The sequence below is a fragment of the Ahaetulla prasina genome, chromosome 7 (genome assembly GCF_028640845.1).
Source record: "Ahaetulla prasina isolate Xishuangbanna chromosome 7, ASM2864084v1, whole genome shotgun sequence".
Taxonomy (NCBI): domain Eukaryota; kingdom Metazoa; phylum Chordata; class Lepidosauria; order Squamata; family Colubridae; genus Ahaetulla; species Ahaetulla prasina.
The window spans coordinates 22510265-22798622 of record NC_080545.1 but is presented as its reverse complement, the minus strand read 5'-3'; the positions used below and the strand labels follow the sequence as shown (position 1 = coordinate 22798622).

At 39.1% G+C, this 288358-nt stretch overlaps 4 protein-coding genes across 5 annotated transcripts; 2 read left to right on the top strand and 2 right to left on the bottom strand.

Moving 5' to 3' along the window:
• Positions 1-56837: 56837 nt before the first annotated feature.
• On the bottom strand, positions 56838-72669 carry CRELD2 (cysteine rich with EGF like domains 2). The gene is made up of 10 exons (XM_058191153.1): positions 72427-72669; positions 70438-70520; positions 67902-68012; positions 63897-63988; positions 62628-62804; positions 60306-60401; positions 59606-59689; positions 58968-59063; positions 58719-58859; positions 56838-57324 (listed from the first exon to the last, which is right to left on the bottom strand). The coding sequence occupies exons 1-10, from the start codon at positions 72589-72591 to the stop codon at positions 57272-57274; spliced, it is 1098 nt and encodes a 365-aa protein (XP_058047136.1). The 5' UTR covers positions 72592-72669; the 3' UTR covers positions 56838-57271.
• A 539-nt stretch (positions 72670-73208) lies between these two features.
• ALG12 (ALG12 alpha-1,6-mannosyltransferase) lies at positions 73209-102876 on the top strand. Its single transcript, XM_058191593.1, has 10 exons — positions 73209-73978; positions 78171-78352; positions 80192-80324; positions 80501-80674; positions 82459-82653; positions 83253-83356; positions 88046-88269; positions 89367-89536; positions 93227-93302; positions 102625-102876. Exons 1-10 carry the CDS (start codon positions 73813-73815, stop codon positions 102860-102862), a joined length of 1662 nt encoding a protein of 553 aa, XP_058047576.1. The 5' UTR covers positions 73209-73812; the 3' UTR covers positions 102863-102876.
• A 2337-nt stretch (positions 102877-105213) lies between these two features.
• On the bottom strand, positions 105214-118156 carry ZBED4 (zinc finger BED-type containing 4). The gene is made up of 3 exons (XM_058190909.1): positions 117851-118156; positions 111841-111938; positions 105214-110511 (listed from the first exon to the last, which is right to left on the bottom strand). Exon 3 carries the CDS (start codon positions 110246-110248, stop codon positions 106745-106747), a length of 3504 nt encoding a protein of 1167 aa, XP_058046892.1. The 5' UTR covers positions 110249-110511; positions 111841-111938; positions 117851-118156; the 3' UTR covers positions 105214-106744.
• Positions 118157-125330: 7174 nt separating this feature from the next.
• Positions 125331-172858, top strand: BRD1 (bromodomain containing 1). 2 transcript variants are annotated; one of them, XM_058190243.1, is made up of 13 exons: positions 125331-125818; positions 130877-132254; positions 135604-135760; positions 136089-136220; positions 142442-142570; positions 145777-146089; positions 148336-148596; positions 151927-152415; positions 161862-161997; positions 162463-162590; positions 168580-168689; positions 169766-169920; positions 171445-172858. In XM_058190243.1, the coding sequence occupies exons 2-13, from the start codon at positions 130891-130893 to the stop codon at positions 171626-171628; spliced, it is 3558 nt and encodes a 1185-aa protein (XP_058046226.1). In that variant the 5' UTR covers positions 125331-125818; positions 130877-130890; the 3' UTR covers positions 171629-172858. The 2 variants fall into 2 exon arrangements, with proteins under 2 accessions (XP_058046226.1, XP_058046227.1); XM_058190244.1 differs by having other exon boundaries at positions 125332-125818; positions 152311-152415.
• Positions 172859-288358: the final 115500 nt, after the last annotated feature.

Here is a 288358-nt window from a genome sequence, read left to right as displayed (position 1 = left end):
ACCTCTTCCACCTGGCCTGCCTCTGGCTCCTGGAGCTGAGCCAGGGAAGCCGGCCCTGCAGAAGGGAGCCCTGACGGCCCTTCCCCCTCACTCTCTGAGTCACTTTCAGGCAGGGGGCCAGGCCCGGGGGGGGGGAGGGGGGTTGGAGCCACAACAGTATGCATCCTAAAGGATGCAAATGACCAGCTGTCTGCAAGGAATATACTTCCTGCCATTCCTCACTATCCTGCCAGAGCTGAAGAAGCTTCTTGGATGAGAAGCAAAATTTCTTCAAAAGAAAAAAAACAAGGAAGTCCAGTTGCTTCCTGAAAAAGCACCTTTGGAAGTTACAAGAAAATGACAATTAAGCTCAGGGAGCACCAAGGACTTCACAGTTCAACCCTGAGCTAAAATATTCTCTTCTATTGAAACATCTGTTTATCGAAATTAAACTAGCAAGACTGCTCTTTACTATCTCTTTTAATCCCATCTGTTTTCCTTCCTACTCAGCAGCCCTGGAAGGCAAACACGATTCCAAACAAAGCATTGAGTTCAACCACCCACTATTTTTATTCCCTAATAAAATATATGTCAGGCGCTTGCAAGTGTGTCAGTTTCTTTTTTTTCTTTTTTTTCTTAATTTAAAGAACACGAAACAAAATAGGATAAAGAGCATTTTAGGTCTCAGAATATTGCAAGCCTGCTGGTGTTCAGGCATATTATATTATGTCTCAAGGGTACCTCAAAGTTAGAACTGTCTTGGGCCCAGTGCTCTTCAACATCATCATAAAGGAGGACATGAAGGAGAACTCATCAAATTTGAACTAAGCTGGGAGGAATTTTCAACAGACCTCCCGCATCCTGGACATAAATTGTTTCAATCCCTACCCTCAAAACGATGCTATAGAAAACTGCACACCAGAACAATTAGACACAAGAACAGTTTTTTCCCCAAACACCATCACTCTGCTCAACAAATAATTCCCTCAACACTGTCAAACTATTCACTAAGTCTGCATTGCTATTACTATTAATCTTCTCAGCATTCCTATCGCCCATCTCCTCCACTTATGACTGCATGACTGTAACTTTGCTGCTTGTATCTTTACGATTTATATTGATTGTTTCCTAGTATGATTTGATTACTTATTTGTACCCTATGACTATCATTAAGTGTTGTACCTTATGATTCTTGACAAATGTATCTTGTCTTTTTATGTACACTGAGAGCATATGCACCAAAGACAAATTCCTTGTGTGTCCAATCACACTTGGCCAATACAATACAATCTATTCTATTCTATTCTATTCTATTCTATTCTATTCTATTCTATTCTATTCTATTCTATTCTATTCTATTCTATTCAAAGACAAATTCCTTGTGTGTCCAATCACACTTGGCCAATGAAGAATTCTATTCACTATAAAAGAGGAGTGTCAAACTCACATTGTCATGGTGGCATCACATGACGTATTGGAACTTTTTTCCCCTGCTTTAGAAGATAGGTTCAAGATTCAGAAAGATTTTGACAGGCTTAAACACTGGGTCTTACCCAACAAGATATATTGAAATATTGTGGCCATTACCACTAGCATCAAGAAAATTTGCCAACCCTCAGACAAAGCTTTGCTAAGGTCCCTCTCTAATCAGGAGATTATCTACCTACTAGGGCCAGATTTGATTATCACTACTTTCTCTGTACTTTCTCTGTACTCTCAAACTGCAATATCTAGGACAGGGGTCGGCAACCTTAAACACTCAAAAAACCACAAAGGTCCTAACCGGAAGCCCCACATTCAATTTTGGAGCTGACCAGAAGTTTGGTTCCCCCACCATAAATTCTCCTCCTAGTGCGGCCTCCTTTTTCCTCTACCTGTCCTAACCAAAAGCCCTATCAATTGTGGAGCCAACCGGTGACAGGGAGCCACAGCAGAGGGATGAAAGAGCCACATGTGGCTCCAGAGCCACGGGTTGCTGACCCCAGATCTAGAAGTTTCCTGAGAAAGAGGGGATCACTGTTAAATCAATTTTAAACCGCACTCTGGTTAGGAGAAACACAAAGGCTGACCAAAGCAGCCCTGAACATTAGTGTCTATGAACACAGCACACAATTCTGTGGCATTCCTTGGAGAGAAATAAATCCCTGTATTATGGAACAGCAATCACTATGGTTTTACACAATTGCGTCACAGATACACCAGCGTTCCTGGGCAGATATTTTATGAACAAACAAAAGGTTTATAAATCTTGATACCTTCTTTATAAACCCATCCCCATTTAAGCTTTTAAATTAGACCCTTTGGAAGGACTTATAACGCAAAACACAAGCATGCCTGTGTTTCACTTCATTATTTTTTTAAAAAATAAAATAAACTGAAACTGACAATTACTGCTGGGGATTTAGCCAAGACTCTTTAGCACAGGGGTGTCAAACTCGAGTCATCAGGTCAGCATGTGACGTATTATTACTTTTTCCTCCTTTGCTAATCCGTGGGTGGGCGTGGCCAGTGCATGATGCATCTGGCCCACGGGCCGTGAGTTTGACATCCCTCCTCTAGCATAAAGGCCTCTAAAATTATAATATATCAAGTTTGATCAAAAGTGTTCAGGACTGATTCTTGTGATTGTAAAACCTTATTAAATTATAATCAATATGCAATGAAATCACAAATCTACATAGAATAGAATAGAATTTTTTATTGGCCAAGTGTGATTGGACACACAAGGAATTTGTCTTGGTGCATATGCTCTCAGTGTACATAAAAGAAAAGATACGTTCATCAAGGTACAACATTTACAACACAATTGATGGTCAATATATCAATATAAATCATAAGGATTGCCAGCAACAAGTTATAGTCATATAACTTGTCAAATAGTCAAATCTACATGATTTGTAGATTTGAGTCTTCTTTTTTTGCCAACGTTAACTTTTTTAAAAATAGAGTCATCTGTTCAAAGGAAAGTGCTTTGTTTCTAAAGAATTGTGGCATACAGTACAGCTTGTCCTTGATTTACAACAGCTCATTCAGTAATTGTTTGAAGTTTATTTATTATTTATTTATTTGATCATATTTATATACCGCCCTATCTCCCGAAGGACTCAGGGCGGTTTACAGGCACTTAAAAACACATACAATATAAAAGCAATTAAAAAACTTATTCTAAAAGCCCGATAATTAAAAAAATATAGACATAAAACCCAATTTAAAACCCATAAATTTAAAATCTAACTCAGTCCTGCGCAATTAAATAAGTATGTTTTAAGCCCGCGGCGGAAGGTCCGAAGGTCGGAAAGCTGACGAAGTCCGGGGGGCAGTTCATTCCAGAGGGTGGGAGCCCCCACAGAGAAGGCCCTTCCCCTGGGCGTCGCCAGACAACATTGCCTCGCTGACGGCACCCTGAGGAGACACTCTCTATGAGAGCGCACGGGTCGGTGAGAGGTATTCGGTAGCAGTAGGCGGTCCCGTAAATAACCCGGCCCTATGCCATGGAGCGATTTAAAGGTGGTCACCAAAACCTTGAAGCGCACCCGGAAGGCCACAGGTAGCCAGTGCAGTCTGCGCAGGATAGGTGTTATGCGGGAGCCACGGGGGGCTCCATCTATCACCCGCGCAGCTGCATTCTGGACTAACTGTAGCCTCCGGATGCCCTTCAAGGGGAGCCCCATGTAGAGAGCATTGCAGTAATCCAGGCGAGATGTCACAAGTGCGTGAGTGACCGTGCATAGGGCATCCCGGTCCAGAAAGGGGCGCAACTGGCGTACCAGGCGAACCTGGTAGAACGCTCTCCTGGAGACGGCCGTCAAATGATCTTCTAGAGACAACAACGGTGACTTACAATTATTTTTCATATTTACAACTGCTGCAGCATCCACATGGTCAGGTGATCAGAATTCAGACACTTGGCAACTGACTCATATTTATGTCGGTTGCCGGGTCTGGTGGGTCATGTGGTCACCCATTGCGAACGTCTAATGAGCAAAGTCAATGGGGAAGCCAGATTCAACTTAACAACTGTGTTACTAACTTAACAGCTACAATTATTCACTTAACAACTGTGGCAAGAAAGGTCATAAAATAGGGGAAAACTCATTTTACAATTGTTTTGCCAACCAACAGATATTTGGGGCTCGTAAATCGAGGATTACCGGTACATCTTCTCTTTTAAAAGGAGGAATATGGAGTTACAGGTTTGTTTGTTTTTTTAATTTATACCCCGCCCTTCTCCGAAGACTCAGGGCGGCTTACATTGTGTAAGTTATAGAATATCAATGAACAGCAGGCTTTTATTCATACTGTGAACATTTTACCCTGATATACTGTACATGCTTTCATTTTTCATCATTCAGTAGTCAATCTCAGTTGAAAATACTGTGTTTAAGCAAACATTGACTTTTATGAGTATTACCATCCTTTATTGACCTTAAAGCAAGTAGAAGCATTTCGTTTATTTAAACTCAAAGAAAGCTTGGTTATCCTTGGTTAGCATGTGAACTTGAACGTTACTTAATCAAGAAATCACAGGGTTGATTTCCCAGATGAGGAGTTTGGAAATAACAATCCCAGAATAAAGTAATGGAAAACCACATTGTATAGCTATCTTGACATGACATGACATAGATACACCAATGCACAGTAGACATCAAATGTTTTGCTTGCTCTCTGTTATTCCTGTGAGAAGCTGTCTTTGCTATGTGCTCGCTGAAGAAAGAATATATGATTACCTATGTTCCTTTATACACTAAAAGTCTGTAGAGATTCTCAGTCATCCAGGTCATGCTTGTCCCAAAGGTGCTTTTTCTGGAGGCAACTGGACTTTCTTGTTTTTACTTTTGAAGACGTTTCGCTTCTCATCCAAAAAGCTTCTTCAGCTCTGACAGGATACTAGGGAATGGAAGGATTATACACTAATAGTATTTAAGATTTTGCTATGTGGTTTAACAACAATTTTGCCTTCTCAGTAAGCTTTCAGTTTGAAGGATCAGCCTAAATCTGTTCAAGTAACAAGAAATAAAGGAATTTAAACATTGCAACAGCAAGTATCCAACCCAATCCAGGTCTTACAATGTTCTTTGGAGGCCTTTTTTTTTTTTTTTTTTGAGAGGCTTCAAATGAGATGCTTCTCTAAAGAACATAATGGGATGGATGTGTTTTTTTCAGTGATGACACCCGGTCTCCTTCTCACCTTGGTAAGCAAGCAAATTGCTTTTTATTTTCCTTGTCCTTTTAATCTGTTTTAGCTTTAGGCTATTTTTGCTCTCAGAATTGTTCCAGAGGAGGAGAGGAAAAACAAGCCCAGTTCAGTCTTGGAAATTTCCAAGAGGTACAGATGGTATTGTCTTCTATTTGCAACCCTCTCGTTATTTCCATCACTTGTTATGTGCATGAGTGGGAGTTTAAGCAAATAAGAATTCCACTGAGGTGGAATAATTCTATACCATGGAGTCACCAGAAGCAAGCTCTATTCCTGGACATCTTTCTTGATTCATTCTCTTTAGTTCTAATTAAAAAAAAAAACAAAAAAAAACAAGCAGATTTTTAAAGCTTGAGGTTTACCTGTGATTGGTTTTCAGCATTCTGTTGTGCTGAATGATTTCTTGCTCTCTCAGAGAAGTGCTTCCTCCTGATGCAAATGTTTTTATGAATGCTTCCCGTTTTAATGTGGATCTGATGATATCGATGATTAAGAGAGAGAGAGAGAGAGAGAGCTATGAACACTCAAATTTAGATTGTCTATTTTTCATCTATATCCTTAAGGGAAGAACTTCTTAAAAGAACAGCATAAAGGAAGGCATTGCTTTTAATGATATTATTTATTTTCAAAGTCTGAATTAATGGCAGCAGAGTTCACTTGATCAGCACAAATGGTTATTCCACCAAAGTCCTCTTTTTTGAAATTAAACAAAAAGAATATGTCAAGACTAACTTCTAGACTATTGCTGTGAACTACACATTCATATTTATAATATATTCTAGTTCAGCTCAGATTTCAGTTTCATATGGTAAATCAATGCTTACCTTTCATGTGTGTGTGTGTGTGTGTGTGTATTTGTGTTACAAACAATGTATTCTAAAGAAACACCACTATCAAACTCCTTGCAGCTAGAAAGCAAGCAATTTGGGATAAGGGATAAGTTCTTCTTTGAGACATGTATTAGACTCTAAAGATATACAGTCCAAGAGCATCCATATCACACAATTTTTCTAATTATTCAGGTCATCATTAAGCACCTTCATCATTAGATTTCAATGCCCATTAAAATAAATGCAAATTTAGTCCAGGGAATGTTTGGAGAATTGAGTAATAAATAGAAGGAAAGGGAAAGTTCAAAAAGACTTAGCTTAACCACTTGGCAGAAAGAAAGGGAATGCAATATTAGTGGAGGAATATAAAGTCATACATATACCTGTATATGAATATGAACTCTGCCGCCTTCGACAGGACCCATGTTTAACTCATAGAATCATCTATTGCAATGTCCTTCCTGTTGAGGATTACTTCAGCTTCAATCACAACAATACAAGAGCAAACAATAGATTTAAACCTTAATGTTAACCGCTTCAATCTTGATTGCAGAAAATATGACTTCTGTAACAGAGTTATTAATGCTTGGAACACACTACCTGACTCTGTGGTATCCACTCAAAATCCCCAAAACTTTAACCAAACACTGTCTACTGTTTGACCTCACCCCATTCCTAAGAGGTCTGTAATGGGCGTGCATAAGAGCACAAACGTGCCTACCGTTCCTGTCCTACTGTTTCCTTTCACTATATTCAATTTATATAGTTATTACATACTTATACTCATATATATGTTTATATATTATATAGTTAATTCATGCTTATGCTTATATATACTGTTGTGACAAAATAAAAAAAATAAAAAATAGTAAAGAAAAATGAAAAGAACATGCACAGAATGGGAGGAAATCTTGCTCAAAAATAGCATATGTGAGAAGGACTTGACTTTCCTACTGTAGCAGAAACTTCACATGACTTCTTCTCCAGTAATATTGAACTGCAAACTAGGACATACAAAACTTTTGCCAGACCAATTCTTGAATACAGCTCATCTATCTGGAACCCGCACTGCATATCGGACATTAATACAATCAAACAAGTCCAGAGATATTTCACAAGAAGAGTCCTCCACTCCTCTGCTCACAACAAAATACCTTATGCCACCAGACTCAAAATTTTGGGCTTAGACAACTTAGAACTTCGCCGTCGGTCTGACCTAAGCAGTGGTGAAATCCATTTTTTTTTACTACTGGTTCTGAGGGCATGGTTTGGTGGGCATGGTGTGGCTTCATGGGTGTGGTGTGGTTTCATGGGCGTGGCTTGGTGGGCATGGCAGAGGAAGGATAATGCAAAATCCCAATTTTCTCCCCACTCCTGGGGGAAGGATATTGCAAAATCTCCATTCCCACCCACTCTGGGGCCAGCCAGAGGTAGTATTTGCCGGTTCTCCGAACTACTCAAAATTTCTGCTACCGATTCTCCCACACGTGTCAGAACCTGCTGCATTTCACCCCTGGACCTAAGCATAGTACATAAAATCATGCTACAATGTCCTACCAGCCAATGAATTTCTCAGCTTCAACCAAAACAATACAAGAGCACACAATAGATACAAACTCATGGTAAACTGATCCAAATTAGATTGCAGAAAATAACAGAGTAACAGAGTTGTCAATGCCTGGAATGCACTACCTGACTCTGTGGTTTCTTCCCCAAATCCCCAAAACTTTAACCTTAGACTGTCTACTGTAGATCTCACCCCATTCTTAAGAGGTCTGTAAGGGGCTTGCATAAGTGCACCAGTGGGCCTACCATCCCTCTCCTAATTTTTTTTTTGTTTGTATCCTTTTCATGTATTTATAATTAAGTTTACATTTCTATCTGTCATAAAAATACATACTTGACGAAAATAAAAATAAATAAAATAAAGTGTAATTTAGCTGCAAAGAAAGCCAATGACATCTTGAGAAACACTGAGAGGAGCATAGAGAGTAGAGTTCAGATTGCAGGGATTATCCCAGTCTACTCTGACTTGGTCAGGCCTTCCATGGAATTCAGTTCTGTACACCCCACTTAAAAAAAGACGTTGATAAACTGGAGCAAGTCCAAGGAAGGGCTACTAAGATGGTGAAAGGACCAGAAACCAACTTCTGTGAGGAACAGTTCAAAGACCTTGATATCTTTAGCTTTAGCTTTAGAGAAGATTAAGAAGAAACATGATAGTGGCCTTCAGATATCTGAAGGGCAGTCACATTATACAGGGTTCAGACTCCCAAGAGTTAGACAATAACTAATGGAATGAAAACTTCAAGAACGTAGACACAGATTAGACAGTATAAATACTTTCTCCTCCTCCCCCTCCTCCTTCTTTATGTAGAGAAATGAATCAGAAACAGTAAATTAGGATGAAAATAAGCCAATTACAACTCTTTATCTCATAAATATTCATAGGTATTGCTGTTTGTCCACCAAGTTCTTGCCTCTAAATAAATACAAACCCCATCTTTTCTAATTTTCTGCTTTCAGTGGCAAGACTTATTGGACTTATACTGTAGACAGGTAAAGGCAACCTGGTATTCTCATCATTATTTGGACTTGAGAGCATCAGTCTCAATTAGTAGGACTTGTGACAAAAGATTCTCAGACATGTACTCCAAACCATCTAGAGAACATTGTTTATCAGATTTAGAAATAAAGCACACCATCAAGTATTGATTCTCTACTTCAGCCTGATTTCAGCCTGTGAACTTTGAAGCACTATTAGAGCAAACAATTCTGGCAAGATGGACTAAGCGGTCTGACTCCGTTTAATTAAGACTTCACTGAGCCCAAATTATTCATTGTATGTCAAGAACAATTTGGCAGTGTTTAAAGGTTTGGCAATGTTCTTATTAAAATATTCACCGTTTCCTTTCTACTGCTGTTTTTTCCCCCTCCCTCTTTCTTGCATTATTACCATATCTGATTCCTTGCAGCACGATGGCCCCAGTCTTCTCTGAGAAGTCATGTTCTGCTGACTCAAATGGCCCATATTGGATTCCACTGATCTTACTATCCTCCGAATGTAATAAGTTCACTTAAAATGTATTACATGGACCAACTTCATAAAACAGATAAACAGATTTGAAAAATGTGTTTTATGTTATATATGGCATATTGTATATGCCATATATAACATATTATATATATATATATATATATATATATATATATATATATATAACTTTTTAAATTAATAAATAAATAAATAAATATATATATATGTGTGTGTGTGTGTGTGTGTGTGTGTTTTCTGAGGTTTTCGCGGGTGTTTGTGTGTAGGTCTTTGGTTATTCGGGTTTTCTCCTGCATAAAATTGGAAGTGTCTTGGCGACGTTTCGACAAAGTCTCATTCGTCATCTTCAGGCTTCAGCTTCGTGCTTCTGGGAGCACATTGCTATATTTTTTTTTTTTTTGTTTACATTTATATCCCGCCCTTCTCCGAAGACTCAGGGCGGCTTACAATGTATAGGGCAATAGTCTCATTCTATTTGTATATATTTACAAAGTCAACTTATTGCCCCCCCAACAATCTGGGTCCTCATTTTACCTACCTTATAAAGGATGGAAGGCTGAGTCAACCTTGTATATATATATACAAGGTTACATATATATATACAACCTTATATATATATGTAGGTCTCTATGCTATATAAAACACATAAAAGAAATAATTACCTGTGTTTCTCTGAAAATAAGACTGGGTCTTTTTTTTCTTTTAGGCTTGAAAATAAGCACGCAGGCTTATTTTCAGGGAGGTCCTGTTCTTTTTGAGGTGTAAGAGGAGGCAAGCACGGTTGCCTCATGATGATCTTGGAAGCCAGGAATCCTGCAGGCATCCCAGCCACGTAAAGGCCGCCCAAATCACCTGCCTGCCCACCCACCTCACCTGAACTTGCCAGGCACCATCCACTGGGCATCATCTGCAGGTCTGGGGCCAGCAAGGGTGTTCTGGGAACATCTCCAGGCACCCGGAGAGCCAGAACGCCTGACTGTCCCCGGCTAAACTGATCTGCGGGCTGTGGTTAAGGAGTTGAGCAGCTATGGGGTGCCCGGGGAAAGGAACAGCCTCCGTGCTGGCCATGCCCAATTCCTTCACTAGACCTTATTTTGGGCCCACCCACAAAAAATCAGACTAGCCTTACTTTCAGGGTAGGTTGTATTTTCAGGAAACACAGTATTTACAAATAAATAATAAAAAAATGTTGCTTTTCCATATTGTGGAAGGATGGTGGAAGGGGTCTGATTATTTAGAAAAGTTGCTGGTCTCTGAATAGCAATAGTAGTAGTCCAGAACTTAGCTACCTTTCAACAGGTTTTCACATATATGTTGGACTATGGGAATAATGCTTTGTCCTGATATGACCTGCCAAAACAGCTTAACAGCAGCAGGCAATTCTTAGAACTAAGCACCAGCCTATGCAGAATAGGCATTGCAGCAACACAAAGTCACCCAACTGGCAGCAGCATATTCAGTCCTGAACTAGATTAATGGAGAAAAATGTTCCAGAGTTTATCTAATTGGCATTGCAGTATGTTGTTGCAACATCATGATCAGAAGTTGAAGCCTCTGATTGATAGTCATGGCAGCAGTTTAGGCCAGTGTCTGTTCCAGGAATAAAAAACACATTTAAATAAATCAAAGTGATATACAAGGTACCATTTGAACAGTTATTTTAGGGTAGATATGTAGCACTAAATACAGTTTAATATAGATCACTGGAGTCAGTTTGTTTATCAGCTAAAACTTTGCCTTGAATGAGTCAGGCGTTTTGGCTCTCCGGGTGCCTGGAGATGTTCCCAGAACACCCTTGCTGGCCCCAGATCTGCAGACGATGCCCAGTGGATGGTGCCTGGCCCTACTCCTGAATTGTCCTCTCTGCTTGAGCTGCTCTTGCCTTCTGGCAGCTCTTCTCATGCGTGCGTTAGGAACGGGCTCCTCCTGTTCCTCTACCTCACCACTATCAGTCTCTGGAGGCTCTGGAGTCCTCACCTCACTCCCCAATGGCCCTGGCCTTACCTTAGCCTCATCGCTGTCCGACTCCATTGCCAGCTCCACAGGCTGCTGGCAGACCACAACAAGACCAGCTGGCCAGTGCACTGGAACCCAGAAGAGCAACAGGTGATGGCTTGCATATCCAGAGAGATGGGTCTGTGTGCCATTTCTGGCATGCATGCCATAGGTTCGCCATCATGACCATATACTATTTTAGACAAGTGGCTGTTTAGTCTCTTCTTAAAAACATCCTTAAAAACCTCTACAACTTCTGAAGTTGTTCCACTGGTTAATTTTTCTCACTGTTAGGAAGTTTCTCCTTAATTCCAGGTTGCTGCTTGATTAGTTTCCATCCATCATTTCTTGTCCTGCTCTCTGGTGCTTTGGAAAATAAGTTGACCCCATCTTTTTTGTGGCAGCCCCTCAAATAGTGGAATACTGTTATCATGTCACCCCTAGTCCTTCTCTTCTCTAGATTAGCCATACCCAAATTTTGCAACTGTTCTTCATATGTTTTAGTCTTCAGGCCTTTAATGATCTTAATTGCTCTTCTCTGCAATTTTTCCAAAGTCCAAAGTTGAAGAGTACTAAGACAGAACCTTGTAGTACTTCACTGCTTCCTTCCTTCCATATAGATGTGTAGTATTATTAAGGATTACTCAGTCAGTTCAGTTTGTCAGCCAGTTACAAACTTCATAAAGAATTGATCTAACTGGTGCAGCAGAACTTATCAGATAAGTTATCAGCAGAGAGTTATCAGATACCAAAATGCCAGTGCTCATATTGTAAAAAATATCATCACATCAACCAAGTCTCATTAGACATATGAGGTTGGGGAATCACTCTTGCAACTTTTTCATGATCCATATCAGAGGTGGTATTCAGCAGGTTCTGACCAGTTCTGGAGAACCAGTAGTGGAAATTTTGAGTAGTTCGGAGAACCAGTAAATACCACCCCTGACTGGCTCCACCCCCATCTATTCTATGCGTCCTAGCTGATCAGGGGGAAATGGGGATTTTGCAGTAATGTTCCCCTGGAGTGGAGAGCCACGCCCACCAAGCCATGTCCAAAGAACTGGTAGTAAAAAAAATTGAATCCCACCACTAATCTATATTGGCTAGGATGACATATATGCTTAATAGAAGAAGGAACAGTTAATTAGGAGGGAAGCAGCAATTACTTGCTGTTGGTTTTAGCTTATTGCTTTTATTGTGTTTTAACTATTAGTAGTCCAATGTCAAGCAAATGAGATGGGTGGTCATACAAAATAAAGTGGCAGAGAAAGCAATTGTGAATATATTTATAAACAGAGACCTGTTTTGTTTTATTTTATTTATTTGTCAAGCATATGTAAGATAACAGATAAAAGTATAAACATAATTTGAATACATGAAGAGTAAGAGTAAAAAGGAATATTAGGACAGGGACAGTAGGCACGTATGCCCCTTACAGACCTCTTAGGAATGGAGTGAGGTCAACAGTAAACAGTTTAAGGTTAACGTTTTGGGGGTTTTGGGAAGAAACCACAGTCAGGTAGTGTATTCCAGGCATTGACCACTCTGTTACTGAAGTCATATTTTCTGCAATCGAGTTTGGAGCGGTTTAGCTTGCGTTTGTATCTATTATTTGCTTGTGTATTGTTGTGGTTGAAGCTGAAGTATTCATTGACAAGTAGGACATTGTGGCAGATAATTTTATGTACTACTCGTAGGTCAGACCGAAGTCGGCATAGTTTTAAGTTGTCTAAGCCCAAAATTTGAAGTCTGGGGGCATAAAGTATTTTATTTTGGGTAGAGGAACAAAGGACTCTTCTCATATAATATCTCTGGACTCTCTCAGTTGCATTTATGTCCGATATGCAGTGTGGATTCCAGGCAGATGAGCTGTATTCAAGAAGAAGCTGGAGTCGAGAAAACCTGTGACTTATCTTTTATCCTCTGATGCAAATCACAAAGAACCATGTTTATGATTCGGCAACCATTATGATTATGATGCTTTAATAAATTATAAGATATCACTGTGGGTTCCTTTAATTAAAACTTCCACTTCTTGTAAAAAATATATTTATCAATTCAGAATTTTCCTTTGAGGAAAGCCTGAACTCAGATGCAAATGTGCTGATGCCAGCAACCGTTCTGGAAGGCAGGTTTCAAAGGAGTTTCTATAATTTACACCACGTGAAACAAATGCAATTGAGGATTTCCCTCACTTTTTGCTTCTCTCTCTGTTTTCTGCAAGGGCGTTTGGAAAAAAAAAAGTTATCTTAATTCTATTGCAAAACAGTGATGACTTCTTGCTCAGATCATTGTAAAATCACTTTTCTTTTGTCATCTACTGAAGATAATATTTTTAAAACTAGTACCCGTATGCAGTTTTTCTAGGGAAAAATGTATTTGTGCTTTTTACTTATTTATTTATTTATTTATTTATTTATTTATTTAGTCACACAGTATATATAAGCATAAGCATGAAATAACTATACAATATATAAGCATATATATGAATATGAGTATGTAATAACTATATTAATTAGATATAACGAAAGGAAATAATAGGATAGGAACGGTAGGCACCTTTGTGCTCTTATGCATGCCCCTTACAGACCTCTTAGGAATGGGGTGAGGTCAATAGTAGATAGTTTTTGGTTGAAGCTTTGGGGATTTTGTGAAGAAACCACAGAGTCAGGACCACAGTAACACAACTCTGTTACTGAAGTCATATTTTCTCCAATCAAGATTGGAGAGGTTAAGATTAAGCTTAAATCTATTGTGTGTTCGTGTATTGTTGCGATTGAAGCTGAAGTAGTCTTCAACAGAAAGGACATTGTAATAGATGATTCTATGAGTTAAACTCAGGTCATGTCGAAGGCGGCGTGGTTCTAAATTTTCTAAACCCAGGATTTCAAGTCTGGTGGCATAAGGTATTTTGTTGTATTCAGAGGAGTGAAGAACTCTTCTTGTAAAATATTTCTGGACACGTTCAATTGTACTGATGTCAGAAATGTGGTATGAGTTCCAAACAGTCGAGCTGTATTCAAGAATTGGTCTAGCAAATGTTTTATATGCTCTGGTTAGTAGTGTAGTGTTTTTGGAGAAGAAGCTATGCAAGATTAGGTTTACAACTCTTAAGGCCTTTTTTGCAATGTAGTTACAGTGGGCTTTGGCACTTAGATCATTTGATATGAAAATTCCAAGATCTTTAACAGGGTGGGGGTCATCAGTAAGGTAATGTCCATCAAGTTTGTACTTAGTGTTTAGGTTCTTTTTTCCAATATGTAAGACTGAGCATTTGCTGATTGAGATTTGGAGTTGTCAAGTTTTAGACCATTCAGATAGAAAGTCAAGGTCTTTTTGGAGGATAGCTGTATTATTGGTGGTTTAAATAATTTGACATCGTCAGCAAAGAAACACAATTACTTGTAATATGGTCACAGAGATCATTAATATATAATATGAAGAGTGTTGGTCCAAGAACACTGCCTTGGGGAACTCCACTTTTGACAGGAACAGGATTTGATAGAGCATTGCCAATTTTAACCACTTGTTGTCTGTTTGATAGAAAAGCTGTTATCCAATTGTGGAGGGGTCCTGAGATGCCCTAGGATTTTAGTTTTAGGAGAAGTTTATCATGTACTACTGAGTCAAAAGTTTTACAGAAGTCTATGTAGATTGCATCTATTGCTTTGCCCTGATCAAGATTTGTAGTCCATACATTTTTGCAGTGAAGAAATTGTAAATTACATGATAAATTTTTTCTGAAACCAAATTGTTTATTAGAGAGTAGGTTGTTTGTTTCTAGATGGAGGGTAATGGATTGGTTGATGATAGATTCCATTACTTTGCAGGTGACACAGCAAAGAGAGATAGGTCTGTAATTTTCAACTAGTTTTTTCAACTAATTTTGCTAGTTTTGCCAAACATAATTTTAAAGGAGCATGCCTTTGTACTACGTCTTGTTTTCTTCCATAATTTTATTTCATGGTTGTAACTTGATTTGCTATGAGCCAAGTGCTACACAAATAAAAACTGAAGATAAATAGGCTGGTTTTCAGCTAATAAACCACTACAATAGAAAAGCAGGGTTTCTCCAACTTGACAACATTAAGGTGTGTGAACTTCAATTCCCAGAATTCTCCAGTCAGCCATGGAGAATTAAATTCCAAACATCTTAAATTTGCCAAGTTTGAGAAACTTCAAAGCACAGTGGAATTCTTACAGATATGCTATAGAAGGAGGATGGATGGTGGGATTCAACTGGTTCACACCACTTCGGCCGAACCGGATGTTACATTGCTGGCTGGTCCCGCCCTTCCCCACCCCTTCCAGAAATTCTATTTTATTTTATTTATTTATTTATTTTGTCAAACATAACAATATATATAAGTATAAGCATGAAATAACCATACAAATTGAATACAACCAAAGGGAACATTAGGACAGGAACGGTAGGCACGCTGGTGCTCTTATGCACGCCCCTTACAGACCTCTTAGGAATGGGGTGAGGTCAATCGTAGATAGCCTTTGGTTAAAGCTTTGGAGATTTTGGGAAGAGACCACAGAGTCAGGTAGTGCATTCCAGGCATTAACAATTCTGTTGCTGAAGTCATATTTTCTGCAATCAAGATTGGAGCGGTTCACATTAAGCTTAAATCTATTGTGTGCTCATGTATTGTTGTGGTTGAAGCTGAAGTAGTTTATGAGCCCCGTTTTGGCTCCCAGATAAGTGAAAGGAGGCCTACTAGGCCCAAAATGGGGTGTGTGGGGTGCGGCGTGGCCCACCTGTGGCCCGTTTTTGCTCCCAGGAAGCTGCAGGGAGGCCTACTAAGCCCAAAATGGGGCATGGGGGGGGCAGTGCCCTCCCCCCCCCCGGTGGCCCATATTTGCTCCCAGGGGTGCAGGAGGCTGAGTGCTGCCTGTCACACCCTCTGGCCATGCCAACAATGTCTACACCCACCCGGATGGTCATTAGGACAGACAACCAGTTGTTAAATTATTTGAATCCCACCACTGATGTAAACTCAAGGTCACAATGAAGAAATACAAGATCTTTCCAATGCTATTGTTGTGGCTCCAGCCCCCGAACCTGGCCCCATGCCCGAAAGTGACTCTGAGAGTGAGGGGGAAGGGCCGGTAAGGCTTACCTCAGGAGCACCAATTCCTTTGGCTGGGCTCCAGGAGCTAGAACCAGGCCAGTCGGAGTACGTAATGAGGCCGACATCCCCTGATTCCTCCCTTCCTCAGGCTACGCCTACAGATGCAGCTGATAACCATACTAATCAAGCCTTCAGAAGATTAGAGAGGCGGCGTCATCAAAGGGAATATAAGGAGCTTTGGGACTGCTCTCACTTCTACGGGAAGCAAATTAGCTGAACCGTGTCAAAGTGAGCTGAAGTCTTAATCTGTTTGAACTTTTTGGCAAGCAGCTGCGTTTTCTCGGCCAGGACTGATAGGAGCCATGTAACCACTGGCTATAGGCCAGCTCGTTACTCCAAAGTGAGGACGGAGACAGAACAGCTATCCTTCTCTCAGGGAAAATTATTTCTCAATAAACACTCATTGGGAAAATTGGAAGGGCATAACAATCTTTAAAAACATCCTTTCCCTGCAATGAAAAGCAGTTGTCAACTCAAGCTATGACATTTCATTGATTAAATTTCTTAGCATGGGTTTACTGAAGGATAAAATAAATGAAGGGTAAAATAAAACCAAAGCTTGATCACTTTTATTTCTAGAAATGCCAAAGGGATGCAGAAGGATTATGTCTAACAAAATAAGCATTTTAAAGATATTTTTTTTTTATGAGAGCTAATTGTGCTATTGTGGGGGAAAAACTGCTTAGATATTTTAATCAGTTCTCTCCAATCTGGTATTCTCCACAGCTGTTGGGATTTTAAATGAAAGGAACCTCTGATGGCAAAGAGCATTTCCAGATGGAGTATGTATGTGTATATGTGTGTGTATGTGTGTATGTATGTGTGTATATATATATACACACACACACACACACACACACACATACATACATAAATACACACACACACACTCCTTCCTTCCTTCCTTCCTTCCTTCCTTCCTTCCTTCCTTCCTTCCTTCCTTCCTTGGCTCACCTTTGTCTTAAACCATGAAAGTTCCAAAAAGTTCTTGCATCTTCTGTTTCAGAGTTTATATATCAAAAAGTTCTTTTCCAAAGTTCTGTAGCCCTTGTATTGTCTATATTTTTGCACTAGGTACATTTTTGCAACACCGTCTCTTTCATTCCATAAAAAAAGGACATCCTGGGTTCAAATCACAAGCATCAACAATATTTTTCTCGCTACTGCAGATGTTCAATGTGGTATTCTTGCAGTTTATTACTTTGTGTCTGCTGTGGTTCCCCCATGCCCCTAGTCCATCTGACATGGCCACAGGCAACCATGATCAAAGCACTTAGTTGCAAAATTATTAGCCTGTTATTATATGTCACTCTGTCTGTTATTTCTTAAAGCAATAATAAATTAATGCCAAGGAGAGTGGCTTCTGAGTTTGTCCACACTGTTTCTAATCGCCTTTAGATTTATTTATTTATTTGCCTCATATTAAAGTACAAGCACAGGTTCACAAATGCATAAATCACAAGAAAGGGAGGTGTTAGGAATTTCTTTCCCTTTCTTTTATTTAGTTGTTAGATTTATATCCTACTTTTCCTCTAGAGGCTAAAGGTAGTATCGGAAGGAATATCCATCTGGTTCAGTTCTAAGCTGGGAGAAAGACACTGGAAACATGGAGGCTGATTGGAAAGATGGTTTATTGATGAAGCAGAACCACATGTGATTCTGGGCAGCTGACAAAATGGAGTGGAGAGTGGGTAGGGTTTTATACCTTCTTTGGGCTTTGTATTTGAGCTTCTTGTTCCTGTGCGAAAACATGTCCTTTAATTTTCTATTGGCTATTGTCAGATTCCTATGGGGTCATGTAGGGGTTATGTAGGGGCCATAGCTGGCTCTATAGGCAAAAGAGGAAATGCAAATCCTAGGTGCTTGTCTGAGCTAATTTGGTTGAAGTTTGGACTGCTCTGGGGGTGGTGCAATGAAGGGGCTTTGGACTGCTCTGGTCTGCTTCTAATCCTACCTTTCTGCCTTTGTTTCAAAATATCCTGTTTTCGAACAGATTACCAAATCTGCATTTCTAAAAGGTGGCCTCCTCAGTTTCTGCTTGGGAGCAGGGAGACTGGGGCTGGTTTCTGAATAGGCTGGCCCAAACTTTCTTAATCAGCACAAAATATCTGCTGGGGCTATTAAAAAAGACTGAATCTGCTTCCTGCGTCTAAAAAAAAACCAAAAAAACATGTTTCTCCATTTCTCATTTTGGGAAACATAATATTCTGCCTTTTTTTAAATATTCTTCCAAATATTTCATTTTTCTGGGGGCTGGGGGCTTTCCACCGTAGTATTCAATGCATAACATTCCTTCCTTGGGAGAGGAAGAAAAGAGAAAGAAAATTAACTGGCCCTGAGTCATCTAGCCGCTGCAGCTGAGTGGCCAATGAGTTTAAATAAACAAATAGGTTACCTGGGGAAAAGAGCTTTTTTGGGAGTAAGAACCATGGGGAATAATACCTGTACTCAGTGGTGGAATTCAATTTTTTTTTTACTACCAGTTCTGTGGGTGTGGCTTGGTGGGCATGGCAGGGGAAGGATACTGCAAAATCTCCATTTCCATCCCACGGCAGGGGAAGGATACTGCAAAATCTCCATTCCTTCCCCACTCCTGGGGAAAGGATATTGCAAAATCTCCATTCCCTCCCCACTCTGGGGCCGGCCAGAGGTGGCATTTGCCGGTTCTCCAAACTACTCAAAATTTCCGCTACGAGTTCTCCAGAACCTGACAGAACCTGCTGGATTTCACCCCTGTCTGTACTGTACTTGGGAGGGATTAGTTGCTATGGATTTTATATGGCAGTATCAAAGGCCAAAATAGTTTTTGACGATATCATTCATTTCAACCCTCTTGTACCCCACGTTAGGAGCAAGGGTGAAATGCTCCCAGTTCGGACTGGATCATGCAATCCGGGAGCGATGGGAGCGGCTAGTTCAGAGAACCGGTAGCAAAAATCCCTGCACCGCCCCACCGCCCACGCCTCGCTGTTCCTCTTCTCTGACCCTGAAGCTCTCGGTGGTGATATAGCTGCAAACGGCCTTAAATGACTGCCGCGGCGCTACAAAGAGCTGCACTACAGCTGATCAGCGCTGTAGGCAGCTAGTAGACCGGTGCCTCTATTTTTAAAGCAGGTAGACTGGTGCCTGCCAAAAAAAGGCTATTAGTAGACCAGTGCCTCTATTTTTAAAGAAGGTAGACTGGTGCGCTCCCAAGTTTTGTATACTTTATTATTTTTATTTATTATTATTATTATTTTATTTATTATTATTGGCCATGCCCATTCAGTCACCTAACCACCAAGCCATGCCCACCCATTAAGCCACGCCCACAGAACCGGTAGCGAAAATTTTTAGATTTCACCCCTGGTTAGGAGCCTATGTTGTGACTCACAACCTTGGTTATAGAAACCTTTCCTTGGACCCCCCAATCAGTTGGTTTTGCTTTTGTTTTTGTTTTGCTTAACCCCTCTTGTCTCTGGTATTCTGCAGCTCTGAATCCAGAAGTAGGCTTGAAAAAGTCTGTGGATTCAGCATCTCTTTTGGAGTGAATGTCTTTTTTAAAAAAACTTGCTTATCTGTCTCTCCTCTTTCTGTTCTGCAGCTGGATGTATATGATATGGAGTCCATTTTACTACATCCTTAAAATGCTTTCCTGTGGATACCCTGCCTTATTCAGTAAATAAATAAATAAATAAATCTTTCTTTCTTCCTACTATTATCAAGGCTTGTTATGTATGGCTTTTGGTGGTATGTTTATTCACTGATTTATATCCCATCTTCCTTACTCTTATAAACAACTCAAGGCACCAAACATACCTAATACTCTTCCCTCCTTCTATTTTTGTCATAACATAAGCCTGTGAGGTGAGTTGGGCTGAGAAACAGTGACTAGCTCAAGATCACCCAATCAGCTTCCATGCCTGAGGAAAAACTAGAACTCCCAGTTTCCCAGTTTCTAGCCTGGTGCCTTAACTACTAGACCAAACTGGCTCTGTATGATAGATGATAGCTAGATAGCTAGATAGCTAGCTAGCTAGATAGCTAGCTAGCTAGCTAGATAGATAGATAGATAGATAGAGACACAGATATAGATGGTATAGATATGATATAGACATAGATGATATAGATATACATTTACAGTTTACCTATATTCTATCTATATGTAAATGTATATATAAATGAAATTATATATATGGTGTGTGTGTGTTGTAGTATGTGTATATATACACACACACACAATCACACTATGAAATCACATTCACAAATGTCACACTTCCATACAATCTCTTAACAAGGAAGCAGAGACACAGGAAAAAGATATACCAATTAAAAACAAATCATTATAGACATACATGTAAAACACATTCTCACTAAACTACTGTAGGATTCTGGGATGATATGAATTATGCTGGACCCAGTTGTTCCTGGTTTCCCCCAGGTCTACTAGACATATTTCACAATAAAACACAGGGCTGTAAGTTCCTTGGTTTGTGGATTTTCTGAAAATACCATTATTTGGATAATTACAATATTGTATTGCAAGTAATATACACTTTCTTCTGATAGAACATTTACCTTTAAAAAAAAACCTCTGAAGTTTCTGGTTTTGCTTCTCTTCTTGATGGGATGTGAACTGAATTAAATCAAAAGTAAATATTTTCAAATTATTATTATTTTAAAAGAAGCAGGCAAGTGTTAGGCAAGCATATATCTTTATGTGAGTATATTTCTACAAAATAGAAATCTGACAAGCAAAAATTATATTCCTTTGTCTTTTAAGGTAGCAAAAATGTCAGTGTTTTCCATTATAGCCAGGTCATTGCAAAGACAAAATCCACAGTTAGAATGGGAAATTTAAAAAAAAAAATCAAAGCAGAAAGCCCCTGTGAACATTCAAGAAAAGCAAAATATTATTAGTACACAATGAGACACTAGGAGTACTATTTTGCCAGGAAAAAGCAGGGGGAATCCTTGGGAAATCCTGAATATGGAAGAATAAGAATGTTGGAATTCAATAGGGGTTTTAAAAAGACTGTCAGTGGCAGAACACTACAAAGGAGGCATCCCAGAATCACAAAGTTGGCAACTTAGTCCTGCACAAGCCAATGGTTTTGCAAAGCAAATTCAGTGGGGCCCCATAAATACACATAATTAACTAGACAAGGCTGGTCCCTGGCTAGCCCATTTCATTCATTTTATCTCTTCACAGCAAGTACTGGGCAAACAAACATCAGGGAGAACATACAATCCAACAAGGTGTTTGTCCCAGCCACTGGCTGCTATTTCTCAACAAACAAACCATGCCAGCCTAATCATCCATGTTCTGATGCACAGGGAACAGTCTTTAGAAGGCACAGAACTGCTCATTCCAAATAACTGCTGGCTGTGGCAACTGCATAAACTCAGGAGACCAATCTGTTTTTCAATATTCACAGTGCATCTCTCTTTAGAAAGAGCCAAGGCAAGCAAACACACAGGGAGGAAAATGTCAAGGTTAGACAATCAACCACTTTATTATTTGCTCATTTATATCTCTGTCTGTAAAGAGCAGTCAAGCTAATGCAATCCAGGAAATAGCTAACAGTTTCTTGCCCAGTATTGCCAAACACTCCTTGATAGTCTCAATTCTTCAAAAATCAAGATGTTTTCCCAGTTATGTGGGGGATATGAGTGAATATGTCTGACCATTTAAAGCAATCTCATTTCCTTCAACTCCGAGGATTTCCAAGAAATCATGTGACTTCCTCACAATGGCGTTTATTCTCTGTGGCTGTATCAGGATTAACTAGGCATTTGTATTTCTAGAAAAGAAAAAAAACTTGACCTGCTTTGTTGAGTCATCACATTATGACAGATAAAATATGGAGAACATTCCTGTGCAAGATGACCAGATACTGAAATAATTAAAGGAAAGTTACCTGATTACCTGCCCATTCAAATAAGAGAAACTTGTGAAGTTGAAATAGTGGAGTCACAATCAAATGGGTGGGCTTCCCCGCTTGGTGTGCATCTTTAAATAAGAGGAGGGGGCTCACCTTTTTTCACTCTCTCTTTTATTTTCTTTTTTCAAGGAGGAGGAAAGCAAGGATAGCAAAAGCACTTAGACTTATATATCGCTTCATAGTGCTTTTACAGCCCTCTCTAAGCGGTTTACAGAGTCAGTATATTGCCCCCAACAATCTGGGTCCTCATTTTACCCACCTCAGAAAGATGGAAGGCTGAGTCAATCTTCAGCCAGTGAGATTTGAACTGCCGAACTGCAGCTAGCAGTCAGCTGAAGTCGCCTGCAGTACTGCACTCTAATCACTGTGCCACCTTGGCTCTAGATATGCACAAGATTCTCAAGAATCTTCTGGAACTTTGATATTGGAGAAGACTCCTAAAAATACCTGGATATCCAAGAAAACACAAGAGGATCATAGAACAAATAAATCCAAGTTGGAGAGAAGTAATCCTGGAGAAACTTAACTTTATGCTAAGTCTGTGAAATGGAGAATTTTACCAGGTGGTTGCCATTTTTTCCTCCCTAGTAAATCAATGGCCAAAGTAATTTCTCTGGGTTAAAGTGATACAGGGATGTTCCCAGTGATGGTTTCAAAATGGTAGATAGTGAGATCAGGCAATCAAAGTCTCACTCTTTCTTAATATGCATTAAAAGTGGTGGGGCTACAATACAATCACACAGAATCATCTATTGCAATATCCTTCTTGTAGAAAACTACTTCAGCTTCAATCGCAATAATACAAGAGCAAACAATAGATTCAGACTTAATGTCAACCACTTCAAATTTGATTGCAGAAAATATGACTTCTGTAACAGAGTTGTTAACGCTTGGAACTCATTACCTGACTCTATAGTCTCTACTCAAAATCCCGAAATCTTCAACCAAAAACTGTCTACTATTGACCTCCCCACATTCCTAAGAGGACTTTAAGGGGCGTGCATAAGAGCCTCTTAGGAATGGGGTCAGGTCAATGGTAGACAGTTTTTGGTTAAAGCTTTTGGGAGTTTGAGAAGAGATCACAGAGTCAGGTAGTGTGTTCCAAGTGTTAACAACTCTGTTACAAAAGTCCTAATTACTGCAATCAAGATTGAAGCGGTTAACATTAAGTTTGAATCTATTGTTTGCTCTTGTATTATTGCGATTGAAGATTCTTCTCCCAGGTGCCAAAAGAACTCATGCAACCTTATATTTCAAAGACTAAACTATGTATTAAAATGCACACTCTAGTAAGCTCTTTCCTATGGAGTGTGCTCATATCATATGTATTTTACTCTAGAACCAGTCTTTGGTAACTCAATCTAAACTAAGATCATTACAAATGAGGCGAAGCCTACTCCTTTTTCCCCCAAAATCCTTTGCATTTACCTTTCTCATAAATGTTTTAGAATAGAATAGAATAGAATAGAATAGAATTTTTTATTGGCCAAGTGTGATTGGACATACAAGGAATTTGTCTTGGTGCATATGCTGTCAGTACATAAAAGAAAAGATATGTTCATCAAGGTACAACACTTACAACACTTAATGATAGTCATAGGATACAAATTTAACACTTAATGATACAACACTTAATGATAGTCCTATTCTAGGACCTACCTAGTGGCAATGAGGGAGGCGAGGCGTTCCTATGCTTCCACCCTCATTGCGTCGGCAGATAACCGCCCGGCCGCCCTGTTTCGGGTGACCCGCTCCCTCCTTCATCAGGAGGTGCGGGATGACCCGTTGCAGGGCCGTGCCGAGGAGTTTAATGGTTATCTATACGACAAAATCGTTCAGCTCCGGGACGGCTTGGACGAGTGGGATGATCCAGGTGGGAGGCGGAGTCGCGTCTTGTGGAGGTTATTTGGGATGAGTTTGACCCTGTGACTCTCGAGGCGTGGACAGGTTGCTGGGAGGCTGCATACTCGACATGTTTACTGGACCCGTGCCCTTCCTGGCTGGTGCTGGCCTCCCGGGAAGTGACACGAGGCTGGCTCCAGGGGATTACCAACGCTTCCTTGTTGGAGGGAGTTTTCCCTGCTGCCTTGAAGGAGGCAGTGGTGAGACCCCTCCTCAAGAAGCCTTCCCTGGACCCAGCTATTTTAGGTAATTACCGTCCGGTCTCAACCTTCGCTTCACTGCGAAGGTTGTAGAAATGCTGTGGCACGGCAGCTACCCCAGTACCTGGATGAAGCCGTCTATCTAGACCCGTTCAGTCCGGTTTCCGACCGGATACAACACGGAGACAGCTTTGGTCGCGTTGGTGGATGATCTCTGGAGGGCCAGAGACAGGGTTATTCCTCTGCTCTGGTCCTATTAGACCTCTCAGCGGCTTTCGATACCATCGACCATGGTATCCTGCTGCACGGTTGGAGGATTGGGATGTTCCCAGTGATGGTTTCAAAATGGTAGATAGTGAGATCAGGCAATTAAAGTCTCACTCTTTCTTAATATGCATTAAAAGTGGTGGGGCTACAATACAATCACACACAATCATCTATTGCAATATCCTTCTTGTAGAAAACTACTTCAGCTTCAATCGCAATAATACAAGAGCAAACAATAGATTCAGACTTAATGTCAACCACTTCAAATTTGATTGCAGAAAATATGACTTCTGTAACAGGGTTGGTAACGGAACTCATTACCTGACTCTATAGTCTCTACTCAAAATCCCGAAATCTTCAACCAAAAACTGTCTACTATTGACCTCCCCACATTCCTAAGAGGACTTTAAGGGGCGTGCATAAGAGCCTCTTAGGAATGGGGTCAGGTCAATAGTGACAGTTTTGATTAGCTTTGGGAGTTTGAGAAGAGATCACAGAGTCAGGTAGTGTGTTCCAAGTGTTAACAACTCTGTTACAAAAGTCCTAATTACTGCAATCAAGATTGAAGCGGTTAACATTAAGTTTGAATCTATTGTTTGCTCTTGTATTATTGCGATTGAAGATTCTTCTCCCAGGTGCCAAAAGAACTCATGCAACCTTATATTTCAAAGACTAAACTATGTATTAAAATGCACACTCTAGTAAGCTCTTTCCTATGGGTGTGCTCATATCATATGTATTTTACTCTAGAACCAGTCTTTGGTAACTCAATCTAAACTAAGATCATTACAAATGAGGCGAAGCCTACTCCTTTTTCCCCCAAAATCCTTTGCATTTACCTTTCTCATAAATGTTTTAGAATAGAATAGAATAGAATAGAATAGAATTTTTTATTGGCCAAGTGTGATTGGACATACAAGGAATTTGTCTTGGTGCATATCTGTCAGTACATAAAAGAAAAGATATGTTCATCAAGGTACAACACTTACAACATAATGATAGTCATAGGATACAAATTTAACATAATGATACAACACTTAATGATAGTCCTATTCTAGGACCTACCTAGTGGCAATGAGGGAGGCGAGGCGTTCCTATGCTTCCACCCTCATTGCGTCGGCAGATAACCGCCCGGCCGCCCTGTTTCGGGTGACCCGCTCCCTCCTTCATCAGGAGGTGCGGGATGACCCGTTGCAGGGCCGGGCCGAGGAGTTTAGTGGGTATCTATCGACAAAATCGTTCAGCTCGGGGCGGCTTGGACGAGTGGGATGATCCAGGTGGGAGGGCGGAGTCGCGTCTTGTGGAGGTTATTTGGGATGAGTTTGACCCTGTGACTCTCGAGGACGTGGACATGTTTACTGGACCCGTGCCCTTCCTGGCTGGTGCTGGCCTCCCGGGAAGTGACACGAGGCTGGCTCCAGGGGATTACCAACGCTTCTTTGTTGGAGGGAGTTTTCCCTGCTGCCTTGAAGGAGGCAGTGGTGAGACCCCTCCTCAAGAAGCCTTCCCTGGACCCAGCTATTTTAGGTAATTACCGTCCGGTCTCCAACCTTCGCTTCACTGCGAAGGGTGGAGAGGGTGCTGGGGGACGGCAGCTACCCCAGTACCTGGATGAAGCTGTCTATCTAGACCCGTTCCAGTCCGGTTTCCGACCGGATACAGCACGGAGACAGCTTTGGTCGCGTTGGTGGATGATCTCTGGAGGGCCAGAGACAGGGGTTATTCCTCTGCTCTGGTCCTATTAGACCTCTCAGCGGCTTTCGATACCATCGACCATGGTATCCTGCTGCACGGTTGGAGGGATTGGGAGTGGGAGGCACCGTTTATCGGTGGTTCTCCTCCTATCTCTCCGACCGGTCGCAGACGGTGTTGACAGGGGCAGAGGTGGGCCGCGAGACACCTCACTTGTGGGGTGCCGCGGGGTCGATTCTCTCACCCTCCTGTTCAACATCTATATGAAACCGTTGGGTGAGATCATCAGTGGCTTTGGGGTGAGATATCAACTGTCGCTGATGATACTCAGCTGTACTTTTCACCCGGGCCACCCCAGCGAAGCTGTCGAGTGCTGTCCCGGTGTTTGGAGGCCGTGCGGGTCTGGATGGGGAGGAACAGGCTCAAGCTCAATCCCTCCAAGGCGGAGTGGCTGTGGATGCCGGCATCCCGATACAGTCAGCTACAGCCGCAGCTGACTGTTGGGGCGAGTTATTGGCCCCAAAGGAGGGAGTGCGCAGCTTGGGTGTTCTCCTGGATGCACGGCTGTCGCTTGAAGATCATTTGGCGGCCGTCTCAGGAGAGCCTTTCACCAGGTTCGCCTGGTGCGCCAGTTCGCCCTTCCTTGATCGGGATGCCCTATGCACAGTCACTCACGCTCTGGTTACCTCCCGCCTGGATTATTGCAATGCTCTCTACATGGGGCTCCCCTTGAGATGCACTCGGAGGCTTCAGTTGGTCAGAATGCAGCTGCGCGGGTGATAGAGGAGTCACGCGTAGCTCACATGTGACACCTCTCCTGCGCAGACTGCACTGGCTTCCTGTTGCCTTTGGTGCATTTCAAGGTCTTGGTAACCACCTTTAAAGCGCTCCATGGCTTGGGACCTGGGTACTTACGGGACCGCCTTCTGTTACCTCATGCCTCCCACCGACCCGTCGCTCCCACAGAGGGCCTTCTCAGGGTGCCGTCCGCCAGACAATGTCGGCTGGCGGCCCCAGAGGAAGATCCTTCTCTGTGGGGCTACTCTTTGGAGCGAACTCCCCTGGTTTCGTCAAATTTCTGACCTTGGACTTTTCGCGAACTGAAAACATATTTGTTTGTTAAATGCGGGGCTTTCTTAAATTGTTGAATTTTAAATCTTAAATTTTCTTTCTAGTTTTAATTGGGGTTTTTAGATTCATAATTCTTAATTTTTCGGCCATACTGTATAATAAGTTTTTTAATTGTATTTTAACTGTATATTGTTCTTTTTTATCCTGGCTGTACACCGCCCTGAGTCCTTCGGGAGAAGGGCGGTTTATAAATCCAATAAATAATAATAATAATAATAATAATAGTCATAGGCTACAAATAAGCAATCAGGAAACAATCGATATCAATGTCAATCGTAAGGATAGAAGCAACAAAGTTACAGTCATACAGTCGTAAGTGGAAGGAGATGGGTGATGTGAACGATCAGAAGATTAATAGTAGTGCAGATTTAGTAAATAGTTAATACACAAACAACCTGAAAAACTCTATTAATGCAAATGGCACTTTTCTGAACAAATATCTCAACAAGCTGTACACTGATCCATATGCTTTGTTCTTGGGTTCCTGTGTTGTAGTAATTTAAATAGGACAATGGTTATGTCAGTTGGGTGCCAAGTGTCTCTCCAAGATGTTGGATCCCAACTTTGCACTATTCTGGCTACCATTAGAGATAATACACTTTGGAGTCCAGTTTTTGAAAGACCACAGGTTGCCAGACCTGGATTTTAGAGGGAAAAGGTTGGGAAACGGAGCTATCTTGGCAAGGAATTCAAATGTTAAATAAAGAGATAGGTGTGGTGAGTTATTTTATTTTTATTTATTTATTTTTCGAGTACATATTCGATAATATATATAAGCATGAATTGAATACATAAAGTGAATACAATGAAAGGGAACATAAGGACAGGGACGGTAGGCATGCTGATGCTCTTATGCACGCCCCTAACAGACGTCTTAGGAATGGGGTGAGGTCAACAGTAAACAGTCTTATGTTGAAGTTTTGGGGGTTTTGGGATGAAACCACAGAGTCAGGTAGTACTTAGCTTGGAGACTTCATCCATGGAAGCTTGGGATTTTTTCCCCCAGACTCACCTACAGCTTGAAATCTCAGATGATTTCCTAACCTGCTGAGCTTTGAAGTTCAGCTAAGGTCAACTGGAGGTGCTTACCTTTGATATATAGTGGGCTTCTTTTATTCTCATCTGGAAGTGCTAAATTTGGCTCACCTTGTTGATGAATGAATCATGTGCTGAGTTGCACAATATCTGTCTAGTTGTGCTTTATGAAGCTTTAGGAATTAAGCTTTCCCACTTAAATTTTGCCTGAGCAGCATCTTTCCACGCTTGCAGAAGCTACAAAACAATAATCAGGGGACCAGCATTGCATAAGAGAGAGATCATTGGCACGCTGTCATCACTCTGGACCTATTTACTAAAAGATCTTTAAATCCCCAGAGAGGGTTTTTGAATGAAAGCTCAGAGAAAAAGCAGCTAAAAAATTTAACCAGTACAATTATCAATCACCTCTGTAATCCTATGCAACACCAGAGAAAGTGACTCTCGCAGAGCTGTGATGAGCAACGGAACAATTTTCCACAGGTATTTTCCATCAATATAATCCTAGAATCTCTCTAGGAAGGCTACATTCCTGCAAAACCATAACAGCAAAATCATAACAATATGATTCAGGGGCACAGTGTGTTTATTTTCTGTCAGAGTGTTTCTCTCAAAAAGAAATTGAGCAGTGTCATCCCTGCAACAAAGCGAGGATTTATACAGTCCAATTTCCCCCAGACATATTTCAGAATGACTTGACTTTAAGCCTGTTTAATGAGCAGAAGAAAGTAAAACAGTATTCTCATTAATCTGCAAAATATAGAATTAACCTGCACGGAAAAATTTGGGAGTCTGAGGAAAAGAATTTATGTAAAAAACATATGCATTTCAAGTCACTATGCATTCAGGACAATGGTTTCATTAGCACCAAACATCTCTTGCATCTTGACCACTATATTAAGAAACAAAAAGTGTTGTTAAAGGTAAAGGTAAAGATTCCCCTCGCACATACATGCTAGTCGTTGCCGACTCTAGGGGGCGGTGCTCATCTCCATTTCAAAGCCGAAGAGCCAGCGCTGTCCGAAGACGTCTCCGTGGTCATGTGGCCGGCATGACTCAATGCCAAAGGCGCACGGAACGCTGTTGCCTTTCCACCAAAGGTGGTTCCTATTTTTTCTACTTGCATTTTTACGTGCTTTCAAAACTGCTAGGTTGGCAGAAGCTGGGACAAGTAACAGGAGCTCACCCCGTTACACGGCAGCACTAGGGATTCGAACCGCTGAGCTGCCGACCTTTCGATCGACAAGCTCAATGTCCTAGCCCCTGAGCCACCACATCCCTTTAAAAGTGTTGTTACTCCTCCCTAAATTAATTTTACATCCATTTTTGCCAAAGATTTCTTTATTGCGGAATCAGAAATAAATCTTTATATTGTATCATAGTTCAATAAAGACAGGTGTTTTATATTGCACACAACAGCTTCTTAAAATAGTGAATAAGTTAGCCCCATGCCTCCATAGTTAGCAATTATCTTTGCTTCACAAAGAAAAAAAATCTGTCCCATTTAATAATTTTATCTGATAGATCGATTGTATGTGATCGAGTTGTTACCGACTTTTATGACCACATATGACCATGATGATGTTACCTAACCTAGTTTTTCAGGTTTTCCAATGGTGCATCCCTTGCCATTGTAATTGAGTCCATCCCATGGGTGCTATTCAGCAGGTTCTGACAGGTTCTGGAGAACCGGTAGCGGAAATTTTGAGTAGTTCGGAGAACTGGCAAATACCACCTCTGGCCCCAGAGTGGTGGGGTGGGAATGGAGATTTTGCAGTATCCTTTCCCTGGAGTGGGGTGGAAATGGGGATTTTGCAGTATCCTTTCCCTGGAGTGAGGTGGGAACAGAGATTTTGCAATATCCTTCCCCCTGGAGTGGGGAGGGAATGGAGATTTTGCAGTATCCTTTCCCTGGAGTGGGGTGGGAACAGAGATTTTGCAATATCCTTCCCCCAGAAGTGGGGAGGGAATGGGGATTTTGTAGTATCCTTTGCCTGGAGTGGGGTGGGAATAGACATTTTGCAATATCCTTCCCCCAGGAGTGGGGAGGGAATTAGGATTTTGCAATATCCTTCCCCCAGGAGTAGGGAGGGAATGGGGATTTTGCAGTATCTTTCCCCTGGAGTGGGGAGGGAACGGGAATTTTGCAGTATCCTTTCCCTGGAGTGGGATGGGAATGGAGATTTTGCAATATCCTTCCCCTGCCACGCCCACCAAGCCATCCCCACCAAGCCACACCACGCCCACCAAGCCACGCCCACAGAACCGGTAGTAAACAAAATTGAATTCCACCACTGGTCCATCCTCTATATTAAAATACTCCTTGGTATTTCTTTAGTCAAAACCTAAGATCTAACTGAGAGACTTTTTATTGGCCTTATCAAAACTGTGGAGTTTTCTGTCGTAGAAGGCCAAGCTAACACTGCCTTTGGTAGTCCTTCAAGTAGGGAATTTTGATTTCACAAGGAGCATAAGGTTTTGCTTGGAGATGTTTTCTATTCTCTCTGCCTGCTCTCATTTTCGTGTTACATAACTTTTAAAAAACTTGATCTTAATTTCCTTTTCAAATGACTCAGCAATTGTTGATAGTTGCCTATCATATCTGCCTTAGAAGGAGAAGAATGTACTTGAAAAATCAAATGCAGGAAAATGCACAGGTACAGAACAAGTGATACCTGACTCAACCGTACTAACCATGAGAGTGCTCTTCGTGTCTTAACAGACCATCACTTAACTATGAGCTGTGTGTTGTAGCTGCCAAAAAAGGCAATGAAGTTCTAGGCTGCATCAACAGGGGTAGCATCATCACCACTGAGTCCCTAGAAAGAATGCAGAGAAGACCAACAAACACGATAGATCTGGCGCAGTGGTGGAATTCAATTTTTTTTTTACTACCAGTTCTGTGGGTGTGGCTTGGTGGCCGTGGTGTGGCTTGGTGGCCGTGGCATGGGAAGAAAACTGCAAATCTCCATTCCCACCCCACTCCAGGGAAAGGATATTGCAAAATCTCCATTCCCATCTCATTCTGGGGCCAGCCAGAGGTGGTATTTGCCGGTTCTCCGAACTACTCAAAATTTCCGCTACGGGTTCTCCAGAACCTGTCAGAACCTGCTGAATAGCAGCCCTGGTCTGGAGGCTAAACCATATGATGAATGGTTAAGGGAACTAGGTATGTTTAGCTTAACAAAGAGAAAATTGGAATAACATGAAAACTATCTTCTGGTACTTGAGGGGCTCTTACAGAGAAGGGGAAGTCAAGTTGTTCTCCAATGCACCTGAGGGCAGAATCAGAAGCAATGGGGGAGGGGAGCTGGTTAAAGAGAGATCCATCCTGGAACTTTCAAGTTGCAACTATCACTTCTATAGAAATAATATATTTGAAGGAGCTGGACATGGGGGGGACGCTTTCCATGTCAGAAGTCTTGCAGTAGGAATCTCTTTGTATGAAAAGGGTAATTTGTGAGGCAATATCTGTTGGCCTTGGCACAAATCTTTGAGTGCCTCCTTCAAAAAAATGGATGAGACCAAGAGAGTTCAGGAATTTTGGGAGGCGAACTGGTGTTTGCCTTAAGCATCTGCTTAGAACTTGTTTCTCTCCTGATGAAATTACCCAGGATAAACAATCAGCTTGCCAATTCAAGCCATAGTGGGAAAACCATCCGTTTATGATATTTAATGCATAACTTCTTTGTAGCTTAGAGCTACCCTAGTCTTTTGGGAGCATGCCAGGGAAAGCATTGTCCAACAAACAAATGGCAACAGGCAGGCAAGGTCAACAACAAAAAGCACAATCTTCCCAATGCAACTATGGCACATTTTGGTTTATTTCTTCTCCCCGGATATACAGGAGAAATGAGAAAACTTCATTTTGGAATTTAGCACTGAAAAGTCCTCCGTAGGGCTTTTATGCTAAATCCTGCCTCCATTACTGTTCTCCTGGAAATTTTAGTATCCACGTCTTCTAAAGATGTCTCACACAGTGTAACTGTAATATCTCACGAGGACAACTCAATAGCGGTGAAAAAGATTTATCTTATGTAAAAGAAACAAATGTGTGTCTGATGCCAAATGAAACGACATCCTGGATAAACTCATAATAGGTCTTTGTCCTAATGTGATGTCATGAAAGTGAAGGCTTATACTTGCCTTTGATAGCAAAGGATAGCTTTACTCCTCTGGCAGTCTGACCAATCATTACTAATCCACTTCCTGCTTTGTATGACATTCAGTGCTGCCTATGGGGGAGAGCTGATATCACCTTTCCATTTAGGCTTTCTCTCCCCCCCCAGAATTTCTTAAGAAACAGCATCTATTACACCAGCTGTAACCAGCTCCATGTACTTTAAAAAACTTGATCTTAATTTCCTTTTCAAATGACTCAGCAATTGTGGATAGTTGCCTGTCATATCTGCCTTAGAAGGAGAAGAATGTACTTGAAAAATCAAATGCAAGAAAATGCACAGGTACAGAACAAGTGGTACCTGACTCAACCGTACTAACCATGAGAGTGATCTTTGTGTCTTAATAGACCATCACTTAACTATGAGCTGTGTGTTGTAGCTGCCAAAAAAGGCAATGAAGTTCTAGGCTGCATCAACAGGGGTAGCATCATTACCACTGAGTCCCTAGAAAGAATGCAGAGAAGACCAACAAACACGATGGGTCTGGCGCAGTGGTGGAATTCAATTTTTTTTTTACTACCAGTTCTGTGGGTGTGGCTTGGTGGCCGTGGGGTGGCTTGGTGGCCGTGGCAGGGGAAGAAAACTGCAAATCTCCATTCCCACCCCACTCCAGGGAAAGGATATTGCAAAATCTCCATTCCCATCTCATTCTGGGGCCAGCCAGAGGTGGTATTTGCCGGTTCTCCGAGCTACTCAAAATTTCCGCTACGGGTTCTCCAGTACCTGTCAGAACCTGCTGAATAGCAGCCCTGGTCTGGAGGCTAAACCATATGATGAATGGTTAAGGGAACTAGGTATGTTTAGCTTAACAAAGAGAAGATTGGAGTAACATGAAAACTATCTTCTGGTACTTGAGGGGCTCTTACAGAGAAGGGGAAGTCAAGTTGTTCTCCAATGCACCTGAGGGCAGAATAAGAAGCAATGGAGGAGGGGAGCTGGTTAAAGAGAGATCCATCCTGGAACTTTCAAGTTGCAACTATCACTTCTATAGAAATAATATATTTGAAGGAGCTGGACATGGGGGAGACGCTTTCCACGTCAGAAGTCTTGCAGTAGGAATCTCTTTGTATGAAAAGGGTAATTTGTGAGGCAATGTCTGTTGGCCTTGGCACAAATCTTTGAGTGCCTCCTTCAAAAAAATGGATGAGACCAAGAGAGTTCAGGAATTTTGGGAGGCGAACTGGTGTTTGCCTTAAGCATCTGCTTAGAACTTGTTTCTCTCCTGATGAAATTACCCAGGATAAACAATCAGCTTGCCAATTCAAGCCATAGTGGGAAAACCATCCGTTTATGATATTTAATGCATAACTTCTTTGTAGCTTAGAGCTACCCTAGTCTTTTGGGAGCATGCCAGGGAAAGCATTGTCCAACAAACAAATGGCAACAGGCAGGCAAGGTCAACAACAAAAAGCACAATCTTCCCAATGCAACTATGGCACATTTTGGTTTATTTCTTCTCCCCGGATATACAGGAGAAATGAGAAAACTTCATTTTGGAATTTAGCACTGAAAAGTCCTCCGTAGGGCTTTTATGCTAAATCCTGCCTCCATTACTGTTCTCCTGGAAATTTTAGTATCCACGTCTTCTAAAGATGTCTCACACAGTGTAACTGTAATATCTCACGAGGACAACTCAATAGCGGTGAAAAAGATTTATCTTATGTAAAAGAAACAAATGTGTGTCTGATGCCAAATGAAACGACATCCTGGATAAACTCATAATAGGTCTTTGTCCTAATGTGATGTCATGAAAGTGAAGGCTTATACTTGCCTTTGATAGCAAAGGATAGCTTTACTCCTCTGGCAGTCTGACCAATCATTACTAATCCACTTCCTGCTTTGTATGACATTCAGTGCTGCCTATGGGGGAGAGCTGATATCACCTTTCCATTTAGGCTTTCTCTCCCCCCCCAGAATTTCTTAAGAAACAGCATCTATTACACCAGCTGTAACCAGCTCCATGTACTTTAAAAGGCAATTCCTGTAATGTTGAGCATACAGGTAGATCTTGACTTATTCATTTAGAAACTATTCAAAGTTATCATGGTGCAAAAAAAAAAGAAAAGTGACTCACAATTGGTCCTCGCACTTACGACCATCATTCATTTCATTTTCATTTATTTGATTTTTATACCGCCCTTCTCCCGAAGGACTCAGGGCGGTGTACAGGCAAATAAAAACAGACAAGACAATAATCTATAAAATGCAAAATTAAAAAACTTATTATAATTTGCCTAAAATTTTAAAATATATAGAAATTAAAACCCCGTTTAAAATTAATAATAAAACTATACAATCCATAAAATTTAAGCCAGCCCCGCGCGAATAAAAAGATGCGTCTTCAGTTCGCGGCGAAAGGTCCGAAGGTCAGGTATTTGGCGTAAACCCGGGGGAAGTTCGTTCCAGAGTGTGGGAGCCCCCACAGAGAAGGACCTTCCCCTGGGGGCCGCCAGCCGACATCCCTGCAATCATATGATCAAAATTTGAGCCTTTACTAACCGGCATAGATTGATGATGGTTGCAGGATCCTGGAGTCACATGATTGCCATTCATGATCTTCCCTGCTGGCTTCCAACAAGCCAAGAAAAACCAGATTTGCTTAATGACTGCATGCTTCACTTAATAACCATGGTGCTTTGCTTAACAAGGATGGCCAAAAAAAGGTTATAAAATGGGGTGTGACTCGCTTAACAACTGCTTCATTTAGTAACAGAAGCTGCAATGCCAAATGGGGTCTAAGTCAAGGAATGCCTGTACAATATACAATTATAAGGGATGGAAACAATGCATTCGTCTCTAGTAAATTCGCTTTTCCCCACGCACGTGGGCTCACACAGCTGAGAAATGTGTAAGTCTTCTGAAGTTTGCCGTGAATGCAGACTGAAATGCAAAAATGTGCACATTCATGCAAAAATAGTGGACCAGTTCACATATTTTTAAGGGAAATTACTGGCACAAAGATGTAGAGTCAGCAGTTATCCACAAGAAGGCATCTATTGAAAGAGAAGTGTATAAATATGTCTATAAATTTTCACGAGAAGGCTTTTGTTTAAAAATGCTCCCAAATGAAGAATGAGAATGGAGCAACCCAGTTTAAGGTTGGCAAAACAATGAACGATTGAGAGACTCATTCATTCAGAGCACTTTTGAACTTTATGGTTTAAAACAGGGAGTCTCCAACCTTGGCAACTTTACGACTTGTGGACTTCAATTCCCAGAATTCCTCAGCCAGCATGCATAAAGTTCCCAAGGTTGGAGACCCCTGGTTTAAAACATCTAGTGGGCAACAGGAGGTCTCTCCTTGTGTTCTACTAAAGTGGTTCAGTGAGCCTTTATTTCTTATTTAAAGCTTATATTATGCCACAAACCTATTTGCCTAATGGAATCTTACTAAGCTATTATTTTCCTTCAGGTTAGTCAGCCTAGTTAATGACATTGTCTATTCTTGGCTTCTGTATTTGCATGCCACTAAATTGTCTATCTCCTTTTAGTTTCTATCTTTCCTACTTAATCATCTTTTAAATCCATTTAAACTCCAATTAGCCTTGTTTCGTTTTTTGGGGGGCAAGTTGTGCTATGAATTCTCAGGAGCAGTCGGTCAGTGTGACAATCAAAATGAGCCAGACAAAACATGTGATCCATCTGAGATCTATGTCATTTATTTATTTTCCCTCTTTTTTTAATCAAGGAAAATGCAGATGTCACACTAACTTTTGATAAAAGTCTGCTGAAACTTATTCTGGGACCTGCACCCAGCACTGTTGCCAAATTGGTTCCTGCTCCTCCTCCTGCTCCTCCTCCTCCTCCTTTTGATAAGGCACACTGGGGAAACCTATTAGTGTCAAGCTATGATTTTAGCAGCAAGAGTGTTGAATCAGGTAGAACATAAGGACAAGGCTGCCATCCTGTGGTTAACCTAAACCTTGCTGCTTTTAATATCACTATTGCTAACTCTTAATCATTTGTGGTAGCCAGCAATATAAATAGATTCACCACATCTGGGCTGCCAAAATCCAGGTAACCACCAGATGGCAGGGGAAAAGGAAAAAGAGGGCAACAACTTGCCCCCACCCTGCGGAATAGCTAACCCCCAGAGGTGTCCTCCTCGTCCTCTTCCTCTTCTTTTTTGCTTAAATTGGAAAAGTAGGCTGAGACTCACATTCCAAACCTGGGGATGACCATGGAAAAAGAGTGGCTGGCAGGCAGAAACTGAACTCAATGTGACTTAAAGTTAAATGCATTGGAAGTAAAAGTTCTGCACTAAGATGCATTCACCCAGAACTGGTACAGAATTTGGCGTCTGCTTAAAGAGCAGGTGGCAACCATGGCCAAGAGATCACTTACAGCAGGGGTCTCCAACCTTGGTCCCTTTAAGACTTGTGGACTTCAACTCCCAGCTTTGCTGGCTGAGGGACTCTGAGAGTTGAAGTCCACAAGTCTTAAAGGGACCATGGTTGGAGACCCCTGACTTACACTTGTGTACCAATTGTCAGCCCCTCTAGGTAGACCAGACCAGGAAATCTTCCAAGGGAAGGTTAGAAATACTTTTATATGGTCAGTATAAAAATGTTGTTGAGACTTTGGAAAGAATGCAGAGAAGAGCAACAGGGACCTGGAGACTAAAAGATATGACAAACAGATGCAGGAGTTGGGTATGGCTAATCTAGAGAAAAGAAGAACTAGGGGTGACATGATAGCAGTGTTCCAATATTTGGAGGGCTGCCACAAAGAAGAGGGGTCAACCTATTTTCCAAAGCACCAGAAGGCAAGACAAGAAACAATGGATAGAAACTAATCAAGAAGAGAAGCAACATAAAACTAAACAGAAATGTTCTAATGTTGAGAACAATTAACAAGTGGAATGACTTGCCTTCAAAGTTGAGGGTGCTTCATCACTGGAGACTTTTAGGAAGAAACTGGACAGCCACCTGTCTGAAATGGTAGAGGATATCCTGCTTGAGCAGGGGGTTGGACTAGATGACCTCCAAGGTCCTTTCCAACTCTATTATTCTGTATTCTGGTGGGGGTTTGCTAAATCATCTGGGAAAGCCTGTACTATACAGCTACAGTGCTACTGAGGTCCCATTAAGTGGCAGAATTTAAAGAAAGGGACTTGGACGGTAACTACCCTATCCAATCCAGTAGAACAGGCAGGTATTCTCAGAGAGACGCAGTCTCATAAATAACTGCAAGTACGGTATTTACATTGTCTGTACTCTCTGATGGCCATCAATGATATAGAGAAGAAGCTGTAATGTGACTTTGCAAGAGACAGGTTAATGTGTGATGGCAAAAGGGTTTGACTTTGAAGGCAAACCTAGTCTTGAACAGGGAGAAAAGAACTGCTGATTCAAATAATCACCATACCATAACAAAAAGCAGCAGCAACAATGGGAGATGAAGAAAGTTCAGTGGCAAACATTGCCCGCAAAAATTAAAAAAAACCTGGCATCTCCAGCTAAATGGAATTGGGTAGCATATGAAATGAAGTTCTGCTTAAAACTCAAGTCTACATATTATGGTACAGAGGGAGAAAAACTTGCTATGCAGGGGAAGCTCCGAGTTGCTTCCACTGTGGCTTTTTGCTCCAAAGAGGGCTGACTAGCCATCTGCTGGAGATAGTTCAGAGCTGAGATTAGTCTTGATAACCTTTCCAAGTTTATAATTTTGTGACAGCGTGACAAATTCTCTGTGTATACATATGTGCGTATGTGTTGTGTCAGGCTGACATTTTATATCTTTATAGAGATGATACTCAAATGTTTATCGTATTAGGCCATGCATGTTACTCCTCTAAGCTAAATAAATTTAAATTTAAAAGGAGATGGACACTGTCCAGGAGCAACCACTAAGAAATTAAGATTCTTTTTTAAAAAAATAAATAGGAAATGATCCTTTGATTGTTTGACCCAAACATCTGACAAAGTCTTCTATAAAAAAAGTGGGAGAGGCTTTCCTAAAGTTAGTTAATTAATTTTCCATGTATATATCCAAGTTTCCTTTTTAAAAAAAAAAAAAAAAATCTTCAAGTTTCTTTTTCTGAAGCAGAAGAAGTCCATTTACACCTCCTCAGTGGAAATACAATCTTTCAAATTCCTTTTTTTAAACTCTAAAAATCAAGTTGTCATTAAAGTAATTATATCCCAGATACATTAGGTTGACAAAAAAACATGAATATTTTTTTGAATCAAATAATCGCATGACTAAACTGATCAGTTTGTACTGATGCTGAAATAATTAATGAAGCAAGTCTTTTTTTTTTCCGTCTGCCTTCTGAAGGCCAGAATTTATCTCCTGAGTTTTATTCCAGGTTAAAATGCTGAATATTTCATTTTTCCCCCTTAAAGAAATTGCTTTATAGGTTCCAAAAAAGAAAAAGAAGCTCTTTAGCAAAGTCACAAGGGGCGAAGCTAACCTCATCCTGCTTTAGCCTTCCTCGTGATAGACAGTGCGGTCTTCTCTGGCTTGAATTCTCAGCCAGGTTAGATACTGAAGGTCTCAAAATTCTAAACCAATTTTCTGGAAGGCAATTATCTTCAGAGCCACCACCTCCTTGCAAATCCTGCTTAGGGTTTCAATTGATGATGTTGGTTATATAAGTCACACTCACCTCCTTTCCTCTCTTTATATTCATTGACACACACACCCCAGACAGAGAGCAGATGAGTTAATATAGAACTTATTATTATTATTAATAATAATAATAATAATAATAATAATAATAATAATAATAATAATAATAATAATAATAATAATAATAATATTTTTATACCGCCCTTCTCCCGAAGGACTCAGGGTGGTGAACAGCCAAGTAAAACAATACAATATATTACAATAAAAACTATTTAAAAAACTTATTCCATATGGCCTAAATTTAAATATAAAATACATAATATAAAAATAAACCCCATTTAAAACGAATTAAAAACCCCTATTAAGCCTGTCCTGCTCGGAAGAATAGGTATGTTTTCAGCTAATATTTAATAATTAAATATTATTATTATGCCCATTTAAAAAAGAAATCATAGGAATCTGTAGCGAAATGTTCAAACCCCCACCATTTTCCCTGTACAACATGCAGCCTTCACAGTACAGATGCTCTCCGTCTGTTGTGATTTTCTTTGCATCTTTTTTAGATGGCACATTTGACTACATTTCACACCCTTCTGGACAGAGTGACAGCTGCTTATAGACTTTTAAGTATCTGCTTTCTTGTTTTAAATTTTTACCCTCATATGGTAGTTTGATTAACCACACCAAAACTTAACAAATATAATAATAAAAATGTAATTACTGCTCTCAGTGGTACTATTTAAAATTTTAAAAGCAATCAGACTGAAAATTTGCAGCCTCGTTTGGATGCGTATGGATTTTTTTCCTTCAGTTTTCAATCTTTCTTCTTTTGTATTTGAAATGAGCTACTTTATTTATTTATTTATTTATTTATTTATTTATTTATTTATTTATTTATTTATTTATTTATTTTGTCACAACAGAATACACAAACATCGTCATAAATAAAAACAACACATCATGAAAGAAAAATATGTATATATAAGTAAAGTATGCAACAGCTATGTTAATTTGATATAATGAAAGGAACAATAGGACAATACTTACCATTAATACTTACAACAATACTTACAATTAATAATAATTAATTAATTAATTAATTAATAATTAATTAATAATAAATACTTACCATTGATAATCAACAAACCTAAACAGCGTAACAACCTCTAATATGCATTTTTGCACTCAAATATTCTGTCAAATCTGTGAAAATCTATGCAACTATTTATTTTTAACAATGTTCTTGGATTTCGGTGTCTTTCAGTGTTTGTAATGAATATTTATTCTAGCTTGCCGTCAGTTTTCAGGATGTTGTAAAGATAACCAAAAGTCAGATTCCTTATTTTGAGCAGTTTATTATCTAAATTCACATGGAACGAAAGGAAAGGGAACGATGGGAAACAAAGAAACAAAGAAACAAAGTATAGTTATTTCAGTGACCCATATGGAAGCTGAGAGAGCACAAGAGAAGCTATAGGATATTTTAAATCCCGCAAATTGCAGAAATAACAAACATTTCACACTACTTCTCCCTAAAGACTATGTAAACATCTAAGTTTATGTGAATGGGTCAATAGTTCCAAATGAAAGGTTGCTATGAAACTATAAAACAAGCTGGCTGGGAAACTCTGCGATTTGCAGTCCACACATAGAATTATAGAATTATTATGGAATTCTTTATTGGCCAAGTGTGATTGGACAGACAAGGAATTTGTCTTTGGTGCATATGCTCTCAGTGTGCATAAAAAGAAAAGATACATTCATCAAAAATCATAAGGTACAACACTTAATAATAGTCATAGGGAATAAATAAGCAATCAAATCATACAAGGAAACAATCAATATAAATCATAAGGATACAGCAACAAGTTACAGTCATACAGTCATAAGTGAGAGGAGATGGGTGATAGGAACGATGAGATGATTAATAGTAATAGTAATGCACACTTAGTGAATAGTTTGACAATGTTGAAGGAATTATTTGTTTAGCAGAATAATGACATTCGGGGAAAAAAACTGTTCTTGTGTCTAGTTGTTCTGATGTGCAGTGCTCTATAGCATCATATTGATGGTAGGAGTTGAAACAGTTTATGTCCAGTATGTGAGGGGCCTGTAGATATTTTCACAGTCCTCCTTTTTGACTCGTGTGCAGTATACAGGTCCTCAATGGAAGGCAGGTTGGTAATAATTGTTTTTTTCTGCAGTTCTAATTATCCTCTGAAGTCTGTGTCTGTCTTGTTGGGTTGCAGAACCAAATCAGACAGTTATAGAGGTGCAGATGAACATCTTAAAAGTTGTTGAAATTAAGAACATTATTTTGAAGCATAAGTGACCATCAAGGTGTCTATGGCCACCCACCCACCTAAGTTTTTGCCCTATTTCTCAATAACTTTTGTTTTTTCTGTTTTATTTTTTAGGTTCCTCAATTTAATTTTTTAAGAAAAATTCTTTCCAAAGCAAAGATACAATTTCATATTTACTTCCAAAAATGCTTCTGGGCCTATTAATGTGTTTGGATAATAAAAAAATGCTGCATCCCAGAATTTTCTTTCAAACAATGCCTCGCACCTAGAAAAAGGATCTAAATTGGTAAAGAATAATCCAGGTGGATGAGAGAAGGTAAGAGGAGGCTTTAGCTAGTAACTTCCTTTGTGATAGGAAGGAGTTTGGTGAAATTTTAGTATCCATTTGGAAGGCACCGTAGAAAATTCCTCTCATTTACCAGTTACATTACAGAGGCAAGCACTTTGTGATGGGTCTTATCCTATTTCAGGCTCATCCAATATCAGTAACCAGATGGAATTCAAGTCTTCTGCTGGGAATTGAACTCATGGACCACCACATTTTATATAGTCCATTAGCTTTAGGGGTTATTCTGGTTTTGGCACTTGGTGGTGTTACATTAAGAGGTTTATAAAATACACGAGAAAGGTATATATAGTTCACCTTCCAATATGGTATATATAGTTATATATATATATATAGAAAGGTATATATAGTTCACCTTCCAATATGTTCCCAGAGAAGAAATATATACTTGGTTCCATTATATTACCATCCCCATGTAGCGGTGTTTTACATGACTTCCATCCCTCTTGGGGCAGATCTGTACTTTTATATAATGTATATCTGTTCTGTCCCCCCTCGCCTCTGTCCGAGCGATGGCTTAATTAGCTGGCACTATCAACTCTGGCAGCAAACTAGGGGGCAACTGCCAAGTGTCTCTATTATCTCCCTCGACGCTGATGAGTCAGTACTTCAGCTCTTAGTTAAGCAGTTGATTTGCCTGCTACAAAGAGGCACAGCAGCTCTTGCTGCCTTTATATCCTGTGGGGTGTGGCTCCATGACTCAGCACTTCCTAGGCCTGCCCCACCCCTGCTTCTGTTATTCCCGCCTCTCCTGCTTACGAAACCTAGGGTCCAGCCAGGCCTGATTGCCATCATCTGGGTCTGGAGGCGTGGCCTGGGGGGGAAGAGTCAGGGGACGGAGGCCTCGTTCTCTCTTCCACCTGGCCTGCCTCTGGCTCCTGGAGCTGAGCCAGGGAAGCCGGTGCTCCCGAGGTAAGTCCTGATGGCCCTTCCCCCTCACTTTCCAAGTCACTTTCTGGCAGGAGGCCCAGCTCGGTGGGGCGCAGACACAACACTATCTTGTGTGGTGTATTCAGTTATATGAACCACTCAGAGGGAAGCCCTGCAGTACTTTGCCAGCATCCTAAAACAGGAAAGCTCATTTTGTTGAAAAGGAATCCAGTGGTTGTCAGTCTGGAATGGATGCCCAGAGCATTTGGCATCCTCAAGTCAATTGGCTTAGTGTTCTCTCCACCATGAGCTACTTTATGGTCATAAGCAGGAGTATATTTCACATCATTCCAACAGGCATCACGTTCAAGTGCCCAGAATAAAACTGGTGCTTGGATACTTTATTACAAGTCCATAGGAAGAAAAAGGTAGACCGCAGAGCTAAATGACTTAGAAAGGATTGAATTAATTACAATACATTAAAGTTAGAATGGGAAAAAAAAAGACTGAGATTGTTATAGCAATGCTCTACAGCTAAATTAAAAATCTAATGGCGGTGTAAAAGAAATTAGAACTGTGCCTTCAACCCCTGTGGATCTTTGGTTGCAGGAAAAATCATGAGATATTTGATCAAGGTAATTTGATTTCATATTTCCTAATAATTGGATATCAAACCTTGAACAGGTCAATTAATAGATTGTATTAGCTTGCTTTAGCTAAGGCGGTTAACCAAAATCTTTCCCAAACTCTGTGATTTATTTAATGGTACATAAAGGAACTTATTCAGAGCATTCCTTTTCACTGCAGCCTAATCAATGTAAGAATGTTGGTTTTATTCACAGGGTGTTTATTACACCCACTGTAATCCCTAAATGCCCCAAAAATTAGTGGAATATCAGCAAACAAATCAAATAAGCAAAGACCCTTTGCAGGATGTGGGCCTATTATATTGAATGATTAATTTCAGAAAAAGTTTCCCTGAAATTTCCTGTATTTTGTGGCCTTAGAGAAAGGGTACTTTTTATACATATGAAAGAAAGAGTTAATAATTTGAGAGAATCTCTATAGAATTTCTATAGAAATATGGCAAGCAACAGAAGAATCAGCAAAAGTCCTAATCAAATTACCGGTATGTCAGAAAACCAGGAGAATGATTAGCCAACAGATTGGAAGAGGTCCATCTGCATCAGAGGTGGGTTTCAGCAGGTTCTGACCAGTTCTGGAGAAATGGTAGTGGAAATTTTTAGTAGTTTGGAGAACCGGTAGTAAAAATTCTGACTGGCCCATCTGACTGGCCCATCTATTCTCTGCCTCCCGAGTCCCAGCTGATTGGGAGGAAATGGGGATTTTGCAGTAACCTTTACCTGGATTGGGGTGGAAATGGAGATTTTACAGTATCCTTTCCCTACCACGCCCACCAAGCCATGCCACGCCCACCAAGCCACACCCACAGAACCGGTAGTAAAAAAATTTGAAACCTACCACTGATCTACATATCAGTATCAGAGAAAGGAGGCAACAGTGCAAACTATTGCACAATATCCTTTATTTTGCACACTAGCAAAATAATGTTTAGGATCATCCCCTGAAGATTAGAGCACCACATGGAAAGGGAGATATACCCAAATGTCCAAACTAGCCTTAGAAAAAAGATGAATAATAACTTTGGTCTGTTGATGCTATAATACTAGGCCAGGTGAAAGAAAAAAAAACAGAAAGAAAAAAGATGATCAGGAGCAAGGTCGATGGATATAGTAATAGCAATGAATGTTGGTCTGGAAGATCTGAAGAACCAAGTTGAGGACAGAGCATCCAGGAATATTATCTTTTGCTCACTAAAGTTGACTTTGATTTACAAAGTTACAATCAATCAATCAAGACATATATGGCATTTGTGATAGATCTGGCCATTTTTACCAACAGTTAAAGAATAGTGACCTGCAGAAATCTAGATTTGAAGGGGAGAAAGTGATTCAGAGGGCACCTGTTGGCACTTCCTCAAAGAAGTTCCTTAAAATAGCCACATGATTCCAGGAAAATATACATTTTATTTAAAAAGATGCTCGTGGGGAGACATGTATACTCGCTCATGCTCTTAGCTATTCTTCCTTTCCAAATATGGATCTCTGAACAAGCAATCAAAGAAAATTGGTATTTTCATTTCCTTCCCTCTGGGGCCAGGTCTCAGAAAGAACGCTTCTGTGCTAAAAGCCACCCAGTTGTTGCCAGACACTAGTACAGGACTGAAACTTTTGTATGCCAGAGCCATATGTGTGTTTACCAGCCTTCTGCTAAACCATCCTGTCATTAATGAAAGAATAGCAACCAATTATGCAAAACGTATGCAGCTTTTTAACTCTGTCTGGACTATTTTAATTGGCTCTTTTTGTTGCTGTTGTTTTGTCTTTCTGGTGATTTATAGAGCTATGACTTTGGGCTTCTGATTTATGGTGGAATGTTCTTGCATTCTAAAACCTACAAAATCCTTGATGCCTGGATCGTTTAGACTGAAGAATGGGTTACAGATTCGAAGAACAAACGAGAACTCCAGCTGATTTGTTTTTCACTTTTAAAAAAGAGACACCCTGATTTTTGTAAGGCAGAACTTGGCGTTTCACAAGAGTCAATTCATCCGCTATTAACAGAGACAAACTGGAAACAAGAGGCACAACAGGTACAATAAAAAAGAAACACAACCTCATAAATTTCTTTTCAAAATGAAAAGTTTTTTTTTTTTTTGCCAATAACAGGATGAAGAGAGATCTCAAGTTGTACCATACCTGTCCTGGATTTCACGCACATGCACACATGCAAAATGCAATGCACACAAGACTGATCCAGGGCTGGTAACTTAATATATAATACGTAGACTATTTCTTCAACTGAAGTCTGGGTTTAACCTGATCATGTACTGTATCATCCTCAGAAAGAAATACATTGTTCAAAGGGTGATTTTCAGCAAAGACTTGCAGTTTATGTTAAATAATCCTCTTGAATGGTGACCCAAGTGTGCTAGGAATGACTCTTCACCTTAGAATTTCAAAACTGCTTTGAACTTGCAGAAAAAGTCCCAAAAATTCATTGGAAGATGGGCCAGGCACAAATCTAACAGGGCTTCACTCAGTGGTGGCAGTTTGCTTTAAAGCAGGGGTCTCCAACCTTGGCAACGTTAAGACTTGTGGACTTCAACTCCAAGAGTTGGCTGGCTGAGGAATTCTGAGGAATTCTGAGAGTTGAAGGCCACAAGTCTTAAAGTTGCCAAAGTTGGAGACCCTTGCTTTAAAGCAAAGGTCACAAAAATAGGTAAGTGAAGGGAAGGGAGCCGCCTCATCCTTGCTGGGGAAAAAAACAACAACCAGCCTTTTTATTGAAGATATCTTGATGGCTTCCCTCTCGCTCAATCTCTCCCCCGAGTGATGGGTGCAATTTCATTTTGTAAGGCACTTTTATTTTTCAAAAACAAACAAACAAACAAACAAACAAAGGATGGTTAAATTGACTCCTAGATATTAGGAGTTGCTTTTTAGCAGGCTACATTACTGGATGCTGAAACAGAAATTCTGGTAAATTGAAGCTACCATCAGTTTGTCCAAAGATATTAAAGGAAGTTTGGCCAGTCATATATTTTTTTTTCTCAGTAATTTATTATTAGAGAAATATCTCATAGGCATTAATATTGCAATCATGTTTAAAGTGTCCATTAATCTCAGTGTAATATTCATTTTAATTATATTGATTTTACCCCAAGAATCAATAGATGTTTTAACACCCATTTGTATCTATCGATTTATATCTTTATATGAAATGTATTCATTTATATGAGTGGCTCCATTGCTAGGTGCCCATTCCTATCCTCCCTTTACCTAGGATTGGTATATTTGTTTTTATAATTTTAATTTTAATCTATAATTCTAATTTTTACATTGCCTGTTTTTATATTTGTTGTTTAATGGTTATATGCCACCCGGAATAATGTTTTGTAAGATGTGATTATTAGGAGTTGAAAATGACCAGATGGCACATCGTCATCATTTATATCTTAAGGTATATCAATATTTAGAAATTTTCAGGCAACATCCATCTCTCTCTCTCTTTCTCTCTCTCTCTCTCTGCCCTAGTGCTCTCGCTTTTGCTCTTTCTCTTTTCCTCCCATGTATGTGTTGTGTGTTGTATTGTGTGTGTGTGTGCGTGTGTAAAACATTAATGAATAGCAGCTACTATGCAGTAGAAAATATGAGTGTACTTTAGAGAGAAGCATTTGAGTTAGGAGCATAAGCTTTAAAAGGAAGTACTCTGAAGCTTGCGTGGGAAAAAATAATAAAGATAAGCTTTATTTAAGGAACACAGTCCACATTCTGTTCTCATAAACATACTCTACTGGAATAGAAGGATTGGCGGGGAATAACTACCAGACTTTTGATAAATTGTTTTTGATAAATTGTTGCCATTTTGTGAGAATCTCATAGGATATTTCATAATACCAAATGTGCCCACTGACTCAAGAATTTTGGCTACATCTAAATAGAATCCAATATAGCTATACTTTTAATGAACACCAGCTTAAGCCTGTTTGATTGAGTTAGACAAGTAAACAACAGCCATGTCTATGGGAAGCTCTTGAGGAAAGACAGGAAAAAACTGTTTTAAAGTCTGAGATTTTAAATTGTGTTGAGTTTCAAAAAATTTTACAGTTTGAGAAGAGACCAGCATATTAATCCTGATGGATAAACTCTTTTAAGAAGATGAAAGATGTAATCACTGTAAAAGAAGTTGAGATTTTTCTGCTAAGAGTTTCCATAAAGCTATCAGATCTGGCCTGGAAAATTCAGGATGAGCGAAAGCACACTTTAATGGACATTAAGGGCCGGATAGCTCAGGCTGGTAAGGCCTGTTATTAAGAACACAAAGCCTGCAATTACTGCAGGTTCAAGCCCGGCCCAAGGTTGACTCAGCCTTCCATCCTTTATAAGGTAGGTAAAATGAGGACCCAGATTGTTGGGGGGGCAATAAGTTGACTTTGTAAAAATATACAAATAGAATGAGACTATTGCCTTATACACTGTAAGCCGCCCTGAGTCTTCGGAGAAGGGCGGGGTATAAATGTAAACAAAACAAAAAAAAATTATATGCAGGCCACATCACTGCTTAATTCTGAATTGTGATGCAAGGTACTATAAGGAAACAAAGTTCTACAAAATGAAAACACATCCCAGTTGTCTTATTTGAATGGAAAAGGAGTTATATTTTCACCAGACAATTCAAATATATTTTGACTTCTCCATTAAAGCATTTCCAGCCTGCCACACAATTTTAGGTATCTAAACCATGAAGAATATTTTTTATATTACAATGAAGTTCATGGATGAGGAGAATCTGGAAAATTTCTCTACACAAAATGGTATTTCCCTAAATATTTTTTGCATCAATCTCCCACACATGAAATAGAGAAGCATATCAAAGGAGAAGTAGGATAAATCAAAATTTACAATTACTACCGTAGCACCTTTGAAGACCACAAAGAAGTAAATGGGAAGTACTTAACATTTAGCTTGCTTATCTATCAGCTATGAAAATTAATTAAAGGCTTATTGTAAAATAATGTATATAACTTTTTATTTCCCATTGCAACACTATTTTGGTTACTGCAGTAGATCTAGAGCAAAAACTGCTCTCTTTTGCACTGATTTTTCTCTCCTAGCATTTTGCCAAGAAACTCAGCGTTCGCAGATTTAAATATTTATTTATTTATTTATTATTTATTTATTTATCACATTTGTATACCGCCCTATCTCCCTAGGGACTCAGGGCGGTTCACAGGCAGATAAAAAAGGTACATATAAATACAAAATAAAATAACAATTAAAAAACTTATTCTACATAGCCAAATTTTTAAAAGAACAATATAAATAATAAAACCCATTAAAACCAATATAAATTTAAAATCTAATCCAGTCCTGCGCAGATGAATAGATGTGTTTTAAGCTCGCGGCGGAAGGTTCGGAGGTCCGGAAGTTGACGAAGTCCTGGGGGGAGTTTGTTCCAGAGGGTGGGAGCCCCCACAGAGAAGGCCCTTCCCCTGGGTGTCGCCAAATGGCACTGCCTAGCTGACGGCACCCTGAGAAGCCCCTCTCTGTGAGAGCGCACGGGTCGGTGAGAGGTATTCCTCTTTATACCTTCCTCTTTATTCTACCCTGGGTTGCAAAAACGGGACAGAAGAAATGCAAGTACAAAAGCTTAAGTGAAAAAGAGAACAAATCCCACTTCTATAGATCTAAATTGTTTAGGAATTCTAGAACAGGGGCTGGTCTCCATTGTCCAGTTGCTGATTCTCTGCTTCCCTGCCAAAACTATCACCGGTTAAAAATAAGAACATTTGACTTGCTCCTCTCTGGCTAGCAGAAACCGCAATGCAGATCTGTTTGAAAAATGTATGCTTCTTCTGCATCAACTTCATTGTGTTTTTCCTCTTTGAAGGGGCATATACTTAATAGTGTTAAACGTGATTCATATCACTCACTTTCCCTTGGGATTATATTCCTTTTCAACAGACAAAAAGCTCGACACAGGATTTAAATTAGATAACAGGAACTATCACTTTCCATACTATTACCCTAATACCCTCCCCTCCATCTCTAGCCAATAAACTAAAATTAAGCAAAGTGTTCATTACAATTAGAGCTGGCACACTTGCATTTTATTACTAATAAATTGTAGCTTCCTGAGGGAGAGAGAAAAAAAATCATTTGCATTTGAACACTGATTAGTCAGTTTACAATGCTTTGCTATAGTGTATTTGTAAAAGGTGCTTTAGTAATTAGGATAGAAATTATTGAAACCAGATTCTAGGCTTTTTATTTTAAACTCATCTAAGTGTTTAAGACAGGTTATTCTGCAAAGGCTACGGTGTACATCAGATTAGTATATATACCTGTATTTTTCAGAGTGTAAGACGCACCTTTTTCCCCCCAAAAAGAGGGTGAAAATCTGGGTGTGTTTTATATTCCGAATGTAGCCCTACCCAGCTTCTCAAATGGAGGTTTCAGAGGCTGAAAAAAAGCAAAAAAAAAAAAAAAAAGGAAGGCACAGAGCTCACAACCAAGGAACTTGTTGCTAAAATTCACCTCTGGGAACAGCTGATTGGAGGTATTCCGGGAGGCCAATCCACCTGCCAATCAGCCTTTTTCTTATTTTCCTCCCCAAAAACTAAGGTGCGTCTTATACCCCAAAAATATGGTAAAACATATATGGTACTTTTAAAACTTCCCCATAGTATGGCTTTATTTCGGGCTCTATCATTTATCATGGTAGAACATGCAGAGTTTTTTAAGTTTTGATCTTTTGGAACATGGAGTATCCTGGATATTTTTGAAGCACCCAATCTATAGGAATATTCAAACAGAAAGTTCTAAGTGTTTTGTCCTTAGCTTTGTATTTTACAAAACGAAATTATTCAAAGATTTCAAAAAAAAAAATGGTTTTGCCAGCACATGTAAGTAAAAAGGCTGTATATCAGTGGAAATCCAAAACAGCAGCCAGTTTATATAGTTTTGATCTTTTAATGTGCCTGAATCTCACAGTATTTTTATGGAGCTTTTAAAGGTAGGTTTGGGATTGTTTCTCAGCTCAAACCAAAACTAAACCTATCTTACTGTGACTTCTTCAAAATCTTAAAAGTGATACAGAAGTCATGTTCTTCCTGTACATCAATCTTTTCTTAATATCATTGTTATCACTGCATGTTTAGGGGGCTGAAATGAGGATCCTCAAATGTCTTCAGCAGCTGAGGTAGAACAGCTGCTTGTTAAAAGATCTGAACCTAGCAAATTGGAGTGTGAAAGAGAAAGCGGACAATCATGTGCAAGTCGAACACTAATTTACAGACACAAGAATTTAAAGCACCCAGCTTGAATCCAGAAAATACTAAAAGAGCATTTTTGTTTTTTTAGAAGGAGCAAAGCTTCCTTCTGAAGCTGCCACCAAGTTCCCTGCTTTTAAGAATTATGAATTACCGTATTTTTCGGACTATAAAACGCACCTGACCATAACGTAAGGTTTAGAGGAAGAAAACGTGCAATGACAAAGACAGAAGAGGCGGGGTTCAGCACTGTAAAAGGACCCTGCTACCGCTGTCTGTATTTTTCGCTACATAAGATGCACAGACATTTCCACCCACTTTTTTGGGGGAAAAGTGCATCTTATGGAGTGAAAAATACAGTATGCTTTGTGGTTAAGAAAAGTTAGAATGCAGTATTGCAGTCAAAACTCTGCCCACAGTCTGGAGTTTAATCCTGACAGGCTCAAGGTTGACTCAGCCTTCCATCCTGTGAAGCTCAGTAAAACGAGCACCTTGGTATATAAATCTGGTGCTATTACTATTGTTCAATAACAGTGGCTTTTGTGCATGTACAGAAGGTCCTGTGAAATGGATTGTCATTGTGAAACATCACACCCTTCATACCATGGCAAAGCACAATAGACTTCTGCTAGCCAGAGTGTCCTCTAACAGTCACCCTGAAACTAAGAGCCCCAAAAAACCACAAATTAATGTCCATAGACAATGAATGAATAAGGATTCTGATCCTGACTGCCTAAAATTCGTAAATTGTTCAATATATTATTAAATGGAATTAACTTAAAGAGCACTGAAAAAGAAAAATAATACCCAGATTTATGGATTGTTTCTTTCAATTTAATCTGTTATGACAGGTCAGTGGAATTAAATTTGCAGTTCCTTATTATAAATCAAGTGAAGAGGAGTGATCATTTAGATCTTTAACACATTAGTCTTTATCAAACAAAATGGTCCTTTTTCTTCCTAGGTCATCTTTCAAAGAAACAGAGCAACTGCACTACATTTATCATAGCTTCCCTGAGGGTTCCCCCTCCCCCCACCCCCTGGCCTCAAATCCCACCTTGAATTTGGATCTTGCCAAGATTGTGATTCATCAGAACAGCAAAGCACTTGGCAACTTTGAAAATACAGGTAATCCTCCTCTTATGAGCATAATTGAGCCTGGAATTACAGTTATAAGAGGTTAGGTTGCAAGTTGAGACATTGGGAGACTGGATCCAATTTTTTGACATTTTTTGCAGTGGTCATTAAGTGCATGGGCATTTTTTTTTGCTGGAAATTGGAATTAAATGCTAGAAACCAGCAAAAGGCCGTGGTAGCTCAGGCTGGTAAGAAGCCTGTTATTAGATCACAGCAGCCTGCAATTACTGCAGGTTCAAGCCCGGCCCAAGGTTGACTCAGCCTTCCATCCTTTATAAGGTAGGTAAAATGAGGACCCAGATTGTTGGGGGGGCAATAAGTTGACTTTGTAAATATACAAATAGAATGAGACTATTGCCTTATACACTGTAAGCCGCCCTGAGTCTTTGGAGAAGGGCGGGATATAAATGTAAATTTAAAAAAAACACCAAAAAACAAAAACAAATCAGTCATGTGACTATAGGGCCCTGCGAACAGCAATGAAAGGGAGTTAGTGGCCAAGTGCCCAAAATCTAATCATGTGACCATGGGGGTGGAGGACGGCCATCATAAAAAGCAGATGATAAGTAGCTCTGGGGGCATCTGCCATAATTTTGAACTGTCATTCAGTGACTGGTTGTAAGATGCGGACTTCTTGTATCATTAATTGGTCCCTAAAACTAAGAAGAGGTTTCAGTGATTACAATAATATTAGAACATTATTGTAGTGTTATGTCATGTAACTTAACTTGATCTTTCATAAATTCTTCACTACAGAGTTTTTTTGGGGGGGGTTGTATTCAAGAGAAAGGCTAAAAAGGAATACTACGCTTGTACTGTTTACCAGTAAATACTATTATGCCACTATAAATATTTTATCAAAGGTCAAAAACTGCAGACAAAAACTGTAACATCCTGTACCTTTACACTAATTTTGAAGAAATATAACTTCCATCAAGTTTAAATTCTACATATATTCACATAAGCTTATATTCCCAATATTGTATTCATAATTTGTATGGACATTGGGATGTAAACAGTATCATGCAAAGTTCAAAAACTTTTAACGTTTTTTAAAAAGTCTTAAAGCAGTTGTGAGATGGCAATGATTAACAGGCATTATTTTTAAAGAGTTCACAAATAGCCAGGTTTCTTTAAAAAATAAATAAAAGACTTGTCAGATCATTTTCAATAGATGCCTATAGAAATAAAAATTTCACATTTGCTCTAAGTAACAAAGAATAGGCTCTGACTTTTAGATGTAAATAAAAGCTGATACAACTTATCTTTATAACTTAAAAAAAACACCATATTCTTAATGTTAAAATCTGCTTAGGCAAACATTTTATTACCCTTAAGTCCAGGTTTCCTTAGTAAGCAGATGTTATGGAGAGAGATGAAAAGATTTTTAAAAATCTTTTTTTTTTTGCTTTCAAAAAAATAAATAAAATAGAACCAAAGATAACCCATTTTTTAAAATAAAAAAATCTGAATAAAATAATTTGATTATGAAGATCCAGCTAGATCATCTTGGATATAAAAGCATTATTTATTTAAAGTATTACTAAACCATTATTTATGAAGCCTTTGTCAAAGCTAAAAAATGATTGAGAAGATACTAATCATAACTATGTATTAGTATTAAAGGGAAAGGGAAAGGTTCCCCTTGCACATACGTGCTAGTCGTTCCCGACTCTAGGGGGTGGTGCTCATCTCCGTTTCAAAGCCAAAGAGCCAGCACTGTCTGGAGACATCTCCATGGTCATGTGGCCGGCATGACTTAATGCCAAAAGCACACGGAACACTGTTACCTTCCCACCAAAGGTGGTCCCTAATTTTCTACTTGCATTTTTACGTGCTTTCAAACTGCTAGGTTGGCAGAAGTTGGGACAAGTTAATGGGAGCTAGGCACTAGGGATTCGAACCGCTGAACTGCCGACCTTTCAATCGACAAGCTCAGCATCTTACTCATTGAGCCACTGTGTCCCTATATTAATATTGATGGCAGTTATTACAGAACAGGAACAGAACCTAGTTGGGCTTCTTACTGGAATTTAGGAATCCACCTTGGGAACAGAATAATGGCCTAGATCACCGGTGTCAAACTCGCTGCCTCACATTGCTGTCATGTGACATATCACAACTTTTTTCCCTTCGCAGAGCTGGGGTGAGCGTGGCCTGAATATCATGCATCCAGCTCACGAGCCACTAGTTTGACACCCCTGCCCTAGATAAACCTTTATTTATCTTTAAAGTAGCTACATGCATATTTCTGGGCTCAACCATGAACTTTTATTGATCTATATGTCTATGACCATAAGTATCTAAATATAAGTGTGAACTTTAAATCCCATTTGTTTATAAGAAAACGATATGGTAGGATGTATAGTGTATATCCAAATAAATTTGGTGGAACATTTTTTCTGGGATTTATTATATTTGCTTATAGTAAGAGATGGAACAATGAGAAAAGGTGCAGTAGTATCACCATGCACTCCTCAAAAGGCAATCCACATTTCCTTTCCACAGATTTGTTTTCCTGGCAAATGGGAAATTATGGACCAACATCAATAAATAAAATTTGGGTATATAATATGCCTCTCCTGAATATATACATTCCTTTAGTTCTTGGCCGAAGACCTTAAACATTATTTAGGACAATTTACTTTTCACAAAGGATTCAGTGAAAGAACTCGAGAAGCCAATTAATACAAGCTAAATGTTACAATAGTAATAACATTTAACTTGCATTAGGAATTGATCCAGATATATGTAAAGCTCACTCTGCCTGCATTTACATTATCACTATATTAAGGCAAATATTGCAAATGGGCATGGAAAAGTTGCCATGGTAACAAAGCATTTAAGTGATATATTTTCCCAATTGTAATATGAAAACCACATAATTAACAATTGTCATCTCAGTTGTTCAATGATTATCTTCAGCTTCTCCTTTATTGGAAATAGGTTGCATTGCTAGTTTTGGATTACAGTATTATATTCTAAGAATTGTCAGCAACAACTGAAGTATGCCCCCTAGTGGCTAAAAGGGAAAATATTTAATTGCTGCAGTGCACTGTATCAAGTTTTTTTTAGTTGATTTTTATTAACAAAGGGACTTCTCAATTACGAATGTAAGTCACATGCTGACCCAAAGTGTGCAAAGAACATCAATCTCAATTGTGCTGAATAGAAAACAAAGCTAATGAGAATATTTTTTTCTGCAACAATACTGAAAGATAAGTTCAGCTACATACTTTGCTGCTGTTACATTTATCTGTGGGATTGTAAATATCTATGGTATGTGCTTAAGAGTGAAGGGTCTTTGCTGCTCTCTGAGCTTGATTGCCTTTTTGAAGACATTTTATTATCCAAACTAGCTAATATTATCAGTAGAGTGAAATGCCTGCAAAAAAACTCCAACCATGCTCAGAGAGCACAACTGCCCCTCATTTCAACCACACTGCATTCTCCTTTATTGGTGCTTAAGAGTCTTTGCATCAGTTTATATTAGTAATACTTAAAACAGCATAATCGTGTAAGACAACAGCATCATTCAGACCTATGAGTTATCTCTGCTTCATCTGGAACAGCTTATCCGTTTCTCTTGATCATGTATATATCATAATGTGTCAACCCTGAAGCTGACCTGACTGAAGCCATTTTGAAGCTTCAGTGTTGCCACACTGGAGCTGAGGGATAGGGAGTGGGGAATAGAAATAGGTGGGGTTTTGTAGCCAAAACATAATACTTTTCCCTGGGAACCAAGAATATTCCCACAGGTGGCCAGAGAGAGAGAGAGAGGAGTGAAGTTACCAGGCAACGGGGCAGCACCTTGATTGGACCATATGACTGATTGGGAAAGGGGGAAAAAACTTTTAGTTTTAATGAGGTGAAAACTGTGGGAACTTTCAGTCGATTTTCACAAGTCTGTGCCAATATGATATATTCTTTGAGGAATCTACCTGCCTCGGAGTTCTGTTTGCTATGAGTGTATTACTTGGAACCTTGGCAGTAAGTTGGACAAGCATTTCACCATGTACCATATTTTTCTAAAGCACAGATGATTAAAGGCACCCCAACACCTCATTTGCTCCCAATACATAATGTGACAGAAATTTTAAATTCCCCCCCCCCACTTTTGAGAACAGCTGAATAGTGTATAGGCTGAATAGGCTTGAAGATTTTGTGGGTAGGGTTTGGCCAAGGAACGAAACATTTTTTTTATGACTTCGCATGTCTTACAGTATCCATTTCACCCTACAGTCCACTTCCCACAATACACCTCCAAAAGGCCCAAAGTGTAGATCTGGCTACTCATCCTGCATTTCCAAGGCAGGTCACAAAATCCAGATGTGAACTCCAGGCATATAAATGCTGCAACAGCAGCAGGCAAATGATTCAAGTACTACGTAAGCTAACAACTGGCCTTCTAGGAGCATTTTAATGATTCCCTATAGTTGGCTGCATGAACAAACCTGGCTTCGCTGTTTGATCTCATAACCAACTTATTTAATTTCCTAAAGGTGATGATCAGAATGTTTTTGTATTAGACTTCACTATGAATTTAAATATATCTTATTTAAACACATCTAAAAACTTTTTGTGGAATTGTAAATATTTGATGATGTGGCCTGATTTTGACTTACCTGTAATTCACAATTCATTGACATATTTTCTTTTAAAGTGTAAAGGCAATTTAAAATTAAGATATATCACATTCTGTTTTCTAATATAATGGTTGTAAAGAATTAAGTACTCGTTTGTTCCTAAAGATTATAATTTCTTCTATTTTGATGGACAGAGGCTTATTCCAACAGAAATTGAAACAGAAACTGGGCCTCTGGTGGCTCAGACTGTTAAGACAATCTGTTATTAACACAGCTGCTTGCAATTACTGCAGGTTCTAGTCCCACCAGGCCCAAGGTTGACTCAGCCTTCCATCCTTTATAAGGTAGGTAAAATGAGGACCCAGATTGTTGGGGGCAATAAGTTGACTTTGTATATAAATATACAAATAGGATGAAGACTATTGCTTACATAGTGTAAGCCGCCCTGAGTCTTCGGAGAAGGGCGGGATATAAATGCGAATTAAAAACAAAATTTAGAATGCCATTTTTACAATATAAAGCTGAGGTCTTAAATTCATGAGGTACCATTGATATCATGAGCTACCAATGATGAGTAATATACCTTAGACACATAAAAATGATTTTGAGAACTAAAAATGAGTACCATCACACAAAGCTTATAGAAAATACAAAGCAGCCACAATAAATCTTTAATGACAAAGTTGACCATCAAGATTTTACTCATTTTTTCCAAATGCCAGTCTTCTTTTACCAACATTGAAAAGGCATAAAAAAAGTCCAAATCTAAAAGTACTTTCCTTTTCTATTGCTCCACAAATGACAAATAATGCTGAAATGGGCATAAACCATTCGATTTAAGCAAATGTCACTAATCACTTCTACTAGGGTAGTATAACACCTGTATAAAAAGTAGTCATTGTTCTTATTTTGTAGAGAAATGCAATTTTAAGCACAATTTATCATTCATTTCCAAAGGGAATCACACTGGCAACCTGCACTTATATAACACCATTTACATATCACCTTGGGTAGTGGTTTTCAGTTCAATAACTTAAGGGTTAGATATCGATGTCTCATCTTGAAATGTAGATCATAAATCTTCATGGGTATCAGATGAACTTATATTTGCTGATGTTTTCTCTTCTGTCAAAATGAATGAATCTTAATTAAATGTAATTCCTAATCACACTACTGCTATTGCTTAGTGTCCAGAAGTGCCAATGCTTGTGTAGAAAGTGTATTGATGCGCCCAGGGAGGGCAGTGGTCTATTTTTCTTTATGTTGGCAAGATACCATTCCAGAGAGACCTTGTCTACTCTTGTGCTGGAAGGAGAAATGGAAAGCCCTTAAAAGCACATGAAATATTGTGCATAGGGTGGGGTCTTGCCATATTTTTTTAAAGCAGCCAGTACATCTACCGTGCTTCTCCGAGAATAAGGCCCAGTCTTATTTTCTTTTCAGTCCCAAAATAAGTACCAGGTCTTATTTTTGAGGGATATCCTACCTGGCACTGGCACGATGCGCCATGTGGCATCTGGTCGCGAGCGGCTACAGAAGTAGTTGGGCAGTGGCGCGACAGGTGTCGGGGCGTGGGAGGCATGGCGCAGCGGTCTTAAGTGGGTCTGGGGCATGTGGGGCAGCTCCACCCATTCCCTATCTTGATTTTTATACCTTCACCTCGCCCCAACTTGTACAACCAGATGGTGGGTGGGGCTTAAGTACGGCTTATTTTGGGGGCAGGGCTTGTATTAGGCACAGGCTAGGGCTCGTTTTCGGGGTAGGTCATATTTTCAGGGAAACACAGTATGTATTCTCTTTTTAAAACCATATGAATGTCAATCCAATACATCAGTATTAAGAGAATAATGCAGACAGGCATGTACACTGTCATCAGTAAGTATTCTACCATATAATTCACAATGTTGCATCTGCAAGGATGTCTGTATTTACAGATTGAACAATCTAAGCTTCTGAAATCCTTACTATGGATTCTTTGCTCCATTGCCAATACACTTCTTGAGCTGAACTTGATTGTATCAGTTGAGACACAATCGTGGCTTAAATAAATTTGTGGGCGGCGGGGGAGGGGGAGCTGAATCTCTAGCTTACTTTTTGGTAGACAAATACTCATCTGTTACATTGCATGACACACTTTTCTCAACCCGACTCTTGCTTTTGTTTTCAACCTTATTTTAGCATTCACCAACCTGTCTTCTTAATTTAGTGCCTTCCATGTTGGATGACCAACCTCAGAATTCCCACTCGTTAGAGAACAAGAGGCTGGAAACGGTTAACTTAGGTTGACATAATTATTGGTAAAAAATTTACTGACAAGTTTCATGGCAGGATTTGGTCTTTATGATTTTTTTCAATACCAGAAAAGATACCAGGAATCATTTAGAAAATTTAGTGATCAGCTTGAAATGTAAAAAAATATATTTAAAGGGAAATGTAAGAATATTGAAACTTTCTTTGGATCAGTAATTATTACCATACCACTCTCCCCACTAAATCCCACTAAAAAGATGGTCACTCACCTGCTTTTAAAGCTGGAACACAGATGCCATCTTTCTCTTCAAAGCCCTCTGAGCAGATACATTTGTAACCTCCTGGAGTATTAATACAATTGGTATTTTCTCCCGTACACATTTCTTCGGTGTGTGAGCACTCATCTACATCTACAAAAATGTATCGTAAATTGAAATTTAACAATATGCAGGTGAATTATTAAATAATATTAACAGTTTAAAAAATGTTGTATATCCATGATGTTATAATAATCTAACCTGTGCATGTTTCTTCTTTCATTTCGTAGCCAGTTACACAGCTTTTACATTTATTAGGCCCTTCTCCTGTACATCCCAAGCAGCTGAGATCACACGCTAAAATGTAAAATAGACATTCCATTACGATGGAGTTCTTGGTCTCTTTGAGCGTAATTATTTGCTTGGAGACATTTCATTACACAATTAGGTAACATAATTACGGTGAGTGTGGGGTTTACTGCCCATTTATATATAGTAACATGTTATTACATTTAACATGACAAACAGACATGATTAGCTAGAGAAAATGCAAAATTAATGGACACACAATTAATGAGGCAATAATCATGACTAAGGTATTTATATAAAAATATTTGCATTAAGTTGGGTCCTCAGTCATGTTCCCCCATTGAAATCTATTCAATTTAACAAGCGTATTAGGGAAATCTGAAAGAGCACACACAATGCAATATCAAGCCTTAAATATCAAATGCAGTGCCATATCAAACTTTACATTTGAAATTAAAGTGAAGGTCCACTAATTATTTTTAAATTTTCATTTCTAACAATCAACTGGCACTTTTGTTATTCAAGAAATAACAAATTAAGCAGTCTCTACGTATTGTGATTTATTTAGAAATAGTAAAAAAAAACCAAACCTTTGCAGAAGAAAGAACCATCTGTGTTCAAACAATATTGATCAGAATTGCAAGGAGATTCTTGTACTGCACATTCATCCACATCTGAAAAAATGAACCCACATTAAAGGTTATAGCCAGAATAATGGAAACGTTCAAAACTTTAAAAGAAATCTGATATGCAAGATAGTGTTAAAATATAGATTGCACTGTATTAGTTACATTTAATCAAACGTTAAATGGTCTTTATGATTTTCACAGTTGTCCGCCTTGTTTCTTTTCTAAGAACAAAATGATCCACAAACAGGAATAGTGAAAGAAGAGGCAAAACAAATGAGGAGTAGATCGATAAATGGTGAAGACTTCTCTTATCTGCAAAACTAGTTCTGGCTGCTCAAAAATTATGGTTACAATATGTGAATGTATCCGTTTCTCAATATTATTTAATGAGTACAACTACAGACCGTTTAATTCTCCTCCCATCTTTGCCTTTATTTTAAAACTAAATAGTTAACCATTATTATCTTACAAAGTAAGCGCAGAGTTGGGAGAACCTGATATGAACAAGCTACAGAGCTACAATTTTGCTATATTTGATTGAAATGATTGGCAGCATAAACATCTATAGTGCGTATGAGAAACAGAAGATAATTATTCATTCTTTAGAATAATAAATTATTAGGCAGATTTTTTAAAAGAAGTATCACATAGCCATTCTTACCTACACAGGCTTCTTCATGTCTAAGCCAACCTTCTTTACAATCTTTACAGTCCTTGTTGGTTGCCCCAGTACACGTTTTACAGGAATAATGACAAGCTATTAAGAGAAGTAACATTTGCAAGATTGTTATGGACATACAGAACTTTAAAAAGTTTGCAACTGAAACAAAAAAGAAAGCAACTATACAAAATATTGGTTCTTTTTCCACATTTTATTTTCATTTCTGAGTCATTTCTGGAATAGAAATTTTATAGCTATTTTTAAAGCTCAAAAAATATACAGGGGAAAAAAGGACTACTTTGCTTTTTCTTTCCTGCGCATTGTTTTGAAACATTTCCCTGCTTTATGTATAGTATAATTTGCTTTCTTTCCTCCCACTGTATTTTAGTCAGGATTCCTTATTCATATCAAATCAGGACAGACATTTCAGTCCCACCTCCAGAACACTTGGTAGAAGCACATGGAAGCTTAGCCACCGTGACCTTCCTCTTCTTCCACTGCTTTGCCTTCCTGTTTTTGGGTTTATTAAATAGGACCAAAACAGGAAAGAAAGAATAAAACAGATCCATGTCTGTCTGTTGTGCTACCCTGTGTGTGTGTGTGTTGTGCGCACAACTGTTTCAAAAAAGGATGACCATGTTATCCTTACTCTTTTTATTGTTAAAAGTTCAGGCCTTCAGCACAAAAAAGAGAAATGTGTGGTCCCAATTATTCATCATGTACATTACCTGGGACTTACAAACAAGTTATTTCCCAATGTAGGCTATCTATGAACTATTACACCGTGTCAATTTGACACTAAATTATTTGTTGGTCAATATTCTTTAAGACTGTGAAAGTCTTTGCTGTTCACAAGTATTTGTGACATATATTCAAATTGATAGGTACAAACCCAACAAAATTAGAACTTTTTGCAAAAATAAAAATAAAAAAATAAAAAATCAGACAGGCAGGACAGTTCTTTATGTTAACTCAGTATTTCGATCTTAGTAAAAGTTGGCTAATGATCATGAATGCTCATTTCAAATTAAATAAATACCAGCACACCATAGATAACCTCAAGGAGTAACTGTAATAAGCTATGGACAGAACACACAAATATCCTGATCTAGCCAAATACACTAAGATCAAAATACCCAGAATCATGGTTCTTATCATTCTCTGCCTCAGCACCTACTTTTATTTTGGGGATCAGAACACATCACCCCCAGTAGTCAATACCAAGATAAGCATAGATTAACACCAGACAAACTATATGTTAGGGTTCCAAGCAACATCCCCAACGAAATAAAGCTCTGAGGCTTGAGGTTCCTCAAAGTTCTAATTTATTAGAGATGTCATGTTGGCACAGCTGGGAAAACCCGAATCTGAAAGCTTCCAGGTTTTCCACACCCAGTTGACAGTTCACAGCCCTACCCTACACCCACAAGTTCATCACATTGTCCAATCAACTCTTCACACTCAGTTGGATACAATCTTCAGGCAGTCTCTCTCAGAAGCAGGATGTCCTTGAATATGGAATGTTGCTATGACTAACTTTCTACCACTCCAGCAACAACCCCCTCCCAACTTCCCCAGCTAAAATATGTGGCAGTTAAGAAGCAAAAAAGAAAATTGCCTTCCAAAACTGACACTATAAAGCAGAAAACAATATGGGGATCCTTGGTGGTCTCTGAGCTTACCTTAACTTACCAAGGAGAAAACCAAATCCCCACCAACACTTGCAGGTATGTAGGGAGCAAATCCCACACAGTTACTAACAGTGATGAGGTAATCTAGTTCATAATAAAACATATGCAAACAAGCAAACAAGCTCAGAGGGCACAAGGACTCCACAGTTCAATCCTAAATATTGTATATTCTCTTATTTGGGATGAATCTCAAAACCAGGTGTATGAGAGCATTTTTAAAATCAAAGGTTATATTTTATAATTAAAAGCATTATATATATATATAATAAATCTTCAATGGCACAATTAATTACATTAAATCGATGTATTGCCTTGCTGCCCATTAATACATAGCTCAATCAGCCTAACATTGTAACTATTACCTACTATGCAAACTGAAATGATTAGGCTGTACAGTACTATACTGCATTTGTTGTGCTCCATAATACAAGTTGTTTCTGAAACATAAGGAATAAAATTGATTTAAATTGAACTGTTGAATTTTACGTACTCACTTCGTCTCATTTTGTATATTAATTACATGCATATTCAATACCCACCAACTATTGACTACAAAAAAAGGGTATGAATGTATGAAATCAAAGATGCTAATTAAACAATCAGCCTGAATAATGTAAGCATGTAAACATACCTGTGCAAACAGAATGTGTATCATTTCTGTAAGAGTTGTAGAATCCATCAGAACAGTCCAAACAGAATTCTCCTTGATACTCCTTTTTGCACTTGCATGATCCATCACCAGCTCTAGTGCCATCTCCATCACAATCGCCATTTCCATGGCAAGGCTTTTCTGATCCCCCACGACAAGCTTCAAATAAGAACAGGTAAAACAAAATGTTTTGTTACTGTTTCTCTTGCTGTAGCTCAACCTTAGTATTGTTATTTGTACGTTTCATGATGAATAGGAAACCTATCAAGACATTTTATCTTTGTTTCAACTAAAAGTGCCAGAAATATTCAAACTTGATTAATAACCACTTGTAAGTTCTGCAACATATTCCCTGTTATTTAAGGGATTGTCTCTCACCAACTACTACTACTTATCCTAGCAGGTGAGTAGGAGAAGCAGATTGCAAATCCTGCCTGCTAAGGAGCTCCATCTGACGGGACCCAGGAGACGAACTATGGCATCCGCCCTTTGGAACATCATTCCATCTGAGGTGAAGTTATCCCAACCTTTGTGGACTTAAATGTTGTTTTAATCAGGTCTGCAGATCCCCTGACAATAGAGAACCCACACATTGGTTGTACCATATGACATTCTAATTAACCCTCTTACAATTTTGGTTTTACTTACGTTAACTGTTTATTTGGTTTTTATATTTGACTTTAATAGTTGGCTTTATTGTATACTGCCCAGAGTCACTTTGTATGAGATAGGTGACCATATCAATTTGATAAAATAAATAAATATAATACGTGGGGGTGAGAAATCCCACATATCTTCCCATTGTTGGATAATCCCATAATTCCAATTTTTACTCACTTACCCCACCCCTACCCCTTATTTTATAATTTTTCAGTAATGTCTCACTGATATATTGCCTTTTTTGCTCCACAAGCACAGGAAAAATAACAAAATATTTTTAAAAACAGCTCCCTCATCTTAGTGTAGAAGACAAATATCTAGTGATATATCCAACAAACATTTGCTCTTAAATAAAGCTATTATTAGAAATCTAGCTGCTTATTGCATCCTTCATAATCTTTCCAAAACTTAAAGCAGTTCATTTAACTGATTCCATTTCATTACTTTCATCTATCATCTCTCTAGACAAAAACCTGATTTTAAGCAGAATTTACAACACTGATGGCACAATGAAGCTTAATTATCTATATTAAAACTTCTATATTATATTATATTAAAACTTGCAGTATTTATCTATTCAACTTTAATTACCAACACAGTCTGGTCCATGTGTTCCAGCAGGACAGCAAACTTCAATTGTTTCAATACAAAGCCACTTAAACAAATCAGAGTGTTTCTTCTTCCTGTAAGAATAAAATAATTCATAAACATAACATCCGTTCATGAATTTTATGCTAACCTGTGCAAGTTACATACCAACATAAATTTCTGCAAAAAGAGATTGAGAGATCAACTACAAATTGCCACTGAATTCCAAAAGGCAATAATGTAAACACTAGGCAAGATGTGTATATATTATGAATTGTCAGCCACTTTTGTTCGACCATTTCAACCTGTAGCATCCTATACACAGACAGCTTGGTCTCCTGATCCACAACAAAGAAGCGAGCAACTGGCAATTGTACAAGTGAACCAGGGTATTGCAGTACGACTGTTTCCTACCTCATTATAACATTCATTTAAAGTTCATTTGTGAACAATGGGATATTTGTAAAACAACACTTAACAGTTTGAGAATCTAATGTCTTAAATTATTATGCTTGCTCTTTTTAACTGCAATACAACTTTTTAAGGGGAGCAAAAAGACCAGCTAATGTCCCTTGGTGCAAGTAGTATGTTGTACCACAATTATCATACCTGTACTGGCTAGGTCTAAACAATTGTTTCTGAGAAGTTGCACTACAATTTCCTACCAGAGCATCAGATGATATAATGACCCAGCTGGATGTTAAGCTAGACCAGTGGTGGGTTGCCCCCGGTTCAGACCGGTTCCATGGAACTGGTAGTAAAACCGGCGGGAGGCTCCGCCCACTGAACCAAACGTCATCAAATGTGATATGTGCATGCACGATGCGAACTGGTAGTAAAGGTAAGTAGAACCCACCCCTGAGCTAGACCCATCATTATTTCCAGCCATACTTAAAAAACAAACAAACAGTGGATAGTGAGGTTGAATTTTGATTGGTGCTAGTAGCAGCTTATATTCTCAATTGCTGACTGATCTCTGTTTGTATCCATTTGCAACCTACCTGTTGCAGTATTTGGTCTAAGCCCTAACTCTAAGCATCAAAGTTAGGCATAACTCTAGCTCTGTAAGTAGGATGTTAACTATACTATTGTACTTCAAAAATCTTAGAATAAAACCTTATGAAGCCAGGAAGTGCATCAGATCAGGGGTTCAACAAGTGAAATATTGAACAAGATACCCAAGAGAAAACTTAACTTAGGACATACTCTTAGAAACAAAAGGCATTAATAATTAGAATAATAACCTGTGTGAAAAATGGCAGCAAATTAAAAAGAACAAGGGAAGAGCAGAAAGCTGGATTTAGCAGTGAGAAGATCGATCTAAAATTTTAGTATCAACAATATTTTCCTTTATTTATTTATTAAATTTATATATCTCTTTTTTTGCTGTTGGGGTGATTTTAGGTGGCTATCTATTTAAATTGAGTAGAGAAACCAAATTATGGAAGTTTGACCTAAGAACAGCAAGTGGGAGAGAATATAATATTTCAGCAAAAACAAAAAGGGCTGGGTTCAGGATATTTTTTTTTTAAAAAGGGACTTTAAATTGAAGCTTCAGTCTGATAATTAGTAACTTCTGATATTTTCATTTGAGGAGAAAGTCATAATACCTTTTCAACCCCTTTCTCATATTTAAGATATAATTAAAGTTTTCAGTAGTGCTGCAGCAACAGCTGGAGACAACTGACAACATCAACGCATAACACACACACACACACACACACACACACACACACACACACATTGGGCATAATAATCTTTAACAGCAGAGTTTTTTAAAAAAATAGCTACATGGGTAGACCTTTGTCAGTGAAGTCTATGGAAATGCCATTAAGCTCAACATTATCAGAAGAGGACAGGAAGAGGTTTTAACCTAACTTAACCAGGGATCACTAATCAAGGGCAAGGTATCATTACAAATGTGTAAAAGAATGAATTAGTATGAATTCATGTTCCACACAAACACACACCAAAACCCTTAACATAACGTATTCAATAAAAGATTTTGAGCAAAATGTAGCTGTATCTCAGGACCAAAAACTGGTTTGTAGAATTTGCAGCTAAGTGATGATATACAAGGAAGAACAACTTGCCCTTCTGATCCCAGGTAGTGCTGTCAGGGCTGGTAGTTAGATAAATTCTCTTCTTTAGTTGCAAATGGAGCAGATGCGATCTGGAATTGACAAGAACCTTATCATGGAATCCTAGGAAATAATGTCTAGAATGCTTATCACGTGCACTACTGTAGCATCTAGCAGCCATGTATAGCAACAATGATGGTAATCTCAATACTAAATGCCACCACTAAAGAATATGCCAGGCTTCTGCAGGATATTGAAGTTTGTTTACAAAACTTCAAGAATGATTACATCCATCGACTGATGATGCAAAAACTCAGGGTAGTCTACTTACAATGGATATATCAACTTAATGCAATAAGCCATCATCATTTGCTTTTCGTTATCAGATTGATAAATTAAATTGGAAATATATGTCTCAAGGGGACACTTCAATGAACGTGTCTAGGATTTGAATGGCACAGACTGTCACTAGTCTGTGCCATTCATAATACCTTTTCAACCCCTTTCTCATATTTAAGATATAATTAAAGTTTTCAGTAGTGCTGCAGCAACAGCTGGAGACAACTGACAACATCAACGCATAACACACACACACACACACACACATTGGGCATAATAATCTTTAACAGCAGAGTTTTTTTAAAAAATAGCTACATGGGTAGACCTTTGTCAGTGAAGTCTATGGAAATGCCATTAAGCTCAACATTATCAGAAGAGGACAGGAAGAGGTTTTAACCTAACTTAACCAGGGATCACTAATCAAGGGCAAGGTATCATTACAAATGTGTAAAAGAATGAATTAGTATGAATTCATGTTCCACACAAACACACACCAAAACCCTTAACATAACGTATTCAATAAAAGATTTTGAGCAAAATGTAGCTGTATCTCAGGACCAAAAACTGGTTTGTAGAATTTGCAGCTAAGTGATGATATACAAGGAAGAACAACTTGCCCTTCTGATCCCAGGTAGTGCTGTCAGGGCTGGTAGTTAGATAAATTCTCTTCTTTAGTTGCAAATGGAGCAGATGCGATCTGGAATTGACAAGAACCTTATCATGGAATCCTAGGAAATAATGTCTAGAATGCTTATCACGTGCATTACTGTAGCATCTAGCAGCCATGTATAGCAACAATGATGGTAATCTCAATACTAAATGCCACCACTAAAGAATATGCCAGGCTTCTGCAGGATATTGAAGTTTGTTTACAAAACTTCAAGAATGATTACATCCATCGACTGATGATGCAAAAACTCAGGGTAGTCTACTTACAATGGATATATCAACTTAATGCAATAAGCCATCATCATTTGCTTTTCCTTATCAGATTGATAAATTAAATTGGAAATATATGTCTCAAGGAGACACTTCAATGAACGTGTCTAGGACTTGAATGGCACAGACTGTCACTAGTCTGTGCCATTCATAAAGTACCTGCCTTGTTTAAATGTTTGCACCCTAAGTGCATATAGCCAACCGGATACCCTCCAGATGCTTTGACATGGTCATTGCTGAATAATTATGGACATAGCAGTCCAAAAATTCTTTAGGGCACTGAATAATCTACCCCTGTTTAACAAGGTGTGAGGAGAAGGGGGGAAACAGCTGCGCTAAATGCAATCTACTTTTATTCTGCACAAGATCTTTTAAAATAGTTTTACATATTTTAAAACCATTGGCACAACACAAATGCTGCAGCAAAAACAAATTTATCTTACTCATGTAGGTTTAACTAAAGTATATAGTAAATAAGCATGCCGTATCAATTTAACAACAAAAGGGGAAATATGTTATCAAACTACAGCTTAAAATGGGCTTTTAATGCATTTAATATTTAGATTATCTACATTTTTAAAAATTCCTACCTTTACCATGCACTTCTTACAGCCAATATTTAAACAAGTATTATTGTAGTTTTACTTACCGTTTGAACCACCAAATTTCTATATGTTCTTCATGCTCCTCTACCATATTGTTGCATTCAAAGTTACTACTGTCACACAGATTTTCTATAATTTCTACTAGACGAATTTCACTACATAAAAAAACAAGAAATGAGTTGATTTATTGACAGTTGAAGTGTCCATAAAAATTAAAACACATATCTAAAAAAAATCAAGTGTTATTAACTTCTATATTATATAATCTACAACTACAATGTTGAGGAATATAGGCTGTCTAGAAACATGAAATATAAACAAACAAACAAATAACCAATCTACTATTTTAAACTGAAGTAGTTTATGATAATAAAATATTAGTATCCCAAGATTGCAAAACTTTGAAAAGAGCGCTTCACTGAAGGAAACTCCTTGCATGGAAGGTTTTCAGCAACACAGCTAACCTGCAATGACACATCACCATAATGCAACAAGCCACATTTATCTGCTTTTCTTTATCAGCAGACTAATAACATTAAAATTAATAAAATTAAATTGAAAATACAGTCTTAATGGGACTTAGCTCCGATGGATGTGTTGTATATTTTCACTGTACTGTGCCATTGGCTGTGACAAAGGTTAAAGAGCTCTTTTAGGCAGTACCCAGAGACAAGAGAGAACCCTTTCAGCAGGCAGCAGCAAGTTGCAACCCTACTGGTTTCCCCATTGACTTTCTGGGGAAGCCAGCAGAGAACATTGCAAATAGCAATCACATGATCGTGGAGCGCCAGCCATAAGTGCAAACAGGTTGCTAAGCACACAGATCTAAATCACATGACCACAGAGGAAACCTATGTTTTGTAATGGTTGGAACTGCTTTACAGGCTATCACATCCTTTCCAAGGGCAGTTAACACATACGATCACTGTTCTGACTGAGAACCATTGATATCTACGTTCATTATGACATAATATAGATAGTTCTTAAAGAAGATTTAGGATTGAGATTTGAGAACTATAAGGGCTGGGATAAATAAGAATTCAACCCCACCCCCAATATTCCTTTTTTTCTTTTCTCATCTGTTTCAATCAGAGCCAAGATCAAGGCTGATTTGAAATTAGATTTTAAAATAACAGAATACAAGGATGACATGGAAAAAGATGTTACTCTGGACAGGCAAAAGAAACTGATGGATAATTAATAAGGGATGTACAAATAGCAAATCAAGAAAGTGACCTGGTAAATTTTTAAATATTGGAGTTACAATAAAGGCTTGTAAAGATTTAAAGAATTTTGTGAGAAGGGACAAAGTACAGATGAAAAGATTTCTACGACATTATTTGATGGTATTAAAGATCAAGATTATTAGAAGTAAATGGAAGTTATCTTATTTGATCTATGTTAAATTTGGTATGCTTTAACCTTAGTTGAGTTTTTCCTATATCAAGACTGAAATGGATGTATAGATTTGTTTATAGATAAAAGTTGGGCTAGGAGAAGAAATCTTTATGTGATGAAATCACTTATTTATGTATTTCTTTTAATATATTTTTTCTTTCTTTTCTGTATCTTCTATTTTTTCTTTTTCTTTAGTTTGTATTAATCTTTGCTGTTATAACTGTAATCTTTAATAAAATTACTAATAAAAATGAACTGGCAAAGGAAACTGATGGAACCAAATGGATTCCTGGAGGAATTGGGGGATATCCAAAGCATTTGCTACAAGGCCCCATGGAAGCCTTAGTAATGCGCTGAAACCAAGAGACTCTGGACAGAATTGCACCTATGAGACCCCTCTCAACCCTTCACACCCATCATTTCCCATGGTTCATGGAGGAGGGTTCTGAAACAGGTTAAGAGACATCTAGAGCAGTGGTCCCCAACCTTTCCGACTCCGTGGACAAGCGGCGGCAGGTGGCAGGGATGTTTTTGTGGGTGCAACCTAATTCTGTGCATGTGCAAATGGTGCTCACCTACCACTTGCATGGACCAGTTCCCAATGAGACCCGGTCCATAGACTCTTTGTCTAGAGCACTGCTGGAGAAAAACAAAGGATGACTCTGTTTGGATACAACTTAAAGCCGCCATTAAGGTCTATCTCGTGGTAATAAAAGTGGCAAAATAACACTATTTCTCCTCCCTTATTGCTTCCGTAGAATGTCACCATCAGCCCTGTTCTGGATTGTCTCATCCCCCTTAGGCTGGGTGGGCTCAGATGATCATCTCCAGGGCCATGAAGAAAAAAAATTGAACACTTGTCAGATAAAATCACTCGGATTCATTCCCAATTAGAATCCATGTACGGAGCAGGTCCTTGTGACTTGCTTAGGGAGAGATCTTGCCCAGTAATTTGGAAACAGTTTGATCCTGTTGGCCTTAGGAAAGTGGACAGGATTCTATGTACTGTCAATGCAACCATCTATCAGTTAGGCTATCCTACTGTCTTTAAACAGTGTCAGGTATTTAACTCTAAATTAACAGCATTTCTGCTTTATACACTGTATTAAGTTCTAGGCATCTTGTTCTTGCTCATTGCAACGCATATTAGAACACTGAGAAGAAAAATAATATCTGCTATACCTTGATTCATATTTTGATAATGTTTTTTCTTCCCACGCTGTATTGCCACCTCCAAAGTTCTTCTTTGCTGTGTCTGTTAGACCCTTCGGAAGACAAGTTTGATAAAATGACATTTTTCAAAATATTATTTTTACCACCAAAAAGCAGAAACTATTTCCAAAACGGTATACCCTAGTCTCAGTACACTATATACATTATAATCAATTATATATTTGTAATAACAAATATTATTTTTGTTTTCTTGTTTCTGAAGAACAGTTTATAAAGAGATCCAAAAGCAACTGGTTACTTTATTTCTACAGTTTATTCTACCAAGGTCCGGTAAGAAATATTTGCAGAAAGTGTACATATAATACAGAAATGTATTATTCTGCAGATGAATTAACTTACTTTTTTTGAAAGCTTTTGAAACTTCAAGTCCATACAAAGGTTAAGCTCTATTAATTGATAATTATTGCTTTTTCTATCTGTTTGCATCCAAACTAGCAAATATTAAGCAGCATTTTTGAAAGCACTCTTTTATTAACATGCTCTGAAACCAGGAACAGCAATTCAAAATTTCACTTGTGTCAGTACACCTAACAGTACTGTTCTTTCCAGGGATGAAATCTACTTACCTTCCTTACCGGTTTGGAAGTGCATGCACCACATCACATACACGCGCAGACCTCCTGCGCATGCGCAAAACCTTATGCGCATGCGCAGAAGGTAAAAACCATATTACTTTCTGGTTAAAACCAGGAAGTAATGACACCCGGGCGGGTGGGCGGACTTTTGCTCCGCCATGGCTACCGGATCGCCGAACCACCGGCCATGATTGCTACTGGATTGCACAATTCGGTCTGAACCAGGAGCATTTCAACCCTGGTTCTTTCCAATAATTAATCCCAATATGGAAGAGTTCTAATTTTGTACAGTTCTCAACAAATATTTCCTCAGGTCATAAGTTAAAGGCACTTATATGTTTAAGTTTTAAAAAGGTTGGAATCTGATTTTCCCACATTACTTTCACATGCTATGTACCAGCCTAACTAAAATACATATCCCTATCTGTAACACCATAAAATTGAATTAGGAAGTGTTTTAACAAATGCTTTCTGTCATGGTTTAAAATTTAAGGATTTTTTTTAAAGAAACACACAACATTAGAGCCAGTATGGTGGATTGATAGAGGTGTCAGGTAGTCCTTGACTTATGACCATAATTGAGTCCAAAATTTCCACTGCGAAGCAAGGCAGTTGAATTGTTTTACATTTTACATTTTTTTTTGCCACGGTTGTTAAGCAATCGCTGCAGTTGTTAAACGAATCATGCCATTGTTAACGAAATCTTTATTTCTTACTTTGATTTGGCTTTTGGAAGCCAGCAGGGAATGATAATCACATAACCGTAAAAAGTGTCACCTCATAAATACATGTTAGTTACTTACGTCTGATTTTTGATCCCCATGACCATGGGGATGCTGCAATCGGCTGTAAGTGTAAAAAAGGGTCAGGTCACTTTTTATTTTTTTTTAAACTTCCAATGGTCACTAAACGAATGGTCATAAGTCGAGGACTACCTGTCTAGCTCTGCTTTTTAGGCATGAAAGCGAGCTGGGTCATTTGGGGCCAATCTCCCCACCAGCCTCCCCACCCCCTCTCTCGGACCAGCCCACCTCACAGGGTTGTTGTTGCAGGGAAAACAAGCGCGAAAGTTCACCGCCTCACATTTATTTCTGAAACTTCCCTGTTAAGGACACAGCCCGAACTAATAATGCTATTTAAAATAAGCCAGTACACAAGTATTTTGCGTACAAGGAATACCGTACACACAGTAATTTGTTGGTGTTACCATTTTTTTTTTTAAAAAAAGTAGTTTTAATGAAGGGGCGGGGAAAGCCAACTTTCTCCTACTATTTTGGACCGTTAAGTGGAAGCCAGCGGTTAAGGTCGCCCTCCGCCCTCCGCCTTTACTTCAGCTGCCTCAGCTTCCCTGCCTTTCTCCCACCTGAGTGAACCGGTCGACGATCCCTCGACAGGTGTTGCAGGCTTGCCGGAGCTTCTCCTCAGGGGAGCCCAGAGACGCGGGCGGGAAGGAGAGGAGGAGGGCCAGGAGGTTGAGGAAAGCAAAAGCTTCCAGCCATCTCCTCCACGCAGCCCGACCGGCTCTCATGGCTTTAAGCAACCCCGCCAGCTTCGAAGACCGGCTCTGCCACCGGCCTCATTCAGAATTCTTTTTTTTTTTTTTTTTTATAAGACCAGCCCAACGTTCGCCTCCAGCCAATCATTCGGCCCACAGTGGAGACCCTCGTGCCGGGAAAGCAGGGCACGTGGGCCAATCGCGGCTCGACACGCTCCGAGCCAATGAGAAAGCCACGTAGGAGTATATATTAAAAAAAAAAAAAAGCGAAGAGCTACGCTTGGCAAACTAAGACTTGTGGACTTCAACTCCCAGAATTCTTTAGCCAGCTAGATTAAGCTAAACTGGTTGGAGAATTCTGGGAGTTGAAGTCCACGAGTCTTAAAGCGGTCAACTTGAAGACCTCTAAGGAAACCGAACCGTAGACGTACGTACGTTGGGTTCCATTCTTCAGGATTGTGACGTCATCCTTTAGAATGTCTTTTTTTTTTTAAAGCTTGGAATTATGAACAGATCACCCCCCCGTGTACATAAATCAGTTCCGTTGCAGGAAGTGTGTTTATTCAACCAATACCCTTTCATTTGGATTTATTACTTATTATTATATACCAACATCCATCCCAGTTTCTGGGATAACTAAGGTACTAACTAGAGGATAACTGCCTATTAAAAAGAGGAAAAAAACCAGAAACCATCGTAATAATTATGTAAAAAAAAAAAAAAAAGCAGAAAGAGAAGATCCTTCCTACAGATTGATTGAATGGTGGAGAGGGGCCGTCGTTTTCTCCCTCTCTCTTCCAAGGATCTTGTTCACCTCCCCCTCCCCCGCCCGGTAATGAGGATCCGTTCAAAAACATTGAAAATGCCATGACGCTGCAGGGAAGCCGGCCAGGAGGAGAACGAGGAAGAAGCGCTGCGTTTTGGCAACGGGAGAGAAAAGATTAAGAAGCAAGACTCCGGGTGGGCTCACGAAGAAGAAAAGAACCCCCCCCCACTTTTTTTTTTTTTTTTTTTGATTGGAAGAAGGAGGAAGGGATGGGAAAGCCGGGCCAAATTGCAAGAAATAATCCCCCCCGAGAAATAATCGCCTCCTCTCGTGTCAAATCCGGGCTGCGACAGAAGGAAACGCGGCCTCTTCCCCTCTGAGAACAACGCTGCAGAAACCTGCCGGTTAAAGAAACGGGAAAAAAAAACACCGAAAAATAAAAGGCGGCGGCGGCGAACCACGGCGGGCTAAGCGTGGAACTCTTTTCAATGCGGCCCCCCAGGAGAAAAAAAAAGAAGGGCGCAGCAGCCTACGGGGACCTCCGAAGCAAGTCGCCGGGCAAGGCGAGTCACGTGGGAAAGGCGGCCCCGCCCCCCGGCCCCGAAGTGGGTCACGTGACGCCCGGCCGGGAGAATCCACGTGGGCGCCTTCCGGGTGAGTCCCGGCTCGGGAGGTGGGAAGAAGGGAGGTGGAAGCGCTGGGCTTCGTGGGTCAGTGGGGAAGGGGAGAAAGCCAGGCGCGGGAGTCTCGCTTCAGCTTTGGGTGGGTGGAGGGGGAATAAATCGGATTAATTTTTTTAAAATTTATTTTTATTTTATTTGTTAAGCATATAGGATGACAGAAGTATAAACGTGGTTGTGAATAGAGGAAATGCTCAATACAATTGAGCGCGTCCAGAAATATTTTACAAGAAGAGTTCTTCATTCCTCTGAAAACAGCAAAATACCTTATCCCATCAGGCTTGAAATCCTAGGTTTAGAAAACTTGGAACTTCGACAAGACCTAAGTTTAACTCATAGAATCATCTATTGTAATGTCCTTCCTGTTAAAGACTACTTCAGCTTTAATTGCAATAATACAAGAGCAACCAATAGATTTAAACTTAATGTTAACCGCTTTAATCTAGATTGCAGAAAATATGACTTCTGTAACAGAATCATCAGTGCCTGGAATAGTTTACTCTGTGGTCTCTTCCCATAATCCCAAAAGCTTTAATCAAAAACTTCTGAAGTTTTCCTTCAATCGCTGTCTTATTTAACAAATAATAAAGGAATCTTGCCTGCCTGGAGGGAAGGGAATATGCTGGAATGGGGGTTCAGTTTTTCTCCTGCTCCATAGCTTCCTTTCTCCTCCCTCCGCCTAGTAAAGTGACAGGCTGTTCCTCAGGCAGCAGGAGGAAGAGTCTAGTGAGGCTCATGAGAGGAGGAACAACCCTTCCTACTTTCCTTCTTTCCTTCCTTCCTACCTTTCTTCCTTCCTCATCTTTAGTACTTTATAAGTAACTCAAGGCAGCAAACATACACACCAATATTACTTCTTTCTCTTGTTCCCCACAACAACCACCCTGTGAGATGGGTTGAATTGAGAAAAAGTGACATCCCCAAAGTCAGCAAGTTTCCCAACTAAGTGTAAACTACAAGCTGTGTCTCCCTGTTCCTAAATCTAGTACCTTAATCTAGGTTATTACATATATTGGTTATTCGAAGACTGGATCAGCATTGTAGTTCTCTGCAGGTCAGCGGAGGGGGAGATGGGACGGATGCCTCCTACAGCACTCTGCCAACCGAAAACTGGCCATATGGAGGCTCTGTGAGTTTGGTAGAGGTACCGCGGGCTGCTCCTTTCATATTTCCAGGCTGGCTCCACAGGCCAGATTAAGCACTCTGCGGGCCAGATGCTCCCCACGGGCCTTGAGTTTGACACCCCTGCCCTATACCATTCTAGACAAATGGTTGTCCAGCCTCTTAAAAACCTCCAGTGATGGAGCTCTGAAGGCAACCTGTTCCATTCATTAATTGTTCTCACTGTCAGGAAATTTTCCTTTAGTTTTAGGTTGTTTGTCTCCTTAATTAGTTTCTATCCATTGCTTTTTGTCCTGCCTTCTGGTACTTTGGAAAATAGGTTGACCCCTCTTCTTTGAGGAAGCCCTTGAAATATTAGAACAGTACTATCATGTCACCCCTGTCCTTCTTTTCACTAGAATAGGCATATCCAATTCCTGCAACCGTTCATGTGTTTTAGCCTCCAACCCTCTAATTATCTTTGTTTCTGTTCTCTGCACTTAAGAGTGCAGAGAAGTTCTGCTTTCTCCCTGCTGGTCATCACTTCCTTGCCATCTTCTCCCATTAGTGCACTAATTGTTTCCTTGACTTTTTTCTTAGTTTTTACATCTTGAAAAAAAAAAAACTTCTAAAATTATTTTTGACTTCAACTTTATAGATTAGGGCTGTATGCTGGTATTCTGCCTTAGATATGTGGTCCTCTTTCCACTTTTTATGCTTACCCTTTAGTCTTCCAGTTTATCAAATTAAATTAATAAATAAATAATAAATAAATAAATATCAGAGACTTCCTTATGCAGCCTTGCTGATTTCTTCTTGGATTTCTTATTTTTCTTTTTTAGTGGTATTGTGGTGCATTGAGTTTTAATCACATTTTTTCAGAGTTTCTCAAGCTTACTTAGTTTTCCCCTTTAAGATTTTCATCCATGGAATCCTTCCCCAAATCTATCTAAGTTTGTTGAAATCAGCATTTTTAATGCCTAAGATACTGCTTTGATTTTGTTCTATGGTTTGTGTTTGTATTACATTGAATTCTAATATGACATGGTCACTCTCCAAAGTTCCTGCTACTTTGATCCCCTCTCCCTAAGTCTCTCTGGTATAAAATACGTACTGAAAAATGGATCAATGGCAAACTAGAATGTTCTGATTTTAAGGTTTCTGAAGCTAAGGAATTTCAGCGTGCTTCCAAGATTTGACCTCTGACTGCTTCTGCACCTGGTAAACCTTGGAGAAGGGGGAGCTCTAAAACAGTGCCTACTTTTTAATATCAAGAGGAGAATACTTTTATCTCAAAACATGTTTTCTGAAAGAACAGGGTGGTGGTATGATGTTTAAATACCTGTGCCTTTTTCACTCCCTTTTTGCAGATGTAATTGACTAGTACTAGTAATGGGAGAGCAGAGTAGTTTGAAGGCCTAGATCAGTGATGGCTAACCTTTTTGACATCATGTGCCAAAAGTGGGGGGAATGCAGGGGGGCTATGTGTGCCCGTGCCCACATCCATAATTCTATGCCCCCCATGCATGCGTGTGCGACCACTCCCACGTTCCCCACACTTTTGGCATCTGATGGCACAATGGGTCCGGTAGGCCTGCTTTTTGCTCTCCCCAGGCTCCAGAGCCTCTCTAGGAGCCTGGGGAGGGCAAAAACGGCCTTCCCCTCCCCTGGAGGCCCTCCAGAGGCCAGAAACAGCCTGTTTCCTTACTTCCAGTGGGCCCAGAAGGCCTGAAAATCAGCTGCCCGGCATGCGCATGCCCGCCAGAGCTGAGCTCACGTGTTCACCAATATGGCTCCATGTGCCACCTGTGGCTCGGGGGGTGCAGACACAACACATAGGTTCACCATCATGGGCCTAGATTTAAGAACAGAATTGCTGAAGAACAGAATTCTTCTAGGCCCTAGAACCGTGATGGCAAACCTATGGCACGCGTGCCACCTGTGGCATGCGGAGCCCTCTCTGTGGGCACGCGAGCCATTGCCCAGCTCAGCTCCACTGCGCATGCACACAAGCTTCCCTCCGGCCAGCTGATTTTCGGGACTGCCGTGCATGTGGGGACACTTGGGGGGCCTGCCTTTCTCCTCATTTTCTGCTGCCTGTGCTTGCCCAGATCTCCGGAGATTTCCCTCCCAGCACTGTTTTGGAAGGTGAGGCTTCCCCCCCCCCAGCCATTTTGCGAGGCAAATACTTTCCCCCCGCCCAGCCGTTTTGGGAGGCAAAGGCTTCTACCCCACACAGCCATTTTGGAGGCTTTCCCCCTCCAGCCATTTTGGGAGGCAAAGGCTTTCCCCCCCAGCCATTTTTTGAGGATTCCCCCCCCCCAGCCATTTTGGGAGGCAAAGGCTTTCCCCGCTCCAGCTGTTTTGGAGGCTTCCGCCCGCAGCCATTTTTGAGGCAAATGCTCCCCCGCCATTTTGGAGTCTTCTCCCCAGCCGTTTTGGGAGGCAAAGGCTTTCCCCCACCCAGCCGTTTTGGAGTCTTCCCCACCCAGCCTTTTGGAGTCTTCCCACCCTCCAGCCCTTTTGGGAGGCAAAGGCTTATCCCCCCAGCCGTTTTGGAGGATTCCCTCCCCATCCATTTTGCGAGGCAAAGGCTCCCCCCCCAGTGCTGTGTTGGAATCTAAAGCCAAAAAGGGGGGTCACATGCGCATGCGCGGGGGGGGTGGTCGTGCGCACATGCAAGGATTGCATGCATATGTAGGAGGGTGAGACGTGGGAGTGGCATTGCATTATGGGTGTGGACATATGCGAGCGTGCCTACGTGTGCACGCTTTTGGCACCCGAGGAAAAAAAGGTTAGCAATCATTGCCCTAGAACAATTCTAGATTACTGTTCTGTCCTTTAGCAGAGGAGAGTAACTGTGTAATTGAAAAGAGCAGCCAGGCAGCTGTTACAGTTAAACCTAGCTTCATTAATCTTCAGGAAATAAGTCAAAGCATTTACTGACAGGTAAAATATTTGTGCTTATTCAGATCTGATCTTCGTTTTGCTATATGCTCAATGTCTGCCTTCTGCGTCAGACGTTTTTTCTCATTCTGATTTCCCCCCCCAAACTAATAACGTAGATGGGAATTTTGGCTACAGAATGGCTGAGAAGAAACCTTCCCAAGGACAACCATGGCTGCTACTACTGATCGTTGCTGTTGCCTTCATTCACTTAGTTGTGTGCCCATTTACAAAAGTAGAAGAGAGCTTTAATCTTCAAGCTATACATGACATTTTGTATGAGAAGTTGGAATTAGATAAGGTAAGTCTTGTTACTTTCTGATTGTTCTCTTTTAAATTTAGTTTGCTACAGAGTTATTTTCAAAGCCAGTCGCATCTTAACATTTGTATTTATACTAATATACTGGAAATTTTTAAGAAAATGTTGGATAACCATCTGACTGAGATGGTGTAGGGTTTCCTGCCTGGGCAGGGGGTTGGACTAGAAGGCCTCCAAGGTCCCTTCCAACTCTGTTGTTATATTATATTATATTAATACTCTATTATGCCCAACATTATTATTACCTGCCATATATTTTTGCATGTATAGAACAGAACAGAATAGAATTTTTTTATTGGCCAAGTGTGATTGGACACACAAAGAATTTGTCTTGGTGCATAGACTCTCAGTGTATATAAAAGAAAAGATACGTTCATCAAGAATAATAAGGTACAACACTTAATGATAGTCATAGGGTACACATAAGCAATCAGGAAACAATATCAGTATAAATCGTAAGGATACAAGCAACAAAGTTACAGTCATAAGTGGAAGGAGATGGGTGATGGGAATGATGAGAAGATTAATAGTAGTGCAGATTTAGTAAATAATTTGACAGTGTTGAGGGAATTATTTGTTTAGCAGAGTGATGGCATTCGGGAAAAAACAGTTCTTGTGTCTAGTTGTTCCGGTGTGCAGTGCTCTATAGCGTCGTTTTGAGGTAGGAGTTGAAACAGTTTATGTCCAGAATGTGAGGGGTCTGTAAATATTTTTACAGCCCTCTTTTTGACTCGTGCAGTATACAGGTCCTCAGTGGAAGGCAGGTTGGTAGCAATAGAAACAATAGCTAGTCATTTAGCTGGATTAAAAGAAATGTGTGCCATTGTAGATTATCTGATTGAGGAATTATCCAGGATTAAATGTTTAATTCTAGTACTTTGTTCACCAACTGTATTTTAAAAAAACCCAAACAGCTGGGTAATCTACAGGCCATTTGTAGCCTCCACTTACCTATATATGGAGTCCCCAGAGTTTCCCATGCTTTTTGATTTTTGGAGGCGTCATTGTTATCTTGCTCAATTTATCTCCCAATTTGTGAGTAACATACTTTGCTGCAATGCCTCCAATTAAGTAAAAATTAATAGCACAATCTACAGATCAACTGATCTGAATCCGTGGACTCAAATAGTGAATTTCTGATCTGCAGCTCAGAAAAAAGTCTCTGTATAATGATTTAGTACTATTGATCTAAAAATCACGCGACCAACTTTATTTTATGAATTGGTGTTACAAATAAATACTATTAATTTTCCATGATTTTTCCATAATCAAAAGTAACAAAATAGCAAGACTTTAAACTAGGAAAAATCAGTGTAGTAGTTAAGGAATCATGCGAGAAACTGGGAGACTGTGAGTTCTAGTTCAACCTTAGGCACAAAGCTAGTTAGATGACCTTGGGCCAGTCACTTTCTCTCAGCCCTAGGAAGAAGGCAAGGGCAAACCACCTCTGAAAAACCTTCCCAAGAAAACTAGAACCTCCTCATTTATTTTCAGTTAAATCCCCAGGAACTATTCCACTACTGACATTCCTGGTGTTTTCCATATCAATTTTGGAGCAAACATATTGGTGACTAGTTTGGGTTACCTTTGCTCTTTCTTAACTAAAGAAGAAGTATAATAAAATTATAGAATTTCTTTTTGCAGCTATTTCTACCCTGTTTTCCCCAAAATAAGACATCCCCTGATAATAAGCCCAATCGGGCTTTTGAACGCATGGCAATAAGGCCAAGCGCTTATTTCAGGGTTCAAAAAAATATAAGACAGAGTCTTATTTTCGGGGAAACACGGTACATATCTGTGTTATGGATTTTTTTATTGCAGTATGATCATCATGAATTTCCTGGAGTTGTCCCGAGAACATTCATTGGTCCAATTTTTATTGCTCTTCTTTCCAGTCCAGCCGTCTATATATTGTCCCTTTTACAAATGTCAAAATTCTACTCACAGCTGATAGGTATGAGATACAGCCACTTTTCTTTATGTTTTTTTTTTATTGCATTGTAAATCATTGTAATTTCTAATACTGTTATAGAGCCAAAGTCACTTAGACTGTGAACATTACCTATTATTATTTCTATTACAGATACTAAACCTGATTTTTTATTGTTATTCATGTTATTTTGCCATCAGTCCGAGGAACCCTGGGCTTGACCGTGATTTATGCCCTATGGCGGCTACACAAAGAAGTCAGAAAGCAGTTTGGTTTTACTGTATCCCTGATGTTCTGCCTAATAACAGCTACTCAGTTCCACCTGATGTTTTACTGCACTCGTACCCTCCCCAACGTATTTGCGCTGCCTGTTGGTAAGTACTGAGGGTGCTTTTCAAAACTTTCCTTGATGGGTAAAGAATGCTAAAGCAGTGTTCACAATGACACGTAGCAAAAGGGGTTGCGATTGGCTTGAGATGTTGTCTTGCCCACCGCTGAGAAGGCCAGCAGACATGCCTCTATGTCTGAGGTGTATAAATCAAGAATGGGAGTAGCTGAACCCACCAAGCTATACGATGGGAGACCACACATTTTTGAACTCCCCTCCCACCACAATTATTGAAAATCAGAAACATAAAATACCAGGGGGAAAAAAGAACCTAAAATAGGCTTAATATTATTTAGTATCCATTTCCACTTCCTGTTGTGGCCCGCCAGTGGCCAGGAGAACTGGCGGCAGACTCAGAGAGTGAAGAGGTTGGGGAGGAATATGGGCCAGTCCTGGAGTCTGGAAGGCTGTGCTGAGTGCTCTGCGTCGGAGGCAGAGATGGGTCCATGGCCATTTGACAGTTATCAGCTACCTTCGGAGTCAGAGATAAGTGGGGCAGAAGAACAGCTGGGGCCTGTTCCTGATGTGTGCATGCACAGAGCTGTTAGGAGAAGGGAACAATTAAGGAACAGGGGTCGACTTGGGAGTTAAGGCACAAGGGGACGCTGAATGGTTCCTCCCATAGTGAATAAATAGCAAAAGGGGAGTGGTATTTGCAGGAGGCGATTAGTTCGTTTATTAATTTGCTTATCTGAGTTGGTGCCTCACAGAGACTCCTTGCCAGGTATTTCATTGTACAGCATTGTGCCTGGAAGCTATTGGCCTGGCAGCTATACAAGGACTGATGAGGTCTGTTGTTGCAATTCACCCTCGAAAGATTGTTTGCTGGGACTTTGCTGGATGTGAATGCTAGGAATTCATTTTAGCCAAATAAAAAGGGTTTTTTGGGGGGGACAAAGGGTCTGTTTTGTGATTTGGGGAAGCCTAGGTCAGAACACTACCAAACACAAAAGGTAAAATAAATCAGGAAGTCCTGGCCCAACTGAATTGAGATCCTTACTCCAATCTGTAGCACACTTTCTTTAGAACAGTGATGGTGAACCTTTTCGGCACTGAGTGACGAAAAGTGAGCCTGCACATGTGTGTGTGGCACTGAGTGCCAAAAAGGGAGCACTTCATGTGCGCAATTGTCTGGGCTGCAATCAGGAAGAGGAGCTGTCCACGGAAAATGTACTTCTGGCTTCTGGCGCGTGAGTGTGCGGTTACTCCTGCGCATGCACATGCGCAGATCTGCTGGCCAGTGCACGTGCTCATGCCAGAAAACGGAAGACCAGCTCTTCCGGTTTCCAGCACTGCTGGACACACAAAGGCAGCTGATCGTTGCATGCGCATGCACGCCAGAAACCTGGAAGAGGAATGGGCAACACCGTATGTGCCAGTTGATATGGCTCTGCGTGCCACTTTGGGCACGCGTGCCATAGGTTCGCCATCATGGGTTTAGAATGTTATGTGTATCCGCCACCTCCAATCATTCTCTTCCAATGATTTATAATCCAACAATGTGCTTTAAATGGGATGAACTTAAACATTTACTGAAAGTTTGATTTTGATTATGTAGTACAGGGGTCTCCAGCCTTGGCAACTTTAAGAGTTGTGGACTTCAACTCCCAGAGAGGAATTCTGGGAGTTGAAGTTCACAAGTCTTAAAGTTGCCAAGGTTGGAGACCCCGATGTAGTAGGCTTGTTAATTGTTTTGCTATATTTAGATCCTGACAACGATCAACAAGTTAAGTTATTAATACCCGATTTGTCTGTTCATTTGTTAATCAGTTTTACTAGCAGTTACATCTTGGATGCAACAAAAGCACCGCCCGTTTATTTGGTTCTCGGCTTTGGCAATCATCGTCTTCAGAGCGGAGCTTTGCATATTCCTGGGTCTTATGCTGCTGATCACTCTGTTGAATAAAAAACTCTCTGTTATGAAAATGCTTTTCTATGCTGCTCCTGCAGGGGCTTTTTGGCTAGGTGAGTGTGGTTTGGAATTAGTGGGGTTTTCTTCAAAAGCGGCTCTTCTGAAACTCCATTGCAAAATTTTTAATGACATTACTTCTTAATCTCATTTTAAAAGATGGAAAAGTTCTGCACTGTGGTTTTAATGTGCAATTTATGGGACTCTGCTCTTTTTTTGCAAGTAGATCATCTTAGCCTGTGGACTTAGTTATCTTACAAGAAGGTCCTACAGTAAATGGCAATGCATCTAATACAAAAGACAGCCAGCCAGTCCTGTTGCACATAGAGGTTCTCTTGCTAATTCCAAGCGGAGCCCTGGATGTCTCCCAAAGTCCTATCTGAATGGCAGATCTTGCCTCCATGTTTTTAATCCTGTGAAATCGAACCAATGCATTTCACCTCAGGCAGGAGGGACCATAATTACAGCCCCTCACAAGTCACAGCCTTGTGATTCTGCAGGCTGTGCTGTCAAATCAATATTTCAGATAATGGGCTGATTTCCATCCAGTTCTGGAATGACAGTCGTATTTATTGGTTCAAGGCATGTTGAACTGCTGTTGCTATTTTAAGTGATTTTTGCATAGCTCCTCAATTTGGCTCTTTTCTCCTTTCAGGACTCACAGTGGCTCTGGATTCTGTGTTTTGGAGGCAGCTGTTGTGGCCTGAGGGAAAAGTACTTTGGTATAACATTGTCTTAAATAAAAGCTCCAACTGGGGAGTATCCTTTTAAACATGGAGGAAACAGAATTCTGTAGCACAATTTGAATGAGTTCAATATTCACAATGTGAGCAGGAATATAACTGGAAATAACTAGAAAGTCTTGTCATGAAACTCTTTTATTTTGCATCCTTTCCAGGCCACGTCACTTCCTTGTCATAGCAAGAACTGAAATTTGTATGGAACCAAATCTTAAATGTTCTTCAGCCATTTTTATTTCTTACACCTGATTCCACGTTTCTCATCTTATTCTCCTGATATCTGTGGATACCTTTGGTGGTAGAAAATTGTTGTCATGCAAAGTTCCAGCTCCAATAAAACTCCCCTTTTATATTAAAAGGTGGATATATAGTTTCTCCCTCCAGGGTGTGAGTATTGGAATGGAAAGAATAGTGATGGGCTCAGTGGCTCAACCCAGTTAATACTCAGGGGTGAAATGCTCCCAGTTTGGACCGGATCACGCGATCTGGTAGTGATGGCAGTGGGTGGTTCGGAGAACTGGTAGCAAAAATCCCCGCCCCGTCCCCCCATGCCCAGCTGAGCCGCACGATCATCAGAGGTTTTTTTTGTTTTTTGTTTACTTTTAAAAGCATGTTTTCTTCGGCCGAAAAAAAAAGATTTTAAAAGTAAAAAAAAAAGCCTCTGATGATCGCATAGCTCAGCTGGGATTGTCTGAACATTTTAAAGGCATTTTTTCTCAACCTCCTCAGCCGAAGAGGCTGTAAAAAAATGCTTTTAAAGGGTTCTGGCGATCAGGCAACTCAGCTGGGTTTAAATGCTTTAAAAGCATTTTTTCTACAACCTCTTCAGCTGAAGAGGTTGTAAAAAATTAAAAGGCTCCTCTGGCGATCCCAGCTGAGTTGCCTGATCATCAGAGGCTTTTAAAAACATTGTTTTACAACCTCTTTGGCGGAAGAGGTTGTAGAAAAAATGCTTTTAAAAGTAAAAAAAAAATTGGCCACGCCTACCCAGTCACATTTACCCCCCACCAAGCCACACCCACAGAACCGGTAATAACAAATTTTACATTTCACCCCTGTTAATACTGGTTTTGTTTTTCAGCCCAGATCTGTCACTTTCTTTTTTTTTAAAATAATTTTTATTAAACATTTTTTAAAAACAATTTTTTTTACAATTTTCTTCTTTACATTTGCGCATCAGTATTCATTTCTTGTATATCCATTTTTTTCCCTTACTTCAATTTACTATCTATGTGATTCGAATATTTATTTATATAAATGAAAATAACAGTGTACTAAATTACAGTCATACATTCTGTGTCAGTTCCATTTCCGCTTGTTTGTTACTACAGTCAAACTCCTGTATTTTACTCATTTAATCTTTCCTTGCCCTTTATACCTCTTCTCTAACCATTCATACCATTTGTCCCATACCATATAGTAGTCTGTTTCCTCCTTATTTGTATTTTTTTTTGTGAGTTTGTCCATCTCTGCGCACTCTGAAACTTTTCTTATCAAATTTTCTTCTGTTGGTATTTTATTATTTTTCCAATTTTGTGCATATATTATTCTCCCTGTTGTTATAATATGTATAATTGGGTATTGCATTTTTTTGTTGTAATGCCCTGGAAGTATTCCTAACAAAAATAGTTCTGGCTTCATCTCTATTCACTGTTTGGTTATCTCTTCTAAATATATTCTTATTCAATTCCAAAATTGTTTTACTTTGGGGTACCACATGTGGTAATATGTTCCCTGATTGGTCACTTTCAAAGTGACATGGGAATGATTACTTATAAAAAGGACGTGATCATAATTGGTGCTACAAAATTCACTTCACTCAATAGGAAGATTCATATCAGCCTAAAAACAGAGCTACTGAATCTTACTGAATCTCTTACTTTAAATCCTCAGAAGTTGCACACGAGTGACTGAATTTCAAATGGTTGCTTTCCGTGTCGCAAGCTCGGAACATCAGTTCAAAAGTTTGAAATTGTTTGAACATCCCAGTGTAGCTCATTCTGTGGCTTGATATTGTTTTCATTCTCCAAGCTAGGAAGATTTAGAAAGCACATTGGCTAATACAACAGGAGGCACAGATCCATCTTTGCTGTCATGTGCAATAAGGTGAGAGGACAGGGTGGTAGTGGGGATGAGTTAAGAAAACATACAGTGGTGCTTAAAAGTTTGTGACTTGTTTAACTGCATTCTCTCTATCCACTTTTAGGAATTGTGGAGAGGTTAGATTGTGTTTTATGTCATATTTATATAGAAATAATGAGAATTCAAAATGGTTCACAAGCTTAAGCATCATTGTATACTGTTTTTTGCTTAGCTGGTGTACCTTTTCCTAATTGAAAATTAGAGTTCACAGGTTCCAATAAAATCCCTATTATTTTTGCATGTTTTTTGCTTTTTCTTTTTTAGGCTGGTTATCAAATGCAAGTGTGCATTATTCAGTTCATGTACCTTGTGTTATGCCTCTTTGTTTTGACAAATTTCCAAACGGAAAGGGGTTCATAAGGCAGAACAGTACATTACCAATAGCATAATTATAACCTTTTGGATTGCCAAGTCCAAAGGCTGTGTTCTCTTGTTCTTCAACCAGTTTTGCATGGAGATAGCAAAATGTGTCTGTTATGAAAAAGGTTTCAGTTTAGAATAGAATAGAATAGAATTTTTTATTGGCCAAGTGTGATTGGACACACAAGGAATTTGTCTTGGTGCATATGCTCTCAGTGTACATAAAAGAAAAGATACGTTCTTCAAAGTACAACATTTACAACACAATTGATGGTCAATATATCAATATAAATCATAAGGATTGCCAGCAACAAAGTTACGGTCATACAGTCATAAGTGGAAAGAGATTGGTGATGGGAACTATGAGAAGATTAATAGTAGTGCAGATTTAGTAAATAGTTTGACAGTGTTGAGGGAATTATTTGTTTAAGCAGAGTGATGGCCTTCGGGAAAAAACTGTTCTTGTGTCTAGTTGTTCTGGTGTACAGTGCTCTATAGCATCGTTTTGAGGGTAGGAGTTGAAACAGTTTATGTTAATACCCAAAAAAGTGTTTTTGTTGTTATATTTATAGATTTTGTTAAAGTGAGTGCATTGCTATTGTTGGTTGGTTGGTTGGTTTTTTGATGGTCTCAATTCTATGCTTGTTGATAGGGGCAGAGTCCACAAAGCATGCTTAACTACAGTATTATTTCATTGTTTTCAGCGGCAATTTTAAAATTTATTGGACAACCTGCACGCTCTTGGGTCATCATTTTAGAGATACTTCTTTACCTAAACAGAATAAGAGAATGACCACGAGTGGGCAAAAAAGCAATGGGAGTGGGGGTTCCAACTTGTTCCAGCTTCTCCATTGAGTTTCCCCATTGGAAGCTGTCAGGAAACATCAAAAATACTTCTGTCCCTTCCCCTCCTGCCTTCCACCACCCTTTCCTGCCTCCTTTTCCTCCCCCTCATTCTGTATCATTTCCTTCCTTCCTTCCTTCCTTCCTTCCTTCCTTCCTTCCTTCCTTCCTTCCTTCCTTCCTTCCTTCCATCCATCCATCCATCCATCCATCCATCCATCCATCCTCCCTGCCTCCCACTCCTGCCAGCTTCCTCATTTACATTGCTTGTAGGGAAAAAGTCAGTGAGGAAGCCAGCAAGAAGTTGCAAAGCCTGCAGAATTGTAAGTGGTGGTTGGTTGGTGGGGAAGGAAGGTGAGGTGTCTGGAGGACAGGAATGGTGTATTGGACTGCACAAGAGGTACCATATTGATTGGGAAGGTCACGTGGGTGAGCAGCATAGTTTGGGAAGGGTGTGACTGGGAGTGTGAGAAAGGGGCTGTGTAAACCAGGGAGGAGTTGTTGGGAGGTGGCACAGGTAGGGAGAGTGCACATTGGGGAGGGGGAGGGGGCATGGTCCAGAAAAAGTGTGTGGAGGCTCATTTCTCTTTGTTCCTTCCTTTCTCTGTTCCTTTCCCTTTGCAGCAGGTGACTGCTGCTGGGTTGGAGAAGGTGTGAGGTGTTGTGGGACTGGCTGGGAAACTGTCACAGAATGTTGAAAACGGAGATCATGTAATTGCAGCAGAAGCCCAGCAGTGTAGTAGCAGCAGCTAGTAGCACTGAGTAACCAACCAACCCCCACAAAAAAAAAAAAAATTCATTCCCTTTGAAGTCATGGGTCCCAAATTTTGAATGTATTCTTAAGTTAGCCCGTTTGAGGTACCTCAGTTCAAAAATCGTTAACCTACGATGCATTGTATCTCAAACAATGGAATTCTGCTAAATCTGTGATTCTCTTCACACAATGTATTGTGTGGTTTTGTTGGTTACATAAAAGTCTAGACTTAGATCACGAGTTCTTCAGTGACAAATTAGAGGCATCTGAGGTGAAGTAATTGGGAACGGGGTTGGGGGGTGTTTATGTGTGGGTGCATTAGTATACATGCTTTTTACTTTTTTCATACAAGTACCAAATGAAAGAGGTGATTTTGTATGTCACCGAATATATTTTATAATGTTATGTACGATAAAGTAGCTTATTCATGCAGCAAAGAAACAAAAACATAAGAAAACATTGAAAAACAGATATTTTTTCTAGAAAATTTCAAGTGGTTATATGATGTTCTAGACAATTTTAAAAATGTAGAAGATACCACATTGAGAAAATTATTAATTGAAATAGCCTTTTTTAATAAAAAAAAATTCCTTAACTGTTTTTTTAAAGACCTCGCCTTTTTTATGGTATTTTTACTCTGCCTTGCCTCGCGCTCTGGGTTGCAGTATTGTATTTCTACCACTAGGAGCAGTAGACCGAAGATGTTGGGTATTAATTCTACCCTCACTTGGTTTTATTTTCTTGTATTCCTTTCTCCCACATAAAGAGCTGCGGTTTATAATATACACATTTCCAGTTTTGAATATAGTGGCTGCCAAAGGCTGCTCGCGAATGTAAGTGTACTTATACATACTGTATTTAATTTCTGTTTCAAGATCTTGACTTCATTATTTACCGCTTGCTAGTTTACCAGTCATATTCTCCAAATAACCTTGATAGGAATTCTGGGAGTGGCAGTTTTAATCATCTTGTGGGCCCCAGATTGGGAAAGGTTGACTTGGAATAAAAGATTCTTATTTTGTCATTCCCTTAGGGCACCAGTCACTTAATATTGGCCTTAAAACCTGATGAGACTGAATAAGATGTAACATGGATGAAGAGTGACATTTCCCACGACCTTTTGGGTTAGAAAATATGCAAGCTGTTTAGTCCTATGAATTTTAAACCACAGCAAACTAACCTCTGCCTTTACGAAGGATGAAAAAAAAATCCCCATAAAAACAAATCTCATTTTATTAGTGCATATTATATGTAGTAAATTTTGCCCCGCATGTTGCTCTTTAAAGTCCAATAAAACAGCAGTCCCAAACCTTTCTGGCTCCATGGACCGGGAGGGGAGGGGGGATGGTGGTGGGGGGAGAGGATGGTTTTCCATGGACAACTTAATCCTGCGCATGCGCCAAATGAAGCTTTGCACGCTTGCCCACCACTTGTGTTGCCCAGTTTTTTTTTTGTTTTTTTTTTTGTTTTTTTGTTTACATTTATACCCCGCCCTTCTCCGAAGACTCAACAAGGTCTGCAGCCCAGGGGTTGGGAACCTCTGTAATAAAAGTTTGAACTTCTTCCAAGATTGCACAGTTTTACTTTCATTTCTATCTAATCAGGATTTATTATCAACCTGAATAAATTGACTAGATCAGTGTATAATATTATGTGTTTTAGAGCTAGAGTTAATTGCACTTTAGGGTTTGAGTATCATGCCAAACCACACTTTAACTGAAGATGGATGTGCAAATTTGAAAGCAAAACTGTTGTGCATGTAGGACGTAATCCCAGGGCTCTTGCCTCTGACAGTAAACAAGTTCAGTACAATACAAAAATGACATCTACAGTTCATGTAACCTAACATTCAATGTGATCTTTGAACAGCTGTGTATTGGAATTGGAAATATTGTGACCACTAAATACACTATTTTTCTTTTCTACACAGTCTAAACAATTTCAAGAAATCATGGTTATACAAATTAGGCACGCTGTTCGTTATAGCACACCTTTTTGCTAATGCTGCTTACTCAGGAGCATCGCTCTATGTGTCTCACTTCAATTACCCTGGAGGAGTTGCTATGCAAAAACTACACCAGCTGGTACCTCCAACAGCAGGTGAGTAAAACTGGGTTGATAAAAAAAAAAGAGTCACCTGGTGGCTTGGTACCTTTTGCGGCCCCTTCTGCAGATTGGCTGGAACTAAACACGGGCCATTTTTTGTTGCTGCACTCTGAGGTTTCAAGAGATAAAGTGACAGCTTTAAAGCTTGTTCTTTTAAGTCTTACTGCCTATTCCCATTTTGAGGGTGTGACCTGTGATAGGGTGTGTGGAGGACCACACAGCCCACAAAGCAAAATAAGTTGGATGGCCCTATGAATTATACATTTGCGTACATTTTGAACCCCCTGTGGAATTGGAGGAACCATGCCATGAAGGCAATTAGGAATAGGGTGTTAATAGCATAGAACGGTGTTCCTTAACCTTGGCAACTGGAAGGTGTGTGGATTCAAGTGCCAGAGTTCACTCAGAGAGCATGATCCCGAAAGCTGTAGTGCTTTACATATTGTTAAGTGGCATAAAGAGGGCATGATGTTGGTAAGGGTAAAGGTTCCCCTCGCACATATATGCTAATCATTCCCGAATCTAGGGGGCGGTGCTCATCTCTGTTTCAAAGCCGAAGAGCCAGCGCTGTCCGAAGACGTCTCCGTGGTCATATGACCGGCATGACTAAACGCCAAAGGCGCACGGAACTCTGTTACCTTCCCACCAAAGGTGGTCCCTATTTTTTCTACTTGCATTTTTTACGTGCTTTAGAACTGCTAGGTTGGCAGAAGCTGGGACACATAACGGGAGCTCACCCGGTTATGCGGCACTAGGGATTCGAACCGCTGAAACTGCCAACCACCGCATCCCTCTGATGTCAGTACATATTGTCAAATTAGCTTCGTTAACAATGGTACTGTACTGGGAATGGAGATTGTTAACTGTGATGTCAAGAAGAGTGTTTGCACTCATGCACTTTACTATGAATAATATGGCAATGCCATATATTTTCTTACATTCAGATAGGCATTGCCATATAATTTATATTAGAGTGGGGACTCATAAACAGGCAATAGAGAGCTACCCCATCCTTCTATTGCTTCTCTGCAAGTGGTACTTGGAAGCATTCTGCACCCACCCAACCCAGAGATGATACTAAGTAATTATCCATTAGTAAACTTGTCCTAGGGATGCAGTGGCTCAGGGGCTAAGATGCTGAGCTTGTCGATCGAAAGATCGGTAGTTCAGCAGTTCAAATCACTAGTGTTGCCGTGTAACGGGGGTGAGCTCCCGTTACTTGTCCCAGCTTCTGCCAACCTAGCAGTTTCGAAAGCACGTAAAAAATGCAAGTAGAAAAATAGGGACCACCTTTGGTGGGAAGGTAACAGCATTCCGTGCGCCTTTGGCATTGAGTCATGCCAGCCACATGACCACGGAGACGTCTTCGGACAGCGCTGGTGTCAAGGTTCCAGAAAAACCTCTTCTGCATAAAAAAACCTCAGAAGCCATTGTCTTTCAGAGTTCTTTACTAGCATGAGGAAACTGGCACACGATGAGTGAAATTCCAAAACTGAACTTCCGGATTCTTTTCCCAGTTATACAAACCCCAAGAGTCCCACCCCCCTAACCCCTTTGCTGGTCACATGGTCCCACATTCTCCCAGTTCATTCGAATATCTTCTTGCCACTCCTCCTGCAGATGTGAACACCATCCGACCTTGACCGCTTGAAGAATGTTACCATACCCCTCAACCCCCCTTCTTCCCCTCAGGGGAAAAATGTGGCAGCATCTAGAACCCTAAAGTCTAGTATGGTTTCCAGGCCTGACAAGCTCTTCAGCTTTGAAATGGAAATGAGCACTGCCCCCTAGAGTTGGGAACGACTAGCACGTATGTGCGAGGGGAACCTTTACCTTTACCTTTAAACTTGTCCTGCTTGGATTTATCCAATCTGCTTTTAAAGCCAACCAAGTGATCATTGCTATGTCTTGGCATAACAAATGCCAAGAATTATTTCATTCTGTGCAAGACGTGCTTTCCTCTACCTGTTCTAAGTCTTGCAGCCGCTTTCAATTGAAGACCCCCAGTCCTAATTACAAATTGTCGTTGACTTATGGTTCATTTAGTGACCATTCAAAGTTACAACGGCACTGAAAAAAGTGACTTTTGACCATTTTTCACACTTAGGACCTTCGCATGATCATGTGACCAAAATTCAGATGCTTGGCCATTTTAGTTCATATCTATGACCATTGTTGTGTCCCAAGATCATGTGATCATCTTTTGCGACCTCTCTGATAAGCAAAGTCTATGGGGAAGACAGATTCACTTAACCACCGGGATTACTAACCTGTCATCTGCAGTGATTCACTTAACAACAGTTAAGTGAATGGAGCAAAACCAGTGGTGAAATCTGAACCGGTTTATTACCAGTTCGCTGGTTGTGCATGCGTGCTGCGCATGTGCAGCGCGCACCCCGCACCAAATGCGAGGTGTGTGCACGTGCGAAGTGCATGCCAAAAGGATGCATGGGGTAAGTAGAACAGTGCGCAGGGGTGTGTGTGTGTGTGTGTGTGATCAGCTGTGGCACCCAATCTTTTTTTTTTATTTTTAAAACCATTTTTTTACAATCTGCTCGGCTGAATAGGTTGTAAAAAAAAATGCTTTTAAAAGTAAAAAAAAAGGGTTCTGATGATCAGGCAGCTCAACTGTGGTCGTCAGAGCCTTTTTTTTTTACCTTTTAAAAGCATTTTTTAAAAGAAGTGGCAAGCGGGCAACCGGGCGATTGGGTGGGCATGGGTGGGAGGGCCAGGGAATTTTTGCTACAGGTTCTCCGAACCACCCGCCGCCATTGCTACCGGATCAGCCTGATCTGATCCGAACCGGGAGCATTTCACCCTTGGGCAAAACGTAACAAACGTCTCACTTAACAACAGAAATTTTGGACTCAATTGTGGTCGTAAGTTGAGGACTACTACCTGTATTTGATCCTTGTATTCTGACAGTTGGCAATCAAGTGATGGAAAGTTTCGTCTTTCTTAGCAGAGCCTTTACAAAGCTATATAGGACGGGGTTTGCAAGGGCTATGCAAATATACTGTAACAAGCATATGATGAGCTCAGCAAAGAGTCTTCTCAGACAATACATTGAGGCAGGGGTCTCCAAACCTTGGTCCCTTTAAGACTTGTGGACTTCAACTCCCAGAGTTCCTCAGCCAGCTTTGCTGGCTGAGGGACTCTGGGAGTTGAAGTCCACAAGTCTTAAAGGGACCAAGGTTGGAGACCCCTGCATTGAAGGGTATTTTGAATGCTCAACATGGCTGTTTCAGTGCCTCTTTCCAAATATCCAAGCAGTGAAAGAACGAACAGGTGATAACTTTCACAGAAAGTGCTGTTTTCATTTTGTTGAAGCCCAAAGGCACTTCTGTCAGCAAATAAGTCACTAGATGTTGATGTTTCGCTTTTTTCCCCTCACGTGAGCTGCTCCTTTAATTAATTTTATTTTTTAAAAAAATGGGCTAAATTCTAGGTTGAGCACCTTATTCATTAATTTTAAGTATGGAGATATATTCCACACCTAGCATCTCCAGTACAATAGCCAGGCCAATGTTTTCTACTTCAGTTTTTGGAATTTAGGATTTTTTTTCAAAGAATAAAATAAATTCAAATCCACAAGCTTTTCCCATTAGTATAGACTGGAATCTCTCTTTGCTTTCACATATATATTAATTTGGGTTTTTTTTTATTTGTTTTGTTTTTCTGCAGATGTTTCTGTCCACATTGATGGGGCTGCGGCACAGACCGGTGTGTCTCGATTTTTAGAAGTCAATTTGGATTGGAAGTAAGTCTATTGTGTGTGTTTGTATGTTTAAAAGAAGATTGTTTTTTGCAGTTTGTGATATATCAGAGGTCTCCAGCCTTGGCAACCTTTAAGAATTGTGGACTTCAACTCCCAGAATTTCCCAGCCAGTCATGGGGGAATTCTGGGCATTGAAGTCCACAAATTCCCAAATATCCTAGGGGCCGGGATAGCTCAGGCAATAGAGAAGACTGTTATTAGAACACAAAGCCTGCAATTACTGCAGGTTCGAGCCCGGCCCAAGGTTGACTCAGCCTTCCACCCTTTATAAGGAGGTAAAATGAGGACCCAGATTGTTGGGGGGGCAATAAGTTGACTTTGTAAAAAATATACAAATATACAAATAGAATGAGACTATTGCCTTATACATTGTAAGCCGCCCTGAGTCTTCGGAGAAGGGCGGGGTATAAATGTAAACAAAAAAAAAAATAATCTTAAAAGTTGCCAAGGTTGAACACTTCGGTTATATACGAATGAGATAATCATCGTGATGATCTCTTGCTCTTATACTGTATTTTTCGGAGTATAAGACGCACCAGAGTATAAGATGCACCTTAGTTTTTGGGGAGGAAAATAAGAAAAAAGCTGATTGGCAGGTGGATCAACCTTCCGGAATACCCCCAATCAGCTGTTCCCAGAGGTGAATTTTATCAACAGGTTCCTTAGTTGTGAGCTCTGTGCCTTGCTTTTTTTTTTTGCTTTTTTTTCTGCCTCTGAAACTTCTGAAACTCCATTTCAGAAAAAACTTTTTTTTCTGCCTCTGAAAGCCTCCGAAAAAGGCTTCAGAAGCGTCAGCCTTCAGAGGCTTCAGAAAAAAAGCCTCTGAAGCTCTGTTTGGAGGCTGTTTTTCTGAAGCTCTGTTTGGGGGCTTCTTTTCTGAAGCTTCATTTCTGATGCTTTTTTCAGCCTCTGAAACCTCCCTTTGAGAAGCTGGGCGGGGCTACATTCAGCATATAAGACATACCCAGATTTTCACCCTCTTGTTTGGGGGAAAAAGGTGCATCTTATATGCCGAAAAATATGGTATTTATTTTTGTCTATTCAGGGCTAATATTCTGCAACTCTTAGTCAGACTGTTACCTAGGAATTCATCAGCAAGACACAAGGAAAGGTCAGGTTGTCCTATTCCTTGTCTCCTAGTAGTTCTTCTCTTTGCAGTGAAGATGAGGTGCCAAGCATAAAATAGAAACCAACATGCAGATAATCTAATACTGAGACGTGATGGTAAAACAGATAGTGATGGTGGACCTTTTTGGCACTGAGTGCCGAAAAGGGAGCCCGCGCACACCTCTGGGCCGCAACCCGGAAAAGGAGCTGCCCAGGGCGCATGCATGCACCTGAAAATGAACATCTGGTTTCAGCTACTGAACTTCCGGTTTCAGCCAGCTATTCTTTTGAGTTTCTGGTGGTACATACGCGCACGATGATCAGCTGGCCGGTGCATACGCTCACGCAGGAAAATGGAAGACCAGCTCTTCCAGTTTCCGGCACTGCCACATGCAAAAAATACAGCTGATTGTCGCACGCGTATGCGCACCAGAAACCCAGAAGAGGAACAGGCTACACCATGCGTACCAGGCGACATGGCTCCGTGTGCCATTTTGGGCACGCATGCCATAGGTTCGCCATCACGGCCCTATTATATAGATCAGAGTAAAAGAACCTGTGACCTTCTAAATATTGCTGAACTACAACTTCCGGCAGTCCTAGTGGGCATAACTAATAGTGAAAGATGGTGGGCATCAATTTTCAGCAACATCTTTGAAAGGTCACAGATCGTCCACCTCTGATTTCCTCAGCAAGATTGGGTAAGGCTACTTTTTAAATCTCATTACTTCTGTGAGGCTCATTAGCTTCTGTGAGTGTGTAATGAGTGGCCTCCAAACTTAGCTTTTGTTCGTCTTTGTAGCCCTCTATTACTTCACTATTACTCTGACCCAGGGGTGAAATCCAGCAGGTTCTGACAGATTCTGGAGAACCAGTAACGGAAATTTTGAGCAGTTCAGAGAACTGGCAAATACCACCTCTGGCTGGCCCCAAAGTGGGGAGGGAATGGGGATTTTTCAGTAACCTTCCCCTGGAGTGGGGTGGGAATGGGGATTTTTCAGTATCTTTCCCCTGCCACGGCCCACCAAGCCACCCCAGCCCATCAAGCCACGCCCACAGAACCATTTTGAGGTGGGAAACCACAACCATTGTACTGCAAACCTAGTACAGGGAAAAAGCTCAATTTTTTTCATCACTATCCAGCTCTGACATTCCAAAATATTAAATATGGCCACCAGGCATCAAAATTCTGCCTACCTTGAAAGCCTTTTGTCCTAGATAAGGACATTTGCTTTCTGTATTCCAGAGTGTTCATTAGAGTAAAGGGTATTTATATTTAAACAGATCCCCTTTAATTTGAGAGGTTGTCAGAAATTACTTTTGTGTGTCTTGGTTATTTAGTTTCAAATAAGGAGCTCCTGCTTTTATACAACATATGTATCTTAAGTTCAAACTACCTCCTGGCAAACTACCAATTAAAAACAAGTTTTTTATAGTTTCTTTACATTTTGTTTATAAAATCAAAGTAATTTTGCAGTTGTAAGCAGATGTTTAAAATTGTTTATTAGATTTTTGCAAACAACAAAGGAAGATATTTTTTCAATTAATATAAATCGGAGCTACTTGCAAAGGTTAAAAAACTTGAAGTTAACCCTAGTTGTTGCCAAATTACATTAATAGAAATCCAGATAAAGATGCTGCATATTGCAAAATCAGGGTGTACTACTCATTCAAAAATCTCAATCATAAATATATACAAATCGACTTATTTGTTTTATAGCTTCTCTTTCTGTTTAGGCAAGCATTTGGGTTAGCTAAAAAGGTTTAAAAAGATTAAAACAAATACTAAACTAATTAAAAGATAAAACCCTGGATTAAAAGATATGCCTTTATTGCCTTTCTAAACACTGAAAGATGGGACGCGGTGGCTCAATGGCTAAGACATTGATCTTTGTCGATCGAAAGGTCGGCAGTTCAGCAGTTTGAATCCCTAGTGCCGCGTAACAGGGTGAGCTCCCGTTACTTGTCCCAGTTTCTGCCAACCTAGCAGTTCGAAAGCACGTAGAAAATGCAAGTAGAAAAATAGGGACCACCTTTGGTGGGAAGCTAACAGCGTTTCGTGCACCTTTGGCATTTAGTCATGCCATTCACATGACCACGGAGACATCTTCGGACAGCGCTGTGTCTTCGGCTTTGAAACAGAGATGAGCACCGCCCCCTAGAGTCGAGAACGATTAGCACATATGTGCGAGGGGAACCGTTACCTTTTATACACTGAAATTGTGGTGATTAAATGCAGCTCCAGAGGGAGCTTGAAAGAAATTCAGGATAAAGCCTTTTCCTACATGCCAGTTAGATGAATCTCTGACAGCAAGGGCATTTTCAGAAGAGCTTTCCATATAGATCCTAATGACTGGTCTTGCTTCTCAATGTTAATACCAACAATATTTGCCTTCTAAGTAATAGGCCATGTTTTGGCATGGGTACTACATGATCTCCATAATTTGCACAGGTTTGCAGCCTTCTGGCAGCAATTTTCATTAGTTACAACTAAGTTTTTGGATGATTTTCCACGCTAAACTGTGCAAAGTATTTCATAGAACTTAGGATGCCCAAATTTGACTCATTTGGGAAGGATCAGAGCTGGGTCATGAGCTTTACTTGTGCAAATTTTCTCAGTAGAGGTATCGCCTGCAGTTCCAGTTGGCAGCAAGGCGCAAGTTGGGCACTTCGGACTCCTTACTTGATCTATAGAGGAAGTGTAGCCTTATCCCCAAAAGGTTGAATCTCAGCCATTCAGTTTACATTTAACCAGCCGCATCTTTGCTTTGCCTGGATTTAATTCCAGTTTGGATAATTTCAGTCTGTTAATGAACTTAGGTATCATAGTTGGATGATAAGAAGCAGTAGAAACAATACCATCAACATATCCCTTGAACCCTACATCTGTGACGGCGAACCTATGGCATGCATGCCAGAGGTGGCACACAGAGTCCTCTCTTTGGGCACGTGCGCCGTTGTCCCAGGTCAGCCAGCTGGCCATCGGGTTTCCGAGACCCGCATGCACCAGCCAGCTGGTTGTTTGGGTTTTCCAGCACTTGGGTGCTTGCGCGGGTGTGCATGTGCATGCACTCCTTCTGGTTTGGGCACTCTGTGCCTAAAAGGTTCGCCATCACTTCCCTACACCAAAGCTCCAACTTACCTTTCCTAATTATTTCATGTAGATATTGAAGAGCATGACAGATCCCCATAAGACACTAGTCTCTTTCTGCACATGATTCAGCAGAAAGGACCAGAACCACTGCAAAGAATAATCCCATTATTGAGGGAATCTGGGAGAACCACTAGGGCAGTATGTTTTAGTTTTTGTTATGGATGAAACTCGAAGGTGTTCATAACAGTCTCAGTTCAACTTCTTGGCTGAAAGTTTGATTGAAATACATATATTTTGTAGGTCAAGAGAGGGTTTTATTGTTTGTTTGTTTGTTTGTTAAGAGAGGATTTTTGTTTTGTTCTTTTCGCACCTTCGAGTCAGTGTTGACTCCTGGAAACAGCAATCCTTGCTGTTTCTTGGCAAGATTTTTTGGGGAAATGGTGCCATGTCCTTCTTCCTAGAGCTGAGAGAGATTGGTCCCAGGATTTGTGCCTAAGATGGGACTAGAAGTCACTGTCTAGCTTGGTGCTTTAATCACTATACCAAACTGGCTCTCTTTAAGAGACACTTAACCCTCCTATAACCAAAAGTCAGTATTTCCTATTCACAAGATATTGTTGATCATTTTCCTGAATCTCTATTCTGGTTCGTTTAACTAGTTAAAAGAGAGCAATACACAAATAAGCAATTGTTAGTCCTTATCCATGCACATTCTCCTTCAAGTCCGTAAGGAAAAAGAATACAAAATAAGGCAACAAGTAATTGCTAAGGTTATATCCTTACAATCTGATTCAGTGACTGCTATCCAGACAGTTCTTTATTCCCAGTAAGTAGTGATAAGAATTGTCTAAAGTGAGCTACCAATTGTTCTGGCCATCCATCCACATTGCCTGAATATTATGGGGAAGAAAATACCTCACAAGATAGAAAATCAGAATGTAGCCCATTCTATGTAGACACAACCACAAGCAGAGAAGTAAGCAAGCAAGCTACCTCAGAGGATCTCAAATAGCCTTTCAGGCATCCTACACTCCATGCTTGATCTGAGATGATCTGAGGAAGAACTATTCTTTTATGCACATTCATTTAAGACTTGATGATCAAAATAAATTCATTGGAACCATCTGATCTTTAATTCTCTTGCATAACAAAGCCTTAAGAAAATTACAGGCATTTTATTGCCTTGCTTTGAAGATGGTCTGCAGTAGGCTTGACATAAAAGTTGATTCTGGCCAAGATTGATGCTCTTAGCATTGTAAGCTTTGATTTGGGATGAAAGGATTTATTCAGGTCAGGAATGTTAGAATAATATTTAAAAGAATCTGTATTCTAATAAAAGCTTAGTCAAAGGGAAGGACTGCCTGAAGCATTGGCCAGTTGTTTAGTTTCACCCAGCAGCTAGCATAAAGTTCTTGTTTCAATTAAAAGGTAAAGCTGACATTTCAACCTGGTTACTAATATGGAACTGGAGGAGGAAATTTTTATAGATGATGGAAAAGAGGCTCCTTGGACTATACTCTTAAGGCCACATTTGCACAACATGTTAAACCACTCCGACTAGTTAATGTGAATGCATATACTACATTCTTACCTTAATAATCACATCAGGTTAATATGAATGCACCACTTCTCTGTTGTTAATTGTAATACAAAAACACGGGATAGTCACCATGTCTTATTAATAGTACCTAGAATGTTAAAGCATGGCCATTTGTTGGTCTGTAGATGCTTTTGCACCACACCCTTATCTACTCTTGATTTATGTGAATATATAGTTCCTTTAGTAGGAAGTGTGACTTTTGAAGATGGAATGTCGATCACTTCTGGTTGACGGGAAACCCTGGTTTATTAGTTGAGTGCAGATTTTACTTAGTGTTCATGAGAAATTATGCTCATCCATGTTTGCCTAATCACAGGGAGTCATCCACCAAAGCTGAGCTGTGAATGGAGCAGGGGAAATGAGATACAGCATGTGTTCACTAGTTTAACGTACTATACAAATTGTATGACATTTATATGCATGCTCCAGGGACTTAGAGATGCCATGTTATTTTCATTGCATATGTTCTTCAGTGAGACTGGAAGTTGGCAGACAAGAATTTAGCAATCTGGTAGCTCTTGAGCTCATAAATATTAAAAGGAAAAGATGGATGGGAGCAGAACAAATACCAAGCAAGACTCAAGGCATTAATTGGTATGATTAACTGGAGCCAGCCAGTCAGGCTCTCTTATTAGCTCCTTCAGTCTCTGTCCTCTTTCCACAAGAACTATTCTCTTCCATCCTTTTCACTGTTGAAGGATGCTGAGATTGTCAGTGCATGAAGACAGAGAGGTTGATTGGAATAATTTTCCTCCCATTCAAATTATCTTGCCAGTGAATCAGGAAGACATATACAGACATTGAAGGCCTATAACAGGAGCTTTGTTAGAATGAAAGACTAAGCCACGGGAGGTTCCAGAGGCTGCAAAGGATATGTTTTTAAGGATCTTGAAGTGGCAGAATGTGAAATTCATTCTGGAAATTTATAGAATTAATTGAAGAATTAGTTGGCTTGCAAAATTCTTTTGGAAACAAACTTCAGTGGTGGCTAATAGTTATTTAAATGTTTAGACCCCACTCAAAACCCAAGTGCATGCGTTCATTCCATATTTCCTTTTTGCCAAATTCATCAGCTCTGGGCAGTTGATGCCAAACTCCAGTGATGTGCTTTCAAAGTTGTGTACAATTCACAAATTGCTCACTTTGTTCACAGAGAACTAAACCCATTGGATTATATTGTTTCCTTATAAAGTAAGATATAAACTATATTATATAAAGTATAATATTATAAAAATACATGAAGTATAATATATTTAGATTATATACTATATCATATAAAGTAAGATATAAATGATATTCTAAAGCCAATGAAATTCTAGGTTGCATTAACACAGGGATAGAATCAAGGTTACACGAAGTATTAGTACCATTTTATAAAACCTTAGTAAGACCATACTTAGAATACTACATCCAGTTTTGGTCACCATATTATAAAAAAGATGTTGAGACTCTGGAAAGGGTGCAGAAAAAAAGCAACAAAAATGGTTATGGGGCTGGAGGCTAAAAATATGAAGAACTGTTACAGGAATTGGATATGTCTAGTGAAAAGAAGGACTAGGGGTAACATGATAGCAGTGTTCCAGTATTTGAGGACAAATACTACAAAGAAGTGGGCATCAACTTTTATTTCCTAAAGTACCAGAAAGCAAGACAAGAAACAATGAATGCAAACTAATCAAGGAAAAAAGCAACCTAGAAATGAGAAATTTCCTAACACTAAGAACAATTAACCAGTGGAATGGCTTGCCTTCAGAAGCTGTAGGTGCTCCATCACTGGAGGCTTTTAAGAAGAGACTGGACAGCTACTTGTCAAGAATGGTATAGGGTTTCCTGGTTGAGCAAGGGGTTGACTAGAAGACCTCAGAGGTCCCTTCCAACTCTTATTCTGTTAAGATAAATGCTTATTGGAGCTTTTGCTCATGAAAGGACATTTGTCTTAATTAGGGAGTTGCATTGCACTGAGAAGCTGAATTTTCAATCATTTTCCTTAGCCTACTGTTGCCGAGACCCACATTCATCAGTCAATATTTTTCGGCAATCTGAAGGTCACAAGGGGCAAAGAGTGGTAGCCATAGAATTGAGAGGAAGACTTTTATTTTTATTCTGTGGGGAAGCAGCTGGAGAAATTTTGCTGGTTGTTTCATTTGTCTGAAAATCATCTCGGTACTATCAGTTTTAAGCAATTACATTCAAAATAGGCCCTAGGAAGTAGTTGGGAGGCAGCTTGTAGCCAGCCCTAAGACCAGTGGTGGGATTCAAGTAATTTAACAACCGGTTCTCTGCCCTAATGATTTCTTCTAACAACCAGTTTGCCAAACTGTTCAGAAAGTTAACAACCGGTTCTCCCAAAGTGGTGCGAACTGGCTGAATCCCACCACTGCCTAAGACTGTAAGTAGCAAATTATTTAGATCCCTGATCTAAATAATTTGCTCAACAAAAAATCCCAAACTCCTATTCAGTAGGTTGTGTTGCCTGTAGGTTTTGAAAACTTGTTTCAAATAATAAGAGAACCTATTAGGTAACACAAGAGACAAACTTTATTTAACTAGATTTTCTCTGGCCATTACTAATCTTTCTCCGATTGCCATAGCTACAAATGGGGGTAGCTCTGTCTCATTCTGTAGGCTTATTTTACTTTTCCTATAGCATTCCATTACCTATAGCAGGGGTGTCAAACTGGATTTCTTCAAGGGCCAGATCAGCATTGTAGTTCTCCACCGCAGGCCAGCTGGGAGTGGGGCGGGGCGGGGCGGAGGAGACAGATGCCTCCTGCAGCAGCCTGCCAGCCAATACGGAGTGGGGGGGGACCATGTGTGCCTCCCCGCGCCTCATTTTCAGCCTCCATGGCCTCCTGCAGCACTCTGCTGGCCAAAAGCAGGCCACACCAAAGGCCTGCAAGGCCCGGTTTATAGCCGGCAGAATGTCGCTGGAGGCCTGGAGGCCAAAAATGGGCCAAGGAGAGGCTGCATGGGACCACCCCACGCCCCGTTTTTCCCAGCAGAGGCAGCACGGGCCGGTCCTTCAATATTTCCAGGCTGGGCCAGATTTAAGCACCCTGCGGTCCGCCTTGAGTTTGACACCCCTGACCTAGAGTATTGTTGCTTTTTTGTGACTAATAAACTATTCTGAACCGCCAAATTCTTAAAACCACCATTTTCTGTGCCCATTCTGTTCTGTACAACTTGTCTGCCATTTGTTCCAATAGTGATGGAACTACTTTACGTACAGCTTTAATACTGTATGTACTGCCTTCCCTTCCTGTTTTCTGCCATGGTTGACGTGATCCTATATTTAAAAATTCAGGTTCTTTAATAAAGTAATCTCTCTAACATCCAGTTACCAAATGCCCTTTTAAGAATCCTCCCTGCTCTATGTAATTATTTCCTGCTTCATGGTTGTTTCCTATATTGTTTTCATAATGATCCTTCCTCTTGCTTGACTACAACCTTTGGAGTATATGGTTCAAGTCTTTACTTACCTTACACTGTTAATTCTCTTACAGATATGACAAAAGGGAAGACCTAAAACCGGGCGATCCACTTATGTTCTCATATACACATGTACTTATGGAGATGAATTCAGCTCAACTGTCACATTACAAGACAACTCACAAAATTCTTGCACATATTCCTGGCACCAGTGGAATTGGATTGAATTTTACTGCACTGCCTCCTATTACTTTAAATTTGAAATCTAAACTAGTATTGTTGGAAAAGCTCCCTGTTTCTTTTGGAAAATAAAATTTAAGAAGTTTGAAATAGTTTTTGCTAGAGTTGTGTTGCACTAATTCAAAACCTTGATATGTCAGTGAAAGATCAATACTATTTGATCCTATTCATGTCACTTATGTGAAAAACTTTCATATACTATATATTGCATGTAATGCCAGTTACTTTTCAATACAAAACACATACATTCAAGACATGTTTTCATATAATCACTTAGGGAATATATTAAATAGTTGTTTTTATGTAACACTATTATATGTGCAGTTTAATGTTTTCACATTGTTTTCTACCATGTGGAAAAATAGCACAATGCGCTATTTAGGGCCACAGTATAAAATTCTTATGTTGTCAATAAGCAAAAAAATCTGATACACCTAAACCTGAATGCCATTAGGTTCAACAAAATCTGGAAATCAATGGATGCTATTTATTTTTATCCGTTGCGTGGTTTTGCTCATAGACAGTATTTGTATATAAGACAAGGCCCATCTTGTCATCCTGATAGCATTTCTTAACCAGGTTTTCTTTGTCAGTTATAAGCCATAAACATAAAACAGAGTTCAGGGAAAGTCAAGTTGGCCTTAAAGTGTTAAGAGACAGCCAAGCATAAATCAAGAAAAATAATACTGGAGGTCAAAAAATGCCATTTGTTTTCATTTCTTACAGGTTTTTAAGTGATAACTTCCAAATGAATATAGAGCTAGATCATTTAAGTCAGCTATACTGACTGTTCTCAGTGGTCAGATGAAGCAATGGGTTAGGAAGTATAATTGTGGGATGATCCACAACTTGTAATTGAAGATATACAAGAAAATATCTTACATAACTCTTAAAATTATTCATTTTTAATCAGTGTACCTTGGCACAGTAGAGTGCAAATTGACTTAGATGCTAGAAATACCATCCTGTAAAACTGGTTTAACTACCCTGATGTGTACTCTTGTATGCTATTGTACAAGTTTCATCAATTTTGTTATTCTTTTACATCAAAGAAAACGACATCTTCCTTGCTGTACAACTTATGTGCAGAAGCTGCTATTATTCAGAAGGGAAACATGAACTTCTCTTAAAAGCCTATGTTTAAAACCTGCAAAATTTATTGGGTATCGTCGTCTTGTTTTGTACAACAGGCCTACTAAGAGTCAGCTACTGGAAGTTCTTTAAAATACTGCTTGGTTCCTTCGGAAGACGGTACTACCCTTTCTGCAATTGCCACTTGGCAATTATTTAATGTGAATTGAGGTGTTCCTGATGTCTTATATGTATAATCAACTATGGTATGAATATAGTCTTGTGGCATCTTAAAAACAAACACGTTCATTATGAAGGGTACTGCAAAAAAACATCCACGAAAGTTTGTAATAAATGGATTGCCATTCTGTAAGAGCACAAGATTGGGGGTTTTTTTGGAAGGGGAAGAGAAAACCACCATATTTCTATTATAATTATGGTCATAGCATAGTTAAAACTGGTAATCAAAAGAAATTATACCTGTGAAATGTTAAATAAATGACTAGATATAGGGAATCTATCTTTCTTCTAGAATTATATTTTTAGGCCTTAAATGTCATCTTAAGGCATATGAAATAGATGGATGTGCATTTCCTATTACTGAATTTTTTTTAGCCAGGAGTGTTAAAACTATAAGGTTCGATGCAGTATTCTTTGACCTCATTTTAAAATTAATGTTTCAGAATATTTAGTTTTCTACACTAGCTGAAGTATGTGAGTGTTGTTTTTGAGCTGTGAAGATTTATGTTAACATTAGCCAAATGCTATTAGAGCAACCCAGTATACCATGTTACAAAGAATGAACTATTGTGGCCATGAGTGCTGTTACCCAATAGCCTTTCATATTTTTTCCCCTTACTTTTTAATTAGCCAAAATGTGTAACTGTGTAGCAAATGTAGTTTCATTTTGTTAACCATGTGAGACCCACTCATTATATAAATAAGCACATGCATTCTATAAATCTACACCCACACATTTGTGGCTACTGGTGGCCATTGCTTTCCCAAATGTGTAAACTAAGTGGGGCGAGCCAATTTAATCACCAGAGTTGTTTGGAACAAGAATATCTCAATGGCATAACAATGGCCCATAGCTATGTGTACCCACTGACCTTATCTCAAGTTGCTGTCTAGAACATACCACTTTCAGTGTCATCGCCCCACTGCTGCCCACAATTCTGACAATTTTAACCTGGTCTGGTTTTATCTTAAATTCATTAGAGGAATATATATAAATAGTTAAATCGAGTAAGATTTACCGAATGTGGTCACTTTTAAAAAAAAAAAGCTCAATATTGTACTTACTGAAAATATTTCAAATATATTTGGGCCATATTGCATCATTACATCAGACATCTCACTGTATGACAGACAGAAATACTACACGGGAATGTTCGATTGAAAGAATTGTAGAAACTTGTCTTTTAATTCTTACTCGAAAAGTTATATCCAGAGTATGCCCATACACTTTCCAGAATCACTAAATCCTTATTGCATTCTAAGGGGGGAAAAATGGCTGATGTAGACTCATTCTCTAAAAATTGCAAATAAGATGTTTAATTTCAGAAACTGAATCCATCATTTATAAATACACTAAAACATAATAAATGCAAAAATTAGCCAGAGGTACAGTACAGTATTTTAACAAAACTACATCTTTCCTAAAAGCTGTAGTTAATTTCCCAAAGAATTTTATCAATGCATTGGGGGATGAGGAGAGGGGGAGAAATTATTCTTTTAAAATGTGGACAGCAAAAGCAAATGCTGGCTATTCTTACCTGCTGTCTGAGGATTATTAAAATTCTACAATATCCTACTTGGCTGATAGACACTATCAATTACAGTCAGTTCTACTATATAACATTCTATGCAAGACTCCTGTCTATGGGCTGTGCAAATTCTTCAGGTGCATGTGAAGTGCCTGTGCATGCAAGGACAATCTGATGCAAGTCCTGCGTGTTCTGAAGCACCTTTTCCAAAGTATTTGCACAATCTTAGAAAGGATATTCACTGAAAATCAACTTCGTGTAACAGAAATAATGGAAGAATGCCAAATATAATCTTCAGTTACATGGGAAACCTCAACTACATTTTCCCAAGAAGTAATGTTTAATTCTTCAATTGTAAGACTTGGCATGATGCCCTTTCTTTATATTTTTTTTAAACTTTCAATGCACTGCATTAAATAACAAACATTAATTGGAAAATTTTGAAAATAAACACCCAAAAACCTTATAAATACTCAAGCTCTAATTCAGTTACAGTGTAAAAAAAACCTGAATAAAGACCATGAATGGCAAATATAGATTACGGTATAACTGATGTTTCTTAATAATTCTAAGTTTAGTCAAATACTAATTCAACCGCCATCTTTAGTACATACATAGTTGAACATAAGTACATTAAGCCTGCAGTTAAAACCTGCTAAATAGGAAGATGGCTTCATTTCCACCTTTATATACAGTTTTTTTCTGCAATTAAAGCAATGTTCAGCTAATATACAGTACCTGGTTTCTGTTTCTTTTTACATAATTGAATAAAAAGCTACATAATAGAAGTTTTTACATCCGTTTTGCCATTCTATTCAAAATGTTTTAAAATTTCATTTACAATATTCAATCAAAAGCTACATTTTTTTAATAGTTGAGACAAAGACAAGACTAATTCTAATAGGATTTTTTTTTAAAAAAGAAAATGTATATACACTATATCTGGCCTGAAGGACTATTGATAAGGCACATGTAGACATAGAACTAAAAAATATAAGTTTCAAACAAGAGGCATTGATTAGCTGTCATACATGACCCCTAAATGGAGCAATTAAGTTACAAATATAATTATCCAGTGAACAAGAAGTTTAGACGGGCAGCCTGTTCATTAATTTCAATACTGGAAGTATATCAAAGGAAGATTTACTTTCAAAAATATAAGTTTTTCAAAGTGTTCCATTGTTAGCCTTGATTGACTAAAGCTGATGCTTTCATTGGATGTACTGAATAATCTCTCCGATGGAACGATGCTTGGAGGACAACCGAGGAATCGAACAGCCAATTTTGACAATACTGGCCAAGATGATTTCTTAAAATTCCAGTAAGTGAGGGGATCATAGTTATGCTCAAGCACTTCTTCCTCCAGATATAAAAGCACCATTTCCTCTGGTAACTTAGTCTTTTCTTTTGGAAGTTTTGCTTTTTTCATATCTTCCATCAGTGACCAAAGACTATTGTTCCCGTAAGAGATTTTAGATGATGAACCTATATCACAACCATTAAGAACTGGTTTATCATCATCTGAGGTAGCATTTAATATTTCTAGCTCCCTGATTAAGTCCTGTTTATACTGTTCTGCTTCTTCTTCTGTGAATAAGGAGGTCTTATAACGAGGGTCTAAAAGTGTAGCAAAAATGTATCTTGGATCGTGGAGTATGGAGGACAATCTACTCACCATAGCTTCTTTTAAGGACTTTAGCATAGTATCTATGCCCATTGTTTCCTCAAACAGTAGTTCAATTTTCCGGTTTAAAATATGAATCATTGGAATTACTTGGCTTAAAGTGGACATATGTGTACTCATCTCTCTACTTGCAACTTCAAATGGTTTGAGTGCATGACAGACAGACTGCATCACTTCCCACTGATCACAGCTTATTAATTCCCTGAAGCTACACTCTATAGACATTTCATCAATAGCTCTTTTCTGTTCAATTAGCCTTTCAAGCATATGAAACGATGTATTCCATTTTGATGGGACATCTTGGATTAGCTGATGCTGTGGCAAATGATATTCTTTCTGCAGCTCTGCCAATTTCTCTTTTGCTTTCGATGAGCGGTGGACACGTTCACATATCTTTCTGGCAATGCTAAGCAGGTTCTGAACCATCCTCTGGCTTTTAATAGCTTCATTCACTATGAGATTCACTGTGTGACAGAAGCACTGCACACTTGAATGTTCCCCTTCATTTAAAGTTTTTCCTATTGTCTGATTATCAGTAACAGTAATCCCAATCTGTAGCCCAATTGATGTTATCCAGGTTTCCCACCAATATTCTAGTTGCTTCTGAACGCTGATACCATTATAGTCACAATCAATCTGTGAAACATTTAATAAAGCTGAACAATGGTAATCTTCACACTGAGGACGAACTCGTGACCCAAACGTTACCCAGTGAGCTGTGAGAGTTAGATATTCCCGAGTTTGATTGCTCATCCATATTCCAGAGGTAAAGTGGACTACACCGCTTTCAGCTTCTTTAAGATGTGAAACAATTATTTCTTTCACACTATCATACATATCAGGAATCGCAGTATGAGAAAAATAAGATGGTGAAGGCAATGAATACTGAGGTTGCAAGTATTCAAGCAATCTATTGAAACCAATATTATCTACAAAAGAATATGGCTGAAGATCAAGTGCAATCATTTCAGCAACAAGACTTGTAATTTTTTTGGCAACAGGATGTGTGTCAGAAAACTTGTCAGTGGTTTCATCAAAAGATGAAGATCCCAAAAGATCTGTGCTCAGAGGTACGTGATTATTTGTAGAAGAGGACAATACTGGCTCTGAGGCATCTGGTTTTAGGACGTGATTATGAAACCGTTGTAAATGTCTTAAAAGGCAACTGGTACCCAAATTGGTTGGCTTTTTCCCTCGACTTATTGTACGTCCACAGTGCATACATATTACTTTTGTTGAATCTGCAGAACTAATTGAAAAATGGTTCCACAGTTTTGAGGTCTTTTTGCTACTAACAGGAAATATGACTTGAGTTTCTTTAGTAACCATTGTGGGTAAGTCAGTCAGTTTTGAAGCTGAACGTTCTGCAGAAGCCAAGGTAGCATAAGGAGAATTTGCTAAACTGGCATCTATAAAGTTCTTTTGGATTCCTATAACTTCAGGATGCCGCCTGTATAAGTGTCTTGTCAAGTAACTTGTGCCTAAATCACCTTTTTTCCCATGGTTTAACATACAGCTGCAGTGTCTACATATAACTTTTAGTTTATCCCCTGGAGACAAAGAAAAATGATTCCATACTTCAGATTTCAGCTTTCGCATTATGCGTTTATTCTGATGGAAAACAGAGCCATGTTGCAATAACAATGGGCTTTTTTCAGGAGAAGAAACTAAAGAAGCTTCCCCTATATCTTCGGATGATGAAAACAGTGAGGAATCCTCCATCAGAGTATCTCCCAAAGGAAGATTGGAATTATTTTCTTCAGCTATTCTTTCTGGAGAAGAGCAAACAGATGTTGGTTCTTTAGCTAATTTTCCAGATGATACAGAACTTGGGTCTCCATCTGAAGCTAATAAAGGTGGTAATAAAGTTGGAGGGGCAGAGTACAGAGGGGGTATGCTTGAACCTCCTCCATTCTCCTGTAGAACAATAGAACGATGTGCTCTCCACATGTGCCGTATTAAGCAGCTCGTTCCAAGATCTTTTCCATTCTTTCCTCTGCTGAATTCATTCATACAGTGAATGCAGACAGCTTTTGAGTTATCCAGAGGAGATAAATAAAAATGTTTCCATACAGCAGATCTTCTCCTTGAGCCAGATGTAGTCTTAGGAACTTGAACAGTTTTCTCTGCTATATTGTCCAACATTTCTTCACACTGACTATTGGGCAGGTGTAATGACAATCCAACACTAGCTTCTTCTTTATTGTTCTTTTCATTATGTGACAAATCTGAAGGTATTTCTTCAATAGAAACTACAGGAACAGATTCCTCCATAATTTGATCTGGGGATGGAATCTTAGAACAGGGTTTCTTAATTAATTTTATAGGAGTTAGCACATGAGTTAAATCTCCAGTATCTGCAGGCTGAGGTGGCAATAATAATGAAGGAGATGAAGAAAAGGAAGATATAGCTGGTATATTTCCATTTTCCTGAATGAGTACAGTTGGATGAGCTCTCCTCACATGCCTCATTAGACAACTTGTGCTTAAGTCTTTCTCATTTTTACCTCTGCTAAATTCTTTCATACAATACATACATATTGCTTTGGTACTGTCTCTAGGAGATATAAAGAAGTGATTCCAAGCAGGCGACTTTTTTCGGGAGCTTATGTTTCTATTTGAAAGAAGACTCTGTGTTACAGCTTCCATTGCTACATCATAGAGAGTACTGCTATATTGGGAGAAAAGAGAACCGTAATCATCCTCATTCTCCGCAGAGATGAATTTGTCTGAGTTGTTGCGGACAAAGTTCTTTTCTCTGTCATCCTGTTCATCACTGCTGTCGATCTGTCTTAGATCTTCTTTTTCAGTTTTTATATCTATTGTTTCTAAAATACAATTAGTATCATCTTCTGGTTCCACTTTTAAATTGTTGATTTTATCCATCATCAAATTATCGCTGATTTGTGGAGACTCTGCTATATTTGTATCCATGACTGAGCTCAGTTATTTCTGCTGTGTATTCATATCTTAATGAAGATTTGGATTCAAATTAAATGCATTTTAAATCATGTAAAAAGATAAAAGGTAAAACAAAAGGTTGTGTTTTAGGCCCTGTTGTCTTGACTCCTAGGATATTTAGACTTCCAGATTATATATCATTCTTTATAGTGCTGGCACTATATCCGTTATGTTGCAGGATGGGAAGTCAAGAAATAGTTGAGTACACATTCATTTCTACCATCTGCTCCTATCATCTAGAAATAACAGAAAGAAAGTAAGTTAAATTTCACACTTCCAAGTTTAATTTATTCCCTTAAATAAGTAATAATCTGTCTATTTCTTTAGCTTTAAGGGAAAATAACTAGCAACATATTTTGAGACAAAATACCAGTATTTATTTTTTTTAAAAAATCTGCATTGTAGTTCTTTGCATCCATTGTTACTCATGGTGAGAATTTAAAGATCTAGTTTAGGTTTTTTCATGGGAAATAAATTTTGCTATTAAGAATTCTATATTTATGAAAACATTATTTTGCCTTAATGTTTGATCCTGTAAATTTTATTAAGGCCTGTGCTTATGGGATGATTTGGAAATTGCATTCAGAACAGTTTTCCATTAAAAGTATCATATACATTTATCTATATATCTATTTCTACATGTAACCATTAGATGACAGATACAAATATATGTTAACTATATAAAACACAAATCTCTCTGAATGTTGAACATATATTCAACAAAATATAATAACAATATGTTTATCACAGGCCCAAACTATCATTAGCTGTTGACTTTGTAGAAAGGAAAGAGGAAATAGGAGGGACTATTGCAATGCTTGTTTGACAGAGATTTTTTATTATTATTTTCCTCTTCCCAATCCCCTTCAGCAAAACCCAAACAAGAATACATAAAATTTTCTGGTAGGCTGGATCCAAACCTTTGTATAAATGTGTTTTAAACCTCAATACAGACATGGAATTGAGTAATCAGTTTACCTGACATGAAACAAGCAGAGAGGTTATATTTCAGTTCCTACCTTCATCAATTTAGCTCCTGTCATCAGTAATCCTCCCTGCTCAATCTGGATAGCAAGTTTGGATAAGGTATTAACTGAACAAATGTATTTTTGTATTGTATCATTATAGTATTGAATGGTGGGTTCAATTATTTCTTGATGTTTGAAATGCACTAGATTTACAGGCAGAAAGAGGGATATCATCATTATCATCCCATTCCTGTGCATAATTTCATGATCTATTCCTCTCTCCTACTCCACTAGCTGTAAAATATTTCCTTGTCTGCTCATGCCGCAGTCCATGGCTTCCTATATTTTGCTAATGGTCTTTTTGGAAATCTTTAGTTTCCAAAATGCTGACTTTGATGGAACACAATACGGATGGAAGATAAAAAGTGAAAAAAAGATATGCTTTCTTCTCAACAAGTAAGAGATTAAGGAACAAATAAAACAGCAAAATACAGCTAACTGAAATAAATTAAAGCAAAGGAATTTACCTCTCATTATGACTTATAAATGTAAATGTTTTACTCTATTCAACAATGCTTATCATATTATTTCACCCACCTCGTAGGTTTCATCCTTCTAATTAGGCCTCAGATGAACTAGGAGACAAAGTAACTTTCACACTTTACTGAAAGAAGAGATCAGCATTTTCTTCAATCCTGTACAAAAACAAATAGCATTTATGTTACTATTTTTTCATGTTTCTTTATTATTACTCTTTGTAGAAAACTTTTGATGGTGGCATCTCTCCCAAGGCAATAATGATTTAGCCGTTTCATATGTAATACATCTTCTTTAAGTGCTAGGGTATCAGACTCCTTTTTCACTTTCTCGACCCTATTATTTAATTATGAAAATATCAATTTGCAATTTGATAACCTTGATTGTAAATATACAGGCTATAATCCTCCATATTTGGACAACAAAGAAATTATACTTGTAAAATGCCACAATGAAAATCTCCATTCATGCATTCTGTGTAGGGAAAGAGAGAGAAAACACACACACAACAAAATATTGTATTTTCATCACAAGTAATGATTTATTGCAATTCTAAAGATTATTACTATTTAGCGATTTGAATATAAAAACTGAGTAATTACATTTGAGTCAAAAAAGGAGCTCAATGTTCTACCTATCTATCATGGTAGAATATTTAAGAAACTTCTAATAAAGTCTGATTTACAAGTACTGATTTCTTATGATACTGGAACAATTAAAATTCTCTAAGCATTTTGTCAAGTTCCTAAAACCAAAAACAGCATTGTTACAACAGATATTTATTCAAGACTTTATTCTGATTTGGCCAAGTTTAAAAGGATAGTTTTAATCAGTTTCCCTATGTACCTGTATTAGCGGAATCTTGATGTTTTGATCAAATTATACTGGGAATTACATCATCCATTCTATTTCTGAACCCAATATGTCAGACTTGTTCTTTTAATACTTTTATTAACCAAGATATATTATCCTTCCTGCTGTGAATCAATTGCCCATTTAATTTATGGAATACGATGATGCAAAATAACCTGTAATATAACAGCCAAAGCATTTATTGCAGCTTATTTTTATTCTCAATTATAACTGCTTCATGTACCAAGATTTGCTTCTGACTTTGCTAATTTTCTTTTCTGAATAGGGTGTCTAATGATGTTATGGCTGTATGAGACTACAATAGTAATAATAGAAATAACAACAACAAAGGTAATAGTAATTAATATCCCAAGTGAAAATATATGGAATAGATGAAAATATTATTGGAAGAATACTTTTATAGCAAATTATTTATCCTAGTTTTCATCATGCATCTGAATGAGGGAGCAATAAAAAGTATTTTAACATAAAACTACTAAACACATTTTCAGAAACTTCAAACAAGATCTAGTCGTATTTTTCATAGGAGAAAAATACAAGTTTTATGCAATTATTTCACTTTAGATTTTGGGCCTCAAACTACGCACATACTCAAAAACCATAGCTTTTCATGCTTTTCACTGCTATGCTAAAATTCCTAGTAGCTACATTCAGATCTAAAAGTATGAACTTAGTCTTTGCACTCTAGGACCTAAGGATGTAAATTTAGAGTTTCAGATTTTCTATTTTTTAAATTAATGACGACTTGTTACATTTTCCAAATCTGACAAACTGTTTCTAGTCTTACATATTTTTTGAATGAAACCCAACTTTTAATATTTTATCTATTTCAGGTCTGTCAAACTGGTGGCCCACAGGCCAGATGTGTCATATGCAGGCCACACCCACCCCGGCTCTGCAAAAGCTAAAAAGTCGTGATACGTCACAATATGAGATCGAGTTTAACGCCCATGAACTATGTATATAACTTGCTAGATTTATATCCTATGGTAAGAGCTTAAGGTGATACAAATGTTTAAAAATGGTAAATGTTTTGAGTTTGACAGGTTGACCTATATTTAAATAAAAGATTCAGGTCTTTTGGTCATTTTTGCACTAGTAGAGAAGAAAAACATGAGCTCAGAGCTGAGTTACAGCTTATTTTATCAGAATCACTGTAAGTTATGACTTAGAGCTAATATTACATATGGCTTTTACTACCACCTTCTAATAATTTAAGATAATTAAGAAGTAAATGCATGCATTAGCTTAATATAAATTTCAATATACCAAATATTTTAGAGTATACATGTTATTATCCACTTTTGTAAAAATATATGAAGGATAAAAGTTCATCTACAAATTAAATCCATTATAGTAGTTGTATTGACCATAGATGCAAAATAGATATGTAACTGGGGGAAAAAGTTACAGATTTATTTTCTGAACTAATATTTATCTTTTCAATAACTCCCCCCCTTTTTTTAATAAAAAAATTTAGGCATGGTTTATCTATATAGGTAGTCCTCAACTTACAACCACAATACTTACCTGTGTTTCCCCCAAAATAAGACCCTATCTTATATTTTTTTGAACCCTGAAATAAGTGCTTGGCCTTGAGTGCCATGCACTCAAAAGCCCGATTGGGCTTATTATCAGGGGATGTCTTATTTTGTGGGAAATAGGGTATGTTGCTAAGTGAGATATTTATTAAGTGTGTTTTGCCCCATTTTACAACCTTTCTTGCCACATCTAAGTGAATCACTGAAGTTGTTATGTTAGTACCATGGTTGTTATGTTAATCTGGCTTCCCCATTGACTTTGCTTGTCAGAAGTTTGCAAAAGGTGCATGATCCTAGGATACTGCAACTATCATAAATATGAATTAGTTGCCAAGCGTCTGAATTCTGATCACATGACCATGGAGATGCTGTAATGGCCGTATGTGTAAAAATGGTCAGTTATTTTTTTCAGTGTAACTTTGAACGGTCACTATATGAACTATTGTTAAATTGAAAGATTACCTGTATTTATTTATGTATTTAATTTATTTATTTACATTTATACCCCGCCCTTCTCCGAAGACTCAGGGCGGCTTACAATGTTTTAAGCAATAGTCTTCATCCTATTTGTATATTATATACAAAGTCAACTTATTGCCCCCAACAATCTGGGTCCTCATTTTACCTACCTTATAAAGGATGGAAGGCTGAGTCAACCTTGGGCCTGGTGGGACTTGAACCTGCAATAATTGCAGGCAGCTGTTGTTAATAACAGGCTGTTTAGCAGCCTGCGCCACTCAAGGACTCAAGGATTGCAGAGCTACCACCTAAAACTTGTCTAGAGAATGCAAGCATACTTCTTCTAATTGAAAATCTAGAAACAACTGGAAGATGTGAATGATGAAACAAGAAAAAAATAGAATGGCAAAAATGGAATATAGTATAACAATGAAGTGCAAAAATGAATACTTTCTATAAATTAAATAGCTAGAGTGTAGACATACACATAACTTTTCCTGGACTGAAGTAGTTCATATTCTACAATATAGACACAATCACCTTGAGATTGTAATTGCATTTTACTAGTTTCTTGCGTAAAGAGTCCCTAAGAAGAATAGCTATGTCTTAATGCTCATGAATGAATTTTGCCATTTAGTCAGAATGATAAAAGGTCTGATATTTTCAACATTTTTTAAAGCTTGTCTTCTTTCCAGAAAGAATTCTAATTTATGCCAGTAATAAAAACCCTATGAAGAAAATATTGAATTTTAACTCGTTATTTTTGTTAATTTATAAAATAAATTCTAATTCAATTAAAATTATAGACAGCTGGCTACAATCCTAGGTTAGTTTGTCTATGAAAAAGCTCTATTGAGCAAGGCAATAATTTTTCTGAGCAAATGTGACAGTGTGGGTATGTGGAGGTTTTATTGATTAGAGTGCCTATGTCCAGGAAGATGTGGCTAGGATATATATTAGTAGCAGTTACCTACTTTTTTCAAGACTGAGACCATGGAGTATGTAATTTTGTTACATACTCTATGATGATCTCTTTGTTTGTGCAAGTTCAGTAACATGTTTTTCTCTCCCACTATCTTCCTTTTTCTAGATGTTTACCCATCCCTCTGAAGTAGCAGTGTTTTAACACAAAAAAATTCACATTTCATTCATTTTAAATTTTAAACCTTGAAAAATTAAAAAATGTCTGTTTAAACAGTTATGTAAAATATTTATATTGGAATCTTATTTCCAAATGCTGAACAAATAAACTATTTTTCCTGTCAGTAAATCTCAAACAATTTTTTAAGTTCTTACAGATCTATTCACATTTATGCTATTACAATGATTCAAAAGACATAGAAAAAAGTCATGGAAGATTATTTCAATATACGACTACTGTGGTGAGATTATTATATGCACATAGATGGAAAGATTAGGCACTACCCACCATGGAGGAATAGGGTATTGACAGAACTTGCTAAATAGCTAAACTGACTTGATTATAGAAATGTCATTATTGATATTCATCATCCATACTGCTTATGGATTTTTTGATGAAAAAAAAAATGTAAGCATGGCATCTTCTGGGGTATTTGGGGGGGCTCCACGGGGTCTTATATCTTTCAATGATATATCTCTATTTGCTCAGTTACATCAATGATGATGATCAGTTACTCTTTATGATTTTATCTAACAAACTACTCTCAAAAGTTCTCAATCATCAAAGATTTTTTTCACGAACTTTATATGGGAATCCTTCCAACTGAAAATGCTCTGGATCGAATTTAAGAGATTTACTTTTTATTTATAGAATCAGACCAGTTACTAACTAAAACTCCAATCTCTCTGGGCTTCAGAGTGACTTCAGCCATGAAGTTTCCTACACATGCACTTTCTTCCACACCTGAAAAGAGACCACTTTTAGGACTGCAGAAACACAAATACTGCTATGCAAAGGCTGGCTGGAAAAAGGTAAAGTTATTATTATTATTCTAATCCAGGGGTCTCCAATCTTGGCCACTTTAAGCCTGGCGGACTTCAACTCCCAGAATTCCCCAGCCAGCAAAGCTTGACCATTATTATTGGTCATCTAATCTAGGGGTCTCCAACCTTGGCTACTTTAAGCCTGGTGGACTTCAACTCCCAGAATTCCCCAGCCAGCTATGCTAGTTGGGGCATTCTGGGAGTTGAAGTCCTCCAGGCTTAAAGTGGCCAAGGTTGGAGCCCCCTGATTCTAATCAATAGAAATAAGGCTGGAAAGTCCTTCCTGTCTCATCTGGACTCTTCAAAAGAGGATTTTTCAGTCAGGGCCAACGGAAATCCTCATTCAACTTGGGTCCAGGAAAGAAGATCTGGGCTGTTTTTAAAAGACAGACAGTCCACCCCACCCCGCCGTGGGTCCCCCCCTCCGGTTGTTGACAAAAGACGAAGGGTGACCAAGGGGGGGGGAGGAAAGGTGCGGTGTCACTCCACCCAGCGTGGCTCAACAACACCCTCGTTCCCCCCGCCCCAAGCAGCCATATGGCCACAGGGCCACGAAGTCTGTCAAAAAAGAAAGCCAAAGGACGACGACATAAAATAATAATAATAATAATAAAGGATGAAGCCTCGTTTGAAGGAAAGGAGGAGGCAAGGCAAAGGAAGGGTGGGGGGGGGAGGCCCTGCTTTACAAACGGACGGTTTGTAAAGTGCGGGGCCTGCGTGGATCTCTGTGTGCGGGGGGAGAAGACAAAATGAAGCCGAGACAAAGCCGGGCGCTAGTTCTGCGCACCCTGAAATGAAAAGTGCGGCCTTCCCAAAAGAGAAAGGGAAAAGGGGGGAAGAGGGGGGGGCGGGCGGGCGGGCAGGAGATGGCAAGGGAGACCCATCGGCGGCCGCTCCTGGAAGGGACCCACGGGAATCCCTCCCGACTGAGGCTTCCTCCCTGCCCTCAAACAATAAAGGCCGGCGCACGCACGCACGCGAGGGAGCAGAGCACCAGGGCCGGGGACGGCGCCCGGCCGACTCCCAATTCCACGGCGACCCTTCCCGACTCCCGGGCTGGGATGACGAAAGAGCTCCGTCCCACCGGCGGAAGGATTCCAGCGGGCGGGCAGCGTCCCTGCCACGGCGGTGGCGGAAAGGGAGTTTCGGTTATGGTGGTAGAGGGGGGGGGGAGGAGATAGGCACAGCGCGTACACCGTCTTCCCTCACGGGCGGGTCTTTGCTCTCCTCACCTCCGTTTCCAGCGCCTCCCGCTCTACCTGCCGGCGCCGAAGAGGTTAACAGGAAGGTTCGAGTATCCCCGTCCCATTCATTTTTCTCACTCGCTTTGTCTCCCGCTACCTCGACACTGAACTCCGACTCCCCCGGCTCGGACGCCCCGGCTCGTACTACGCATGTGCAGCGCTCGGGGCAGCAGCAGCAGCAGCAGCGGCAGCAATAGCGGTAAGGGAAGGCGGAGCCAAAGGCATGGCACGCAAATCCGAGCAGCAAGCCCAGACGGCGAGAGAGAGAGGAGGCGTCGCGACCTCCGTTGGCCGGGTGAAAGGCGTCACACGCGCACGCGATCTTCCATCGGCGCAGCGGTACGCGTCACGGGGGGCGGTGCGTGGTGTCGTCACGGATTGGAGGGAGGGGGAGGGGCAGGGGCAGGGGGAAAGCGAAGGGCTGGGCGATAAAATGGTTGCCGTTGAGGAAGCGGGAGCGAATGGGCAGGAAAAGAGTTTGTGCTTCGGAGACTGAGGGCATGTCAACCGAAGTTGCGAGCGACGGATCCCTTATTCAGAGACGGATGCTGAGTGGACCGCCGCCGTTTCCTTTTCAGAAAGAAAAGGATGCACAAAATCGTCTCCGATAGGGAACGGAGGCTTATTTCTAAAATTGGTGCGCGCGTCTCAATCGCGCTGTCTGGAGAATAGGTTACTACCTAATTTCGGCGCCTGGGCATATCGTTTTCATGGGCCGGATGCCATACCCTGCTTTCTTGGGATGGGGGTGAGGTTTCAAGGATGAGAGGCTGTATTAATCACTTAAAACGCCTATTTTGCCCCTTAGTATCGCCAGGCTCTCGATGCCAAAAAAACACAAAAAACCCCAAACATCTAACTCGAGTCAATGTAAGGATTGCTTCGCGTTTTGTACTTCCTTAGTAATAGATAAAATTCATTCTAGTGCTGGACATTAAGCTGATATTTATTATACCAGATAATATTTATTATATTTATTATGATATTTATTATACCAGAGCATTTAAAAGACTAAGTATTTAGTAGGGTTAGTAAATAACTATGGTATTTCGGAACTTGCTTCCAAATTATCCAGGTTTACGTTTTGATTGTAGTAGAAAAATCCGGAGTTTCAACATGGCCAGTGTACTTGTAAACGCTTATAAAATGTTCTCTAAATGGCTTAGAGAAAGGTCAAGAAACTTGTTTTTCAGTTGTTACTAGCTTTATTTTTATTTTAAAAAGCTAACTAATTTGAGATATGTACCTCAAGTCCAATCTCATGCACAAAGTTCCAAAGGCTTCTTATTCATACAAGTGTCAATTCTCTGTGACCAAAAAGCCTTAATTTCCTTTTCAGTCATTTTATTCGTATATAAATCAAATTCATAAACTATGTAAGGGTACTGCCCTAACATTAATAATGTAAACTGGATGTGGAAGCAAATGGATAGAGGGTAATAGGTGTGGAAAACTGCAAATGCAAACAAAAACTTCATCCTAACTCTTTCTACTATTAAATGCTTCCAGTTACAGTATTAATATAATACAAATAATTCATTTGACTTTAAATACATGTGTTTAAACCAGCAGTCCTATGTACCTATATGTGAGAAAATACCATTGAGTTAATATTTTTTTTAAATTTATCTTTCTATACATAATTGTTCATTGTTAGTTTGAATGTTTTGTGTTTTACCATATGACCACTACCTTGGGTGCAAGGATGTAATACATATATTTTATCTGTAGGTATTTTTTTTATTCCACAGCTATGTATTTTTCATGAAGAGACATGTATGTTGACTAAATATATATAATTCCATCACACTGGATTGAACCATGTAATTATCAGATTACTGCTTCGGTCACTCCCAGACATTTGTCTCTTCAGCATTTGAAGGATTCTGTATCAAGAGTATGCCTAATATAACCATTATGAACCATTAAAAAGAATATGCAAAAGCTTTTGTTCACTTGTTTGACCAGTTCCTTTGGGCTTATGCCAAGATAAAACATCAATATTTTTTTTGTTTTTGAGAGAGATCTCTCTACAGAATTGTTTAATATAATTTTGCCTTTCATACATTTTAAAATACCAGGAACATGTATGTAGATATTGTTTAATTAGTCTTTGAAAATCAGGTGTAATTGTTGAAAGTATACTTAATTAGTTTTGTACAAATCACCAGAGAAAACTGGATGACTCACAGATTTATATATTCTAACCCTTTTATGGCAATTTGGTCTGCGTACTTAAAGCCTGTCATTTAAACATAAATGCATATTTAATTGTATTAAGACCTCTGCTTTGTAGTTAAGCTGCAACCTATTTTGTCATATAGTGGTCTTTTTATGGTAAGCCTTTCTGTTGGTAGTGGGAAAGGTATCTATTGAACAGTTAAAATGTAAATATAATCCTATCAATTGGAACTGAAAATTAATAGTTAATTCTGAAATGCCCCAAGTTTACAAAGAGAGAGAGAGAGAAATAGGAAGGCTGGAAGCAACTACAGAATCTACAAAATGGTGTGAAAGAATTTTGATATTTGGAAAATCTATTGCAATTAGATTTTCTTTGGTGAAATGTATTTCATTGTGTGCTATTACCTTTTGGGATATTTCGGCAGCTTTGAGCATTTTTCAAATATCATTTAGAAATGCATTTCAATTAATAGAAACTGATTAAATCTTCAAAACAACATGGATTTGTATTTCATATAATATATTCCTAATACATGGAAACCTGGTTACTGTAGTTATTAAAATATAAACTTTGGCATTAAAACGGTTATTTTACTTAGTTTCTATACAGCTCTAATTTGGCATTTTCAATTTCAGTAAAAGGTCATAATAAACATTTTCTTAATTGTTAATGTATTTTCTCTAATGAATATTCAGTTTTTCAAGAATGTCAGTTTATAGAGGTGATATTATATTTTTTTATTTGGAAATAATAAATTTGCAAGTTTTAAAAAGACCTACAGATATTATACTGATCTATTATTTGAACAATTGATCAGTAGGAAAATCTGCAAAAACTTCAGGGTTTTGTAAATGTGTATTGTGATCACAATCCAGCTTAAAGTGTTCTTGTTAAAATTTGTTTTATTATGCTGCTACACTTTAATTGTATGGTTGTGCAATGTATGGTTGTGAAAGTTGGGCCATAAGGAAGGCTGAGCATCAAAGAATTGAGGCCTTTGGACTATGGTGCTGGAGAAGACTCCTGTGAGTCCCTTGGACTGCAAGGCGATCAAACCAGTCAGTCCTAGAGGAGATCAACCCTGACTGCTCCTTAGAAGGCCAGATCCTGAAGATGAAACTCAAAGACTTTGGCCACCTAATGAGAAAGAAGGACTCACTGGAGAAGAGCCTAATACTAGGAACGATTGAGGGCAAAAGAAGAAGGGGACGACAGAGAATGAGGTGGTTGGATGGAGTCACTGAAGCAGTAGGCATGAGCTTAAAAGGTCTCCAAAGGATGTTAGAGGACAGGAAGGCCTGGAGGAAAGTTGTCTATGGGGTCATAGTGGGTCGGAGATGACTTCGCAACTAACAACACTTTAATTGGTCCTGATAAATTTTACATTTCTTGTGTAGTTCTCAGCTGCATCCAGTAATTTGTTTTTACTGATAGAATGCCATCTGTGAGAAGACAGAATTCTTCCTCCATCTTGAACATTAAGGGGCGTGCATAAGAGCACAAAAGTGCCTACCGTTCCTGTCCTATTGTTCCTTTCATTATATCAAATTAACATAACTTGCATACCTTACTTATATATACATATTTTTTCTTTCATGATGTGTTTTATTTATGACGATGTTTGTCTATTCTGTTGTGACAAAAATAAATAACATCTGAGTTTGGTAGGTAGAGATTGAAGACATAAGAATAATAAAGAGTGGAGGGAAAAGAACGGGAAGTTCTGTTTAGCTATTTAATGTTTCTTAAATTGTAATTAAGACCCTCCCCAAAAAAACCTATATTGTAACATGAAGATAGTATTCACTAACACTAGACAATGCATGCCGCATTGGGTCATGGATTTTGGACATGTTCTGTAAGCCCACTTTAGGTACTGGGTTCAAAAATTATTGGTTTCTTTTTTTTTAAATTTGCATTTATATCCTGCCCTTCTCCGAAGACTCAGGGCGGCTTACACTATGTTAAGCAATAGTCTTCATCCATTTGTATATTATATACAAAGTCAACTTATTGCCCCCAACAATCTGGGTCATTTTACCTACCTTATAAAGGATGGAAGGCTGAGTCAACCTTGGGCCTGGTGGGGCTTGAACCTGCAGTAATTGCAAGCAGCTGCTGTTAATAACAGACTGTCTTACCAGTCTGAGCCACAGAGGCTCTTGTACCACTTCTCCAGTTAAAGGTCAGGTTGAGAGTTTAGTAGTATGTAGATAGATTATTCAAGTATGCTTTCCAGTATGCTTGTGATTTTTAAAGAAGTTTTTGAAATGAAGAAGCTCAATTGAGTGATGCAATGAACTTTTGATCAATTTTGCCAAAAGTTGAAATAGATTTCAATCATTTATTCAATGCAAACTTCCCTTTTGAAAAGAAAATCTGATTACAGAACTAAAACCACTGCCTTATTTTGATCAGTGTGATTTTGTAAAAAAAATGAAAATGAGGATAGCTAGTCAAAAATATTTGTTTTAATTTCACACTGGCTTATCTATATAACATCTCTTCATAGTATGTGCATAGAGTTGCATGGAAAAGTTTGACTCTTGGTCATATGGTGTGTTTCAGTTTACCTCAAGCAGAACCTGAGAGCATTTGCATGATACAAAGTTAAATAAAACATCTTTCTGAAGGTCAGAATATATACTATTTATATGTCGTTTACTGATTCAAAATAAGGAACCACTTATCAAATATTGCAGTTCTCCTAAGCCTGCCACCTGCTATAGGCACTTTCTTCAATAATCTCAAAGCAAATTAATTATGTCATGGAAAGAATTGGCTTTTAAAAACTAATTTAATTGACATTTCATTTAAATAATGTAATTATATCACAGGAAACTATTAAAAGATTGTATAACGTACATACAAATGATCATCCAGTCTCTGACAACATGTCTAGTCATCTGTGTGGATAATACAGCAGTGGCTGCACAAGGATCAACTTTTGATGAGATAGCAGGGAAACGTATGATAGGTTTCTTATCCTAATTATCCTAATACTTGTTGAAGAATTAGGACAATATTACACTATCAACCACTTAAAGCCCAACCCAAAAAAGATCCAAGTATGTGCTTTCCACTTCCAAAATTTAGATGCAAGGGAAGAGTTGGATGTTATGTGGCAAGGGAACCAACTACATGTACTGTCCAACACTTAAATATTTCAGCGTGACACTTGACAGGACACTCTCCTTTAAACAGCATTGCCTGAATACTAAGGAACAGTATCATCAGGAAATTGATAAATTACACATGGAGAACTCAACCATCTTCACTGCACACATCAACTTCAGCCTTGAGTGTCTCTGCAACAGTAGGGTAAATCTGCCCACGTGAAACAAGCTGATAGCACTGTCAAAGAAGCAATATGGTTAGTGACAGGATGTCTCAATCTATACCAAATGAGAAATACATCCTTTTGTTGGCACTGTCCCACCTAAAACCAGGAAAGGGATTGTAGCAGATACCAAATGAACTAAGCAAGAGAATAACCCTCATCCTGTGAATGGACATAAGCCCTAAACAAGCCAACTCGAATCCAGTAACAGCTTCATGGCAAGAAAACTCATTATTAAGGATACACAGGAACAAAATCGAATTAAAAGATGGATGAAGACTGTCAAACAAGGAGTAACATTAAAAAAGGATAAAGCTGAAGGATCCAATCTCCCAAATATCACTTTTGTTGTTGTTAGTTGCGAAGTCATGTCCAATCCATCGCAACCCCATGGACAATGTTCTTCCAGGCCTTCCTGTCCCCTACCATCCTCTGGAGTCCATTTAAGCTCACACCTAGATGCTTCAGTGACTCCATCCAGCCACCTCATTCTCTGTCGTCCCATTCTTCTTTTGCCCTCAATCTTTCCCAGCATTAAGCTCTTCTCCAGTGAGTCCTTCCTTCTCATTAGGTGACCAAAGTATATGAGTTTCATTTTCAGGATCTGGCCTTCTAAAGAGCATTAATAACACTTATATATTATAATATTCTAATATCACTTAGAGGACCTTGAATAAGATGACAGTTGAAATGCCCAAGTGTAAAACCAATATGCTCAAGTGGAGCCTCTTAGCAGATAACATTTGTGATTATGAAGAACCGCAGAGCCCAGCCCATCTGCTGTCAGCTTCAGAAACATGTACTGATGATGACTTATTTTTGCCCAATAACAAAGTTTAAAGTTAATCACCGAAGTAATGCTTGTCTGACCAGCACTGCTATTCTTTCTTCCCAGAATTAAAACAATGTTTTATCCCTTGTTTAGGTAAATGTTACCTATAGTTACAAATGTTCTTGCATGTTTCTGTCAACCTTACAGGGTAAGGGTAACCTCTCAACCTTACAGGGTAGATTAATTGAAGATGGTGACCAGCAGCCACCGAATACAGATAGCCCTTGACTTGCAACAGTTCTTTTAGTGACCGCTTTTTTCCCCACACCATCTTTGTAGCAGCCCCACGATCATGTGATCAAAATTAAGATGCCTGGAAACTGGTTCATACTACATGACCTCTGCTGTGTCCCAAGGTCATGTGATCCCCTTTTGCAACTTTCTGACAAGCAAATTCCATGGGGAAGCCAGATTGACTGAACAGCTTTGTCACCAATTTACCAACCGCAGTGATTCGCTTAACGACTGTGGCAGGAAAAGTTGTACAATGGGGCAAAACTCCATTAACAGATGTCTCACTTAACAACATAAATTGCGGTCCTAAGTCGACTACCTGTAGAAGCAGCAGCACATGAATTCTATGAAACATAAACAGAACATAAGATCTCGGGTTCCTGCAGAGATCTTTTACCCTACGAAAAAGCGAAGGGAATGGCTTCTGGCAAGAGAAACGCAGGAGTTCCCTGCTCGCATATTGCTCAGCAACCCTCGTCTCGGCCAGTAAACCAGAGTTAATCCCAAACCACCATCCTTTAAATCGGAGTGAGAACCAAAATGGCAGCCATCAACGCCACACCAACGCCGCTAGCTTTCCTCACTGCTGTTTTGCTTTTCAACCCGTCAAGTTTTAATAACCAACCGGCAAAAAAAACCCCAAAAACAAACAAACAAACAAACAAACACAGCCCAGCCCGCGCGAACTCCCGCTCCCAGACCACAGTTTACGTCCGCCGAGAGGCAGGCTTGGGGGGAGGGGATCCTTAAACCTTTTCCCACGATGATTGGCTGATGGAAGGGTGACGAACTTCGTGGGGGGGGGAGAGAGGAGGGAAGAGGAAAGCGACCCGTTGGCTCCGCCCACAAAACGCGCGGCGTCTCGTCTTGCCGTTTGCGTCGGCGTCGTCCGCGGGGCTGGGAGGTGCCTGGCGCCCTCACGTCCTGCTCCTCCTCCTCCTACCCCCCCCAGCGCGCTCCCTCCCTCCCTCCCCTCCCCCGCCGGCGCGAGCGCTGTGGTGAAGCCGCCGCATTGTTTGTGCCGAGGGGGGGAGGAGGAGGGGAAGATTCTCGGCCACGGGCGCCTCCGCACCCAACCCGCAGCCGGACTGCGGCCCTTGGCGACGCGCTCCGCCTCCCGCCCCGAATGCGTCGCTGCAGCCGGATCCAGCAACCACCACCCCCTCCTCCGCCGCCGCCGCCGCAACCGGGAGTCCGCGGGCGGCCGCGACGGCGCGGGCTATCCGCCGCCGCCTCGGTCTCCCTTCCGCCGGGCGCTAAAAGCCGGAGCAGCTCCGCCGCCGCCGCCGTTCGTTCAGACCCAGCTCGGTGTCTCGAGTAAAAAAGGAAGAGGGCCTGTCAGCCGCGTCCTTGCGGCTCCCTCAGGTGAGCGCTGGAGACCGCGGGGGGCGGGGGAAAGCTGGCCGGCTCTGGCACGGCCTCTCGAGTCGGCTCCTTCTGGGCCGAGAGAGTTGCGGAGGCAGGATGGCATTGGGCGGGCGCCATGTTTGCGGCCCGAGTATTGTCCCGGCAGGGGTGGGGAAAGCGGGCGAAGGAAGGAAAGGGCGCGCCGGGGGGCTGCTGGCGGCGGAGGAGGCTGGAGAAAGAGTGGCTGGGCCTGGTGCGGAAGGAACCATTCTGGGAGTGCGGGGGGGGACGGACGGACGACGACGGCGGCGTGGGGGAGGGGAGCCAGTGGGGTCTGGGCAGGAACCATCGGCACGGAGGCGGGGTGTGGGAGGGGAAAAGAGGCGTGCTCCGGAGCCATTCAGCGTGTGTGTTTATGTCACGATGGGCGCGGACAGGGCGGGGAGAAACCAATGTTTGGGGCTGGGGGATGACTCGTGTGGGGCGAACCATTCTGAGAGAGGAAGGCATGGCCGCTTCATGTTCTTTCTTTCCTCCCCTCCCCCGTGCAAGGGATTCAGTTGCTCAGGAACTGGGGAGAAATTGTTCTCAGCGCCTCGTTTCAGGCTTTCAGATCAGTTGTCTTCCTCGAAAGGGCTCCGTTTGATGACCTCTGGGGTTCGGAGGGGGGGGATTAATTTCTCTGAAGATCACTTTCACTTTTTGGGTGAAATGTAGTTTGCCCTTCCATTGACTTGGCTACTGTGCCCACAGTGGGTTCTGACCACCACATGGGTATAGATTTGAGTGTAAACATGTAAGAGGATTAGGTTGCTGGAGTTACTAAGAGTAGCATTTATAGATAGGGTTCTCCTCTGCCCAGAGTGGTTGAGAGTTGGTAATAGTATAGCCTTTATTGTCATTGTACATCATGTATATAACGAAATTGGTTTTAGCCTCACTGATGCGATCCATGACAAAAAATACAAACAACATAAAGAGTATAAAGTGTAATCCCTATGCAAGTAATTGGGGGGGGGGGAAAGAAAAAAGAAAAACTAGTCATAGGTTGGCATGAAAATTTAATAAATTATTCATCTGAATGTATTTTTTAAATGAACTGGGGAAAAAGTGTTCCTGTTACGTTTTTGTATTAAAGAGATGATATAAGTTCAGCAAATAGTAAAATTTGCTTATTAATGTTTTTGAGAATATTTAATGTCATAGTCATTTTGGTCTAGTGGTTAAGGAAGCAGGCTAGAAAGCAGAAGACCAGAATTCTCATTCCACTATGGCCATGAAAGCCAGCTGTGAGACCTTGGCCCAGTCACTTTATCAGTCCAAGTCATTCCACAGGGAAAAATAGAAAGAAGGTGTTTCTGATATCTTCACTGCCTTGGGTTATTTGTAAAAATAATAATAAAAGCGGGTTATAAATAAATAATAACTTCAGTTGCAAGAAGTGTTGACTGTTATTGCTTCAGTTTAATACTTATGTTGAGGAATTCAACCATATGTGTTGTTGTCTGAAATAATTATGACTGTCTGATTTAAGCATTTTCTGAAGTTAATATAGATAATTTATGTTGTACATGTAGACCTTGATTTACAGCCACAGTTGAGCCCAAAATTTCTGTTATTAACTGAGACATTTGTTAAGTGAGTTTTACTCCATTTTATGACCTTTCTTGCTAGAGTTGTTAAATGAATTGCTGCAATTGTTAAGCTTGTAACACTGATGTTAAGTCAATCTGGTTTCCCCATTGACTTCGCTTGTCAGAAGGTTGTAAAAGATGATCACATAACTCCTGGATACTACAACTGTCATAAATATAAACCAGTTACCAAGCATCTGGATTTTGGTCACATGGAGATACTGCAGTGGTTGTTAAGTGTGAAAAATAGTCATGTCACCTTTTTCACTGCCATTGTAACTTTAAATAGTTGTAAGTTGAGGACTACCTGCTTGGGGTATGTCTGCATGCTTAGATCTGGGATATCTGTCTTATTGGCTGTAAAATTATAATAGCCTACCGTAAAAGATTGCTAAGAAAGAAATGTTGGGATGAACTGTAGTGTGCTTTGTGTTTGAGAGTGAAACCTGTTGAAATCTTATATTCTATTACAAGGATAAAGTTATATTCTAAATTGCTGCTAGTAACATACTTTTAAAGTTGTATATAGTTATTCACAACTGTAAAATTACAGTTTTTGGGTAGAAACTAAACTTGGCTATAAGACGATATTTTAAAAATAACTTTTAAGTAAATCCTAACAACTTTCAAGTTTTGTAAATATTTATTTTGATGCAAGATTTGTGAATACATTGTTGTACAAATGGAAATATATATATTAAAAAGCCCATGGAAAAAATATTAATTCTCTGGAACTCTGCACATGTATTATTTCTTATCACTATTTTAATATAATTTCACTTAAAATATATACTGCTAAAAAAAGACATTTTTAGTCTATAGCAACTATCAATTCTTGATTGCTTAGCTATTCTACAGTAATTGGTATGCATTACCTGTGACAGGAATGCTTTCAAAAACTAATTTTAAAAAGTTATATGGTTAATTGCATTTTAGGATTCTATATTTTTTAGTAAAGCTTTATAATGAGTTTGAAAAGTAGAAAGAAATTGAGATCCTAATCTAAGTAAATTATGAGCATAAATTAATGTCATTCAGAAAAACTGGTACTATGACTTAAGACGTAGTTTGCACGTGCGCCTTGATATAAATTTTTACAGGAAGAAGTATAAACTTTAGAGAATTAGATGGAATTTAGAAGTCCAACCCTTGAACCCTTGATTCATCCCCAGTAGATGACTGCCCAGTCTCTTCCTGAAAAACACCACTGCAGTGTTTCTCAACTTTCACAACTTAAAGATTTGTGTGGAATTCTAAGAATTCAAGTTGAAGACACATCTTCAAGTTGCCAAGATTCAGAAATGCTGGTCCAGTGAAAAGATTAACTTATTGGCAGCGCTTCTCTTAACTTTATGATAAATGGTTGAGTAAAGTTTTGAATGTATTTTATAGTGCCGTGATGGCGAACCTATGGCACATGTGCCAGAGGTGGCACACAGAACCCTCTCTGGGCATGTGCACCATCACCCTAGCTCAGCCAGTTGGTCATCGGGTTTCCGAGGCGTACATGCGTGCCAGCCAGATAATTGTTAGGTTTCCAGCGCTCTGGCACGCGCATCTACACCTTCCAGTTTGGGCACTCTGTGCCTAAAAGGTTCGCCATCACTGTTACAGTGTGTATTGTTGATTCATTTGGAACAGAAGTTAATTGAAAATTATTAAATATATTTTCCTCCTAACAGTTTATGTTTTTGCTTATTTGTAATTTATAATTGGTTCTTTGCTGAATGAGTACAGAATCTTTATAGGTGGGAATAAGATCTTATTGAGCTTTGTTCCCTATTCTTCACCAACTTATTTACGGTAACCGGTAATTCTATTTGCTCATGTTCCTTGACTTATTGGTGTAAGGGAGCTCTAGACAAATGTCCTGTTCTGTTCAGTGTTCTTAAATACTATATATCCATATGCTAAAAGATTGAGGGGGGAAATTAATTAGGACTAGCAGAGCTCTATATCTCTTAATGTATAGTCTTTATCTGGGTATTCTTGAGTGGTCCAAACATGAATTATTTTTCTACATGTTTTAAATGTGTACTTTAAAACTAATCTACTTCACATTACAGTACAACTTCACGAAAGAATATATAATATATGTGTGGTAGATAAGGATTATCATTTGTCCTATCTTGCACTTTTGTTAAAATCAACTGCATCAGTGAAACTTTCCAGAAAAAAAATAGAAAAAATGAATTCTGATTGGCTCACTGGAAAAAATATTTACACCAATTCCCACCAATAGCAATGTGATTTTGGTCCATTTTTCCTGCCATTTTTAGTTGTACTCTCCATGAAAAGGTTTCCAGGTTTTTTTTAAACACTTTCTCTCTCTCTCTGTATATAAGAAATCGATGACAACAAAAATAATTTCCTCCCACTGTACTTTTGGAAATGAAAGTCTTCCATGGACAATTCCTGATGTTACTTGAGCTACTGTCATGTGTGGGCAAACAAGACTGAAAATTAAATGATAACTGCACTAATGAAACAACATAATATGATCTGAGAACATCAAAAGAAATAGGGAGCTACATCATTATTAGAAGTTATTTTTTGGTCAGTGACTATTCCAGATTTTTTTTCTCAATTGTTTCTGAGGAGCTGTAAATAGCTGTAAGTCGATGACTACCTGTATTTCACTAATGAAGTTACACTTGGAATACTACATCTGGTTCTGGTCACCATGATACGAAAAAAGATGTAGAAGCCCCTAGAAAAAGTTCATAGAAGATCAACAAAGATGATAAAGTTTCTGGAGGCTAAATTGCACAATAAACAGCTAAGGGAACTAGGTATGACTCTAGCCTAATAAATAAAAGGCTTAGCCATTAAGGAGGAAAGTGAAAATGAAAGTGAAAACAATCAGTGGAACAGCTTGCCTCCTGGAGTTGTGAGTGCTCCATTGCTAGACATTTTCAAGAGTAGATCAGAAAACTATTTGTCCAGGATGGTATAAGACTCCTGCCTTGGGCAGTGGGTTGAACTAGAAGACCTCCAAGGTCTCTCCTAGCCTCCTATAATTCTGTGATATGGAAGACAAAACTAATTTGTGAATGTCTGTAAATGAGCTTTTAAAAGTAAGAATTTCAGAATAATTTTAAGTTGCTTAATAATTTAAGATAATTATAGTCTGGGTAGACTTGTCTCTTTAAACCATTTTTTTTCAATTAAAACAATCTTTTCTATTCGTTTTGTCTCAAAGTTGTTCCTATAATATAGGAATATGTTTCTAATGTAGGATAAAGGTAAATACTAATATTGATTACTATAATTGTAAAACATGTGGAAATCTTCATTTTAAGTTGTGTGTTTTGCTTTCTAGTGCATATTTTTCAAAAATGCAGGTACTAGCCTTACCCTTCATGAGAAAAAAAGTAAACTTTCCTGTTTTTATAATACAGTTCAAGCTTATTGTTTTAACAATCACTCTTTTAAATTGTAGGTAATCATTACCAAATGAGGAGGAAAGGAAGATGTCATCGAGTATCTTCAGCACGGCACTCTTCTTCTCCATGCAGTATTAAACGGTCCCCTACGAGAGAAACCTTAACCTATGCCCAAGCGCAAAGGATGGTAGAAATAGAAATTGAAGGTCGCTTACACCGAATCAGTATCTTTGAACCCTTAGAGATTATATTGGAAGATGATCTTACAGCCCAAGAATTAAGTGAATGCAACAGCAATAAAGAAAATAGTGAGAGGCCACTGGTCTCTCTCAGAGCAAAGAGGCACAGAAACAATAAAGTTAAAAAGAAAACTGAAACTCTCCCAAACACACATGGCATTCCACCCACTGCAAGTACTCTTCCAGAACCAAAAGTGCATGTTGTTGAATATAGCCCACCTTCTGCACCTCGTAGACCTCCAACCTATTACAAATTTATTGAAAAGTCCTCAGAAGAACTAGATAATGAAGTAGAGTATGATATGGATGAAGAAGATTATGCATGGTTAGAAATAATCAACGAGAAGCGAAAAAGTGATGGAGTCTCAGTTGTATCACAAAATATGTTTGAATTTCTTATGGACCGTTTTGAAAAAGAGTCTTATTGCGAGACTCAAAAACAGGGTGAACATCAGTCTTTAATTGACGAAGATGCAGTTTGTTGTATTTGCATGGATGGAGAATGTCAGAACAGCAATGTGATTCTTTTTTGTGACATGTGTAATTTAGCTGTGCATCAGGAGTGTTACGGGGTGCCATATATACCTGAGGGCCAGTGGCTTTGCAGGCAATGTCTGCAATCCCGTTCAAGGCCTGTAGACTGTGTACTGTGTCCAAACAAAGGAGGTGCCTTTAAAAAGACTGATGATGATCGGTGGGGACATGTTGTGTGTGCTCTTTGGATTCCAGAGGTTGGATTTGCCAATACAGTCTTTATTGAGCCAATAGATGGAGTCAAAAACATTCCCCCTGCCCGATGGAAGTTAACATGCTACCTCTGTAAACAGAAAGGTGTTGGTGCCTGTATTCAGTGCCACAAAGCAAACTGTTACACAGCATTCCATGTTACATGCGCTCAAAAAGCTGGTTTGTATATGAAAATGGAACCCGTGAAAGAATTAACTGGTGGCAGCACAACATTCTCAGTGAAAAAAACTGCATATTGCGATATACATACTCCACCAGGATCTGTTCGGAGGCCTCTGAATATTTATGGAGAAACTGAAATGAAAAATGGCCTCTACCGAAAGGAGGGCATGGCGAAAACCAGGTCTACATCAAGGGTCAGGAAAAAAGCTAAAAAGTCAAAGAAAACACTAACTGAAACATGTGCGGTTATGCCTGCAGTATCTGCTCCATGTGTCCCTCCCCAGAGGTAAGAAAATATTTTTTAATTTTTTTTTGCAGTTGTCAGTGTTACCAACTTATTAATGAAAAGTAAAAATTAATGCTTAATAGGCTTTTCCAGGACAAGATGCACAAAAGGCTCCAGATCATTAAAAATTAAAGGAAATGAGAAATGGTCATTCTTTTAGATTTTACTTTAGCAATAAATTTCAGTCATAAATGGTTTTCATTTGTTTTCCTTGTGTTGATTTGGAATAGGTAAGCCTGGTGACTAATTGAGAATGACTGCTAAATATTTATTAGGGCTATGCAGTGTTTATGTTTCAAAGGCAGAAAGTTGCCCTGGAGTATGTGGATTTGCATATGTAGTACCTGTCTGTAACTCATTAAAATAAAGATTTTTCTTTGGATAATGCCGCAGCTGCAAAGAATAGCTACATGATCCTGGGAAACAATCCAGCTCTTTAAGGAGTTGCTGTGTGAGTGCCCAATCATGCTCCAGAGCATCTTTTTGCCTTTGAATCTGAAGCTATGCAAGCCAGAGGTAGGAACATAACCCCATCCTGTTGTTGTTTCTTTTCATCTGGTATTTGAAGGCATGTTATTTCCAATCTGGAAGTAACACTGACTTTTCAAGACTTAAAAAGCCTTGATAGACCTGTTCTTCATGCCTTTATTCTCTCTTGTTTTAATACCATCCAGATGAGTGACCGTAATCACGTCTGATAGTAATGAATTTCACAAGTTAATTATATAGTGTAAGAGGAAGTATTTTCTTTTCATTTCTACTAAATTTCCTTTCAGTCAGTTTAGTAAATTGATCCTAATCCTAATGTTTTCATTTTTCCTTGTCCATATTCAGTATTCCATGAAAGAAATTATGCATACTTTGATTATGTCCCTGTTCAGCTGCCAACTCCAGCTATTTGAAATTATTCAATTTTGTTTAATAAACTATATGGTTTACATATTTTCTTGTGTGTAATTGATTTTAGTAATATGCTGCTTTCAAAAACATATTTTTGGACAAGAGTTCCTTCAGTCTTAAAATGAGTGTAGAAATGATATCAGTTTCTAAGTTATTACTCAAGTTGCAGACATATCTTATGGAGAAAGAAGGGAGTTGTATTGCATTTTGTGTGCTTGCTAAGAAGAAGTGTCCTTCACATATTTTGCAATACAGCTTCCATAATCCTATATCATTGGCATTGCACTGTCTGGCTATTTGGAAAACAAATGCTGTTTGTTCTTGTTGTGTCTTATATCTTAAATATACCAAATATTTAACTCTTCAGACTTTCAAAATGTTTCTAGAACTTAAGTGAACTTCAAGTACAAACTTAAAAGCTATGAAACAAACACCTTTAGCTAATGTACATTGTTCCTTGTCCGTGACTTATATTTAAGCAAAACAAAGAAATTCTTTCTGTAATATATTTAACTTGGTACTTGAACAGGTATCTATAGTTTGTTCCCTTTCTGACAGGCAACACTTTGAAGTCAGGAATAAGTTATGTAGAACTGTATTATGATATTCCTTACTTGATTTCTAACAATTTGCAGATTATGTTTAACATAACACTAACTTTAGAACATTTTTCTGTATATATGTGTTCTGTATAATTTAATATTAAGAATTTAAGAATATTTTAAAATGTTTATGGAACTATTAAATGATAATGTGCTGCTAATATTAACTAATATGAGTATGTCAGGCAGCTTTGCCTTCAAGTGTGTTAAAATAAAACAGTCTTGTACTTGCACGTTACAAATTTATAAAATCCTTTCTATTGGAATACACTTCATCAGGAACAAGGCTTGTTACTTTTAAATGTTATTTAGCATGTTGTCCTGTTGAAAATTTCCATTCTGAATGTTCCTGGACTAATAAGGAAGACTTTAAATATAAAATGTAATAATTGTGCTGTTTCTCAAAAATGAAGTTAGTTTGTAATCCACTTTTTAAAAAACCCTGTCCTTCCTAGATTGTAAGATAAATACTGGTCAGGACTTAATATGTATTTGTAGATAGTGTTAAATTATTAAACCAAGTGAAACTAAGAAGGAATATAGGGTTTCACAATTCATTATAATAAGAGATTGGGGGAGCAAATACACTTTATTCTGGTAGCCAAGTTTCCTCTAGACTGGAATTTTCAATATCATACTAAATTGATGGAAAATGTTCCCCTTCACAAATAGCATTAGTTATTGTTTGGGGAACCATAATCTTAAAGGGGGAAATGGATGATAATTAGGTCTTTTTTCATTTATTTTTATAAGTTTGTTTTAATATCAGTTTTTAGTACTCATCTATAATTATCTCTGCTCCCAGTGGTGTTTTAATTGTATCTTATTTTTTTCAAATAGAATACTTTATTATCTAATTTGGTTTATACTGAGAAATAACTGCAGGAAATAGGGTGCACCTGTTAGTACTTAGATGAAGCAAATAAGATTGGAATATTAATAGAACTAGAGGATATATCAAGCAGATAGATAACTAATTGTATAACTCATCTATCAGCTGAAAATTAATTTCTAGGAAATCAAGAAGATGCTATGAAGGTTTCATGAATTAAAGTGACTCGATGGTTGATATAGTCACCATACAAATCTAATAAATAAATAATAAAAGTGACTGACAAATATGTTTGAACCTGTGGTCTTAAATCTTCCAAAAATAAATAAATTTAATTGTTTTAAGTATTGTGAACTTTTATGCAGATCTGCCTTATATAATGGTAATGATGAAAGTGGTAAAGAAATTCAGTTAACACAATTTGTAAAGAATATATATTCATTTACTTATTGAAGGTTTTTGAATATATGAATTGTTAAGAGTTTGTTTTGAAACCTTACTCTGGAGATCTGAGTAAATACTTCAAAGTATAAAAGAATTAAATAATGTGATATATCAGATTTTGTAGTTTCTGTATAACTGATAATAGTATTCTGAACCTAAATAATTGTAACCAATTCCCCGTGCCAAAAATTTTACTATATCATTATTTTATCATTATTATATCATTATATATTATATATTATATATATTATATATTATATATATTATATATTATATATATATTATATCATTATATCATTAGTTTATCATTATTCTTTAATATAAAATATTTTTTAAAAAACTTGGAGGGATTTCTATCAACAATTTGTGACACAAGTATCTAATACTAGAAAAAATAATTGAAAAAAAGTATCTTTGCCCCAAGTTGTTCTTTGGATACAGAAACATGTGAAGATGTTCATATAGTAGAATATTTTTGAAAAAACAATAAAATCTGGCCAGATTTATAATTAAAAATGTTCAGTGTTTTATTTTAAAATATTATTACTTCTTTCTTTCTTTTATGTTTCAGATTAAATAAAATTATGAATCAGGTGGCAATTCAGCGAAAGAAGCAATTTGTAGAAAGAGTCCACAGTTACTGGCTACTTAAAAGGTTGTCCAGAAATGGTGTTCCTTTATTGAGAAGACTACAGTCCAGCTTGCAGTCACAAAGAAACACTCAACAGGTATCTTTTATTTCCTTATTTCACATATGATTAAATTATTTGGCATATCTGAGTTAATAATGAATGGGTACAATCATCCAGGACCAGTATAATCATGAATAATATAAATCATGTGAATGCTTATATTTTACACAAGGAGTAAATATATATGAATTAAATTAAGTATAAATACAGAATTGACATGCTGTGTTTTACATGAAAAAAAAGCATTACCAATAATTTTGTACTATAGGCAAAATGTATTAACAGTTGTTTTTGTGATAGAGTTATTAGCTACTTAATGTTACAATTAAATGAACAAATACATGAATTTTTTTTCTTTCTTAAGAGGGAAGATGATGAAGAAACACAAGCCTTAAAAGAGAAATTGAAGTACTGGCAAAGACTCCGTCATGATCTTGAAAGAGCACGGTTGTTGATAGAGCTTATACGAAAAAGAGAAAAATTAAAAAGAGAACAGGTATTACATAAAGCTGTTGACAATTTTGTCTGAGTTACATACCTCAAGTTTCACTTGGTAGTGAATGGAAATAATAGGGCTTTTTTTCCTGTATTGGGAGAGATTTTATTTTCCTTTTCCATCTACTGTAATAGCAAGCAACGTAGTGAGGATTAATGATATCATCTAGGATGGTAGAAGGAAGGGAGAGCATATTGGATCATTTATGTCATCTTTTAGAAATAATTGTTCGTGTGTTCTTGCACTGCCCCTTCAAGTGCAAGATTACATCTTTAAGTGGCTTGGGGCCTGGGTACTTACGGGACCGCCTGCTGTTACCTCATGCCTCCCACCGTCCCGTACGCTGTCACAGAGAGGGACTTCTCAGGGTGCCGTCCGCCAAACAATGTCGGCTGGCGGCCCCCAGGGGAAGATCCTTCTCTGTGGGGGCTCCTACTCTTTGGAACGAACTTCCCCCTGGTTTACGCCAAATACCTGACCTTCGGACCTTTCGCCGCGAATTGAAAACATATTTGTTTATTCGCGCGGGGCTAGCTTAAGCTTTTTAAACTGTTTAGATTTTAAATTTTAAATTCTATTTATGTTTTAAATTGGGGTTTTTAGATTTTAAATATTTTAATTTTTCGGCCAATTGTGTAATAAGTTTCTTAATTTAGCTTTTAATTGTATATTGTGTATGTTTTTAGCCTGGCTGTACACTGCCCTGAGTCCTTCGGGAGAAGGGCGGTCTAGAAATTCAATAAATAATAATAATAAAAAAGTGCATAGGATGGCCATAGCAATAGTGGGTTTTTTTTCTATTAACGGATAGAAAGTCAGTTGATACCTTTGTGAAAGTAGGGTAATTTTGTTCATTCCATAAAGAACCAAGACTACTTTTTCAATATTTTTTTTTCTTTTCTCTTTGTATTATATCCAATTACCATACTCTTAAAGCCTGAGTATTAGTAATAATCATAATAGGAAGCATTTCTGAAGGAATAAGTCCATCAGAGAAAGGCTGAGCTCTGTGTTGTTTAGAAATTTTAAAGCAATTAGAATATAAAACGTAACCCAACATTATTTCAAGGTTTGGAGCTATAGAGAAACATAAGTCTTTGTCCTGGCTTCAGGAATTTGGAAAGTATAATCTGTATAATCTATCTAGGCTTTCCAATCATTCTGTTCCATGTCTACTAATACAGCAAATATACTGCTATGATATACAAGTCCAAGAAGTATTCTACAGAGTTGCTCAAATAGTCTGGCAGTTTCAGTTCACAGTTCACATGTGTTTTGGTGAACTATGTTTTGCTTTCCCAGTGTCTGTACAGAGTTTCCAATTACTGTGAACTACCGTATTTTTCAGAGTATAAGACACACCGGAGTATAAGATGCACCTTAGTTTTTGGGGAGGAAAATAAGAAAAAAGCTGATTGGCAGGAAGATTGGCCTCCTGGAATACCCCCAATCAGCTGTTCCCAGAGGTGAATTTTAGCAACAGGTTCCTTGGTTGTGAGCTCTGGGCCTTGCTTTTTTCCTGCCTCTGAAATTCTGTTTCAGAAAAAACTTGTTTCTGCCTTTGAAAGCCTCCACAACAGAACTTCAGAAAAAATGCCCCTGAAGCTCTGTGTTTGGGAGTTTTTCTGAAGCTGTGTTTGGGGGCTTTTTTTCTAAAGCTCCGTTTCTGATGCTTTTTTCATCCTCTGAAACCTCCATTTGAGAACCTGGGCAGGGCTACATTCGGAGTATAAGATGCACCCAGATTTTCACCCTCTTTTTAGGGGAAAAAGGTGCATTTTATATTCTGAAAAATACGGTAACTAGTTGGAAAGAAATAGGTGAATTTTATTGTGGAAAGAATTTGATAAATTTGTAATCAGGAGTTTGATTCCCTCAATCCTGACTGTCTCAGAATTCACTCAGCCTTTTATCCTTCTGAGGTCAGTAAAGTGAGGACCTAGATTGTTGGGCGCAATATGCCGACTCTAAACCACTTAGAGAGGGCTGTGAAGCAGTATAAGTCTAAGTGCTATTGCTATTACAGAATCTAGTAGTTTTGCTTCGGAAACTGTTAAGCCTCCTTCCAGAAGGTAACAAAACTGGTCATGGAAAGGATGTTTAGCGTCCCTGACAATACTGCAGACTCTGATTTAGCATTATATGCTATGTCTTGGATAGAAGAAAGTGAACTTTCAATAATCTTTTCTGCCATCCTTACCACTCTGTATAACCTTCCTGCCCAAAGCAGTAATACTTCCAGTACTACAATACAGCAGTATGCTTTCAATTGTCCCTCTATAGAAAGTGGTAAGGACAGGGAAAGGAAGATATGCTCTTCTCATACGACGCTGAAAATTCAGGCACTACTGTGCCTACTTCATCAGTGTCTTATTGTCGAGCAACCAAACTAAGCTATTCATTTAGCTACACTATAAATTGCAGTTCATTTTCCTATTTTTCTTTAAACTTTCTATTTTTCCTTTTTCACTCTTATTTTTACCCATAACCCAGCTTTCTCCATGATTTGCAAAGTTGTCCAGGATCGGGGGAGTGTGTGAATTGATTCTAATTTAGCACAGTTAGAAAAAGAAGTATGTAAAGAAATGTTATGTAATAGAGACAAGAAATTACAAAGAATTTAATCAAGGAAGGGAAAGAATTATTAAGAATAAAAGAGGCAAAGGAAATGTAGGAAAGTAAACATAAAAGATAAATCAGAAGTGCTGTGAAAATGTTTAAAAATTTTAAGATTGCAAGTATGGATGTACAGCTGGAGAAATACTAAATGCTAGTGCAGTTTGCTTAATGGATATCTATGCAATATATTTAAAGGCATGTGATGATTTCACTTAGCTGACACTTGAAAGAATACTGGTACTGTTCACTTTCACAAATGAAAAGATAATGAATAAATTCAGAAGTATAGAGGTTTTAGTAAGAGTTTCTGGAATAGTGCTGGGCAGAATTCTGAACAGAAAGATAGATGGAGATGACAATGAACAAGCAAACAAAGAACAGCATTATTTATGCCAGACAGGGTACATGCAACCAGATTTTTGTATTCAGGAAGTAATTGAGAAATATGTGAATGTGACAGAGATGATTGTGTGTTCGTTAATTCAGGGAAAGCATATAAGATAAATAGACTTGAATTTTGAGATGTTTGCCCATATATAGAAATACAGGTTGTTTGCTAAATGAAATAAGAGTATACAGTGGATGTATAGTTTGCATGTATATACTGTAAATAGGAAGATTAGTAAATAATTTAACATTGAACCAAGGATCTGTAATGTCCCTTGGTTGTTTGTTTATAAATGCATAAAAATATTTTGGTGATTAATTAGAGATATTCTGGTTTTAGAAAGTGAATGTATGTGTACTTTTGTAGGCAGATAAGGTGTATTGACTAAAACCTGAACGATCTTTAGCAAAGGTTAGATTGTGTAAAGGATTGATCTGAAAAACCAATTGAAAAGCAAAGTAGCTGCATTTGATAGGGAAAATGCAATAAAATTGTACATACATAGTGGAAAACTAAGCAATTAGAGCAATTTATGTATCTTGGTAAAACTTAGCAAAGAGAAAACAGATGAAAAATTCTTAAGACATGAAAATGCTAATAAAAATTATTGGTTTGTTATGAGGAATAATATCAAAAGAATATGAAATTAATATAAGAGTGTGCTTCTTCCCATTGTATTATTAGGAAAGGAGAATTGGTATAGCTTAAAAGAGAAGCTGAAGAGTAAGTTGAATGAATAGAAATAGATTACTTAAGTGTGTGTGTGGTAAACCAAAACAAGACAAAATTAACAATGAAAGTATTTAACGTAAATTGAAAACAAAAGTGAGTGACCAGTACAAAAGGAATATATTGTGATGATTTGGTTATCTAAAGAATGAATAAAGATCATATTGTTAGCTAACTACAGAGGTCCACATAAGTGATCACAATTGGAACCAGCAACTCAGCCATTAACAAAATGATCATTAAGTAAAAAACACATGACCACAAACTGTTATTAGGATTTTATTTCAGCTTTCCTTTGCTATAAAGCATCAGAAGATTAGAAACCTAAATGACGAGGTCAGCTCATATAGCCAGGAAGGCTTTCAGAAATCTATTCATAAGGAAACCAAGTTTCCTTATGTTGAGACGTTTCCTTATGTTGAGATGTTGAGACTCTAGAAAGAGTGCAGAGAAGAGCAACAAAGATGATTAGGGGACTGGAGACTAAAACATATGAAGAACGGTTGCAGGAACTGGGTATGTTTAGTTTAATAAAAAGAAGGACTAGGGGAGACGTGATAGCAGTGTTACAATATCTCAGGGGTTGCCACAAAGAAGAGGGAGTCGGGCTGTTCTCCAAAGCACCTGAGGGTAGAACAAGAAGCAATGGGTGGAAACTGATCAAGGAAAGAAGCAACTTAGAACTAAGGAGAAATTTCCTGACAGTGAGAACAATTAATAAGTGGAACGACTTGCCTGCAGAAGTTGTGAATGCTCCAACACTGGAAATTTTTAAGAAAATGTTGGATAACCATCTGACTGAGATGGTGTAGGGTTTCCTGCCTGGGCAGGGGGTTGGACTAGAAGGCCTCCAAGGTCCCTTCCAACTCTCTTGTTATGTTGTTAAGTAAAAAGGAAAAAAAAAAACACCTTACAGCCCCTTTTTCCCACTCTCCACTTTGGAATGTTTACTGCAGTGCTGTGATAATTAGCAAAAATAGAATTAATGTTGTGTTTACATTCATTGGAGAGGATGGAATTAGAAGACAATGAGGAACTACACAACTACACAATGAGGAATTCACATTGAAACTAATCAACTAGGAGATACTAGGTCCCTAGGAACCTAACAAAAGCCTTTAGTGTGAAATTGATTAATTGTTAATTTCAGGCAGTTGCTGCCAGCCAATTAAGAAAGTTAGTATTTTTTAGGGATGTGCTGTATTGGGGGGGAGGGCAAATGGGTCATGCACAGGACAATGTGTACTTAACTGACAGTAATGGCAAATGTGATAAATGCTGTGAAAATCTAAATTTAGGCAATGATTGCAAAGCTACTTTTTCATCACCATAACTATGAATGGTTCATGTCTAAAGCAGTTGTTATACAGAAAGTACTTATATATGTATTTAAGAATGTGAATTAGCTGAGAGAAAGGGGAAAGTAGAAGTCTGGTTAACTGGAATTAATAAGATCCTCAAGACGATCAGAAGAGATAAGAATTTTAAAAAACAAAATAAAAACAATGTTTTAATTGCTATATGGACCTGGTAGTTTCAGGGGTTGTTTGAAAAGTTATTAAAATATGAGGAAGTATTATTATGTTGGTATTTCTTTTGCTTATTATTTCTTATTTCCATTCTATATGGAATAATGTTGCTTACCCCAACAATAGTACTACCCACTACTGCAAGTATAGGGATTCACTCTTGTGTATAAGTGGTACAACATAAAGGATTGCTACTTGAAGAATTATGTTTGCTTTAATATATATAATTCTAATGAAGGAGAATTTTGATTAAGCTTAGTAAATATTTTTTATAACCTATTCTCAAAGAAAGAAGGAAAGAAACATTCTTCTTTGATCAACATATCTATATATTAATAATGCCTGTATCATCATACCTGCTAAATCATTATTTCTTTAAAGTCTAAAAAACCATAATCATTTGTTGTAAAAGGAGGGGAAATCTGAATACTCAATATATAATTACTATTATATGGTTATTTTTTTGTTAAATTGTGTTTCAGAATTGATAGCTTTAAAAACCAAACAATTATTCTTATCTCCTTTTTAATCAATACCAAGGTTAAATATGGTGAAGTTTACTGAATATTTTAAGAGAGCATTATAGTTACATGTCAGTTTGCCTCCTACAGGGCTAAACAATTTATTAATAAATGCCAGAGTTGGATTTGTTAAGTGATCAAGTGCATTATAAAGCATGTAGTTAAATTCTGAACAGACCAAGTACATGCTAAATAAATACTTTCTGCAATTGATGTATGTTATCTATATTTTCCTGTGCTATTAAAAAATTATGCACATATGCATATTCCTTATGCCTATAACTTCATTGTGAAAGTTTCATTACAATGGTAGAATTTATCACTAAATGTAGTTGAAATAGGTTTGAGCTTTAATCATGATTTATTATAGCAGCAAAGTAGCCAGTGATTGTATTTTGATGATAAAATAGATTATAATTGTCCTCTGTTGTGCAGATCAAAGTGGAACAGGTTGCCATGGAGCTCCAGCTGACTCCATTTACTGTATTATTGCGTTCAGTACTGGACCAGCTACAGGAAAAGGATTCTGCTCGTATATTTGCTCAACCAGTGAATCTTAAAGAGGTAAAATTAAACATTTCTGATATATTGAAAATTTCATTGATGCAGTAGTATGTAACAGACATAACATCTGTCATTGTCTTGACTGTAAAAAAGTTTAATAAAATATAACTTAACATTAAACTTAGAAAGAGAAAAGCAGAATTGCCTCAGTAGCTACTTAAATTCTGAAGGCATATAATATTAAAATTTGAGAAGAGATTAATATTTTGAATACTTAGTTCTGGATTATTTGACTTAAATGTCTTTAAAAAGAATTTTATTGAAGGTTTACAATAGTACTATCTAAAGAAACCTAGAAAGGTAAACAGAAAAAATAGAAGGTGAAGAAAAGAAAAGTCAGAAAAATTAAAAATTAAAAGAAAGAAAAAGTAAGAATATAGTAAATAAAACAGAATATATATCCTTCATCACAGTATAAGCAATTTTAATAATATTACCTTCTTTTAAAATACAACAAATAGTCTCTTCCATATACCATCTCTTATCTAATAAATTCATAAAATTTAGTCATATCTGTCCTGATTTCAGCAAAAGTCCATTAAGGGTTACAGATAACCAAATATCTATTTTAACTAACTTTGTATTCATTTCATTTACTTCTAACAATCTTGCTCTTAATCTCTTCAAAAAAGTATTTCCAGTTTGTCCTTTCTCATATCATTCTATAAAGCTTCAACAAACCTTCCCCCTCCCCCCGTAAATCCAGTATAGGAAAATTATCCAGGTCGCTCTATTGGCTTTTATCTGTATATCCCTTTTTATTGTTTAGACAACAGTTCACTTCTTTTGTATGTCCAGTATGATAACTTTTTCCATGTCATTCCTGTAACTTGTTTTTAAAGTTACTTATTTTTAAATTCATTTTCAAATCAATCTCAATCCTGTCAAGTAATACTTGATTATTTTTTGTAGCTTAAATACAGTCTACAGACACTCTTAAAATTAAGTTCTGGGTCCATTGTACAAAAACATCCTTCAGTATGTTTTAAAATATTTTGCTTCATTCACTGTTAGCAAGTCAAATTTGAGTGTTGTTCTTTAATTGTAATTTTTTTTTATTTCCGTCTACTTTTATCTACAAATAGTCCTGGAATAAGGACCAAAATTTGGACAAGAATTTCAAGCATTAGGATTGTAAGTCAAGTTGGACCTGATTTTATGACCATTTTTATGATGGTCGTTAAGTGAATCATAATTAGTTAAGCAAAGCTTCGGTTGACACAAACTCCGTGATCATAGGTGCAAACCCATTCCTGTGAAATTCTACTGAAAATCGGAAAAAAAGCCATCAGTTACAGTCACAATTTTAGGATTAACTTAGGTTGCCAAGCCCCTAAATTGTATCTTGTGAACATATAGGTGTTGCAATGGTTATAAGTGTGAGGGTTGGTTGTAAGTGCACGGACCAGACTTTTTTCAGTATTGTGATTACTTTGAATAGTCACTAAGCAAACAGTTGTAATCTGGGATTTTTAAAGTCTTATTTTACGCTTTTTTAAGAATTCAAAACTATTTTCACATGGGAAAGATTCCTTATAATTAATTCATTTATATGGATTTTAACCCATTTACAACTTTCTAACATCAAAGATTCACAGGTAGTCCTTGTGACCAGCATTGAGATTGGAAGCTCCGTCACTAAACAGTACAGTTGTTAAGAGAATGGTGCCCAATTTTGCAGTCTTTTTTTTGCCATAATCCATAAGGGAATCATCACTGTTAAGCAAGTCGTATAACTGTTAAGTGAATCTGGCTTTCCCATTGATTTTGCTTATTGTATGCTCTCTTGGAAAGTTGCAAATGGTGATCACAAAACCCTGGGATGCTGCAACTATTGTCAATACATGCTGGTTTCCAAGCAGTCACATTTTGATCATTTCACCATGGGGAAAGCTGCAACAGTCATAAGTGCAAGAGCCAGTCATAACTCAGTTTTTTTCAGTCCCATTACATCTTTGGACAGTCATTACATGAATGACCATAAATTGATGATTACCTGTAATCTTTTACTACTTATTCCAGAAAAAAAATTAAGTCCTTAAAACCCAATGTTCTTTTGAGGCACCAAGCCACGGTTCAAGCAAGTTGACTATTCCTTCATCTTCCAGAGTTCTAAACTCACCAGAGACTGTTATCTTCTGGTTTCCTTATGAGGAACAACTGTTTCAAACACTTGTGACTGATTTCAAGTCTTCTCCTTGTCTGGAGAGGAATTACAAAGAAGCAGTCTACTTGCTGACTCTTCATTCCACTGTGGTCATTTGCTTCACTTCAAACCAAGTTGCTTTTTTCGCCATTTCTTCCTTGGAAATCCAGGCTTTAAATGTTAAAATTAAATTAATTAGTTAAATTAATTTTGAGACAAAAATGCATTTATATATAGGATGCTTAGAATAAGATGCAAGAGTCAAGAGTCAAAAAGTGTAGAATAAAATCAGGCCATTTTGGTTTTTCTTAATATTTTCTAATAATCCGTTGCAACTTTTCATAACAATCTTTTGAATTTCAGTATATTATTCAAAGTTCATATAAGAATGTGCAGAATGTTCTATGCATAGAATTGGTGTTTTGTGCAGCCTGTGTTCAGACTGAAACAAACATGTTGAGACATGGGCAGTTGTCCAGAATATGGACAGTAGAAAAAAGAAGATCAGTGGAATGATGTAGCATGCAAAGTCTAAGGGAGGAAAGGGAAAGCATTATTGGGATGATTTGGGAAAGGTGGTCAGATTACTTGGACATGAATGGCACCAAAAAAGAAGTAAAGAAAAGGAAGTAATGGGTTTATTGGGGACTGTTGCTGATCAGTTAAATATTAGCTCTTGGAATTAGATGACAGAAGGAATGAAACATGCAGCTAAGGGGGAAGGAACATAGAAGTAAGATGCTCAGACAGACATGCAATTAGTACAGAATGTATCAGCCTTATTCTATTTATCGTGTAAGATCCCTCCTGATTTCTCTTGGTAAAAACCAGAATGATTGACATCTTGCAGGGTTTGGTTCATCTGGATTGAAACCACAATACCCTACTCCCCTCCCCTCCCCTCCCCTCCCCAACCCCGTACTAAAATAGTGTAACTTAACTTCTGAGCTGCAGTGTGTTCAGTGCATGGAACAAAATACATGTTTTGGTTTCATGCATTCCATTATTATCTATCCATACATCCTATCTACATATCTTCCATTTAAAATCTGTATTTCAGGTTCCTGATTATTTGGATCACATCAAACATCCCATGGATTTTTCTACTATGAGAAAACGGTTAGATACCCAAGGATATAAAAATCTCGATGAGTTTGAAGAAGATTTCAACCTTATTATTGAGAACTGTATGAAGTACAATGCAAAAGATACAATATTCTACAGGGCTGCTGTGCGGTTAAGAGATCAAGGAGGTGTTGTTTTGAGACAAGCTAGAAGAGAGGCTGAAGCAATTGGATATAATAATGAAACTGGAATGCACTTACCGGAACGGCCTAAACTTGAATCTCCTCCACCTTTTACCTGGGAAGATGGTAAGGGGATAAATGTCACTACTGCAGCAGTATTTTCTTATTTTTGTGTGTATATTCTAAACAGTAAATGAACACTTTTAGGCATGTTCTTCTACATTCTTAGGCAAGAATTGTACATAATTAAACACATAAGACTATTTGCTTCATGAGTGGAATGTTTTTTTCTAATGCTTAAATATAACTTTTCTCTGTTTTCTTCATTGTCTATATCTCTCTATTTCCCTTCCTATTGTTTCTTCCCAATTTGTCATCTTTGTATTTATTTATTTATTCATTCACTGTTCTTTCTATTGGAAGATAACATCTCTATATATCCCAAACTGGTTTGTATTTGTGAGAGAGAATGATTGGTATAGGCAGGCGTGGATCAATTAATGTAGTAAATGGAGTATCTTACTTTACAGATATTTTTAATTGGTAGCTTTTAATTACATAATATATTTATTGGGCAAGTAATAGGTTTTTCTAGGTTTTTCTAATATGAATTGCTAACCTAAATTCACATGGCAGGGAAGGTGAGTTTTATAGAGCTTTGCTATAAATTCTTTCCTTAGATTTAGTATTATTATATTTAGAATTATATTTATCCTTTCAGAAAATGTGGTTTGGACTGCTACGGTGACAATTTATCAATTACTTTGCAATGATGTTCCAAGAAAGATTATTCTTTTGTTCAAGGCTCAACAGTCAAACCTTGGATCTTGTCTTTGTACTGTTTATACAATTAATATGAATTCCTACTTGAATACTAATGGAAAACAAAAGCATAATGGCAGCTCATTAATTCAGTTTAGTAGATTTTTAAAGAATTATTGATTCATCTTATTCATGATGCCTTATTATTGATGTCTTATTCATCTTAATTTATTTACTGAGGAAGGACTGTTGGAGTAATGTATGTTCTGCATCATTAAATAAGTGCCTCCCCGAGATGTTAATGTTTCATAATTTTGGAATAAAGTTCAACTTAATTCAGGGCTATATTATATATATAAATGTCTCTTCCAGAAATTAATTGCATTTTCTTTTAATAGAATGGGTGGAGGCCTTTATTGCTACAGAGCTTGGTACTATGAAAATAAAATAAAATGGGTTTTGCTTGAGGCTGCTTAGTTTCTTGGATAATCATGCACATAGCCTGTGTGTTCTAACACCACGTGACACATGTTGAAAACATTGAAATAATTTATTTTTATTTATTTATTTTATTAAATTTTTATACCGCCCTTCTCCCGAAGGACTCAGGGCGGTGTACAGCCAGAAATAAAATACAAGATATATACAATTAAAAGGAATTAAAATATAGCAATTACTAAATGGCTGATAGTTAAAAATGAATTTAAAATTTAAAATATTAATAAAACCCCAATATAAAATCAAACTATTATGCCAGTCCCGCTTGAGTAAATAAATATGTTTTTAGCTCACGACGGAAGGTCCGAAGATCAGGCACTTGACGTAGGCCAGGGGGGAGTTCATTCCAGAGCGTCGATGCTCCCACAGAGAAGGCCCTACTCCTGGGGGCCGCCAGCCGACATTGTTTGGCGGACGGCACCCTGAGGAGACCCTCTCTGTGAGAGCGTACGGGTCGGTGGGAGGCATACAGTAACAGCAGGCGGTCTCGTAAATAATACTTTGAGATACAAGAATAAACTGCATGAGTGATATAGAATCATTTTTGGCTGCTTAAAATTAAAAGCTGGTTTGAACATTAACTTTAAGGCAGAGGTTAGTTTTGGCCAGTTCTTACCTTGCAATGGAGTAAGTGGCAACTATTTGTGCTGTGCTTCAGGAGTAAAAATCTATGCACCATGTGATTTTTGTCTGTGAATTGGATTCTGAAAAGTGATATTCTCATTAGTAGTGGCATCCTCCATATTGGATTGCTGTTGGAGGAATGAATTTTATAGCAATCAATATATCTATGTATTAAGTTAGCTGGTTGCCAGCTGAGGTCATATAGCAGTATTATCTGTTCTTAAGGTGCCAAGAATTCAATTTGAAATATATGCCATCCAACTTTTTATGCCAGCAAAATCCATAGGGAGATTTAATGTTTTAAAATAATAACTAGGATAGAGCTTCAGGTCCTGTGTTAACGTCGGATGCTGCTTTAGTTTTTGCCGTGTAAATCAACTGAAATAGCAACCGAATAGCTTTTGTTTTATTGAGTATCATTGTGCAGCAGAGTCATGCTGTTATTCATACTATAGAAAAGTATTGTAAATGCCTGTGTTTTAATTCAGTGGATAGGTTACTGAATCCTGCCAACAGAGTGCACATGTCTTTGGAAGAGCAGCTGAAAGAATTGTTGGAAAAACTTGATCTCACATGTGCAATGAAATCCAGTGGGTCTCGGAGCAAACGAGCAAAGCTTCTAAAAAAGGAAATTAACTTGATTCGCAGCAAGATAAGTCAGCAACATCATCAGCCCCCTCAAATAGAATCAGGTATTGGAAGTTTTGAAGAAGAAAATGCAGTAGTGGAACACGAAAGTGAAGAAGAAGGTAAGAGACATCTTGATTTAAATCATAATAGTACATTCAGAGGGAGAAGGTTGGGGGTGGATAGAAGAGGTAATTTACTAAAACAGTTCTAAATAGGAGTATAAGGGGTATTTTTTGTGACTACATAAATATAGCTTGAAATGATTTTTTTCTATTTTTCCCTACCCAGAATCAAACAGTATATTTAAGTGGTAAATTCTGGATCCATGAGACGAAATATCCTCCTTTCCCCCCTACTCTTTTTAGGGGAGGGGAATGGAGATTTTAGAAATATTTTAGTGGTCACTATTAATACCTAAATTTATGTTAACGCTTTAGCATAAATTTGTTGATGCATTTAATAAACTTGCAGAACAACTCCATGCATTTTTATTCAAAATAAAAATCTGTTCTCTTTTGTAGAGATTACTCTCAGGTAATACATGTAAGAGTGCAGTTTCCAAAATGTTAGTTTTCTACAAGGAGAATTGTAAATATGTTCAATACTAGAGGAGATCGAAATGCAAAATGTTTTAGCAATATCTTTGTACTTTATCTAAAAAGTAGGGAAATGTTGTAAATAGAAACCTTAGATGTTGTTGAAAGTAAAAGAAAGCACATCCAAGACAGACCCGCAATCACAATACTAAATATTTGGAAATCTAGTTGATCCTTAAGTAATTTATAATCTGTAAGAGGTTGTTGGTGGTGTCATAGCCAGTTTAATGGGAGAGGTGAACAGGTTTAAAAAAATCCAAATTGTTGTTCTAAGTCATAAAGATAGACAATACAAGATTTTTTTTCCAGAAGACCTTTTTATAACCTGATACTTTCCAGATTCAACAATTGACATTGTGAACATTCCAGTGTTTGCAAATTGTAGTGTATGAAATAGGAAAGATATTCTATTTTTTTCCACATACAATCAAAAGGCACCAGAAGTACAAAAGTTATAAAGACCCTTTAAGCACTGTCATAAAGAAACCTGCATCCTTTAGGTAGAATATACACAGAATTATTGAATGCTATAGATTGTCTTACAGCAAAATTTTGATACAATATAAATAGAGTAAAAAGAATGGTCTTCCAAAAGATTACACTCAAGGTGGGGTTTTTTTTGGTTGTTTTAGTGTTCTATCAAATTGTCAGGATTTTCATCTTCAAATGGGGAGAGTAGAAAAAAGGATTCAGATGTTACATTTTTCCCCTTTGACCTTCATTTTTAATATTATAGTATGTGAAGTATAAGCCACGGTTTTGAGTAAACAAGCACAGATCAAATTGCATTCTCGCACAATAAAAGATAAATGAGATTTTTTTTAAAAAATAGCCATACTTATGCAGCCTTGTTTAGTTATTTCCAGGCTGAAGCTGCTGATAACTCTACCTAGCAATCATTATTAATAGTATAATAATTGAAGTTTACATATTAGTAAAATGAATTGCCATATGAATAAAACAGTGACAAATTCTAATTCATTAGAAAAGGACAGTTTTTCCCTTTAGAAAAACTCTGATCACAAATTTCTTAAAGTATGTTGATTAAATCTTAAAATTACTCTAATTATATTCCAACTTGAATGGAGTTATTTGAAAAGAAACAATAAGAATAGGTCAAAAAGATAAGCATAAAATAAGGTGGCTAAATAGTTCAGTATACAAAATGGTAGGGAAATTATGGCTATTAAATTCAGTTACATTCCTTTGGTGGGATTCACATGGCTATCCCTTTCTTATTCTGTCACAGAGATGATACCATTACTAATATTTCTCTAAAAGTATGTATTCCCTAAAGTGTATTGGATAGTAATATCATTATCAATCATGGCCTTAGTAAACTATCAGCTGTCCCTGATCTTCCAGTGTCACTGTGTTTCAAATTATTTAATTGGTAGAAATGTAAATATCCCCCTTTATAAAACATAAATTTTCAAAATAAGTTAATTATTTAAATGTGAAATAAAGTTTTATGGTGGGGGCTTTTTAAACCTCTGCAAAATAAAATAAAAAGGTTAAGTCACAAAAAGTCAGAGCACAAAGTCTATGCTCTGAAATTATTTTCTCAGCCAAATTATTGTAAAGGTTAACATCTCAATTTTAAATTTATTAATAAAATTCTATAATAATAAATTTGGTTAAATTGTTCAGTAATTTCAATGTGTGTATGTTCAGATATCATGTGAAGACTAACTTTTGTAAGCTGTTGTCTGGGGTTTTTTGGTTTGTTGTCTATACAAAAAGCATCCACAGTAATATAGCCAGACTGACAAACTAACATGAAAATTATAGAACTAACTACTTTGTTTATGTTTTTATCTAGTCAGTTTTATACATGTAATATAGGTAGTCTGATTTAATATCCATTCGTAATTATGATGCACTGAATGAGGGAGATTTAAGATGGATCCTTGTAATTGTGGCCATTGCAGCATTCCTGCGTGGTTGCCATTTGTGATCTCCATTACTGACTTCTAACAAGCAAAGTCAATGGGAAGCCAGCAGGAGACAGCAAATGGCAATCACATAACTGTGGCACATACAGTTACATGGTGTTCACCTAACAGTGGCAACTGGGATTGCTGGAGCTCCTGTTAGATGGTCGTGTAATGTCACGCCTTATGACTGGGTTGCTTAGTGATAAAGTTCTCATTCCCAGTTACCATTGATAGCGAGGAATACCTGCATTTGGAAACTAAGTAAGAAAATTCTAAAATATTTTAAAATTCCTGATACAAATCTTCTGAAAAGAATCTCTAAAATATTACTTAAATAAATAAATAGATAAATAGAAAATAAAAGAGGAATTGATAAGAATTAGTTCTCTGAAATATTTTAATGTGTTCTGCCAAAGTATTTTAATTTAATTAAAGTGAAAATTTGTCATATTTATAATATTGTTTTCTAAATGCATTAATTTAACCCCTATTCTTTTACCTAAGAACTGTTAAAAAAGGAAAAGTACATATAAATATACATCCATTCAGTGCATTCTACTGAAGTAGAAATACTTTTATAATACCATAAGGCAAGAATACTATGGTATAAATCTAATATTTAAAATTTCAAATCATTGATATGAAGTCCATAACACAAAGAATTCATAATATTGGTTCCAGTGAGAGTTTCTATTCCCAAATAATGATTAAAGCCAATCTTTTTTACTTTTACATCATTCCCACATAAATTTAGTCATTAACTAGGACAGATAGTTTGTTTAAAGTTTACATACATGAGATGCTTTACTTTGTATCAAACAATATTTACTGCGGGCTACATATTTGATACTAAGTTTTATGTAGTAGCTCTTATAATTACCAGTTTTCAAAAAAACAACTTTATTAATTTTTTCAGGAGATAAATCTCCCCCTAAACTTGAACCATCAGATGCATTACCTCTTCCTTCAAACTCGGAGACTAATTCAGAGCCACCAACCCTCAAACCAGTAGAACTCAATCCAGAGCAGAATAAATTTTACAAAAGAGTAAAATTTGACAATGAATTGTGTAGTACTTCCATTGAGAAAGAAATAAACGGACACACTCCAGAACATTTACTTGACAGTAATCTCAGTGAGTCGACTGTTTCTGCTGTAGCTGAGTCATCAACTGATGTAAACAGACGTACATCAATTCTCTTCTGCAAATCGAAAAGTGTAAGCCCCCCAAAGTCTGCAAAGAACACTGAAACCCAGCCAACTTCTCCACAGCTAGGGACCAAAACCTTTTTGTCTGTAGTCCTTCCAAGGTTGGAGACACTACTGCAGCCCAGGAAAAGATCAAGGAGTGCATGTGGAGATTCTGAGGTGGATGATGAGTCCCCTGTAAAGCGTCTGGATACAGGTAAACATTTGCTTTACCTACTTTTTGAAGGTAGCCTAGATAACTATTAAATATATTAAATCATTTATATTAAATTAACAATATAAATACAGAATGTGATTTATTTGGTGTATCTTTTATCAGATTAATTTTCTTTTATTAATGTCTAGCTCTAGTTTTTGGTACAGTAGATTGTTGGTCTGCTCTCGAAATCTGTGCTTCCTGATTTTATATAGTTCCGTTTGTTTCTAATGAATATAAATTACTTTATTTAAAATTCAACTGCAAAATATATCCATGTCCATGTAACAATTCAATAATAATTATTTTTTTGGGGGGAGGTGAATTCTATGACATGGCATTTGAAAATGTATATGTATGTATCTGTGTACATCTATATATTTAGTTGTAGTTATAGATAATGTTTCCAAAAGTGCTTTTGCAGGACTGTTTTAAATAGATTTTGTATTTTCTGTGACTATGTTTTATGCTTCTAATGAAAGCTTAAAAAAATAGGTGTCCTCTATATTGATAACACTAATCTGAAATCTCTACAAATGAGTGGGTAGCAGATATCTTAATTACTATGTTTAATTTTAGCATAGATAATTAATTAAATCTGTACTGTTCATAGCACTAATGTGATAGAAATTCATGTATGACGAAGAATTTTATCTCATTAAAGTCAGAATGTTTGGTTAAAAACGTGTATATAATAGCAATAGCATATACCGTTTCACACTGCTTTTACTGCCCTCTCTTAGCGGTTTACAGAGGCAGCATATTGCCCCCAACAAATGTGCTGTTTTCTAGATACTGTTAATCTACAAATGTGCTGTCTGCAAATTTATTTGACTTTTTATTCCTGAAAACAAATGACTTATATCATGAAAATCAGTTATTTTAGTATTCAGAGTCTACCAATGAATATAAAATGAATGCAAGAAGTCCGTTATTTAATAAGTAGGATAAAATAGTTGATTGTTGTTTTTATTTCTGGATGTAAACTTACATAAGTTCCTGTTTAAAAACTATGAATTCTACCTTTGAATTTGGATCTGTGAACCAAAATAGTAAAGGCTGAGTGTTCAGCATCTATTGTTGCTTTTATATTGTATGTATTTTCAGGTTGAATGTACCCTCTAAATCATCTTTGAATAATTGTCTGAAAATGATCAAGCATAAGTTGTACATGAATGATAGCATTGTAATGATTTAAAATGAAAGTTTATGTATATTCAGAATTTATAACAAATTTCATAACATAATTTCAGAGTAAGTTACAAGTCAGAATAAAATATAACAAACTGAAACACAGCATGTAACATTACAAAAAGAATGTCAATCTTAGAAAGTATTAGTTTAAATATAATTCAGGTAAAAGCTCTTGAAATAAAAAGGGTTTCAGTTGCTCTCCAAAAGTTAATAAAATGAATAGGATTTTTTTTAAAAAAAGAGAACAATACCCAACAAATCTAAATGACTAAATTTATTTATTTTTTATGGTAGAAACCATTCATAGAGTTCCCTTAAATTATTTCACTGTCTTTCACAGAAGGGAAATAGAAAACAAAACATGTAAGATCTATTGTGGATTTATCATATTGAATTGAATTCAAAACTGTAAAGGTAAATGATGCAAGTTTCTTAGAACTCCTGTTAACATATTTCTACTTTAGGAATGAATCACTTTCTGCAGCTGTGGGGAGAAAAGAGCTGTTTTTTCCACCTTACTATATAACTAGGATACTGGAGGCTATGCTGCATCAGGGATGTCAAACTTGGGTCGTCATGATGTCACATGATGTATCGTGATGTTTTCCCCTTTGCTAAACCAGATGTGGGCGTGGCCAGCGCGTGATGCATCTGGCCCCTGGGGTGCAAGTTTGCCACCCCTGTGCTACTCAAAAGGCTGTATTTTTCATCTTTGTTTTGGGATTTTTGTTTTATTTTATTAATCTGTTACACTTGTTAAAAGACTTAATGCAATTGATGTTTGGTGCCATAAGTATTCCTAGGCTGTGTTATGAGATTTGGGGTTTGTCTGCAATTTGGGGGTCTGGCTATCCATGTACTGAATGTCTTGCAAGTGCCATAGAGGTTTAAAAAATGCGATAACTTCATGGCATATGAGCATTATCTTGACCTAATATGATAGGATTTTGAAAAAGCTGCTCAGGTAAGCTTTCAAAATATTTGAGCTTCTTACACACAGCACAGCATTATATAGTTATAATTTTCATATTTTATTTTTTTTTATTTGAATTTATATCCCGCCCTTCTCCGAAGACTCAGGGCGGCTTACATTGTGTTAAGCAATAGTCTTCATTCATTTGTATATTATATACAAAGTCAACTTTTATTGCCCCCAACAATCTGGGTCCTCATTTTACCTACCTTATAAAGGATGGAAGGCTGAGTCAACCTTCTGAGTCACAATACTGAGTCACAATATTTCATGCAACTGCTTATTTATTATTTAAATATTAATTTTAATATTTATTTAATATTTATTAAATACTTTAAATACTTATTTATTTATTTATTTATTTATTTATTAAATACTTTAAATACTTATTTAATATTTCATGCAATTGCTTATTTAAATTGCTTTCTTATTTTAGAAAGGCAAAAAATAATCACAACTTTCACTGCCTTCCTGAAAATACAAAAGCAGAATTGTACTTGGTGAACAATGCTTTTAAATTTGATGCTTCATACCTGCATGTATTGAACCATCAAAGAACTGTTCTATTCTGTTTCTGATGGGAACAGGCCACATACTTACTTCACAAGTAGGAGTGATGATCTTTCTCTGAAATAACATTGTGTTAAGATGTACATTAAGTGAATTTTATTGCTTTATGATTTGAATAATATGATTTTAATACTTTTATTTTTTAACCTGTACTCTATAGAAGTCCTCAAGCGTGATCAGAGTAGCATACTGGATTTAAACCAGTATATGTTGGATTGAATCATGCTTTGATTCCATTGAATCAATGATATTTAAGGCTGAAATACAGCTCTAAATCGACTCTAATGTATTGTGTCTTTATGTAAGGATTTGGTTACTGGGAATACATATTATAGCAAGCAGTTTTGTTGTTTGGTATTATGGTTTTGTGACAATTATGAGAAATGTTCCACTTAAGTGTAGAGAAACAAATATTCTTTCTGTTCTATTATTATTGCTATCATTACCAATATTTCTAGGCATAATTTATATTTGAAGTGTATACTTGTACTATATGGTTTGGAGTAAAAGAAAGAGAATTTTATTTTTTCTCAGAACTTCAGTTTTCTGATATATTTATAAAGTGTCTCCTAAAACTAATAAATCAGGTAGTCCTCGTTCACAGACCATTCTTTCAATGATCAGAAAGGAAACTTATGCCTGTTCTCAAAAGTCGTTGCTGTTACAGCACACCCATCCATCCCATGATTGCAGTTCAGGCACTTCGGCCAGCATATATTTCATAACACCGACGCTACTGCTAGGAAGGAAAAACCCAAAGCAGCTTTTCCCTGAGCTGGATAGTGCCAAGGTACCTTAAGGCCAAATTGGCTGTATCTGGCCGGATTGCAAAACCAGGGTAGCGGTACAGAAGCAACTTTTTTTCCCCCTCAGTGCAAACCCAGCCTCAGCCCTACTCAGAAGCTCTTTACATAGAAACACCCTTTTGCTCCACTCTGGTTCAGGGAGAGGCTGCTTTGTGCCTTTATTCCCCCCACCCCCTATTTTTTCACAGTGCAAAGCCAGTCCCATAAGCCCAGGAGCATGGCATTTTGGTGCGTGTGGGCTCAGGGAGGACCTGCTTTACTTTTTTTTCTTTTCCCCCGGTGAAGCCGGAGCCATATGGCCCAACATCAGACTGGACATGCCTTGTCAACAGGATCAAGAAGACAGTGGCAAAAGTCAGCTGGGGTGGGGCGCAGGATGGCAAAGGACCAAAAAGGCATATAGGAGGAGAGATTGATGGGGTGAGTTGCAGCTTCCCTGTGTTCACAAGTGCATCAGCAGTTGACGCCTAAACAGTATGATCTGGGGATAGATAATACAAACAAATTTATACAATTGAGGGTTTGGGAGCACTTCAGTATAAAGCAGTGGCCTCCTATGATTGGATAAATACTGAATGAGTGGTTCATGTGTTCTCTGTGGGGGTGTTCCGTATATATTTCTAGGCTTCCATTCTGCTTTGTGTTCAGGATCAGTTTTGCCTTTTTGTAAAAAAAAGCATTTTTGACTCAACACACTTTATGGCAGGCATTTTAATAAACAATGCTTTCTAATAAATTAATCCTCCTATTAACAAACTAACCCTCTAAAGCAATATTTACAGTTGTGGCTAACATCTCTTGCAATGTTTTGTTCAACATTTTGAAAAGGAAAGAGTTATTTCGTACAACACGTGTAGAAAACCGATACTTCTAAACAACAAAATATTCTTATGCCTTTGAAGTTAAATAAGCTCACAAAACAAACGGAATATAAAGCATTTGAAAGGCAGTCTTGCAGAGCACATTGGTATAAGCAAAATCCTTCTCCTTGAAGCGTTATCATGTCCCCCAGAGAATTTTTTCCCCTTCAGATCTTTCCCTGCTTGCCTCCATATGTGTGCAGATGCACAGAGGCTTTGCTGATGGGTGCTGCTCATGTGTTTTCTATGAATATAAATATTGATATCTTTTCTGGTGCTTGAAGGATAGTTTCACTTTCCCATTCTCGTGTAGATAAATTAGCTCAACTAGTTTAGTAAACTGAATACATTTTTTAAAAAAAAGAATACAGGAAGACCCCTCAATTAAAGTGACCCCATAATTGTTAAGTGGTATGTAGAAATGAATAAAGATTAAGTCCAGGGCTTCTGATCTGCATTCCAGTAAAAGGATTTCAAGGTTAATACCCAGTTTACTTAATCTCATATAAAGAAAATAAATTTAGTATAACTATTCTCATTTTTTTTAATCAAACAAGATTATTAAATAAATACTTATGTTGGATAATAACAGTGATTCCTTGGAAACAAAAAAAAATATGATAAGGATATCTCTGGATTTCCAACATTTATGCAATCTTCTTTATATTAAAAAATCTACATCTTTGTGTTCCAATTGTCAACTCATTATTACTAAACATAGTGTTAGCAAATGATGTGCCTAATATAGAAAATGTCACCTTTCTTTTGAAAAAAAAAATACAAAAAATGATAAAGGTACACAAAGGGCATCTTTCCTTCTCTTTGAACAATTGACAATATCAGGCCATAGTATTTTTTTTAAAAAAATATCCTGCCTAAAACCATGCATTATCAAAGTACATTCCTATATATTTAAACTGCTTTATAGGTTCAATTTCATAGAGGTTTATAGATTCAATTTCTTATCTAGTATTAAACTGCTTAATAGGTTCAATTTCTATTATTTACATTCTTAGGAAGTTCTTTATCAACATTCATTCTATGGTTTATCTGCTTTCCTTGAACATTTTTAAATACTATATGTTTTAAATAGAAATTTAGAGGTAAATTAAGTAATTTTAGCTAAATTCAAGACAAATGTATTTTTCCTTTATATATGTTGAATGAATTAGTAGCTTCTAGTAATCTTAAATGTGTTACCATACACCATATATGCTCAGGATAGTTTCTTAGGTTTTCATCACTAACATTTTTTTCTCTACTGTTGTGGCATAAGGCAAATTACTAGTATTGACTATTAAATATAGAAATAAGTGCACAAGTGTATCATTTGCATTTTGTTTTGGAAAAAGAAATCTGCCCTCCTCCAAAATCAGCCCATGATTTTTATTAAAATACTTTTAACATTTTCTCCTGATGCTAATTTCAATAATGAGCAGCAGATTCAAAAGAGACTGTTTCAGTCTGTTGTATCTGTTTTTACTATTTTTATATTCTTTTAATAGCTTTATCCTTTACTCACAGAACTCTTCTCTGTAGATAGGTTAAACATATAATAAAAAACTAGTAAAATACATAGATAAATTTGCATAGTTTTTGCTAATCTTGCTCTGAAAACTGCTGGGAGGAGGGCTTATTTATATCAAGCTCTTTTCCTTTCAGTGAGACTAAATGGCTTTTTCACTGTCTTCCAGGTTCTCATATTAACTAATATGCTGACTATTTATCTATTTGGATCCTAATTATTTTCTATTATCCTGAACACGGACTGGAATTCAATGTAATGATCATTTTGGAACGCAGAAAGACAATTATATTTCAAGTAATTATTTTGGATCATGTTGGAGACATCAGCCACATCCTTATAACAAAATCAATATCTTGAACACTGTTGGAGGAACTGTTTGATATATATGAACCTATGCTCTTCATTCAGTATATTTTCCCATCTCCGTAAGTTATAAAATTGTATGTTGCAATCTATGTGACATAAATTGGCTGCAGGTTTACCAATCCCCAGAATTCTTATCTTAGATATTTTTCTTGTGGGTTGATTGGTTAAGAATGTTCCTTTCCATTATCATTCCTCTGCAAACTAATTCAATCTTCCATTGGCCCAGGTTTAGACTTCACCAATAATATAACAGTTTTACACTTTAGTCGCTGCATAAGGTATGAATATCCACACAGCATGTAATAAAGACACTAATAGTTTGTTTTTTTAAAGAAAATAAAGCATGGTTTTATGCATACATACACATTTTTACACAAACTCTACAAATCTGTAAACAATTAATTGTAGAAATTTCTCACGTTTTATAACTTAGCTAATGTCTACATGAGCTAACTTAATCCTGTGTGCTTTAGCTACCCAGAAAACAAGTCAAGTAGCTTTGTGCTATTTAAAGTAGATGGGCATAATTTTCCTAAATTCAACATCTCATGTTGGACTTTACAAATGTTAATAATTTTACCTTTATGTTTCCTATATTAATTATGCTTGCTTGTGTGGCTTTGCTTGCATTTTTTAAAAAAATTATTTTGCTTTTTTCATGTTTCAAGAGAGGGATCAGTAGAGAACACTACTCTGGTAACCACAAGTTGGTTTAGTTATATACATTTCAAAAGGCTTTGTTAGCTTTGTTAAACCTTCTTCATCCTGTTCTCATCTTCAGTACAATTTAGTTAGGTCAAGTAAAAAAAAAAAAATTCCGTGTCTGTGTGTGTGTGTGTTGAATGTCAATAAAACAATTTGTTAAATACAATTATGCTGTAATAAGGAAATTACCTATAATTGCTGTTACAATTACTTATTTCAACCTCCTGATTTCAAATGCACTTGCATACATTGTCCCTTAAATATTATATGCCTGAATGCTAATATAGTTACTATGTGGAACAGTAGTAATATAAAGAGAAATCTTTAATTAGTTTCCTGTGGGATGATATTGCATTGGTAAAAACCTTATTCTTTAGAAGGAAAGTAGACTTTATGGGTATTTTTAATAGTGAATAATAATAATTTCAGTTAAATGTTATAGACTATTTTTTCTTAAAATCAAATTAAAAGCTGATTTTGCTGTTACAAATGTTGTTTTATCTAGCTATACCAAAGAATGAAGTGTGGAAATATATATACACACCAACACATGCAAAAATCATGAGGAGTTAAGTAAGCCCTTGAATCAAAGATTTATGGATTGGGACATATTTTAGGTAGATGTGAAAGAACATCTGATAGGCAGAAGTTGAATTTAGATGTGAAAGTCGATCAGTTTCCTGGTGGGCAGTCCTTGAAATTTTCCAAAATTGTTTGAAATGTCAGCAGTATACATTCTCTAGATTATTTTCCTCTTCATTATTTTAAATTAATCTCTTAAATAGTTTGTCAGCTAATCCAAAATATGAATGGAACTATAGATAGACTATATCTGTTCCTAGCAATTGGTATATTTTATATTTTGCATTTATTTTGAAACTCAGCAGTTATGTAAAATAATACATATTATAAACTATACCATATAGACATAGGGAATAAAATATTTTTATGGGTTTAGATTCATTTATCAAATTGGCTAAATAGGTAAAATGCTTTAAAACACAATGTTTTATTTGCTAGATATTCTTTCTAGGCTTCTGAGAAGGATACAGTCTTTCCACAGTTCCATCTTCTCTCTATGTGTGTATTTGTTTTGTGGTCAGAGTTGTGTACTGTGTTTTGCATTAAGAAGTAATTATAACAATAGGAATTATTTTTCCCATTTGCATGATGATTTAGGAATATAATTGTTGTTTCTGTAGTATATTTACTAAAATGCATGCACATGGTAACTATTATTGATAATGGAAACAACTTTACCTTTATGCCATTGTATAGAGAGTGGGTATAGGTATAGATACAGCTATGAAATGTATGATAATTAATACTTCTGTTGCTTTTAGGCAACAAGCAAAACATGTTTATTTTGCTTTGAGAAAATGTCTACTTTTAATATAGAGAGGACAGTAACTGCTGCCTGCTGTCATGCTTTAATCTGTATTACATACCGAGCCAAACTGTAATATCTTTCTAATAGTAGATAAATATTCTTGTATTGCTTCTTCTTCATATATAAGTTCATGTATTTCTTTTGGAGTGCATATATTATATGGAAATTATAGGAGACGGTGGAAATCTGAACTTTATTCAGCAAGATCATATACTCTTGGATTATTTTGTTGTATGAGTATCACATGGTAACATCCTCTTAAAATAGTTGTTTAACAATGAAATATTGGAAATATTTCATTTATGATGCATACTTTGATGCCTTGATTATTAGTCATAAAAATTCCATCATTCTTTTTAGTACTTGCTCAACTTATCAGCATATCTACAATAACCCTGCAAATATTTTCTTACTATATTAGATTTGCCAGCCTCTTCTCTCAAATTTAAAATGGTCAAATCAGTTTAAGTTACAGATGTTTGAATTCAGTGAGTGGTGTTGTATACAATATGTGTATACAATAATAATGCTTGATGATGATGAAGATGATGATGGTGATGATTTTAAATTTATGGAAATAAACACTGCTGACTGTTTTTCATCCAAACATGAGATGAGAAGTGGAGGACAATGACTTCATTTTCTTCTGGCCATGGGGAAGAATAATTATACTTTCTTTTGCAGCTTTGGTAGTTTATACTGAATATTACCCACATGTTTACAGTTTGTGATTACATGTTTTCTAAAGTGGTAATTGAATTAAGGGTTTTAGTTGTGTGTTGCTTCCTCTGATGTGACTTCAATTTCAAGAGCGGTACTCTTCGACATGACTTGCGATTATTATTTCCTTTGACTGGATGTCCTTTTTTCACTGGTGCCTACAGATCTTCTAAAGTTTTTTTTTTTAATTAACATTTTATCCTTTCTTTTCAAACACTACAGCGCTGTTAATAGAGACAGTAAAACATGCACGTTAATGTATATTGAAATTAGTATGAAACTTTAGCATTCTTCCAAATTAGATGTATTTTTTTTTTCTTTGTTAACCTGCCAGGCCTTTCAAATGGTTTTGGAGATGGCAATAAAGAGTCAGAAATAGCTGACACTCCAGGAAGAAAAGTTGAACCTCGTCGCCGTTGTGCATCAGAGTCTAGCATATCTTCAAGCAACAGTCTGTTGTGTAATTCAAGGTAAAATTACACACACACACACACACACACACACACACACACACACACACACACACAGATTCAAAAGTTAAATTTAGTTAAAAGTTAAATTTAGAAAATTAAATACCTCTTAATGTTGCATGAATTTATATACTAACAAGCAGAAAGGAAAGAGAGCTTTGCAATTTTGCCTGAGATGGATTTTAATATAAAGCTCAATTTTTAGTTCTCAAAGCAAGCAACTTTTTTGCTATGCTAGCTAGCTTTTCTTATCAGGGACTGTAGGCATAGTTTGAAATTTAAACATCTTTAAAAAGTGCTCTGTATTACTTTGAATTTCTGAATTAGAATTGAAACAGTTACTGTTTGCCCTTACAACTTGAGCTACCAGATAGTAGCATGGACATAGGCCTATTAGGATAATTTTTGGATCTCTGAAGAAAATAATATTTTGGTGATTTCTAATGCATTTTAAAATATGTGTAGTTTTAGCCTGCCAAAATGTGGAAAAGGTAAACCAGCGCTAATACGAAGGCACACCTTAGAAGACAGAAGTGAGTTGATATCATGCATTGAAAATGGAAACTTCGCAAAAGCAGCAAGAATTGCAGCTGGTAATTGACATATTTTCATATATATGTGTGTATATATTTATAAGTATTTATCTATCTCTATAGCTTCTAGTTTGCTTAGTAATCTAAAAGGCCTTGCCTCTCCAGACCTGGGCATCTGTACACACTGAAATGGATAGCTGTCCTTTTTTTATATAAATACCACTTAATGTCATGGTGTGTAAAAGTCTTTTCAATTTGCATGTGTTTTCTTAACCTCACTTATGGTTCCTTTTGACTGATAACCATACATGTAGTCCTTGATTTATGCTAGTCTCTTTGTAACCATTCAGTGTCACCATGGCCATCCCCAGGTTACATGAGCATAGTTGGGCACTTGGCAGTCAGCCTGTATTTATAGCCTTTTGAGCATTGCCAGTCATGTGACCACAGTCTGTGATGTTTTGTTGGAAATCGGTATTTACCGTATTTTTCGGTATATAAGACGCACTGGAGTATAAGATGCACCTTAATTTTGGGGGAGGAAAACAAGAAAAAAAAAATTCTGCCTCTGCCTACCAGCATCAGGATCAGCGGCGTCCTCACTTCCATTCGGATTTTGATAACGGGAGCGGCCTGGGGAAGCGCGGAGGTCGAGACTTGCTTGGCAAAGCAGGTACTGCGCAGGGAGAAAAAGGCAAGGCGCTGCCACCCGAAAACACTGTTGCCGCGATCTCCACCTGGATATCTCCGCTGCCTCCCCAGTTCCAGAAATGGGGTGTGCAGAGGCAAAAAAAGAGCATCGCGTTTTTGGGCGGTTCCAGGCAGCAGAGATCGCGGCAACAGTTTTCGGGTGGCAGTGCCTTGCCTTACACCTCCTGCGCAGCGCCCAGCAAGCCACCAATTCTCCAGTGAGGCTGAAGCATTGGTCAGACACGGGTTGCTACAGCCGGATCTGCCTAGAGACTGAGTCATAGTTTTTTGACCACGCCCCTTCTTCCTTCCTGTTGGGCCCAGTTTCGACTCAGTCAGCCTGAGAGAAACATATCTAGCAGATCTGGATTCCAGCCCATTTCTGTTTGATTCTTTCAGAGTCACTGTGAGTTTTTTGACCAAAAATTTCTTTTTTCTAATCAGGAAACATACCTGTCTACCAGGCTTGCTTCAGTCTAGCAGAGCCATATCGGTCTACTTGCCTTTTTTGGGAGCGCACCGGTCTACCTTCTTTAAAAATAGAGGAACTGGTCTATTAATTGCCTTTTTTTGGGGGAGCACCCGGTCTACCGTCTTTAAAAATAGAGGCACCGGTCTACTAATTGCCTTTTTTTGGGAGCACACAGGTCTACCCTCTTTAAAAAATAGAGACACTGGTCTACTAGCTGCCTTCAGCGCTGATCAGCTGTAGTGCGGCCCTTTGAAATGCCGCAGCAGGTGCAACACTGTTTTCATGAGGACGCGCAGCTGTGCAATGCACAGAGGCTGACAACCTCCGAAGTGTGGGGGGCGGCAGGTGGGTGGGGCTACATTCGGTGTATAAGACGCACCCAGATTTTCGCCCTCTTTTTGGGAATAAAAAGGTGCGTCTTATACACTGAAAAATACGGTACTTTTGGTCTCCAGCAAAAAACGGCCATTGCAGACAATGGCTTAATGAGCACTATGTTCACTTAATGACTGCTGCAAAAAAAAAAGGTTGTAAAATAGAGTGCAGTCAGGTGATGATCCACCAAACCAGGGCTGTCAAGTTCCTGGCCGATGGGCCAGATGCGTCACACGCTGCCCACACCCACGCCCGGTTTAGTGAAAGGGAAAAGAGTTCTGATATGTCACGTGACACCGCTGTGATGCTGTGAGTTTGACTCCACTGCACTAAACAAATGGTGTGACTTATGACTTTAATTCTGGGTTCAATTATGGTCATAAGCTCTCTTAAATCTTAAATATAACAAAATTATTTTCAACTTATCTTTTTGTAAACACACTCAATAGTTTTCATAAATGTCATTTCCTTCCTTTAAGATCTGTTGTGAGAAAGTTTTGCTAATACTACCACATTTTGCTCAGTTTCTTCACGGCTGTTTGTCACTTATTTGGCATATATTATAAATCCTATTTGTTTTATTCAAATAAGAGATAACAAAGATTTGGCATAAGCCAAAAAAGGTCAGGGAGCTCTTATAAAGACCTAGTCTGTGGTGCCCGCTGTTAGAGGGGAATAGTATCCCTGAAAAGAATTTAAGATTAGATCATCATTTGATGATATTTTTCCCTTTCTGCTCAGACATTTTGTAGTAGTAGGACAAAGATTTGGATAGTAGTAGTAGTAGTAGTAGTAGTACAAGTACAAAGATCTAGATTTACAATCATATATGTCAGTCAGGTAGTGTTGTGTCAGGTAGAGGTAGCGCTGCTCCTCTTTTTTGGGGTAGATTTTTTTAAAAAATTATTTTTATAAATAATGCAAACATAAATAATATTCCTTCCTCCCCCTATATTCCCCAAATCTGTGAGTTAGTCTGAGAGAGAATGACTGTCCCGAAGTCACCTGTTGCCTTTCACGCCTAAGGCAGGACTAGAATTCAAGGGTTTCCAGGTGGCTTTAAAAATGGCATGTCCATGTTTTAAGAGATTGGACCAATTATTTTACATGACTATTGACCACTTATCATTTGTTTGTTTTCCTTAGGATTTTGGTGCTATTGAGAATATAGCTGTGTGATAATTACTAAGGGCCTTGAATGAAGTACTGTACTTTTCACTCCATAAGACACACTCCCCCACCCCACCCCCCAAAAAAAGTGGGTGGAAATGTCTGTGTCTTATGGAGCGAATATGGTGAATAGCAGCTGGGCCGCAGCAGCAGGATCCTTTTACGCCTCTTCTACCTCTTTTCTGCTGTGCAGGAGTCAATAGGCAGAGCTGGAACATAACAGGACACCTACCTGTGGTCCTCTCTGGCTCCAGTTCAGAATATTTTTTTTCTTGTTTTCCTCCTCTAAACCTAGGTGTGTTTTATGGAGCGAAAAACATGGTAGATTATTTGAATTCTTTTCTCTCTCGGTTCAGGCCTAGACATGGAATGAAAGTATCATTGGTTTAATATGCCGTTCTATGTTCTGCATGTTCTTTCAGTGGCATTTGACCATGGTATCCTTTGCAATCACCTACAAGGAAGTTGGTACTGTGTTGCTTCATCCTAAGTGGACATTTTTGGTTGATATTGATAAAGGAGGTGATGTTAAGCTCTTAGTTATTTCATTGTGGGATGCTTCAGGTGGAGCCTATGGCCCGAAAGACTTTAGCCCAGCTTTAACAGGTGTCCCAGTTGTGGTATTTTCTGGATACTTTGGCAGTAATAACTCGTGCTTTCCCATTTTGTGCTTGAATTACTGTAATATGCTTTACATAGAGATATTCTCTTAAAGAGAATTCAGAAATTTCATCTGGTCCAGAATACAATTGGTTCATAACCATTACAGCAGAGTAACAGCAATTTTGTGAGATTTGCAATGGTTACTGTTGGCTTTCAAAATCCTCTTTGGATTATTAGCCATAAAGCTCTATCTACTTTGGGGCCTTGTTACTATGTTGCCTATAAATGGCCCCATCAATCCACATAGGCAGAGGGGGCAAATAAGAGTTTTTCCTTTCATAAATCAAGATGAAAGGAGCTAGAAATTAAGCCTTTTTTTTTTTTTTTTGCAAACAAGTTTTATTAGAATTTTTCTTTCATCATACATATTTTATGAACAGAATGTTGACCGGGTCACATCTTATACATCTTATATATATTAATCTTTATAATCTATTCCAATCTTCCCATTTTTTCCATATTCATCTCTTTTTTATAATTCTTTATCACGAATTAATCATTTTTCACCATATCTTGTTATTTCAGCTTCTGCCGTATTATTCTTTTTTCAAGTCCATTTTACATATTTCCAATTTCAGCCATAATACTCTTTTTCCATATTTCTTTATCTTATCTTAATTTCTTCTTAATACATAAACAGTATCACTATCCGCCCTTAATTCCTAATCTCCTGCAATAACATCAATTAATTAGCTTATTTCTCCATTACAGTATATATTTCTCAAAATCCCCATCCCACTTTTTAACATTTCAACTTTGTCTCTTAATTTAATTTGTTTTTAAAATTAAATCAAATTGCCATTTCACAAATATCTGCTATTCTGTTTTACTATAAGCAATATACATTATCAATTCAAATCTTACATTAAAACTCTTTAATTTAATTGACCATCCACAATTAATATTAATGCAGTTCCCTTAAATCTACTAATATGTACCTTATTTCCCTTCCTCCTTTCCACTAATCTTCCCTTCTTTAACCATTTATTTTCTCTTGGTCACTATAAAATTCCACTTCTTGATAATTTTCTCCTTTTATCCCGTTCTCTTAATTCTTCTTTTTCTTTTTTATTTATTATATCTTTTCTTCTGGATCCTTTTTCTCACTTTAGATATATTATTTGAGTAGTTCTCCCCAAGCTTTCTCCTAATCTCTTTCCACTATTTCCCTCTTTACCCTTTGATTGATTCTTTTTTGGGGGATGTTGGCCCCTATCCACTCTTTTTTTTTGCCACTGTAAACCCCAGTGAAATCATCTAGCTGCTTTTTGCATTCAATTCCTTTTCCTTCAATATTATTTTCTTGCTCTTCATTTATGCTCTCTTTTACCACCTTCTCCCCTATTTCCTGTTCTGTGTATTCCAACAGAATTTCTGACTTTTTATTACCCTTTAGTGATTCACGCATATTTTTAAACATCTCAATTAATTCCTCACACATCTAAGTCTCCATATTGCCAATTTGAGAAGTTGTTAAAACTTTTGAATTATGTCACATTTAATTAAAACTTAAAATCAAAATAGTCTCTATTTTCAAATAATGTCCAATTCAAATATTTATCCAGTCCTCTCCAAATTAAAGATTTGTTATCTTCCACAGATGTTGAAAATCGAAACCAAGCAATGTAGAAAGAAAAATACTCCTTAAAAGTTCTCACAGTTTCCAAATTATCTTTTAGTAGTCAAGGTCACAGTTGTACTTCCTCTTCTATTTTCCAACAAATGTTGCAGTACTCTCTTTTGTTATTTTTAATTTCTCCAAATCCAATTGTAGATATGAAAACTTTCTTGGGCTTTAGTATTTTAACCTCCTCTTTGTTCTTTTCCCACTATAGAATTTCCCAAATGCCAATTAGCCACTCATTAAAGCTCCAGGACACTTTTTAATGTTCCAATTCCAAATTTTCTTTTATCTGTGAATTGGCCAATCACTCACCATTGCACTATGGTCACATCACAGTTCAGGCATTTTGGCAACCTGTTTGCATTTACAGCAGCAGCAGCATCTTTCAGTCATACAATCCTGATTTGTGCCCTTCTCAGCTGGCTTTTGGCATGTAAAGTCAATGAGAGAAGCCAGATGGCTCAAATTCACTCCACCACTGCAGCGATTCACTTAATGATCAGGTAAAATGGTTGTAAAAGTAGGGTCCAGTCATTTGATAACTCACTTAACAACTGCTTTCACTCGGCAGACTTAATTCCTGTCCCAATTGTCATAAGCTAAGGACTATTTACAGAGATTTGGTTTAAGGCAACTCCTAAAATGATTAAAGTGGTTTTTAATCATGCTAGACAGCAATAATAATAGCATTTAGGCTTATATTTCACCTTTATAGCACTCTCAGGGCAGTTTACAATGTAGAAGCATTATTTGCATATTGGTCCCAGCAATCTGGGTCCTCATTTTATTAACCTCGAAAGAATGGGAGACTTAGTCAATCTTGAGCCCCATCAGAATCAAACTCTAGGCGGTGGGCAGTGTTTGCCAGCAGTACTGCACTTTAACCTCTACTCCACCAGATCTTAGTTCATATAGGACAAGAAAAGATGTTGCTTAAAGTTGCTTCTTAGTTTCTTCATCCTTTTATTCTCAAAGCATCCTCAATTTGTCTTTCCTTCAGCTTAACCATAGAGATCACAATGAATTATTTTCTAAAATAACTTTCTCCATTTTAGAAGTTGGACACAATAACATGTGGATTTCAACGGATGCTTCCAATTCTGTCCTTGAACCTCTAAAAGTTGTGTGGGCCAAATGTAGTGGCTATCCTTCCTATCCAGCACTGGTAAGTTAACATTCCCATCAACAAAACCTTTTGAGAAAACCCAATTTATAGAGTAAAGATCAGTCTATAGAAATCAACTTTCATTAGGGATAAAAACAAGTATCCTGTTACTCATATCTAAAATTTAGTATGTAATTTTTAAATTCCTAATGTGATAAATAACTTGTTTTTTGAATTTGTCAGGATGTAGCTTTATCTGCCATGTAGATTCAGTTATACAAATTTTTAAAAATATGTATTTTGTATATCATAAAAAATAAGCCAACTTGCACTCATAGACACAAGTACAAGTGCTTAATGAAATAACAAGTTTGTATCTGATTGCTTAGTTACAGACAAACATAAGTTTTTTTAAAAAAACTTTCTGAATCTATTGATAATATATTGCATAGCTAAACAAAACTCTTTAAATATGGATGTGTATATATACATTCACATACATCTGCATTTCACATCTTGTTACTAAATGTGAAAGCAACAGTCTGGAAAGTAATGCAATTGGTTATATGATAATTTGTTCACATGCCATTTTTTAAGAACTTCAATAAATTGAATTTTAGGGTTGTAAAGAACTTCAGGTTCAAAGGCAAAATACATGTAGCACTTTCTACAACTCTATTAATATATTTTCCCAGAAGAGGGCAGTTATTAACACCCTGTAAATGTCACAGCTGGAAAGTTCCAGATAGCAGCACATTTTTGTCTTTGAATCCCAAACCCCACACACCTGTAATGTATTTAGGTTTATGTCTACTGGGCTGAATATTAAGTCTGTACAGAATTAATTTACATCCAGTATGTAAATCTCTGCCAGACAATCCCTTTAGAAAAGCAGATTTCAATCAGATCTCTTGAAGCATTTGGAAGTGCTTGAGGAAGAGCTATGATGAGGAGGGAATGGAGGCATTAGTGTGGAAATTAGGTTCTGAGTTAGAATATCTCAGGAGAGATATGTTGGTATACTTAGTTCTAGATTTCACTTATTCATAAATTCATAGTAATAATATTTAAATATTTTTGAAGAAGCTTTAAAATATCGCTAGTTATTTAGTATTGTTTGCCTCTCCATTTTATAGATAATTGATCCTAAAATGCCTCGTGTTGCTGGTCATCACAATGGTGTTACAATACCAGTGCCACCCCTTGATGTATTGAAAATTGGTGAACAAATGCAGACCAAATCAGATGAAAAACTTTTTTTGGTTTTATTTTTTGATAATAAAAGAAGTTGGTAAGTAATTCTTTTCTCACCTTAAAATATATTTTTTTCTTTGTAAGACAAATAGATATTTAATGGAAATATTCTTTGATAGGAAATGATTCCTCCAAATTTTGTATTAGAGGAGCAGGATGTTGTGAAAGTAAACAGTGGTGTTTAAGTATAGGTCTATGTAAGGACTGCTGCCTTTAGCAACCATCTGCAGTTATGACTTGGATGAAAAAGTAGTTTTGTGACCAGTCCTTGCCTTTAAGACTTTCACAGATCTACAAAGCAAAGGACAGCTGAAGGAATATTATAAAATTGAGATATTTCATTTTAACTTTTCTTTTTATATAATAATTCGTATTAAAGTGTAAAGCTTGTAAGGTCGTCCTTGACTTATAATCATTTGTTTAGTGGCCATTTGAAGTTACAACAGCAGCATAAGTCACTCTACAACAACAGCATAAGTTATTGAAAAAAGTGATTTATGACCATTTTTCACACAACCATTGCAGTATCCCCATGGTCATGTGATCAAAACCCAAATGCTTGGCAACTGGTTTATATTTATGATGGTTGTAGTGTCCTGAGGTCATGTGATCCTCTTTTGCAATCTTTTGACAAACAGAGTCAATGGGGAGACCAGATTGACTTAACAACCATGTCACTACCTTAACAACTGCAGTGATTTATTTAACAACTGTGGCAAGAAAGGTCGTAAAAATGGGGCAAAACTCAGTAACTTTTGCTTAGCAACAGAAATCTAGGGCTCAGTTGTGTTTGTAAGTCGAGGACTACCTGTACAAGTTTACAAACTAATACAAGCAAAAGTACAGAGAAAAAGAAATGTGTGTTTGTGTCTCTGTGCTTGTGTGTAAGATTACTTTCCTCTCCCTCCAGACAAGTTCAGACATATGTAATTGATCACCTCTGTCTGATATTTGTTTCACTTCACTTCACTTTAGCTCCTGCTGTCTAGAATGTGACCCTTCTCCCTCCCAATGTGAAGTTAGCCCTATCCCCGTTTGTGTTTCTGAAGTTTTTGAAAATGTGTTTTTTCCAGCAGTCTTGAGGATCCCATAGGAAGCCTGTTGGATGATTATTTTATGTTTCGATGTTCTTTTTATTTTTTTTATTTTTTAAGTTTTCAACAGTTGTGATATTGCGATATTGTTTTAATAGTGCCCAAAGACACTTTCAGTGGGATAGGGGAATCATATAAATTTGTTAAACCAATAAATAATCCATAAATAACATGAAGTATGATTCCCATATTTCTTCTAAAAGTTGTCACTAAAGCATAATCTAATTTGACTGGATTGTCAGATTTTTTTTTCAAGATTAAAATGAAACCAAGTTTAAATTAAACCTTGCTCTTGTCTTGGACCCATCACATTTGGCACTGTAGCAAAGACTAAGTGCTTCACCAGCTCCCAAAGGTACACACCATTAGTTAAAATAAGATAGACATTTTAAAAAAGAATTATTGGGGAAGCATTCAGTATTTAATTATTTTTTATTCCAAAATCTTTTTCTTCAATTTGTTTACAGGCAATGGCTTCCAAAATCCAAAATGATTCCACTTGGGATTGACGAAACAATAGATAAATTAAAAATGATGGAAGGTCGAAACTCAAGTATTCGTAAAGCTGTAAGAGTTGCTTTTGATCGTGCTATGAACCATTTAAGTAGAGTTCATGGAGAGCCAGTCAGTGACTTCAGTGATATTGACTAACATAGGTTGTCACCAAGATATAAAACAACCTTGTGTAGAGAACTACAAATTAACCTCTTTGTCTACAAGAATGTATTGAAGATACAGCTCAGTAATCATTGATCCAGTGGCAGAATTCTGCAGACTAAACTGGTTGAGCAGCTTCTCTAAATCACCATTGCCATATTGATTTAAAGTTTTATCATTATGTTGCTGTTTCAAGCATTTCCATTAAAATATATCTTGTTCATAGTGTTTATAAAATGTATATATATGTATAGTCAGCTCTAACTTATTCTGATTTTAGATGTAGCTTTTTAAAATTTTCTTTCTTTTGTTTGGGAAAAAGATAGACTGTCGCTTCCATTTCTTTTCACATAAAAAGAAATACATAGGCACCACTATCCAGCATTAGGTGCTAAGGAACTTTTTAAGGAAATAACATCAGATTGGTTTAGTAGATCATATATTATGATGCGGTGCTGCTTATGTAACTTTTTTGTGATCCATAGTTTTTAACAAGGCCTCTGAATGTTTGACTTTGCAAAAATCATTACTCTTTGCACAAAGTACCACATACCTAAACTGTAAATTTATGACAACAAATAAATATTTTAAATAAGGAATTACATTATTTTGGAGGGTACTTTGTGAGAAATATAATGGAAATAAAATTATGCTATATACATCGGTTGAAAAATATCTCTAAAAACACTCCATTGTTGCCCAAGATACCATTTTAGACATTTGTTGTGATTACACAACACTGGCTTAAAGCTTGTTAAGTGTATTATTTCTCACAAACCCATATCTCATCTATCTCCCCTGAATTTTATGTGCCTCCCTGTGTTATATTTATTGTAGAAAATGTATTACTTTGCTTTATAAAGAGAAATAAATAAGAAAAGTATATTGATATACATTTTTATACAGGCACATAAGACAATTTGCTTTGAGAGAAAAAGTTGTCTTGAAAATGGTTGTATAAAATAACTTGATGGGTTGTGTGTAATTTGACTTTTTTTGTAACTTGTAATCTTTGCTTCAGTGAGGGGATTTATGTAACTTTTAATTTTAGAACACTTTGGTAGCAATAGAAAATTTGGATACATTTTTGTATGGTACATGTGATGTATATAGAATTAGTACTTTATTTTTATTTCAAAGAGGTAAAGCATTACATTTAGGGAAGGAAGTGGTAGGGTGGGTTTCCATTAATATCTTTTATATTAAAAAATAAAGTCAACTATTGATTGTTGTAGCTACTTTCTTTCTATGTTCACTGGGATACTGAATTTGTAACAATGAAAATAGCAAGTATGTTTTCAATGTGATTTATAATGACTACGTTATTTATAAGTGCACTGCGTTGAACTCTTCGTTGATAATTTAAATACTGTACCAAGGTATATAATATGCAACACCAAATAATGCATACGAATGCACGGAATATTTATGCCCAGCTTTTTTTTTTAAATAATGGGTTAGCAAAAATGGTAAAGCCAATACTTTTAAAATCTTTTAAAACCGTTTCATTGGGTATTCTTCGTTGTAAAACTTGCTTGAATCTTTATTTTAAAGCTACAACCAATTTTGGAATAGTTTCTAATGTTTTTATTCCCTATGGTTTGTAATACCCCCTCCCCTTAGAGCTTGAAATAAAATTCCTTTCTCAAATGATACTTTTGTCATGCATTTGGCCCCTTAAAATGTCTTCCAAATATCCAGGATTGTTGAATTTCCATTGAATCCTAGTCCTCATGATGGAAATTCCTCCAGCTTTTTTCTTAAGAGTTCATTTTAGCATAAGGATCTGGATAAAGAATGTATTCATTCATGAGCTCTAGGCAATATTTCATAATACTTCAAACATACAGTTGCTGCAACCCGAGTTTTGTATGTACATGTAATCTAATACTCAAGTGAATGTAATTGCTAGAAGAACTCTTGGAAGTATTTGAAGTTTCCTCTGATAACAAGAATTCAAAACTTCAGCTATAAATGAGTAGAAATATTAAGAAATAGCTTATAAAAGGTGCAGAAGATGGGCTCTAGCACAAGTCCAAAAGCTCAAAAGACTAAACCACTGGTCCCAGTGAATGACCCAGATTAGATCCTGCTAAATGCAGGATTTAACTAGGCTAGAAAATTATATTTTATGTTTGTTTGTTTTTTGACTAATGCACATTTTGAGTTTATTTATATACAACTCCTACTTCATTCTTGCTAAGATTTTTATTAGTCATACTAAATAAACCCATATTAGTATAAGTTTATCTAGTAAGGATGAGTGTACATCAATTTAGACATATCTTTTTTTAACAGTTTATTTATACATTTTCTCTTCACAAAAGTGCTTTGTGAACTGCGTATCGTCTGGATCAATTTGCTTACATAATAGTACTTTTCCAGTTCTCAATTTCTACCTCGACTATCCAAGCATTATCCAAAACAAGTCCCATATTTGAAAATATCCTGAAACTTCTTTTTCTTTTATCTTTAATGTCAGTCTATCCATTTCTGCACAGTCTAGTATTTTTTAATTACATTTTCTGTAGGTGTTTCTTCATTTTTCCAGTGCTGTGCAAATACAATTCCTGCTGCTTTCAAAACATGTAATATTAAGTACATATTCCCTTTATCATACTTTTCTGGTACTATGCCTAACAAATATATTTCTGGTTTATAATCTATATGCTGTTTTAACATAATTTCTAACCATGTATGTATTTTTGTCCAAAATTCTTTTGCTTTTGCACATATCCAGACATTAGACATATCTTTCATAAATACTTGAAAACCTGTTTAATTATTTCCACTGAATGTCACTTAGAATACCTAAACCCCTTGGCAAAAGAATGATTTTTTTTAAGATGCTAGGATTTTGTTCAAGGTAAGTTTAAAAAAAAAAGATTTTCCCCTTTAACCCATTACAGAATGAACGCAAAAAAGGAATTGTCTTTTCTGACATTTTAATGAGAATTTGAAGTAGAACTGAGTGCACTTTTCTCATGTGCTGGAAACATTCTTTTTTCCTCCGTAGCTACCTGTACATCATCCAAATCTGTTCTAGCACTGCAACTGTGAGTTTGTGCATATCGGAACTGATGAATTGATCATATAAAATAGTTTAGATAATGAACTGATGTGTTACGATTATGGTTTACTGAATATTGTCAGGTTGGTTTCCCTTCAATTGTGTGTGTGTGTGTGTGAAATCTAATACTCATTTTTAATGCAGGATTGTTTTGAAGGATAAGGTGATTTGACAGATGGGTGAACACTTGCTATTTTGGGGGGTACAGGTACATTCAGTGAGTTGATAGTCTAGCTTCTTATTGGCACAGGTTTAGCACTACGATGACCAGTTGCAGGAACTAGGTGTTTCTAGACAAATAAAAACAGGTTTAACTAGAGGCGACATGATAGCAGTCTTCCAATACTTCTTTGTCACAGAGAAGAGGAGGTTGACCTGTTCTCCAAAGCATTTGGGAACAAGACAAGAAGGAATGGGAGAGATCTAACATAGAACTAAGGAGAAAGGTCCTCACTGAGATTAATTGATCAGGAGAAAGACTTGTCTCCAGAAACAGAGAGTAGTACAGTACTCCATCACTGAAGAGATTGAACAGCCATTTTGTCTGGAATAGAATAGGCTTTCCTAGAGAGTTGGATTAGAAGACCTCCAAGTTCCCTTCTAACCCTGTTATTTTATGTTCTACTTAAGAATTACTCTAAAATTATTTTCAAATGCAATCATCAGAATCTAACAAGTGTGGGAATAATGGTACGAACCAGAAGAGAGCTCTTGTTTCACTATGGAGCTAATCTCAATGTATTGCCACTGTCGGTTAGCATCTGTTCGATTCGATTCAGGTCTCTGAGCTGTCTGTCAAAGCAGAATAGTCCTGAAAGCAGTGCTACAAGTTGAGGAGTGAGGATATGCCCGAACTGGTTTGAGCTAGCTGATCTCACTGCTTAGATTTTGCTTGGTTGCACCACAAGTAACAGAATAGTTAATGGACCATCAGATTGTTATCTAAATTAAAACCTGTGTATAATTGGGACAATTCTAGCAATTGTTGGAGATCAAATGAAGTGATGGCATGAGGATACAACAGAAAAAAAAGTTGTGAGCGCAGACACACACACCTATTCTGCGGGAGTCCTAAGCAAGCTGAATGAAAGTAACGTATATTCTCAGGCTCATGTTAAACAATAGCAACATTGACTTATTAATCAAGTGGTAACATTGCATTACAATATTATTTTGAAATGTGGGCTCTAATTGGCCGGTGCACTTAATTTTGATTTTTTTAAAAAAAATAAACTGATGTTCCAGTTTGATAGAAACGTTCAGTCTGCTAGATTAAAATATTACTCTCTTAAAAGATTAATTGACTAAATGCATGCTGTTACTAGAGCCAGTTTGATATAGTAGTGGGGCATCAGGCTAAAAACCAAGAGACTAAATTCTAGTTCAGCCTTGGGCATAAAGCCATCTGGGTGACCCTGAGTGAGAAACTTTTAGCCCTGGAAAGAAAGCAGTGCAAAACCACTTCTGGAAAAAAATTGCCAAAACAACTGCAGGGACTTGTCCAGGTCATCTCTGAGAATTGGACATGATTGAATGGAAGGGGAAAAAATGCTGTTACTGTAAAACAATTGGATCAATTTTTTTTAGAATGCTCATGAGCAAATAAATAAAATTAAACATTGAAGGCTTATATTTTCTTACATATTTCAGTCATAAAGGTTTTCATTTAACCAAGTTGTAAATGCCACGGTACTGAACTGAAAAAGGTAAAGACAAATTATATTTGACTCAATTTAATATAGACTAATGAAACAAATTTAATTCCTGCCCAGATAGTCAATAATTCCTCGTCTTAAAAATCAACATTTAACCACGAATGTTAAAAAAAAAATTCTGAGTGCTGCATTCAAGGCAGTTTGAATGTCTTCAGCTCTGGTATCTTGGATTTCTTAAATTTTTCATGACTTCCACATAAATTTCAGTCATCCGTGTCATGGGCACTCCACATTTCAAGAAAACTGCCTTTCCTAATAAAATAATCATCAGTGCGAAGGCCCGCAACTGTTCACAAGTAGAAATGACTCCCTGTTGATATTCTGCAGGAGTTGTTTCTCTTGTTGTCCACCAGATGGCATAGTCCCATGATGGCGAACCTATGGCACATGTGCCCGAGGTGGCACGCAGAGCCATCTTCAAAGGCAAGCTGTCGCCCAACTCACCTGCAGCTGCGTATGCGCGTGCACCCAGCTGATGTTCGGGCCACCGGTGCACATGCACACAATTCAGGGGATTTGGAGCTCTCCTGTGCATGCACATGCGTTTGCATATGCGCATGAGTATTTGCACCCAGCACACACATGCAGAAATGGCGTTCATGTGCATTCATTTCACGCACAAAAACCACGCACATGCACAGATGGTGCGACTGCACACGCAGCACACGGAGCCACACAAAATCTGTGTGCATGCGCAGATGTGCAATTGTGTACACAGCGCATGGGGATGCATACAAAAGCTGTGCGCCTGCACAGATGGTGTGCTTGCATGCACAGCGCATGGGGAGGAACCACGCGCTAGTGCGGATAGCACACGCACGCATGGTGCACGAAGCGCATACCTCGGTGTATAAAAGGTTTGCCACCACTGGCATAGACTATTTTGTCCACCAAGATTTCCTGCCTATATTGTTGACTAAAGTAAGAGAGTAAATTTAGAATAAAATTGTGTATAATTTATTGCGGATGCAGTATCACAGTGCATCTCCAAAATGTAAAAAACAGCAAACTATCCACATCCCTAGTTGTCCCAAATTGATTGGTTGATTCATAGAGTGACTGATGCAAATGTTAATATTCTGTCCTAATAACTAAGGGCAGCACACATAATCAATCTCCTAATATTGATGGACAGTCTTTCTCATACATACACACACCACACCCTACTAAAGCTCTCATACGTAAACTTTACCTGGGCAAAATAGTGCATCAGAGGACAAAATTCCTTGGAGTAGGGAATCCAAGGATATAAATGATTTATGAAAAACATTTTGATGATGAATGCCAGCAGAAGAGAAGGACAACCCATTATGGACATTCAAAACAATTTCCACAAGCATGTTTTCTGAATTAGGTGGGGTGTTTAGTTTTTTATTTAAATCTCTTCTCCCCCTTTTATAATATGAACTGTTTGTGTCTTTCCTTCAGTTACTTCAATTCATTGTCGGGCCACGTACAAATCCAGCTGTGCTCACATCCTAGCAACCTTCTCCAGCCGGAGAGTTCTATAGGTGCATGGACTTCAATTCCCAGAACTCCTTGCTAGCAAAGTCCTGTCTCTGTATTCTGCAACTTCAAGTCCACATGTTTCAAGGATGGCCCTTGGAGAAGGTGCAGAAATGCATTAGCTAAGATGGGCAGTTTTACACCAGAAAATAAAGCAATGGTTTTCTTCCTACTGATGGCCATCTCCAAAGAATGAGCTGGGGGAACGTGACTCATCTTGCTGGCAATTCTATCATTGGGTTGCTCAGTTTTACAACTGTGTAATTTAGGATGTTTCTCAACCTGGGCATCTTTGATATATGTACATTTCCCTAGGCAGCTAGGGAATTCTGGGAAGCGAAATCCACATAGTTCAACGTTTTTAAGTTTGATAAAATACTGATCTAAGATACGGTGTCAGTTGCCTTCAGTACCCAAATACAGCAGAACCTTAAAAAATTGATAGAAACAAACTCTTTCAATTTAGATGAGAAAAGTATTAGAGTCCCCCATAAAGATTCAAGTATGCACCTTAGAGTCCCGGATCTATAATCACCACTGGGTCATCATTGTCAGTTATGACCTCAGTATTTAGGGGCACATTTCTATAACTCAGGATGAAATGCCAACATAATGGCCAACGAAGCTATCGAAGTGCTGTCCCGATGTTTGGAGGCCGTACGGGTCTGGATGGGGAGAAAGGCTCAGGCTCAATCCCTCCAAGACAGAGTGGCTGTGGATGCCGGCATCCCGGTACAGTCAGCTGAGTCCACGGCTGACTGTTGGGGGCGAGTCATTGGCCCCGATGGAGAGGGTGCGCAACTTGGGCGTCCTCCTGGATGAACGGCTGTCTTTTGAAGATCATTTGACGGCCGTCTCCAGGAGAGCTTTCTACCAGGTTCGCCTGGTGCGCCAGCTGCGCCCCTTTCTAGACCGGGATGCCCTATGCACGGTCACTCACGCCCTCGTGACGTCTCGCCTGGATTACTGCAATGCTCTCTACATGGGGCTCCCCTTGAAGGGCATCCGGAGACTGCAGTTAGTTCAGAATGCGGCTGCGCGGGTTATAGAGGGAGCCCCTCGTGGCTCCCGTATGACACCTATCCTGCGCAGACTGCACTGGCTACCTGTGGCCTTCCGGGTGCGCTTCAAGGTTTTGGTAACCACCTTTAAAGCGCTTCATGGCATAGGGCCGGGTTACTTACGGGACCGCCTACTGCTACCGAATACCTCTCACCGACCCGTGCGCTCTCACAGAGAGGGACTCCTCAGGGTGCCGTCAGCTAGGCAATGTCGTCTGGCGACGCCCAGGGGACGGGCCTTCTCTGTGGGGGCTCCCACCCTCTGGAACGAACTCCCCCCAGGACTCCGTCAACTTCCGGACCTCCGAACCTTCCGTCGCGAGCTTAAGACACATTTATTCATCTGTGCAGGACTGGACTAGATTTTAAATTTATAGGGGTTTTAATTAGTTTTAATATTTATATTATTTTTTAAGAATCTGGCTTTAGAATAAGTTTTTTAATGGTTATTTTAATTTGTATATTACTGTTTTTATTTGCCTGTGAACCGCCCTGAGTCCTTCGGGAGATAGGGCGGTATACAAATACGAATAATAAATAAATAAATAAATAAAAACCAGGGATTAACAAAGCTCATCGTAGTGACAGTTCGGTGATTGGCTGAACCAAGAACCTGACTTTGTAAAACTAAATTCCAATTTGGTTTCCCTCTTTTTTTTTTCCTTTGCACCCAACGGATTCTTGGGAAAAAAGTATGTCAAGGAACATCGAATGCCATCTGTCCATTTGTCTGTCCATCAGCAGGATAACTCCCTGAATAAATAATATTTATAAGTATAAATAATAAGTATAAATCTTTCTGGATGTTAAACACAGCGTGTTCCTACTTTCTGTGATGTTTGATGTGTTCTGTATGGGTCTATTTTCACTCGACATTTCACCCTGGTTTTTGTTCTACCGTTGGCATGAAATTTACACACTAGCTATTTGCCTAATGCAGTACTGGAAGAAATAAAGAATATTGATAGAAACTTTCCATGCTCGCCCATGGTTATTCATGTTCTCCTCTTCATGCATGCCTCATTTATAATCATTTTTATTGGACTCTGTTAAAAAGCAGGGATTTTTAATACTGATATGATCTGCTGCTGGTGGTTAAAATAAATCTAAAAGGACATGGATATCACATTAGTTTAACACCAAAAAATACTCTTAGATATTAATTCAAGGGTGGGCCGCTGGGGGTTCGCAGGGGTTCGGGAGAACCTCTAGCTATGATTCTGTGCAGTTCAGAGAACCCCCAAATCCAACTTCTGGCTGGCCCTGCCCACCCACCCCGCCCTTCCCAAGACTCCCCATGCAGCCTGTTTGGATGCAGGTAAGTGCAAGGCATGCACAGAGACTCAGGGAGGGTGAAAAACGGGTCTACCGGAAGTTGGGAAGGACAGAAATGGGCCTGTTTCCAGCCTCCAAAGGACCTCTGGAGCCTGGGGAGGCTGTTTTCGTCCTCCCAAAGGCTCAAGGAAAGCCTCCGGAACCAGGGAGGGCAAAAACGCCCACCACCCCCCGTGGTGCAGGAGGCCAGCTAGGCCAGGGCTCTCCAACCTTGGTCCCTTTAAGACTTGTGGACTTCAACTCCCAGAGTTCCTCAGCCAGTTGGAATATACAACAAGTGAAGGAAGGTTTTTCTCCGTTTAAAATAAGTGGAATTGGATTTAGAACCTGGAAATATTGAAACATTCTGTCTTCATAAGGAATTCAGATAAATTTCACCACACTGGCCTTTGACAGCTCTGCTTATTAGAGTTTTTGTTCTTTGAATGTCCAAGACTGGAAAGTAATAAAGATATGTAATCTTTTTCAGACTTCTCTGAAAGGATAATTTCCCAAGGAACCAATCTACTTTTTGTTCCAAATTATTCTTTAAAATGACATGTATGTTGGCTATATTCCAAAATGGATAAAAGAGAGGAAAAAAGATGGAACCTACACATACAAGGTGAAAATGAAAATAAATACTTGTTTCTCTTCATTAAAAAGAACAAAAAATGTTTCTCACAATAATCCGGGGCCTTTGGTGGCTCAGCAGACTAAGTCTGTCTGTTATTAACACAGCTGCTTGCAATTACTGCAAGTTCTAGTCCCACCAGGCCCAAGGTTGACTCAGCCTTCCATCCTTTATAAGGTAGGTAAAATGAGGACCCAGATTGTTGGGGGCAATAAGTTGACTTTGTATATAATATACAAATGGATGAAGACTATTGCTTAACACTGTGTAAGCCGCCCTGAGTCTTTGGAGAAGGGCGGGATATAAATTCAAATTTAAAAAAAAAAAATCAAACAGGAAGTTTATAGTTTTCCCCTGGATGCATATTTAGTCAATGAGGATTTAACCCTTCCTATCCCCCCTTAAAATCTTTTTCATAGTTTGTTTTATTTATTTCCCAAGCATGGAAAAATACAAGCTGGGTAAAGATAGAAGAGGGACTCCCTTTTTTCTTAGGACCACCACATTGCAGATAAAATGCGCTAATAAAATATATTTGAAAAAAAGGAGCTCAAATTGGCAAGATCAAATAATCTGTTCAGTTTTTAAAATCCCAAGCCTGCATCCAAGTTTGTTCAGCAGAGTCAATAAAAGGACTAACGAGCAATAAAAAACAGAAGAGCAAAAATAATGAATTAACAAATCAATAAACACGTTTTATTTAATCATAATGTTATGATCATTCATGTTCACTTCACTAAACCTATTTAGTTAGAAGGTTTTTATTGATTAATCATATTTGTGCTTAGTATTTAAACTGCTCCTGTCTTACGTAGCGAAAATCTTATCCAGACTGAGAAATTTTGGTAACACCTTGTAAAATATGACTACCAACCCCATCGGATAATTTTTTTACTGCAGGAAAGCAGTGACTAATAATATCTTTGCTTATTTGAGTGGACATTCCAAGACGTGCATCCTTTAAACTGCCGATAAGCTTTAACATGGGGATAAAGTAGAGTGGCCACTAAACATCTGAAGCTAGCCTGCAGCAAACTGAAATGTTCTATCCCAATGATGACTAACCTTGTGCCAAAAGCACCCACACCCATAATGCATGTGTGACCCCCCCTTGTGTGCCCCATCCCCGTGTGCATGCGCATAACCCCCATGCTCCCCTTAACCCTCCTGCACATGCGCGCATGACCCCCCATCTCTCCCACCACCACATATGTACATGACCCTCCCGCGCTCCCACCACCCTGCGCATGCTCAGATGACCCCCTGCATTCCCCCACCCCCACTCATGCGTGCATAATCCCCCGCATGCACCCCGTGCCCCCCCCGGCGCATGCACGGCAGACACCCAAAAATCAGCAGGCCGGCGGGAAGTGCATGTACATGAGCAGTGGAGCTGAGCCGGGGCAACGGCTCACATGCCATCAGAGAGGGCGCTGCGTGCCACTTCTGACACATGTGCCATCACGGCTCCATCCCAAACAGGGAGGATTTTTTTTTTTTGATGTTACAGAACATGGAAAAATATAATTTGCAAATTGAGAAGAGAAACACAGTCTGAGGTCCCTTTGAAGATGAATGGGAGATTAATAGATTGGAATATTTTCTGCTTCTGCACCCTCAGAAATGGCTGCCTGCTTATGATAGTGATGGGATGACCAACAGTGCAGATAAACCCATAGCACAAAGGAAAGATATGGGGGGGGGGAGTTATGTTGCACAAGTTTCCTTGGTTTTCATTCTGGGTAGAGCAGAAAAAAGTTTGGGAATATTTCCTCTTCAGCTTTTATTCTTCCATATTATTATACACAGGAAAGAGATCTTGTGGCATGGAATCCAGTTTTGAGAGCCATCCATATCCAGATTTCCATCTCTTTCATTTCATCTCAGCAAAGCTGGCTGAGGAAATCTGGGGGTTGAAGTCCACAAGTCTTGAAAGTTGCCAAGGTTGGAGACCCCTGGTATAGATCATTCCACTTTTAGAGCTCTTTTTGCTCTCCTTCCTTCTCTCAAGATCTTTTAGTAGCATTCAGCTGTGAATGATTAGCAGCCTAAATTGTCTTTGTTTTTGTTTTGTCCCTCTCACACAAATGCCCATATACAGAATAAGAGAGTTGGAAGCAACCTTGGATATCTTCTAGTCCAACCACCTACTCAGGCAGGAGACCCTATACCATTCCGTCAAATTTATTATGTTTCCAATTCTGTTCAGTTGCTGTCTTAGTTGTTGTCTCAAGTTACAAGGAAGTGCACTGAGTTGATAGTTTGCTGCCAGTTTCAAGGAAATCTATGTGAATAATGCCTTCTGCAGCTGTAAAAATGGTAACTTACGAAGTCTGTGAGTCCATTCTCCTCCTCCCCAGTAAAAGTAAAACTATGAGATAGCCTCATAGGGGTGTCCAAACTCAGCAATTTTAAGACTTATGGATTTCAACTCCAGAATTCCTCAGCCAGCAAAGCAAAGTTTTAATTGGTGGGAAAGCAGAGATAAAATGGTAGATTGCTGCATCTAGAGAATTTTAATAGAGAACTTTGGTTTGCTGGCTGAGGAATTCTGGGAGTTGAAGTCCACAAGTCTTAAAGTTGCCAAGTTTGGACACCCCGCCTTACATGGACAGATGTTTCATTTCTAAACCATAATGTTTCATTGACTATTATGATGCTATGAAATAGTTCCTCACTCTAAATCTTGCCATGTAACAATTGCTGGCAAATATCAACTCTTTCATTTCTACCTCAACATGCGAGGAGCCCATCTTGCATAAACTATTAAACATCAACAGTAAGGTGACCAACATCTTCCTATTAAATGCTAAGTTTCACAGCACTTTTTGCCTGATCTGCTGAGTTCCCTAAATTATTTCCTCAAATTTCCACCTATGACACTCATTGGTTGCTTTCAAATGTCATTCACTTCATTCTTCACCACCCATCTTCTCATCGTTCCCATCACCCATCTCCTTCCACTTATGACTGTATGACTGTAACTTTTTTGCTTGTATCCTTACGATCTATATTGATATTGATTGTTTCCTGATTGCTTATTTGTTCCCTATGACTATCATTAAGTGTTGTACCTTATGATTCTTGATGAACATATCTTCTCTTTTATGTACACTGAGAGCATATGCACCAAGACAAATTCTTTGTGTGTCCAATCACACTTGGCCAATAAAAAAATTCTATTCTATTCTATTCTATTCTATTCTATTCTATTCTATTCTAGTCTAGTCTAGTCTAGTCTAGTCTAGTCTAGTCTAGTCTAGTCTACTCTACTCTACTCTACTCTACTCTACTCCTATTCTATTCTATTCTATTCTATTCTATTCTATTCTATTCTATTCTATTCATATGGTCTTAGAAGCTGATACAGTAGTATCCTGGTACTCAACTGTTTTGATACTCCTAATGCATTTTGTGACAATGTTTTGTCCTGCTACTCATAATTTTTTTTGTACTGATGGAGCAAGCTAGAACTTGTTGGAGGCAATAAAAGTTGACTTTGTATATAATATACAAGTGGATGAAGACTATTGCTTAACACAATGTAAGCCGCCCTGAGTCTTTGGAGAAGGGCAGGATATAAATTCAAAAAAAAAAAAAAAACCTCACTACATTATTTCTTATGGGAAAAAAAATATTTGGTATTCATTGTATCTCCCAGAACCAATTAGCGATGAGTTCCTAGATAGCACTGTATAGCCAGCATGAATAAATGTTACTTCTTTAAAATGGGTTTGCATGATCATCACAGCAAAATACCAGACTTACATATTTGCAAAGGATGATGCTACTTCCCCCCCCACACACACACACCTCCTTTTCTTAAAACTTAAGCAGATGTTGCACATCTGCACCTATTATGTTTATTAGTCTGGATTTCTAATAAGTGATTCAGTAACCACAACTACAATATTACTTTCAAAAGAAAACAACGGGAGGGTTGTCTATTGAAATAACTGATTCTCCCCTCTTAACAAGCAATATTCCCTGAAAGTATTTCAATTTTTTCCAGGTATAAAATTACAATCCATTAAATTAATGTAATCAGGCTCCATGGTGCAGAGAATGATCTTAAATATAAAATATGAGATATTTGATATTAAAGTCACCATGAGTGAGGAAAGTTGGAAAATATAAAGATTTCTTAAAAGTCTTCTAAAGATATTAATGAACATGATTGCTTATATTCCAGGTCTATAGTTTCATGCAGTATATTATATATGGTTTATGCATAATGCTACATTTTAAGGCAACCTTAACCTTTTTTGACCTGCTGTGTCACATGATGTTTTGGGAACTGTATTCTTAGCATACCTAAAAGATGGGAAAGGCTGTTCCAGGGAGTTAATGCTTCAAAGCCTTTAATATAGTTTTCTGCCAATCAAAATGCCCACTAGATGGCAGCATTGGATTGGAACGTTGGCATAATCTAATTTTGGGTTTTTGTTTTGTTGTGTTACGGTTTTCCTTCTTAAAAATTATAGAGTGGGTGTGATAGAGCTCTGGAATGCATCAGAATTTTTTTAAAGGATTGCTTCATGCTTAATCTCAGATTTTCTGGTTTCTAATCACCCTATACTTTGATTTTATTATTTCTAGGTATTTTGTCTATACTTGTACTTTTTCTTAGTCCCACACCTTGCATCCCACTGTTCATTTTCTCTACTAAGATCAGGCAAATCAGTTTATTGCCGGTCCCTCATTTCACTATGGGATGATGTAATGTTGAATTAGTGGAAATTGTTGCAATATGTTTGAAAGGTTTGTCTCGGTTTTGTATCTTGCATCTCACCAATTGCTATATCAGGGAACCAGGATCCCTCTGAAATAGAAATGAAAACCTCCTTTTTTTTCACATAATGATACATGTTATGTTTACAGGTGTTCTATTATTCTATGTGCCTTTTTTTAATGCATTGCAATAACACAGTTGACAATGTTTTTGCTGTTCTAGCTGTGGAATAATGAATGGCTGCTAACTTACTAAGAATTATTCCTTGTAACAGTTTCCCCTTAAATCTAAATTAAGGCTTAAGCCTTAATTAAATTAAGAATATGTGCAAAACAATTATTTTATGTTATGATCTTTTTTTAGAGAGTGGTCTAGACTGGGAATTGAAGTCCACAAGTCTTAAAGTGGCTAAGGTTGGAGACCCCTGCTCCAGACCCACAGAAATATTCTGCTAAGGTGTTCAGTTTTGTACTATATTTTTATTATATTCACTTTTATGTCCATTTTGCTAGTATTCATTTTAAGCTTAAATTATTTGAAAACTAACGCTACTAGATCTGGGGGGAGGAGGGTAGGGAATTCAGTTCAGCCAAAAATGTCAGCAAGGAATTATTGCTTTGTGCTTTTTGTCTTCTCACCTACATCCAAACCGCATCTGGAAATCCTACCAAAACACTTATTATAGGTTATATTTAACTATGCAAAATGTATATCCATCTGACAGCTCAAGTTATGGATACTTAGAAATATTGTAAATAAAATACAGTAAGATTGCTTTACTTTAATATTTTTTTTAATTGCAGACTTTTCTACTTCTTAATTTTAACAGCATATGTATGAACAGTTGAACTTCTGTATTTCAGGGGGGGAAATGCTATAGTAACTCCTTAGGAAGCGTACATATGAATCTGAACGATAACATACACTTGTACATATTTTAATATGTCCACAGAAGAAATGGCAGATGATGAAATTATAATTTCCATCCTGGCTGAATATAAGCTATTTGTCTCAAAGACTAAATTTACAGTTTATTGTATAAGCATTAAAAATAACTCTGGTGGGATTTAATAACAACCCTAGAGCAAAATATGTTACATTTAGCATGACCTCAACTTTACTGTGTGTCAGAGAATATTCCCACTCAGTTCTATCTAAGACCATATGTTCCTTCAAACAGCTATGAAATAAACCACTGAATGCCAATATCACCAAAAGCAACTCCCACTGGCTAAAACAGATGTTGTACACACCAAAATAAACAGCAGTTGGAACTGTTGTCCAAAATAAGAAACTGAAAAGGGAAATAAAATATTTTTAAAAGATTCTCTAAAAGAAGGATGAAGATGCTGGCCACAATAATGAGACTAAAACCTTTTTATAAGACACTCATACAAAAGAACAAGGATTAGAAAACCTCCAAGGTCCTTTGTAGCCCTATGATTCTAAGCGTTTGTTTATATAGTTATAGCCATCATTTTTGGGGATTTTTTCTAGCTCTCTTCCTGTTAATATTTCTGAACATTACTGTTCTGACCTAGGCACCCTTAAAAAGCAGGAAGCAGTGTCTTGGTCCCAGCAAAACCTCTTTTATTTACACGGCTGTGAATTCCTTTCATTCACAGTCAGCAAGGCCTGTCCAAATAGTTTTTCAAAGAAATATTTATCAACACAGACCTTATCTCGCTTGGAAGAGTATCAGGTAACTAGTTTCCAAGCTCGGTACAAAGCAAAACTTGGCACAGTCTCTCTGAGTCACAGAACAAACAAATTGTTTCCTGCAAAAGCCCACTGCCTGTTTGCTCCTCTTTTGTTTCCTATGGGGAGGGGTCAATCACCTCCAAGGTGTGGCTTTATTCCCAAATGGGAACGTTGTCTTACCTGAACGTCCCTTCTTAGAGAGGGGAAAACGGCCGTCAGGAATGGAATGGGTTAATCTCCTCGTTGCTGATTGGACCGAGTCTTTAACTTGTTGCTCATAGCCCCCGCCTTCTCTTTCCTTCCAGCTTTTTCGGCGAGGCTTCAAGTGTAGGCCACCGTGTAATACTGAAATGAGAAAGAATTAGTGCCCTCCCGCCCCGAAGCCCGTTTAGACAGTCGCCTTGGGTGGGGCTGACGGCCGTTTTCCCCTCTCTAAGAAGGGACGTTCAGGTAAGACAACGTTCCCTTCTCTCAGTCGGGGAAAACGGCCGTCAGGAATGGGACATACCCAAGCTCCATGTCCTACCGGGAGGGATGATGGCGGTCTGTCATTGTTGTTGAGAGAGAACCGTCTGCAGGACTCGTCTGCCAAACGCCGCGTCGGCCGACGCAAAGGAGTCCACTCGGTAGTGTCGGATGAACGAAGACGGGGTGGACCACGTCGCTGCTCTGCAGATCTCGTCAATTGACGCCTGTGCGCCCCAAGCGGCCGACGAGGCTGCGCTTCTGGTCGAATGTGCCGTAATGTTGCGCGGAACCGGAAGAGACAGATTCTCATATGCTGTGGCAATAGTCGCCCTGATCCACCTAGCCAGAACCGATTTGGTCACCTTCTGACCCATAGAGAGCGGTTGGAACGACACAAAGAGAGCCTCCGTCTTGCGGAACGACGCTGTTTGATCAATGTAGATTTTCAACGCCCTCCTTACGTCAAGAGTGTGCCAAACTTTTTCCAAGTGGTGCTTGGGATTGGGACAGAAATCCGGCAAAACAACTTCCTGAGCCCTATGGAATTGACTGTTAACCTTAGGAAGAAATGTAGAGTCTAGTCGTAGCACTACTCTATCGTTGAAAAACTTGCACAGGTCCTGACGGACAGACAGGGCGGACAGTTCTGATATCCTACGGGCTGAGGTAACGGCTATAAGAAAAGCGACCTTGAGCGACATAAACCGGAGAGATGAGTCCCTAAGTGGTTCAAATGGCGTCTTGGTCAGAGCATTGAGTACTGCGTTCAATCGCCATGTTGGAAAACGGTGTACCACCGGAGGGTTGATATTAGTAGCCCCCCGAAGGAACTGTTGAATGTGAGGCTCTTTTGATAGGGGAACAAGTGACCCGCATCTCAACACTGAGGAAAGAGCCGCCACCTGCCGTTTGAGTGTATTGGTCGCCAGCCCTGAGTCGAGACCTCGCTGTAGAAAAGCCAGGATGTCCAAGACGGAAGCCGTGGATGCTACTATCCCCTGGGACGAGCACCACCTATCAAAGGTGCGCCACGTGGCCTCGTAAATCCTCTTCGTAGAGTCACGGCGCGAGGCCAGCATGGTCGGAATGGCTTGACTTGGGACCTTCGCCTTAGCTAAGATGCCCCGCTCAATCTCCACACGGCTAGACGAAACCATTGTGGGTCGGGGTGCAACACTGGTCCCTGGTGAAGACACACTTGGCTGTCTGGGATCCTCCACGGGTCTTGGATTGATAGACTCATCAGGTCTGCAAACCAGGGTCTTCTGGGCCAGAAGGGAGCGACCAATATCAATTCTGCCTTCTCCGCGAGGAGCTTCCTTATCACTCTTGGGATCAGCGGGATTGGCGGAAAGGCATATAGGAGACCCGGGGGCCAGCTGCTGCGGAGGGCGTCCACTGACTCCGCCCCCCGTGAACGGAACCTTGAAAAGAACCGAGGGACCTGCTTGTTGTTCTGGGAGGCGAACAAGTCCACCAGTGGGAGCCCGAATCGGGTTGATAACTCGCGGAAATTCGCTGGGGACAACGACCATTCTGAATGATCGATAGTCTGACGACTGAGGGAGTCCGCCGTGCAATTGTCCGTCCCCGCAATATGTTCCGCCTTCAATGACCGTAGGTGGGATTCGGACCAATGACCGAGGGAGAGCGTTTCTGTCATCAGTCTGCGAGAACGAGTGCCACCCCACCTGTTTACATGCGCCTTCGCCGTCACGTTGTCCGTGAGGACAAGGACGTCTCTGTCCCGGATGAGATCCTCGAACGCTAGAAGAGCCAGGCGGATGGCGCGCAGCTCCAGAAAATTGATGCCGTGGCGGATTTCCGAGAGAGACCACTTGCCCTGTGCTAGATGTTGATCGAGATGGGCTCCCCATCCCGAAAGACTGGCGTCTGTGGTGATGATGACCCTCGCTGGCTCTCTGAATACTGAGCCTCTGGCTACCGTCTGTGGATTCCACCAATCCAAAGAAACGAGTACCTCCCGTGGAAGAGTCACCCGAAGCCTTGATGAGCTGCGCCGATTCCTTTGATGTGGCAGGAGGAACCACTGAAGAGGCCGACTATGGAGGCGAGACCATGGAATAATATCGTATGACGATACCATTTTCCCTAAAAGCTTGGAAAGTTGGTCCAAGGGAACGGACCGAGACATCCTGGAAATACTAGCTAACTCAGCTAAACTAGTCTGACGATCTGCCGACAGAAAAACCATCGACCTACATGAATCAATTTGTGCCCCCAAGTGGACAATGGAGTTGGAAGGGACCAGATGGCTCTTTTCCCAGTTAATCGAGAACCCGTGTAATTGCAACATGTCTATGGTCAAGGAGATATCCCTGGAAGCCCTATCCTGGGAGGTCGATAAGATGAGGATATCGTCTAGGTAGGCCTGAAGTCGGACAGGAATCCCTCGAATATGTGCCATTAACACCGCCATAACCTTAGTGAAAACCCTGGGGGCCGAAGACAACCCAAAGGGTAAGGCTCTATATTGAAAATGAGAGCCTTTAAAACAAAACCGGAGAAACTTACGGTGATCTCTTCTAATTGGGATATGCAGATAAGCCTCCGTCAAATCGATGGAAGCCATGAAATCCCCTTGTCGTATGCACTCTAGGATGGAACGTAACGAGTGCATTTTGAAACGATGGTAAACAATATATTTGTTCAGGGCCTTCAGGTCAAGAATGGCTCTCCATCCCCCGGACGGTTTGCTTACCACGAAAAGTCTGGAATAGAAACCCTGTTTATGCTGATCAACCGGAACCTGTTGGATGGCCCGGATAGATAGAAGATGTTTGACCGCCGACTCCACAAGGGAAACACAAGAAGAGCGGTTAGAAACAGGACACTGCAAGAAGACCGTCGGGGGGGTGGAGAGGAACTCTAAAGCTAAACCATTTCTGATGGTCTCTAGGACCCATCGATCTGAAGTGGAAGACTCCCATTGGGAATAGAAATAAGCTAGTCTGCCTCCAATGGGTAGATCTGGTAAGGAATTATTTGAAACGGCTAAACGGTTTACCTCGCCCTCCCCGGAACGGTTTACGGGAGGAGAATTTGGACCCTGTTCTAACCTGGTCTGCCCGTTGTGAGTTTCCTCTGTACGGTGAATATCTTTGTCTTCGTGATCCTCCGAATTCCTGGTTACGAAAGGAAGAAGAAGAGGCAGTCGAGGGACGAAAATAGGGTTGTTGTCGCAGCTCGCCTCTGCGCGACAACGACGGTAACACCTTTTTCTTGTCTTTAGTTTCCACCAGGATTGGATCCAGGGAGGCTCCGAACAACTTCGAACCTGCGTACGCGGAAGATGCCAGCCGCCACTTGTTTCTAGTGTCTGCCTTCCAGTGGCGCAACCATAAGAGTCGTCGAGACGTAACCGTAGACCCAATAGCTTTGGCTGAAAATCTAGCAGCGTTAAGCGTCGAATCAGCCGAAAATTCTAAAGCTGCAATAACCTTGTTAAGGTCCTGGTGAGCCCTCACTTCTGATGATGATAAACGACCCTGAAGCTGTCTAAGCCACATAATGGAAGCTCTATTAAAAAATGAAGATGCCATTGAAGATCTGATGGCCCAGGCCGAGGCTTGATGGGCCTTGACTAGGGATTGGTCTGCCCTTTTGTCTTCTGGACGAAGAGCCTCATTCTCAGGACCTGTCACGTGAGAGGTTGTCGTGAGGGCGACTACTGGAGCATCCACTGTAGGCACCTGTAGAATGTTTTCTAGATCAGGAGCGCAGTTAAAGAACTTTTTGTCTGTGGCACTGGGGAGAGGGCCCGAACCTGGATAAGACCATTGCCGTTGGACCACGTCCACAAACATCTTTGGTGCAGGAATGGCTTCTGCCACCACCGTGGGTTCCACAAAGAGGCTAGATGAAGTACTAGGTAAGGCCTGGGAATCCGTAAAAGGAGCGTGCGCTGAACCCAGCCCCGTGGTAGCCAATGCTTTAAACAGAAGGGAACAAAACAACTGCGGCTTAAAGAGTCCCACAAATGAAGGTTGTTCTGGCCCAAGGCCTTCGTCCTCTGACAAGGCTTCTCCAGTATCTTCCTCTCCCGATAGTGAGGATTGACTGCCCTCATCTGAGGATTCCTCCCTATGAGGCCTAAACATGGCTGATGCAGAACTTGTAGACCTACTCTGCCTCTCCTTATTTCGGGATTTTGCTAACTCCTGGCGTACAGCCTGTTGAATCATCAACCCAATGGAGTCAGGTAACTGAAGCACTGGAGATCTTGGAAAACTAGGCTCTGGTTGTAGCGCAGATGCCCCAGACCCCTGAGACACAACCACTGCCTGGTCTGGAATGGAACCAGGATTATCCTGAAATTCCGTCTCTGATAGGGTACGGAACAAAGGGGCAGTCCCCGTTTGAATAATGGACAACTGGGAAGTCCTATCCGGAGACCAGGCCCCGGATCCCTGCATGGTCTGGGCGCTACGTTCTGGGCTAGGTGGGATAGGAATGTCTGTCCTAATCTGTTTCCCCTTATCAATAGGTGAAGGGGACCTGTGGGCCCTCTTGGAGGCCCTGGAAAAGACCCTTTCAAGGGCCTTGTGGCGCCTTTCCTCCGCTCTCACCCCCTTTTTAGCTTTGGTCTTGGTTACCCTCCGCCCCCTAGAAGGGGAAACTTGAGGGGCTGAAGATGGACCCTCCCCAGGATCCTCCTGACTTAAAAACTGAGGAGGTGAAACCGTTAAATCAGGCTGATTAATACTGGCGTCCGCCATTTTGTCACTTTTCCCGCCAATTTACGGCCTCTGCGGCCTACTCACAAGTTCTCAGTTGAATCCACCGGCTCTTTGAGGAGGCTGCCGAACAATGCCCAGCTTGGATCTTGATCGCTGGTAGTCAAGCGGCAAATTTTAAAGTGACCTCTTTTTTTTTTTTTTTTTAATTATTATTATTTATTATTATTTTGCCGCGCTTCCAATATGGCTGCTGGATTTCCAGCCCGATAGCCACTGACTAGGCTCTCCCCAGCTTCCGCCGCCCCGAAAAAAACCTTCTGTCGATGGGCAGGGCGGGCCGCTCACCTCGTGGCTTCTGGCGCGGCTTAGCAGGGCTCCCCGAGGCAATCCAGCGCTGCGATCTCAGCGGCGAAGGCGGAAGGGCGAGCCGCCGATTGGGAGAGAGCGTCGGGGATCTGCCCGTGAGCTCCTCCAACCAATGCCTCGTAATTTGCTGCTGCTGCGGCCTCAGCGCGGCGGGAAAAGCCCGCTAGCGCTTCCCAGCTGTTCGGCAAGCCGCGAAACCGCCGCGGCGGTCTTTAGCGGCTTGGGAGCCCGTCTCCTCCACCGGATATCCAAAAAAAAGCAAATAAAAATCGAAAAATGTAAAAAAATAGAAATAAAAAGGCAACAAGTAAGGGAACCTCAAGCGATGCAAAAGAAACCACCTGAGGTAAATTTAAACACGACTGGTCCGAGCAAAACCAAGTCGAAAAAGCTGGAAGGAAAGAGAAGGCGGGGGCTATGAGCAACAAGTTAAAGACTCGGTCCAATCAGCAACGAGGAGATTAACCCATTCCATTCCTGACGGCCGTTTTCCCCGACTGAGAGAATGACCCTGCTTTCTGAGTTGTTCTTGCTTCTGGCAGCTTTGTGCATGCACACACTGGGAACAGGCTCCAGCTGTTCCTCTGCCTCACTGCTGTCTAACTCCCGCTCTGCCTCCGATGCAGAGCCCTCGTCTGAGCTTTCCCCAACCCTCAGGACTGGCCTATATTCCTCCCCAACCTCCTCACTGTCCGACTCCACTGGCTGCCAGTGGGCCACAACAATTACCAACTTTTATTTCCATATTTGACTTTGTGGAAGTAACATATTTATGTGAACTTGCATCCTATTTTAAAACAATGCTTTTCATATTGTATTGCTAAGCTCTGTTTTCATAGGCCATTTCCTTTCAAGCACCATCTTCATTCTTTTCTGTGCAAACATACATAAAATAACCGTGTCTTCTAAAAAGTCGGGTTCTTAATTGATGATCTTAATATTTCCTAATGTGAAAACAATAGTCTCCCCCCCAATAAAAAAAATTGATCAGTTATTAGCACAATCACATTGATCAATGTATCTTATAAAATTATTTTCTCTCAAGATCTGTTCCCACTTTTAAAAATTATGGAGCACCTAAAAAACTTGCGTTTATTTTTCTGGGTTGCATTTATCAATATTTACCATATTTAAAAATTAAAATTGATGGTTTCACTGCAGCTACTGGTTCTCACAAGTATGTGATGGATTTATAATATTGTGTCATATTTCAATGTAGAATGGCAAATAATACTGATTTCATGGACCCCTGACAGGGTTTTGGGGAATTCCAGGGAACCTAAGGCCACAATAAGAAACACTGAGTTAGATGATGATGCTCACAACACAAAATTGCCATGCGATTTGTCAGCAAAGTTTGAGCAACGGTGAGAGAGAACAAATGGGAAAACTAAAGATCTATTGATATCTTTCCCAGAAGGTATGGTTGGGGCAACCAATCATAGTCTGGTCATAACGTCCTTATAATTTGAAGACAGACTTGTCATAACTAAATCTGTCAGACAAACTTCACTCGCTTAAAAAAAAATCAGGCAATTTACATTTACATTTTTGGGCTAACAGGTCTTTTGGGCATAACACTGCAATGTTGCCATTCTTTGCAACATGTGGTAAATCTGGAAAAAACCAGACTGAATTTAAATCTGGAACACAGCAAGCATAAATTATCTAGCCCAAATTTGGACCAATATGGGCCGATCTTCAAAGACCAAATACATTTTCTGATTACATTTTTTTCCTGCATAACTTCCTTTTTTCCACATTTATAAATTTGGTCAGGCAAAAGGGTGAGATAGTATCCAGGTGTATCCAGAGTTTTGCTTCTAAAATTTCAAAACTCTGTTTTAAATAATAGAAGAAACTCCGTGCCAGGGAATTGCACAGCCGGTGTCCAAATGGAGTCAGAGACGCTGACACAAACCAGGTTTATATAAATAAATATAAACTTAAAATCACAATTGGGATTAGAATTTCCATTGCTAAGCAATGAGGCTGTTAATGATTCAGGCCTGATTTTACAACCTTTTTGCCATGGTTGTTAAGCGGATTCTGGAACAGTTGTGTGAGGATTGGTGATAAGTCACATTTTTCAGTGCCCTTCTAATTTTGAAGGGTTGCTAATGAATGGTTGCCAGTTGAGGATTACTACCTATAAATATGTTTCCTCATGAGAGGCAGCTTATTGTAGTGCAGGAGTGTCGAACTCATGGTCCATGGACCGGATGCATCACACGCTGGCAACTATGCTGTTGTGACTGAGGCCCAAGTAGTGATTATCAAACATAATTCATTCCTGAACAAACTTATTTTATTAAAACAGCTGCAAATTAATTCATTCTAAGCTTAGTCCAAAAAAATTCTTCATAAACAGTCCTTCGGCCTTATCACCAACCTTTGTTGTCTTTGGCAACCTGCCAAAGGCTTTTCTTGGAAAAAAACCCCACAAAGCTCAAGAGATGCTGACAAGAAGCAATGGAATCAATGTTGCTTTTCTACAAAGAACCCAAGGGCTCGTTGCTACTCTTTTAAGTCTTATGGGAATGGCCAATCATCTTCTGGCCTTACTCCTGAATAGTCCTTTTTGCTTCAGCTGCTCTTGCCTTCTGGCAGCTCTTCTCATGTGTGCACTAGGAACAGGCTCCTCCTGTTCTTCTGCCTCTCTGCTGTCTACCTCTGAAGGTTCTGGAGTCCGTGCATGGCTCTCAGATGGCCCAGGCCCCATCTCTGCCTCTGATGCAGAGCCCTCATCCGGGCCTTCCCCTGACTCCAGGGCTGGCTCATTGTCCTCCTCAGCCTCCTCACTGTTCAACTCTACTGCCAGGTCTGCAGGCTGCTGGCAGACCACAATATATGCCTGGTGTAGTGAAGGGGGGAAAAAGTCACGTGATGATGCTGTGACGATGCGAGTTTGACACCCTTGGTTAATGGTTAAAACCATCAGGTAGAAATTAATAGACTGTAACGTCTAATCCCACCTTAGGTATGAAGCCAACTGGGTGGACCTTGGACCTGTCATTCTCTCTCAGCTTTAGGAAAATGGCAGTGGCAAACTACTTCCAAATTCTTGCCAAGTAAACTGCAAGGATGAATTGTCAAGAGTTGACACTGACTCAAAGACACACACACATACAAGTTTCTTTCTACAACATCAAACCATTCTGGACACAATAGTGCCTTCTTAAATTCATAATAGCTCTCCAGATTCACAAGCTGATACTTGATTTTTTTTCAATGAAATAGTATCTGAGTTCAGACACCAAGTTAAACTAGAAATTAATTAATGTCTGAGTTCAAATCAGTGGTGAAATCCATTTTTTTTACTTCTGGTTCTGTCGGCATGGCTTGGTGGGCATAGTGTGGATTGGTGGGCAGGGCTTGGTGGCGGGGCAGAGGAAGGATACTGCAAAATCTCCATTCCCACCCCACTCCAGGGGAAGGATCCTGCAAAATCCCCATTCCCTCCCCACTCTTGGGGGAAGGATATTGCAAAATCTCCATTCCTACCCCACTCTGGGCCCAGCCAGAGGTGGTATTTGCCGGTTCTCCGCACTGCTCAAAATTTCTGCAACCGGTTCTCCAGAACCTACTGGATTTCACCCCTGGATCAAACTGATGTTAAGCCAAAAGCAATCAAACCACATTATGGCTTAGTGTGGTATCTGAACCTAGTAATTGTGAATGGAATCTACTACAAACAGCTAATATTATGTGAGAGTCTTTCCTGCTTTCCAAATAATCCTGAAAGTATCTTTACAGTATAACTGTGTAGTAAAGTGGCAATATAGACACTAACTTTCAAGAATTATTAAGTGAAAATGAAAAAAAAACACCAACCTAGAGATCTGTGTTGCTATAATCTTGTGGTGACTGACAAAAACACTTGAATAATGATAATAATAAAAACAGTGGCATTTTAAAGAACTATTAAGAGATTATGCAAGGCACAGAGAAAATTCGCTTCCAGAGATGCTGGGTGTCTTTCTTAATTAAATTTGTGAAGAAGCATCTTCTAGCAACCCCGGCTCTAGTCTAGTGGCAATGAACAGTTAAAAGTGGATAATGCTCTTTGCAGATCTTGTGCAATAAGTTTTTCCAGTAAATTAAAAAATAAAAGAGAAACTAATGTTGCTCGAAATAAATAATGCAGCACTATGAAATTTTGGGCTTGGATTTTAGCAAATAGGGCAAGAAAGCCATTGCAAGACATTTGGGGAGGTGTGGGGCAGGATTACATGTAAACATGCTAATTGCTGTGATGTTCTCCGAAATGTGAAGCCCCAAGGTTGACTTAACCAAGTGCCTGACATTGTAACTGTATATCCTTTTAATAATGATTTCTTTAACCTGAGTTGCTAATCCTATTTAGATGTTTACTTGCCCCAAGATAGCTGCAGTGAAAATTCTTGTGGAAAGCCGCCATCATTAGTTCCCAATTAAAGTGGGAAGGTAGGCTAATAAAGCTCGAGTTACTTTACAAAGGAAGAAAAGCAAAAATGCTTAATGAATAGATTTCTGCACACTATTTGATGTTCAGGATAATTAGCTTTAGCCCTGCTCTTAAATTAAGGGCAGCTTTAAAAGTCACAGAACAGTTTGAAGGTGGTTTATTCAGAAAGACCTTTCAGAATAATCAAGCATATCAAAAATCCGGCTACAAAAGTATGTTAGGAATTTTATTTTTTCAGCTGCCTATTTCTGCTCTGCATAATTCTTGCTGTTGAACTATATTTTATGGCCTGAAAATCTCTCCACCAATCACTACTGTTTGCTCCATATTTTTTTTTGCATTTAGGAAATGTACCAATTCTTAGCATGTGTCACTAGTTGCGTTGAGATGATGGCTGTAAAGTTATGGTCCAAATCCAAACACAAGTCCACTTTTCTTTGAGCAAACCCTGGAGCTTAACAGCCATTGATGTAACTGATTTGTTGTAAAGAAAAACAAGTTCTTTAGATAAACAACAAACCATTTAGATCAGGGGTCTCCAACCTTGGCAACTTTAAGCCTGGAGGACTTCAACTCCCAGAATTCCCCAGCCAGCATAGCAAAGCTGCTGGGGAATTCTGGGAGCTGAAGTCCTCCAGGCTTAAAGTTGCCAAGGTTGGAGACCCCTGATTTAAATACAACATAGAAAAAAAAGTGTTGAAAAGCTCATGGAAGATACAATTTATAATTCTTTGAAAGATCAAGGCAGCTTCTTGCCAATCCATAACATATTTGCATGCATTCAATTTTTCCACAATGAAAGTCAGTTACATGTCAATACCCAGTCAGGATTCCTTGAGTTTTCCATTAATATCCAGAGCTCTATGAATGCTGATATAATCTATAGCAGGGGTCTCCAACCTTGGTCCCTTTAAAACTTGTGGACTTCAACTCCCAGCAAAGCTGGCTGAGGAACTCTGGGAGTTGAAGTCCACACATCTTAAAGTGACCAAGGTTGGAGACCTCTGATCTATAGCATGCTCTGAATAATGAGTTAGTCTCATATTTCATTGAATAGATTAAGCCGGGTTTATTCCAGCCCACTTCCAGAATTTACAGCTGTAACTCAGCAGTATAGTGCCATCCCAAACGCTTATCCGTTGGAGATAACAGATTTTACGGTTAGTGCTTCCTTGTGTGTAGAATTGCCCAAGCAGGCTATTATGAATCAGAAAATGGGTTACCCGTTTTATAGTTTCCTGTAGCTTGGTTGATAAGCAAATTGTTGGGACTCAGGGAAAAAAAATAAAATTCACACTCAGCCAGGAAGGCAATAACTTTCCTTGAAGTCTTGTCATATTTGTCAGGCAGGCAAGCAAGTGGTAGTCATTGGAAAGGACTGCAGTTGCTTTAGCAAAAGCTTCGGGGTTTGAGGTCAGGCTCCCTGGTTGTGATAGATTCTGTTCCATCTGCTGTGCAAGATGGTTCAGCCTCTGAGCTAATTAGTGCAGCTGGATTGTCACTTGATTCTGAGAGTGGAACAAGGAGTGGTGTCTTGATCCAATGGCTGGCCAGGATAGAGATGCTTACTCCATTCCATACAATGCCTGTCCAACCTGTGCATTTATACGTATATTATTGTACATAAATATGTATATTCAAGGGACGCTGTGGCTTAGTGGCTAAGATGTTGAGCTTGTCGATCGAAAGGGCGGCAGGTCAGCGGTTCGAATCCCTAGTGCCATGTAATGGGGTGAGCTCCTGTTACTTGTCCCAGCTTCTGCCAACCTAGCAGCTCGAAAGCATGTATAAAATGCAAGTAGAAAAATGGGGACTCCTTCTGAAGATGTAAACCACCCTGAGTCCTTCGGGAGAAGGGCGGTATAGAAATTTAATAATAATAATAATAATAATAATAATAATAATAATAATAATAATAATAATAATAATAATAATAATAATTATTATTATTATTATTATTATTATTATTATTATTATTATTATTATTTTTCCTCCCTCTCCCTTGAGACTGCTAAACAAAGTATCATGGCACTGGCTACCAGGTTAAGGTAGCAATGGCAATAGATTTATATACCACTTCCTAGTGCTTTACAGCTCTCTCTAAGCGCTTTACAGTGTCAGCCTATTGCCCCCAACAGTCTGGGTCCACATTTTACCAACTTTGGAAGGATGGAAGGCTGAGTCAACATTGAGCCTGCTGAGATTTGATCTGCTGGCAGCCAGTGATCAGCAGAAGTAGCCTGCAGTACTGCACTCTAACCACTGCGCCACCGTGGCTCATAATTGAAACATTAGAGAAGAAAACACCAAGATGATAAATGCCCTCTTCTCTAAAGAATCCTCCAAGCTGTACTCTCAGTTGAAGTGCAATAACACAATACCAACAGAATCAGCAATAAGAGAAACTGAACAGTACTGGAAGCACATAGGGGAGAAAAATAAGACATACAACACCAGTGCAAAATGGCTGTGGGGCTTGAGACCAGAACACATCAATCTCCTAGAACAGGAACCAGTCACTATCATAGTAGTAAACATCCAACAGCAGTCCTATCAGGTATGTCCCCATTGCTGTTCTGCCTAGGCTTGAAATCCCTCAGCCAGATAATTACAAAGACTGGAAATGGATATATATTCATCAGCCACCTCTTCTACATGAATGACATCAAGTTGTCTGCAAGGAATGAATGAGATTTGCTGACACAGATCTACAATGAGGACATTGCAATATCATTCTTATTAAAGGTAAAAGTAAAGGTTTCCATCGCACATATGTGCTAGTCGTTGCCGACTCTAGGGGGCGGTGCTCATCTCCGTTTCAAAGCCGAAGAGCCAGCGCTGTCCGAAGACGTCTCCGTGGTCATGTGGCCGGCATGACTCAACACCAAAGGCGCACGGAACACTGTTACCTTCCCACCAAAGGTGGTCCCTATTTTTTCTACTTGCATTTTTACGTGCTTTCGAAACTGCTAGGTTGGCAGGAGCTGGGACAAGTAACGGGAGCTCACCCCATTACACGGCACCACTAGGGATTCGAACCGCTGAGCTGCCGACCTTTCGATCGACAAGCTCAACGTCCTAGCCCCTGAGCCACCGTGTCCCTAATTACAGAAGCGTAATTGGATGGTAGTCAAGAGAGGGAAAACAATTAAGACTGATGGGGTTGAACTACTAGCAGATCACACAGCAAACGTTCACACCAGTTACAAGTAACTTGGTGTGTCACTGTTCAATGGGAAGCATGAGGAGGAGGACAAGGAAGACAGCAACGTCCAAATGTCATCAAAAAGATCAGATAGATCCTGAACAGCCAGCTCAATGGAAGCTCCTTACAATGTATGGAAGTTTCCATCTTAAGTCCAACGCCCTGAGATGGAAAGAGGGTGGTCAGAGTCAGTTGGTGTCATGGGTGAAACCCAGAGCATCCAAAATACATCAATAAAACAGCACCCAAAGATAAAGCCTCTGAGACCCAGTGACAGATGTGGGGAGAAAGATAAAGCAAAGGAAGTGCCATGGCAAGATAAGACCCTTCATAGTGTAGGAAGAAAATAGCCAGTATCACCACTAAAAGGGAAAAAACACTAAAATCAGAAAGAAAGGCTCAGGAAAATACAAACTACATATTACCAAAAGAAAAGGAAAATGCAGCTCCAAACACATTAGAATAGAAAATCATTAAGAATCCCCCAAAAAGCAGATAGCCCAAAAAGAAGAAAAACAGGATCAGAGTACTTAAAATTCCAATGTAGTGGAAAACTCCAAGAAGAACAGAATCAGAGTAATTAAAATTCCAATATAATGGGAAGGGAAGAAAAGGTAATGTAAATGCAGGAGGAGATGGATTACAATAACCAAAAAGGAAGCAAACGAAAAGGTGCAAAAGACAGGATGAAAACTATCAGTATTAAGGAAACACACTTTTGATAAATAAAAAATATATTAGCAAGCACTTCCTTGCCAGTACTCCAGGCAGAGAGCAAAACAGGAATGAAACCATTAACACAGGAACCACACAAAGCCTGAACCATTAGTGCGAACTACACAAAGAACTTCAAAGGTAAAAAAGGTATAAAACACCTAGTCACACACAACTTGTTTGCTAGCCCAGGAAGGTGTGTCCTTGCTGCCGCTTGTACCTCCTTCCTGAAAAATAAAGAGACCTGACTTTCACGCAGCTGCTCCGTTTGAATTATTCAGTCACGTTGGCAACGCTTCCCAGCGGGAAATTCGAACCCAGCCCAGGAAGATTTGGAAAAAATATAATCTAACAATAGGATGTACCATTGACAGATAACTGAGAAGGCAGATATTGGGAAATCCTACCAGTGGCTGGAAAGAGCTGGACTAAAAGTCAACACTGAGGCACTTCTTTGTCCAGAAGAGTGCAGTGCTAGGGAAGCTAAGGTACGGTGCAGAACTAGGAATTATGTATTTTACAACTTTATTGGATTTACCTCAGTCATCCTAAGAATCATGTTTAACAAATCCCATTAACTTTATGTTCAACTATTACTTACAGATACATTCAGTGCCATAGATTTAGGGCTGAATATGCACACATAAGGATTTTCAGCCAGATCTTCAGGCGCATAATGGCAATGCTAGAACATAAACAACAAAATGATTTGATTCGCAGAAGCTAATCCTGTAGCTGGTTTTGTTTAGAAATAATTGGTATTTCATGTCACTGAAGTTGATACCTGGAGGCAAGTCCATTGAACTAAATGAAACTGACTTCCTAGGAAATATATATAGGACTGTGCAGACTTTCATTTAACTTGCTGGTTGGTCTTAAAGTTATTACACTGAAGTTAAGGGGAAAGATCTTTTTAAAAAAAAATCAATCATGAGGAAATGTTTGACAACTTAAAAACAAGAGGCTAATGTGTACTGAAATTAAAAATTAGTAAGCAGAACAAAGGAGCATAAGGATGGTTAGCTACAGTTAAATAAAGAAGTGAAAACCAAATACTTGAAATGGGTGTTCAGAAAAAAAGTTTAGGTATACATATATGTTGCAGCAAACATACCCAGTTGTATAAAAATAAAATCTTGTTTTTTAAATTAAAAAACCCCCTTCAAATTCCAAGAGAAAAGCAACAGTATTGTAATTCAAAATTTTAAAGATTTGGATTTTTTTTTTCAATAGCTATCAGCTATCTTTTATCAATCAAAAACAAAGCTTCATTATTTTTTTTATTTTAGTATTTGACTGCTCCTTATGGTATTGTTTCATATTGTACCAGTAGTGGCATTCAGCCGGTTCTATCCGGGAGAACTGGTAGCGGCAGCTATGGGAGGCTCCACCCACCCACCAGGATGTCATCACGTCCCATTTTTGACACTCTATGCATGCACGGAAGGCCCTGCGCATGCACGGAGGTGGCATGTGTGCTCGCATTTGCGAACCGGTAGCAAAGGACTTCCTGTATTGTACCATTACAATATTATTCCAATCTGTTACCTCAGGATCACTTGAGGATGCTTGTCCAGAAATATTTTACAAGAAGAATTCTCCACTCCTCTGATTACAGCAAAATACCTTATGTCACCAGACTTGAAATCCTGGCTTTAGAAAATTTAGAACTTTGCCGCCTTCGACATGATGTGAGTTTAACTCATAGAATCATCTGTTACAATGTCCTTCCTTTTAAAGACTACTTCAGCTTCAATCGCAACAATACACGAGCACACAATAGATTTAAGTTGAATGTGAACCGCTCCAATCTTGATTGCAGAAAATATGACTTCAGTACCAGAGTTGTTAATGCCTGGAATGCGCTACCTGACTCTATGGTCTCTTCCCAAAATCCCCAAAGCTTTAACCAAAGACTATCTACTATTGACCTCATCCCATTCTTAAGAGGTCTGTAAGGGGCGTGTATAAGAGCACCAACATGCCTACTGTTCCTGTCCTAATGTTCCCTTTGATTGTATCCAATTTCATATAGTTATTACATACTTATGATTATATTTATGCTTATATATTGTATAGTTATTTCATGCTTATATATTGTTGTGTCTGCGCCCCCCGAGCCGGCCCTGCTGCCAGAAAGTGACTTGGAGCCGGGCCTGCTGCCAGAAAGTGACTTGGACAGTGAGGGGGAAGGGCCATCAGGACTTACCTTGGGAGCACCAGCTTCCCTGGCTCAGCTCCAGGAGCCAGAAAAAGGCCAGGTGGAAGAGATAATGAGGCCTCCGTCCCCTGACTCTTTCCCCCCCCCAAGGCCATGCCTGCAGGCCCAGCTGATGGCAGTCAGGCTTGGTTGAACCCTAGGTTTCATAGGCAAGAGAGGAGGGAACAACAGAAGCAAGGGTGGGGCAGGCCCAGGGAGTGCTGAGTCATGGAGCCACACCCCACAGGATATAAAAGGCAGCGAGAGCTGCTGTGTCTCTTTGTAACAGGCAAATCCACTGATTAAGAGCTGAAGTTTGTTTTTGGGTGACTCACCAGCGTTGTGGAAGATAACGGAGGCTCGTGGCAGATGCTGGCTATTCTGCTGCCAAAGCTGATAGTGCCAGCTAATTAAGCCATCACTCGGACGGAGGTGAGGGAAGTCAGAACATATATACTGTGGTGACAAATAAAATAAATAAATAAAATAAATAAAAATAATAGGGCATATTCACAGACATTGGCAGAAGGCGGCAGTGTTACAACATCACTGTTCAGCTAGCATTATTTTGGCATCCTTGTGATTTGTATTTTTTTGTAATAAGTATTAGAGACAGGTGTCAATGACCTTTTGAAATTCTTCATCAAATGTTGTGTCTTGTCCGCTCTCACCACAGCCGGGGTCTGCTTATCTGCTCCCGAACACGGAGGAATGTATGCCTCCCGGCCCCAGTTCTGGCTCCATGCCCAGACAAGCTGCAGAGGAGGGGGCACCTCCCGGTCCCAGCCCTGGCTCCATGCCCAAGCAGGCTGCAGAGGAGGGAGCATCCCCCGGCCCCAGCCCTGGCTCCATGCCCAGGCAAACGGAGCAGCTAGACCCCTCCCCCTCCTCCACAGCATGTGAGCCTGAGGAAAGTTTACTTCCAACAACAGCTGATTGGAGTGACCCTCGCATCAGAAGATTGGATAGGCGGAGGCAACAGAAGGAAGGGAGGGGCAGGCCTTAATGAGTGCTGAGTCATGGAGCCACACCCCATGGCCTATATAAAGGATCTGCTTTCTGGCAGTCTCTGAGTCAGGCAAAGTCGAACTTATCTTGCTGAAGTCACTTACTGGTCTCCTGCCTGCTCTGAGGACTTTGCTAGGACTTTGGGCAGAGCTGCAGAGGCAAGCCTGATTCGGATTTCCCTGACCCGGCCGTCAGCGGAGGAGTGGGACACGACATCAAATATGTAGGTGGGAAAAATTGGTGGGATGGTTTCTCTGAACTTTTCTAAGGAAAGAAAAGTTTTGACAAGAATTTCTCAAGGGAAGAATAGCATCTCAGCTGAATGTAGGCTCACCACTGAAAAAGCCCCATGGGAAATGTTCAGCTAGGATGCCGTCCCTTGAGATTTAATTGAAGTGTCAGAGACGGAAAATCTAAAGACCTCCTGAGGAATGAAAAGCAAGATAGGATATGCAGACATACTTGGTAACTTAGAACAACATATTCTACCCAGGAGAATCTCTGAAATGCTCTTCAATTGAATGAAAACTGATAAAAGAACAATGCGGGACAATTTCTCTGCCCAGCATTAATAAATATTTTAAATAGATAAATTCCCAGAGTTATTAACCAATAGGTCTTATGAATTTTTCATGCAAGATGCATGCATTATTAAGACTGTAGATTGTGCACTTTTTTCCCCCAATTGGCCATCTAAAATATATAGTTATAGATACAGAAGTAACTATATATTAAGTTTGATGTTACTCTGAAGTTATATAGCTAATTTATTATATTAATGTTCCAGTCACATAGGCAACCTAGAGAGGTCTCTGTTCCCAAGGGGCTTACAGTCAAAGATAAACAAAAGACACAATTGCAGGGAAAGGAATGCAAAGGAAACAATAGGATAGACAGGAGGAAGGAGGAACAATGTGGATAACTGCAGCTATATTAGAGTTTGATGGCAATACCAGCATCAAGTCAATTTTTGATTCAGTTGAATCTCCAGATCAACTCTTCAAATCCAATCTCCAAATTATTCAAAAACGTAGGACCTAGTCAAGTGTTTTGGAATCATTTCTGAATGTGTTAACCTTAGCAGGTAAGTAGATAGGAAACATGACTAGAAAAGTTCCTTCTAACTGATTGTAAAGCTACATTGACAGAATCTTGAAAGTCTAAAAGTGCAATTCCCCTGCCATCTTCTTTACAGACCAAATAACTAGGGAGGGTTTTTTTTCCTCAGCCCCTTGCCTCCCCCACTATGCAGCTGTGAACTATGCTGTCTCTAATCTGACTGCTTCTTCACCTGTCACACAAAGTCTTTCCCATGAACGATTACAGAAGGCAATTTAGAGACTTGATAAACTCTGGATTCAGATGTTGTTGTGGTCCGCCAGCAGCCTGCAGACCTGGCAGCCGAGTCGGACAGTGAGGAGGCTGGGAATGATGATGGGACTGTCCTGGACTTGGGGAAGGCCCGGACAAGGGCTCTGCATCAGAGGCAGAGATGGGGCCAGGGCCATCTGGGAGCCATGCACTGACTCCAGAACCTTCAGAGGTGGACAGCAGAAAGGCAGAGGAACAGGAGGAGCCTGTTCCTAGTGCACGCATGAGAAGAGCTGCCAGAAGCAAAATGACGACTCGGGAGTAAGGCCAGAAGTTGATTGGCCACTCCCATAAGGCTTAAAAGAGCAGCAATGAGCCGTTGGGTTCTTTGTAGAAAAGCAACATTAATTCCATTGCTTCTTGTCAGCGTCTGTTGAACTTTGTGAGGTTTTTGCCAAGAAAAGCCTTTGGCAGGTTGCCAAAGAAAACAAAGGTTAGTGATAAGGCTGAAGAACTGTTTATGAAGGATTTGTTTTGGACTAAGCTGAGAATGAATTAATTCTCAGCTATTTTAATAAAATAAGTTTGTTCAGGACTAACTGTGTTTGGTAATCACTACTTGGGCCTCAATCACAACAGATATAGCTTCTAAAATACCATTGCAGGCAAATATCATTAATGAGAAACCGAGGAGATAGGCCATTTTTATTCTTGGTTGTTTTTTTCAAAATTGATGGCTGAATTGAACATTTAGTTAAGGCATATCTTGTATTGCTAAAAGTTCAGAGCGGTATTAGATGTTAATCCAGAAATATGTATAATGTAGTTATAGAAAGGGGAGTAAAACTTTTCTGTTAGCATAGCACAATCTTTCTCACAAATGTAATAACTCAGAATAGTTAGTCATTAATAATAGTTCATCATTAATAGTTCATCATTAATCAGATTGAATGTCTGCTATACTTTAGACTGCCATCTGGAGCATTCCAGGCCATTCTGCCAAGGACCTTTCCCTTCAGTACAACACAAGGAGAGGAAGAAAGTAGTTGTGGAGAGAAATGGAAAGAACAAAAAAAGCAACAGCCTTTCAGGTAGAGCAGGGGTGTCAAACTCAATTTCATTGAGGGCCAAATCAGGGTTGTGTTTGACCTTGGGGGGCTGGGATGAGAGTGGCCAGCTCAATGTCACTGGTGTCAGGATGCCTGTGATGGCCTGAGCACTCTGCCAGCGAAAACGGGCTCTCGAGCTCTGTTTTCAGCTGCAACGGCCTCCTGCAATCCTCTGCCAATGAAAATGGAGCTCAGGAGAGCCGCTTGCAGCCCCTTCCGAGTTCTACTTGTGCTGGCAGAGGCAAGGTGGGCCAGTCCTTCACTGTTTCCAGGGCGGTCCCGCAGGCCAGATTCAGGGGTGAAATGCTTCCTGTTTGGACTGAATCGCCCAATCCGGTAGCCATGGTGGAGGGTGGTTCGGAGTACCGGTAGCAAAAATCCCTGCCCCCCCCACCATGCCCAGCTGAGCCGCGCGATCATCAGAGGTTTTCTTTTTACTTTTAAAAGCATTTTTTCTTCAGCCGAAAAAATGCTTTTAAAAGTAAAAAAAAAACACCTCTGATGATCGCACGGCTCAGCTGGGATCATCAGAGGCCTTTAGAAGCACTTTTTCAGCCGAAGAGGTTGTAGAAAAAATGCTTTTAAAAGGCTCCTCTGACGATCCCAGCTGAGTTGCCTGATCATCAGAGGCTATTTTTTCTTTTAAAGGCAAAAAAAGTGCTTTTAAAAGAAAAGAAAAACCTCTGACAATCAGGCAACTCAGCTGGGATTGTCAGAGGAGCCTTTTAAAAGCATTTTTAAAAAGCATTTTTTTAAGAAAAAATGCTTCTAAAAGTAAAAAAAGTTGGCCACGCCCACCCAGTCACACTATTCCCCCCACCAAGCCACACCCACAGAACCGGTAGTAACAAATTTTACATTTCACCCCTGGCCAGATTGGGTCTTGAGTTTGAAACCCCTGTGGTAGAGAATTTCAAATAAAAGCAATAAAGTTATGGTAATCTAATTTAGCTAATTATAAATGAACTGATTGAATATAATCTTGGATTGAAGAATAGAGTTGATTCTAAAGAGATAATCTAAAAGACACCATGTTGATTTCTTCTGATAGTGATAGAAATTCAAAGGTTGAGATCAGTGACGATGTTTATGGACATCTGAGATACTTGAAAGTCAGAGACTGCATGTAGTTTCTGATGTCAGTGAACTAACCAGCAAATCATAAAATTATTTCGCAGATTAACTCTGAATCACTATACGCTTGGATTCTAAGAGAAATATTCAAAAGGTAAGTATTAGGGAAAAAAGGATAAAATTTAACACATTCAATTTTTACAGTGTGATATCAATTTACCAGGTTGTAAGGAATAGGGCTGTGCAAATCTTCAAAGTGATACTTCATCTCAATGAAGAATTCAAGAGAAACACTTCCTCCAAGCTGTTTCATGAAGGGTGAAGTGAAACAGTCATACTTTTTTGCTTAATGGAGGCAAATTGTACTGTCCCTTTGCTTTGGTGAAGAGAATCATGACGCCCCTATGGTGCACAGCTCTTCAGCAAGGTGAATCTTTGTCACCTTGCACAGGCCTGTCAAGGAGTATTATATAAGACAGGGGTCGGCAACCTTAAACCCTCAAAGAGCCACAGAGATCCTAACTGGAAGCCCCCCGTTCAATTCTGGAGCCGACCGGAAGTCCAGTTCCCCCACCGTAGAGTCTCCTCCAAGTGCGGTGTCCTTTTTCCTCTACCTAACCAAAAGCCCTATCAATTGTGGAACCAACCGGAAAACCCGCCCCTTGCCATAGAGGGGACACCATGCTCCTCCATCCCGCTCCAATAACCAGAAGCTCCTCTGAAAATTGTGGTGCTGACCAGTGACAGGAGCCGCTGTCTTTCATTCAGAGGGATGAAAGAGCCACATGTGGCTCCAGAGCCACGGGTTGCTGATCCCTGATATAAGAGGATTTGTTACGCTTCCTTGGTGAAATCAAATGTTTTAGAATCTATTCTGGGTAATAAAGTAAGTTCTCAAGGCTGGTAATTTGTATAAGAATTCCAAATCCCTTCCCCCCAAAATGTGATTTCTTATGTATTTTAGAAATCAGTCAAAGAAATATTTTTCATAGTATATATTATATAGCTATTTCTTGGCTCATACTAATGGCTTTTTGGAGACTGATATAAGGACTGTGAGAAGTAATCACATATAATAGTATACCTGATCTCTATGTTTCCTAGTTTCTGCACATACCAATATGATATAATATTAGTCAGAAAATATTACATCCACTTCATATTTAGGAATCTGTGGTTCTAATTCAAAGAAAATTTGCCACTTAGAAGACTTGTGAAAGTTTTTTTCATAGTTTATACATATAAGTAGTTCTCAACTTGCATCTACAGTTGGGACCAGAACTTCTGTTGCTAAGCAAGGCTGTTATTAAGTGAGTTGCACCCAATTTTATGACTTTTTTTGCCATGATTATTAAGAAAATCACTGCAGTTGTTAAGTGAATCATACGGTCATTAATCTGGCTTCCCTATGGACCTTGCTTGTCATTGTAGTTTGAAGTGGTAATTTCGAATGGCCGCTAAATGAATTCCTATAAATGCTATAAGTCAAGGACTACCTTTATTGATTTCTACAGTCAGGACATCCAGTTAGGCCCAGTGGTGGGATTCAGCCAGTTCGCACCACTTCGGGAGAACCGGTTGTTAACTTTCTGAGCAGTTTGGTGAACTGGTTGTTGGAAGAAATCATTAGGGCAGAGAACCAGTTGTTAAATTATTTAAATCCCACCACTGGTTAGGCCCTATGCTTTTCTCTAGATAGGACCCCCTGAATTTAGAGCAAAGACAGATGTCCATTCTGCATGCCCCATTCCACATCGAACTACGAAGAATTGTTCAGCACATCCTTCAGGGAATGAAATAAATGAGACTCCTTGCTAAGCCTGATTAAGTCCTGGGCAGGAAATGTGAACACACTGGCTAAAGATAATTACCAGAAGTGAAGATTGAAATAAAAAGAATGGTGAACTAAAGAGAGTGAAGTAAAACTATTTGCATTAAGCTGCCTTTTCCACTAGAAATGGTGGCAGACTTGATACAGTCCATGTCTCTCTAGTATAAAACAGTACCACTCTTGCTGAGCCTGTAAATCTTCATCAGGAGCTTCCCTTGCCAAAGAGATTATAACTCTTCCTTATTAGCCAGCACTACTTTCTACCTAATGACACCTCTGAACTTGTATTTCTCAGACAACTCTTGCTATAAACGGAAGGTGGGTTTCTTTGCCCGCTTGGCAGTGTTCGAACTGAGCAGGTTTAAAATAAAGTTTTGTTGGTTTCTGCTTTTAAGATCTGTTTGTTTTTCTGCTTGGGACTTTGGAAAGCTTTGGCAGAAATCAAGACACTCTTTAAGCTACAATGAAATAAGGCTTGAAATTTATTTATTTATTTATTTTATTTATTTATTTTGTCACAACATCATACAAAAAGATTATATAGTATATACACATATAAACATATATAGGAAGAAGAAAAGAAAAACAATAGGACAGGAACGGTAGGCACGTTTGTGCGCTTATGCACGCCCCTTATGGTCCTCTTAGGAATGGGGTGAGGTCAATAGTAGAAAGTTTTTGGTTAAAGCTGTTAGGATTATGGGAAGAGACCACAGAGTCAGGTAAAGTATTCCAAGCACTGATGATTCTGTTGCAGAAGTCATATTTTCTGCAATCTAGATTAAAGCGGTTTACATTAAGTTTAAATCTATTGGTTGCCCTTGTATTATTGCAATTAAAGCTGAAGTAGTCTTTGACAGGAAGGACATTACAATAGATGATTCTGTGAGCTAAACTTAGGTCTTGTCGAAGGCGACGGAGTTCCAAGTTTTCTAAGCCTAGGATTTCAAGTCTGGTGGGATAAGGTATTTTGTTGTTTTCAGAGGAATGGAGAACTCTTCTTGTAAAATATTTCTGGACACGTTCAATTGTATTGATGTCAGAGATGTGGTGAGGGTTCCAAACAGGTGAGCTGTATTCTAGAATTGGTCTAGCAAATGTTTTATATGCTCTGGTTAGTAGTGTGGTGTTTTAGGAAAAGAAGCTACGCAAAATTAGGTTTACAACTCTTAGAGCTTTTTTTGCTATGTAGTTGCAGTGGGCTTTGGCACTTAGATCATTTGACATGAAAACTCCAAGGTCTTTAACGGGATGGGGGTCGACTGTAAGGTAATGTCCATCTAGTATGTACTTAGTTTTAGAGTTCTTTTTTCCTATATGTAAGACTGAGCATTTGCTGGTTGAAATTTGGAGCTGCCAATTTTTAGACCAAGCGGTTAGATGGTCAAGGTCGTTTTGAATGATAGAAGTGTTGTCTGTGGTGTTAAATAGTTTGACATCGTCAGCAAAGAGAACACAATTACTTGAGATATGGTCACAAAGATCATTAATGTATAGAATAAAGAGTGTTGGTCCAAGGACGCTGCCTTGAGGAACGCCACTCTTGACAGGAACAGGATTTGATAAAGCATTGCCAATTTTGACCACTTGTTGTCTGTTAGACAGAAAAGCAGATATCCATTTGTGGAGGGGTCCTGAGATGCCATAGGATGTTAGTTTAAGGAGAAGTTTATCGTGTACTACTGAGTCAAAAGCTTTGCAGAAGTCTATGTAGATTGCATCTATTGATTTGCCTTGATCTAGATTTGAAGTCCATATGTTTTTGCAGTGGAGAAGTTGTAAGTTACATGATAACTTTTTCCTGAAACCAAATTGTTTGTTGGAGAGTAGGTTGTTAGTTTCTAAGTGTGAGGTAATGGATTGATTGATGATAGATTCCATGACTTTGCAGGTGACGAGCAAAGGGAGATCGGTCTGTAGTTTTCGACTAAGCTGGGGTCTCCTTTTTTGAAGATGGGGATGACTGTGGCTAGTGACCAAAGTTTGGGAAGAGAACTGGTAGTGAAAGCTTTATCAAAGATAATACTTAGGGGTTCAGCTATATTAATGGAAAGTTTTTAAGAGATATGCACATAGACCATCAGGTCCAATAGAAAGCGATGGTTTTAAGTTGTGAAGAGCTTTACCAACGTTGTCTTCTGTGAAATCTATATGAGTTAGATCATCATAGTCATTGCTGGTTCGTTTGTGGAATGTTGGATATGTGTTATCGGAGTTAACAAAAACTGAGCCAAAGAAAATGTTGAAGAGGTTTGCTTTGACTGTTTCGTCATTGCATTCTTTGTTGTTAGAATCTTTTAGTGGTGGGATGGATCTTGAATCTTTAAGTTTACTGTTGACAAAATTATAAAAGGCACGATTGGAATTTGTGCGTAGAAGGTTTTCTTCTTGCTTGGTGTGGTAATTTGTGCATTCAGTTTTAATTTGGTTGCATATGTTTCTGTAACGGTTTCTGAAGTTTGTAACATAGCCTTTTTTGTTTCTTTTCCAGAGGATTTTTTTGATTGAAGCTTTTTATTGATATGGGTAGTTTGTTTTCTTGGACATGGTAGTCATTCGTGGTACATATAATTTAATGACTCTATTGATTTCAAGTAGGAAGATTCTATAGAGGTCATCAGCGGTTATGCAGGTTGCAAACAGATTTTGCCAGTTCAGAAGTGAAAGATCGTTGTTTATAAGGTCGTAATTGGCTTTCTTGAAGTTGTAGTTGGGAGTTCTGGTGTTATGACGATTTAAGTATGGACGTATATTGAGACGAAAATCAATCATGCAGTGGTCACTGTTTGAAAAAGGTTCTTTAATTTGTATACCGTAAATTGAGTTTGGATTGTTGCAGAAGATGAGGTCAAGGCAGTTGTTGAGTCTTGTATTGTTAGTTACAAGTTGTTCAAGACCTAGGTTTGTAACAGCGTTGTATAGTGTAGTATGGATTGGGTCAGTTGAACATTCATTGGTTGTCCAGTTAATGAGAGGTAGATTTAAGTCACCAAGGAAGATAAGAGGGTATGGGCAAGAGGTAGTCCATGTTAGCATTGAGGTTAGCATATTTGCGTGGGTAATGTCATAGTCGGGGGCTCTGTAGCATAGTAAGAATCGAAGAGTAGTGTCAAGGGATAGGTCGCATACTATGGTTTCAGGAAGAGAGAGTTTATGTGCTACTTGGATATTTTTTAGATTCAGTGTCTTTTTGTAAAAGATAGCCACTCCACCACCTCTTCGGTTTTCCCGATCTGATCGATAGACTTGATATTCTTTGTTTGAGATAATGGAGTCAGGAAGGGATGAATTCAGCCATGTTTCACAAACAAAAATGATATCAAATGTGCCACTGTTTAATAAGAGGATAAATTCAGGTAATTTGTTGACTATGCTTCTTGCATTTATCAATTTGCATTTGAGATCTGATATGATTGGTGTTGAAGAGGTAAGGGGCGTGCATACCTAGTTTTGGGTGTTAGTAGGTTGGGGGTTGTGGACAATAGATGGTTGTATAGATGGTTGGATGGTAGTTTGGGTGTTTGGATGGATGGTTGTTTGGATGGCTGGTTGGGTGGATTGTTGGGTGGCTGTTTGGATGGCTGGTTGGATGGCTGTTTGGATGGCTGCTTGGATGGCTGCTTGGATGGCTGTTTGGATGGTTGGTTGGATGGTTGGTTGGATGGCTGGTTGGATTGTTGATTGGATGGCTGTTGGTTGGATAGTTGGTAAGATGGTTGGTTGAATGGGAGGTAGGGGGATGGGTACTTGGTTGAATACTGGGATGGCTGGTTGATTGTTATGGGTGATGGGGGGTTTGGAGGTGATTTTTTGATTGCAGGTTTTATTTTTTATGCAATCAGCATGGTAGTCGATGTATAAATATTCTACAGTTTGTTAGAGGTGCTTGTTCATAAGAAGCAGCGTTCCAATTGTTAGTCTGTGATTAGCAGGAGCTTCTGCCTTTCATGCTTCAATAGTTCAGATAAGCTTATTATTGAAATGCTATTTGCCACAAAGAAGATTCAATAGGTAAATTTACATGCAGTTTAAGGAGATAAAAAACAAAACAAAACCCTGAAGCCATCAACTTAAAATTGCTTGCTTTCGATGCAGTGGCCACAACATATTTGACATAATTATTGCATCTCTTTACTAAACTTTCAATAGTAGTTTTGTTACTGGAATCCAGAATAAACAAATAGGTGTTTCATGGATCCCATACACCTCTTCCAAGGCCACATTTTATACACATTTAAATTGTGTTGACTCATAAAGAACAAATGTTATATATCTGAGTCAATAAGAGGCAGAGATTTAATCCCAATGTCTTGTATGCTTTTATTTCTTTGCCAAGTGGTAGCATGGATGATAAATCATGCAGAATTACTAAAGGGTGCCTAGTTGACTATCTTTAGGCCACATCAGCTTGATTGGCTGATCATTCATTAAGAAGGAAAATACGGAAGAACTTGATACTACCTTTTTTGATTGTTATAACTCATTTGGAAGCTTCTTCTCCGGTAATATTACACTATTAACCAGAGCATACAAAACATTTGCTAGACCAATTCTCGAATACAGCTCATCTGTCTGGAACCCACACTGCATATCGGACATTAATACAATTGAACGTGTCCAGAAATATTTCACAAGAAGAGTCCTCCACTCCTCCGTGCGCAACAAAATACTTTATACCACCAGACTTGAAATTCTGGGCTTAGAAAATTTAGAACTATGCCATCTTTGGTATGACCTAAGCATAGCTCATAAAATCATCTGCTACTATGTCCTACCTGTCAATGACTACTTTAGCTTCAACCCACAACAATACACGAGCACACAATAGATACAAACTTAAAATAAACCACAACAAACTCGACTGCAGAAAATATGTCTTCAGCAACAGAGTGGTCAATGCCTGGAATGCACTACCTGACTCTGTAAGTTTCATTCTGAATCCCTAAAATTTTAACCTTAGACTGGCTACTGTTGACCTCACCCCATTCCTAAGAGGTCTGTAAGGGGCGTGCATAAGAGCACCAGCGTGCCTACCATCCCTGTCCTAATGTTCCCTTTAATTGTATTCATTTTATGTATTCAATTCATGCTTATACTTATATATATTATCTAATACGTACTCGATAAATAAATAAATAAATACCTTTGAAAGGACTCATAAAAGAGTAGAGGGCAAGGCAAGTATAAGTTATTATCAGGTTATTATCAAAATGTAGACAGATGAGCAGCATCATGCCACAAGTTCCAAAAGTCTTCATCTTTTCTGTAAGACCACAGGTGTGAAACTCGCCACGTCATGTGACATGTTGTGACATTTTTCCCCCTTCGTGGAGCTGGGGTGGGCGTGGCCTGCACGTGACGCAATTGGCCTGTGTATTACAGTTTGATATCCCTGTGTAAGACTCACTCCCAATAGACTTCTTCTGTGGCCATTTTGATTTGGAATACCTGGAGAAAAATTAAATTAGAAATACATCTACAATAACCAACAAGCCAATAATAAATTACTCCCAAGCAAAACAAATATATTCTTGGTATCACAGCATTTTACTTTACTATAGATCCTAAGCACATGCAGAAATCAAAATGGTAGTAACAAGTAATAATTTGAAGCAAGCACAGAGAATTTATGGCCTTACCGATCTTGTAGAACTACTGTTTCTGCTATAACTCATCACTGGAAACTTTCATGCTAACTTGGGGAACTCATTTCAATGGGAGAGGAGAAATGCAAAGAATGTAAACAAACATCTGTCATTAACAAACACTATGAAGGCTGGAAATAAAAGAAAATCCAATCCTGCTCTTCTAGCACAAAAGGCTTGAAATCTGAGTATAAAATCTAAATACCATTTCTACTAATTCTAAAACTCAACTACTGGACCTGCAGTTGCCTGCAATGCAACCTGCCTGCAATAACAATAGCACTAGGACTTAGACCAGGATGAAATGCTCCTGGATCGGACGGGATCGCGCGATCCGGTAGCGATGGCGGCTGCTGGTTCGGAGGACCGGTAGCAAAAATCCCTGGCCCTGCCCCCCCCCCGCCTCTGCTGAGCCACACCATCTGCAGAGGTTTTTTTTTTTAACTTTTAAAAGCCGGTTTTGCTTCAGCAGAAACAGGCCTTTAAAAGTAAAAAACAGCAGAACCTTACTTGTACTCTTACTTGTAGAAAACATGTTTTCTACAAGTAAGAGTAGAGATTCTAAGGCACTTACCTGATTACTGAGGAAGCATGGCCACAGCCTGAAAGCAGTTTCAGTTTCAGCTAGACAGCATCAATCGCTCAGCTAATCTATTTCCTCGGTGATCAACTAGCTGGCTTTGCTAGCTGATGAATTCTGGGATTTGAAGTCCACAATAAAATAAAATAAAATAAAATAAAATAAAATAAAATAAAATAAAATAAAATAAAATATTTGTGCAGCTTTCTGAGATTTGGTGTGTTTTTGTAATGTTTCACTCTCAAATCTCAGAAAGCTGTATTGTGTGTGTGTTAGTTGTGGTGTGTAAAGTGTGAAAGTTGGTTTTTGATCTTTTTGTGGCTGTGTAAAGTGTGAAGTGCAGCTGCTTTTACATTGTGTGTGAGTCAGTTGTGTTGTGTTGTGTTGTGTGTGTGTAAAGTGTGAAAGTTGGTTTTTGAGCTTTTTGTGGCTATGTGAAGTGTGAAGTGCAGCTGCTTTTACATTGTGTGTGAGTCAGTTGTGTTGTGTGTGTGTAAAGTGTGAAAGTTGGTTTTTGGTACCTCTTATTGTTTTTTTATATTTTGTTTATTATTTTTATTATTTATTGTTATTGGCCACGCCCACCAAGCCATCTGACCACCAAGCCACGCCCACCAATTAAGCCACACCCACAGAACCGGTAGGGAAAATTTTTAGATTTCACCCCTGACTTAGACTTATATACCACTTTCTTCCCCTGTCCTTACCACTTTCTATAGAGAGACAATTGAAAGTATACTGTTATATTGTATTACTGTTTGGTTTGGAAGTATTACTGCTTTAGACAGAAAGGCTATACAGAGAGTGGTAAGGATGGCAGAAAAGATTATTTAAAGTTCACTTCCCTCTATCCAGGACATAGCATATAAGCAATGCTAAACCAGAGTCCTCAGTATTGTTAGGGATGCTACACAACCACTCCATGACCAGTTTTCTTTGTTACCTTCTGGGAGGAGGCGTCACAGTTTCCAAAGCAGAACAATTAGATTCTGTAATAGTAAATGTCCTGGCAAGTAGATGGGGAAGAAATGGAGGTAGTGACAGATTTTATTTCCTGGGCTCCAAGATCACTGAAGATGGAAACTGCAGCCAAGAAATTAAAAGATGTTTGCTCCCGGGGAGGAAAGCTATGGCAAATCTAAACAGCATACTAAAAAGCAGAGACATCACCTTGCCAACAAAAGAGTTGGTTATAGTCAAGGCTATAGTCAAGGCTATGGTTTTCCCAGTTGCAATGTAAGGCTGTGAAAGGAAAGCTGAGCGCCAAAGAATTGAGGCCTTTGAACTATGGTGCTGGAGAAGGCTCCTGTGAGTCCCTTGGACTGCAAGGTGATCAAACTGATCATTCCTAGAGGAGATCAACCCTGACTGCTCTTTAGAAGGCCAGATCCTGAAGATGAAACAAAATACTTTGGACACCTAATGAGAAGGAAGGACTCACTGGAGAAGAGCCTAATGCTGGGAAAGATTGAGGGCAAAAGAAGAAGGGGATGGCAGAGAATGAGGTGGCTGGATGGAGTCACTGAAGTAGTAGGCGTGAGCTTAAATGATCTCTGGGCAATGGTAGAGGACAGGAAGGCCTGGAGGTACATTATCCATGGGGTCGTGATGGGTCTGTCTTGACTTCGCAACTAACAACAACAACACGTCCCTAAATAACCCAGTTCTATAATATAATCTGGCACCATAATTCCTGTGGTTTTCTACTTTGCCTCTATCAATAAATCTAGATTCTGATATAAAAAAACCTAAAAATATCCTAAAAAAGATTGCTTCACTCATAAAGGAAAGAAAGACCTGTTACTTTATATCCAAAAGTGCTTTGAATATGCAGTCACCTATGCACATATTAAAGCCTTGGAAGTGTATTTCAAGTTAACTGATACATTAAGATTCAATAATCTCAATTACCTGATGCATATTATGTGGGGGAGGGGAGGGGAAAGAAGGTCATATTCTTAGTAGCTTGAGGAGAATAATAATAGAAAGGCAAAATAACCAATGATAACTTTGATAGATTTTTCAGAAGCTGGCAAGAATCCATACAATGTTTATAAGGTTGTTTATCAATACTAAATGAAGAGTTTTGCAACCAGTTGAAAAAATTGCTAGCACTCTCAAAGCATTGAAGGGGAGGAGCCCTCTGTGCCAATGGCAACTCCCTGATCCATGGCACTAAATAATCAGTGAAGGAAAAACAATCCATTTTCCTCCTATTGAATTTTCATGACGCATGATACTATTTCTATCCAAATTAATAACCTGGGTTTGCACTTGCTGGAGATCAGACACACTGATGACAAAATAAGATGCAATGCAGTGGCTGAAAGATGTACTGTTGGACAAAGGAAGCAATAATTTGATTAACAATTCAGAATACATATATCCTAGCCAGAATTAAAATTAAATTAAAATTCTTTCATATCTCTATACTGTCCAGAGAATTATGGTTATTGGTTGGCCTAGAAGTACAACGTAGAACATGGGTGTCAAACTCGCGGTGTCATATTGCCATCATAGGATGTTTTGCGACGTTTTTCCTGTTCGTGGAGCTGGGGTGGGTGTGGCCTACGTGTGACGCATCTAGCCCGTGGGCCACCAATTTGGCACTCCTGACATAGAAAGTAAAGGCAGGACTATGTGATCAAGATTCTTGGCCTCCCATCTGGTCCTAGTCATTCGTGAAGTAATGCTTTGTTTATTTAGTAAAAGAGACTTATTTTAGCAGTGGCCAGTTCTTGGGAATTCCTGCTCGCGCTCTCTCTCTCTCTCTCTCTCTCTCTATATATATATATATATATATATATATATATATATATATATATATATGTATGTATGTATGTATGTATGTATGTATGTATGTATGTATATATATATATGTAGATCTTTGGTTATTGGTTTTCTCCACATAAAATTGGAAGTATCTTGGCGGCGTTTGACGAAGTCTCATTCGTCATCTTCAGGCTTCAGCAATTTGCTCCCAGAAGCCTGAAGATGACGAATGAGACTTCACGAAACGCCGCCAAGACAATTCCAATTTTACGCGGGAGAAAACCCAATAACCAAAGACCTACATACAAACACCATGAAAACCTCAGAAAACATATATATATATATATATATATATATATATATATATATATATATATATATATATATATATATATATATATATATATATATATATATATATAGATCTTTGGTTATTCGGGTTTTCTCCACATAAAATTGGAAGTGTCTTGGCGGCGTTTGACGAAGTCTCATTCGTCATCTTCAGGCTTCAGCCCGTGCTTCTGGGAGCAATTTGCTCCCAGAAGCACTAAGCTGAAGCCTGAAGATGACGAATGAGACTTCACGAAACGCCGCCAAGACAATTCCAATTTTACGCGAGAAAACCCAAATAACCAAAGATCTATATATATATTATATATATATATATATATATATATATATATATATATATATATATATATATATATATATATATATATATATATATATGTAGATCTTTGGTTATTCGGGTTTTCTCCCGCGTAAAATTGGAAGTGTCTTGGCGACGTTTCGACGAAGTCTCATTCGTCATCTTCAGGCTTCAGCTTCATGCTTTTACTCCAATTTTACGCGGGAGAAAACCCAAATAACCAAAGATCTACATACAAACACCCGCGAAAACCTCAGAAAACATATATATATATATATATATACACAAAGGGAACTTTCATTTCCCTACAATTTTTTATTCATCTCAGAGGGCTTGAACTAAGAGAACAAACAGCTCAGCAACACCAAATAATACCTATTTCTTTATCTCCCTATTCATCTCCGTCTAGCACAATTTCATGCAGAGAAAATGTCTGATTGGTAAATGATATCCAGGGTATATAAATTCACTTCACAAGAGGAGTTTAATATATATCCTATCTTTTTCATCTGAAAATAGCTAATAATATTTTACTTCTGTTCTTATCTTCATTTACATTAGAGGTTCTAGTTAAGTTCATAGATTTGTCAGTTAAGGCTTTGATCAATGGAGTTTAACCATACAGTGTTTTCCTTTTTCCTCTCTTAGTCCCAGTTTTGGTATTCAACTATTTCGAGGATCTACAACAGGAAATGATAGACCATTTCCATGTCTCCTAATCAAGAGGCAGAACTTTGCATAATGAGCCCTTAACTCATGGGCCAAATCTCCATGTTTTGCTTTATTTCTCAGATTTCACTCCTGGGAGTAAACTTTTTAAAATATACTTGGTATGAGGCTTCTTTGAGTACCATATTTTTCGGCGTATAAGATGCACTTTTCTCCCCCTAAAAGAGGGTAAAAATTTGGGTGCATCTTATACTTCGAATGTAGCCAAAAACACGAGGCACAGAGGAGGCGATGGTCTATGGCAATCCCTGCAGCCTGGAACAGCTGATTGGGGGTATTCAGGGAGGCCAATCCACTCACCAATCAGCTGCTCCGTGCTGAATCAGGCTGCAATAGTTTTCTGAAGCTGATTAATTTACAGAATGTGCCAAAAATTTGGGACCATAATTCCCATGGGATTGAAATTTATTGCTTCAGTTCTGCCGTGCTACTGCATCAGTGCCTGAAGGTTCCTAACCCTCCAGACCTGTCCCACCATTGGCTGCCAGACATCAGTCAGCCATAGACAAGCTGGCAGGTAGTGAGAAGTTGCTTCCATTTTGGTGTGTGTGTGTGTGCGTGTGTGTGTGTTGTGCTTGGTCATTTGTTTCTCTGTTTAGCTAAGGAAATATCTCTGAAAAGATGATCCAACAGATCACAGGTTGTCTAGTTTGTGTTAAAAATAGAAGCAAAGAGGAAGGAAACTATATAAATAATTCACCACAGCTTTTCTACATAAACCCCTATATACTGTAGATCCAAGACTTCGCTGAAAATATGAGAAACTTTGGTTAAAAATGCTGCAAGCTATTATTTCACAATTGACATTTTCATGCAAAATTAAACAATGGAAGCCTAGGGCCTAACAAATTGTATTTTAGATATCATGCAGTTTCACTTTCTTGAATGTGTAGAGTTGGCCAATGGCAAAGAATGGTAATAATAGCAATTTTCCTATGAGATTTGATACCATATAGTTTTTACCCCACTGCTTTTGTTTCATTTTTCATGTATTTTTAACTTTGGGTATAAGGATTTTATGGCAAGAAGGAAAATGGAAAAAATACTTTGTAAAAGTCCATGGCAAGTAAAATTAACACATGCTGGAAGTTTTTGATTCAAGCTTGAAATACTATGATCGTCAGCCGGCTAATATATGACTTTATTCAAAGTGAATTGTAGCTCTGGCTACAGATAACATGGTGAATGTTTATGAATTTATATGACACATTCATTCTTTATCATTTATTTATTTACATAATTACACTAATACTTGAAACTATTGGTAATAAAATTCTAAGCTAACAAGATAAAAATAAAACATTCATTAAGTTTAATATTGTAGTTGAGTATGAGCCATATAATATATTGCTGCATCCAAATTCATATCTGGGTTTTCTTTATTGGTATCTAAGTAATGGCACATTATGTGTTAGCAAAAATATTTTCTCAATCAATGTGTGTTCTTATTTGTATCAATGAATTCAAGTAGTGTAATATGGATTTATTCATGCTGTCTGACTGCCCCATTGCCAGAAAAGGCAAGCAATAATTCCTTATACTTTATTTACGAACAATTACACTCTATAAGATGTTGCCTTAAGTCATCACGCCTGCTTGCGATAGTGCAGCTCAGTTTGGTTCAAGTTAAAAATTATTTTTATTTTTATTTATTTAATTTTGTCATAACAATATACACAAACATCATACAAAAAGATTATATAATATATAAACATATATATGAGGAGAAACAAGGAAGTATAAGCATATATATGTATAAGCATATATATGTATATAGCATATACATATATATATATATATGAAAAGAAACAATAGGACAGGAATGGTAGGCACTTTTGTGCTCTTATGCATGCCCCTTAAAGTCCTCTTAGGAATGGGGTGAGGTCAACAGTAGATAGTTTTTGGTTAAAGCTTTTGGGGTTATGAGAAGAGACCACAGAGTCAGGTAATGCATTCCAAGCACAGATAACTCTGTTACAGAAGCCATATTTTCTGCAATCCAAATTGGAGCGGTTGACATCAAGTTTAAATCTATTGGTAGCTCTTGTATTATTGCAGTTGAAGCTGAAGTAGTCTTTAACAGGAAGGACATTACAATAGATGATTCTATGAGTTAAACCCAGGTCCTGTCGAAGGCGACGGAGTTCCAAGTTTTCTAAACCTAGGATTTCAAGTCTGGTGGGATAAGGTATTTTGTTGGTTACGGAGGAGTGGAGAACTCTTCTTGTAAAATATTTCTGGACATGTTCAATTGCATTGATGTCAGAAATGTGGTATGGGTTCCAGACAGGCGAGCTGTAATCAAGAATTGGCCTATGAACAGTTCATGGGCTGTTTTGCAAAGGAAGTGACAGCCCTTCAATATAGTTAATTTCAGGGGTGAAATCTAAATTTTTTTGCTACCGGTTCTGTGGGCATGGCTTGGTGGGCGTGGCTATGTAACCATGTGACTGGGGAATCAAAAGACAGAAACTCACTAACAATGTCCTGCTGGAGCAGGGTTGGACTAATGACCTCCAGGTCCCTTCCAGCCCTGGATTATCCTCTGAAGCTGCATCTAGCTGCGTTTGTACTCCTTCCTTCCTTCCTTCCTTCCTTCCTTCCTTCCTTCCTTCCTTCCTTCCTTCCTTCCTTCCTTCCTTCCCTGCCTCCCTCCCTCCCTCCTTTCTTTCTTTCTCTCTCTCTCAAAAATGAACCCCCACACATGAACCCTCCCAGCCTACCTGAAGCCTGCTAGCCAAACCAAAAAATGGGGGGTGGGGAGTCCGTTTTTCCTCCCAGCAGGCTTCTGGGAAGAAAAACTCCCCCCCCCACTTTTTTTGGTTTGGCTAGCAGGCTTCAGGAAAGCCTGCTGGGAGGAAAAACGGACTCCCCACCCCCCATTTTTTGGCTAGCACCCAACTGAACCACACGATCATCAGAGGTGTTTTTTTTAAGTATTTTTTTTTGGCCGAAGAAAAAATGCTTTTAAAAGTAAAAAAAACACAAAACCCTCTGATGACCGCGCAGCCCAGCTGGGCATGGGCGGGGGGATTTTGCTACTGGTTCTGTGGGCATGGCTTGGTGGGCGTGGCTATGTAACCATGTGACTGGGGAATCAAAAGACAGGAACTCATTAACAATGTCCTGCTGGAGCAGGGTTGGACTAATGACCTCCAGGTCCCTTCCAGCCCTGGATTATCCTCTGAAGCTGCATCTAGCTGCGTTTGTACTCCTTCCTTCCTTCCTTCCTTCCTTCCTTCCTTCCTTCCTTCCTTCCTTCCTTCCTTCCTTCCTTCCTTCCTTCCTTCCTTCCTTCCTTTCTTTCTCTCTCTCTCTCTCAAAAATGAACCCCCACACATGAACCCTCCCAGCCTACCTGAAGCCTGCTAGCCAAACCAAAAAATGGGGGGTGGGGAGTCCATTTTTCCTCCCAGCAAGCTTCTGGGAAGAAAAACTCCCCCCCACTTTTTTTGGTTTGGCTAGCAGGCTTCAGGAAAGCCTGGGAGGAAAAACAGACTCCCCCCCCCATTTTTTGGCTAGCACCCAACTGAACCACACGATCATCAGAGGTTTATTTTTTAAGTATTTTTTTTGGCTGAAGAAAAAATGCTTTTAAAAGTAAAAAAAACACAAAACCCTCTGATGATCGCGCAGCTCAGCTGGGCATGGGCGGGGGGGGGATTTTTGCTACCGGTTCCGAGCCACCTGCCACCATCGCTACCGGATCAAGTGATCCGGTCCGAACCGGGAGCATTTCACCCCTGCTACTACTTCGTCTAATAGTAGGAAAACTAATTGGCTAAGGAAAAGCAAAATAGTAACTAAGCAAAATCTGCTAGGTTTCAAAGCATAACCTTGTATATGTTGGGCAAGGTTCACAGTCAGAGGTGGAATGGGACAACTTGCTGCGGCCAACTCATTGTGACCAACTTATTGTGGCCAATTCACCATGGCCATCTTGCTGTGGGAAAACTCACCATGGCCAACTCGCCACGAGACAACTTGCTGCGGGACAATTTAACAATTCTATTTAATTATTTAAAATAAATAAAAAATTATTTTAATTTTTGCCATTGACATTTCATTCTGTCCCTCCTTTTGCATCCTTTCTTTAATGATGCTATTCCACCATTTCTTTGATATTATTGTAACTCATGGCCTGCAGCGAGTTGGCCATGGCGAGTTGGCTGTGGTTAATTGTCATAGACCTGTCACAGGGTGAGATTTTGTTTTTAGCCCTTTAGAGTCAAGGTGGCAGAATGTAATCCACTGGATGTAATCCACTGTGACAATGATAGGGCTTTATATCAGGGGTGAAATCCAGCAGGTTCTGACAGGTTCTGGAGAACCGTAGCGGCAATTTTGAGTAGTTTGGAGAACCAGCAAATACCACGTCTGGCTGGCCCCAGAGTGGGGTGGGAATGGAGATTTTGCAATATCCTCCCCCCTGAAGTGGGGAGGGAATGGGGATTTTGCAATATCCTTCCCCAAGGAGTGAAGTGGAAATGGAGATTTTGCAGTATCCTTCCCCTGCCATGCCCACCAAGCCATGCCCACCAAACCACACCCACTGAACCGGTAGTAAAAAAAAATTGGATTTCTCCACTGCTTTATATGCACACCGGAAATTAAATTTCAGCTCTGTGTAATCTCAATATACAAGATGCTCCTCCGTCATTGCAGATCAAACAGGCAAAATCACCAGCATATAGAAATGCATTGGATTGAATGCTAACAATCCTTATCTCCTGTAATCATAGGTAATATTGCAATATTAATGAGGTGTTCAAGATAACTTTTAGAACTGAAAAAAATATAAAGTTATTTAGGCCATCTAAACCACACGTGTTATCCCATTTGTTATTAGCAATCATACAGTTTCTTTCCTGGATTCTTCCTCTGATATGTTTCAAGAATATATCATAGGATTTTCGAATCTTGATCTAAATGTTGCTGGGTGTGTTCGATTTTGTTATCAGAACTACAATGCAATGATTGCCAATGCCATTTTTTTGTGGTTGAAAAAAGTGTTTTCATAGAGTTCCTAGGTAAATCTTGAGCAGACTTTCATTTTAATTTCTTCTTCCATCCTTTCACCCAATCAATAGTACTTACCAAGATAAAAGGTAAAGGTTCCCCTCGGTCATTCCCAACTCTAGGGGGCAGCGCTCATCTCGGTTTCAAAGTCAAAGAGCCAGCACTGTCCGAAGACATCTCCATGGACATGTAGCCGGCATAACTAAAAGCCAAAGGCACACGGAACGCTGTTACCTTCCCACCAAAGCTGGCTCCTATTTTTCTACTTGCATTTTTTACATGCTTTCGAACTGCTAGGTTGGCAGAAGCTGGGACAAGTAACAGGAGCTCACCCCGTTACACGGCAGCACTAGGGATTTGAACCGCTGAGCTGCTGACCTTTCTATTGACAAGCTCAGCATCTTAGCCACTGAGCCACCCTTTACTTACCAACATCTGCATAGCTAATTAGTTGACCTGCAAACACAATACTTTCTGTTGTCATTTTAATCAATTTTCTGATGCTCCACAACCTCGCATAGTGTGAAATAGATCCAAAAGCAGCATGCATGCTCTGTTGTCCAAATGGGGAATGTGGGATATTTATTTATTTATTTATTTATTTATTTATTTATTTATTTATTTATTTATTTATTTATTTATTTATTTATTTATTTATTTATTTACATTTATATCCCGCCCTTCTCCGAAGACTCAGGGTGGCTTACATTGTGTAAGGCAATAGTCTCATTCTATCTGTATATTTATATACAAAGTCACCTTATTGCCCCCCCAACAATCTGGGTCCTCATTTTACCTACCTTATAAAGGATGGAAGGCTGAGTCAACCTTGGGCCTGGTGGGACTTGAACCTGCAGTAATTGGATAGGTTGAACCAAGGGGAAAATGTCAATCACTGCTGATATAGTAGCTTCACCAACAGCTGATGGAATTAAGTGTCATAAATCACCCACAACTTTAATAAAAGTAGCTTTCTTTTTAGGTTTTTCCCACATAAAAATTGTCTCTTCTGGAATGGAAGGGATAGAAAGTTTGTATCATCTGGAAAAATCTATAAAATTGCCACAATTAGCCATCTGTTGTACTCATGAAAAGGTCCATCTGGATGTAGCCAGTGTCTCTAAAGAATCAAAATCTGACAAAGCATCAAGATTTTTTTGGAACTAAGCTACAGCGCTAAAACCAATATAGTTTATTTTGTTTAGCATGATTTGCGTTATGCATAGCTCAGTAATTCCTGAAATAGCTTTGAAGCACTTTTGAAATGTGGAAAATAGAAATTTGTGACAACCACTAAGGAAACATAATACCACAAATATGCATCCAGGGTGGATTAAAATCCAAGCTAAAAAAAAATGAACGAACTTCAATTCTCTATCTACAGTACCTGTCAATCATATTTTTCTCTCTATTCCTCCACTGATTCTCCATATTAACTTCCATTCTGCTTAATTCAGTTATGATGGGACACTCTAGAAGGGGCAAACTGAAGGAGAAGGAAATCTCATTCTTTTTGTATTTCTGTGGACTATCCAAGATTCCTTACTCTCATCATCACAAGAATGCTGCTAGTTGGAACTAGAACTGAAGTACTGTATTTTTCGGATTATAAAACATACCTCCCCCCCCCACTCAAAAAGGGTGAAAATCTGGATGCGTCTTATACTCCAAATGTAGCCAGCTTATCTTTTCTTTTATGTACACTGAGAACATATGCACCAAGACAAATTCCTTGTGTGTCCAATCACACTTGGCCAATAAAAATTCTATTCTATTCTAAAAATGGAGATTTCAGAGGCTGAAATAAGCATCAGAAACGAAGCTTCAGAAAAGAAGCCCCCAAACAGAGCTTCAGAGGTTTTTTTTTCTGAAGCTGTTTCAGAGGCTTTCAGAGGCAGAAAAAAAAGCAAAAAAAAAAAAAAAGCAAGGCACAGAGCTCACAACCAAGGAACCTGTTGCTAAAATTCACCTCTGGGACCAGCTGATTGGGGGCCAATCAGCCAATCAGCTTTTTTCTTATTTTACTCCCCAAAAACTAAGATGCGTTTTATACTCCGAAAAATACGGTATGTATAAGTGAACTCAGAAAAAACCACTGTGATGGTGGATAGGGAAAAAAGAGACTTAATAGTTCAACATTTGGATAGTCTCAGCTTTCAAGCCTTGCTTACTTCTGAGCCAAAGTCAGGGGTGAGCTGCTGGGGGTTCTCAGGGGTTTGGGAGAACCTCTACCGTGTTTTCCCAAAAATAAGACCCTGTCTTATATATTTTTTTAACCCTGAAATAGGGCACTCAAAAGCCTGATTGGGCTTATTATTAGGGCATGTCTTATATGGGGGGAAATAGGATAGCTAAGATTCTGTGCAGTTTGGAGAACCCCCCCAATCCCACTCCTGGTTGGCCCTGCCCCACCCCTCCCAGGAGTCCCCATGTGGCCTGCTTGGATGCAGGTAAGTGCAGGGTGTGCACGGAGGCTTGGGAAGGGCAAAAAATGGGCCTACTGGAAGTTCAGGAATGGCAGAAACAGGTCCATTTCCGGCCTCCAGAGGGCCTCCGGAGCCTGGGGAGGCCATTTCACCCTCCTGGACACTTGAGGAGAGCCTCTGGAGCAGGGGTGAAATCTAAAAATTTTCCCTACTGGTTCTGTGGGCGTGGCTTAATTGGTGGGCGTGGCTTGGTGGTCAGATGACTGGGTGGGCATGGCCAATAACAATAAATAATAAAAATAATAAAGTATACAGAAAAATAAGAGGTACCAAAAACCAACTTTTACACTTTACACACACACAACACAACTGACTTACACACAATGTAAAAGCAGGTGCATTTCACCCAAAAGGCTCCTGCAACAAGCAGGAACCTCACACTTTCACACTTTACACACACACAACACAACAGATTCACATACATACACACACAAAATGCCACATACAGCTTTGTGAGATTTTGTGTGTTTGTGTAGTTAGAGTGAAACACTACAGAAACACACAAAATCTCAGAAAGCTGCACAAATATTTTATTTTATTATTTTATTTTATTTATGTTTTTTAGATCAGGGGTCTACAACCTTAGTAACTTTAAGGTTTGTGGACTTAAACTCCCAGAGTTCCTCAGCCAGCAAAGCAGGCAGATTGAGTTGCTCACCGAGGAGATGGATTTTAGGCAGACAGATTTAGTTGCTAGCTGATGCAACTGATTACAGTAGCTGAAGTAAAGCATGGCTTTGCCAGCCCGAAAGGAGCAATCATTAGGTAAGTGAGGAGGGGGATTGGGTGGGGGCTGTTGTAAGAGGTTGTTAAAAAATGATTTTAAAAGCCTGTGATGATCAGGAAACTCATCTGGAATCGCCAGAGGAAAAAAAGATTTTAAAAGCTCCTCTGATGATCCCAGCTGAAGTTGCCTCATTGCAGACCAGAACCTCTTAAAAGGTTTGTTTTAATAACCTCTTCGGATGAAGAGCTTGTAGAAAACATGTTTTTTAAGGTTCTGGTGATCAGGCAACTCAGGTGGGATCTCCAGAGGAGCCTTTTAAAACCTTTTTTTAACAACCTCTTCTGCCAAAGAGGTTGTTAAAAAAAAGAGTTTAATAGGTTCTGACGATCCCAGCTGAGCCGTGGGATCATCAAAGGCTTTTTTTTTTACTTTTAAAGGAATGTTTTTGGCTGAAGAAAAAATGCTTTTAAAAGTAAAAAAAAAACCTCTGATGATGCCATGGCTCAGCAGAGGCAGGGGGCGGGGCCAGTGATTTTTGCTACCAGTTCTCCGAATCACCAGCTGCCATCACTACCGGATCGGACGAGCCAGTCCGAACCAGGAGCATTTCACCCCTGCTCTGGAGCCCAGGGATGGCACAAATGCCCCACCACCACCACCATGGAGGCTGACTAGGCCACGCCCACCATGGCCATGCCCACCCAGCAACTGAGCAGAGAATCCCTGGCCAAAGTTGATGTGAACCAGAGAGAAGTAGTCCTCCTCTAGTGACAATAAAAAAACAAAACATTGCATGTGATTTAGAATTGATTTATAGTCTGCCGGTTTCTAACCTGGTGCATTAACCGCTACATCAAACTGGTTCTCTCTTGTCTATCTTGTCTATTGTCACCAAAAGAAGAAAAGTGAAACATGTAGAAAAAACAAAATATACAAAAATTATCACCATAGGAAAAATGAGATATGCAAAAATTATCACCATGTCAGTTAATACTTCATTGGGTAACCTTTAGTATGAATTAAGGCCTTACAACATCTTCCCCTGGAGTGAATCAAGTCTTTTAGTTGTGCAGCTGTTATAATGTGAAACCAAGATTGAATCATTGCTTCTATTAACTGGGTTTTATTGCTGGGTCACTTCTGACTAACAAGTTTCTTTAGTTGGCATCACAGAAATTTCATTTGGGTTAAGGTCTGGGCTATTCCCAGGCCATTCCAGCAGTGGAATATTATTATCTTGAAACTCCAAAAAAAAGGGGGGTGTTATTGTCAAACCTCAAAAATACACTTTTCCCAAAAGGTTTCCACAATTTGGCCACTACTATATTTGAATGTACAGAGCACCAAGCTGCAAACTGTGATTCAACAGTCCACTTCAGTCATGATAATTTGCTTTACAATTAAGATTATTTACAAGACCATGATTTTAGCATCTTAGATAGAGTGTCAAAAAATGTTAATTTGATCAAATAAGAATCAACATGCAAGAGATTGCAATCAGTTCAGTGGCGAACTTTCCCTTTTCTCAGCTTCATGTTAGATAACCTGACAGATTTTATAGAATAAAACCTTAATAAAATCTCAGACACAGCAACAACAGCCAAGCCTCCTACAACTGACCCCATTTCATTGGGTTCACAACCCCTAGTGATCACAGAAAAGGAAGTGCAGGACCTATTTCACAGACAAAAGCCAGGAAAAGCGCCAGGCCCAGACAAGATAACTCCTTCTTGCTTAAAAGTCTGTGCTGACCAATTGGCCCCCATCTTCACCCATATTTTCAATAAATCACTAGAGATGTGCTATGTTCCTTCTTGCTTCAAACGCTCTACCATCATCCCAGTGCCGAAGAAGCCCACCATCAAGGAACTGAATGACTACAGACCAGTTGCTCTAACATCTGTAGTCATGAAAACCTTTGAAAGGCTAGTGCTTTCCTACCTGAAAACCATCACGAATCCGCTTTTAGACCCTTGCAATTTGCATACCGAGCAAATAGATCAACAGATGATGCTGTTAATATGGCTCTGCACTACATCCTACAACATCTTGAGTCTCCAAAGACCTATGCAAGGGCCCTTTTTGTAGACTTTAGTTCAGCATTCAATACCATCATTCCAGACATTCTCCTAACTAAGCTAAACCAGCTACAGGTACCGGAACAGACTTGTAAGTGGATCACAAGCTTCCTAACAAACAGGAAGCAGCAGGTGAAGCTAAGCAAGATCACATCAAATACCTGTACAATTAGCACAGGGGCCCCCCAAGGCTGTGTGCTCTCCCCACTTCTCTTCTCTCTGTATACCAATGACTGCATCTCCAATGATCCATTTGTTAAGCTACTGAAGTTCGCAGATGACACAACAGTGATTGGTCTCATTCGAGACGAGAGGTCGAACGACTTGCCTTGTGGTGCAACCAAAACAATCTGGAACTGAACACACTCAAAACCGTAGAAATGGTGGTAGATTTTAGGAAAAACCCTTCCATACTTCCACCTCTCACAATACTTGACAACACAGTATCAACAGTAGAAACCTTCAAATTTCTGGGTTCTATCATATCGCAAGATCTCAAATGGACAGCTAACATCAAAAACATCATTAAAAAAGGACAACAAAGAATGTTCTTTCTGCGCCAACTCAGTAAGCTCAAACTGCCCAAGGAGCTGCTGATCCAGTTCTACAGAGGAATTATTGAGTCTGTCATTTGCACCTCTATAACTGTCTGGTTCGGTTCTGCAACCCAACAAGACAGACACAGACTTCAGAGGATAATTAGAACTGCAGGAAAAATAATTGCTACCAACTTGCCTTCCATTGAGGACCTGTATACTGCACGAATCAAGAAGAGAGCCGTGAAAATATTTGCAGATCCCTCGCATCCTGGACATAAACTGTTTCAACTCCTACCCTCAAAACGACGCTATAGAGCACTGCACACCAGAACAACTAGACACAAGAACAGTTTTTTCCTGAAGGCCATCACTCTGCTAAACAAATAATTCCCTCAACACTGTCAGACTATTTACTGAATCTGCACTACTATTAATCGTTTCATAGTTCCCATCACCAATCTCTTTCCACTTATGACTGTATGACTATAACTTGTTGCTGGCAATCCTTATGATTTATATTGATATATTGATCATCAATTGTGTTGCAAATGTTGTACCTTGATGAACGTATCTTTTCTTTTATGTACACTGAGAGCATATGCACCAAGACAAATTCCTTGTGTGTCCAATCACACTTGGCCAATAAAATTCTATTCTATTCTATTCTATTCTATTCTATTCTATTCTATTCTATTCTATTCTATTCTATTCTATTCTATTTCATCCAAATCCTATCTACAAGATCTGAATATTACCAAAGTGATATGAGTTAATGTTTGTTCACCGTAGAAAAGGGAAATTAAAGCTGTATTTAATGCTAGGAAATATGAGATTGAACTCCATTTCACTCTTGCATTCTACTTGCATTTTTTACATACTTTCGAACTGCTAGGTTGGCAGAAGCTGGGACAAGTAACGGGAGCTCATCCCGTTACGCAGCACTAGGGATTCAAACCTCTCAACTGCTGACCGTTCAATTGACAAGTTCAGCGTCTTAGCCACTGAGCCACCACATCCCTTAATAGGAGGAAAAGAGCACTATAAAACATCAGCTTGAGCTCCTGAATGAAAAGTGATAAATAAACAAACACGAGGAAGAGAAAATTGGAGGTGGGGTGGCAACAGCTTTTGAGGACATTTCCTGGTGCATAAAGACAAAAACTGTTGATATCTGATGTAAAAAGTTAGACCTGTTTTTAGTAGCAACATAAATATGGAGATAACAATCTCAGCACTGTGAAAGTTCTAACTCCTGAATGGTGACTACATTCCCATGGTGTGCTATTGGCCTGCATTATTCAGCCCTGCTTTCTCCCATCAACTGTGTCCTAGCTTTGCACACACACACACACACCATCTCAGCATCCTATGGAAAAAGAGTGGGATAACTGTATCCCTAGAGTCACATCCAGCCTCTAAAACCCTTTTGTGGCTCTTGGAGCCCCTTCAGATGAGGGTTGCTGACTGCTGACAGCACAGATTCTTGCCATTCTCAATCTGTTAGCCCTATTTTGTAAGCTCCAAAATACACAAGAGTCACAGTTAACCGGCAATCCAGCTCAATGTGTCCCCAACTCTGCTTCATTCATATGTACTGTGAGAGTCATCCATTAGGTATTCTCCATTTAAAAAAAAAAGGTACCCTCAGCTACTAACAAAAAATTGTGCTTATGGAAAAATAAATTAGGGACAATAATTTTTTCATAATGTTATAGAAAAAAGAATCAGAAGTCTTCCTTCACAGACCACCTTTGCCAAATTCTAGGACTGTATCCAGTGGTGGGATCAGCCGGTTCGGACCAGTTCGGGCGAACTGGTAGTTAAATTGCTGGCTGGCCTCACTCCTTCCTACCCCGCCCTTTCCAGAAGTCCCCATGCACCCCATTTTGACTCCCAGATAAGTGTAGGGAGGCCTCCTAGGCCCAAAATGAGGTGCTGGGGGGAGGCGGTGCATCCCCCTCGTGGCCCATTTTTTCTCCCAGGGGGGTGCAGGGTGCTAAGTGCTGTCTGTCACACCACCTGGCCACTCCTACCTTGGCCACGCCCACCCAACTGATCATTAGGGTAGAGAACCGGTTGTTAAATTATTTGGATCCCACTACTGACTGTATCCTACTGATTATTATATAAAAGCTGTTTCTTATACAACATTCAGAAATGATCCCTGAGTTTGCTTATCTCCTCTTTTATTTTTCTCTCCTTTCCGCATTTTTCATAGATAGTATGCAAGCGTCTCTGGGAGTTCTTAATTGAAAAGTGGGATTAAAATGCTCTGACCAAAAACAATCACCCCAGATAGAAAAATAAAAAAATCCCAGGAACAATATCCCTTCTCTGAAATACTATTAATTGGTAACCCATCGGTTCGGCAATGTCAACATGCTTTTCCTCCACATTTTATCATTATTAGAATTTCTTTCCAAATATATTCTGTTATATTTTTGAGACATGTTACCATACTTTTGTTACATGGATTTTTAGGCTTCATTATTAGCATTTTAAAAGGTGATATTAGCATTTTAACATTTTAGCAGTCTAGGCCTCTTTTTTAACTTCAGGAAAACATGTTTTTTCCTCTTCTTAGCCAAGGTCATTTTTTTGATATGCAAGAACAACTTTTTTTTCAGCACTAAACAATAGAATGCATTCTGGAAGTCCTTGAATACACTTGCAAGTTTTAAGAGAGATACAAACCCAGCTGGGAAATGGAGTAATGTAATCCATAAATTTTCCACTTGTGGAATGTTATCTAGAATCAATGTTTTCTATTAGTTCAAGTCTCACATGTAATCAGTGTGTTTTATTGTTCGATCACTAGCTTTCTATCACATACACCAAACATGTTTTAACAGAATAGCAGAGTTGGATGGAATCTTGGAGGTCTTATAGTCCAACCCTCTGCTCAAGCAGGAGATCCTATACCATTTCAGATAAGTGGTTGTCCAATGTCTTCAAAACCTCCCATGATGGAGCCCCCACAACTTCTGAAGGCAGACTGTTCCACTGATTAATTGTTCTGTCAGGAAATTTCTCCTTAGTTCTAGATTGATTCTCTCCTTGATTAGTTTTCATCAATTACTTCTTGTTCTGCCTTCAGTTTGACCCTCTTCTTTGTGGCAATCCCTTAGATATGGAAACATCATGACCACCCTAAACTTTCTTTCCATTATGTTGGACATATCCAATTCCTGCAGCCATTCTTCATGTTTTAGCCTTCAGTCCCCTAATCATCTTTGTTGAATTCCTTTCTTTCTAGAGTCTCAGCATCTTTTTAATATTGTAGTGACCAAAATTGGATGCAGTATTCCAAGTGTGGTATTACCAAGTGGTACTAACACTTCACGTTATCTATCACTGTTAATGCAGCCTAAGGTATGTATGTATCATTTATTTTTGTACTGTATAAAATTACTTGATCCTTCTTAATAAATGCTTTTTTTTGCCAGAATTAGTTGCTGATTCATAATTGCTGATGAGCCAAGAAGCTGCTTTGCAAATATAAGAGTCTGTCTCTCAAATTCATGAATGAAATTCTTATCTGTTCCATGTCACACCTGGAATGCCTGAGTTTTGAGGCACCAATTTGATTTGATTTATTCTAAAAACAGCCATATTTAACTATTAGTACCACACAAGCATATAGAAGGGAGATATGTAAAGCAGTGATGAGCTTTCAGGTCAAAAAGCCATTATCTAGTTTCCTCATGTTTTGATGTTTCACCAGTAGCTATGGATAGCATCTCCAGAGATACAATGAACTATTTTGAAATCTGCCTCTCAACAACTCACAAGCAACTCAACAGAGACTGACTTGGCTGTTGGATTTAAATCTGGCAAGCTGATTTCTGATTGATCCATGTCATTGGAGTCCAAGAAAACTGGTTTCTGATTGGTTCCACATCTAGAAAGAGTTCTGATGGATCTTATTTTTTAAATAATTCCAAGAGAACTGGTTTCTGATTGACCTGTCCCTGACCCATGCTGTGAATTGTGTAGGTAGACTTGAAATTGGCCTATTTTGGAAAAATCTCAAAGAACTTGTGCCTTATTGGTCTGTCTTTCAGCCGGGCTATTGCTAGTTGTTCTTTCAGAATAAGAGCCAGAAGTTGCTTGACTGATACTAGCTGTAAAAGTCTACATCAGATATTTATCTGCTTATCTAAAAGAAAAGTGTCATGTGGAAATTCTGCAAGCCTGAACATTTGACCCTAAAAGAAGATGAAGATTACCAAGTCCTTGTAACAGGCAGACCTGCAAACACCCCAATGAGCACTATATAGAATAGAATAGAATAGAATAGAATAGAATAGAATAGAATAGAATAGAATAGAATAGAATAGAATTTTTTTATTGGCCAAGTGTGATTGGACACACAAGGAATTTGTCTTGGTGCATATGCTCTCAATGTAAAGAAAATATCACTTCATCAAGGTACAACACTTAAAACACTTAATGATAGTCATAGGGTACAAATTTAAAACTTAATGATACAACACTTAATGATAGTCATAGGCTCCAATTAAGCAATCAGGAAACAATCAATATCAGTATAAATCGTAAGGATACAAGCAAAAAAGTTACAGTCATATATAGCAACAAAGAGATAAGAAAATTAACTTTGCAGCCACCTAGTAGTCATTAAGATTTTTGCAGCCCAGAGCTGGTGGCCCAAGGAGGAGTGGAAAGAGGGAAAAGAAATGGAGTAGCTTGCAAAGCAATATGGAACCCTGGATCATTTGGCTATAGGAGGAATTTATTATAAGAGACTACAAGTCCTTCAATTTAATTCCAAAGCAATACATCTAAAGTACAATAATTCTATCAGAATTTTTAATACGTGTGCTCTAACTTTCCAGTTAGAATCTATTTTTTTTTCTTATTTAAATAATTTCAAGTTAGTAAAATGAACAGGTAGCACTTTAAAAAGATTAACTCAAAGTGAAGAAGGCTATAGTAAGGACCTTCATTTCAAGGCATCCATGCGAGTTCTATCTTTTTCTTTAAAAGCGAATGTTCTACTTTCTCTCTAGAGAAAAATAGAATGAGGTGAACCTCATCATTATTCATCTTTTCAAGGGCAAAGCCTTGATAGACAAGGCTTAATACACACACACACACACACACACACACACACACACACACACACACACACATCTATCTTTTGGTAGAATTGGATTTGATCCTTAGGGCCGGGCCAGAGGGCTGCTTTGTTAGATTCATTCTCTCTTTTTCTCTGCTCGCTCCTCTCACCATCAAAATTACCTCTTGGAGACCTGTATCCCATCCCCCATCCCTGCATCTTGAGACAATCTCTTCTTCTTGATTTCAGTCACATCTAAATCTGTTTAAATTGATGACATGATGATTTGTGGAGAGATGGGGATTAAGTTGAAGAGAGATTAACACAGTTGTCTGTCTTCTTTGAAATAATATACCTGCTGACAATAAGGGCATTCTTCAATTTACATAACTCAGTTCACAAGCCAGGCACTGCAGTTGTTATTGTGAGGCGCTTTTTACCCATCATAAATGTAATTCTTTCACCATTTAAAACATTGGCACTCTATCTCTCATCCATTTCTGCTAGATTCAAATGATATTGTCTCTTCCACTAGTCTTTCCCACATGGAAAGTTTTTTTTTCTATCTTCCTTGTGGAGTGGTGGGATTCAAATAATTTAACAACCAATTTTCTGCCCTAATGACCGGCTGGGTGGGCGTGACCATGGTGGGAGTGGCCAGCGGGTGTGACAGGCAGCACTCAGCCTCCTGCACCATCCTTGGAAGCAAAAACAGGCCGCAGGGGGGCACGCCCCCATGTCCCATTTTGGGCCCAGTAGGCCTCTTTGCAGCTTCCTGGGAGCAAAAAAGGGCTGCGGGGGTGGGTGGGTGCCACACCCTCCCTGTGCCCCATTTTGAGCCTAGTAGGCCTTTCTGCACTTACCTGGGAGCCAAAATGTGGCACATGGTACTCCTAAAAGGGGCGAGGAAGGAAAGGGTGGGGCCAGCCAGCAATTTAACTACTGGTTTGCCCAAACCGGCCCGAACTGGCTGAATCCCACCACTGCTCTTGTGTGTTTTGGTACTTTATGAATAGAATAGAATAGAATAGAATAGAATAGAATAGAATAGAATAGAATAGAATAGAATAGAATAGAATAGAATGTGTGAACAATAAATAAAATAGAATAGAATTTTTTATTGGCCAAGTGTGATTGGACACACAAGGAATTTGTCTTGGTGCATATGCTCTCAGTGTACATAAAAGAAAAGATACGTTCATCAAGCTACAACATTTACAACACAATTTATTTTATTTATTTATTAAATTTTTATACCGCCCTTTATACAATTGATGGTCAGTATATCAATATAAAGCATAAGGATTGCCAGCAACAAAGTTACAGTCATACAGTCATAAGTGGAAAGAGATGGGTGATGGGAACGATGAGAAGATTAATAGTAGTGCAGATTTAGTAAATAGTTTGACAGTGTTGAGGGAATTATTTGTTTAGCAGAGTGATGGCCTTCGGGAAAAAACTGTTCTTGTGTCTAGTTGTTCTGGTGTGCAGTGCTCTATAGCGTCATTTTGAGGGTAGGAGTTGGAACAGTTTATATCCTGGATGTGAGGGATCTGTAAATATTTTCACGGCCCTCTTCTTGATTCATGCAGTATACAGGTCCTCAATGGAAGGCAGATTGGTAGCAATTATTTTTTTCTGCAGTTCTAATTATCCTCTGAAGTCTGTGTCTTTCTTGTTGGGTTGCAGAACCGAACCAGACAGTTATAGAGGTGCAAATGACAGACTCAATAATTCCTCTGTAAAACTGAATCAGCAGCTCCTTGGGCAGTTTGAGCTTACTGAGTTGGCGCAGAAAGAACATTCTTTGTTGTCCTTTTTTGATTGATTACAAAATACTCAAATAATTTAACAACTGGTCCTCTTCCCTAATGACTGGTTGGGTGGGTATGGCCATGGAGTGTGTGGCCGGGGTTCTGGCAGGCAGCACTTAGTTTCCTGCACTCCCCTGGGAGAAAAAAATGGGCCACGGGATGGGGAGCTGCCCTCCCATACCCCATTTTGGGCCTAATAAGCCTCCCTGCAGCCTTCTGGAAGCAAAAATGGCCAGGGGGGCTGCACCACACTCCCTACATCCTGTTTCCCTGCAGCCTCCTGGGAGCAAAAATGGGCCACAGGGGGGCCATGCCACATACCCTGTATCCCATTTTGGGCCTAGTAGGCCTTCCTGCATTTACCTGGGAACCAAAACAGGGCGTGTGGGGACTCCTGGAAGGGGCAGGGCAGGGAGGGGTGGGGCCAGCCAGCATTTAACAATCGGTTTTCCCAAACCTGCTGGATCCCACCACTGCCTTTTCTGGCTAATGTCGCTATACAGAACTATTAATCAGTGATATCCTTTGGCCAGTAATTGTGTGCCTGGTCTGAACTTTTGGGGACTGAATTTAAGCACCCATCCCTTCTCCCTCCACACAATGATTAAAAGAAAATAAATGGCTAGTGTGACTCTGTTTTAGTATGATGATAAACTTGCATTCCCTTCAAAACACCATCTGTTGACTTACCAACAGTTCTGCCTTTGGATTCCTTTTCTCGATCATGCCAGTTATCACAACGGAATTCCACAAGATGGGAGGAAAGACAAACGGAGAATATTGTTCAGTGAGCACAATTGCTCTTTGAAGCACAAGGTAGAGATTTCTGAAGTGGTATTTATTGCTTTAAAATGGTATTCCCCTATTTGCAGACACAATGCCCTACATAGTCACAAAGATAAAATGTGCACAATGGAAAAAAATAATAATTCTTGAAACCTCAAATGAACAATATGAAGCTGATTTCTAATAAATACCCAGAATGGTACCTTCTTTTAGAAGATCTCTTGAATAGGAACACTCCACTCTGCTGGTACATTGGCAGAGAATTCTCACACTTGTCAACACATATGGAATCAGCCAGGTAGGAAAGATCTCTTTAGAGTTACTATCTTCACCGAAATTATATTTTGGAGGGATGCTTTGTTAATGAGCCATTTAAAAAGTGATTGGTTTTTTTAATATAAAGATGAATGTTTCAGTGTGACCTTTAGCGCTAAATTAATAACTAAGCTTAAATAAAGGTACATCTACAGACAAGATTGTGTTGATTCTTGGAGAAGAGAGAGTGATAAGAGAAAACAACTTTCATAGCAACTATACAAAAAGCAAGATATTCATCTAGATCAGGGGTCAGCAAGCTGTGGCTCTGGAGCCACATGTGGCTCTTTCACTCCGTTGCTGTGGCTCCCTGTCGCTCAAAATATGCATCACAACTGCCAATGTGCAACACCCACCGGCACACAATTTACTGAGCAACCCCCAGTAGGCCAACCATGGATAAATCCAAGAAAAGAAAAGTTTCAGAAGAAAACAGAAAGTTTAATTCAACTACATATGCTAGTTTTGTGGCTGCTCAAGAAATAGTCAGACACAGGAAGGGTTGTTGTGGCTCCCAGTGTTTTCTTTTCTGTGGGAAATGGGTCCAAATGGCTCCTCAAGTGTTTAAGGTTGCAGACCTCTGATCTAGATAGATTATACAATTGCATACTTATGTCTTTTGCAAACATTAAAACATTCTGCAAACAGAAATGCTGCAGCTAGAAAATGTCAGCTATCCTGTTCTTCCTCTTTCCATTTTGTTTCAGGAGCTGCCCAAATTACTGTTCTCCAAGTGATGCGTTGCAAAAGACAGTGTGTTGAATTTATTTGTATAATAACACAATACATTATAGGTTAAGCTTAGGGTTTGGGAACTCTGGGAATTGAAGTCCACACATTTTAAAGTTGGTTAGGTTGAGAAAAACAGGGTTAATTTTTTTTTTATTTGATTTATGTTATGTTAAAATCATCTAGAATAGAATAGAATAGAATTTTATTGGCCAAGTGTGATTGGACACACAAGGAATTTGTCTTGGTGCATATGCTCTCAGTGTACATAAAAGAAAAGATACGTTCATCAAGGTACAACATTTACAACACAATTGATGATCAATATATCAATATAAATCATAAGGATTGCCAGCAACAAGTTATAGTCATACAGTCATAAGTGGAAAGAGATTGGTGATGGGAACTATGAAACGATTAATAGTAGTGCAGATTCAGTAAATAGTCTGACAGTGTTGAGGGAATTATTTGTTTAGCAGAGTGATGGCCTTGGGAAAAACTGTTCTTGTGTCTAGTTGTTCTGGTGTGCAGTGCTCTATAGCGCACTGAGGGTAGGAGTTGAAACAGTTTATGTCCAGGATGCGAGGGATCTGCAAATATTTTCACGGCCCTCTTCTTGATTCGTGCAGTATACAGGTCCTCAATGGAAGGCAAGTTGGTAGCAATTATTTTTTCTGCAGTTCTAATTATCCTCTGAAGTCTGTGTTTTTCTTGTTGGGTTGCAGAACCGAACCAGACAGTTATAGAGGTGCAAATGACAGACTCAATAATTCCTCTGTAGAATTGGATCAGCAGCTCCTTGGGCAATTTGAGCTTACTGAGTTGGCGCAGAAAGAACATTCTTTGTTGTCCTTTTTTAATGATGTTTTTGATGTTAGCTGTCTGTTATGTATTAACAGTTGTGCCTTTAAATATTTGAGCGGGAAATCAGCACGTTGCTGATTGGACGAAGCCTCCAGCAGAACTGTATAAAAGGAGAGGTTTTTCCCCCAGCCTGTTGCTGGGTTCACCCTATATTAAAGAGCTGTTGTCACTACCCTGGTCTCCAGCCTCGTTACTTCCCGAACTTAACATTGGCGACGAGGATGGGATCTCGAGGCTAAGGAGAACCAGAACCGAGCTGAAGCACGCTAGTTCCGAACCCAGCAAACTCAGGGCAGAAACGCGGAAATGGCAAACACGCCACCCGCACCGTACAACCCGGGCAAGGAGAAATGGGGAACATATATGACCCGTTTCGAAAGCTTTCTAGAAGCCAACGAACTACAGGGGATCCCTGATAACCGCAAACGGGCTTACTTCCTAAGCCATTGCGGGCCGGAGGTAATCGAGATTGCGGAAGCCCTGGCAGAGCCAACGCCGATACAATCGGTATCGTGGCCGACTCTGCAAACTTTGCTGAAGAACCATTTCGCACCGACGCCGTCCAAATACGTGCAGCGGTTTGAATTGGAGAACGAGACAGATGGAGGGCGAGTCCATCGGTGACTACATGGCCGCTTTAAGAAGAGCGCCCAAGGACTGCGGATACCGAGACTTAGACGAGGTGCTACTCGAGCAACTCATCCGAGGGGTCAAGGACATCCGCCACGGCGACGACTGCTAGCCAGGAGCAACCTGACACTAGCCACCGCCTGGACGAAGCCAGAGCACACGAAATGTCTACTAAAGCAGCAGAGACTCTGCAAAGCCTCTTCAATCCAAGGCGAAGCGCAAAGCCAACGCCAGTACACCAGGAGGAGATTCAGTCCGAATCAAGGTGAGGCGAGGATGAGGAAGGGTCTGCCGGACCGAGAAACGCGACACTGAGGACCGTGACGCGGAAGCTGCGGAGGGCAGCATCAGCGCCAACGCTGCAGGTTTAAAGACGCAACATGCCGGCGGTGTGGGAAGAAAGGACACTTAGCTCAGGTTTGCAGAGCGCCCAACCTTCCCGCCGAAAATTCAAATCGGCCAATCAAAACGCTGAACCGGAAAGGCGGCCCGCGATTGGTTCAAACAAGAAAGGCGCCAAGTCTAACCAAACGACTGTCATTATAGGCGCGCCTCAACCAAAGTGGAAAAGAAGATTTTCACAAAGCCCAAGATCGAGGGAGTACGGTGCAGGCTTGAAGTAGACACGGATCAGCGATCACCATCATGTCCTGGGACACTCTGGCAAAGTCGCTGCCGTCCGTCGCGGCGCCATCTGCAAGCACAGCGGCTACGAGTACACGACTACCAGGGAATCGCATCCCTGTTCGAGGGACCACCTCCGTCCGAGTCGAGTACGGCCTCACAAAAGACCCTGCCCATCACGATCGCCGAAGGAACTCTGCCCAGTCTGTTGGGACTAGACTGGTTTCGTGCCCTGGGCATGGGAGTGACTGGCATCTACAGAAGTGACTGCAATTTGAAAGACATTCTCTTTAACGAGTTCAAGATGTCTTCAAGGACTGCCTGGGCAAGTACAAGGGGACCCCTATTTCCTTCAACTTAGACCCCAGGTAGCCCCCATTAGGCTTAAGGCGAGGAGAGTCCTTTGCCCTAAAACCAAAATTGATAAGGAGCTGGACAAGCTCATAAATCAGGGATTTTGGTGCCAGTCGATCACGCAGTGGGAGACGCCAATCGTCACCCCATCAAATCGGACGGGTCAATTAGAATTTGCGCTGACTACAAGGCGACGCTTAACAAAGCCTTACAGAAAAGCGTGCCGGTTCCGTAGTGCAACATTTATTGCACTCTTGGGGCAAGGGCAAGTCTTTGCAAAGTTAGACTTGGCCCAAGCCTACCAACAACTGCCAGTAGACGCCCGTCAAGCCCAAACGATTGTGACGCACAGGGGGGCATTCAAGTGCACCCGATTGCAATTTGGGGTTAGCGTGGCACCAGGGCTGTTCCAAAACCTGATGGAACGACTACTGCAAGGGCTCCCAGGGGTAGTTCCCTACTTCGATGATGTCCTAATTTCAGGGGAAAACATGGAGGAATTGGGGGAGCGTTTAAGAAAGGTCTTGAGCATTTTCCGGACAGCCGGATTAAAGGTCAAGACAAATAAATGTCAGATAGGGGTCGAATCGGTCGATTTTTTGGGCTACCGGATAGACAAGAAAGGAATTCACCCTACTGAGAGCAAGGTTAAGGCAATTAGGAAGGCTCCAGCGCCCAAAAACAAAGCAGAGCTGCAGGCATTCCTGGGATTGGTTAATTTTTACGCGGTCTTTTTAAAGAACAAAGCAACTGCTATGGAACCGCTGCATAGGCTCTTAGGGAAAAATACTGTTTGGTCTTGGGGAAAGTCAGAAAATAGGGCTTTTGAAGCAGTAAAGAACCTGCTCTCAAGTGATAGCCTGCTCATCCAATATCACGACTCACTACCCCTAGTGCTAGTTTGCGATGCGTCCCCTTATGGGGTGGGGGCTGTACTCAGCCATAGACTTCCAAACGGCACAGAAGCCCCTATAGCGTTCTACTCTAGAACGATGTCATCCCCAGAGAGGAACTACAGCCAATTAGACAAAGAAGCATTAGCCATTGTATCAGGGGTCAAAAAATTCCATGAGTATGTCTTTGGGCGGAATTTTGAAATTGTGACTGACCACAGACCGTTATTGGGACTATTGGCTGGCGACCGGCCAACACCTGTGGCACTGTCGCCACGTTTGACTCGATGGACTATATTTTTAGCCGCTTACTCATACAAGCTGCAGCATCGACCGGGAAAAGAAGTGGGGCATGCAGACGCTTTGAGCCGATGCCCACTGCCAGGGCGATCAAGACCCCACTCCGGGACACCCATCCTCCTTATTGACTCGTTGACTCTGGCCCAGTCACATCAAAGGAAGTGGCTCGGCATCATACCGACATTGTGTTAAGGACTGTACCGGTTGGGTACAGAGAGGGTGGCCGCTGCGCCGGGCGTAACGGTTCAAAGAATTTGTTAAGAAACGTGATGAGCTCTCGGCTCAAGGGGTGCCTGTTATGGGGTGATCGTGTAATAATTCCTGTTAAGTTAAGGGGCAAGGTATTGGACCTCCTCCACGAGGGTCACCCAGGCATCGTAAGGATGAAGGGGTTAGCTAGAAGCTATGTATGGTGGCCACCATGGACGCAGAGATTGCTGAGAGGGTAGGGAAATGCCAAGCTTGCCAAGAGTCCAGACCGCTACCCCAACAGCCCCAGTCAGAGAATGGGAAAAGCCCCAAGGGCCTTGGTCAAGAATCCACATTGACTTTGCTGGCCCTTTCACGGCCAAACGTTCCTAGTGGTGGTGGACGATTTTCCAAATGGTTAGAGATCATACTTATGAAGTCCACCACAGCCGAAGCAGTAATCGCAACCCTGCGCCACCTATTCGCAACTCACGGGTTGCCGGGCACCCTGGTGTCCGACAATGGGCCCCACCACGGCAGCCCAGTTTGAAGAGTACCTGGCAGAGGAAGGCATCCGACATGCCCTCTCTGCACCTTTCCACCCCGCGCCGAATGGCCTTGCAGAGCGTTCCGTCCGGAGCGCTAAGGAGGCATTGTCCAGGCTCAAGCCAGGTGACTGGCAAACAAAATAGACTTTTTCCTAGCCGTCCAGCATAGAACCCCAAGCACAGCCACTGGGAAAAGCCCAGCCGAATTGCTAATGGGACGGAAACTCCGGTGCCCACTTGACCGTTTGAACCCCCATTACACACCCGAGGGTTACAAGGGGGAGATAGAAAAAACAAGGGAAATGAGCATAGGCGACCGGGTGTGGGCCCGAAACTATGGGGACGGCCCTAGTTGGCTCGCAGGACAAGTAACAAGAGTAACAGGGCCAAAATCGTATGTGGTAGAGCTACCAGACAACCGAATGTGGCGGCGCCACATAGACCAGTTAAGGAAACGAATAACTGACCAAACCGAACCAACAGAGATAGGAAATGACCAATACCACTTTGAATCCACAGCTGACAATGACCCGGGGGAGGCGCAAGACTTAGCTGAGGTCCCAGAGTTCCAGCGACGCCATCAGGTCCCCGAGGGAAACAGCAAGGAAAATCCCAAAATTAATCCAAAGCCGGATGGCCAAAAAAAGAGTCGGCCAATAATCCAGAGCCCGACGGCCCAGAGAAAGAGCTGGGAGGAGAAACAGCCCTCCGACCAGATCAAAACACCACCCAGAACTGAACCGCGCAGGCCAGAAAGAACTAGGAGACGCCCAGGTTATTTGCGTGACTACGTCGAAAAATAACATGTAAATAAATATGTAAATAAGACCAAGTGTTTTCTGGGAGGGGAGGAGTGTTATGTATTAACAGTTGTGCCTTTAAATATTTGAGCGGGAAATCAGCACGTTGCTGATTGGACGAAGCCTCCAGCAGAACTGTATAAAAGGAGAGGTTTTTCCCCCAGCCAGTCGCTGGGTTCACCCTATATTAAAGAGCTGTTGTCACTACCCTGGTCTCCAGCCTCGTTACTTCCCGAACTTAACATTGTCCATTTGAGATCTTGCGATATGATAGAACCCAGAAATTTGAAGGTTTCTACTGTTGATACTGTGTTGTCAAGTATTGTGAGAGGTGGAAGTATGGAAGGGTTTTTCCTAAAGTCTACCACCATTTCTACGGTTTTGAGTGTGTTCACTTCCAGATTGTTTTGGTTGGTCTAGTGGTTGGTCTAGTGAGCTTTGTGGGCAACTGAGGGTCAAAAGCAAATCTTTTCATTATTCCTAGACTTGCTAATATTTCCTCTTCCCTAGTAAAACTGGAGAAGCCTATCTGTTGTTTAGGCCTATAATTAAATTATGTCATTTTGTAGCAGCATGAATAAGGAAAATTAAGCCGTATTTTGTTTCCATCTATAATGGATTTTTCCATGTACTGTATGGCAGAATGTAGATTGAGGCTTTACATCAAAATCTAACCTAGCTATTTAGCAAACGTTGCATCTATGACAAAGTGGTAACTTGTCTTATCTGGGTTTTTAGGCATTTGTATCATTTTATCTGCTGAGCATTGGGTGAATACATGTGATGCTAGTGGAAATTTCACCGGTAATAAACAAATCAGATAATATTATAGGAATTTAGCACCCACCCCACTCCTAGAAGAATGAAATATTTTAGAAAATATTTAAAAGGCAGAATATATTTCCCTGGATGAGAAATGGAGAAACATGTTTTAAAGACAAAGCAGCTCCCTGCAACTTCCTGCCACCCCCCACCTTTGTCAATGGACCATCATTTGCAACACAATAGAACAGAAACTCACCACATGACACCTGGGAAGATTACATCAGCCAGCAAGGCTAGTTAAGACTCCCACCCCCTGGGAGTCTGACAACCAATCAGGATACTCTTCCTGTGCCCCAGAAAGTTCAAAGCTCAGAGAAAGCATAAAGCCAGGGAGCGCACAGGATCTCAGCCCTTTTCTGTTCAGGAACTCAAGCCATGTGATCCTGACCACCATTAAACCATCTTTCCAAGCAGTCTCCATGTTTCCAGTGTCTTTGTCCCCACTTGGAACTGAACCCAGATGGATATTTCTTCCAACAATATAATGAGAGTTATATTGCTCCAGTAGACTACTCAAAGCTTGGCAATTTGGGTGTGTTTGTGTCTGTTGTGTTTGGTTGACTGGCTTAGAAAGGGTCATGACAAGGAATAGTATTTTGAGATATAACCACCAGAAAATGATCATTCTGAAATGTCTGGAGTCTGGACAGTGGTGGTACTAGCTAGACATTTCCCCGCTTTTCCTTTATTATGAATTCTTTAATGAGTTTTTCAGACAAGGTCATTTCAGGACTATGGAGTCTGGCACTAATAAGGTTAATGAATTGCTGGCCTCAGATGCAACAGATGGGCCTAGCAGAGCAAGCCTCTTAATGGCATTGATAATGTCTAAGGTCAATTGCATTTTGAGCTTTATTTTTGCTTGCCTTAAATTTTCCCAAGGAATAATAAAGGAAATTTAAATTCTCCCCACAGGGAAATGAAATTTTATACAGTGCTGCTTATCGAATGTCAATACACTTGGTTATAAACAAAGGACAGCCACATGACAATGTTGCTCTAGATATTGCATATTTGGGGTTGCTTGTAATGTGCTGAGGCAACAGTCTGTCTTTTTCGCTCACTCATTTTATTCTTTCTTTGAAATAACTGCTGCTGCAGGAGAATCTTTCCTTTGGATGGATGTAAGGAAAGTGATTTAAGTTCACTAAAGAAACAACTTCAGGTTTTGTAAGAAAATGGGTTTGTTTTAATACATCACCAAAAGGAGCTTTGTGAATCATCTATTTAGAATATTTAACATAACATAACATCAGAGTTGGAAGGGACCTTGGAGGCCTTCTAGTCCAACCCCCTGCCCAGGCAGGAAACCCTACACCATCTCAGTCAGATGGTTATTTGAATAGCCCTACTGGCCACCTTACTGGTTGCCAAAATAGGAATGATGTAGCATCTTTTTAAAGTGCTACTGATGGTGGAAGGAACTCAACTGGGAAACGTCTCCTTGGTATCAGCCTCATGACCCTCCTGGTGGTGTTTGGTCTGGCTCTGAGATTCTATAAAGCGGGGTGAAATGCTCCCGGTTTTGACAGGATCAGCTGATCCGGTAGCGATGGTGGCGGGTGGTTGGGAGAACCAGTAGCAAAAATCCCTGGCCCCCCGCCCATGCCCACCCAATCACCCAGTCGCCTGCTTCTCCGTTTGCGGCTTCTTTTAAAAAAATGCTTTTAAAAGGTAAAAAAAAGGCTCTGACGATCACAGCTGAGCCACGTGATCGTCAGAGCCTTTTTTTTTTACTTTTAAAGCATTTTTTTACAACCTGTTTGGCCGAATAGGTTGTAAAAAAAAATGCTTTTAAAAGTAAAAAAAAAGGATCACGCACTACAGCTGATCACCCCCCATGCACTGTTCTACTTACCCTATGCCTCCTTTTGCCATGCACTGCATGCATGCGCGCATCTCACATTTGGTACGTGGTGTGCACTGCGCATGCACAGCCAGCGAACCGGTAGTAAACTGGTTCAGATTTCACCACTGCTATGAAGCATTAGGAGAGTCATTTCCTGCACACTGTTATTTTTGTAAACTACAGAGTTTCTATTGGATTTTCTCTTTACAACTCAAAATCTAAACTGCTGCAAAATGTCTGGTGAGCCAGTACTAATATTTTTTAACTTGTGTCTTGAAATATGTTTCCTATATACAGAAATGGGAAGACTTCATTTTCCAAAAAGTGAAACAAAAATGGTTTCTCCAATATTTTGCAGGTAGAGATTATTGATCCATTTCAATGTTCAAGACTATAACTTGTTGTAGAACATGTACTTTACTATAAATCCAACAACTCTAATTAAACCTGCCGGCAATTTTAGATATACAATGCTGACTGACCAATGGTCCAATATGTTGCTGTTGTTCATGCATTGTACTATGCTGGAAAGTGGTTGTATGGTCTTGATTTAGCATGCTAGATGGATATTGCTGTTGTGGTTTGTTTAATGAATGACAAGTAAATACACTATGGCTTAATACAGGGGTCTGCAAACTTGGCTCTTTTAAGACTTGTGGACTTTAACTCTGAGAGTTGAAGTCCACAAGTCTTAAAAGAGCCAAGTTTGCAGACCCCTGGCTTAATATAATGCAACTAAGATGGTTTTAGGTCATAATTGTTTCATGAACTAACTTTTCCATTTCAGTAACTGAAAGCATTCATCAATTTGCAAATCATTTCCTTAATGATAATACAAAAGAACAATTTATTTAATGAAAACAATGAAAATGTATTCAAAGAATTTGGTTTGTGTAATTAGTATACTCAGTAGTGGCTATTACTTTTCACTTGAGAAACATGGTTTTTAGTTAACAAGAGATTATTTTATGCTTAGCATACTAAGTGGTCAGAAGATACATACATTCTTTTAATACCGGCTTCTAACAGAAATGCCACTAAAAACAATAATTTTGCAGGTATTGTTATATTTTAGTATATGATAAAGAAACATTGATACTCTTGTTTTAATGTGCTGATACTTGTTTTGTAATAGATTGGGCAAAAAGTGACTGACTCAAAGTCACCCAGTAGCTTTCTATAATTGTAGTATCTGCATTTCTCTAGTTCTGCTCCTGCTATCTTAACTGAGTGAGGGGAAAAATGAGAAAAATACATCTTGTGTGAGGGAGTCCAGCTGAATACTTCGTCCCTTTTGTTTCTGGGTCTTTACAATATCACATATAATTGTTATCATGTAGAAATCATCTGCTTTTTTTAAAAAAAAACCCAGTTTATGTTGAGAATGTCACAGCTAAGTGCTTTAAATGCTGATTAGGACCTCTGGCCTGAAATAATTGTCTGTTCTTCTTGGAAGAGACAATGTTTTTAAGAGCTGCATGGAGAACATTGTTAGGAATAATCCACACTTGTGAATTTGTACCTCACGTTAAAGCAAAGAAGACAAAATTTAAAGAAATTGTTAATTCCACCAAGATCAAAGGATGAGCATCAAAGGATAGAAAATAAACTTGCAAGATTTAAATAGATGCAATAATAATCCCTTAAATCAGCTAATTCTGCTCACTTTCTGAGCTTTTTAATCCGATACATTAGCCAATTAAACAATCATGAAATTGTATACAATATCATTTGTGCTTGGCATTAAAACGCAGAATACCCTGTCACAAAAGCAGATGCTTACATTAACATTCCTTCCTAGTTGAACATACATGATAATGTTTCAGTACTAAAGGCAAGACATATCAATATACATTTTAGTATGTTGAATGTATAAAGCCAACGTACCATCTGCTTCTTTGGGTGGGTTTGAATCTATCATTTTCATTTGAAATGTAATTTTAATTTCCCTGCATGAAAATCATAGAAATATGAATACTCCTAAATCATGGCCCCATTTGAAATTGGTGGAATCAGATGAATATTCTTCTAGTTGAGTCAAGCGTGTATTAGGGTTCCCAGTAAAGGTGCCACAGATATCTTAAGTTTAGTCTCATAAATCTTAGACAAGAAGTGTCCAAACTTGGCAACTTTAAGACCTATGCTTTTCAACTCTCAAAATTCCCCAGCCAGTAGGGGTGATTGGGGAATTCTGGGAGTTGATGTCCAGAAATTGCCAAGGTTACATACCACTGCTTTAGACAGGACAACTATCTATTTATTTATTTATTTATTTATTTATTTATTTATTTATTTATTTATTTATTTATTTATTTATTTATTTATTTATTTATTTATTTATTTATTTATTTATTTGTCAAGAATGTATTAGGTAATAAGTATAAGCATGGATTATGGTGGCTTAGTGGGTAAGACGCTGAACTTGTTGATCGAAAGTTCAGCAGTTCTGCCAACCTAGCAGAATAGGGAACACCTTTGCTGGGAAGGTAACAGTGTTCCTTGCGCCTTTGGCATTAAGTCATGCTGGCCACATGACCATGGAGACGTCTTTGGACAGCACTGGCTCTTCGGCTTTGAAACGGAGATGAACACTACTCCCTAGAGTCGGGAATGACTAGCACGTATCTGCGAGGGGAACCTTTACCTTTATAAGCATGGATTGGATACATAAAATCGATACAAATAGAGGAAACATTAGAACAGAGAGGGTAGGCATGCTGATGCTCTTATGCTCGCCCCTTACAGACCTCTTAGGAATGGGGTGAGGTCAACAGTAGACAGTTTTGACTTCCTGGTTGGCTCCGTTGGCAATGGAGGTGATCTTTCTGGTCACCAACCTCTGGATCATGTTGGACTGCTAAGACAGCGACAATCAGCTGTCCAGCAGTTCGGAAACCCCCCTCTTCGGGAGAAGAAGCGGTGGTGAGCAAAAGGAAGCAGAGGTAGAGCTTCCCTAGAGCTCCTGGAAGATACCAGGGGGCTCGAAGGGTTAAGCCCCCTCAGAACTTCAAAGTGCTCCAGATCTGAGGCTTTTTTCCTGCTCCGGCAGACCTAATTGCCGCGACCAACTTCCGGGACCAATTTTAACTTAAAGAAGATAATACCGGACTGAACAGAAACAGGAGAGCTCTAATTATAAAAGCAAGTAATCAATCAATTCCCTGTTATTTTTTTTTAAGTTTTGGATTTGACTTCAAAGTGAAAATGGCGATCGTTCTTTAATGAGCTACGCAGTTGAAAACGAAAGTGTTACAATTCTCTGTCTGCTGTTTATTGCTGAAGGCCAGCTGGAAATTTTTTTTAAACATTGTAATGAGAAGGAGAAGAAATTGAGATATTGAGACTGATTTAAAAAAAAGACTTAAAAGGTTTATACGTAATATTAGCCGGGACCAATTTTAACTTAAAGAAGATAATACCGGACTGAACAGAAACAGGAGAGCTCTAATTATAAAAGCAAGTAATCAATCAATTCCCTGTTATTTTTTTTTTTAAGTTTTGGATCTGATTTCAAAGTGAAAATGCCGATCGTTCTTTAATGAGCTACACAGTTGAAAACGAAAGTGTTACAAGTCTCACTGTCTGTTGTTTATAGCTGAGGCCAGCTGGAAAAAAATTTTTTTTTAAACATTGTAATGAGAAGGGAGAAGAGATACTGAGACTGGAAAAAAAAAAAGACTTAAAAGGTTTATACGTAATATTAAGTTAAAGAGAAATTTTAAGAGATGGCAGCAAAACAATTAAAGTCAACTGTTACAAAAACCCCAGGAACATTAACACCGGGAGTCTCTCCAGCACATACAGCAGATACAAAATCATTAAATTTGGAAGCACTTCAGGATAACCTGAAAGAATTTATGAAAGAATCTCTTAACGATGCTATGAATTGGCAAACTTCCCAGATAGAGGATAAGTTTAAATTAATTACAGAAGAAATGTCAGAGATGAAAAACAGATGTTAGAAATTCAAACTGGAAATAAAGAAGTTAAAGAAGGTTTGGTGTCAGCAGTACAGGGTCTGGCATCAAATGTGATTTTATTGGAGCAGGAAGTAGAAGAAATAAAGAAAGTTAATTTAAAATTGGAAAATAAGATTGAGGCAGTTCAAGTAAAATGGATAAAGTTGATGATGAAATTGTTTTGGTACAATATAGAGCAATGGAACTTGCTTTACGAATCCGTGGACTAAAAGAATGTAAAATGAGAATTTGAAGCAAATTTTTCGGAGGCCTTTGCAGAGATTTTGGCAGTTCGCCAGTAGATGTGGCATTTTATATTGATAAAATTTATCGTGTGAATTCCTGGATAGCAAGACAAAGAAATCTTCCCAGAGACATTGTTATTTATTTTACTACTAGAACAGTGAGAAATGAGATTTTACAAGCTTTTTAAAGGAGACAAGATTCAAGCGGCCAAGATATTTTAATACTAAAGGAAATTCCCCAAAATGTTGAGAGGTAGGAAGGAGTTTGCTTTTTGGTGAACGAACTTAAAAACGTCAGATTGAGTATAGATGGGACATCCCAATTGGTATAATAGTTTACTATGAAGGAAAGCACATCGTCTTAATACAGTCAGTAAAGCACAAGAGTTTTATGCTTATGTGCTTAAGGCTGAAGTCCACCATCTCCGGATGGTAGGAGAAAGGAAGGTGAAATTAAAGAAAAGAAGTGATAGTAATGGAAGAAGACCGTTTACAAGTGTTGGATGTGTCTAAGATGGGATCAGAGATTCCAAAAGAGCCAAGGATGACAAGAGCAGCTGTCAAACGCAAGGAACAAGAAGAAAAGGCTCAACAGGCTCAATCTGCTATTACCAAGGCGGAAACAGTGGGAGGAGCAAGGCCCAAAGAAAGATATGATTTGCGGCTGGTGCTTCAAAAGTTTCGATTGCTGATAATGGCAATTAGACTTTTATCTTGGAATGTCAATGGATTAAACTCACCACAAAGAGAAGAAAGATATTTCATTATTTGAAGCAATTTAAAATGACATTGTATGTTTACAAGAAACACATATTAGAACATTAGACCAGAAATATTTGATAAATTCGAAATTGGGAATACATTTTGTTGCATCTGCTACAGAAAAGAAGAATGGACTAGTTGTTTATATAAAGAGTAATTTATCTGCAACATTAATTGAAGCGGATAATCAAGGAAGATATATTGCTATTGAACTTTTATTGGAAGGGAGAAAAATACTTTTAATAGGAGTTTATGCACCAAATCAACAACAAGAAAAATTTTATAAGTTTTTACATAAAAGAATAACATCTTGGGATTATAAAACTTATATATTAATGGGTGATTGGAATGGAGTGATGGATACCCAGAAAGATAAAAGAAGTCTTAGAAATATTTCCAATCGTGTAAAACTGCCAAAGGCATTCTTTGATTTGATGGAAGATTTAGAATTGAGAGATGTATGGCGAGAACGCAATGAAAAGAGAGATTTTACATTTTTTCTGACAGACATCAATCTTTTCTAGGATTGATTTCATTTTAATTACTAATGATTTGTTTTTCAGAGTGAAGAAGACAAAATTTGTTCTAGAACCTTGTCTGATCATAGCCGGTATGGATTGAGTTAGATCGGGAAAAAGAGGCCAGGAGGTCGTGGAGGATGAATGAGAACTTGTTTAAATATGAACAAAATGTAAATGAATGTAAAACTCTAATGAAGGAATTTTTTTCTTTGAACATGGATAAAGGGACACCTATAGAGATAGTTTGGGACACCAGTAAAGCATATATGAGGGGAATTTTATTAGAGATGAATAATAAATATAGAAATAGACTGCACAAAAGGCGAAAAGAACTAGAAGAGGAAATTAAAAGGAAGGAGCAGTTATTGGTAGGCAATCCAGGAGATAGTAAAACAAAAGAGTCAATAAATATATTAAGAGGTCAATTTAATATGTTAATGGCAGATCAGGTGGCAACTAATTTACAATATGTAAGACATAATTTGTTTAATAATTCTAATAAACCTGGAAGGTGGTTAGCATATTTATTAAGAAAGAAACAGAAACGACGTATAATTGATAAAATAGAATATAGAGGTAAGGAAGTATATCAGCAAAATTTGATTAAAAAAGCTTTTTTAGAATATTATACTAAGTTATATTCTAGAGATGTGATTAGTGATAAAGATATAGATAGATATTTACAGGACCACGGTATTTTAGAAATTACAGTAGATCAAAGGAAGAGTTGAATCAATTAATTTCTTCAGAGGAAATAGTGTTTGCAATTAAGCAGCTTAAAGCGAATAAAGCACCAGGTACAGATGGCTTGACAACTACTTATTATAAAAATTTACAAAATGAGATGATTGTACCACTTAAGGAGTTATTTAACAGAATACAAAGGGGAGGAGAAGCTCCTCCTTCATGGAGGACAGCTTTTATTTCATTAATACCTAAAGAAGATCGAGATGGTGTTAAACCAGAGAATTATAGGCCAATATCGCTTTTAAATACTGATTATAAGATATTTGCTAAGATACTAGCGAATAGATTGATGCCACTGATGAATCAATTAATTCATAATGACCAATCAGGATTTATTAAGGGGAGACAGATGAGATATAATATGAGACAAATTGTAAATTTACTTGAATATTTGGAAGGAAACAGCCAGGTTTCAGCAGCATTCCTCTTTTTGGATGCCGAAAAAGCTTTTGATAGATTGGATTGGCAGTTTTTGTTTAAAGTAATAGAAAAAATGCAATTTGGGGATTATTTTATTCAAGCAATTAAGGCTATATATCAAAAGCAAACAGCTCAAATAATAGTAAATGGTGGATTAACAGAATCTTTCAAGATTGAGAAAGGGACTAGACAAGGATGTCCCTTGTCACCATTATTATTCATTCTAACTTTGGAAATATTATTGAGTAAGATCGTGGTTTAGATCGAATAAAAGGAATTAGAATTAAAAATCAAGATTATAAATTAAGGCGTTTGCAGATGATTTGGTTGTTTCTTTATCTCAACCAATACATTCAGCTGTATATTTGATGGAGACAATTGATCAGTATAGTAAGGTATCTGGGTTTAAAGTGAATCAACAGAAGACAAAATGATAATTAAAAATATGAATACACATCAGAGGAAGAATTAGAAAGAATAACTGGATATGAAGTAGTTAAAAGGTTAAATACTTAGGAGTATACATTACAGCATCGAATGTAAAATTATATAAAACAATTATGAGGTATTGTGGGGAAAAGTAATTAAAGAAATGGAGAAATGGAAGAAGTTACAATTATCATTGTTGGGAAGAGTGGCAGCTATAAAATGAATGTTTTGCCTAGATTTTTATTTTTGTTTCAAATGATTCCAATTTTGAAGAAAGATGCAAATTTACAAGAATGGCAAAAGGATTAATAAATTTGTATGGAAGGGTAAAAAACCGAGGATAAAGTTAAAAATAATGCAAGACGTTAGGGAAAGAGGGGGTTTAAAAATGCCTAATTTGAAATTGTACTATGATGCAGTTGTTTTAACTTTAATTTCTGATTGGATTAATTTAACAGAGGAAAGGATTTTGAATATAGAAGGTTATGGTTTGTTATATGGATGGCACGCATATGTAATATATGACAAGAAAATTGATAAGACATTTAAGAATAATATGGTCAGAAGTGCGTTGTTGAGGATTTGGAAAAAATATCAATATAAGTTAGATGGAAAGATACCAATATGGACCATCCCCAGACATATGATAGAGAATATAAATATATTACAAAAAATGGAAGTTATCACTTACAAAGAGCTTTTGACTATGGAAAAGGGGAATTACAGTTGAAATCTAGGGAGAAATTGAGGATGAAGGAAGAAATTATACATGGTTCCAGTATGGACAATTGCAATCTAGATGGAAAATAGATCAGAAAATTGGTATAAGGCAAAGTGATGATAATCTGGTAAAACAAATAAAAGATCAAGGTCAACAGCATATAAAGAGATTATATAATGTATTGGTTGAAATTGATTCAGAAATGGAGTTGGTTAAAGATTGTATGGTAAAATGGGCACAAAATTTTCAACAACCTATAATGTTAGAAACATGGGAAAAATTTGGGTGAGGAATGTTAAATTCACGCAAGCACAAAATTTAAGAGAAAATTTTTATAAAATGTTTTATAGATGGCATTTAGATCCTAAAAAACTGTCATGTATGTATCCAAATGTGAAAGCAAAATGTTGGAGATGTGATTGTGAGGATGCTACCTATTATCATATATGGTGGACTTGCAAAAAAGTTAAAGCCTTTTGGATTAAAATATGGTGGATTATGCAGAACATTTTGAAAAGAAGATCAAGTTTGTTCCACAGTTCTTTTATTAGGAATAATCTCAGATTGCACTGTTATAGAGACAAAACTGATTCTGAATTTAATAACTGCTGCAAGATTATTGATTGCACAATATTGGAAGAAAGAAGACTTACCTACAATTGGAGAATGGATTAGTAAAGTATCAAATTTAGCAGAAATGGCAAAATTTCTGCCTACTTGAAAGACTGTACACAAGAAAAATATATATTGGAATGGAGGAAGTGGATTGATTATATTCAAAATAAGTATCAGATTAAAAAATATCAATTAGTTTTTGAGTGAAGTTAGGAATTATTATGTATTAGTTTAAGAAAGAAGGGAATTGATAGTGTGATGGTGTGAAATGGAATATGTTTTATGTTATATTTTAGATTATGTTTGTTAGTTACAATACCCTGTATTCTGTTCTGGGAAGTCTCGGGGGGGGGGGGAAGGAGGCGGGGAAGGGGAAGACTATAAATTGATTGGTTGCCATTGTACAGGAATAATGGTAGAATTAAACAAGTTGGAATGGTGTAATGTCGGGACTGCTCGCAAACACTCCCGAAGGAAAGGGTAAGGAAAGAGGAATAAAGAAGGAAGAAAGTAGGTAGGTAGGTGGGTAGGGAGGAAAGAAGGAGGAGAAGAAAGGATAGGAGGAGGAGAAGAAGGAGATAGAGGTTAGAAAGGATGGTAGTGAGAAGTGGGAAAGAGGAGGAAGTAGGAAAGCGAGGAGAAGGTGGTGGGGGAAGTTTAAGAAGGATGAGAAGGGAAGAAAGGATTAAAGGGGGGAGTGGCAGTCGAGCAGCCCTGACTGAGTATAATTTGAGTATAGGACTGATTGTTGGATAAGTGATTGTATTGTACACTGGTCAAATTGTGGGAATTATTATGGAAAAATAAAAAAATTTTGCAAAAAAAAAAAAAAAACAGTAGACAGTTTTAGGTTAAAATTTTGAAGGTTTTGGGATGAAACCAAAGTCAGGTTTTGGTTTCAGATAGTGCATTCCAGGCATTGATCACTTCAGGTAGTGCATTCCAGGCATTGACCACTTCAGGTAGTGTATTCCAGGCATTGATCACTCTGTTGCTGAAGTCATATTTTCTGCAATCAAGGTTGGTGTGGTTTTTGTCTTTGTTTCCTGGGGGAAGGATACTGCAAAATCCCCATTCCCTCCACACTCCTGGGGGAAGGATATTGCAAAATCTCCATTCCCACCCCACTCTGGGGGCCAGCCAGAAGTGGTATTTGCCGGTTCTCCAAACTACTCAAAATTTCCGCTACCAGTTCTCTGAACTGCTCAAAATTTCTGCTACTAGTTCTCCAGAACCTGTCAGAACCTGCTGGATTTCACCCCTGCTATGCAGTTCTTCTGAAACTACTGAATTCAGCGAGGCTTGTTTCCATGTAAGTGGTACTTAGTTTCAAAGATTGTAAAATGAAAGACTTGTTGCATTAGCTGTCCATTTTCTAGAGAACTTATAAATCTATACAATTTATAGTTTTATAAGAGTGAAAAAGAGACACCTGAAAACATCTAGTGTTTCCTAACAATATAAGTGTCAGCGTTCCAGAAAACCCCCTCCTGCAGAAAAGACTCCGAGGCAAACATCTTTCATGTGTTATTGAAAAGAATAGGCAATTTCTGACAACAGGTTAAGATATTCAGTGGTGATAGCATTCAGTAATATACTTCTTAAATGTTCCCAAAATATGGGATTTTTAGCCATAGCATGTGGATCTTTGGTGCAAAATATCTTAAATTTCTTAAGCAATAAAGGCATTTCATGTACCATGGAAGTCAGTCTGAATTTAGATTTCAACAGCAACCTACAATTCCTGATAGATGGCAGTGTTGGATTGCTGATGAAATGGAGAGAAAATGCATTTTTTCTCCTGATGCCCATATCTTATCTTTACCAGGATTTAAAACCTGTTTATTATCCATTGTTTGCTGCAGAAGTGTTGCAAAAGCTTTGTCAGGAATTAATTGAGCAAATTGCTAAAGGTGTAGAAGCAAGCAAAAACACTTTTTTTTAAAAAAAAAAGAAGAAGAAGAAAAAGTGGCAAAAGGACCAAAAGGTATTAAAGAAGTACAGCGTTGAAAAAAAATGAAAGGTGATTGTGGAGATCCAAAACAGAGTTTCTTTTTTATTTTTTACTTTAAAAGACCCCATTAGTCCATTATGCAACACGTTGAGGCAAATATCCAGATAAAAACCTTGCTTTCAGGCAACTGAGAACTTAGGTGGCAACCATAGGTGGTAAAAGATAAAGTTTCAGAGCTGGTTTACACATTAAAAATTAAGAAGTTGTCAGACCTGATGATATCCAGCAGAGAATTCCAAAATAATTAAAATGCAAAATAGCACTCTGAGTTTCAAAGAGGATTTTCCGTTTCTCAGATTCCTGCCTGACATGTGAAAATCTGTAGCAGAGACTTTCTTAAAGGATATAGTTCTGTTCCCAAAGTCTGACTTTCAGGTGTATTGAATTGCCACTCTCATAATCTCCAACTATCAAAGGCATTGGCTGGGCTGCTTAAGGGAGTTAATTGGGCAGAAATGGAAAGTAACAGGTTGGTGAAGTTGTTTCATGAACTAATCAAAGTAAGTCTGTTCTGTAATGATCCATAATTCCACATTAATATTTCACTAATAAAAGTCTAAGAAACCAGGGTGGCGCATGGGCAAAGTCTGTGCTGGTCATTATTTGCATTTGTTTCTGTGATCTACATTTATTTCAGATGATCAGGTTTCTGATGCAAGTCCTTTTGGTTGTGCCTATTTCACCTGCAGTTTGTAATTTTACAGTGACTTTTTAAAAATTGTTGGCATAAATGCATATGTAATGAAGTATTCAGATGTTAGTTTCTTCTTCCTAGTGTCTTGACTAGATATTTTTTGTATTTATTTTTTGTCACAACAGTATACACAAACATCATCATAAATAAAAACAACACATCATGAAAGAAAAATATGTATATATAAGTAGAAGTATGCAACAGCTATGTTAATTTGATATAATGAAGGGAACAATAGGACAGGAACGGTAGGCACTTTTGTGTTCTTATGCACGCCCCTTATAGTCCTCTTAGGAATGGGGTGAGGTCAATAGTAGACAGTTTTTGGTTGAAGATTTTGGGATTTTGAGTAGAGACTATAGAGAATAAGAAAGTTATTTTGTAACTTTCTTATTCTCATGTCTATATTTGACATGTGTAGGAGCATTACATGCTTTCCTACTGTTGTTACTACATATCTTTTCTTTTCTTTTATGTACACTGAGAGCATATGCACCAAGACAAATTCCTTGTGTGTCCAATCACACTTGGCCAATAAAAAAATAAATAAATCTATATCTCCAGTTCATAAAAGACTAAAATTCTCTGTCATTGTATTTCATCTATAGCCGTAAGTAAATTAAAAATAGTTTGTTTCTTGATTATTGTCACCAGATCTCTCTCCTCCCTCCCTCCCTCCCTCCCTCCCTCCCTCCCTCCCTCCCTCCCTCCCTCCCTCCCTCCCTCCCTCCCTCCTTCCTTCCTTCCTTCCTTCCTTCCTTCCTCAGATTTTAGAAGTCTACTAAATGGTACACACTTTTTTATTATTTTATGAAATTTTCCCTTTTTTAAAAAAAAGAATATATTGGAATCTTAATTTGGTATTGGAATTAAATGGCACTTTTTTAGTGCCAATGCTATAATATGATGCTGACCTATGACTAGAACCTATAGGCATTTAGTTGGTTCCTATAGGTTCTAGTCATAGTGGTTATAACTATGGTTATGGTGAAAACATCCAGGAGATCAACTGAAGTGAAGCAGCCTGCAGAAAAAGATTTCACACCCCTCCAGTGTACTGTTTTCCTTCTAAGTATTGCTTCTTCTAATGTTTCAAGACTTGGGTTTGTGACCACATGCAAAGTTGTGCATTTTTCTGTCTTTTTCCTCAAGGCAAAACAAGTTTACATTCATGCCTTCACACACACACACCCTAGGTTAATAATCTACATTATTAGTAGATTTTTATTAATAGATTATTAGTATATTAGGGGTATATAAATTTAAGTACTATTGCTAAGTACTATTGCAACATTATTTCTATAATCCCATATAATTCTAATTATCTAAATCCCCAAACCAACATTTCACTTCTTTTAGTTTCTCACAAAAAAATCCAAGAGTGGTTTCTAAGTAGGAATAAATTTAGTCAAAATCTTTTCTTTAATGAAATCTCTCAGTTTTGTCATTTCTGCCAGTTCCATTAGTTTCACTGTCCAGTCTTCCATTTTAGGTTTTTGTAAGTTCTTCCATCTTTATGCATAGAAAAAGCTTGCGGTTGTTACCATATATAGAAGAAACAGGCTCAAGCTCAATCCCTCCAAGACGGAGTGGCTGTGGATGCCGGCATCCCGGTACAGTCAGCTGCAGCCTCGGCTGACTGTTGGGGGCGAGTCATTGGCCCCAATGGAGAGGGTACGCAACTTGGGCGTTCTCCTGGATGGACGGCTGTCTTTTGAAGATCACTTGACGGCCGTCTCCAGGAGAGCCTTTCACCAGGTCCGCCTGGTCCGCCAGTTGCGTCCCTTTCTGGACCGGGATGCCTTATGCACGGTCACTCATGCTCTCGTGACATCTCGCCTGGACTACTGCAATGCTCTCTACATGGGGCTCCCCTTGAGGAGCACCCGGAGACTCCAGGTAGTTCAGAATGCGGCTGCGCGGGTGATAGAGGGAGCCCCTCGTGGCTCCCATGTAACACCCCTCCTGCGCAGACTGCACTGGCTACCTGTGGTTTTCCGGGTGCGCTTCAAGGTTTTGGTAATGATCTTCAAAGCGCTCCATGGCATAGGTCCGGGTTACTTACGGGACCGTCTACTGCCACCGAATGCCTCCCACCGGCCCGTGTGCTCTCACAGGGAGGGACTCCTCAGGGTGCCGTCGGCCAGGCAGTGCCGACTGGTGACGCCCAGGGGAAGGGCCTTTTCTGTGGGGGCTCCCACCCTCTGGAATGAGCTTCCCCCAGGACTTCGTCAACTTCCTGACCTTCGGACCTTCCGCCGCGAGCTCAAAACACATCTATTTATTTGCGCAGGACTGGACTAGATTTTTTTAAAAAAATTAAAATTTTAAATGTCTAAATTTTAGATTTGGTTTTAAATTGGGTTTTATTGTTTATATGTCTATTTTAAATTTTGGCCTATATAATAAGTTTTTTAGATGAATGTTTTACTTTGTATATTTATGTGTTTTTATATGGCTGTACACCGCCCTGAGTCCCTAGGGAGATAGGGCGGTATAAAAGTACAAATAAATAAATAAATAAATAAATAAATAAATAAATAAATAAATAAATAAATAAATAAATAGAAAAGCAAAGTTCCCTAATGGCCACCACTTCTCCTTGAAGGCTACATTGTGTGATTGATTAGGAGTTTTGAGGAGATGAACTGCAGAGATGTGACAATGACAATCCTCCTTGCACGGTCCCTGACAATATGAGGCTATGTTCCTAAACAAATGATGCCAAACAAGCAAATGATGCAGCAAGCAAATAAAGCATCTGTCCTTTGGTACATAATGATGCTGTTGAGTAACATGTACAATTAAAGAGTTGTTTTCTTTGGGCACAACTGGGATTGTGCCACACATAAATCTGCATGCTGGTTGTGAATTCTTGATTGCGGCAGCAAAACTGAAAGCTAGATGGAGACTTGTTGAACATCTGTTTTGCTGTATTAATTCTGTCTCCACTGTGCATTTCAGTCCCAGTATCCTCTGCTTCTACAACAAATTGTATCCAAGAGAACGGTTTGGATGGAAAAAGGTGAAGAGATATATGTGTGGAGGAGGTATCACACATCGCTTTATTTCATAAAATTTATTAGAGTCTTCCGCCTGCCTCCCCCGTATATTGCAACCATAATTAAGTACATTTAATTACTACTGGCTGCCATGAGAATGCAAAACATGTGTCAGCTCTCTTACAGAAGTGGAACTGGTCAGAGGGTGTTAATGTTGCCCAGAAGATGCTTCCTGTTGAGAAATGAAGAAGAATGTGGATGTCTCATTTCTGTATATGGAATCTACACTGTTGATGACTATGTTGTCCTATTTGCTTGCAAATTGCTATTCTCTCTAAAGGCTATTGTGTTATAGCACAATAAACACAATCTTTTCATGGGAAACTTTTAGCCAAATTTAGATGTAAGTTATATCTTTAATGTCAGCAACAACATACTCTGGGCCCAGAATGTTATGTATTTGAATTTTGGAGGGAAATTTGGGCGGGAAAAAGCACGTTTCTGATTGGCTGGTGCCTCAGCCAAAAGACTATATAAAGAGAGCTGTTTGCCAGTTGTTTCAGTTGGGTTCTCACAATAAACTAAAGAGCTGTTGTTACAAGATTGTCTCCTGCCTCTTCATTGCCCAAACTTAACATTGGCAACGAAGGTGGGATGTTGATGGCAGTGAGACTAAAAAGAGCTGAAGAGGAGAATTAGTTTAGAACCCAGCCAGTTTTAGGGCAGCTTCATAGAAATGTCTAACTACACACCACCAGCGTCATTCGACCCAGCCAAAGAAAAATAGGGGTCATACATGGCTTGCTTCGAGTGCTTCCTCGAAGCAAACGAATTGCAGGGGGTATCGGACAGTCGGAAGCGTGCATACTTCCTGAGCCATTGTGGACCAGAAGTCTTTGATACCGCCAAATCGTTATCGGAACCAACACCCATCCATTTGGTGCTGTGGCCCGTGTTCCAGACGACGCTCAGAGCGCACTACGCTCCGGTGCCATCAAAGTTTGTGCAGAGGTTTGAACTAAGGCAGAGAGTCCAGTGCGAGGGCGAATCGATCAGTGTCTATATGGCCATGCTGAGGAAAGCTGTGACTCACTGCAAATATAAGGATTTAGAGGATTCCCTACTAGAACAACTAATTTGTGGGGTCAGGGACATACGACTGAAGAGGTGGCTACTCGCTAAAAATAATCTGACCCTAATGATAGCACTAGATGAAGCTAGAGCACATGAACTGTCCATCAAAGCGGCTGAGACTTTGCAAAAGCCAAACGCGCTAAATTCTCCAGCTAAAGCGACACCAGTCCACAGCGAGGAAATCAAGGCTGAGTGTGAAGGCGAAAGTGAAGAAGAGGTTTTACAAACTGGGAAACCGGAAAGAAGTGACCACAACGGGTGTGTGAGTTGCGGAGGCCAACACCAGCGACAGAACTGCCGTTTTAAAGACGCTATTTGCTGGAGGTGTGACAAGAAAGGACACTTGGCACTAGCTACTCAGCCATGCCGCCAAAAATTTAGAACTGAATTCAAACCAGCCTATCAGCAAACTCCCAACTCTGAGAGACGGCCAGCTATTGGGCCATTCAAAAAAGGTGCGAAGTCAAACCACACAACTGTACGAGTGGGCCAAGCCTCAACACGACTGGAAAAAAAGATATTCACAAGGACCTACATAAAAGGGGTATTGTGTAAAATGGAAGTTGATACCGGGTCATCAATTACAATCATGTCCTGGGACACGATCACCAAGAATCTCCCAAGCATCGCAAAGCGCCATCTGCAGCCTCAGAAACTAAGAGTCCAAGACTACCAGGGAAATCGGATCCCTGTCCGAGGCATCACCACAGTTCGAGTTAAGTATGGACAATACACCAAATCTTTACCGATCACCATAGTTGAAGGAAGCCTGCCCAGCTTGTTAGGTTTTGATTGTTTCTGGGCCCTTGGAATGGGCATCACCAGAGTCCACAGCATCAGAGGTGACCTAAAGGAGGAACTGCTGCGAGAATTCGAGGACGTTTTCCAGGACAGCCTGGGCAAGTATGTCGGGACTCCCATTTCGTTTAACTTAGACCCACAAGTAGCCCCGATTAGGCTGAATGCTAGGAGGGTCCCCTTTGCCCTGAAACCCAAAATTGATAAAGAACTAGACAAATTAGTCCAACATGGCATTCTAGTCCCAGTCGACCACGCAAAGTGGGAGACACCAATAGTGACACCCGTTAAGCCAGACGGATCTGTCCGTATTTGTGCTGATTATAAAGCAACGCTTAACAAAGCGTTGCAGAAAAGTGCATACCCAGTCCCCATTGTTACACTCACTAGGACCGGGACAAATCTTTGTCAAACTTGATTTGGCTCAGGTGTATCAACAGTTGGCTGTTGATAACAAGACAGCCGAAGCACAAACAATTGTCACGCACAGGGGTGCATTTAAGTGTATCAGACTCCAATTTGGGGTTAGTGTCACCCCTGGGCTATTTCAGAACCTCATGGAATGGCTACTGCAGGGTCTACCAGGGGTAGTCCCTTATTTTGACGACGTATTGGTATCAGCAAGCAATATAAAGGAGTTAAGGGACAAATTGAGAAGGGTTTTGTCAATTTTTAGAGCTGCTGGACTTAAAGTCAAGCTCAATAAATGCCAGATTGGAGTGGCATCAGTTGAATTTTTGGGATATCGCATAGATAAAGAAGGCATCCATCCAACAGAAAGCAAGGTGCGAGCGATTAAAAAGGCTCCACCTCCAAAAAACAAAGCAGAGTTATAAGCATTTTTGGGACTTTTAAACTTCTATGCAGTCTTTTTGAAAGACAAGGCAACCGTGGCTAAACCATTACACAGACTGTTAGCAAAAAACTCTGTGTGGACTGGGGCAGGACTGAGGCAGCAGCTTTTGAAGCTGTCAAGAAGTTGATGTCTAGTGACAGTCTGCTAATCCAATATAATGGAACCTTGCCCCTAATATTGGTATGCGATGCTTCACCCTATGGTGTAGGGGCTGTTCTCAGCCACAATTACCGAATAGCCAGAAGCCCCAATTGCTTACTTTTCCTGCACTTTATCGAGAGCAGAGAGAAACTATAGTCAATTAGACAGAGAAGCATTAGCAATAGTCTCGGGTGTGAAAAAATTTCACGAGTATTTGTTTGGGAGGTGGTTTGAAATCGTCACGGACCATCAGCCATTGTTGGGTCTCTTGGCGGGGGACTGTCCTACACCGATTGCACTGTCTCCCAGACTGACCTGTTGGACTATATTCCTGGCAGCATATTCTTACCATCTGACCCACCGACCAGGCAAAGACTTGGGGCATGTGGACGCTTTAAGCAGGTGGCCCTTACCAGACATGATTCAAGACCCAACCCCGGGAACACTGATTTTATTAATTGACTCTTTGGACTCTGGCCTGGTCACTTCTGCCGAAGTGGCCAAGGCATCATACAAAGACATTATTGTCCGCACTGTAATCGGCTGGGTGCAGAGGGGATGGCCCGTTGCACCGGGCAAAAAGTTTAAAGACTTTGAAAACAAGCGTTCGGAATTGTCTGTGCAAGGGGGATGTTTATTATGGGGTGATAGAGTGGTTATTCCGTTATGGTTAAGAGACAATGTATTAGATTTGTTGCATGTGGGGCATCCGGGAATTTTCCGTATGAAAAGTCTAGCAAGGAGTTATGTGTGGTGGCCCCAGATGGACAAAGACATTAGCAACCGGGTAGGGAAATGCCAGGCTTGCCAGGACTCGAGACCGTCACCCCCAACAGCCCCAATAAGGGAATGGGAGAAGCCCCAAGGACCATGGTCAAGAATCCACATAGATTTTGCGGGCCCCTTCCACAGGCAAATGTTCTTAATTGTTGTAGATGCCTATTCCAAGTGGTTGGAAATAATCTTAATGAAAACCACAACGGCAGAAGCAGTGATAAGAGTCTTACGGCGACTGTTTGTGACACATGGTTTGCCAGACACTTTAGTGTCAGACAATGGGCCACAATTTACGGCCACTCAATTTGAGGGGTACTTGGCCGAGTTGGGCATCCGCCATGCCCTCTCAGCGCCTTTCCATCCGGCTAGCAATGGCCTTGCAGAACGTTTTGTAAGAAGTGCCAAGGAGGCACTGTCAAGAATTAGCCCAGGAGACTGGCAAGAAAAAATTGACACTTTCCTGGCCATTCAACATGCAACACCCTGCGTGGCCACCAGCCACAGTCCCGTGGAGCTATTAATGGGGAGAAGACTCTGATGTCCCTTAGATAGATTAAACCCGACATACTCCCCTGATGGGTATCCAACAACAAGGGACAAAACAAGAGTATTTGCCATTGATGACCTTGTGTGGGCAGAAAATTACAGCGAAGGTCCCTTTGGTTGGGAGAGACAATTCTAGGGATAACCGGTCCCAAATCATACCTCGTGGATATGAGGGATGGCAGGGTCTGGAAACGGCACATAGACCAGCTACGAAAAAGAATAGAAACCAAAACAGAGACCAAACAACCAGGCCCTGACTACCAAATGTTTACGCCAACAGCTAGCTCAAGCCCGAGGCGATCGGAGGACTTATCTGAAAATGACAAAGTCCAGCGATGCCCCACAATTCCTCCAGAAGACATCAGGGACGACTCTGCTCGTAATCCAGGGCCGGAGGGCCAAAAGGAGGAGCTGGGAGGAACAGATAGTCCCTTCAACCAGCTTGACTCCCCACCAGGGAATGAATTGTGCAGGTCAGAAAGAATTAGGAGACGCCCTGGCTACCTGCGTGATTACGTTTGTAAATAATATGTAAATAGTTGGCTAAGTGTTTTCTGGGAGGGGAGGAGTGTTATGTATTTGAATTTTGGGGGGAAATTTGGGCGGGAAAAAGCACGTTTCTGATTGGCTGGTGCCTCAGCCAAAAGACTATATAAAGAGAGCTGTTTGCCAGTTGTTTCAGTTGGGTTCTCACAATAAACTAAAGAGCTGTTGTCACAAGATTGTCTCCTGCCTCTTCATTGCCCAAACCTAACATAGAAGATATTTTCCAGAATTATATATCTTAGATCAGGGGTCTCCAACCTTGGCAACTTTAAGACTTGTGGACTTCAACTCCCAGAATTCCTCAGCCAGCTCTGCTAGCTGAGGAATTCTGGGAGTTGAAGTCCACAAATCTTAAAGTTGCCAAGGTTGGAGACCCTTGTTATATATGATTGACAAATAAATAAATAAAAAATAAAAATCTTTCAAGTCTGAAAGTACAGTCCTGTCTCCCATCTTCCTTACAGCCCAAGAAACTAGGGAAGGTCCTTTCTAAGTCTCTTGACCCATCCACTACTCAGCTCCAGCATATGCAATCTCTTATCTGACTATTCCTTCTCAGCATCTCTTTGCCCAGTTTCCCAAGGTGTTTCTAAAATGGAACCTAAAGCCTGGTTCTCCCACAGATTACACTGGGGGGTGAAGGGAATTGTCAAAATCAACCAATAATGATATTGATCCTCACTGAGTCTTGTAATAATGGCATTAAATTGGACAAAGACTGCTTTGCTAAACAACAGAGCTATTAATGTCTGAGCATGTTTTGATGTACTGTACTGTATAGAAATGTTGAAATACAATTGCATAGAGCTGTAAAATGAAGCAAATCAAGACTGTGGGCTGATTTTTTTTCTAACGACAAGAGAATCACTTTTTTTCCGTTGTACAAGTTATATTCGGAGCAGAATCGTATAGTCTCAGCTTCAGTGGACTGAAGTAGATGCTACTGGTGAAAAAAAAATGACAGAACTGGGAATTGGGATTAATTAGATTATTGTACCATTCCACAGATCAGGAATGATGAAACAGACATGCCCTGCTGGACAAAAGATTAATTAATTAATTGCATTATTCATTTACCGTGAAAGGTTAAGTTAAATTTGCAGGTATTTTTCATTTTCAACACTCAGCATCAAGTTAGATGAGAATAAAGCTTATCTTGACTTAGTTGTCAAGAAAACAGAAGACAATGATTACCTTTTGCATGTGTGTTTGGGTTGGTTTAGCTATTGCATTTTATTCTTTCATCATGAAAGACCCTAAAGACTGAATCCTGCCCCAGTTGCAATATATATATGGGTTCATGACTTGTGGACAATCTGAGTTTTCTGTTGTCTTTTCCTGCACAGTGCGCTCATATATACATATCCAACACCTGTAGAGTTTTTCTTGGGGGAATGGGGATTTTAAGCAATACATGTAATCCTCAATTTACAACAACAGTTGGGATTGGAATCAGCATTGCTGAGCAATATGATCATAAATCATGATGTCATCTGCATCACATGATGACAACAGTTTCAGCAGTTCGGGTTGCCATTGTTAAGAAGAACCTTGCATGACTGTGACTTCTGACTTGCTGTCAGCTTCCCCGTTGACTTTGCTTGTGGGAAGCTGGCGAGGAACACCAGATATTGTGTTCTCATGACAATGACTTACTGTGATGGCTAGAACTTTGAGAACTCTTCATAAGCCTCCCTCATTCAACACCAGTCACTGAACAAATTGCCGTAATTTGCGGACTACCTATACTATGACAATTGCAGAAAAGAAGTAAAAATAAAGTAATTCAAAGAAATTAAAGGCACCAAATAGGAAAAGAAGCTCAATTTGGTTTACCTCATCACCATTTACTTTTATCCCATCACCATTTACTTTACCCGTCTATTTTTCAGAAGCAGTGAGGTATGTTAACATATTCAATTCACATCTCTTTTTCCAGATTTGGTTTGCAAGAAAGAGATGTCTCAACCCTTTGGTGCAACACTTTTTGGCTGTATTTGCACAATGTGTTAAACTGGATGAAGAAAAAAACCATAGCCACCTAAACTGGACCATGTGCATTTTGGGATGAACACGTAATCAATGGTGACATGGGGACAGGATTAAAAGTGCTAATAGAATATTCACCCTGTTTTGGTTCCAAGGAAGCCGGATACAAATGTGATTGTTCTCCTCTGTAACCTTCCCTTTTTTGTCTTTCATTATCTTTCTATCCAGAGATAAGAGATGAGAAGGGTTGGTATTAGCGATGCCAATTCTATCAGTGGTTAGGGCTATCGTAATTAAGCCGCCATAGATTTTGCTTGCTTTGTGTATTAGAAATAAAACTATCCAGGAGCTCAACTCCTCCCAGTCTTCTTTGATCACATAAAAAAAGTCTTCGAAGATGATTGTGCATGATTGATTGAGTACACTATCCCAAAGTATGGCATATTCAGACCAGGGGTGAAATCCAGCAGGTTGTGACTGATTCTGGAGAATCGGTAGTGTAAATTTTGAGCAGTTCAGAGAATCGGTAGCGGAAATTTTGAGTAGTTTGGAGAACCGGCAAATACCACCTCTGGCTAGCCCCAGAGGGGGGTGGGAATGGAGATTTTGAAATATTCTTCCCCAGGAGTGGGGAGAAAATGGAGATTTTGCAGTATCCTTCCCCTGCCATGCCCACCAAGCCACACCATGCCCACCAAACCACACTCACAGAACTGGTAGTAAAAAAAAATGGATTTCACCCTGATTAAGACCATCAATGGTTTCAAGAGCTAAGATTTCTAAAATTCTCTTACTGTTTCCTTCTCCTCCACATTCAATTACAGAAATAGATTTCTTCAATATTTGTTTGTTCAAATAAATTACCCACCTGTCCTTTATGCTGCTGCTATTTTCGGATATTCTCTGATTACATTTGTATCTTGACTTTTCAGGAGGAGCAGAAGGTGTTGTACTTAGTTCCTTCCATCTTCACCTCAAAGCATAACTCTCTCTGATTTTGAATCAGCTGAGTCAACTGGTACATCACATGGTAAAAATGGAGATCTAAAGTCAGGTCAGTTCTAGCTCAATACCACACAATATACCATACATTAGGCAGAACAACCCGCTGAAAATATTGTCAGTTATGCTAAGTTACTTAGGCTTCTCTAGAAATATAATATTTCAGTGGTGGTTGCAGAAATCAGTGTGTACAATATTATTTATTGACAATGAAACTGAAGACCATAATAGATATCAGGAAGGCCATATTCATTTTTTTTCTATTTGAATTTATATCCCACCCTTCTCCGAAGACTCAGGGCAGCTTACACTGTGTTAAGCAATAGTCTTCATCCATTTGTATATTATATACAAAGTCAACAATCTGGGTCCTCATTTTACCTACCTTATAAAGGATGGAAGGCTGAGTCAGCCTTGGGCCTGGTGGGACTTGAACTTGCGGTAACTTGCAGTAATTGCAAGCAGCTGTGTTAATAATAGATTTCTCCTCTGTAGGAAGTTAGCACTCACCCCTCCCCTGGGAAGATGAAAAATTTTAGGAAATATTAAAAGGGCAGAATATTTCCCCTAAAAGGGAGGCTGAAACTCACACACACACCCCGCCACCTTTGTCAATGGGCCATTAAGGCCTGAGCCAGCTCATCTGCAACACAAAAGGACATAATGGGACCAATCTATCAACAGAAACTCACCACATGGCACCTGAGAAGATTACATCATCCAGCAAACCTACAAAGTTAGCTAAGACCCCCGCCCCCTGGGAATCTGTCAGCCAATGGGATGCATTCCTTGTACAGGAACAGGAAATTCTAAGGTGGGACCCAGCAGAGGGCATAAAACCAAGGCACTCTCAGCATCTCTGCCCTTTTTTCACTCAGGAACTCCAAGGCATGTGATCCTGTCCACCGTTAAAACCATCTTTCCAAGCAGTCACCATGTTTCCAGTGTCTTTCTCCCCACTTGGAACTGAACCCAGAAGGACATTTCTTCCAACACCTTTGGATTCACATATTGTATGTGTGTTGATTTTTTTTAAACTGTAGTTTACCAACAAGCCATAGTAACCTGGCTGACATTGAATCTATTACATTATGGTTTACAAAACATACCAAGTCAGAAGAAAGCAAATCACAAATTAATGTTATATTTTTATTTATTTCTTAGATTTCTATCCTTCCTATCCTAGGAATTCAAAGAAGTATGTGTTCAATTCCCTTCTCCAATTATTTTCCACAAATTTGAGGGTGCAGGAGTATGGTTAGACTGTGAGAAAACACCATATGTGCATCAGTAATATGTTGTGTTGATTTCAGCTGATGTGCTATTTGAAGAAGGAAATAGGAAATAATGGGAAAATATTAAGAACATTCCTATTTTCTTGAAGTAATAATTCAGAAAGGAAAGTATTAAAATGGGTGAATTCTAGATTAGTATTTTATTTGGGAGTAAATTTGAATGAACACAATAAAATCACCTCTGAAGAATTACACATGGAACTACAGACCTGCTTTGTTTGTTTTTGAAAATATTTTAAAGAAAAGTACTGTATGAAAGGTACAAATGATAAGATTATACAGCTTAATCTTATTGTCAGAAAACACCTGCCTCAAACATACTGTCAAAATACTGTCACCATTCAGAGGTTTCAATTTGTTTCCTTCTCATTTTTTTTTTTACTTCACCCCAGTATAACCTAAAGAAAGTGTGATTGCTAGATTAACCTGAGGGTTTCTGATCCAAAGCAAAATGGAAAGCAGCTTTCAGTGTAGAAAATTTAGAAAATTAAGCCCGTTCCCATGCATTTGCCTAATTACCACCAAGCATATTCACAGTTCACAATAACTAGCTAAAAGAGTGACAGGTTGAAAAAAATCATTATGCTTAAGGCAAATCAGTTGCTTTTTGAAGTTTTGTTTTTCAGGTTAAAGCATTGAAAACTTCATGCGGGTATTGCATATTAATATTGCCTATTAAATATTTCAGATTACACAAATCTGGATGTTGACAGATATATACACTTTGGCTCTATTTTTGAAATTCTTTTGCATCTTTAATACCAATTATAATGTTTGAATGTAATTGTTGGATTTTTTTTATTCATGCTTCTACAAAAACAAGACAAAGGAACCTTTGAATATAGAAATTATTGAGGACTATTGAATGATTCAACATATGGGGGCAAAACTTGGCAAGTGAAATTCTTCTTTAAGGATGGGCAGTGGCCAGCTATAGATCTGAAGAAACAAATAGATTTTTTAAAGAGCAAAAGGGTCTGTAGCTGTGATAAACTGGACAAGAAAAGAAGATCCTGTTTGAAATGGAGAGAACAGACTGTGTTCAAAGCCAAATACTTATAGCAGTATTCCAGTATTTGAGGGGCTGCCATACAAAAAGGAGGCGATCATCTTATTTTCCAAAGCACCAGAAGGCCAGACAAGAAACAGTGGATGGAATCTAAGCAAAGGGAGAAGCAACCTTGAATTAAGGAGAAACTTCCTAACAGTGACAACAATTACCCAATGGTAACAGCTTGCCTTCAGAAGTTGTGGATGCTTCATCATTGGAGGTATTTAAGAAGAGACTGGACAGGACTTGCCTGAAATGGTATAGGCTTGAGCAGGGGACTGGACTAGAAGACCTCCAAGGTCCTGTCCTATTCCCATTCCATTCTAATTAGGGCAAAACCAGAGAATTCATTAGTAGATCTCTGTAATTTGTAATGGGTCTCTGGCTCCCAATTACAAGGAGGCAGATCCAGGGGTGAAATCTACTTACCTTCCCAACTGTTTCTAAGTGCTTGCTTCACTCACTCGTGCATGTGTCACATGTGAGCACGGACCCTCTGCGCATGCGCAAACCCTTTTGCGCATGCATAGAGGGTAAAAAGCAGGTGACTTCTTGGTTGAAACCAGGGTAGGCGGAGCCTTGTGCCGCCATCGCTATCGGTTCTCTGAACCACTGCCCACCATCGCTACCAGTTCGGCCGAACCGGTCTGAACCGGGAGCATTTCACTCTTGGGCAGATCCCGATTGAATGCTGCAGAAAACAACTGTAGGCCCAAGAGTAATTCAGCACTAGAATCAATTACAAAAGTGGCAGTGAGCATTCCTTCTGTTGATGTCCAGCCTCTATTTGATCCTCCTTTAAGCAGGCAGGGCAATCATCTGTTTAGAGGTATTACATTTGAATTCCTGCCTGAGGAAGAGATTATACTAAGGTGCTTAAATAAAAAGTAGCCTTTAAAAAAAATCCCAGTCTCTAAAATATTATGTTAAATTAAAGGGGAGATACATGTTTTGGCATGAAGGATCAGGGAAATCTCTTTAAGGGCATCAAAAAATAAATAAATTATTAGAATGTATGGATGACCAAAAATATTCTGCATTTGAATTCCAAACAATTCTAACATCTATCCAATATCAAGATATTGAACCGCCCTGAGTCCTTCGGGAGATGGGCGGTATACAAATATAATAAATAATAATAATAATAATAATATCAGACATCAAAATGTCTGAAAGATGCAAGATGCCTCACTCTCTCAAACTAACACAACTTTACTGTTAGTTACGAATTACTGAAACAAGTTAGGAAACAGGTTTTGTTTCAATCAAATACTGTTTAGATTAAGAAGAATTTAGCATTCAGGAACTAACTGCTGTTAACTGGTAGATGTTAACAGAAACAAAAGCTTTTTCTTGTCCTCGCATTCACTCTAGAGGACGAAATAGTATAACCTGAGGCTCATCTATGTTTTGTAATCTTTAATTTAGTGTTACATCCAAATGCAGGCAATGTAGAGAAGCAACAAAGGCTCTCAAGCATTTGGAATCTCAAGCAAAATGATTTATATTCTGATTCTTGTCAGAATTTGCCTTTAGCTTTAAATAAAAACAATGTCTTATTTTTTTCTAGAGGAAAAAAAAATAATGCCATTTTCCACGAACCTTTGTAATTACATTTCAATATTGCTTCTGTAGCTGTCTTTGGACAGAGTAATAAATCATCAGACTTCAGTGTCACCGAGTGGAAAAAATAGTCTGAAAGAAAACTCTAGCAAGTGGCAGCATCCTACTGCTAAATTGCTCACAAAAGTATTTTTAATTTCTATCCGGATGCTTTTTATTAGTCACACTTCTCTATAATAGCTGTAAATCTGTTCAAAAAATACATCTGGGATAGCTGCAAGTCACCATCAGGAATTCTACTTCTCTGACAGTCCCTGTGTTTTTGGTTTTAATTTCTGTCATTATTTAACTTAAAGACACTTGCTATCAACCAGAGTAGGAAAAAAAGGGAGCCAAAGCTCACTTATAGTAACTAATATAAGTCTTCAGTTTTCTAATGAATATTCATAGAGACATAAATTCAACTAACAGAAATAAAATTGCAGAATTACATACATGAACAGTGTACCCAACCCCCTCCGTTTTCTTTCTTTTTTGCTGTTAAGCAAAAGCAGTTTTGGTAGCTGGCAATTGGCATTATAGATGTTGAACTGAAGGCTAATTTTTCCATTGGATATGTTGTACACCATTACGGAAACATTCTTGAGGCATTTACAAGGATAACAAATGAACCTGGATTGCTTAACAAATGATATTTGGATTGCTTAACAAATGATACCTGGCCCTCTGGGTGCTTAGATCTGGCCTTCAGAACTGCTCTGGAAACAGCAAAGGACTGGTCCACAGTGCCCCTGGCAGCAAAATGGAGCTTGGAAAGGCTGTGGGGGGCCCTCCCGAGCTCCATTTTCACTGGCAGAGGGTTGCAGGAAGCCACTACAGCCAAAAACAGAGCTTGGGAACCCATTTTCACTGACAGAGCACTCAGGCCACCACAGGCCCTCCTGACGTGAGTGACATTGAGCTGCCCATGCCCACCCTGGCCACGTCTACCCTGGCGCCCCCGAGGTCAAACCCAACCCTGAGGCGGCCCTCAATGAAATTGAGTTTGCCAAAGCGCATTTTACAAATGTAATGAAAGTGGAAATGAGTGTCTTTCTGAATGACCTTCAGACCTACGAATAGAATAGAATAGAATAGAATAGAATAGAATAGAATAGAATAGAATAGAATAGAATAGAATTTTATTGGCCAAGTGTGATTGGACACACAAGGAATTTGTCTTGGTGCATATGTTCTCAGTGTACATAAAAGAAAAGATACGTTCATCAAAGCACAACATTTACAACACAATTGATAATTCTCTTAGCTTTAATTAACTAAATTAATTAATTTAATTAAGATAATTCTCTTAGCTTTGATCAGTATGAAATGAAGGTGTTTTCAGTTTATATCTGTTTGTAAATTAGATTTTCTTCACAAAAAGAAGACAATGTGCATAACACTCTTTCCTTTGCTTTTTTTGTTAGAATGATAAAGCTGTGGGTAGGTTGTATTAGGAGAATGTTGCTGACTCAAAGTCAACCAAATGTTTCCATGGCTGGAGGGATTTGAAACTAGAACTCCCAAGTCTCCAGCTTTTCATCACAACACCAACTGTCTAGTGTGGGAACCAGCATGAAACTATGACACTCTGCATACAACCTTGCGCCTCAGCTACAAAGTAAAATAGGAGCCCTTTGACACCATTGTCCAAAGTTTTCTTCTGTCCATTTTATTTGTCAGTCTTCAATCTCACAGTTTGAAGAAACCATTTTCTACAGCTTCTCTGCCTTAACATTTCCTGGCCAGAGTCACAAGGGGAAGATGAATAAAAGACTCCCATTTTCCTCTCTTTCTCTTTAACCTTTCTTGTGATAAGAATAGGAATAGGAGGGAAGTGGACCTTTTGCTGGCCAGGAGTCTTATAATTGGACACATATCTAGAAAGATCATCACCACCACTCATGACTCTGATGTTGCTGTGCCAAAACTCTAGGGAAAACTTATTGCGGGATGACATTTTTTCTACGGGACAGCCAGAGGTAGTATTCAATCAGTTCAGACCAGTTCACCTGAACTGGTAGCGGAAATTGCTGGTGGGTCTGCCCACCCACCCCAGCTCTACGCCACTCTATTTAGGCATGTTTTTGAGGCTAGATGCATGCGCGGAAGGCAGGTGGCATGCAAACCGGGTGCACGTGCACATGAAGCAAGCACGTGTGAGTGCGTGGCAAGCCAGTAGTAATATAATGTGAAACCCACCACTGGGAATAATTGCTCATCCTGCTGGATTTCCCACTACAGGATTAAAGAACTGGGAGGTGTTTTAAAGTTGTGGTGTTTCTACTAACATTTGCCATGGTGAAACTTGTCCAGCAACTTGCATTTCCTTGAATTTTCAGAAAATAAAATAAAATAAAATAATCTCCCATGTCTGGAATGTGGCTTGAATGTTGCCATGCTTAAACCCAGAGTGCCCAATCTTGGCAATTTTAAGATTTATGGTCTTTAACTCCATGTTAACATCCTGCCAACAAAAGTGCATATAGTCAAGGCTATGGTATTTCCAGTTGCAATGTATGGCTCTGAAAGTTTGACCATAAGAAAAGCTGAATGCCAAAGAATTGAGTCCTTTGAACTCTGGTGCTGGAGAAGATTCCTGCAAGTCCCTTGGACTGCAAGGCAAACAAACATGTCAGTCCTAGAGGAGATCAACTCTGAGTGCTCTTTAGAAGGCCCGATCCTGAAGATAAAACTGAAATACTTTGGACACCTAATGAGAAGGAAGGACTCACTGGAGAAGATCCTAATGCTGGGAAAGATTGAGGGCAAAAGAAGAAGGGAATGACAGAGAATGAGGTGGCTGGATGGAGTCACTGAAGCAGTAGGCATGAGCTTAAATGGACTCCGGAGGATGGTAGAGGATAGGAAGGCCTGGAGGAACATTGTCAATGGGGTCGCGATGGGTTCGCAACTTCGCAACTAACAACAACAAACTCCATGGCTGGCTGAAGAATTCTGGGATTTGAAGTTCGCAAGTCTTAAAGTTGCCAAGATTGGACACTCCTGGCCTAAACTTTGAGAGGTTGGTTTACCACAAGACTTTTCCACAGTAGGTTATCTGCTGAAGGAATGGTGGCTGCTTAATCTCTACTTCGTTTACTTTGTGAGAAGAAGAACAGGAAAAGAGACCATTTTTCAGCTATTTTTGGGGTAAAATCAATCTTTCTGGTCCTAAGAGAACTGGCACAGCAAATACCTGCTTCCCCTACATCAGAGTATATAATCTTCTGCATTGTGCATATGCATTCCTTTCTTATTTTGAATTGATAAATTGTTATATATAAATAGTAAATATGCATTCAAATTTGTAGAAATGTGTGTTTAACTTTGTACCATGTGAAGGCTGTATCTACTGTCTTCTAAGTAAAGGTTCTATTTACTTAGGGAGTCCTTGACGCATAATTTTACTAGGCAGCCTATTTTTTTTTAATCAAACTCTTAGCTCGCAAACCTTATAAAAGCACATTTAATGGATCATTGTAGCTTAATGATAAGTATGGTTTCTACTAACATGAACTGAATAATTGAATAATTCTTCCCGTTGATATTAACTAGAACCACCAAGGGAAGCAATAGGTATAGTTTTTTTTTAGAAATGAAATTATAACAATAATCACTCTCATTAACGTTCCTGCTGCTGTACTTTTTTTCCCCCAGAGAACTGATCTGGCAGGTAATGTATTGGTATGTGGGAATGACGTTGGGAAACAGGAGGAAGAGATGCAGCCTAGACCAGGGGTTTCCAATTAAGACTTGTGGACTCCAACTCCCAGAATTCCTCAGCCAGCTTTGCTGGTTGAGGAATTCTGGGAGTTGAAGTCCACAAGTCTTAAAGTTGATAAAGTTGGAGATCCCTGGCCTAGACAACCATCACGTAAAAGATATCTCAGCCTAGATTTGGAAAAGAATCATGGAAGCATCTCAGAAAGGGTGCTGTTCAGTTTTTTGGAAAGTAAAAGAAAAGGAGGGAAGAGGAATTTTTGAATTGGCAACATTTGGTTACTGCAACCTTACAATAAAGGTAGCATTAGTACTCATAGTTTGTGCTTATTGTCTGGACTACCTGAAAAGAGTTAATGGGCATCTGGGGCATGGGTGAAATGCTCCTGGTTCGGACCGGATCGCATGATCCGGTAGCAATGGGGGCAGGTAGTTCAGAGAACCGGTAGAAAAAATCCCTGCCCCCACCACCGCCCACGCCTCACTGTTCCTCTTCTCTGTCCCTGAAGCGCTCGGTGGTGATATAGCTGCAAACAGCCTTAAATGACTTCAAAGGGCTGCACTACAGCTGATCAGCGCTGTAGGCAGCTAGTAGACCGGTGCCTCTATTTTTAAAGAAGGTAGACCGGTGCCTGCCAAAAAAAGGCACTTGGTAAACCGGGGCCTCTCAGTAAAAGGCAATTTGGTAGACCGGGGTCTCTATTTTTATTTATTTATTTATTTATTTATTTACATTTATACCCCGCCCTTCTCCGAAGACTCAGGGCGGCTTACACTATGTTAAGCAATAGTCTTCATCCTATTTGTATATTTATATACAAAGTCAACTTATTGACCCCAACAATCTGGGTCCTCATTTTACCTACCTTATAAAGGATGGAAGGCTGAGTCAACCTTGGGCCTGGTGGGACTTGAACCTGCAATAATTGCAGGCAGCTGTTGTTAATAACAGGCTGTTTAGCAGCCTGCGCCACTCAAGGACCCTTTTAAAGAAGGTAGACTGATGCCTCTCAATAAAAGGCAATTGGTAGACTGGGGCCTCTATTTTTAAAGAAGGTAGATTGGTGCCTCCCAAGTTTTGTATACTTTATTATTTTTATTATTTATTATTATTGACCATGCCCATTCAATCACCTGACCACCAAGCCACACCCACACCAATTAAGCCACGCCCACAGAACTGGTAGGGAAAATTTTTAGATTTCACCCCTGTTTACGGTATGTTGCTCAGGTTGCCAATTATTGTTACAAGACTAAGCAGCTATCCCTTTTCCCATTGCTAAATATTGGTAACACATAATGAAATTTTAGCTAAGACTAATGATAAATTTCTACCATGGTATTCTTTGTCCATGTTCAATATAAGATTGACACATCAGCTATCATTTCTCTCTATTTATACTTTACTATCATATTATTACTATTAGTAATAATAGTATTATTATAATAGTAGTATTATTACTATTAAGGGGATATATCTACATTTTAGGGAATCATTTCCAATAATTAACAGCAATCTAAAACACAAAGCTTTCTCAAGCTTCCAGCTACCTGAGGGGACTAGCTTGCTTTCATCATTCTTGATTTGCCTTTTGCTTCTGAAGTTTTTTTAATAAACTCAGTCAAGTGATCACTACTGCATGATAATTATGGACAATCCCCCAATAAATGAAAATAAATGCACCTTGTACAAGGAATAGTTTAATTTTCTGCCAAGAGATTATTGGAAAGGAAGCTTTCAGAAGGATTGGCATTTTGTATCTTTTATTCCACTGACCAACATGGTCATTACAACTACCAAAGCAGGCAAGTTTCAACTAGGCTTTTTCTAAATGAAAGATGGATATTTTTGTTTGTATCTCATTTCCTACTTTCCTGGAAGAAAAGAGGGTCCCGTCTCCCTCCCTCTCTTCTTCCTTCCTTCCCTCTCTCCCTCCCTGCCTGTAGACCAGGGGTCTCCAACCTTGGCAACTTGAAGACTTGTGGACTTCAATTCCCAGAATTCCTCAGCCAGCTTTGCTCTGGGAGTTGAAGTCCACAAGTCTTCAAGTTGCCAAGGTTGGAGACCCCTGCTGTAGACTGAAAGTTTGGGAATGCATTTTCTATCACAGTGTGTATCCTTTTGGATTTTAAGCACCATCTATAGATATGCCTAATTGGCTTGGTTCTACTGAACTCATGTATACAGACCACAAGGAATGAAATAATGGATTCCAACCAAAGATACCTGAACATTTTTCCTACATGGAAAATGCCCTGTGTTGCAGTACGTTCATTTGTTTCCATTATGAGCATCACTTGAGAAAAAAAAATGTTTATTTTGGACATTAAAACGGTCTTTAGACAATGAATAGTAAAGCTTGTTTCACAAATATAACTGATGTCATGGACTGTGTAATGAAAACACCAACAATACAGATTCTAAAGGTAGAAGATTCAGTAGAACAGACTATTTAAAATGAAGAGTTGAACAATGTAGCTATGGGCTCTTCTTCTGCCTCCAAAAATGATTTTGGAACATACAGAAGATTGAACATCACACTCCTTTAAGACAGGGGTCTCCAACCTTGGCAACTTTCAGACTTGTGGACTTCAACTCCCAAAGTTCCTCAGCCAGCAAAGCTGCCAAGGTTGGAGACCTCTGCTTTAAGACAACCACACTTTTTCTTGGCAACATGCTATGCAATCCTAAGAAAAGATGCTGCACTTCAAAGTCTTGAAGACATGACTACATTTCGATGAACTCCAAATCACTTTTTGGAAACTGAATCTAAAACACTGTCCAATCCTAAGAGAGAGAGAGAGAAAAAAAAGGAAGGAAGGAGCTGAAAAATCAAAGTAATGCAACCAAGAAGAAGCTCCCTCTTGTTGACACATACCTGAATTATTCAGAGAGGCATCTATCTCGACCCCCCCGATTTGTACAAGCTAAATATTTCTGCAGATATAAAGTGAGAGAGGGGGAAAAAAAGAGAGAGCAAAATCACCTTTTTCAACTGGACAGATGTTTAATTACATGTAACTATAGCCCTGCCTTGTCTTTACTGGACATAGTACCTGTCAAACATGCACTATAGGTGCCTCAATTGGCGCTGATAGGATAGCAGTTTAAAGCAGATGGACTTCAGCCCACAGCCATACAAAAACTGCAGGTATCCTACTAGAATAGGAACTCCTACCAAAAATCTACATTTGATGAAACAAGCAATTAGAGAGCAAGGCAGACAGCTTTTCTTAAAATCTGCTCCAAGCTAGATTTCTGGTAGCACCATGGGGGGAGATGGGGTGGGCAGAAGGAGCTTTGCAATATGCTTTACTTTATTTAAAAGTAGGGCTATTTTTGTCATGTAAAATATGCTCAGAGAAAAAGACATCAAGGTCTTATCCCTGCATTTGTTCCTCACTCAAAAAAAAAGAGAGCTCCTTTCTCCAGTAGCGGTATGCACTTAAAACCCTAAAGTGGGGAATGTAACCCAATAAAGTCTCAGAAACCTGTAAAGACAAGATGGTCTTGATATGCCTCTTGGCTGATATTCTTAGGATGTTTTGCTCATAACTGCTGGCTGTTAAAAGCTTGCACGTTTCTGCACTACATAAAAAGAATGGCCGTCTGGCCCTATTTGGTTGCTTAAAGATTTGTGACGCCATTCATTTTCTACATTTGTCAAGAGATGTTTCCCATACAGTAACCAAGAACTGCACAAACAGTACCAACAGCAAATCCCCCCACCTCTCAAACCAGAGCTCTCCTTGAACCCAGTTTTAAAGTTTTCCAATAACCCCTTTTCATGGATCTGTTGGAAGAAACGTCCATCTGGGTTCAGTTCCAAGTGGGGAGAAAGACACTGGAAACAGGGAGGCTGCTTGAAAAGAATGGTTTAATGGTGGACAGGACCAGAGGTGGGTTTCAGCAGGTTCTGACCAGTTCTGGAGAACCTGTAGCAGAAATTTTGAGTAGTTCGGAGAACTGGTAGTAAAAATCCTGACTGGCCCCGCCGACATCTATTCTCTGCCTCTCAAGTTCCAGCTGATTGGGAGGAAATGAGGATTTTGCAGTAATCTTCCCCTGGATTCGGGAGGGAATGGAAATTTTACAGTATCCTTCCCCTGGAGTGGGGTGGGAATGGAGATTTTACAGTATTCTTCCCTTTCCACGCCCACCAAGCCATGCCACACCCACCAAGCCACACCCACAGAACCGGTAGTAAAAAAAATTGAAACCCACCACTGGACAGGACCACATGGTTTTGAGGTCCTGGGCAAAAAAGCACATGGGTATGAGAGAGAGATTTATACCATTTGTTGGGCTTTGAATTTGAGCTTGTATTCTGATTGGTTGTCAGACTCCCATGGGGCCATGCAGGGGTAACTTTGTAGGTTGTCTTTTGAGTCCCAAGCTTGTTGAATTTTGCTGGGTGATGTACTCTTCCCAGGTGCCACGTGGTGAGTTCTGTTGCTAGATGGGTAGAGAGTTAATCTTATCTTTGTTGAATCTTGGGTGAGGGCATTTGCTTATGAATAGACCCAGCTATCTCTTTATCTCTTAAGTGCTGACATCTGCTGTGGGCTATTGAGAGTGTGGGGGCTACTAAGAGTGAGTCTGCTTCCTGCCTAAAAACATGTTTCTCCACTTCCCATCCAGAGATGATAATATTCTGCCTTTTTAATATTTCCTAGAATATTTCATTTTTCTAGGAGAGGGGTGGGTGCAGGGGTGAAATGCTCCCGGTTCGTACCGGCTCAGCTGATCCGGTAGCGATGGCGGCTGCTGGTTTGGAGAACTGAACGTGGCTCAGCTGGGCATGGGTGGGTGGGGGGAGGGATTTTTGCTACTGGTTCTCCGAACCATCCATCACCATCGCTACCAGATCAGGTGATCCGGTCCAAACCGGGAGCATTTCACCCCTGGCTGACAGATTCTCATATAAGGCAACATGGAATTAAAGTCTTTCCCTTTCCAAATAAGTAGATCACCAATTCTAATCTAAATCCTTAAGAATAAATAAATAAATAAATCATTCCAATCTTCTTTTGGGTGTTTTTGACTCTACTGAAAATGGATGGAAAAATATATTCCCTTTTATTCCTTCAAAATGCCACAAACTGATGCATTATATTTATTTGTTGGTTTGATACCCCTCTTTTTCTCTGGAAGCTCAAGATAGTTACTTGGGCACCACTCTTCATTTTAACAATTCTGAGAAGGAGGTTGGCTATGGGGTTAGGCTGGATTACAAAAGAGTAATTTGCCCTTGATCTTAGGCAAAAGGCAGAAGAAGCAAAACTCTTGTTCATGCCTTAATACCATGTCCTTGCAGTATGTTAAAATCACCATCCTCATCACCATCCTCATCAATCATCATCACATTTTTATACTGTCTATCTCAGGGGTTTCCAACCTTGGCTACTTTAAGACTTGTGGACTTCAACTCCCAGAATTCCTCAGGCTTTGCTGCCTGAGGAATTCTGGGAGTTGAAGTCCACAAGTCTTAAAGTAGTCAAGGTTGGAGACCCCTGGTCTCACCTAAATGACTCTAATTGATTTTTCTAAATGAGGCAATTTCATTGACATTTTCTTCCCTGGACCTCTGGGTAAAGAGAAATTCTCGTAACTCTTCCCCTTTATTATTATTATCATCATAGGAGGGGAAGGTACTGTAAGCCATGAAGACATATCTCACATAATATTTGTCAGGCAAATGCTGCCTTTTCATACAATGCTCCTTTGATTAAAAGAACATGCATTTAACTGCTGCTTTATCTTGTAGATTGCCAATCACAGATGGAGAACAAAAATTTCATAACATTTTCTGTTGGAGCCGGTTTGTGGTTAAAGCATCAAAATTGGAAGACTGGGAATTCCAGTTCTGCCTTAGCGTGAAGGCTGGTTGGGTGACCTTGAGTCACGCATTCTCATCCAGTGGTGGAATTCAAATGTTTTACTACTGATTTTTTGGGTGTGGCTTGGTGGATGTAGCAGGGGAAGGATACTGCAAAACCCCATTCCCTCCTCACTCCTGGGGGAAAGATATTGCAAAATCTCCATTCCCACCCCACTCTGGGACCAGCCATAGGCGGTATTTGCCAGTTCTCCGAACTACTCAAAATTTTCCCCTACTGGTTCTCCAGAACCTGTCAGAACCGACTGAATTTTACCCCTGCTCTCATCCCATCCTTTGTCACAGGGTTGTTGTTGTGGGGAAAATAGAACAGGAAATCATGTTGGATATATTTGCCACCTTGAGTTATTTGTAAAAAATAAAAGTGGGGATAACAAATAAATGTGTTGGTTACGCTTGAATCAAAGTGCAAGGCAGGTTTTAGGATTCTGGAGAAGATCCAGATTTCAGCCATCTATATTTTTTTTTTCATCCCACAAATGCTTGCTCCTGAAATAAGATAGCTTCTAATAATTAAAAAGATTCCTGTTCGTGATTTTGCTAAGAGAAGAAAGAAAAAAACCTACCCCTTTTTGCCTTACTCCCCAGACTGGACATTATGATCACTGTAAAATATCTATTTTTTAATTTTTATTTTCTCAAGATATCCTCACTTTAATTCATTAAAAGCAATATAGCAAGGCAACATCATTAGAGCATAAACATAAATGGGTACAGATCATTTGGGAAAATTGGGTTTTCTTTAGACTCGATATATTGCTGGAGATGTTGAAATGAAACAGCACACTCCACATATTGAAGCTTCATTTAAAAGAAAAGAAAAGAAAGTAAGTATGTAGGTATAATGTAAATAAGCAGATCTTTGCATTAGGAGTCTGTGGGGAAAATATGGTTGCATACCCCAATTATTAAACTGACCTGATTTCAAGTCTTCCATCACCTTCTCGCAGCCGTATTATTAAGACATATTAAATAAGAAGGGAAGCAGATGAGAGCACAGGCACTGTAACATCCCAGCAACTCCTTTCTATTGGAGGCAGCCACAGGAGAGGCAGCAGCGATAGAAACAGCACCGATTACATGGAAGATTAACTCTGTCCCTTGCCATTACTTTATCCCTGAGAAACCCTCCCTGGGCTGTTAGAAGGAGAGGACAAAGCACAGCACGGACAATTGAGCATTAGGTTAGAGTGGCCACAGCGTTTATCTACTACAGCTTTTATCCACAGCAGTTATCACACATTTGGCTATAGCGTAAGACATGGATCCAGTTGTTAGACTGCTGGCCAGTTGTATTCCCACCTAGCAGAGTGTTCTATGTCAGGGGTCTCCAACCTTGGCAACTTTAAGCCTGGTGGACTTCAACTCCCAGAATTCCCCAGCCAGCTTTGCTTCTGGGATTCTGGGAGTTGAAGTCCACCAGGCTTAAAGTTGCCAAGGTTGGAGACTCCTGTTCTATGTGGCAGGAGAGCTGATTTGACTCCAAAATGAGCTGACAGCTTAGATCAGTGGTGAAATCTGAACCGGTTTACTACCGGTTTGCTGGCTGTGCATGTGCACACATGCAGTGCACACCACGCAGCAAATGCGAGGTACGCGTGCACAGTGAACGCCAAAAGGAGGCATGCGGTAAGTAGAACAGCGCACGGGGGGGGGATGAACAGCTGTGGCGCATGATCTTTTTTTTTTTTACTTTTAAAAGCATTGCTTTTAAAAGTAAAAAAAAAGCCTCTAATGATCACATGGCTCAGCTGTGATCATCAGAGGCTTTTCTTTTACCTTTTAAAAGCATTTTTTTAACAACCTCTTCGGCTGAAGAGGTTGTAGAAAAAATTCTTTTAAAAGTAAAAAAAAAAGGCTCTGATGATCCTGTGGCTCAGCTGGGCATGGGCAGGACGGGGGGGGGGGCATGGATTTTTGCTACTGGTTCTCCGAGCCACTCGCTGCCATCGCTACCAGATCGGCTGATCCGGTCCGAACCAGGAGCATTTCACCCCTGCCTTAGATCTCTCATCTAAAAGTCTTCTTTTGAGGATTCTGTTTTAGGCACTACAGCAGTGGTAGTCAACCTGGTCCCTACCGCCCACTAGTGGGTGTTCCAGCTTTCATGGTGGGTGGTAAGGGTTTTGTCCAATACTGAAGCACTTTCCTTTTTTTTAATTTAACTGACTTATTTAAAAAATTTTCATAGCATTATTTAAAAACATTTTCATTAGGTTTTCATAAAATTCCCTGTGACAATTTAAATTTCTGGAAATATACTATTTGTATCACCCGCACGTAAGTTTAGTTCATGTTACCTAAGTGAAACTAAATGGCGCTATAGTGTGACCGCAAACAAAAGAGCCTCGTCCCAGAATAGCTCGTACATTTCCCCCCACACCACCCAGCTGTAACAGACAAGCAGAGCTAGTAGCCGGTGCCCCCTCCCCAAATCCACGATGCGCGAGAGGTATGCGCAGATGATGATACACTTTATAAATCATCATTACTGTGGAACCGGTGGGTGGTTAGAAAATTGTACAACTAATAGAGATACAAAAGTGGGCGGTAGGTATAAAAAGGTTGACTACCCCTGCACTACAGTATGTTTTCTACCTTGTAGTAGAAGATAGTATCTACTTCAGGTTCAACTCAGGTTCTAGTGATTTCATGTACATATCCATGTGATTTCCGTGACCACAAAGGGAATTAGTGTTGCCACTGCCTTTTTCCAGAATGTGTTTTTCCAGTAAGACCGGTCTATCAGGGCAACCTGGTCTACCCAAATATGGGACAGAGCATACTGCTTCCGCTTTCACTTTTCAGCCCCAATCCAGGAGCCTTCGCAGGCAGTCGCTTCCACGACAAACTATTTTGTGCTAAATTTAAATTTACCGACAAAGAAATAAAGGGAGACTAGTACAGCTATTTCAAGCTGTTTAGTTGTCAGAAGGGTATGGCTAGCTCAGCGATGGCTAACCTTTTTGCCATCGCATGCCAGGAGAGGGTGTGGTGTGGTGGGGTGTCATGTTCATGTGTGCCCACACCCATAATTCTATGCACCCCACCCCCATGCATGTGTGTTCCCCTCTGCTCCTGGAATGTGATGGCCCAGTAGGCCCATTTTTCTTTCTCATCTGGCTCCAGGGCCTCTCTAGGAGTCTGGGGAGGGCGATAACGGCCTCCACCGGAAGTCCTCCGCCCGAAGTCCTCTGGAGGCTGAAAATGGCCCATTTGACAACTTCTGGTGGGACCATTTTTACCTCCTCAGACTCCTAGAGCGGCCTTGAAGGCTGGGGACAGCAAACAATGGGCCTTCTGGTCCCACTGGAAGTTGTCAAATGGGCAGAGGCCCTGGAGTCAGGCGAGAGAGAAAAACAGGCCTTCCCTACCTCCCCAAGGCCCTCCGGAGGCAGGAAACAGCCTGTTTCCCTACTTCTGGTGGGTCCAGAAGACCTGAAAATCAGCTGGATGGTGTGTACATGTGCGCCAGAGCTGAGCTTGTGTACCCACTGATGGCTACACATGCCACCTGTGGCACGCATGCCATAGGTTCGCCATCACGGGACTAGCTGATGAGAGCTAAACAGCTTGAAATAGCTATATTAGTCTCCCTTTATTTCTTTGTTGGTAAATTGAAATTTTTCCAGAATGTTTTTAATTTTCCAGTTTAATGTATAGCTCTTGAATTTCTTGGGCGTTTCCCATCCAAATACTAATTAGGTCTGATCTGGCATAGCCTTTTTGGGGCCAATTCAGGTCACAGGTGCTGATATCTATTGAGCTTTTCTGCTTAAAATAATATTGCAAATACCACCAACATTCCTACATTTTGCAAAACAACAGCTTTGGACTAATCTTACCCATATTTACTTAGAAGTTAATCTCAGTGAGTCACTATCAGGTAAGGGCTGAATCATATACAGGTATGTAGAACTGAAGTTCAATGGTCCAGTTCATTAAGTCCTACTATTTTCATCTTAGAATCAAGGTGTAATTAAATTGTCTGGAACTGAGCTCCATTGAAATAGTGACCTATAATATTTAAAATGAAGATTTCACTTCCCATAATTAATAAGTCCATAGTCAACAAGTACTCTAAAAAGCAGAGTTCAATTAGTTACATAGAATAACATGAACTATTGCAAATTTAACTAAAAGCTCTTTGATATTTTTTTCTACTACAGCTAATGCATGAGACAATTATATTATTTAGAAAGACACAAAAATATGTCTCTGAATTACTAAGAATATAGATTGAAACAAAGACGTCCAAATATTAATTGAAAACTCTCACATACTTTTTATATTGTTGAGACTGGACTGCCATTTATCAAAAATGGTGTAGGGTCTGCTTGGGCGGGGGGTTGGACTAGATGACCTACAAGGTCCCTTCCAACTCTGCTAATCTGTATACTTCACAGTTTAAGGCCAAAAGTCAGTGACTGTCTGTCACTGTTTGTCATGTGCCCTATTGTCACAAATGGACTTTTATGACACCCTACATTTAATCTTGCATGTTTTTTTCTAAACCAGTAGCTGTTTAAAATTTGCTCCAAACGTAATAATACCTGATCATGGTGATTGTCCTTTGAAAGTCAGATAAAACTATATTATTAAAAGGTAGGCTGCAGCTTTATGGGGTTTGATGGAGAAAATGTCACTTGAGATGACAGAAGGCATATTTAGACAGAAAAAAATGTGTGTGTGTGAGAGAGAGCCTATAAACTGCACTACTTTTCATTATCTATAATCATGCAAATCTAGTTTTGGCAGCTAGGATTTTAGGAGTCAGTAAGGTATCTACCTGACTGATGGTTTGTCTGTCTATCATCTTTCTCCATTATTTTGTCTGCATCATGAATGTATATAGTCTTATTTCCATTTTCTTTCTCTGGAGAAATGCTGGGGAAAGCCTCTTTATATTCATGATTCCATTAAAAAACTGTTTTATTTTAAAAGAGAGTTTTCTTCATTTCATGTATGTTGGGTTTGGCTCTAAAGTTACATATTACAAACTGTTTGTTGTGAAAAGAACAGAGTCCTTTAATGACAATCATATTTTTATGACATGGGATTTCATGCTGCCTGTCAGTATCACAATTTGTATAACCACCCATCCATTGGAATTGGAGCAATTTATTTTTATTTTTTTTTATAAGGGGAAAGCAATATACGTGAAACGCAAAAGGTAACAAGTGGTGTGTTACAATTCCCTGAACAGGACAAAATATAAATAGAAGAATGGAATGATGCACTTCAA

What these genes read in the sequence shown, in the direction of transcription:
- CRELD2 (XM_058191153.1), bottom strand. Translation starts at nt 72,591, where the DNA reads ATGAGAGCCGGTCGGGCTGCGTGGAGGAGATGGCTGGAAGCTTTTGCT. An exon ending in ACATGGACCAGACTGTGTTG is followed by an intron (nt 62,805 to 63,896) that starts GTAATTAAAGTT and finishes TCTTATTTGAAG; the next exon opens with CTTGTCGTGGGGGATCAGAA. An exon ending in ACATGAAGAAGCCTGTGTAG is followed by an intron (nt 59,690 to 60,305) that starts GTAAGAATGGCT and finishes TCATTTTTTCAG; the next exon opens with ATGTGGATGAATGTGCAGTA.
- ALG12 (XM_058191593.1), top strand. Translation starts at nt 73,813, where the DNA reads ATGCGGCCCCCCAGGAGAAAAAAAAAGAAGGGCGCAGCAGCCTACGGG. An exon ending in ATAAAAGCTCCAACTGGGGA is followed by an intron (nt 83,357 to 88,045) that starts GTATCCTTTTAA and finishes GTTTTTTTAAAG; the next exon opens with ACCTCGCCTTTTTTATGGTA. An exon ending in GCCAAAGGCTGCTCGCGAAT is followed by an intron (nt 88,270 to 89,366) that starts GTAAGTGTACTT and finishes TTTTCTACACAG; the next exon opens with TCTAAACAATTTCAAGAAAT.
- ZBED4 (XM_058190909.1), bottom strand. Translation starts at nt 110,248, where the DNA reads ATGGATACAAATATAGCAGAGTCTCCACAAATCAGCGATAATTTGATG.
- BRD1 (XM_058190243.1), top strand. Translation starts at nt 130,891, where the DNA reads ATGAGGAGGAAAGGAAGATGTCATCGAGTATCTTCAGCACGGCACTCT. An exon ending in ACACGAAAGTGAAGAAGAAG is followed by an intron (nt 148,597 to 151,926) that starts GTAAGAGACATC and finishes TAATTTTTTCAG; the next exon opens with GAGATAAATCTCCCCCTAAA. An exon ending in AGTCTGTTGTGTAATTCAAG is followed by an intron (nt 161,998 to 162,462) that starts GTAAAATTACAC and finishes AAATATGTGTAG; the next exon opens with TTTTAGCCTGCCAAAATGTG.